General features: G+C 40.7%; 1 protein-coding gene across 2 annotated transcripts; it reads left to right on the top strand.

Moving 5' to 3' along the window:
- Positions 1–70,185: 70,185 nt before the first annotated feature.
- On the top strand, positions 70,186–219,122 carry PDZRN3 (PDZ domain containing ring finger 3; the record flags this gene model as incomplete). Of its 2 annotated transcripts, XM_082321693.1 has the most annotated exons (10): positions 70,186–70,902; positions 77,165–77,251; positions 78,406–78,513; positions 200,502–200,755; positions 203,245–203,332; positions 210,992–211,090; positions 211,975–212,037; positions 212,899–213,000; positions 214,083–214,199; positions 215,107–219,122. In XM_082321693.1, 10 exons carry the CDS (start codon positions 70,186–70,188, stop codon positions 216,655–216,657), a joined length of 3,186 nt encoding a protein of 1,061 aa, XP_082177819.1. In that variant the 3' UTR covers positions 216,658–219,122. The 2 variants fall into 2 exon arrangements, with proteins under 2 accessions (XP_082177819.1, XP_082177820.1); XM_082321694.1 differs by lacking the exons at positions 70,186–70,902; positions 77,165–77,251; positions 78,406–78,513 and adding an exon at positions 183,976–184,044.
- Positions 219,123–288,358: the final 69,236 nt, after the last annotated feature.

Below are 288,358 nucleotides of genomic sequence, written 5' to 3'. Positions count from 1 at the left end.
TTTTCTGCAAAATTAGAACTCAAAGTTTTTGATATACTAGAGGTGTCCATATCATACTACAAACTCATCTCCCTTCTTACCCTCACAGCACAAACGATCCAATAAAAGTCTTAGTTGTGGAACGCTCCTCTTTCATTGAAGTGGGTATGGAACAACTACTTTGTTTCAGGGGTTTGAATTTTCAGTACCTGCTAATAGTTTTCAGCCCACTATGCATAAGTAATTTAAATTAAGAGATTAAATTTTCTTACAGGCATAAGTAGGCAGGGCCGCACCAGATTCTGTGAATGCCTAGCAGGGCACTACATGTCCAGCTCTGAGCCCTGTGCTTTCTCCTCCATAAAGTCCAGCATCAAACTCCAGGCCCCGATGCTGCTGACCTAATACACCAACATGATATTTGGAGATCATGAGCCTTCAAGAGCTAAAGCTGCTGAAGGATGTTCTATGATGCCAGCTGCACAAGTCAGCTTCTGACTAGAGCTGCTGAAAGAGTTTTCTTCTCCCTCCCCCTTTCCCTGCACAAAGCTTTCTGATCATGTCAAGAATAGAGACTTTAAAGACTAGGAGAATCCAAAAAGTCTTTGACATAATTAATATCACGTAATTGTTCCGAGTCTTCTTTCATCTGCCAATTACAAGTGGAAATTGAGTCTGGGGAGCTACTGCAGATCATCTTTATGCAATTACGATTTATGATGAACTACCCAGCTCCAGCAGCACTCCCCAAGCTACAGCACAACGATTCTAAATGGAGGACCTGTAGCAGCAATGACATAACGTCAATTCCCAGTATTTAACATGCCCACAAGCTAGAACGTACACTCCTGGTTTGCTGCTGTGTTTGACCGCATAGCTCACAGATGAAAAATTACTTCAGAAATCAGAATGGCAGGTAATTAGCAACACATGCTGTCTTCCATTACTTGTTTTGTTCTCCTTAGATCATTTCCCATCCATGCTCTTTCTCACTGTTTTCAAGGTTTATTTGTAGGCAGCTTCAAACTTGAAAAGCAGCTTGGCTTCCAGCAATGCCACTACATTGTTTTTGCAACCTGACATGTTTGGGGTTCAGACTGAGAGTAGTCCAAAAATAGCTAAAAATTTGACAACGAGCAGTCAAAAATCTGACTAGCTTCACCAAGCTATGTACCAGTTCACCCTCAGCAGAAGTACAGCTCCATCTTTTAACCTCCCAGACATACTGTAAGACATCAGGCTATTATGAAGAGAGGAACATCGGTTAATAGACTGATGAGAGCTGCACGTGCTGCTTCCTGGGAAGGCAACAAAAAGGAAAACGATACTCCGAGCCTGCCTCATCTCAGCCATTTTCACTTACATTTAGTCAAGACTGATTAACATGGGGATTCTGGAAGAACAATCTCTATTATGTTTCACACCTTTCACTTGCTGAAGTATGAAAGAAAACCAAGCATGTTTATTTTGACCACCCGCAGACCAGTGGGAGACGCAGCTCAGCAGGTTTGCCAGTGCTGGATACTGCTGAGAAATGCACCCTCTCCCCAGCACCTGCAGGTGGCACAGCCTTCTTGCCTATTTCTAATCTATGCTCTATAATCACGTTCCAGAGGAAAAAAACTTGTAGATGAAAAGAGGTTTCAAAGATTATATACTGATTTATGATTTATTTTGTTCAAGCCCATCAATTTAAACAATTGCTTTGTTTTCCAGTGGCTGTGCTGGATTAGATTTAGAAAACATTGACAGGAAAAGATTAATGCTGGAGAACACAAAGTGAGTTAAGGGAGATGGACAACGAAATACACACCCAGCACTGTGCTCGGAACTGCAGAATACGAAGACTCATGAAAAGCACGACTTGCATTGATCACAACAGTAGCAAACATCTTCAAATAATGAAGCAAATAAAATAATGCAGCTTTGGAATTAAAGTTCATCTAGTATTTTTAGCTAGATAGCATTTCACTGCAGAGTTTTTGCAGTGACTGATCTTCTAACTCATAACAAGGTATTTTACCTCCACTGCCAGGTTGTCAAGCAGTGCAGGTGTAGAGTCATTCATGTGCCACCCCCTCCAGGTGGCAGAAATTGAAAATTAGTATTTCAGGTGGCTTGAATTGTGTGTATTCAGCTTGAAACACCTTTTAAAATGATGTATCCACCTTCAAGAAATCAGAACTTCTATCATGTCTTTCTGCAGACACTGGTCACTTCAGAAAATTCAGGCCGACACGCAGCGAGGCCTAGCATCAGCATGCTGACAGCATTACGGACTTCTTCACGCTAAGCCATTCAACTTCCCTTTAACTTTACACACATTGACACAACATTTAGCAGACCTCCATTTTGTGTCTTCAGGCTGTGTTGTACATACATAAATACAGAACAAAACTGAAAGGAGAACTTTTCTCAGCAACAATCTTGAAACGCTACAGCTCAACTATGAAGGATTTCCACTGGCAATTAAGTTCACCAGCAGCTTTTTCAAGGCACGGTACAAGCCCTGGAACGGCCACGTCTAGTGGCAGATTTTTGTGGCAAGTTGCACAGGTTTGCTCGAAGGAATCATCGGAGAACATGCTCCAGTGCGCTTCTTGAGACAGGGACTGCTCCATAGGTTTCCCCACAAATATATTACACAGGTCCTGGGGAGATTTCTCCCCCATGAATTCTTACAGGCTCACGACAAACAGGATCTCCAAAGTGATCCAACCAGGAAGAAAAGAAAAAAAAAAAGCAGCTTTTTTCAGATCTGGTCTTCAGACTGTACAGCTGCAGGGACACGTCAGCCAGTACAGCTAACATGACAGTACGGAGGCAGGACCACCAACCCCAGTCCCAACACCCACGTAATGATGTGCCTTGGACTCCTCTGCTCACAGCATCCCCTTTCCCAGCCCTACAGCCACCATCAGATATAGGATCTCACGGTCTTTACATTGAAGCTACCAAGACATTGATTCCAGTAGGAAAATATGCATCGATATATTTACACTTGGTTCAGTTGCCAAACTGGCTCAAAACGGGAAAGACATTTTGAGGCCCAACCACTAAAATTAATGGCTTCGTAGCAAGACTGCGATACCTTGGCCACAGAACTGAGTGATTCATGACATGTGACAACATTTCAGTAATCATAACTACTTTTGAAAATAACACTACAGCTAATCAGGGTGGTCTTGTTTCCCTTAAATACATTAAAAAGTCATTACCTCAAGAACTCATTACATCAACACAGCACTTCTTAAAGGGAAAGCATCAGACAAAGCTGAAGGGCTTCAGAGATGCTGATACTCCATCCTTCAGTCATTTCCTTAATGGCCCAATTCTTTCATTCAACAGCTAGAAACATTAAGCTTCTAGTTTCTCTGTTCAAAGCTTCTTGCTGCCCTTCACTGGCACAGAGTCTTGCTGAGCTCGGGAAGGAAATCAGACTACTCACATATATCAGCACATTTTCTCCCCGGGCCTAAATTTAAAGCAGACAACATATTTCAGAAATATTAATTTACATAAGATATTTTAAGTGCAGCACAGGAGTTTCCCAGAGTTTTCCTTCTCATGCTTCTCGCTTCATTAATCAATGCAGCCCTGCCAAAATATATTATAGGAAGATGTCTGCAGCCACTGTGGTCTATCTAAGGCATAATCATACCTCAGAGATGAATATTTACAAGCCAATGTCTCCCCTTTAACAAGGGCACAAGAAACCAAACTGCCTGGCAGTTGCACAACGCTGCAGTTAACTCCTCCTGCACTGGGAGTATTCTTGCACTAAAAAGGGAGCAAAGCAAGGGAAGAGCAGCACACAAACTGGGAAGTCAGCACCTTGAAATGCAAGGGAAACAGCAGATCTAGAAAAGCGCATGTTTCAGGTGGGAGAAGTCTGGAGGAATAGCCATGGCTTGCACAGGAGCTACCAGGGAGCCAGTCTAGCTCAAGTGCTCGTGAGTTACCTGATACAGCAATAAAGGAAGGGGAAAGCTCCTCTCCACCTTTACCAGGCTTTCCATAACTTCTTACTACATTACATATCATGCTTTTGAGAGACTGCAGTCAAACAGCAAAGTCCTGCTGTGGTAGCACTGTGCGCATCCCTCCCTACTGCTCTAGACAAGAGGATGGTTCCCACACTGAAGTGTGACAAAAGCTGTGTGACAAAAGTTTGCTGTCACAGAGCCACAGGGAGGAAATAACAGCATAACAGCAATAACAGCAACAATGCCGAGAAGCTCTTAAGATCAGCAATATTTGAGCTGGAATAACACAGTTGTCACTGCTCTGTTCTCACAGAGCAGAGCACCCGTAACAGCATGTCACAGCAAGCTGTAAGCACAAGCCAGAAATCCTCTCCCACACTTCACGCTCCTCCAGAGCCCTGACACCCACATTGTGCCACCCACGCCCAGCTGCTCTCATCTGGGACGCCATCAACACCAGGCACTGCCCTCTGCAAGCCTCCCTCCAGCCCTCCTCCTCTGCTTGCTTGTGCCTGTAGCACACCTGAGCTCTAATCATCTTGACAATCCTAGTTTCACTGATTAGGCTGAAAATAGGCATGACTGTCTTCTCATTAGCTGTATGCAGAGCATAGCTAACAGGCAAAAGTCTCGTGGCATTTCAATTTGAGAAGGTTTCTTGGTACCTTATTTCCTTCTTGTTTACACCTCCCATGTTTATGTCAATGCTGGCCACCAGAAACCGCAGCAGAACATTTTTCTGTTTGTAACACCCTTTGTTTCTGCTAGAGCAGCAGCAGGATCCCAGCTCCACAGTCAATCTTTAAGTGACAGAATAGCTTGTGTGGTCATGCTAAGGCACGTAAAAATTGCTAAATGCAGCCAAATGCTTCTTCAGATCTGGACAGAAGTATCTTTCCAATTTCAACACGTTTGCATGCTCTAATCTTCGCATGCCACAGCTCTTGGTTCTAAGCTGAGAGTAAAGAAGTAGAAGCAGTTTTTGCACTGCTTGTTCATCTTTGCAACAATCAAATCCGAGAAATACCAGCAAACCAAAGAATAAGTTTTCTTCCACTGACGGATACACCTCTCTAGATTTTCAGATGTGGTTCTTCAGATTTCTCCCAAATAAGACATAGACAGTGTTGTTAAGAGCTCTGCATGTCATTCCAAGAAAGCCATTTCAGTGTGTGTTGGGTAAAGAGCTCGCATCAGCCTAGTAACATTTTCTCCAAGCTTAATCAGCTCAGGACTGACAAGTGATAATGACAACCTATATGCTCTTAGGCTTTAGAAAAAGAAAACCTAAGGCTGTGGTCCACACTTCTGTCATTCTGCCACACTCTTCCACAGAAGATACTCCAGTTACATACTTGCACTTCCATTACCCTTTGGTCCTAAACCCAGGCACTGCCTCCAAGAAGTGAATCATTTCTTGCTGAATTCTGCTCCCTCCCAACAGGCTATAGTTCAAGTTCACACATAAGTTCACCTTACCAAGTGACACCAGTTATTGTAACAGACAATATACTCAAATACCGCTCCTTGCAAACACAACTCCAGACCTGCAAACCAAGACCTGACCTGTTTCCTTAATTAATTGCAATGACATTGATCAAAACTCTCCTCAAGGAGCAAGCGGCGCCGGGGCCCTTCGGCTCCAGACCCACTACCCAGAGGGATTACTGCTCCCTCTCTTGGCAGGGTCTTCTGCAGCTGCGCAGAAAACATCTGGCAAGGGTACGTAGGGAGACAAGGGGACACAGCAAGAGATGAGAGAAGCCTGCAGATTTGAGGTCAAGTATTTGTGTTGCATGGAGCCACGGGGGATTGAGGGGAGACGGGCTGTTCGGGGGATTGCACGCCCCAGCATGACTCGTTGGGGGGACGAGAGAGGTCATGGAACTGAGACAGGCTGGGACAGGGTGAGAAAGCCCTTTGGTCTGAAACCAACTATTCAGTACTTCCCTGTTGCATGGCCTATAGCCATACAATTGGATTTTCCAGAAAAATCACAGCAAGTTACAGCTCCTCTCTTTGCTCTCCATTTATCTAGGGTCCACATCTGTAGTAGAGATCTTTCAAGAGTGAACACTAGACCTTCCTGTCCATACCACCCATGGTCTCCAAACGAGCCAGCTGTGAGCACCCCTGAGCACTGCCATGGAACAGAGGAGCCACATTTAGTAGTGCTAAGTCTAAAACTATCTTAAATAAATCCTCCCTTCTTCTGGACCAGTCCTTTCCATTTACATCACCCTCCACCTGGGTAGCATAAAGTACTACTATAAAGCTGCTGATAATTATGTTTTTACAGAGATTAGATGTTAAATGTTTTCTGATTACATTTAGGGCTCAAACACTCCAGTTCAGCATAGAAAGAAAATTATTCCTATTTTCCCCAGAGAAAAAACATAAGTTTCCATTGAATAGAAAAGGTATTTCCCTCCCCAAAATTGCATTGGCTTAAGACCAAGAACAGCCAGATTTCAGGCCCATACCAATAAGAGATTCTCAACTATAAACTCAGAAATTTCCCTTTTAAATTCCTCTGAAAGAAAGGAAAGAGCTCCTATTAGTATTACTCCTAAAGCTGAAAGAGCTTCAGATATCAAATCCTAGAATTATTCAGTTACTCTGTACTGAAAGAGCAATTTCAGAGTACTTGTGGAGGTGGGTATTTAAACATTAATTGGTAATCTTCTCTCTTGCTCCCAAATCTGCAAGAATATGTTCTGCACAACCGGAATCAAAGCCAGGCTTACAGAAGAATTAATACTTAAAGTCATTTGAGGACATTTCTTTTTCCTCTTAAAACAAAGACACTGCTCATTCTCACACCAGCATCTACATACCATCTCAAGGCAGCCTGTTCACACAGTACTCACAGCACACAAAAGCCTTGTACTCACCCAGCCACGAGGATGAGACCAGTATCCAGGAGAAAAAAAAAATAATAATCCTGCCATATTGGAGACAGAAATAAGTATTAAACTTTCACAGCACTCTCCAACAGGACACAGAAACCTCAGAATAGCTCAGCCCCAATGCCACCCAGCCCCAAGAAGCCCTGGGTGGGGGCCAGGCCAGCTCATCATCCCCTGCAGCTGTGGGAGTCCCAGCACCTGCTGGTGGTCAGTTAATCTGTGCCCACCCGGGCTGCCGCAGCCAGGCCACATCGCACGTCCCCCACGCCAGATGGACCTGATGATGCATCACCCATCGCATCTCCCTTTGGGCAGCATCTCATGGAAACCCCAGTGCACCTGAGGAGCCTGGCACACAGATACAGTGGTCACACAGCACCGGGGTTTCGGCTTTTCTAAGGCATCGTGACAGCTCAGAACTTTCTATTCTGTGACAAATATTAACATTTCAAGTGTTTTCCCAACTCAGAATCCATTGCTGAAATCTTGTATTCTTAATGTGTTAAGGTGTTTAGGATTTTAAGCACTCTAACTTTTCTTTGTACCAGGAAGAATACATAGTACTTGAATTACAACAAAAAGGTTTAAGAAGTCTATCACTTGCAAAGACTTGCCTACACAGATTTGCAAAGTACAAGTGTTCACGTAGATTGGTGAACACACTAAAACTTGGTAAGTGCCACTGATGTAATTTAAACAGTGGAACAAAACGCTCAGCTGTAACTCAAATTCAGCAGCACAGCTCAATGCCCACCAGTACTTCTGAAGCAAAAAACTCCAATTACCCATTCTGTCTCATGCTACAGCAGCTTCCCGTTCTTGTTGCTCCCACCCAGTATTCCCATTTTCAGTTGCTGCAGGAGAAATCATTTGCAAGGCAGGCTGTGATGCTGATCAGTTATTTCTAAGAATTAGTCTGGAATCTTGGCATTCTCTGTCTCCTCTACAGGACAGAAGGCACCTCACGAATATTATTTATTCCCTCTTAAACAATTTTCTTTAAATCTTTCCAGGTTTCCTTCAGTAAATGGCAGACTATAATGCACGTGGAAAAAATAAGATAAGAATCTGCTAGAATCAAACTTTTTTAGTGCTGCTAGTTTAGAACAAAAATGTATAAAGGGTACAATGTAATTCACATCAGATGGAAATTGTGCTGACTTTTAAAAAAATAAAACTAAAGTGGCACTGAGTCCTTCCCTTACTTTTCCTGATCTGCTTTTCAGTCACCTGTAGACAATACTTCATTTGTGAGAAACACAAGTACAGTAATACTGTGTACAGTATTAATTATTAAAATTATGCAATTTGCAGACAATATCAGCATGAGCAGGGTCAGTTCTTATCTGAAAAGTAGTACTGAATGAAGCCTTTAAGAAGACATGCTTTTTTCAAGGACAAAACAATTAAGCAGCAGGAACTGTTTCTGTTTGTCTGGGAATCTCTTCCTTTGGAAATACTGTGACCAGTGCAAACTGGTTTTACACTGGTGCCCACTTCCTGACCTAAACCTAAGTGAAGGTCCTGGGTCTTCCCTTCCTCAAGTTATAAAAACAAAAGGAACGGAGACATTGAAAGCAGCCCACAGAAACCATCCAACCACGTTTGCTAACGGGCCACTTTCTAGCTTTCAGCAAGGGAATGCTATTACATTCCTTAATCCACCTGCAAATCCATGATGATTTTAACTTGCTTTCAGCAACAAGATCTGTGTGCATGGACTGTACTATCTGACGAGCCAGCCACCCGTACATGATTGATCAGCATCCTACCTCGGGTGTGTCAGAAGCACAATAATATGACAAATTCTCTTTGTCATGCTTCGGCTTTTGCTGGTTGTTAACACAAAACAGGTGTAAAGCAAAGGAATAAAAAATACCAGCCCTCATGGCAGATATTGGAGAAGAGGACTGTGAACAAAGGGCTAACAAAAAGGATCCCTAGAAACCAGCCTTCAGCAGAAAAGACTGTCTGAAATGTCCTTCCCTGCCTCCAGCAGACAGTCAATCACAGGGTAATTCCCTCCAATTGTTTCACATTAAACTGTTAGTTATACTTAGAGCTGTGTTCCATTAGTCTTTAACGAGTTACAAGAAAAATGCCCACGATAAACTTTGGTACCAGATGGGTACCAAAGTAGGATATGTACTTTTGAAAACGCTAGGTTTCTGCCTTCATTTTTAGGCTCCTGATTAGCTTTTGAAAACTTGATCTGCAGAGAGGCCAACCAAAATCAGAGCTTTGTTTTAGGGTATGTACCACCGATTCAGCTTATGCCATCTACGCAGACCAGTAAGACAGAGAAAGTATTGTGTGTCCACTCGTGCTGGCAATTAAAACTCAAGAGCTTTAACTGACTGTCTCACTACTGCAACCAGAAAATGTTGCTGAGGTACCTTTTGCTGACAGTCGGCTCTGGAATTTCTGATGCCCTCTGAATTAGCAGAATCTGAGAATTATAACCACTGTTCCCATAAACTGAACTCTTATTCAGTGCAGTCCTGAATTGAAGTCCACCGAGGCTGACAGGAGCCCTTCCTTCACTGTGTTTGGGAACAAACACTCTGCGAGTTCTCTGAAACCCACTGAAATCTATCATACACTTCATCCTGCCTTTAGTTTTCCTTTTTCATGCTTGATCCATGACCTATGCTCTGCTCTGAACATGAGAGCTTATCTGCAGCCACATCTTTCCCATTTTGGCTCTCAGGCTTTTGTATAAAATGTTTTCAAATACAGTCCACATGTTTTTTAATATACTGAACTTGAATTTCATTTTATGGAACCCAAGCAACTGTGTTTGGTAATTTCTTTTCCCTTAGATCTATCCCTCTGATTTTTTTTTGTTGTTGTTGTTTAAATACCAGCCATGTAGTTACTGTACTTTAATTTTCTGATGTGGCCTCACTTCAAGTTTTGACATTTTGCTGAAAAGTTTCAACAGCAATTAGTCAAAACACGATGACGTTTTGGTTTTCAGTTTAATCCATACCAGAGCATAGACCAAAGCTGTTTCCTTCCAGTGAACACAGACTTTCTAATTACACTCACTAATCACAGGAGTAGTAAGAGCTTTTTCGGTGGAGGAGTGCCTCTCTGAGTTCATGCTCCAGCCTAATGAACATGATTTGATGCTCCTTCACGCTAAGTGACAGTTTCCACATCAGCAGCTGGGCGCGAGGCAGGGCTCCTGCAAGAAGCCTTGGCTCCGGTTTACAGCCCTCGCCGACTCTCCCCCCGCTGCATTTAGACTCCTCTGTTTCCCCTAGAATCAGCTTTGATGATCTCCCTTTCTGATTTAACCTTTTGCTACTTTTAAAAAATATGCTGACTGTAACCAATTGAATGAACTTACCCGGGGTTAGGCAGCAATGTTTCCAGTGGTTATGGCACAAAACTGGGAGACCAGAAACTGAGACCAGTGCTGTAGGGCTGCATCTCAGATCTCATAGCTGAAGAAAAAGTAGGATATTTAACCCTACTCTTAACTGCTGTTGAGTTAACTCTGGGTTCTGAGCCGTTCCAGCCCTCCCAGTGCAAAGAGAGAGGCACCTCTCTTCGTTTGCTCCTCTCGCCCCTCCAAACTGGAATATAAATGTTGTCCTTAGGGGTCAATTGCCTAAGGGGACTAAGGGGATCCAGATCTTTATCACTAAGCACTTTTACATCCAAAGTATGTCATACATTCAAAGTCTCCAACAGCAAAATTGGTCTGTGGTGTTGGTCCAGAAACGACTGCATTAATGCACAAGTGATAAGTGGGTTCATACCTGCATCTCCAGAGATGTGCTGGAATATCTGCTATTTAAAACATCAATCAGGACCCATAGCAGTATTTTGTATAAAGGGATATATATATATGGATGAACAATTTTGACTACATATTTAGAGAAAAAAGAATTTGAATACAGAAAAAAAAAAATCCCAAAGTTTCCATAGCGAAAAATAAATGTTATAAAGCCTATTGGATTATTTATCCCATAATATTATTAGAATTTTCACAAATATTATCACCACAGCAGCAAGTAATTACTTGGCATTCCTTAGATCTACATAAAATTGGTCAAATGTTATCAGTAAAAGTAAAACAATACAACTTAGCTGCTTTAACACTGGAATAAACATTTCCAGAGTATGACATTTTTCTTGTCAATCTGGTAAACTAATAGACCATTACATACTAAATATTAGAGAGCAGGGAAATGTATCTCACACATATACACAGCGATAGCACCCATGAAGAAGGATGGCTGTTTCACACTGACCGTGTCACTGATTGCAATGTGAGTACATGGCACAACCTAGCACCCTAAAAATAACCATAGTGACTATCACAACACCATTTTGTCTCCTAAGTCGCTTAGGAGCTTAATGAAATTTTACCCCAGTTCCAAACTTGTCTGAATGACAAGGAAGTTTTCAGCTAAAACCAAATTGCACATCCCGAACCTCTTTTACAACTGCCTGTCAAAAACCATCTTTCCCATCAAGTAGGAAATGAAGGAGAAACAACACTTAAAGCACAGCATAAAACACACCGCAGGGAAGCACGCCATTACCAATGCTCTCTAACTCAATACCATTAGTGCAAAAGGCCTCTAAGTTTAAAAATCCCTGCAGCTGCAATCTGACCCCTAAACACAGGAAATACTGTTTCTGTAACGCTGTTCATAGTCTCCCATTTTGCAAATACTGCATCCATACTGGACATACACAAATACTCCAGATGCAACTGCAGCTATCCCCACAGAACCTGGAGCAGGCCAGATTTCCAGGAACGGGGGCACCAGCCCAGCCGAGCCCCTGCAGGGTCCATTCACTGTGTTCCTCACGTTGGGGGAAGAGCAGCAGGAGACCGCAGCCCGCAGTGCCAGCATTGTGTCACCCAGGGATGGCGGAGCTTGCAAATACCCTGACGAGACAGTTTTCCAGATGCTCTGTGCTATCAGCCAGCAGTAGGAATGATGCCCAGGCCAAATACGTAACACAAGGCAATGTGAAACATGACGACAGCAAGACAAGGCGATGTGAGACAGTGAGCTCACTCTTTTAGCTAACTGATACAAATCAAGAGCAATTCCATAAAATGACAGAACTTCTCTCTCCTCTACATTTACACAGAAAGGGTAACTACCTACCTTTAAAAATAAACAGGCCTGATATGGCTTGCATCCCCCAGGTTGCAGCAAGTTTACCCATGCAAACACTGTCCGGAAAGCATCCCTAAACGAAAGAAGTCTGTAAATGATGGATAATGAGGTGGGCTAAAGTTCATGTCTTTCAAAAAGACTGGAAGTAGGAAAAGGATTAATCTGGAATTCTGGCTCTGTAACATAATCACCCATCCGAAAATGAGGATGCAGATAAATATATGTACTTTTGAACCAGTTATGAAGCGTAAGGGCTAGCTCAGCCCTCACTGAAACCAAGGTTTATCCTAAGGTGACTAAAACAGTATGTATGGACCACATGTTGCAGCAGCAAAGCTCCTTGAGGGCATGGCAGGGACTGGAAAGTTCTGCGAGAGAAACTTTCACCCATGAAATGCAATTCCTGATGCCCTTTTTATCAGAGAGAGCATGTTCTGCTGGCCCTGATTAGCTGGCAGGGAAGAGCTGAATTAAAAGCAAAGAACGCAGGATAAATACTTGTTACCAGAGAAACACTACGTGATTGCGTCTCAGTCCCAGAATTTTATTCACCGATCTCACCATTTGCCTGCTCAAACTACTCCAGCATCTCTGGGTATCATCGTCATAACATAGTGTAGCCATTAAAAAACTTAAGAATGCAATGCACAAGGTAAGTGCTGCTTGCATATGAGGAGACAAGCTTTAAAGCACCAATTTTAAGTGGATGTGATACATGAACTACAAGTCATAAGCGTGTCTTTTAACTATAATACTGACCGAGCGGCTCCCTTCACGTACTTAATGTTGCTATATAGAGTCAGCAGCTGCTTAATAGTTAAATGCTTCAGATTATTTAATAAATCCCAATTTTTATGCTTTTACAGTATGCCTCACAAAACTGAATTACCCAAAAAACAGCAGAATAAGGGAAATGGCCCTGAAAATGTAATAAAAAAAGAGGAAAATCCATGACTTGAAATCCTGTTCCTTTCTCACCTAAAATGTTTTTATTGACTTTCCATACTTGCCATAAAATTAAATCTCCTGCAATTTATACACAGCTTTTAATAAAAGAAAAAAAAAAGCATAGGTTGTATTTGTGCTACTAGACAACATTTGTTGCAGATCATTCAGAACTTGGCCCCCTCTAAGAAAATGAAAGGTCTAGGCATAGTCTCACTGATGTCCACACAAGATTTATTCCAGACGTTAAGATGAGCATGGCAGGATGTTTCACAGATGCAACTGTCAAGTGTAGTGGCACTTTACCATATAAGTCTATGTAGATGAAGCACATGACAGCAGATTTAAAGAACTCATTCAGAAAATTCCAGGGGGTTTATCAAAATTCAAATACTAATTTTCTTTTATTTTTACTTTTGGAGGAGCAGAGATGTGGGAGGAAGTCTGAAGGCTTCTGGCTTTTTTTCCTTTTTCTGAAAACCAATAACTTTTTGTAAAAAATAATCAGTAAAAACTTTCTTTAACGGAAAAAAAATCTTTTTCTTCAAAAGGCATGCCAATAGAGAAGTTTTGTTCAAGCCGAATAGGAACGTTTTAGATTCCACTCCAACAGTTTGGGGTTTTGATGTATCCTGACTACCTCAGTTATTTGCTAATGTAAGCATAGCAAATTATCTGCTATCATCTAGCTGAAGCTATTAGACTGCAGTTAATAATTTACTGCTCAACTCATCTTTATTCTGAACATGCAAATCATTAATTGATTACAGGTTTTCTGTAGTCATCTGTGCAAATGACTGCTCTTGCCATTCATTACTGCCTCCTTTTCCACCTGCCTGTCAATCAGCTCTTCTTTGTGATGCCAAATAACATTTCGGTCTTGTGCTGTTTGTGGAGCGATGGAGCTCAAATGAAAGCACAAGCGGAGGAGCCTGCACAACAGCTATGTAGCCTCTCAGGTGTTTGATGCTGACATTCGGGATGCATGATGTTCACTGGGTTTTTGGCCCTTTTGGAAGACTCTATGAAAAGCGTGTAACACAACACACTGCTCCTGTGCAGGACAAATAGAGACCATAAGTAAGAAGCCAGAAACTAGAACAAATCTCAAGCGCTTTGCACATCTGCTCTCATATTTGCAGGTACATAAGGTAAAAAGGATGGCTGGATCTATGCAGATACAGGATTATTAAATACGATGCTTTTCACGTACACGAGGCACAGAGCACCATCGTTCTTTTTGAGACCCAACCCTTGCTGACTCAAGGGTATTTTGACAGCCTCACACATGCAATGCAGGGCCACGCTTTACAAAGTACAGCTGTAGTATCAGCCTGTTATGTGAATCTGGAGTGCTTTTTTCACAAGATCCCATACACCAAGTATTTCCACATCTGTGGCAGAAGGCAATGGGTGCCATTTGGCTGCCTGGACTGTCAGCTCTCTACGGCAAGTATTTTCTGTTGTAACCCCTACCCTGTGTAGCAAATAAGGCAAAGACCTTTATAAAAAAGGAGCCGTGAAATGTCTCAACAGATTAATTTTAAAAGCTCACTTAAAATAAATCTGTTTGTACACAAAACCCTCTTATTGTCAATAGAGAAAAAAAGAAGAAGAAATAGAAAATATTGATAAAATACAGTGCCACCCTGAAGATTTGGCAAGAAATGGAGCAGTAGCAGGTGCCTCCTCTGGCAAGACAGATAATAACATATAAGTCCAGATGAGCTTCAAGAGTTACATCTACAGCAGCTTTACCCATTTTTCCACCAGGCACTGAGAACGGGTTACTAATAGTTTCCTGCTATCTGCTAAAACAACAATTGCTTAGGTCACGGTAAAAAGCCAGGATATCTGGCTGTATTTATTCTATTACCAGCTATGTTTCTAATCGTGTAAGAAATCATGTGATGGCTTTATCTCTAGCTTTAAAAAGACCTACCTCCAGGTCCCTGCGCTTGTAGCAACTGTGTTAGAGGAGGTGAAGCAGGAAAGGCCTGGCTAATATCAGAGCTCTGCTGACAAGATAGCACCAACACATCCCAGCCACAGGGCGAGCCTAGAGCTCTCTCGGGCTCAGCAGGAAAGATCATTTATACAAGTACTTACTGCAACATGATAAAGACACGGGAAACGCACAGCATTTGCATTCTGTTCTAAAATCACAAATCAACCCCCCCCAAAAGAATGATCAGAAATCAGAATTTGTTTGTTTGTTTGTTTTAAGATAATGAATTTGGGGGTTTTTCCGTTTTGTTTTTTTAACGACACATTTGCCTTTTACATTTTCAATATTTTTCCTTCAACCCTGAAGATTAGAAATTTTCCCTTGCCGAGTCTCATATAGTATCTTCATCCCAGAAACAGAGACTTTAGGAAAACATAGCAAGGCTCAGATACTCGAAAAGTATTCAAGTGACTAATTCCCCTTGGTTTCCATGTGTGTGTAAGGCCTAAATATTTTTAAGATCTGGGGGCCAAATATGAGACCCGCTAAAAATAGGTACCCGTTTGCAAAAACATCTGTAAGTCACTCTTCTTCCCAGCTATCGGTGGTTCTTGCTTCAGCTCTCGAACCTCAGTTTAAGGTAGCAACGTATCATCATTTTTTTTGGAGTGCTCTTCACTTCTGCCAAGCAGAAAAGAGGTTGTTCTTTATGCTGTCTGCCTCCTGGTCTTCTCCTCCTGCAGCTCTGAATCTTTTCCATCCCACCTCCCTGATTTTAGTAAGGAAAGGAGACAGGGAGAAAGAGATGCTCACATCTGTTTAGAGTCACATCTGTAGCCAGCCCTCCTGTATTCAATACTCTGATTTGGCTGTAGGGAAGAAGCAGGTCTTGATTGCACAGAGCTTTGAAGTTTAATGGTGATTGGAACATGTGCTGAAGGACAGTGTCACTACCACATTTATATCAAAAGTTGATTAGGGAGTCTGTTTATATGTTTACTTCCATTTCTGTTAATATACAGGGAAAGGAGAGAGAAATTAGCATATGAAAATGCCAGATGCGACTAATAGCTATCAAAGTAAGATAGGGCTGGGCTCAGATCAAAGGGGTCTGCTAATTTGGAATAAGCCTGATATTGTCTTTTCTGTCTTAGAGTTACTTTAGGCCCTCACGGTAAAAAGATTTATTGGGAACCAGAAAACCACATCTGAGTTTCTCATTTTACAGACTTTACATTCGTATGATATTGTTTCTTTTACACAGTTGCAGGATAGCACCAAAAGAACAACATAAATTCTCTCTGGTACCTTTCAGTCCCTGTTCAAAGACGTGAAGTATTTGGCATAGAAGATTTATGCACCAAGGTGACATTCTAACAAATTATGTCAAGACATCTGAAAGTCATCATTTCTGTGCACATGCATGCATTTTAAAAGCAGATCTACAAGAGGATCAAAACCAAGATTAAACCACATCTGTTTGGGTTTAAACTACATTGTCTGCAAAGTTCAAAGTTGTTTCCTTTCGTCTAAAAAAACTTACCCAGCTGTTTTTTATCTTAAATTCCTACCACTATCAAAGAAGTATTTTCATTGGCCAACCAATGTTATTTCTAGAAGTTGAGCGAGTTAGGAATGGAGCTAAGTAAGAAAATATGCTTTAGTCATCAAAGGTCTACCCTCTGTGACTTGACTTGGCACACTGAGAAAATTAATAGAGAGGTTTCATCAGGTTCTAATGGGAGCAGTGTATCTACTGTATGTCATCATGCCATAAATTAGGTCCTCAATCTTTTTACGCAAGTAATTGACTACAACTGACACCGATAAGGAAAACATGAGACAGAATGAATTGGAAGAGGAACAAATTATGTAATAAATAAATAAATACAGCACAAATTCAATACGTGGGAAAGAGAAATGTTTTGAAAACTGTCATCAATCAGTAAACATTCTGCATAAATGCAGGTGTTGTGCAGTAGTGTTGTAATAGCAGGACTCGTTCAGCTACCACTGACAAATATACACACACACGTACGTGTGTATGTGTATGTATACATGCACACACACAATAACACTAGACCGTGAACTCCTGATGTTCAATGTTAAACAAAAAGAATAGGTGGTACAAGACGGCGTCCATCATAATGACAGTGTTTTGTGTTAAAATACGAAAGAAATATGAAGTTAAACTAAAAGCATGTGACAGGACAGCTGCATACCGAGCAATGAATTTCACTTTTCTATATGCCCTCTGCCTTTCTGAATGGCTTCAAGCAGCACGCGAAGGTCTGTTTCACACACCAGAGCCCCAGTTTGACTCCAGTGGGAACTGGCTGAAGCCTCTCATGAACTAGGCTACATCCTAACTCCTAGAGGCAAAGCTCCCTATATCCTAAGGCCAGTCTGGATTCACAAGCCAAGCAGCAAAACACTTCTCTTGGCCAAGCTGTTCTCAGAGCTGCCCTCTCTCCCCCTCCCAACACACACAGCATGGGAAGGGAACTGGCATCAATCACCCTTTCGACCAGGAGCCCAGGCCAGGAGAAGCTGCAAAAGCTTGGCTTGTTCAAGCAGGCAGAAGGGTAGGCAGGTGGAGACTGGAGAGTCCCACTCTCAATTTTGGTACCAAACATCCCCCTGGAAGTTTTCTTTACTTTGAAGATCTGGCCCTATTCTTTCTGAAGCCAGGAATATAACTTGCCCTTATTATGCAGCTAACAGGAAAATTGAGCAGTTGTGCACTCTACAGCTGGCCTACTAATGTCACAATCTTTTCAATATGTTCATTATTCACTTGTCACAGGTTCATACACTTGATAGCTCTCAATCTGCAGATCATTCATATCATGGCCTAACAGCTGGCATTTCATGCCATAACACTGTAACTATGTACCCATAATGTATAGAACATATGGGGCCAACTTTGCTTACCAACTGAGTACATATTGTGTGCTCCACAGTCAAATGTAATTTTACACATTTCCAATTTACATTTAACATTGTGTGGGAAAAACCAATAAATCATTTGGCCTGGAAGAAGGAACAATACCAGCTAATTTATGTAAATAATCAGAAGCACATCATTTTTGTTGTGTTTGTTTTCACTGGAATCTTGAACTTGAAAATAATTTGGGTGGTCTTTGTTCTAAATTTGTTCCCCTCCTCTTCCCAAAATCTAGTGTTTCAGAGTAACCACTATTTGTCTTATCAGTTCCACACAAATGGAAAAAAACAGTGATTCAATTTGTTGACGTATGTTTAGAGACCACTCATAGAAGGCTGGCACTCTGCGTACAACTCAGGAGTTAAAACTATAACTGGATTCTCCAAAGGGGGAAAGTTCAAGAATGGGAATAAATCAAGATGAAGAACAATAAGAAAATATGCTGTCAATTTATTCAAACACCTTCTGGCATACAGCAAGAAAAATAGCCTCAGTGCCCCATCATTACTTAATGCAATTCTCTTTTTCCAGGTCACGGTAATACATGTTCCAACCACCATCTGAAAATTAAATACAAAGCTGGCCAGAAACAGAATTCGTACCGCTCCAAGGGGATGTGTTCAATAATGCCCAAGTGCCTTAGAAATTTAAGGCAAATTTTCAAAGTCCCAAAGCAACATTTAGCCCCAATTTCAGCACTTAAGTCTCATGCCTTTAAATATCCTTTTGCATCTGGCTTAGGCCAGCAAGTGCATTCAGATGTAGTTACACAAAATTCTTCATTTTGGTATAGGAGAACCATGCTTCTCCATAGCAGATGATCGATGAGTAATGGCAACTAGGCCTAGGAACAGCAACGCAGCAAAACCCCATCATTTCAAAAATATGCTGCTGTTGCCCATCACCGATGCTCCAGAGCCCTCCACAGGAGGTGAGCTGAGGACAGAGAGCGAGCAGCAAATATCCTGGCTCTACCCACTGCACATAACAACTCCCTTCAGTGCTATTTCAGGGTATTTCTTTCCCCTTCCCAGACCAATACACCCTTCATAATTTCAAAGATGGATAGATGCGGATTGGGGGTTTTGAGGTTTTTGGATGAATAACAGCAGTAAGGGCCATCCAAGTGATTTGAATTTCAAATCCGTGGAGGAGCTGGAGGGCAGCCCTTGGCGGATGGTTGGTCATAACTGCCTGTGCAGCAAATATTATGGTGTATTCACTTTCTAACTGCATCTTACTCAGTAGCAGACAGGTCTTATTTAGCAAAACAGATTACAGCAATCTGCACCTTCACTGCAGTCCTTGAAAACTTCTGTGTGAAAAGAACAAATGTTTTACTTAGAAAAAAATTGTGTGTAAATATTGTGTGAATATGGAATAAGTATTTATAAGGATTGTGTGTATCTGAGTCACATAAACATGCTCAGAGACATATAACTTCCTAGGAGCTTTTCACAGTACTGATGCCATGAGAAAGAGACACACACACTATGCCAGCGACGCTGTCTCACTAACCAGTTCCCTTGTGATATGACTGAATCTCGATAGCCAAAAGCAAGAGACCTCTCCAGTTGAGGACAGTCAGTCTTTCTGAGATCATTGCCTCGTGGGTAGAGATCAGAGTACTCCCCTGTGCTTGGGCAATTCATGTCAGAGATACCATCAAATAGTCAGCTTAGGATAAACATTTAGTCCTCTCAGTCCCACAGTCCTCCTCACACTCCCACAAAGTCATTAAGTGCCTATTTTCAAGCATCAGAATACCAGGAAATATGAAAATTTAAACCCCAACAAGATTATAGTGTTGACATCACATTGGCTTTGCTAATATTGCTTCATATTATGTAAAAATGAAGGCTATAGTTATGGGAAGGCATAGCAGCCTTCCTTTCCAGAGTGGTGAAAAATGTAGCTGAGCCCTTTTTAAACTGTAAGGATGAACTGTCTGTTGTCCTTTAAAACACACACCCAAGAGCTATGCAGCTTCATGCTCACCTACAGAGCACTTCAGGGAGAAGGTGCAATAGGTAGCGGCTCTGCCTCGCTAACTGAGCTCCGCACTGCCTTCCTCAATGGCAACGTCCGGCCTTACGCAAGCAGCTGTGCACAGTGCTCTGGAGGGAAAAACAGACTCAAACAAAATCCTTTCGTTTAATCACTCCAAAACACAGTAAATATTTCAAAAGAACTTAATGACATAAAAGCAAACATCAGAGGCAAAATCCTGATGTTCTGAAAACAATTTTAGAGATGTTTTGTGCCCAAAGAGACCCTTCTAAATATTGCCAGACCTCCAGAATGCTCTTATTAGTCCCACTACCGCAGGACCTGTGAGCTCTGGTCAAGTGCTTTGACATACCGTACAGACATGAAGACACAACCTGCCCTGAGGTGGTTTGCAGTTAAAACAAGACGAGAGACAAACTAGGGATACAGGCGAGCCAGCGGGGCATTCAAGGTAACCATGATCATCCAGCCAAGCTATGCCTCAGTATAATCTTTAGATTTTTGATGTGTTATCAAACAACCACAGGAGTTTTACGGAAGTTTTGAAGGAACATACGCACTTCGTGAATGTGCAAGAGAAGTTCCTCCCGTAAGCGTGAAGAAAAATGCAAGTGTAAATCTAATCAGCACAGGCATCGTGGGCCATCCACATTTGAGAGTCAGCCTTTCAGTAATGACAGTGAAACGACCAACTGGACAGGCTACAACGGGCCTCAGTAGCACCTTGTAAGCAAAGCCAAGATGTTTACAGATGACAGGACAGAGAAAGGGACATCAGTGAATGGACATCAATAGAAGGACAAGACAGAGAGTGGTGCAGGTACCAGAGGGTCAGGAAAACATAAACAAAATGTGATATTATGAAGAAAAACCTTCTGAGGGTGCTGTTTCGTTTCAGGTTTATAAATTAATAAATAGCTTATTTTGTCTGAAAAGGGAGAGTCCTGCTGTCACTTGTCTTTTTCTCTTCCTCCCCATGTCCAGCCAGCATGGACAGACCGTTTCTACTCATCAGAAACAGTGGAAAAGACTGAACCAATTCATTGTGCAATCAGACCAGGTCTGAAGCTGACACAGAACGGGAAGGTTAGGGGAGAAACTGAAGAGAGGTCTGAATGGAAGAGGACTCTTCTCAGGAAGAAAGGGAGAATCATCCTTTGAGTTATAGCAGGAGAAGTCTGGAAAGATAGCAGTGCAACACAAAGATAACCGTTCCACCCTCGTCCCTATTTCACACGCTGTTCTCATCTTGCTTGTAGTCTTAAGGACTAATTAACGCTGCACTAGCTCTGCTCATCCCAGAAGCCTGATGTTAACAGAAGATATCAAATGAATTGCTGTTCTTCAAATGGAAAAGAGATGGTTTAGTGGTTTGAATTTTCCTTGTGTGGGTGTAAAGAAAATATGCTTATTTTCTTTTTTATATACCAGGAAACATATGGAAGCTGGATTATATTTGTCCCAGCCTGCCAGTATTTTAAATTTATAGAACCCAAATCCTTTGGGGAATGTCATAAATTTACATACGCTCTCAAGTGCTAATGCTTGCATAGGGATCTTTACATTAGCGGATCCATGTGCAAAAGCACATATGTATAACCGCCTCTTTAGAGGCCTCGCACATATGGAAGCCAATGCAGGTTAACACTTCTCACGTCAGCATTACTCAGGCCAGCATCAAATCAGAAGCTCCTTACTCCATACCATCACGGTTCCTCAGAGGACATCTCCTTCAAGGATCTATCAGCACTAACAGTACAAAGTTCTTCAGTTTACCAACGTACATCACCTAGGATGCAACAAGAATGCTTTCCAGGCTGTATTATCTATTAAGGACCAAACATTTCTCAGCTGGTGTTTTTATCTAATGCTAAAACTTAGCCCTGAGAAATATCAGCCACTGCCCAGCCTGTCCTAGAACAACAGAGCAGTTTATCTCAGCACTGCGTGTAAATTGATGAAGATTTCCCACTTTAAACTATTTTACATTTTCATTATAATTGTTTCGTTTTATTCAGTGACTTCCTGATGCAAGCCAAACCGATTTATACGTGGAACTAGATTTTGTGTATCGGCAACATCGCCGATACAGTTCTTCAACAGAAACATCTGAAAGGTATCCCTGTTCCTATCACATAAAGGTTTAAAACTAATATTTTTCCTCACAAGTTAACACCAAATGTCTGTGCACGCTGACATGCTGCAGGACACAAGACTTAAGAAAGGTAATGTCTGATCTGGGGAACTGCAGGAACACGAAAGTCCCTGAGAGCAGGCAGAGCATCTCCCCTGAAGCGCTTGCAGGATCCTCGGGAGCCTCAGCATGCGATCTGCAGGGTCTGGCATGGCAAGGGGACTTGAACCTGCCCGTACTTTCCGCTGCCTTATCAGAAGATGGCAGTGTTGGATCCACCATCGCCTTCAGCCTCAGCCGAGCCTCCACAAACTGCAGCTGCCAGCACAAATGCAGCCTTAATAATGACAAATTACACATCCGCTGCTCAATTAGTCATCATTCATGTTGTGAGCCCGTCCTCCGTCAGGTGGCTACAGTCAAAATCCCTAATACTGAATTAGCCATTTTGTTAAAAAAAAAAAAAAATCTCTAACACAGTACTGCGGAGATGGGGACCCACAGGCTCGTGCTGACACACAGCTCCTGGGCAGAGACACCGACATCAGGTTCTCTGCTTCTCTGGGCTAGGGTTTTTCAGAATAAAGCAGATGAATTACACAACAGCAACCTCAGACTGTGCCCGACAGGACCACTTCAGCTTTTGGTCACCTCACAGCAAACGTGAGAGGCAGTAATGTTGTCTGCGGTGTTAGACAGCAACTGACCCTGCAAACGCTGAGCACCAAGCAAAAGGCTGATGGGCTCAAAGTTATGAAGAAGTTTAGCCACAGTAAAAGCACTGCAGCCTCCCAAAGGCCTAGAGGCTCAGACTCACCTCAAGAAAGTCTTTACTGCAGTGTGAGGTGTAGACAGACATGTATGTCCTCTGCCTGTACCCCAACTGAGCCAGACAGAGGCCAGCTCTAGCCTGGGAAGCCTGTGACCACACTGAAAGGTGCCTCAGCACGGGTAACTAGCCCTGCACTGGGGGAGGATGCATTATTTTGGCCGCAACCATCTAGCTACCCCAACTGCTTCAGGATGCACACGAAGCCGATGTAGGTATCTGTTTAGTCAGATGCCTTTGCACGGGGTGAAGGGTGCAATGTCTTAGGCTGCCAGACTCAGGAACGCCTTTTGAAAATGAGCTGCGTGTTCCTAAGTCAATTAAGCCTTATAATTGCAAATGGAGCCGTGTCCAGGTATCCTTGAAAACCTGAGCCGTAGTATGAGCCCAGAGACCTCACCATCTGGCACAGTCCCAAAATCAACACTGGATTCAGCGTTTGCACAGAAGCACTAGCATTTTCCCTTCTACCATAGGACACCACATCCAGGTGGTGAACTGCTGCTTCATGTTACATCTGAAAGACCAAATCACTGACGACCAGCTTGTAAGCACTCGCTCACCCACTCGTATTTACCCCAGTGGAAATACCGGAGGAAGTATCTGCTGCTCAGTAAGAGGCAAACAATCTGGCTCAGAAAGGAAACATAACACCAGCTGATTCAGAGCTTTTTAGCATATGAATGTGTAAATTTGCTGTGACAGGTGGGATGTTTCAATGACTTTCAATAGAAAGCCAACTGCTACTCAGTTATCATTAGAAATTTCTCACTGAAATGCCAATGACTGGTGCCCCATGCTGGGTAACGAAGCTCCAAATTAGTTTTTAAAAAGAGAGAGTGAGAGCAACTAAAAACAATATCCCTGCTGGGTGACTTCCTGATCGGAGCACAACTAGCAAAATATTTGTTCATGCAAATGTTTCCTGCCATGAGCAGCTTAACAATATCAATGTGTTTCATGCAGGAAAATAAACAACAAATAATGAAAAGCACATGAGGCAAATAGAAATATTTGGAATCATCCTAATTACAGAAATCTTCACTTTATGGAACGAGCCAGAGAGTCCAGCAGCCCAGCACTGACCACAGTCTGTAACAGAGCCAGGCCAGGAAGAGTCTTAGGAGGAGATTTCCAAGACAGCTTAGCTCTTATACCTCTTTGTCAGATATTAAAGGTATTCAGTATGCAGCAAGTCTTTCAGCAGCAGCTGCTGGACGCTGAGCCTCAGCAGCAGAGCTCGGGTGATCCCTCCCATGCCCTCTGATCCACGCTCCCTCCCCACCCGGCCTGCACCCGCATCAGCTCCCCTTCTGCCTCAGCAGGGATGAGGCGGCCGGCTCTGCGGGGAGGGGAGCTCAGACTGCCATCCACCACGCAGTCGGGACTCTCCTGGCTTTAGCAAGCTGGGTCTGCAAACCGGAGCACAGCTACCAAAGCCCACATGTAGACATAACTTCAGCACTTCTCTGCTGGTGCAAGGTAACTTGCACACTGGAGCAGTCCTGCCCCCAGTATAACCCTCTGCCTGCAGGCCACTCTACTGCATGATTTTCAAGGACGAGTGGCAAAGGATAATTTCACTAGACGGGTCTCCTGGAAAATATCAGTAAGACAGGGGACACATTTTAGGGACTTGCTAAGACTTTTTGGTGGCTCCTGTCCAACAGCCAGCACACAGGAAAAGAGCCTGTATAATTTTACTCTCCTGGAATAATACAGAGAAAAGTTCCCATCTGTCTCCTCCAGCTCTGTTCCCCGTCCAAGATGAATAACAACAGATCACCACCTGATTTTGCCCAGCCACAACAAAAGACAAAATGGTCCAGCAGTCCTATCAGCAGCAGTTCAGGCCAGGATTTAAATCCTCAGTGGGTCACGTACACACCTCCTGCAACATCCCTCTCAAGCTCAGTCCCCTCCCCATTACCTACTTCAATCAGTGTTTCAGTTGTGCTTCCATTTGTTTTTACTAAAATAAACACAGAGGTGCTCAGAAACGACAACACCAAAATGACCCAACTGCAGACAGATACGGACTCATGTCTAGGAGCCTTGCAACAACACAAGCTAGAAGAGGGCTTTTTTTCCTTCTTCACCGGGCAGAACCTATATTCCAGGGACAGGTGGGATTTTTCTTAAAACTAGAAAAACACTGTTTGCTATGACCCAACCGAGTCATGCTCACTGAAGCAACTGTCATGCTCTAAGTACACTAAGCGCTACACTAAGTGAAACCAAACAAATGAATTCAAAAAGATTAACAACTCTAAAGCTAAAAGAAATGGAGCCTTTTATGTTTTTCTCTCCAGGATATCTGGGACATTTGTTGTGAACACAAGTATACTGCACATGATTAATTCATTGAATTAGACCCAGAATAGTTTCTGTTGTATAAAGTAGCACTTTCTTCCCTTATCTAATGCAGATGAAATCTTGAACTTCAATGCCCATCTGCAATACCGTGTTCCATTACAAATACATTGAACAAATTAAACTAAGTTCATCTGGAATGGTATTTTTTCTAGTCTGGTTTTTGAGGTTAAGAGCAGGGCTTCAGGCAGCTGCTGCAATCAGTCTGTAAGTTAAATGTTGGTTTCATGGTGGCTGATGACCTAACAGAAACAGCAAATGTTGAACACTAGGGGAAAATAGCAGAATCCTGTTTAATCATCTTACATTTCCTCTTTTTTTTTTTTTTTGGTCTAAAAAAGTTACTTTTCTAAAAAGGGATTAAAAACTTCAGCCATTTTGCTGCAAGAGCCTTTGGTTTCAGCCCACAAAAAGACACAGTGGGGGGATTAATTTTGCTTAACAATCAACTTGAAAAGTTTCCTTTAAACAAGAAACACTGCATTTAGCTTTGAAGTTCAAATGTTAGCTCCAGTTTGAATCTAAAGAGAGTTTTGAGGAGCACATTCACACCTGGGCTTTGCCTGTAGAAGAGAATTTACGGCAGTGGACCTTTAGCCACAAATCCCTGTGCATACCACGGCCCATAAGCAAAATCACAACGAATGTACACATGCTACCGACATGCACCAAAGCTCCTACTGATGTTTATATGACTCCCGATGCTGCATTTGCAGGCTAATGGCTCGGCACATGACAGCACATTAATTTGCAGGGGAGCACGCGCTAGCGTGGACAGGGCTGCGGAGCTGAAGCGCATTCAACAACCAGCACAGAGGACGCTGCTGCATGTCTGCCCCAGAGACGTGCTCATCTGAAACGTTATCAGGGCTTGGATACAGCCTGCCCTCACATCGACGTACCAGAGATTATATTTTATATCTAGCCATTTAGAGAGGGCTTGCAAGGTCTATTCTTCTTCTTGCTTGGTCCTGCTCACCCAAAGGCCTCCAAAATGTATCAGCTATCAAAAACATTACTTCAAAGCTGAAGAAAAAACAGAAAGCAAACATCTAAAAGCCCAAATGGAGGCAGACGACTACACCCAGTGCTCCAGGAAGTGTCACTTTACAATACGCGAAGTCTGTGGAGGTGATGACATTAACACTCACAGCAGAATTTCACTCCCAGTGCTGCTAGGAAGCAGCTGAGAAGCTCACAGCTCTGCTCCAAGGTGTCTCTTGAAGTCTCCTGTATTTCTTTGCACTTCCCTGACAACAGCTCTCTGTGGCTCTCTCATAACACTGCGTATTGTGAAATCAGAGTTATTAGCTATGTTAGCCAAGGCAGGGTGCAAAATAACCCCGAGCCCTCTTTCTTAGATCTTGGAAAACTATTTGACTCAGCTTTATTTCCTTACCACGAGTATAAAAAAAATAGGCACTGAAAGAGTTTACAAACCCTTTTCATGTGGAGAGGAGGAACGTGAGTTCCCTTTAATCTTTCATAGCTTGTGTGTGTTAACGGCATGCTTAAAGAGTGCCAGCTGATTTGAATTTTGCAAGGGATATGCAGGGACCACCAAAGTCAAAGAAGGCCTGTCCTTGCGATGAGAGAGCGACTGCAGGAGCCAGGGCAGAGGTGACTGGGGAATGTAGATCTAGACAGAGACATTGTGCTGAGATCATCACACGAGCGGGATGATCTCTTCTGCAGACTGAAGTCCACATGCACAAGTCAGGTCTATCCTAGACCTGGGAAAGGCAGACTTCCCTGTTCACCTCTGCTCATTCCACATGTGCAACTTGCCAGGAAGGAGGAGAAAGGCTTTCTCACTTAAGCATAGGCATCTTTGCAGAGAGTGTAGTCTTCACTGCAGTGATGGGGATCAAACTTTAGTTTATGATGGATGGCTTACTGTGAAGGCAAAAGATGAATTATTATGTAAGATAGAAGACAGATTAATGATGGGAAAAAAACACAGGTGAAGAGAACAACCAACAGATTACGTCCCAAGAGCACTAGGGCTGCTGTTATTACAGGGTGACTAGATCTAGATTTTAGTCACTGGTCTACCACCTCCCTGACTTGAAGTATTCGTATTACTGAAACATTTTCTAAGTGCTTTCCAGAGTTTACCATTATTCTAAATATCCTACAAGTCTCCTTGCAAGGCCAGGTTTGAGAGAAATACTTGCACAATGAGCATTACTCGAAATATAGTGGGACACATACTGTTGTGCCATAAAACGTGCATCTTGGGTGTGTTGTGGGCCATGATGCGAAGAGCCTTCGGCCTTCAAATACCTGAATATAGGGCTTCAATCTTTCAGCTGTGACTTGCCACAGACAAACTGACTGTGTTCAGGAGGTTTTTATTGAGCAGTATTGATGTGAATTTCATCACGTGTTATAGTTCTCCACATTCAGGTTGAAAAATTGGCAATACTTCCAAGAAAAGTATTAAATAAGGCTAGGGAAACAAGCAGTGTCTAATGTGAAATCCGCCAAGTAATGCAAGATGAAGATGGTGAGGAGTTTTCCAGCAGGACATTCTTCCAGGAGGAAATTTGGTTTCCTTGAATCCAAAATGTTTGCAGAAATGTGTCAGTTTCAGTGACACCGTGTTTTGAAAAAAGCTGGAACAGGGCTTAGGTTGAGACTGAACATTCAGACTTCCTTCCAGTGGAATTTTTCTGTTTTGAAATGAGTTTTTTCAATCCTTTTAATCTTACATTATTACAATATAAAACAGAAAAATCAATTTCAGACCAAAATTATATTAAACCAAAAAGTTTCTGTTGACTTAAAATAATTCTTCCCCCCAAAAGCTCATTCCACAAGAATCCAAAACTGTGTTACGTCCTGATTTTGGAAAAGAAAGTGATTTGAAATCACAGTAAACTCCTGTGAAATGGAACCCTCTGTTCCAGCACAGCTTCGTGGCTTGCGGTTAAATTCACAACTGGAGCAAAATGTATGGTGGAGAGCAGGCCAGCTGTGCTGAAATACTTCTAAAACTGTAGATTTATGGATATGATATCTATATGAGAATGCTAGAGGGTTAATTATAGAAGATATTCTAAAAGTACGGCTAACAGCAGTGTTAGCTTAGAGGTCTGAAAGGATCTTGAGAGATTCCTGCCCCAGTTCTGGTCCTCATGCTCTGTTGGCTCTGACCCAGGAGAACTGGTGAGCTCCAGCCGTGCTTGCAAACAAATGGCTATGTCCTTGCAATTACCCAGTGACTCCCAGATTTCAAAGCCAGAAGGGATTATATAGACTCAGCACGTGTGTAACACAGTACCAGCCTTCATTCTTTTAACACTTGTGTCCCATTACCCAGGTTGCCAAGTCTCGTGAATTTTTGGCAAGTGGTAGATTTTGGCCAGGGCGAGAGCTGCTCTCCCAATCACACGAGAACCTCCAACTTTCTCAGAAATTTTAGCCAAGCTAAGGGAAACTTCATCCAACCTTTCTGACAAGCTGTTTATCCTAGTGTCTGCTTCCCAGGATCGAAGCAATTGCAACGTTCCCAAAAGCAGGCCCTGCACTCTTCACTCCCATCAGTAACCCAATACCAGTCTGACAAGGAAGGAGGGAGAATGGAGATGGAGAAAGATCAGCAGATAAATAGGATCAGATTTCAAGCACAAGGAGTAGCTCCTCTGGACTCCCCCTCCACCCCCAGCTCCCTGTTTCCTTCTCTCCTTCCTGGCTGGTCTGAAAGAATAAGAAGGGAACTGGGCTGCAGCTGTATATTCCTGTGCTGACCTGGCGAGAGAGACACTAGCCCAAGAGCATCCCAGAACGAGCAGAGCTGATGCTACAGGGACAGGGTGGATGGTGATGAAGTCTACAGTGGAAATAGGAATATGCAGAATTGATGGGAATGGAGAAAGCAGAGAGAACACAACCGATTTTAAGGAGGAGTCATCAAACAGGCCAATTTGGGGATAAAAAGTACCCACCTAAACAGACCAAATAATTTTTCATGATAAATCTGAGAGAATAGACAGCACTGCCTCATATTCACACTGAAAAGGACAGGAACATGGGGAAGAAGATTTTTTCAAAGTCATCCAGAAAACAGACCCCCAAACTTTCTCTTTACATTTGCATAATTGAGGGCGGAAGAGGGAGGTGTTCTATCTCTCCCAGTTTCAATCTAGTCAGGTTAAAACTATTGCATTCTGACACAGGTTTACCAAACAGCCGACATCAAAATCAGTTTGCACAGGAGGAATCAGAGACACCAGTGTAGCTGCTGAATGTAAGCTGGGTTATCCACACACAGTCCCTTCGTGAAACGAGACGGTCAAACAGACAAGCGAGATGCCTCCTCAGGCAGAGGTATCACCCAGTCTGCAGCTCCTGTTGAGCAGCTCTACCTGAAAAGCTGAGCCTGAGCAAAGCCCCAGGCTGGGAACATGATACAAACAGAATTGCTTTAATGAACCAGTTCCTAATAGCAAGACATCTGCATCTTCCCTGGATTCAGCCTCAGCTCTGATACTAAACAAGGACCTGGGAGAGTATGGTTTAGACGGCTGAATACAAACTGCAAGACCTTTTCTAAGGTGTTTCAGGGCTGACGAAGCATTCTGCAGATAACTGAAAAGCAACATATGGTTTCCTGATCTGAACTACCAGTAGTAAAAAGAGATGGATGAAAAATCATAAGGGCAAGCTGTACAAAGCAGCCAAGAAGCTGAAGGGCCTTTAGATTTGGAGGGTGAGCAAGACTGTATGAAGTAACAGCAGCAACCAAGCTGAAATGGCTATCATAGCTAATCACATCTGTTCTTCTTCCCTAATAATTTACAGCTGAATAGAAGGCTCTGTGGAAGTATTGGATAAGCAAGTATTTTGTGCAGTGCCCACTTTTAACAACTGCCTGGGAGTGATTATTTATGTGCAAGTGCCAAAGAATTTGACATGACGGATTAGAAAGTAAACCCAAATTCTGCTCTCAAGGAAATCATATTGGATTTCAGCGGAGCAACTGTGCATTTACATTATTTTTTCAGAGGCCCTGACCTTTGACATTTGGTCCTTTTAGAAGAGCTCAAGGTAAGAAAATAGGGTGGGGGAATCAAGTGAAATCTTAAATGATCAACAAATGAAAGAGTGGAAAAGGTCCACATTCTGCTATCCAAGCTCTTTTATGTTTGTTGGAAGAAACTTCCCCCATCAAGCCCAACTTCTACTTATTTGGAGATCCTGATGTTCATCCAAGACCCTGTTTAGCTATCAAGAAATGAGCTTCAAAGAAAATTAGCCCTTTTTAAGTGGTTTGGTTTTTTTTTCCCCCCCAGTAGCTTTCATGGCATTTTCACTTCCTTCAGCTTTTCAGATTTCAAACTTAAACAAGCGTGAAATCTTTGCTCTGTTGGAGCCAATGGCAAAATTCCCACTTACTTGGATCATCCCATAATTTCATGCTATGTGTCTTGCCCAAGCTTTACTGCAATCAAAGCTTCTTTGTTGCTCCAGTTAACAGTACACTGTTTCCAGATTCTGGCATTCCTAATATGAAGATAAAGAGCTACAAAATTGGAATAATACTGGAAAGGAAGGTACTGCTTGCACAGAGGCAGTCTCTTTGAGTGGAGGACTAAGAGAAGGAAAAGTGATATAGGTGCAAGAGTGGAACATTTACAGCCCTACAACAACTCAGGTGCACACTGTCCATACTGCAGTGGGGGCAGTTTGCTCACAAAGATCCCAACAGAAAGGAAATTCCATCAACTCACTCTGCTGATGCAGACATGTATGAGCTGACACCCTAGATTATGATAAAAGCTGAAAGAGCTAAAAAGCGGCATCAAATATTTAAAAGACATAAAATAATAATTCACATAAAACACTCCCCATTTGGTGACCCACCCAATAAAATGGTGAAATAAGCAAAAGGGCAGGTGGGGAAAGCTGGACACAGAGAAACACAGCATTTTGCGCAGACTGCAGGGGAGCGGCAAGGTGAGGATATCTCAGTGTCTCATACTGATTTGCCTTCATGTGGAGCTAAGAGATCTTCCAGCAGGCAAGAGATGCAGGCCAGGCACCAAAAGAAGCCTGCTAATTTGCTTATTCCACAAAGGGCTTTGGGATCACTGCTACATACAAAGGGTTTCTTCTTGGAAACATGGGAGAGCCTGCATGCCCTTTTCGGTTACTCGGGGAATCTCTGGTCTCTCCGCTTCTGCATATGGAACCACAGTCCTGCCTGCTGTATAATTAAAATTAGTCCCTTTGTTCTGAGAAATAGAAAAGCTTAAATTAAAGACTCCAAGAAAGTATCAAAACATTTGTACAGAGCATAACATCAACGTTTTCTCATCTACAGATAATACACTAGTAAAAGATAAACCTCAAATTAATGACTCTGTATGTACTGTCTATGTTTGCTACATCATTAAGCTAAAAACTCAACAGTTAGCTAACAGCATAATGAAAAAAAGAAAACGGACTGTGCAGTATTCTGACTAGTTTCTAGTTAAAGATAAGTCTGCACCTCTTACCTTGGCTCATGCAAATACACTCTAGTGGGTTAGGAAGAACTCTTTAATTCAGGAAGACTTAGACTACCAAGATATCGAGGGTGATAAATAGGATGTCTTCCTCCAGTTTCTGTCTTAGTATTTGCAGAGTATTTTAGCAGGAACTGCAGCCCTAACTCCACCTGCCATTTTCTAGCAGAACCCAAACTCTATATACATACACATACAACAGAGAAGCACTGATCACATGGAAAACTTTAACATCGCTCTTTCTCTCTAGCTAAATTTTAAGCATGTAGTTGTGAAGTTGGAATACACTTGTCGTGGGGCTGTTCGGATGGGATTAATGATAGTGAACACTCAGGGAGCCTAGAAAAAACTTATTTACTATTTAATATTAGCATTGTAGTTGATCTTTAAGTCAAGTCTACCTATGAAGACATTCCCATCTGGTTTCCATAACTCCTAATGTAACATTACCTTTTTCAACAACTCTCAGGTATAGAGATCAAAAATCCTCATTGTTTTCACTCAAGTGATGCAGGACCTCAGGACCACGCTGCAGCAATATAGTGCTTTCTTACTGTCTATATTATCTACAGGGGAGAGTAGCCTCTCTAAGGTCTGTGTATTTCCCGCTCCCCCTACACCCAATGCATTCGCACAAAAAAGGGAAGATTTCAGCAATAGCAGCACGAAGGGCATGCCAAATGGCCACTGCCCAACCTGAACACTGCGTGGAGTGAGCAGCAGTCAAAACTGAGGAGCAGAGGATGCCCAGGGCTGTAAAGTAGCAGGTTTTGAGGCACAATTTCCTAGTATTTAAGGAGAAAAATGCACCAAGGGATGGGAAGATGGAGAGGGTAAATGGAAGGAGGATTATGGCTCCATTTCATTTAGGCACCCAGGAGAGACTAGTCTCCACTCCTATATAGTCAGGTGAAAGTTGAGCATCTTCAGAAAGCAGATCAGGGCAGGAGATCTGAATCACTGTCTAGAGAAAACTCCCTTCTAGCTGGATTTTGGGGTACCTAAATTAGACAGTGCGTATTACCCACTCCCAAAACAGCAGATCCACCCTTGAACTAGGGAAAAGTGGACAAAGCTTGTGATTGAGAGCCACAGCCTGATTCCCACTTTGCTCATGGGGTAGCAGAGACCCCATACAATGAGCTCGTAGCAAAGCAATGAGTTAAGTCCTGTGAGAACATAACATCACCTGAATTATGTAGGTCATGTCTAGACGCAACGGCTTACATTCCACATAATCAAATAATTCTTAATAAGAAGTTGTCTAAATAACAGACCCAGATCTGGCACCCAAATTCAGATAAAATGATCACTGACTCCAGAAGTCACCTCTTGATTTCAGTTAGAACAAGGCTCCATCCAACAGCAGAAGGCTGGCAGGGTCCAGTCCGATATGGTTTCAATTACTTCTTTAAAGTCAATCATATTCTCATGACCAAAGTACATTTTAATAAATATATTCCCTTAAATGTCCAGTAAGGCTCATGGTAATCTACTTAAGCATTATTTTCTGGAAGGTTTAAGATTCCTGTAAGCTGAATTACATGTGGAAAGTTACATTAATGTGTCTTCACATAAACTGAAAGTTTATTGTTTTATTATTATAGAAAAAACATAAAAAGATTTGTCTGAAGCTATTGGCTATTGTGCTACACATCTGGTGGAATGTTAGTTATTACAATAACTCCTTCAGTGCCCTCAAATGAAGCCCTAGGCTAAAAATGAAAATAAGTAATACGATAATACTGTAAAAAGATGTTATGGAATCATACGGAAATACTGAGCCAAATCTAGCTGTCAAGGGAAAAAATCCTGGCTGAGTTTTAAAAATAGCATTAAGTTAGGCAGGAAAAAAGGTCAAAAACCTCATGACCACGCCATATCCTCAGCCAAATCCGGGGTGCTGTTGTAACACGCTGGCAAGACGAGCAGTGCTAGCGCCAACTGCTGAAGGAACCTTGGCTAGTCTGAGGTTGACACTCTTGTTTCTATTCCCAAAGCTAATTAAAGGCTTCCCAGAAATATTGGCTAAGCTTAATTTTGTGCTGGTCACAGATTAGGTCTGGGGACAGTGGGAGCAAGAAGAAGAGACAGTAAGGAGTCAGCAGGAATCAGAGGAGGTGAAGCTGGGCAGGAGCAGCTGAGACGTGGGAAGTGTCAGGAGGTTGTGAGTAAAGAGAGGCTGCGTGTAGGCAATGGGCTTTTGAGGAGAGAAGCAGTGCTGAGGCTGCTCAGCAATACAGGCAAAATTCAGACCAGATTCTGGGGTGGGAGGTGAGTATAGAGGGCTTGAGGGAAGGGATCACAAAATCTGGCTGACAGGGCAGTTTTCCTGGGGAAGGTGAAAGGGGTAAGAAAGGTTGGGAGAGGTCAGTGAGATTTGAAGTAGATGGAGGGGCTGGGGATGTAGATAAAGAACGGCACTGAGAAGGAATGGATGGGTGCTAAAGGCTGGGAAGAAGACCATGCAAAGTCAGAGGCGTTTCAGGAAGGCTGGAGTGCGAGCACGGGGAGGATGTGCCCGTCCCGTTTGCTCTTTCTTTCCATCCTCCAGTTCTCTCCCCGCACCGTCCCCCTGGTGTAGCAACAGCTCTTCCCACTGCCCAGGAACCACAGCCGTCCCGGGGCCCGGCACCAGTCTCCCAGAAGAGGGAAGGGCTGTGTAGCAGGACAGAAGAGGCAGTGACACAGATTTAAGTCTGCAACAGCTGATCCTCGTCTCCTCAAGCAAAGGCAAAGTATGCAGTCTGTCATCCCTCCATCTGCTGCCTTAATCTCTTGTAACCTCTGTTGGAGGCAACATCCATTTTCTGGTGGAAAAGAAATGTAGACAGGACCATACCAGTTGCCTAAAAAAAGGTGGCATAACTGGAAGCAGTCTTGAGCGCTTTTACTTCTGCAAGTAGACCAGACTGGTTCCAGCAACCAATGTCTATATTTATATTTATTGCTCTCCCGATCCAGAGCATATTTACCATGAGAGCTAATGGAGCAATATTTCTTCTCCTATCAGCACTGGCTGCTGCAGAGTCTGAGTCCTGTGGCAGAGCAGTGTCATGCTGCTACACAGCTTTCCTCACCCTCATCTGAAGCAACATTGCAGTTACATCCAGCCCTGAGTTTGCCTCCTCTGAGAAACTACTCTGTGTACAATATATTTGGGGTTATGGCAGGGAATGAACCAAAAATAGTTCACAAAGACAAAATTCTTCATATATATTTATCTCGTTGCTCTATCTAAATCTTAAAGCTCTTTTGTATCACGTACCTGAACATCCGTCTTCTCCAGACATTTGATTTTTCATATCAGTGGCGCATTGCATCTGTATCTAATAATGTTACTGCTAATTGTTGTTATGGAAGAGACTTTTTTTTTTTCTAGATTAAGCACAGTAATATTGTTGGCTTATCAAAATGCCACATACTAATTTAATTAATAAAGATACTAGGTGGAGGAAATAAAATTTATAGTCTTATTCTGGAAACTGTTGAAAAAACAACCAATCAGTTAAAAAGCACACTTTAGAAATGTGCTCTGTCTAGTCTAGACTTATCTCTCAAAAAAAATCAGGAAAAGTGGTTAGGGATAAATAAGCTAACCAGAAACATCTGCCTTTAATATTCCATTTTGACGTCAGTGAATCTTTATTGGCCTCCCAAAATAGTCTAAGGTTTTGTGAAACAAGCAGCAAACAAAACATACTGTTGTCCAGTTTTTAAAAGATTTTTCCATTGAAGATAAAAGTAGAAATCATCACTATTTCTTTTTTAAAAATGTGTCTTTATTGCACTCATAGCAGAACTCAGGACAAGGCATGACCTCAAGGTTTATCCTGTTTCACATAATCTGAATGCTGCTTGCAACTTTCATTAAACCTACTCACAGCCTTTACAGGATAAATATTATTTTTGCTGTGGCTCTTTATCTGCATCCAGCGGAGCACCAGCAGCCTCTAGCCCCTCTACAGACAGGCGACTCTCTAGCTCACCTACAAGCCAGAATTCCTCCATTAACTGCTGATACGGCCTTGTAAAGTGTTGGGTTTTTTGGTTTTTTTTTTTGAAGAAGGAAAAGCCAGCAATGCTGCTGCTGTGAAATTCGTACGGAGCAAGCCCATTAGGCAGTCCTGTAGCCTTGGCAGCATTTTTGCTTGACGGACTTGGTCTTCAGAGCAAACTGCACAGGGCAAAACCTGATCCAAAGCCTTCCTACCACTCAAGTCCAGCAAAGCTTCACACCAATTGAAGAAGACTCCCACATCATGCAGCTAGGACTCCAGGTTGGCTCCAGAATAGGCTGGCACAGACTGCCAGTATGTACTTGAGACAGAAAAGCCACAGGCAGGCCAAAGACTCTGTGGTTATGCAGATCCAGCCAGTCCAACTCCCTGTGCAAGCTGCATACCACTCCTGTGACTAATGGTCCAGAGCTGGGGCAGAAAAGGAGGGCTACACGGTTAGTATTTCCTTCAGGATTTCTCTAATACCTCTGCAAAAGAAAGCGTTTGTACATCAGTTAGGTAGGATAAATTTCAGACAGCAGTAAGATCTGCCCCATTTCAGGGAAATGTAAAGCTTCTAACACCTAAGACAGAAAGAAGCCACTCTGATAATGCTTTTCAGTTTTGTATAAACATTTCATTTTGTAAACCTCTTCATATCATTTCGAGCACATTTTTAATGGATTCATAAAAATTCTCCCTCCCCTACACGCAGAGCAGAAAGCAGAATACATTTTTGCAAGGCACAACACAAAGTTTAATGACATTCCAAGCCTGATGCACATCTAGGAGTGATGATGTGGCAACAACAGCTCAGCAACAACTGGAAGTGATGTGAAGAAATGCAACTGCTCTCTAAACAAAACCCCTTTGATCCATTTCCCCTTGGACAGAAGCGTGATGTTGTTGTTCTCCTTGGGAATTATGAAATCACTTTCTAAACCTCAAGTTTTCTGTAAACACGGAAAGTGTATCTCCAAAATCATGCAAAGGAAACCTTGCTTGAAAATACATGGATTTTCATAACTCTTTCATTCTGTAAATACTAATAACTACTAAGTCAATCAAGACTTTTTTTAATGAGACTGTGACAACCTGAATCTTCTGTGATAAATATTTCTCATCATTCAATTCCATAAATGTAAATGATAAAGAAACAGGTTAAGATCATGGAATCTGAACGGACCCTTTCCCGCAGCCAGCACAATTGGCTTATAGCAGTCTTAGTTGCAGTTCAGCCTGCTGGAACAAAGAGGACTCCACTGTCGATAGATACCCGCACTGAGCTGACAATCAGTTTTGAACTCATATGCATAACCAAACTATGAAGTGGCCCTCATATCAATATTTAAATACACGCTTCTACATCACCCCACAGTTTCTCTCTTCTTTTACCCACACACTAACCCTTCTCTGTCAAATCTCTTCACTACCATAGTCATTTCTTTACTTTCTCAATCAATCATGCTGTTGAGCACTCAGGGATCAGAGCTGTGCCTTCACCATGGACTTCTAATTTGGATGCTCAGCTTGAGAGATGCCAGCCACCTGCATCTGCTGTGGCTTCAACTCACACTGTGCCTCAGTTTCTTTTCTGTAACAACAGCTGGAAGCAAATATGCAACACCAAAAATTGTGCCTTTCATTTTCAAAGACAAAAGACAAACAGACTCCCTCAAGTTCTTTTCTCCCTTATATTAGAGTTTCTCAGATTTGAAATCACCCTTTCTTAGGGCTTGTGGCGTGTGCTGAGCATGGGTTCAGCAGGATTCCAGCAGACGCCCCCCAGAACAGAGCTCTCCTCGAAATCAAATTTTATGTCCCTGTTTACAGCTGCCATTCTAACACGGCTTGGATGTCAAACACAGATATTTAGAATCACTTCTAGCCCAGAAGAGAAGGCTGTACTAGAGGCCCAAGAGGTTTCCTGACAAGCCTTCAACATTTCAATTGTGTCTGTGTTTGTCTGGAAGCAAAGCTCCCTCCCTGACCCACTCAACATATTTCTGATGTATTGTCCTCAGGAAGACAATGGTGGGTGTTAGAGGCTTTGTTTGCCAGGTGGTTCCCATATTCAGAACCAAACCGCAATGTCAGATGGAACAGCAGGGAGTGGCAATAGGAAAGGGAAGATGTGCACTAAAACTAACCCTGCTAACCTCACGTCGGCCCGCGAGGACATATAGAGTTACCGGCATGTTGCCCTGTGAGCTCTGCGCAGCCTTCAGTCCGTGTGCTCACACTTAACTGAGAAATGGATAAAAGCTAAAAATACCAGGTTTTTGCAAAGAGGCTGGGATTTCTGCCCAGCAGACCTTGGGTATGGATGAAGATAAAATCTGTAACCGGTTGTGTCAGCCCTGAACTGACCACCCTCACCAAATACAGTGAGCACAAACTACAAGAACAGTTGCTGTGATACTTACAAGATCCTTTGTTCCAGACCACTGGGTTTCCCACACTCCTCAAGCAGCCTGGAGCCTCGCTCTAACTTCTCCTTAGCTCTCCCCTTTGCTTTTTGAGCAGTGCCAGCCCTGGCCACCCATTTATACTAAGTCCTTGAGCAACAAATGACATGAATGACCTTTCTTTCTTACAGTCTAATTTATCTGTTATTTACTACACCTTATCTAGCGCCCTCTCTATGAAAACCACACCATAAATAAAGCCTAGATCTGCCAGCAAGCCTCCTGCGACTTTAATAACCCATCAGTACCTATTATATATAGCATAACACATAATGAAATCCAATAGCACATTAAAATAATTGGCAACCGTGCACACCCTTATCTTTCCCTTCTTATACTGGAAACCTTCCTATTTCACACATCTTCTACTTCCTGAGACCAATGCTTCCCTTCCCCTAACTGGATTTTTACTGCTTTGTCCAGAAAGAAATAGATAGTCCCTTAACAAATCAGTTACGTGTTTGTTTAAAGCCTACAAGGCCTATGAATCTCCTTTATCTCCCTTCTTCTTTATCTCCCTCAGTCTTTCCTAATGAAAAACATAATAAGCATTGCCTTTCAGATGACCTAATAGGTGAAGTCAGGAACACATTACTTATTTTATGAAGCTGAAGATTAAAGGGCCACCGTAGCTTAGGTTACATTCTCCAGTTGGGAGTGCGTACCTTTCTCCAATTCATTAAGAGTTAATTCCATATTTCAACTCTTCCTATTGATGAAAAACATTTATAATAATTCCACATACAAACAGTTGAGTCAGACAATATAAATCCTCTGCTTTGGAGTTTCTTCTTTCCCGTGGAACATTCCAAATCTTTTCTATCATCCAGACATTACCTGGGTCATAGTCTTCTTGATTTTTTTAATTTAAATTCTTTCCAAGGAAATGATGTTCCTTTTGAACTGACAGTCTATTTAGGTTTTGATCATTGCTGGGTATCCTGTGCAAGAGTTCAAATAGCTTAGTTCTCACAAAAGTCATGGGGAGCAACAGCACGAATTAGAGCACCAACGTGCAGATTGCACCACAAAGAACAGAATTTATCCCTCAAAGTTTCTTTAGATTTTTTCAGATAAGCAGAGGCTGTAAGACAGTGATAGGGTGTGATTAAAGAAATTTTAAAATGTATATGAAAAAGCAGAGGAATAAGTGCCCAAGAATAATTTCTGAGAATTAAGATGATTCCCCAAAGGTCTGTGATGATACAAGGATCAAAGGACAAATGGCTAAAGTAGTGAGAAGTGTCATTTTAACTGCACTACACTAATGTGCCCTTTTATCCTTGAAAAAAGAGCATCTGCAATTATCAACACTGTGGGACAGGTATACAGGAATACACAGTCAGAATATAACTATTACTGATAGCAAATCATTTTATGGACACTGGGTTTAATTAGCTGATTCTGTAATTGGTCAAAATGTCACTAATTCAATGAAGCTTCTCCTGTTTAAAACAGTAAAGACTGATCAGCTACTCTATTTATCAAATTGTCTTTAAATCATAAGTGCATTCCTACAAACAGACACTGTAATTAAAAACAAGTTGGCATGCTGTTTTTCCCTCTGCAGGCCTTTACATTCATTTCAAAAGAAGCTGGATATGATTTTGTCTTCATTTTAAACATGTCTAAAATACACAAAACAATTTACTTGGTGTAACTGCCTGTAGCTGTAGAAGAAAAAGACACTTCTAGATACACACACCGATTACCAGATCCAAAGGTGATGTGATACCAGCTTCTTTCAGGTTCCCAAGATAGACATCACTACAGTCTGGCAGAACCATCATCTGAAGAGCTGAGGAGAAAGCTCATGGGGGGGCAAGTAGTTAGGGAAGAGAAGAGAAGAAGAAAGGAAGGAGGGAAGAAATTTGTATTTCTAAATCTCAGCAGTTTTGGTTTTTTCTTTACAGGAACATTCCCTGCATGGATTTGCTGCATTCCCTTTATGCAAGTATTTCTGCAGTCTGTAAACTCAGACCAGGAAATTTATAAATTAAGTTCTTGGTGTTCTACCTTCTAGTTAGGCTCTGCCTGCCTCTTCATCCTATGAACCTGAGCATAGCTCCTGGCATTTGTCTGTCCTGACACTGACAAACTTGTATCTAGAGATCTCAATTATAGCTCTAATCTCGATGGATTTTCTGTCTTCTAGCACCAGTCATGGAAGTGCTGTGATTGTGCCAGGACTCATTTTTAGGAAAATACACTCCTAGCCCTCCTGGTGGTGGGAAAACACTTGAAAACATTAAAAAAAAGACTGAAAACTAGAAGGTAAACAGAAGCATAAAGGCTTTAGGACTTCACTGTATATTACTGCAGCAGTAGTAATATCTTTCTCTATCTTCACAGTCCTCTACACACTATAGTTACGCCACTACTCAAAACCTTACCCTGTCATCTCTGTACCCAAGGATTGAGAAGAAGAAAGAAGGTGCTGAACAAACACAGAACAAGCATTATATGAGATAAAAAGATTTTCAGTCTAGGAATTAACTCTTTTCTTCCACGCTTTGTTTATTTTTTTTAGATTGGGATTTTTTTTAGATTATGCACGTCTTTTCTTATATGAATGTAGGTACCTAAGGCCTCTTTTCACTCAGGATGTTTAGAAGCTCTTCTAACAAAAATATGCAATACATGAAAATTATTGGAGAAAATACTGAGGCAAATGTTTATACTTCACAAGCACTGGGAATAATTGGTGAAATATGCTTATTCTGCATGAGTGGCCAAGTAAATAATTCTGATGCAATGCTTGTAAACTGGTGTGGATTTTGTGTTAGCAGTGAAAGATAGCTTCATACCACAGTACAGAGTAACAGAAGCTGAGACTCTATTTTCTACTGTGGTTAAATAATGTCCGTTTTATACTACCATTTAGTCTCAAACAGAGAAGAAATAGCAGTAAGAACTCCAAACCAAAAGATTTTAGGCTAGGCAGGACACTCATGGTTAGAATTTTGGAATGTGCTGTCCCAGGAATAAATAAGCATTTTTTTTAGTAATGTTAAATCCTTAATTATAACATCTAGGAATTTAAAACCATGAAGCTTAAAAGCTGGGCTTTGAAAACTTAGAGAAACTGAATCTTCTAAAACGTTGCCTGGCACCACAGGTAACTCTTTCATTCTTTCTCTTTTTTATTTTTTCTTGAACTAGGTAGTACCTTCCATCATTAAACTAAAGAATTTCTCACTGAATCATCTAAAGCATAACATTGATGAGACACAGTTAACCTGTACTCTTGTCTGCTGCGGAGAGGAGGAATAAAAGCTTTCTGGTATGTAAGTTCAAAGAAATGGACCTTTTACCAGATTTGAACAGTTGTCTTGGGAATGCAGATTTATGAAAATTGATACCCTGTCTTTGTCTACTGGAACAATGTGCCTTTCTTCTCCACATTTGCCCCCTGTCTATTCTACTGAGTCAGAACTTCTTCAGAAAACTTTTTTTAATTAATAGAGGATACCCTTGCAGCCACAAGGTTATAAGATGTCTCTGACAAACCTCTCTTTGGATACAGTGAAAGAGGAAGATATTTAGACTTCACATTCAATTTAAAGTAGAGGTCAGAGTTCAAAAGTGTAGTTTGCCCTTGTCATGTTCTATTTGGAATTCAAATAGTCAGAAAAACAAAAGGGAAAATGACACATCCCCATCACTGGTATTCTCCAGTCTGCTCCAGAACAGGCGCAAGGGTAAAAGTAAGGACATTTCTAATGGTATTTATTGAGATATACTATATATAAGCTCTGCATTCCAAAATACGCAAAATAATCAGACCAGAAAAGTGTACATATATACAGCTACTGACTATGACTGACTTCAAAACTACTCTCACTGGGATTAAGCTTAAATAAGTTTATTCTTACTCTTCCTTAAGCTACCTTTATAGAAACAAAATCACTTCAAATCAGAATAAGGAAGACAGATTTTTAAATGCGCTTATACTAACTGTTGCTATATATGAAATTTTCTTGCCATTGCCATTTAATCTGTTTGATTATTCTCTGGGAGGAAATAATAACAACTTCACTGATTTCTGCCATTTTCCTGAAATAAAACAGTGAAAATGAGAAAAGAAGCAGCTAATATATATTTCCAAAATGTGAAATGTTTTAGGATGATAGATTTTTTCCAAATATTTGATCATTCAAGTTTTGCTTAAAATAATAGCACTTTTGGGAAGCACTCCAAAACCAGTTTCCTCCTTACTGGCTGCATCCCACCTTTGTCTCTGAATAAAGTCAGAAAAAAAGATGAGTTACAGAATGCAGCAGCAGCAGCAGCTACAGAAGCCAAAAAAGCAGCTGAGATAATACAAAATAGACAAGCCTCACTCCTTTTAAAGTATTCTTACCACATGGAAGCTTCTATTTACACAAGTGCAAGACTCCTTCAACCATAAATATTTTTCTATAAAAATATAAGGACTACATAGAATCTGTAAGGACTTATCGTTCATTCATTTATTGTTCTTCACATAGTCATGTACCTTCAGATCTATTTTTGATTATACACTTACTCAGAGCTCCTGTAGGTAAAATTTATTTTTTTTTCTAACCATGCCAACTTCTGCTAAGCATTTTCCTAAATTCTGCAGTTCTAGTCATAGAAGCTGCTTGTAACCTCTCCTGTCTCACAGTTTGAAGTCTAAAGTCTAAAACATGTCCCAGCCTGTGTTTTTGTTCATTTCCACATCTGTCTGAAGCCTACACATTGCACCCACCACCTCGCCACTTGATTGCCTGGCAAAGCTCTAACCATGTATCCGCAGATCTCATGCAGTGTCCAGTTCTGTCTCTTCTCTGTATACAGGATGCTCTGATATTATCGTTGGCTGATGACTTCACTGATTAGCTTTCTTGGAGTAAGACTATGCAGCCATTAAGGGCTGTCCGTGTAAATAGTGAGAAGGATCGTATGGAGAGGTAACACTTTTCACTAAGCTGGTATCTTTGAAACACACAACCAATGAGGAAGACAAGGCCAGGTTATTCGTTTCTATTTCTTTTGTCTCAGTTGTGTCTATGCTGGAATCAGGAAATGCGCTTGAAGAATACATAGACCCAACCTAGTTAATCTCAGTGGTCACCCAGTGGGCAAGTGGCAAAGTTGGGAATATATCCAAGTCCTGGGTCCCAGCCTTATTTTTTTAGGGTCACTAGTCCCTACTCTAGCACAGTATTTGCCTGGTTGGCACACTTTGAGCAGCAAGAGATTCTTTTCACTGTGGATTGCTGCACAACATATAGGCTGTGAATGGATATGGCCATGGCCATGCACCAAGTATCCTTCAATGCAAAACGAACCAGAAAAATGGTTGTATTTTTTCTCCATTTATCTTCATTAGATGTTTAATTATAACTGGCCTTCAGGGGGGATCTCAGTTTGCTTCCCCGGTAGGATGGCTCCACTCCAGCAGAAGATTTGACTGCAGACAAGTACGGGCAAACTTATGTTAGCGTTGATACACGGCTAGGCCATGTAATATGATGACACAACAGAGTGGGCTTTGATGCATATCAGCCCTCTGAGCCTACCCACAGATCCACACCATCTCTGCACTGAAATTCTCACCATCCTGCCTTCGATGCTGCTGCGACCCGTAGAAATTATATTAACTGTCCTAGGCGCTTTACCTATGAAATCATATCTTTGGTGTCCATAAAGAGATACCCTAAGGTATGAATTAAATAGAAGACATGCCAGTAGTCTTGTCAGATTATTGTAAATATTCCTTCATACCTAATCATCTTCCTATCTTTCCCAGATTAATTTAAAACAACTTTAAAATGCAAATATTATTCTCAATACACAGCACTTCACAAGACTTCTTCGTGTTTCAGTGCCTAGAAAATGACAAAATGGAAAAAGCTTTGGCCCTGCAAAACTAGTTGTGACCTCTGCCTGGTAACATACTCCAGTTCTTAAACTGCATTTAATTTCAGGCATTTATAGGCCTTGTCATCTTCATTTCCCAGTGCTGTATTACTGAGCTACTCTATAAAAAAATCAGACAATCATAACATATATTGTATGATATGCTGCTGGCTTATGCTGAAAAAAAGTTCTGCCAGAAAGTCAGCCTCTCTCTGGACCAATCTGTGAGATGACTAATGACATATTGGACAAATACAAGATTTTTAACATAAAGAACCCTGAAAAGTGCTTGCTTTTTCTCTATTGTAATCAGATTCCAGGCAGTGATTCTGCTCAGAGGCATGTTGTACCGGTAGTGTCAGGAAGACGGATGGAAACCTGAAGTTCATCACAACAGTCAGACAGGACCGGAGAAAAATGTCGCTTTCCCGACATCAAAGAATCAATAAGCAGCACTTACATTTTAACTTCAGAGCGATAAAAGTAGATAGACAGCATTTTAATGTTTGTTTCCCTTTTTATAGCATAGTTCTAATGCAGGTTGGTGGTTGGGGGTTTTTTGTGCAAGACAAAGCAAGTTGGAGATATTTTCTCACAGCATAAGCTGTGAGTTCTCAATCTGTTTTTCCCTTCTAGAGTCTGCGTAGACAAATTCCACAGCAACATCTGATGATAAGATCAGACAGTAGTAGCAGAGTCGTGTTTAAATCATATTTACAATATGTCACCTCTGGGCCAACCAAAGAGCAATCTTTCTTAGAACAATACATATTGGCAGGTTTTTTTCTCCATTTAGAGATAATTTTAGCTCTTCAGTGTCATGCAAATACGCAGGGCTTTACCCAGATAAAACTGCTATCAAGGCACTGGGAGCTCTGCCAAGAAAAGAGCAAACAAGTCTCCTAAAAGGAGTTCAGCTTGAGAAAGCCTTCAGGATTTACTCTACTGGGCATAAAACGGTGCATTTTATCTGGATTTAAAAGACAATGAAAACATGTTTTTAAAAGGAAAAAAGAAAAGGCACCAAAATCATTAGTTTCTGAAGTCTGAATTTACTTTAGACCCACCAAAATTTACATACATTTACATGTAAAATGAAGCATTATTCAGCTCCCCTGTCTGGCAGCCCCACAGGGAGCCCGGACCCTCAGCCGCCCCCTCCCCACAGCCCAGGGACCTTCCTCCCTCTCCTTCTCCCAGGTGGGGAAGCCAACAGGCTGGCCCAGATGGACCCTGCTTCTTGTAGGTGCTGTGGCCTGGGGGGAAAGGACAACTGCCCAAATCTCCACCCTCTCCTTAAAAAAAGGTTTTGGTTCATCAGAGGAGGAATCTACTTACGCTTGTTAACCCTTGACCAACAAAATGAAGTACTTCTGGACACCAAACACCAAGCAATTTTCTGCAAGATAGAGCAGAATTAGAGATATTAATGGTATTGCAAATCAGCAACTGGATATGGGTCTAGACAACAAGACCATCTGCCACTACATCAGGTAGGCTTAATGTAATCATGTTATAAATGCTCCTGCTTTCTGGGGCGCACTGCACGACCAAAGTTAGGAAAATCTTCTGCCTCGGAAAGACACTACATCATTGCCAACTGGCGGGTCTCCTTTCCTGCAAAGCAAGTGACACTTTGCACTGTTGGAGGAAGGATATTGGGCAAGATGCTCCATAAAGCAAAGAAAGAAATCAGGGCAGCAAAAAGTTTGAAAGGAAGGAAGGGGGAAACCTTTGCTATGGAAATAATGAGAAGAATTGGTAACCTGGTCTTGAAACATTTCATACCGCAAATGCACACACACCATGCACCAAACTGGAGACGGTTCTTCACTGACCCTGTTAAACTGTTCTTAATCTTCCCTCTGAGATCGAACAGGTGCCCAGCTCTGCCCAGGACCCAGCAGACACAGCGATCTCTGCATACAACCACCACCACAACTTCATAAATAAGCCACAGCTTGAGGGCATCTTGGCAAATGAAAGTGACGTAAATATGAGATTATATTATCTAGTATTGTTATTATAATTTTATGGTCCTGTCTGTATACAGCATCTTAAAACTTCGTAAGCTCTTTTCTTGTTGGCTTTCACTGCCTTTAAGCGTCTTGGTAAATTTATAATCCCTTTTCTTTATCTACTTTTTCTGTGTCTTTACTTGAAGACCTGGCATGCAATGAATCAAAGAAGGGATATATATACCCATCTGTGAGAATGTTTACAATGTACAGAAAATTCTGTCTGTGGTTTGGTCTTTGTATATTTTCAGCATAAATGACAGTTTTCCAAACGTACTATATTACTGTTGAGTCCACAGAGTCTGTATTTATGTAACTAAGATGCTTTTATTTAGACCTTTGCAACATGCCAAAATTAAAAATATTTTAATGAATGAATCAAAGTAGTACAGCAAAGAAATCTGTAATGTATTAACATTTCAAAATAAAGATTTCTGTGAAAAGCCTCTCAGATACAAAGAATCTGTTTGTTTTACAAAAAGTAATTTTGTTATTTTTATGCCCATTGTTTTATTAACAGAACTTTGATCTTGAAAATATTTTAGCGTGAAACATGAATATGGTAATAGCCAAAGTTTCCATTTAGCTGCTGCTTCATGTTCCAAGAATACTGGGTTCCATTACATGTAGTATTTAATAATTTACATATGGGCTCCAGGCAACCTCCTTGAGGTCTTGATGCAGACATTGTTTAAGTTTTCCAAAATTTTACTCAGGTATGTGGGTTTTCAAACTCGAGCATATCAATAGCATCACTAAGGGCCTGACTTAATTTTCCCAGTGCCATGATCTGGTTTGAAGAACCTGAATGTTACGGGAGAATGTTCCAATCAATCAACCATGCAGACATTAAGCACTCCATGACTTCCCCACATTTTATTTGCAGCGTTCCTTAACAGAGCTAAGAAGTCATTACATTACTCAAGCATCTTGTATTAAATTCAGTCCTCTATAAAGTTCTGGAAACAAAGGAAGCAGCTACTAATACTCCATTTCCTTAATTCCCTTCAAAGGAATTTCCCTTTCTGAAATACTTCAGAAATTATAGCTAAAATCTGTTTTATTCTAACTCATTTGCCTCCTTAGGCTTACTTACAAGTGTAGGTATGTATGAATGAATGAGGCAACATCCCACCTTCCCACGCACAAATGTCGTTGGGGAAAAAAATGGAGGATTTTGTAAATTTGTCTGGCACTTCCAGATGTCAAGCAGCCCTGTCTGACCACATATGGATCAACTCTACCATGCATCTGTAGTGAGTGCAGTGCCTCTGGGACTGCCAGGCTGTGATCTATGCGTGGGTAAACGGATACTGATGGATTTATCGAGTATGTGCAAATCGTCTCTGTAGCACACTGTATATCATAAGTCTAACATTTACAGAAGCATCAGCTCTGGTATATGTTCACTACCAAAATGAACCAGAGATGCTTCTGGGATTCTGCATTTGCTCCTGGGGTGCGAGCTAGTCAGGTCAGGGAGATGGTGGATCAAGTTTTGAGAAGAGATTCATCACAGAGAAGTTAAAGACGTGCTGCCAGCAGCACCGAAGGTATTCTGAGCATCCTGGTGGCAACCAAATTTGCTTTAAAAGCAGTTGTATAAACATGGCTACATCAGGACCAGATAGCATCTGCCTTAGAGGAAGACTGATGTCTGATAGCATAGTACTCTGGGCTGATATTTATTCTTCATTAAGCAACGTTTCTGATAAGCTGAAGCCTTCATCCCATCCCAAATCAAGTTATGTGTGCGTTCTTTGAGCTTGCACACCTTTCCAGGATCCTCGAGGTGAATGAATAAATCTTACAAATGTTATATGCCTCTAATGACACCTCTTGAAGGGAAGATGAACATAATAAATTCTAGTTAATCTTGATGGATGGGTTGGAAGTAAGGCATTCAAGAGATATAGCTAGCAAAAGCACTAATATTAAACATTTCTATTATCATTAAACATGCCACCCTGCCCTTGAAAGCTGATTAACATCAACACCTCAGAAAAAACACTGGAAAATCTCCAGCATCAGCTGTGACCTTGCAGTACTGCAGCCCATGGCAACTACAGAAAGCAGTCCTCTGAGCATGTTCTTTGGTTACGATGAGTGCCATTAACATTTTAGAGGGCTTCAAAATTAGGAAGCTACTTTCTTCTCTCCAACTCCCTGTTGGTAAAGAGGACATATACTTGGATTTAACATGTTTCTGAAAACAATTATATATTTATTTCCCGATTATAAGTAAAGTGCAGTTTGCCACTAAGGATCAAGAGATCCATATGTGCAGCACACTCTGGGCATGTCACCAGACCTGACAGTTGGGACCCCAAATGTGGGAAGCACAAAGACAGAACCTGCCCATCCATCCTTTGAATTCAGTGATTCTAACAAGGAGATTCTGCACTTGGAGCAAGGCTGGCTTAGCATGGCCCAAAGTAAACAATGTGATTGTAATCCAGTTACCGATACTGGAGAAGTGTGAATCATCTCCTTTTAGATGTTATGTCCAAGTAAGCTTAATCATGCTGACAACATAGGAAAGTTTGTCTTGCTACTGAATAGAAATAGTCATCTGCAGAGCAGAGGATATTTGCATCTATCAAATATCTGGAAGACTTCAGTGCAGCTACTTTTACATTTAAAATACTGTGTCTGGGGCACACGCTGCAACGAAGCCTTGCACTCTTCCTCCTCCTCCTCCCTGCCATGAAAGCGGAGGCATCACTGCTTCTCTTGCACGCTGCTGAAACCCTTGGGGCTCCACACGCAACCGGGGCTTTGGCCACAGCGATCCAGCTGAGGATCTGGCGTGGGGGCACAGGTATAAGTGCTGGAGAGCCATGGCCTGGCCAGGCTGCAGCAGTGCTCCCCGTTCAGGGAGGAAAACCATCTGGATTTCACAGTTCACAACTGGGGCAGGCATTCCAGGGCAGCCAGGCTCCCACTGACTTTCACTTTGTTTTCTTTAAAACAGACTGAGTTGCTGTCAGCTTTCCTACGACTTTCTCCTGCTTTAATTTACGTCCCATACAAACTCTGCAAACATTTTCCACTGGAAGAAGCCAGGGACAGTGTTTTTCCCCTGCAGCATTTGGGGAAAACTGATGAAGTTATACAAAGAGGTTTGGATTATTTCTAGTCAGAATTTTTTTATTTTCTGATTTAAAAAAAAAAAAAAAAAATCAGGTTTTATTTGGGCTAAAACTATTGTTACCAAGCAGCAAAGAAGGATACAATTGGAAGCTTTTTGAAATTACTGCTACATTTTTCAGATCTCAGTTAGGCTTATGGTATTAGACATAGCTCAAGAGGAAACTAGCAGAACATATATAATCATCAGCTTATTGGTATATTAAATACCAGGATGCAAACTATTCTGACTATATAGTTTAGTACACATCTGTGTTCATGTACATTTGAATTTCCGATGTGATGAAAGCTCTCTAAGAATTTAGTAAGTACTTCTGCAGATCAATTCCATTCAGTGTCTTACTACTTTTAAAAGGAATGTCCTTAAATATCCCTGTAATTCTAGCTTTTCTTTAGCATTAGTAGCTTGGGAAATGGGTGACAGCTTTCTGTGACTTGAGTGCTCAGAGCAGTACGGCATACATATTTGTCTCAGATTAAAAAAGAAAAAAAAAGCCACAAGAATATTTTAATGCAGTAAAGTGTCACACAGCCAACATAAAATGTAATAAACTTCCACATAGCATTTGATGTTCTTTGCAACTGTATGATCTATCTCAGTATTTACCTATTGCATGGGTTTTTGAAAGGGAAAATTTCTGAGCATAATGACTTTGTCCACTTTAATATAACCAGCTTCCACTTAACAGAAAATTGATTTTTACTCAACCACTTAACTGACTCCTTTTAAGATAAACTGCATGGTGAGATGGATCTGTGCACTATCATTGGCAGTCTTGATCCTGGTATTAGTGCTTCTAGCAAGCAATATGCTTTAAAAGCACGATACTTGTGTATATTCCCTCAGTGGATATAGCCTTGCTACAGCTACATCTAAAGGTAGATTGTGAGACTAAAGAAGATAATACAATTAATTATTTCTAAATATCCAGAACACAATCACATGCAGACCTCATTATTACTGAGTCCTTGCAAGTGAATTTGACCCTTGTGGCTGTTCCCCTTCTGACACAGCAGAGGGTATAAATTGTTTTCTTGGATATCCTGAAGGGAAACCAGAATGTGACCATTCTTTTCTGTGCCACTGCTGTCTAGTGTCTTGATTTCAGTGAGGTAGCCAGCAGTTCAGTGTTCCACCAGCAGATGAGGAACAGAATTCCTCCAGGGAACTCTGAGATGGGCAGGACACTGACTTTTGAGTTTCTGGGCTGTTTCACAGTTTCTGTTTTTTTTCTACTTACAAATGGAGTTAAATAACAAAACGTCAGTGTGTTCAGAGAAAAAAAAAACAACATCAAAATATGTTTTGGTTTCAGATGTTATGTTTCATTTCTTATTTTTAAAAAATCCTGATTTTTCTCAACTGTCAGAAGAATTTCTCATAAGAACAAGCAATCTTGTCCTCAAATTTCATTTTGAAGTATCTAAATATTTTATTTGGAAAATTACATTACTGAAACATTCTTTTTTTCTCCACCAAATGAAAGTGTATCAACTTCATTTTGGTTGAAACACCATTTCAAATAGGGGACAGGGATGTCTTCTGGAAATAAATCAGTTTTTCACATAAGTCAGGTTCGCATTAGGGTTTAACACATAACCTGTGTTATCCCAGACACCTTCAGAGTAACTCTGAGTCCAAAAAAGGTTCCAATTACTGAAAAAGACTTGAAAGGATAAAGAAATGTTACTCCAAGACAGATTTTTAAGCATTAGACAGGGAATTCAAATAATGACTGGAAAATCAAATTGATCTTTTATGCTATCTCCAGTCACCGCGGTCACTAAACACCAGCTCAGAAACTTGTTACCAGACTCAGCTGAAGGCACTGTTGTTTGAAAGATCAGGCTCATGTCCAACCACAATTTTCTGCCTTTCTTATGAGTAAATAAAGCAACTTCCATAATATATTTAAAGATAAATACCTGGATCTTCTCTCCACCCAATTTAAAACCCTTTCAATTAAGCTCTGGAGAATTCTACAACAAATCAGATTTAAGCATTATGAAAACGTGGCAAGTAGGACTCCAGGGATTCCTTTACAATTCTGCAATGAATAAGATACGTAACGCGAGGTTTTGCAATTCCCAAGTGAAGGTTTATGAGTTCAAATTACAATGTTTCCAAGAATAGAAGGGAGGCAAGGTCGGTAGGATGTAATAATGTTTAGTAGACAAAATGATACAGCAAAAAAATACACAAATGTGGAGCACATAATTCATTCTTCATGTCATTGAAGAACCCCTTAAGAATCCCACAAAATCTTTTAAAAAACGGCTTGAGCGCCAGAAAACTTTGTGTTCTTTCTAACTAAATCAGTTGGGCTAATAATAGATGGAAAATTACTTTGCCTTAAAAGATTTTGCCACTCCAAACAAATTGCTTATTTGGACAATGATACAACATTCAACCCAATTATAAATAACTCCCTACCACACCGCATACAGTTCAGGAAGGAATACATGTGTATTTACACAAAGCTTGTATATGACCACTGGACAAGATAACCAGAATAGATGTGGTTTCCAAGTGTTTTGGAAATCACAGGATATCTCCACAAGTGCACTCAGAAGTAGCAATTAGGTGGACTGTTACCTTTGATAAATGACAATGCATTTGTTTCCTTTGGCAAAAGAAGGACCTGAACTGCATTACAAACACCTAACCACACTTGGTGCATTCATTAGCAACCACAAGCAGGTCTGGTTGCAAATTATTTCTTGGAAAAGTTTTAATGAGAAGTTTCTACTGAATTACTTAAGAGGTGTCTATCGTGGCTTGCTATCCAGTTCTATGAACAAAATGGTTTCTGAGTCCAAATCCAAATACTCTGCATTTGTCACATAAAATTCTGATTTGACTAGTATTAAGAATAAGACATATTGTGTGAAGTCCTGCCCTGCTTAGGCCTTATGCTAAAAGCCCTAGGATTTCACATGAGTAGAACAGTTTCTTGAGTCTTTGATGGCAAGCATTACACAGGACTAACCGCTTGCAGACTTCCGTGCTGATTCTGAAATAACATAGCTTGTGCACGGTGAAGTGTTCTAGCTTACTTTTCTTTATCCTCCTACCTGCCTCCCGCTTTTCAATCCACCTAAAATACATCAACTAAGGGCGACCCCCATCATACTAATGCTATTGTATCCTGGTAACTGTATTTTTTTCCATTAAAAAAATTAGTCATACAGGTTTTTTCCTTAGGGCAAGTCTAGCCAGTTAATTATTAAGTAACTAAATTGCTTAACTAGTTAGAGGAACTCTGACCCATCACCAGTTATCATTTGGTTTCCAATGTATTCATGGTTAACAGACAGTGAGAAGATACGGCCACCTGCTACCTGCGAGGGCAAGTAGCCCCGCACAGCTCATTTCCAAAGTGATGGCAGAGGATGGGGCTGTGCTGCAGTACGCCTAGCCCCGGTCCTACTGCCTGCTGCTAACAAGACAGCAGGATCCGCAATGTTCTGCAGCCTGCTCTCCACCACTCTGAAGGTATTTCCAGATGCGAGTCTGCCTGGGAGTAGCAGGGACTCCCCTACCGCTTTTGGAGAAGTCCTGGCACTGAAACGTTTCAGGTGTTTTGGAAGCAGCAAAAATGATAGTAAAGCTGTACTGCTGTAGGCAAGGAAAGCAGAGCTCTATGGGGATGCAGGTCCTTCACACAGATGGTTCGGAATTCTGCGGATTTTGTAAGATGCCTGCTGAGGTTGGGATAGAAGCCTGTTCTGGGCAAGGAAGGCCTTGTTGTTTACACAAGGATGCCAAACAGCTCCCTAAGGAAGGATCTAAATGTAAACTCATTTATGTGAAATGTGAAAACTAACTGTGAACTCACATAGTTGCCATCGCCCTGTGGTGGTACAGAACAGTTTGTCTTCTTATTTAGGCATCCCAATGTCATCTGTAACCTGGATCTTTTTTTCAACTGTATGTTCACAATGAATAAATCAAAAAGTCAAAACATGCAAACAGCAAACTAAACTGGACTAAATCAACCTTGAACAAGAAATGCACAGTGACTGCTGCAGAATACATTGTGCTTCTTAAAGCCCAGGGACATTCAAAGATTGTCAGTAGCACAAAAAGGTGCTTCTTTCCTTGGCTTGTGCACAGCAGGAAACAAATGAACTTTGACGTCTCATTTCAGCTCATCACAGAACAAAGCCAACAAAGGTGCTCCATATGCCGGCACGGGTTATTCATGCAACAACTACTTAGTCTAGCAAGGACAAGGGTGCCCCTCTCTATGAACCCTAAGTCTGGTTTATATAAAGTCTGATGTTTTCTTTCATAAGACTGCTGTTTCTAGAGACTAGTTTATTCTTGCTAGGATTAAGTAGATAGCAAGAATAACATGCTGCAGTGTTTGTTGCCAGCCAATTAAAGCAAAGCGGATCATGTCCTGATACTGATAATAGAGATTCTATGGAATATTATTCAGATTCCCAGACAATAAATCTCAGAAGTAATGTCTCGGATATTGTTCCAGTCCAATAGTATCTCTCAAACATTTATACAATGGTATATTTACACAGCTAGTTTTATTTGGAGCAATGGTCTCTCTAGATTGATTTAAGGAACTCAAAAGTTGAGCTTTGAAGCCTGTCTTCTTATGGTTCATCTCTAATTAATCAGTACTAAAAAAAAATAAGCAAAACACCAAACAAAAAAAAAAACCTGCAAAAACAGAGTATAAATTGGTACTAGTCATTTTTAAAGTCAACAGTAATTCTTCTTTGTAAAGATTTTGTATGAGTCTGCAGATACTACTTACAGCCAGGGATTCTACCCTGACTTCTCATTTTGTTTAAGTACTGTATTACAGTTACAACAGTTTGTAATTTTTCAGTCTCTATTTTATTAACTGTTTTCTTCTGCCTTTCTCTTACATGTTCTTGTTTAACAAGCATATACTTTTTATAGCATGAACTTTTCTTATAACTTCTATACATATATTCATACTAATATAGAAACATTTCTATGTATTACTGTTGCCCAGAATGACCACCTGAGTCCTGTTCTAGAGGTAGAGGATGCACCTAAGGTATAAGAGATTAAATCAACCTCCACGTTCACTCGTGCTGCTGTTGCTGAAAAGAGTAATGGCAGGTTTAAGTGCTAGTTCCGGAAACTGGGTGTTTCTGAGCGTAGGTTGCAGAAGGTACCAAGAAAAGTGCTGTCTACACTGCCATTGCTGCCCTTAATGGTTTTAGTCTACTAGGTCTACATTTTCTCAATAAGGGAATTAGGGAGAACGTTGACAAATGGCTAAAGTACAAGACTAGACATGAGCAATTTTGGGCTTAACTGAGCTGTTCCACTCAACTGCCATACGATTCCAGAAAAGTCATTTTAATCACCTTGCGTGAAAAGCTGCCCAGTTAAAAGCTGGGCATTGAAGTTGAAATCTGTGAGGGCTGTCACCCAAGATCTGCTGCTCATTTTAAAAATAGATAATAATAATAATTACGCTTTTCTATATCTTTCATTATTTTGAATTTCTTAGAAGAAAATATGAAATATTTTCATATGAAAGATGAAACTAATAGTTATATCTTAAAATTTCAGACATCCCTCTGTTATAATTTTGAATAGGCCTGTCAGTTGTAGAAGGACCTGTTACGGCTGAAAAGAAATGCCTGTGATGTCTTGTCTTTTGATCTGTTCTGGGCCACTGATGTCTTTTCCAGTACAACATTTTTTCATCCTAACAATGACTTAAGAAAAATCTTGTAATTCAAGGTTTTAGGAAAAAATGCTGACTTATTTGCCTTGCTTTTTATCCAAGCACAAGTGCAATACCATATATGCTGCACAGGCTGAAGCTGACTCATCTTCTAAGCAGACATCTATGTTGTTGAATGAATCAAGTACCTGTTTGTTTGCCTTTTGCAAGGGAAAGGTTTTCACAAATTGTGTAACTCTGCTAGTGAGGATGGTCTTATTTTCAGGACAGATAAAGTGGACATATTGGTGGCTGGAACCCAGCCAAAGTTAAATAACCTAGCAAATCAAGCGCTCTGCCTGAACCAATGACTCGACAAACCCAGAGGCAACAATAAAAGAGTTTGCCAGGGAGCTCGATTTTATCACTGGGTTCCCAGGTAAAAGAAACACTCCAAATGCTCATGAAAGCATTTCTACAATACATGTCTTAGAGTACAACAAAATTCCTACTAATACATAATTTGGATTTACAAAATGTCCCATATTCTGGATGTTTTCACTAAAAAGGTAGTATAAAAGTATAGTATATATATAGTATATAGTATATATATAGTATAAAAAGGTATTATAAAAAGTAGATAAAGAGGTAGTACGGGTTTCTCCTCAGAAACAGCTAGCAGACACTTGGATTGGCAATAACATTGGTGTATTTATGCCCACGTGACTCAGCCCTAATGTAAGTTGAACTTCACATAACACTCCTCAGAATACCCATAAACATGATAACTTGTTACAGTCAAAAGCAACAGCAGAGGAAGTAGAATGGACGAGGGTCAAGAGCAGCAGCAGCTTTCCACTAACACCAGTAAGAGTAGCAAGAGTTTTCATTTGCTAATGGTCAGAGTGAATAACATTTCCTTTGTTTATGTCTTCATCGTTCAAAACAACTTGTGAATCCTAAAATGTGCCTTCTGTATAGCAGAGCAAGAACATATTACTGTATTTATATGCATGTCCATCAAAAGCCTGCAATGAGTATCCATGATCAGATTTCCCTCTCCTCGCCCCCCCGCCCCCGCCTTGTTGAAAGTGAGCTAGAACATAGAGAGTTCACTAGTTATCTGAAGAGAAACCTGCCACCCAGCTAATTTTGGTGGTAGATTATTGCTTGCGCACTCTTGTCTGATGCTGAGCACTGATGTATCCAGGCCTTTGGAAATCATGAATGAATTTCAATTGGGTATGCATAGAGCAACTTCTACTGCACAGTGTGATGTCATACGAATATGTATTTGCCTAGAAAGCCAACACAGAGCTTAATAATGTAGTCTAACGTAGAATTTACTAGTGGCATAAAATGTTCCTAATAGAGAATATATTGAATACACGAGATATTGTGATGACTTTAACTCTCATAGTTCAAATATTTTATGAAAGGTGGCCATTCAGCAGATATGAGAGTGCTGAATGCTCTGTCCATAGATGACTATCTAGTTTCACATCTGTGTAGTCTGAATCTAAGCGACATTTTTGAGTGAAGTAGAAGTATTCTAGCAGGAAGACCATGTTTCATCTGATAAGAGACATTTCCTTTCAACGTTGCATTAAGACCATATTGAGATCTACTTGGAACATTTTTATGACATCCATTAGCTCTATAAAAATGGTACAAGTTGATTTCTACCAATTATATTCACAGAGAAACAGATTCGAAGAGCCTGCATTACTTTCCAGAAATGTTTGTCCTCAAAAGACAACAAGCTTTGCAAATTGCACCATGGGTTTTGCCTGCCCTGCTAAAGCAACTATGCATTACTGAGATTTTATCAGTGTGATTAGAGGCCTGATTCTGCATAATGATTCTTGTGCTTCCCAAAGTCACAGGTTGCAAATAAACAGGTGATGAGCTTCATGACTGAAAAGCTACAATTCAGGATTGGACCCATAATGAAACAATTAGCATTACACGAGCAGCACAACACTTGTGCTTATTAGGTCTCACCAGTCTGTCTTTGGGTCATGTTGTTTAGAAACAACTTATAGGGAAGAAAAGAACCATTGGTGAAGTGAATGCAAACAACTGTTTCATGATAAGATTTGCATGACTGTACATCCATATAACCTGAATTCCTCATGCTGTAGACAGCTGGCATAGATATCTCTTCTTTAGCACACAGGTACATTGAAAAGTAATTCAGGTAATCTGTTTAAAGGTTATGTAGAAAATTAAGAGCCTGATCCAAAGCCTATCGATGCTAGTGGAAAACCAAAGTGTCATATGCTATGTATTTTGAGTAGTCTGAATTGTAATACTAGAAGTACCTTATTTCCTTTGGAGAAGGCACAGACAACCCCAAAAGACCATAAGAAACCAAATCCTTAAGAAGCACACTGGAACAGCAATTTTTGGTGAAGAGGAACACTGAACACTTATTTTCTTCTGAAAATCAGAGCAGTCACTTTATTCATATGTGGAAACACAACCTCCCCACTCTGTTTAATGTCACAAAAATGCTAACTGCTCATGGGGGAAATATTAGATCAATGCTAAAAAACAGCTGGGAAAGACCAGGGGAAACATTGCACAAGATCTGCAAGCACTTTGTGGAATATTTAGTTGGCACTTTTCTGGAGTGTTTGTGAGCATTTTGTGATATTTCTGAAGGCATGCTGGGAAAATGTTATGGGAAAATAACAGTCAAGTAGTAGAGCCATATGAAAAAAATCAACAACAAATAATAATGAAAGAAGCTAATTTATCCCCCAGATAAATCAATGCTAAAGCAGAATTACTGTTACTGTGTGTATCAGTATTTCTTCCTAGGAAAGCGCAAGGCTAAGTTGTGTGTTATTTCTATAATCAGTTCCCTTCATTACTGCTCCCACCAAGTTGCTAGCTTCCAGAAGCAGATGAAGGCAGCATCAATGTGTCCACACATGTCAAGAAAGCTGCCGGTCTCCTACCTTCCTCTCTCTTGGCCTATCATTAACTTAATTCAGCTTTTGTGAATTTTCAAGAATGCATGCACTGTTTTAATGAAAACAGCTTGCATTCTGTTGTGGAGAACTGAGCAGCACTTAAGCAATTTATATTCACTAGAGCTGTAGTTCTCTCCTCAGATCTTATCATTTGCAATGTATTTCTTCTTCACAGTTATTTTAAGGAGGATTATACACCCCTCTCCCCTTGTCCTGCCCCATGTAGGACAGTCTTTCCAACTGAAGGGGAGAAGCAGCTTCCCCAACACAGCACCTGCCTCCACTCCTCTCCACTTTATTATTTTGAAGTTTTCTCCATAGGTTCACCACTTTCAAAGGTACATAGACCATATCTTGCAGCCTCCTCTGCTCTATTTTTTTCCAGGTCACTTTGATGTTGCCCTCCTGTGCAGAAACCTCAGTGTTTGAGAACAGACATAGTCTTTGTCCTTGTGACAAACTTGACCCCAGAGACCAAGAACTTCTGCAAAATGCCACCAACAGCGTGCAGACACAGTTTGAGCATTAACATTTACCAGCCAAGGCCCCAGAAGGGTGTATATTCCAGTAAGAAGCCAACCCCTTGAGCAATATAAAAGGCCTGCCAAGGACAGCCAAGTAAAACCAGATGCCGTGGGTTGGAAAGATACAGAATGGTAGTCACACTGGTAGACTGTGTGAGATGAGAAAATAAGGAGAGGACAAGGAAATGAGTGCAGAAATGAAAGAAGAAACAAAAGCACTAGGGAGAGAACTGACATGGGCAGTATGAAAAAGCATATGACAGGCAGGCTGTATAGGAAAGTAAAGGAAGGCAGGCATCAGTGCAAAAAAGAGAAAAACGGGTTTTAGACATACATGCCCAAATTACTGCTAGCTGTAATACTGTTGCCTACATCAGAGGTAATTTAGCAGTTGGGATCTGTTAGACAAGAATGAATGATCTCCAAATGTCTGGAAAAACATGAACATATGAATCATAGTATTTGACTATATAAAAAACATAAACCAATGACCTTACCAATATTACCTACAGTTTTACCCTTGCTTTTGCCATTGGCCTGAATGGTGCCATCCTATTTCAATCTGTTTGTCTTCAATAAATTCCTGATAATTGCATATGTGCTAACTTTACACAGTAGAGGTCAATACTGTACTTTTATATGATAACTGAGGCCAATACTAAGGGAATGGCAAATGTACAACTTAAACAAATTTCAGCAACTTGAAAGAGCTTTGCATGCCTTCTGAAATAATTCCTTACACCAGTTCAGTACACTAACCTTTGCCTTTAGAACAGCTATAGTCAGATAAATCATTTAACTCTACCATCAAGGCTGTTACCTTTGGCTTTTTCCATTACTTTCTATCTTGTTATTCAATGACTTAAATCAGTCACTAGAGCCTACTTCATCAAGTTTCAATAATCTATAAAACAACTATTTATACCATGATTTTTTCATGACTTTTCACCAGTCAGCCCAGATTTCTTTATAAATTTTACTGAATTTCTCTTTACACTGGAGGAAAAAGAAGGTCAATTTCCACAGTGGCTAATGAAAAAAGTATTGGAAGGCATGAAGCTATTGCAGAATAAACCCCACATCTTTAGGTAATACCTGCCTTCAGAACCAAATGAATCAGTCTTCAGAGACTGGGCTAAAGGGACGGGCTTTGGAGCCTGAGTTACTTGGGGTTGTAGCAGTACATATCCACTCTGACTGCATATAGCCAGAAACACAGTGCAGAGCAACCGGTGTTTTATATAAACATGTCTCTCAGAGTCTGCTCTTCCCACAATGTCTCTTAGCTACAGTTCTGCTGATGAAACAACAGACTGGGTCAGAAAAGCACCTCCCATCCCCAATATACATCTGTTTAAGTAATAAATGTAAAGAAGGTCCCTGCAGCAAATTTTTTAATATGGAGGATGCTGGGTACAGTCACAGCTCACAAATGGTAAGAAGGTTTTGCATTGGCCTTAAGTACCATAGGTGAAGTCTCCCTGACTTTATGGCACAAGATCCTTTTACAAAGAGCAGTTATTTTAACTGGAGTATGGAAAAATCTTGTTGTAGTCTTTATAAATGCTGTCTAATGGAAAATGAATTAGCAGACCATGAAGAGTAGGTATGGGAGCAATCTCATCATGTCCTCATTGTTATTAAGCAATGTACAAACATATAGTGTAAGCCATTATATTGAAAACAATCATCTTCCTAAAACAGCCTGCAGCAGCAAACAGCTACAGAAAGGGATTTGTTACCAATCATATAACACTCTGTACTAGTTACTAGTTGGATCTCCTGATGTTTACCAGGATTCTCTGCTTTGCAGTTTGGGAGAAAGCCTTGATCCTAAATGAATTGCTAAGCTTTCAGCCTCCTAGTTTAGCTACAGGGTGAAAAACATGAGCTGTGATGAAGGAGAAGGGAGAAAAGAAGCAATACCTGTGGAACTGCTATTTAGACTATTTTCAAAATGTTATTCCATTGCAGTGTCAATGGAAATTTTCACAGAGAGGTATAAAACTGGAGCAATTCAGATTAATTGCGGAGATAGCCATGTCAACACATTTTTTGGAAAAAACAGGGATACGAAATTAAAAGAATTCCTCCCCACCTCCAAACTCTTTCCCTGGAGAAAGGCTTGGTCCAAAGGAGCCACACAGTGGACCTGGGAGACTGGCATGTTTAGATCATGGACCTCAGCTCTGTTTCTGATACATGGCTGGCCAGGCTGTCAATAGCTGTCAGTTATCTTACCCGACTTCAGGACCTGCGAGAATCTCTACTCCCTTATGTATACACTAGGTTTGGGAACAAACTGTGTAGGACATTAACTACTAAAATGATGAAAAACAAGTGAGAAAGAGTGACCCTAAATAGTGGAGTGTATGACCTTGTGGGTGTCCCTGAAACTGTTTAACCCAGACACAAATATAGATCTCTGGAGACACAAAGACATCACAGCTCCCACGTGGGACCAGCTTTGCTCTCCATAGAAGTCTCCTCACCTCCTAGAGTATGTCAACTGCTCCCTTCGGAGCCTCCAGTTGTTTGCTTCTATTTTCTATGTGATACTCACAGCACTTCCTAGGACAGAAATCTCCATCCCCATCTCCGTCCCCCTCATTATCAAAGCTGCCAATCTTACTCACAGCCGTATGCCCTGGAGAGGGAAAATTAGCCATATGCTGAACGCGGAGCACAGTCCTCATTTCAAACTTGACTTACTTGAATATCCACGCCGGTCCTCTGCTCCAAACCATCCTCTCTTCTCTGAAATCGGAAGTTTCAGCTTCAGGAGTAAGTCCTCCTAGAAACCCAAACAAACAAGAAACAGTCGCCTTCATGTTCTTGGTGACTTGCCCTTTATATTATTAGACCTGACTGAAAAAATTCAGACTATTTTTATCTTAATGTCTTTGAAAATTGTCCCTGTTTTGTTTTTAATTAAAAAATAGCATTAGCTATATTATTATCATTACATTGTTAATTTTTCAGATAACACATTTTCCTTATGTTTTTATGTGGCATCCTGATTAATAAAGCTTTTTATTTTTCAAAACAAGTTATTTCAGAAATAAAAAAATTAAGTATCTATTGCAACACAATTTTAAGAAAAAAATTGTACAGAAAACATTTAGAAATTGTAAAAAATTGTGGACAATATTTCCTCATAATGATCTGTTTCTAACTTTTTACAGTGACGAGTTTGACATATCAAGGAGTCTTCAGAAAATTCTGGTTTTATTTTTTCAGTCAGATCTAGTATTTATACTAAAAATTGTTTTGCCAAGAGGCTCACGCTCTGTCACTGACAAATGAATCAGAGACTGCCAAATTAAAAAGACACTACTCTTCTTCATTTTGGAACCTTTGTCAAAGTTCCGAAAAGATCTTAGAAACACCAACTATACTTTTAAACTAAATGTCTAAAATGTTAATGTAATTTCAGGGCATACTTAATATTGCAAAACTACAAGGGGGGAAAAGAAAAAAAAAAAAAAAAGAAAGGAGCTGGAAGCTGCCTAGATCAAGACATTTGAAAAATGAAAATAAGGCTAAAACTGAAATAGTTATAAGACCTACATGAAATGTTTCTCATTAGAGCAAGATAGCTATGAATATTAACATTTAACAATGTAATTTGAATAGATCTGGCGCAGCATCTTGCGCAGTAGGACTGCACTCCAGTTCTGTGGTGTTCCGAGCACAAACACAGATTTTAAAAGCTCCTGACGCTCCACATCATTGCACAATTAGAAAGTTACATAAACCAGCCATAGTGGAGAGGCCTTGGGGGTCTCTGTACCTACTCAGCCATGACTCCTGAAGAATTTTAGAGCTCCCAAAGGACTCTGCTCATGCAAAGAAGAAGAGTCTTCTTACCTACAAGTCAAGTGTGTTTTTTTATAAGAGAAATAAAACAAAAACCTCCTCATATTTAAAAAAGTACCTCTTGTCTCTTAACAGCAAAACTGGGTTTGTTTAATAGCTAGGATGTACTTTCTTTCTTTTTCTAAACTGAGTAATTGGTCTCCAGAACACACACAACTCCCATCACTTGCACCATTTTGAATGAAGAGTAAATGTTGACTCATATTAATGACAAAAAACAATGGCTTGAGCCAGTGTAAGCTTCTTAGCATATGACTTATTAATCCACTGACGGCTTATTTCAATATGGACTAAATTATTAAGATTTTTGATCATTAATAGTAATCAATACAGTGATGCAGCTACACGTGTAGCTATTGCACATTGGATTATAAGTGATATAAATTTTGTATTTTGGCTCTAAATTAGAAATTTAGGTATGACTTTCTTTTCTAAGGTACTACAGTTAGTGTCTTCTCATTCCCACTAGCCAAATTTAGATCAAACTCAGGCCTGTGTTTTGTGAGGGTACGTACTTCCATATGAAACAATACAATACACACTTTGCATTCCTGAAGGTTATTTTTTCTTTAAAACAATTTGGGCTTCATATTCCTGGAAAGTGAAGATTCACAGCTCCAGGGAAGTTTTTGCTTCCCCTACAATTCTTGCAATATGGAATCATCTCCACATGAAAAATCAGCTGGGGATACTTCACATTTTCAAAATCTTAATTTGCATGAAGAGGTTTCCACACTGGCTTAACAGTTCCCTGATTCCAGCACTTCCCTGGCAAGACCGTCACTGATTTAAGATTCCTGAAATATAAACATCATTTTTTTGGATGGGATCTCTAGCTGTATGCACACTTCTATTTTTCTGATGGGGGAAGTTTCCTACAGACATCTTTAGTTTCTATCATCACACGGATAATCTGTGATCTTTCAAGCTCACTATTTCTCCAAAATATCACTGGGATGTTATTGCACTTCTCTGTATAGGCTGGGATAAACAGTCACAACACATCAAGCAGAGCACTGATGTAAAATCCTCCCATAGGAAATCTTTTAACACTTGCAGTACATAACTTTTCCGAGCTCGCGTTCAGCTCACAGAGATGAATGAAGAGCACACATACTAAAGAGCAGTTCTCAGCCTTTCCCGTCGAAGTCCAGATCACAGCAAGATGTTTTCGACCTGCATACCCAGTTTGATGCTTTTCCTAGCCTGATCATATGAAGTTAATTTTAAAAAGAATTAAACTTATTTTTATTTACAGCATTTAAAATCACATATATTAATTATTATTAATTTTCTAAAACTGCACACAACTTTTTTCAAGTGGCACATTCCACACACTCACCGTATTTGTTTCTTTTCACCAGGCAAATTTTGTCACATCCCTGCTGTAACTTCTCAAAAGCCTGTTACACCTCTCTACCCATTGCTTCAGTTTATCCCAACCCCCTTCCCAACAAGAAATAAGGAAGTAACTCTTTGAAATCCATGCTTACTATTTCTAAGTAAGTCTTGGAACCTCCTTTTTAAAAACTGGTGTTTTAAAACAATATAAATTCCACAGAAAATCCAAGAGCTCTGAAATGACAAGGCTTGCTTAAGCCACCACCATTTTCCAAAATACCTTGACTATCAAAAAAAAAAGCCAAGAGCTCAATTAGGATCAAATTAAAGGTCATCAAGCCCAGAATCCTGTCTCTAAGAGCGATCAGCTGGGGATACTCATCTTGCACAGATAAGGGCATGGTCTGTTTGCAGTGATTCTCTCCTAGCTTCTGGCAATCAGTAATTTAAAAACGTCTAGAGACAGAGGTCAGTAGCAACAGCTGGACTTATCATCCAAAGATGTTCTGTGCCCTCTCTGAACCCATCTATAGCTGTGGTCTCTACAACATCCTGCTGTAGCACTCGTCAGGCAGAACAGCATTCTCCAAACCTTTTTGTCTTGTCTGTCTTGGGGCTCTCCTGACCCAGAATTTAAGAATTTTTTGTTTAACAGACTGGGCTTTCCATAAGGCTTCTGTTTTTGAACTGAGACTTATGTTTTAAAGGGCAATTATTCCTTAGTTTATAAAAATGTAAACAGTGCTGTAAATACATAAGCAGGGCAACTGCTTACCTAAGAAATAGCGGATGATCACAAAAGCCTGCTTGTCAAATACACCTTGTGCAAGTATTAAGAACTGTTTATTTTGGAAACGCTACAAAAGCATCCTGAGATAAAGCAGTGTTGCTGATGTGGAAAAAACGGAACATTCCACATTATTCAGTCATTCTGCCTGTACGAAAAGTGAATTAATTTCCATTCCTGTTCTTGAAATCAGGAATATTTTTTCACATTTTAAGAGAAAAGGGTTGGACCTAAAGACTTTCAGAAATGCTTACATGTGAACGTGCAGCCACAGATAAATACAGCTTCACCTCTTTTTCATGGGGCCAGACTGTTAATCAAGGGCAATCCAAAGGCTCTCAGATTTGTCAGCTAAATACAGTCCCAAACACACCTACCCATGCAAAATGCCGCATGAGTACTATCTGACAGGTCCGCAGCATCCATGTGCATGGAAAATGGGGAAAAGATGCTCAGCAATTTGTGTTCACTGAGCACTCCCTATTCCCTGAGACGTGGACTGACCTCCGCTATTACTGAATTCATCATGCAAACTCCTACAGAATATGCTTCTAAATTATGGCTTGCGTTTTATGTCCCACCCATTACCACTGAGTTAATTACAGTCTGGATTTAAACATTATCATTAGTTACAACATGTAAGATGCGTGAAAGGGAATTAGGCATATATAGTGTCACTTCTCTCTCTCTAAATTGTTTAAATAAGGGAGGAAAAGACAAAGAAATTATATAGTACAGAATGTGGTGTCTACATCATAATTTGATACCTACTGCACATTTCTGTATTGCTGAGGAAATTCAAAGATGCAGCATTTGTGGCCATAGGACTGGATACTGGGTGCTTTCTGGAACGTAGCCTTCACAAAAATTTGGAATCCTTGTGTGGTTTCAGGCAAGAAGTGGCCACATTTGGGCCTCAGTCTTGTACTCAAATCACAGACTTACTCATAAAAAGCAACTGCTTACCAAAACTGGCTCCAACATCAAGCGAAGAACGGCTGAGGAAAAGCAGAATTCAATTTCTAGCATGCAGCTAAAGACTTACTGAATTACAATGGGCACTTCTATTATCCCACATTTCATTAAGCCCTGTCTTAGAACATGGCTAATTCTCCCTTACCACACAGAGAAGTGTTCATAATAAAAGGTACAATAAATAACTTCAAGACTCTCAGATATTGTAGTCGTGAATTAATTGTAACTATTCAGACAAAGAGCCCTCAATATGGCTGGCTGATCAAATTTCCTAAAAAGCCCCAGAAATAAGAGCATTATTTTATATTTACCTCTACCCATATTAATATAGGAATGTGTTATTATAGCCAAAATTCTTCTGGACCTTGCCTCTGAATTATTCATAATTAAAACATAAACTTTAGTTTGACTTCAGTTACGTGAAGAGATGAGGACAAGGAAGCCAGTTAAGCAACAGCCTCAAATGATGCCAGTCTTCCAAGTATGTGTCTGAAAACAGCTAGATTTCTGAGCCAGTCAAGTAGCTCTTAATCAACTACACCACAATATGTATGGAATGTCAAGAAAGGATGGTCATGTCCTATCTCTTACTTCTTGCTTGAATGTTTCTTCTCAAAGAGAGGGGTTTGGTTCAGATTTTTGACGCAGCTTGCTCTGTTGCTAATGTACAACTTACTTCTAAGCATCCATTTTAATATTGTATTAACCTTCTACTTATACGTGTAAAACCCTGAAATCCCAGCTCAACTGCCAAGCCAGAGTCTAACCTCTTGCAAAATACTTAATATAAATGTCACATAAACCATTATCATTATGAACCGTCTTTACTGTGGTTGATACGGACTATGCTCTACCATCACAAGACTGACATTTTATTTGGTCCACATTCACCAGATCTTCTGTGTATCATCTTCCATGAATGCAAACTTATGTTTCCACCAGCAGTAAAAATAAAGGATTGAGGCAAGTTTACTTGAATTTTCATAATAGGAGCTCTGCAGATAGATAAAGAAAACCATGTAAAACATACATAGTACAAGAAAGGTCATAAAATGTCATAGAATACAGAATCTTTGAAATTTCTAACTCTGTACAGTGCTTCACTGCTTGGCAATGAACAGAATGTTGAGAAGATCTTGACATTTTAGATACATTTTAAATATACTTCATATATTCTAAATCCACTAAACATATTTTAAATATGCCCAGGACCACTGTGAGTTTCAATTCCAAAAGGCTTAAACTCATGAACTAAGTGCATGAGGAAGACTATGTTACATTGGACATGTCCTATTAACCTTAGGGGCTTTGTCAGAATCAAATAAGGCAGCAGAATGACACAGATGATTGCCATGGAGAGGGATTTGACTCTTTCTCTGTGTTACCTAATGGTTTCTACTTTTTTAAAGGCAAAGTGATGTAGAGAAAAATCAGGTTTCTTGCAAAGATCTCATAATCAAGTGTAAAATAATGCTAACCTTTATGAAAAAAAGGCAAATGAATAAGTACTTCCAATAAAATTGCATTTGATTTTCTGTGAGATTGGAAACTTCACAGCAGCAGAAAAAAAAAAAAAAACAAACCACAAACCAAAACCAGACTGAATGAAACCTGCTGCAAAAACCTTAGTTTTGTAGACCTTTGAGAGTTGGCATTGTGCCTGTCGTGCATCCCAAAGTACAAACTGACATGCCCTCACCCTTCTTATGACAGGATAGCAAAGTTAAATGACAGAGCCCTAATGGTTCAGTAATGGTCCCACCCCAGCACACTGCCTCTGATGATGAGAGAACTGACTAAATAAAAATGACCTTCCATAGCTGTGGCAATGTAATCTCAGCCCTGGTGGCAATACACTGGAAACCAAACCTCTTTTCAGTTTCAAACCTCAGCCTTTGAAAATAACATTAAAGGCTCACGTTCAGAGACTGCTTTTTAAACATTTTTTTCAAGGAAGAACTGAAATGTAAGTGTCTCCAGTAGGGAAAGCTCCATTTGTGCTTTGTCCTGTGGATAATGGCAGCAGGGAGAGGGGAACTTCAATTCCCTGTCAGCACTCCAAACTGTCATCTAAATGCAAGGCTGCAGTGGCCTTCAAAAGTTTCAATTTATAAATAAAGTATCTATTCCTACATAAATGTCACATTAAAGTATATCACAGAATTCAGCACACCATCTGCCTAGCCATGACTCCAAATGAAAATGTTATTCAAGTTCTTGCCCATATTTTCCATCCAAATGTTTGTATAGTTTCAAATAGCCTAAGGAACCTGGCACTGACGTCATTCTCATTGAAATCAATAAAAGCTCTGCCTCTGGCTTCAACGGGAATGGCCTCAAGCATCCTATAGCGACATCTTTGAAATACTAAACCAAAACTGCTACAGCTATCGTTGAAGGAAGTAACGTATTTCTACTTCTATTTCCAACCATCCTGAATGCACGAGGCACTTTATAAACTCATGTAAAGAAGGTCATAAGATGGTGGTCACACCGGGCACTAATTTAGAGCAGTTATCTTAAAACAGCCTATTCAGAAATAGTTGCATTGATGGATTTCCCCATCAGACGAGGTCTGATACAGCAGCTACCAAAACGAACACCAACGCTTGAGTCGCTTATTTGTACTATGTGCATCCCCAGACCACATAATCTGAAGTTTTATTTCGGATAAAATGCCCATGGAAACGAATAGATGCTGTGACTAGTAACAGCTGTCCGAGCTTTTGTGATAAACCACAAAACGACGTTGTCCTACTGTGAAGTGTACCGACACTACAGACGAAGCATGGAGAATCAGCAGAGTGTGTGGCTGGTGGTCCAGGTGGTTGCAGGGAGGAAAGAGATGCAGCATTGCAGCAAGGGAAATGGTAAGAGAGACTGGTGAGAAGAGGAATCCTGAGGAGGCAGAGATGAGAAAGAGGAAAAAGGCAGTGATGCACAAGAAGAAAGCGTGAGAGTCACTACTACAGATCAAGTAGAATAATCAGAAAGTCAGTAATATTCATGTATTGATTAAACTTTATCACCATGGCCCTGCACTGTGCATGACCTTCAGATGGAGTTAACAGAAAACCTACATGCACAGTCCTATATTACATCTTTTTTTTTTTTTTTTTAAAAAAGGAATAAGTCTGTAAAAAATTCCTTAGCTAGGCATATAACCCTAAATATGCGATGCACACTTTCTTCAGCAGGGCGATGTATACAGCCAAAAGCAACCTTAAGCTTTATGGAACGTTAATAATTAGAATGAAATGAGCACTACAGATGGAATTGGTATCTGAAAAGCAAAAACCCTTATTACTAAAAACTACTTGCCTGAGACTGAATTGGGAACACAGTTGTGTAACCACGAGTCTGTTACCTTCTAAAGGTCACTAACAGACAAATAATCATCCCAGACATTCAGAAAATCATTTTGCCATGATATAATAGGCATATACAAAAGGTCATTTGAAACTGAAGTTTCTAGTTGGGCTTCTACTTTGTCATAAAGCAAAACACATTAAAAGAACAATTGAGCTGGTATGTGGCTTTAGTGCATGTGAGAATTCTGCTCCACCATCCACAATGAACAAAGCTGTTCTCTTTTATTGCTTTTTTCAGTACTTGAATATCTGCCTTGTAAGAGAAATTGTTTTTGCCTAATGCTATGTCTGGTACTTCAGGTGTGGTCTGGCTAGCTTTTTATAGCATATTCTGGAGCGCTTTTAAATCATCTCCAGGCAGAAACAGATATCAAAAGTGGTAACTTTTTCTGATCTCCCTCACTTACATCCAAGTGGCGTTAATGGGACGTTAATAGGCTATGCAGACACGGAAAAAACGCGCCCCTTTCCCATACGGATGGGAGCAGCGCTGGCAGGCCGTTCTGCTGCACTTCTCCTCACCGGCAGCCTAAGGACGCCTCACCGGAGCACCGAACAGTCGGTCCGGTTTCCCAGCAGCTCGCCGAGGACGCGGCCCCGGCGGGCAGCTCCGTGCAGCGCCCTTTCCAGAAGTCCCGGCCCTCCCCAGCGCGCCCCGCCGCCCCTCCGAGGAAGCCGTCCCGCTTGTGACCGGCGGGGCGCCGACCGCGTCCTCCCGCCTCGCCTTGCCCCACCAGAGCCCGCCCGCTCCCCTCACCTCCCGCTCCCGCCGCCCCCTTTCCCTCCCGCAGGCCGAGCCCCTCCAGCCGGGGGCTCTCCCCTCCGCGGCCATCCCCTCAGGCACACCTCGCCCGCCGCCCCGCCCCGCCCCTCCCGCCGTCCCCGGGCTCCCGGTTACCTGCCACCGCACGGGGCGGGGGGAGGGCACGGGGGGGGGCACAGGCGGAGCCCACCCCGCCCCCGACCTCCTCTCCCCGAAACAAAGCCGCCCTTGTCCCTCGCAGCGCCGCGGACCCGCGGGGGGACCCCCGGGGCGTCGCGGGTGGGCGGGGCGGGGCCGGGGAGGGCCGGGGCGGGGCGGGGCGGGCAGCGCGCGGCGGCCCTCTGCGCAGGCGGCGGCGGGGAGAGCGGCCCGCGGCGGCGGCGCGCGAGGAGGGCGGGGGGCAGCGGGGCCGCGCGCTCCCCTGGGCTCCCCTGGGCGGCGGGGACCGAGCGGCCGCCGCGGCTTCCCGGCACCGCCGCGGGCTGGGCTGGGGCCGGAGCGCCTGCTGGGCGGCGCGGGAGCCGGGCGGTATTTATTTGTTGTTGGTTTTCGCCTCCCGCGTCCCGTCTCCGCACTTCGGTTACTTTGACTGGGCTGCTTTGGTGGGTTTCTTGTTTTTCTCTCCTTGTTTTTGGCAAAGCGGAAGGAGGATGGGGTTCGAGCTGGATCGCTTCAACGGGGACGTGGATCCCGACTTCAAATGCAATCTGTGCAACAAAGTTCTGGAGGACCCGCTGACCACCCCCTGCGGCCACGTCTTCTGCGCCGGCTGCGTGCTGCCCTGGGTGGTGCAGCAGGGCAGCTGCCCCGTGAACTGCCAGCGCATCTCCACCAAGGAGCTCAACCACGTCCTGCCCCTGAAGAGCCTCATCCTCAAGCTGGACATCAAGTGCGACAACCACGCGCGGGGCTGCGAGGCGGTGGTGCCGCTGCAACACCTGGGCGAGCACGCCGAGACCTGCGACTTCTCCCCCGCCAAGTGCCGCAACCGCGGCTGCCGCCAGGTGCTCAACCTCCGCGACGTGGAGGCGCACATGCGGGAGCGCTGCGAGGCGCGGCCCGCCGGCCTCTGCGAGCAGGGCTGCGGCTTGATGCTCACCCACGGCGAGCGCCGCGCCGGCGGACACGGCTGCCTCCGCGCCCTGCGCGCCCACGGAGCCGCGCTGCAGGCGCGGGCGGCGGCGCTGGAGAAGGCGCTGAAGAAGGAGGCGCTGCGCGCCGGCAAGCGGGAGCAGTCGCTGCTGTCGCGACTGGCGGCGGCGCAGCTGGAGCTGCAGGTGACGGCGCTGCGATACCAGAAGCGCTTCACGCAGTACAGCGCCCGCCTGGACGCCCTGGCCCGCGCCCGCGCCGCCTCCCCCGGCAAGGTAAGGGGGGGCCCGGCGGCGGCGTGGCCGCTCGGGAGGAGTCTCCCCACTCGCGGGGAGAGGGAGCCGGGGCGGTCCCGTCCCCCGGGCGCCCCTCGGCAGCGGTGCCGGGCGGCGGGACGGGCTCGGAGGGGCGGCCGGGCCGCTCGGGAGGGGAGGGACGCGTTCCCGCCCGTGTCTGGGCGGGTTTCTGCGGAGGGAGGGGCCCCACGGGGCGCCTCAGCCTGCGTGGGGGCTCCCCGCCGGGGGGGCGGCCGCTGCCTGTCCGCGGGAGCTGTCCTGAGGAGCCCGGCCGGCCCCCGGAGCCCTCGAAATGGCTGGGCTTTGGCCTTTGGTAGCCGTAATGTACCGGGTTCCTTACACATATATACGTACCTATGTTTTATAATGTGACCATCATTGGTATCTGGACCCCATATGGCAACTCACGCATCAAAATACCCAGGTCACGGTATCGCTATTTTTTTCTTGGTTCTCTTCCTCCGAAGAAACCTCTAAACGGCAAAATTGGAATTTCCAGGGCTGGAAATGGTATTAAACCACCAGAAATCGACTCCCAGGAGTAACACAAAGCGGAGTGAATTGGAAGAGGCTGTCGTGACCCAATGCTTTCCAGACCCTTAGCTCACCTAGCGTCCCAGAAGATGGCTTCCTACAAAACGCAGCCTTTAGGATTAACTATTACGCAACTCAGACACCCTGCCAGCTGTTTCATGATCTGAAGCCATCATCTTTGTTAACATCCATGTCCAAATACAAGACGGCTGCTGTGTACTTGCATTTTTTTTTCCAGAGTCACACAGGGTTCTTTAAAAGCTCAGTTTAGGAGAAAAACTAACTTGACTTCAGCGCCTCAGAACTAGACCCTTTATAAAATGATCAGAATCAAAAGCCAGAGCTGCAACAATCCCTAAGTTTTAATTGGAGTAAGGCTCCCCAGCGAGGGAAGCCCTAGAAGCCAATTATCTTTTAAATGAAGACATTCAAAGTCCTCCCCATGACCGGCAATGTGCTACCACAGACACAGCAGTATTAAACTGTTCAAAACTGTCAAGCATCTGTATTCACACCTTTGGTAATGTTGAGGCTCTGAAAGCTGCATAAAGGAAACAAAACTTCATGTTAGAGTCTCTCTTCTTTTTCTCTCTTTTTTTTTTTTTTTTTCCCCCTCCTTTTTTCTGTTTAGAAATCCAGGGCAAAACAACCCACCATGTTTTGCTAACTCGAAACAGAAAGAATATTTTAATACTAAATGTACTGTTTTAACTTCTGGCAATACTGGGTGTGGTGCTGGTTAAAGTCTTAGTAAAACTATTAAAATAAATCGGGTGTTCACATTCATGTCAAGATTCAGGACAGTTCTGTCTCCTCGTTTTCCTACACCCCCTGTACTTCCCAATGGCATGCTGCAGAGCTTTCTGCTCCCCCAGTTTAGCACGCAGCCGCCTCTGCTCCCTCTCGCATTGCCGTTGGTAGGAAAGCCCTCCACACTGCTGTCCTGCTGTCGGAAATCATCTCACTGAATCTCTGCCTCCTCGTCTCTGATCCGATCCAAACAGCCCACCTTTATTCTCACACTGCCCCTCCTTCATTTCTTTGTGGCTAGTGTTGATAATGTTGGGTTTGCATTATTTAGCTCTGTAAAGTGTACTGAGCTGCTATGAACATGAAAGGTGCTGCCTCAAATAGTTGTAAATGTGCATGTTGCATAGTTTCCAGCAGTACTTTTTATCAAATTTATGGATACAGCTGGCCGAGTCAACTGTGCTCGTTTTCAGCCGTATTACAAAAGGCTGTTATACAGTTTTCTGAAGCAGTGCCTAATCTGAAGAAAGCTGGAAGGTGTCATGTCACCACAGACTTGTGGTCTAGCGGTCAATCAATTACATGTCTTTCACAGCATTTTGGGCAGCTTTCCAATACTAACAGCTTTAGCCTGCCCAGCTCCCAAAGAAGTACAATCAGGAAACTTGCATCGTTGTGCACTGGAGAGTTTTTTAAAAGACCCATGGTAATCACCTAGTGCAGGGGATGCTTTACCAATTTTGGGCTGTGGCATGCTTCCAAGTTTTTACTCTGGGATTATTTTCTCAAAGATGCTAGCATAGACTGTGGAGTGCGCGATGCAGATTGTAACACTCAGCAGGGCATGTGGACTTGCCTAAGGATTAGGTCCCTGGACACATGGATTACATGTATGATAATGTGGAATAACTGATTTCAATTGCAGAAGCAATTGCATATTCAAAGCACGCAGCACCTTTGCTATCATTATTTAATTATGATCATTATTCATATTTCATGTATTTTGTTATAAGGTGTACTTGTTTGGTCTATGTTAAAACACAAGTAGGCCTAGCACTAACAAACTGGGTTCATAGGTTAGATGATGTGATTGCAAAACTTACTGTAGGATGTTCTGGCTCCTCAGCAGATGAAGAAAAAGGATCTTCTGACTTCCCTGCCTGATGGTTGCTTGTTGCTACAGATGTAGAACCAATCTAGAATAAATCAGATGACATATCCTCTAGTCAAAACAGAAGAAATGCCCACGTACAGTTCTGTTTAAATGCTGAGCTAAAGGGGAAGTACTCTGTTGAAGGACATTAGGCCATTCACGAAAGACCCAAATTTGTGGTCTTTTGGCTGGGGCAAACTTTTTCAGCAGCTTTGGAGACCCAGGTCTGGGTTTGCCTTAGCATAGACTTCCTTTGTGATGCTGGATGAATTACACAGCTTTCCTGTGCTTTGATCTCCCATTTCTGAAGTGAGTTTTACAACACTGCCATAACTATATTGAGAGGAGCCACCCATAAAATATATATTTTATCCACACACTCATCTGTAAATATCTCACAATTTTATAAGTCCCTTAAACAGATTGATGTGCCTTAAGTGACTCCAGTTGTGTTTTCTGTGTGTATTCTTTGCCACTGAGGGAGCATTTTAATTTTACTGTGTATTTACTGGATGTCTGATCTGCGTTTATTCTAAAAGACAAATTTGAAGGTTTATTCAAAAAGCGACTATTTATTCCTTGGTGGTAAGAGTGAGGCTTACTGTGAAGAAGCTTGAGGAGGGAGTGGTAGGGAAGGTGGTGTGTCTTACTCAAAATTAGTATTTCCTTTGATCAGACATGTCAATCCTGAAACATCAAAGTCTAAATAATCAAGAAGAACCTCATACTATTCAAACAATGCTTAATCCTTGCTGAAACATACCACTGTTCACACCTATTGATAAGCTGATCTCGTCATTCCTTTATGTACACAGCCGTCAAAGTCCTTTGGGAAGAAATGAGTGAGGGAGAATCAGAGGCCAGAGGCGGTTCACGGTGGTGGCTGCAGCCTGCAGGGGAAGCCCTTCTGCTGTGTGACCACCAAAGGCAGGGACGGACTTTCAGTAAATGTATCCGACGTACAGGAACCAGTTTATGATCTGGTATTTAGGACCTCTGGTTTAATACCTCTGTGGAGATGGTAACGCAAGTTTTACTTCTATAAAAGCCAGAAGAAGTCCTTTAAAACAAGATGACGTTTTTTTCTCGGACTGTCCCTGAGCAGGACCCACCGGGCTGATCCTGGCAGCCCTTTTGCCAGTAAACGAGGAGCTGAAGTCCTTCCAGTAACAGAGACAGACCCTCTTAGCCACAGCACTACCAAGACATTGGAGTCTTCCACGATCTAAAGCGAAAGGCAGTCTGTTAGCTCCACATTACTCAGCTGGGAAGTACAGTAATTTCAAGAATTACGTTTAAGAGTGCTGTTCAGCTGTGGGAATACAACATGCCAGTAACCATCAGGTCTGCTGCCGAACCAGATGACGGGGCAGGGCTGGATGCTGGCCACCACATTTCCACAGTTACCTCACTGTTTAATGATTGTTTCGCTGGAACACGAGACATGTTAGAGGGGAAGAGAAAGGCAGAGCCCTGGAAAAATCATTTGCATCGTGGCTTCCTTACGAAGCGAAGAAGGTTGTTAAAGAAATTATTAAGACCCGAGACGTGAATCTGCAAAAGTAACCAAGTGTTAAAGCAGCGCGGTGCTGCCTCCCTGGTGCCGGGGCAGTTCTGCACAGATGGTGGGATTAGTGCTCTGCCGTGACGTGTGGGTTGTGCTCTGTAACGCGACTCTGCTGCCGCGGAGAAGATGGAGACAGTACACAAATCCATCGGAACTGCCTCGGAAGTTTCTTTAAAACCCCCGTGGACATTTTTCAGGAATACCTACAAAAACCACAGCATTAGCTCCCCCCCCCCCCCCCAAACTTTTGACTCATTCGAACCCACCTGCTTTAATACTTGTTCTGCTCGGTATAAAACCATCAAATCAGAGCCACGTAAGGAGGTTTTAATGAAAACATTCAACTTTAATTACTGAAAGTGTCTTGAGAGCAATGTCGTAATTGTTTCTTGATTGTTCTAATTGATTTGCCTTCTTAAAAAGGCATAATAGGGTAAGTAAACAGTGGCGCTAGCGTGTCCTTGTCTTTCAAATCCTGGATCATCGGTCCCTGAAAGTGGTCTCGCATGACTGGAAATTTGTTCCTTGAAATCCTGTCTGAGGTCTGGGTCTGAAGACTAGCAGGGAAATAGCCTTTACTTCATTTTTCAGTCCTCTTCTGAGTACCCAGTTCTCACCAATACCAAGTGTAGGCAAATTCAGTAAAATCAGTCAGAGCTTATTCACGTTTCTCTGTATCAGGTCCAAGTCTATTTATTATTCAACCTGCAGGAAAGATAATGATCATGAACTGACAAGAAAATTGTAACCCAAACTTTCAGGTGGAGTATGTTGGTGGAGCTCCGAGCATGCAGTCAGTGGAGCTCTGCCAGTTTACACTGGCGGGGAACTGGGCTTTGTTATCATCCCCAAATCTGTAGGAGTAATTCAGTAATCCAGGATTACTTTGACATTTTTTATGAGTTTAATAGACATTAATATTTGATTGACAACTTCAAATTGACATGTTAGGAGAAAAATGCACAAACTCAAACCATCTGCATCGAATTACAATGTAACTGTTGTAATTTTTGTCATTAATTGGTTATGAAAACCAGACTTGTAAGATAACTTCCTCAAATTTTTTTGTGTTCATAACTTTTTCACCCTTTGGATAAAACAAAGAAAAAGATCTTGGAGGTAGCAAGTTTCATATATATCTGTAGAAGGACAACATACCGATCCTATTCTGATTTCTAAAAACAAAAAATTGATATTCAAATGGCTTTTTCTAGTGTTCTGCTGTTGTGTGTTGTATAGTTTTGTAGTGTTGTGCTGTAAATAACAGCCACTTGATTGAGATTGAAGTTAGTACATTGTGAGTACAGTTAGTTGTCTTTAGTAGTACATGCCGTTACTTTTGTCTTAATGAAAGTTAACAGACCTAAGGAGCATCACTGTGTCATAAAGGACATTTTGTGTGAGTTTGTATCTGTAGTTAGGACCAAGGTGGGGTAAGAGGACAGGATAACAGATCATGTTTACACAGTCCCCCGAATACTACAGGTCCATCCAGTATATCTTTGTTGTACATTTTTTGTCCAATCAGAGAACTGTTCACTGCAGAATTTCGTATTTTAGGGAATTAACATAATGATTTTCAATGATGGAAGATTTCTGTTTTGCTAGTGTTAAAATTCCAAAGAAAAAAGTTATTCATGGCAGGCGCTGTGAATAGCAATTGGCATCCTAGGCCTTTTGCAAAATTTGTAGCAGTTTTGTTTAATGCTGTTTTCTAAAACTCACCAGAGAATTTCTGTTGTGTAACACTTCATGTTTGATATTGTTTAAAACAATGTCATGTAGCTAGCACTAGAGAGAAGCAGCATAAAAATGCAGTCCTAAGATTCAGTCACCCTCAAGCATTGGAAAAGTCTAGAATTTGACTACTGGAAACATGGAATATTTTACATAACACGTCGCATATGACTAGGTCAAGTAGTTGCAGGAACCGGTATTACATATAAATATCTTCCGTTGCTGTTAAGTGTCTCACTGTACATCTCAATAAAAAATACGCATAAATCTTACAGGATGGGTTTCCCAGCGAAGTGCTGCCGGAGAACGGTGGGGTGGCTGGAGTGCGGAGGCTGGGAACTGCTGACTTTGCTCCTGCAAAGTTGTTCTAAACATTTTTCTGTAAACTACATGGGGAAAAAAAAATAAGAAATCAACCCAACAAAGCTGGATAGAAGTATTATCTATCCTACTTACCAGTGCACACAAATGTTTTGAATATGTTTATCTGTTCTTTGTAGGGTGAAGAAACTAAAGCACTGACTCTCGTCCTTCATCGTGACTCTGGCTCTCTTGGATTTAATATTATCGGTGGCCGACCATGCGTGGTATGTTAATTGTTAAAATATGTTTGCCCTTTCCAGTTGGGAAAAGCATGTAGGTCAACACTTAGAGGAAAAATGCTCCTGACAAGCATTTGGTTCTCTTGGGATTCTTTGAGAGCAAATCTTATATTCAGATTTGTACCAGGCATCTGTTAACTACAGTGTCTTTTCTCTCACAATGTGTTTATTCTTGCACATCGTCACAGCTAGGAACGCTAATATTGGTGCAGTGTCACTCCCAAAATGGTGAAACCCGTGGTATCTCTTTCTCAGACCATGCTGCTTTGAAGATGTTGCACGAGTTCAGGGCCCACAGCTTTAGGCCCTTTACAGTTCATTAAGAAAACGTTATTTACTCTCCTTTCCACCAGAGATTAAGCAGCCCTCTGTGCAGGTGAAGGGATGTAACTTAAACAACCTACTTTTGAATTCTATGATTTCAGCAGATGTTTCCTGCACCATACACTCACTAATGTATTTTTTCTGGATGCTTGTTGGCTGGAGCTGCTGCATATGACTTTAATTAGATCAAGGAGTGGATTATACCTTGTCCTAGTAATTTAGAAAGTATTCAGAACTACTTCTTGGCCGCTTGGAAATCTGACATTAATCACGATTTATTCCTAGTAAATACACTTGAAAGTTATTCTTTCTTTATAGTTAGAGTTATCAAATTTTCTGAGACGGTGTTCTGCACTGGTAGAAGCTGGTGAGACAATACACAGGAATATGAAAATACCTTGTTAGGTATAAGTTGTTTTTCATGGTTTTACTTTTAAGTCTCCAGAGGAAGAGCAGTGCAACTAAAAATAAAAATGCAGTGTTGTCTTCTGTTTGATGTGCAAGCAGGCTGCTGTCTCACTGGATTTTACATTAAGAATAATTGTAATGACAATTACTACTGAGCTGGCCTAAGTCAGAGGAAGATTATTATCATGCAACTAATGTACCTAATGGAAGTCCATTCCTGGTTGTTTAATCTTGCAAAATGGGAGTATCGGGTGTTCTCATTAGCACAAAGTAATTCCATATTAAGACATCAATAAGAGTCTTTCTTTCAAATTACACACACTGTTGTGACATGGACAAGTTTTATCTGAGGGCAAATTAGGTTTAGTTCAAGGTAAAATAATATATATTTCTTTTAATCCTTAAAGGACAATCAAGATGGTTCATCTAGCGAAGGAATTTTTGTATCAAAAATAGTTGACACGGGGCCTGCTGCTAAGGAAGGAGGGCTACAAATTCATGACAGGATTATTGAGGTATGTGAATACACCATCCAGTCTTCTTTTAATAGTGCGAGTTCCATCTCAGGTCTTCAAATGGCATGATGTTTAGTGGGGGTTTTGGAGAAACGTACCGTGGTAAACAGTCTCTAGAAGACATGTCTGTTAAACTATGCTTGACTTGATTCAGTGCTGACCTTCATGGCTTTAGGTATAGTTCTTACCTAAATATAGAAACCAGATTATGGATGGTATGTGCAAGTCCTGACTTTCTGAGGAGCTAGCATCTATCTGGTATGCCGTAGGTATTTCTTTTTAAAGCTATTGGAAACTTGTAAGTTATTTAGTTAAAACCATATGTGAAATCTGTGGTGCAAACCATTATTTTATTTTTCTTAGTTTCTAAACCCAAGTTTTGAATAGTTAGAAAAAATTCTGCTCTGCAATTTCTGTATGGTTTATTATAAACCTGTCTAAGTAACTCCCTTAATGTTGTTTGTAAGTTCTTATATTACTCAGATTGCAGTCTGAATTTCTTCTCATTTTGCCAAAGTCTTGACCTCAATAAAAAGTCCTTCCTGTGAAAGAGATGGTTGCTTGAAATGTTTCTCGCAGTTTGCAGTGAGAAAATTTTGGTTTTGGAGGGGGAGAGAAAAAGGTTAGTTTTCATGAAACAAAATGCAGCTGATTGATTGTGAGTCAGTTCCCGTTGTTTAGCATTTTACAGTTAAGAAAAAGTATTCTTCACTGTCTTATTTTTGTAGGCTGGAGAAACTTTGAGAGTCTATTGTTCAAAAAGATAAGTGCGGTGTTTGTTGCCAAGGATATCATGGAACAGCCAGTTTCTCTAAGTAATGGAATTCCATTGCTCTTATGTTTTGCAAATGAGCAATAAACAGCTGTTAAGGATTTTCTGTTGGCAGGGGACAATGTGTATTTGCTATTTTCTGTACTGTTATGGTAAATTGTATTCACAGTTTAGTAAGGATATAAAATATTAATTAAGTTTCTTCATATGGGAAAGAATGGAGCCACAGTAGCAGAACTATAAAAAGATAAGAAGCTGAGCTGTGAAATGATCCAGAGTTGCTTAAACTATATATATGATGTAACATAATTGCGAAAAGGTCTGGACAATTTTGTGAGAACTATGCAATTTTGTTTGAACTGAAAATTTTCCCATAAGCATGTATTTCCCCAAAGCATATTTGAAAAGCTGACATCCGTTTCTGAAGTAGTACATGGTCACATAAACCAAACAACTGTATGAAAACCAAAACTTTGGAAAATCAAATACCCCAAAGTTAGGAAATGTCCTAGTCTCTCTATGCAAGCCCAGTTCAGTCTCCTTGCGTGTAAGCACCATAACTCAGTCTGTAATTGCAGTCATACGGCATTTGTCTGTAGAAGTCACCCTCACTCACGGCACAGGGAACAAGGGCAGCTAACCTCCATGGGCTCTGCAGCATCTGCTCTCTGTTGCAAAGGACCTCCGTCCTTACTGCTTCTTTTTTCCCTTCTTTTTTTTACTCCTTCCTTACTGCTCCATTTCTCCACAAGTTTAGCATTTGGCAACGTTAGCGCAGGCCAGGCTAAGGAACTAAATACCATTATGCTGGACACACACTGAGAACCTGAGAAGAACACAGTGGAAGACAGGCTGGGTGAGCCTTCCTGCTGTATTTCTTGGCTGCATCTCCTCCTCGAGCGGAGTCATGCCTATGTGAGCCGTGCTTGTGCAGGGTCTTTTCCACAGTTCAAGTTATATTTTCACGTTAGAGAAAACCCCAGCATAAAAACTCTAGAGCAATTTGTTGTATTTATAACACACCAAGAGGAGCAGGAACCCATGTGTTGACATGGGTTGACATGTGTTGACAACTCTTGTGCTGACCACAAACTCATTTTCATAGTCACTCTTCTCATCTCTAAATATATACAAAATGCTGATGAAAATTTAGCACATTGTTTCCCAGTAGTTGACTTTGGGTGCCTCCACATGAGCATCTGAGTTTGGATTAGGAGTGTCCTGTTGAAGCAAGTCTCTGAATGGTGCCCAGCTAATGTGGTTTGATTCCCATTGTGGAGTAGTCTCCAAGTGTGCTAACTGGATTTTTTTTTAGATAAAATTAATTCATTTAATGCACCCCCGCCATTACAGGCATAGAGATCACAGAACTACACTCAAGTGCTCTAATACAGAGCCCTCAAAATACACGTAGCGTGGACATCATCTCCTGAAAGCAACTGTTTAATTCTGTATTCTGTGCAATTTACATTTGGTGCCCTATATTTAACCCTAGTCTGGGTTAAGGAAAAAAGGGGATACCTCCTGCATCAAGGCATCTAAGTGAGCTTTATCATACTAACATCCAATTATCTTAGATAATTGAAATATCCTGTGAATGACCTAGATGAAAATCAGGTAATGTCCAGTGATAGTGTCCTTCTAGAGGCAAATTTTTTTATAACCTTCACACAGCCAAAGTTTCGATTTGGTGGTTTGGCTGAAAAACCATTTACAGATTTAGCTGTAACTAGCAGGACACAGCTGGAGGACTCAGATGGAACTTGGCATAGAGAGTAGAGCATCCTAGTGGGTCACGTTTCCTTTCAGAAACATGAAAGATGGTAACTTAGCTATCTAGAACTGAATTTAGCTATCTAGAAGTTCTTTGGCTTGTTCATTCGATATTAAGGCTTTATGTATCACCAGCATGAATTTAAATAGACTCTTTCATGAAGAACTCTTATTCCAGTATACGCTGCTGAGCATAACATCTCCAAAATTAATTCCAGCATCCATCACAGAGAATTTACAATGAAGTAAAACATAAATTATTTTATTTCCTTTTGGAAAATGTTCCTTTATTGTGGATCTTCTGGTGGATGCATTCTGGAGCACGTATAAAATAAGAGTGTCATTTCTCATCTTCAGAACCGTCACAACATTTCTAATTACTGAGCAGGGATTAAGCAGTGTAAAATATAGACACATACACAGTACTGTTTAGAGCTGATAGCAAATACATTGTTATATTGATATTTGGCTGCAAATTCTATCCCCTGACAAATTGATACGAAGATAAACTTTGAATTATGTCACATAATTTTTAAACATATTTTCCTTATGTAATTTGGATTTAGATTTCCTGTTCTACATCTTTTAGAAGGTTAAATGCAAAGAAGTTAATCAGGTTTAAGAATTGTCTTGAATTTTCTGTGAAAGCAATTTTTTGACCCTTTGTATATCATTGACATAATGCCACTGTGAAGTACACGTTTCTACTGCTAAGTGACATACATCAAGATGAATGTTGCATGGTCTGTGCTACTCAGTCTTCAAAGCAGCATGTAACAGAAATACAGAGAAATATCCTTTCCCCCTTGTATTTTGTTTTACAGAATCTGTTAAATAATAATGACATTTAGTGCTTACGTAGGACTATGAAGATCGTGTTCTGGCTATTAACTGCTTAATAATTTCCCCTCACTGTTTAATAGTATTATCCTTAGTTTGTAAATGGGTAATCTGAGGTATACAGGGAAATAACTTCTAGAAGTTCTTATCAAATTAGGGTTAAAGACTTGGATCTTGGTCTGTTTGTAACTGCTCTATGTAAACCAATGCTTCTTACCTACATCTGTTTTCAGATCTTTCACAATTACTTCAGAAGTGAGGAATTAATGATACTATGAGATTTTCTCTGATTTGACTACATGTTTTTCATGCAGTTCTGTACTTACACATTCAAAGCAAGGAACTGATTCAATGCAGTACTAGTGATTTACTGAATTATTGTTAAGATGTTCCATAGCAAATTGCCATGTTAAAAACATGCTGAAACTATTGATTTTTATGCAGAGGAATTACTGTTCTCATAGATTTCATTTTTGTCAGGGTAACAAAACGGTCCTAATTTCCTCTCTTAACAGGAGTTGGTTCAAGTCCCAGCCATGAATGCCTCCTCTACACAGCTGCTTGGCATTTCTTAAGACAAAATTAGATTTTCAGAGTTTTTATTTTTAAGCACATCAGCTCTGAAAGATTATAAATTAAATATGGCATTCTCTTCTCACTAACTAGTAAACTCATTTGTTTAGCTTCGGGACTGCTTAGAAAGAAGGAGGCTTTTGAAACACTGACTGCTTGCCACCTTAAAAAGTTTTGAGCACAATTAGGGTACTGTTGAGGTAGTATAAACTGTCACAGCTCCAGTGAAACCTTGAGGATTTATGCCACCTGGGACTTGCCCGGTGTTTCATGCTGCTCACAGGAAGGATCATTAGTTTAGGAGTTGAGAACACGTCTTAGTGCATTTGATTGATTTTCCCCAAAGCATGCTCATTTGCTACAAATTATAGGCTGCTTTTCTATTACGTGGATTTCTTCACAGATTACACGTAAGAACAATGCAACTTTTTAGCAAATCTTCCACTGTATATGTACAAACAAAATTTGCAATTTGCTGTGGGTTCACCATGTAGTAAGTGTGCTGTTTTGGCAGAGCCACTTTTTGCTCACATGAGGTAGCTAGGTGGCTTTCAGGAAAATTAATTTGGTAGCTGTGTTGACAATGCAGCCTCTGAAAAGTCCATCAGCCACCCAGGAGCGGCAAGAAAGGATGTGCTGGCAGGCGCATGGCCTACCTTTCCCTGTCCATGACACCTACGTGCTAAGAAAGATCTGCTGCTGGGGCAAGGATGGCTTTAAAATTGAGTGAATGAATGAATAAATGAAGAAACATTTCATGTGGTCTGCTGGTGCATGATGGGGTCTAGTTTTTCCACACGACTGAGTCTCGGGGCTGAAAGGGTTCAGTGTATTGCCAGTCTGGTTTTCTTGTCAGAATGCAGTTATCCCTGCCTTGTGCGCCCTCCTCCACTTATCACCACTCACAGGCAGCTCACAGGAGACTTCCACAAATAATCAGTAAATAAAATTATTAACTGAACACAGACTTCAATTTCTCATTTGGTGATGAGCACTTTTTAAAATTATGCCAGCTTTAGTAGGATAAACCTAAGCCTATAGCTACTTGGAGGAAACTTTCTGCAAGCACTAGCTGAACTCTGACAAGCGTGTAGGTTAAACAGAATTTTTTCATTGAAGAGTTCAGCTCTGCAAACAAGATTTACTGTGCAGCTACACACGCTTAGGAATTAATTTTCTAGAAGAAAACATTTTCAGACAGTGACTTAAAATTGGCTGTTCAAGTTCCTGCCAGGACACGCAAGCACATTAGAGTATTTGTGGAGAGTGAACACAACGGGGCAGTGAGTGCAGCTATAGCAGAGTCAGGTTTTTTTTTTTTAGAGTTTATACTCCTAGAAAACTTTCCAAGCTCTTTGTCCGTATCTGTTAATGGTATCTTACAAAGCAGCATCGTGCCTGTGCTAAAACATAGATCCTGCAGCTTGGTCAAAAGGGAATAATAATAACCCTAAGAGGAAAATGTAAGTGAAAACAGGCAGCCTTGGTTATCACTGCATTTTTTCCTCTCATAAATTTATTTGCCTGATTTCATACCAGCACTACAGTTTAAGCTGTGGCAAGGACGTGGGGAAGCAAGGGGATGAGGCAAAAAGAGAATGACCCAAAGAGGTACAACAGGATTTTTACACTAAATACTGTACTATTGTCCTTCCCACGAACAAAAAAGAAGAATGAGTTGGAAGGGATGAAAATACAAGTGTTGCAAACAAAGAAAACAATGTTGTTTCTAGTGTTATGGTCCTACAGTCTCTGCCTGATAAGTAGACTGCAGAGCTCAAGCTATAAGCACATTTCATGCTGCAACTTTTGAAAAGGTCGTCTGTGAGTTCCCCTCAAATTTATGCACCATCTTATTCTTTCTTCTTTTTAATAGAAGTCCACTGCATGTTGACCCTAAGCAAAATGTGGGAATTTTGAATCTGTGGAAACTTAGAATATTGCTCTCAAGGGCATGCTGAATGAAAAAGAGGTAATTAAATTATCCAAAAAAGCTCTCTAAACTCAGGAATAGATCCCTTAGGTGTAACACTTCTTAAATTAATGGGATTATGGTGCCCGTGTCCCTTCTGCCCCTGCACACACCCCTCTATCCTGCACTTCCCTCTGCTCTTGCTTTCCTTGCTAACACAGTGTGCTTGAAAACAACTCGGTATCAGTCATTAGCTAATGTAAAATCTGTCCTACAAAACCTTCAGTGCTCTTGAGATGGGGGCACGACAACTGTGCACAAATCAGAGAAAATAATTGCCACTGCTGGAATTAGGAGGGATACCGTTTTTCTTGAAAGGTGCTGCAGTTATATTTGTGACAGGGCTTCCCCTATAGCAGCACAAATCTTTAGCTCAGCCCAGAAGACGAGTGTTGCCGGGGTGTCTGAGGCACACCGGGGGTACACAGGGACCCCTCGTGCAGCTCTGCCCTGCTCACACTGCATTTGGGGGGAAAACAGTTGTAACTGCAGAATTTTGTCCTTGTTCCTCACATATGTGCAGAGTGGCTGCAGCCATTCCAGTTTTACACAAACTACTTATAAGTTAATTAGACACGGGGGATAAACCTAGAGCCTGTGGTTGGAATCAGTCACATTCCGAGGCTCTTCCAGCGGCGGGTCTTCTCCAAGCCCCAGGAGATGGCCCCTGCACCTACCTGCCGGCGGTTCCCAGAGCTGCTCAGCTTTCCACAATATCTGTTTCATCTGCGACTTTGCTGCTGCGGTTTGGCACTTCCTCGCTTCATCAGCATTTTCTCCTGACAGCCCCATTCCCCTTTTTCCTCTGGAAATAACCTATGATCCCTGTTCCTCTCAGGCGCTGCTCTCTGCAGACAGCCGTACCCCATGGAAACCCTTTGACAGCCCTGCTACGGGGAAATGGCTGCAAAGGGCGAAAGCCCGGCTGCTCTGCAGTTGGGGTGGGCTGGGATGTAGCATCCACAGCCCCTGCAGAGGATTTCAATGATGTTCATGTTTGTGTAGGAATTGTATGGTTGACAGGGAAATTGCTCTTGAGAAAAAGAAGTGATTATGAGGAATATGCTTTCCAGGTTAGATTCTCTTGCATCAAACTTTTCATGACTATAGGGATGGAAAAAGTGAGAGAAAAATTCTGTTGATAAGATAGCATTTTACAACTCTTTAAAAAACAGTGAAAGTCACAGATTATATACCATATGCCCTGCCCCCAAATTTTTTTTTTTCCCTCTTTGGTGTGGTTATTAGCTTGTTTGGTACCACGGGGAACTGGACTTGGCAAGGAAATGCAAACCGCTTTGATAATTCCCAGGCCCGTCAAATCTCACATTAAGCAAGGGACTCGCTTGGTTGATTCATGTATTGCCTGATCACATAGCTCATGAAATATCTCATCCATTCTTCCTCAGCTGTGTTTACCATTTTCTGGTGAACCAATCTATGCTAATTATCTTTATAAAACATCTATCAGTCGGTGCCTCGTCTGCCTTTTGCCAGGCTGTTCAGTGCCGAGGCAAACGGAGGTTGTTCCCTCCTTCGAATGGCGTGGTGGGACAGTTGTCCTGCACTGGAGGACAAGCCTGCTGTGTCACCTCGTGGGCTACAGCAGCAGGCGTGATGCTGCAGGTCAGCCCGTAGCTGTGACAGATGCGTTGAAGAGAAAATACAAACCACCTGAGAAATCTAGATTTTGATGTTATGAATTATTACTCTTTCAAAGAAGTGAAAAATAGCTGTTTCATATTCTCTGTAACTAAGCGGAGAGAAACGGGTCAGACTCCAATAGGCAAATACTTTTTTAAAAGGATGCATATAGAGCGTATAACAATGGGACAATTTAATCTTCTTTTCACATGTGGTACAATTCCTTGCATTTTAAATCATCTCCTGTTCAGTTTTCCACATTTGAAGCCAAACCATTATGATTAACTGTTAGATTTTATTTTTGGATTTTTGAATGCTCTGAGTCTTTTTAGAGGAAACACACAGAATGTCCTATCAACTATTTTCACACATTTTGTTTGTATCATAATAATTGGGCAATCAGACACAATCATCCTTAATTTAGTACATATGCAGTACATTACCATGTCAATTGTACTGAAAAAAAAAATGCATAAAGTAAGTGCAAATTAAAAGACAAAAAAAAGCAAGCTCAGAGCATAGCTATTCAAAATGCACTTGAGTAGAATTTGCATAACTTTTCATTTGGAATTAAAAATGGAATTTGTCCAGCAAATGTGAAAAGTACTGAATGTGTGAGGGTGACCAGATCTTCCTGGGGATCTTGAGTCCTGATCCTGCAGCTCAAACCTGATTTATTCTGGTAGTGGGATTTTTCTTCACAACAAGAGCGTGGCATGCAGACCTGCTTGCCATGACTGCCTGCCTTGTGCTTTCTTCACAACAGTGCGTTTCCTTTTCTTCACACACAAAATATGGAAATGGAACTGAAATCCTGGAATCTGTTCTAGTAAGAAATATAATGCAAAGTTACTTCTGATTAATGATATTTGTAGCTTTTAAATCAAATAAAGTCTTACTGCTTGATGGTAAACAAAATATATTCCAATATGAGGTATGGGGTTTTGTTTTGTTTCTTTTTTCAAAGTTGCTAAACGTTAGTTTATGATAAGACATGAAACATTACAAACAGGAAAACGTGGAAAATGAGGGTACTTGATTAGAAGTTGATCAAATTAACTATCAAATTGTACAGCAATAATGGCATTAGATTCATATTCTCTTTCATACATAAGGCTTTTTCCGTTGCCTAATTAGTTTATTCTTTACACCATGAAAAATTGGAAGCTGTTCACAGTTAACTGCAATTCTGTGCTTTAAACACTAAGAGGTGACAACTTATCAGCATTGTGAAATTAATTCCAACATTGTTGACTGCTTCTTTACTTTATGCATGATGTTTTGATAAATTTTAAAACAATATAACTTTACTATTTTATGTTCCGCTGCAAAGTGCAACTACAGGACCTGTAAAGTTCTTAGACTCTCATAAATACAAATGGTACTGGGCTGACAATAATAGTAGTTGAGAGTTTTTTGCTTCAGCACTGGGACTTTTAAATGAGAATAGTATTTAAGTTATTGCTTTTAAGACTTTATTATGCATTTTAGTATCCAAAGTAAATTTGTATTATGGTAGCTTTCATATAATGGTGTAACATTTTTAAAGAAGCTTCTGTCTGTAAAGTCTTATATCTGTAAAGCACATTTACCTCTGAGAGTGGAATTTGGGTTTTAAAGACTGGGTGGGGAATAACATGTCAAAAAAGGAAAGGTGGGAATTTGTTACTAGTGGAAGGAGGAGTGGTACAAACGGGCAGTGTGGGTAAATCACTAGATGGTAAAGGCACACATCCCATCCCTGTCTACGTGACAAGAGACGGTCCTTTGTGAAAGACTAAGTGATTACTGTGCTCTGGCAATTCCCAAGTAGTTCAAATGGTGCAAGCATCTTATCTGCAACTTAAATTATACATTAAGTGTACCTCAGTTGTGTGAAGCAGGTGGAAAAAGAGTCAGAATATGGAAAACAGTATCCTTTGTTGGTACAAGCCCCTTTTTAATAGTCTACTGAAGCCTGGTGTAAAAATATTTTAAAAAATCATTGATTTATATAGCCTTTATTATAGGACTTGACCTATGGATCTCAGGAATAGTGTATCCTACAGCAGGCTCTTCTTATATACTCTTACACTGACACAGTTATCCATAACCCCAGTATAGTATTCTACATCTTAATTATATGCTCCATTTAACAGCAGTACAGAATTAATCCTGTTTAAACTGAGATGTGATGACATATGAAGAGTCATGACTGGTCTCTTAAGCGTAGTGAATTTTATCTGGAAGTACTTACCTTTATCCTTTATTTTTTGCCATCATCCACATAACTTTGAAGCACACAAAAGTGTGCAACGCTGTAAGTAACAAGCTGTGGTGATCAAGCTTGGCTCAGGATCCAATTTAATTTATGCACAGATTTTCAAAGACGTAAGCCACAGGTGCCCAGTCCTGTAAAATATCACAAGGATATTGGTGATTTTGAAATCCCATCTTCAAGTTTAACAAATAGAATAAAATCATTAAATGTTTCACAGGATCACCAAATGGCTGAGGTTGGAGAGGACCTCTGGAGATCATCTAATCTAACCCCCTTGCTCACAGCAGGGTCAACTAAAGCCTGTAGCCCAGGGCCACATTTCTTCCTTGGGTGAATAAAAGCACATCGACATTGTGCGTGTGAGTAGTCCTTTTGGGCCATCAGGTTGAGCAGGAATTTGAGCTGAAAACTAGTAAATATTATCTATATATGTTTGATTGATTGGATGAATATGAGAAAGAAACCAGCGACAGGAAGGGAGAGTGAAAGTGTTTCCTGAATCATTGGGGGGGGGCGAAGAAAAGAACATTTTAGTGCTATTTTTAATTCTTCTCATCTCTCAGTTCTGCAGGCTTCCCAGCTCAGGAAGATTTAGTTTATTTCTTAAAAGGTCTTGCTTATATAGCAGACCTTTTTCTGGCTCTGGCCAGCTCTAATAAAAATTAGCCGTAACTTTAGCAGCTGCCATACCACATGACTGCTTGGAATTGCATAACTTTTTCTCCTAAAGAAACACACAAAGAGATCATCTGATCTCCACCCTTGCAATGTTCTCTGAAGTGTATTTCTCTAACTTGGTTTCCAAACATAAATCTTTTTCTTCTTTCTTTTAACAATCCTCTCTTTTTAAGACCAAAATCTGACTGTAAATAGTAATGAGCTCTAGGTAGAGCTTTCATGAGTTAAGTGAATAGGGTGATTATTTTTAGTTTTGCTACTTCAAACTCTACTACTGCTTATCAATAAGAAGTCATGTCATGAACAAAAAATAATATTTAAGATAATCAAATATTTTGTTGCTGAAATTGTGGGGGTTTTAGGCCTTATAATATTTCTGAGAGTATGCTTTTGGATGGAGATACATTGTGGTTTGACAAGGAGAAGGTCATGGTGAGAAAGAAAGGACTCCTATGGCCATGCCACACGTAAACTGAGCTCAAACTGTTAGCTCAGATCAGGGCTCATTGAATTCACTGGAAATCCCAGAGTATCTAACCTGATCTGCAAACACAGAGCAGTTGGAAGTTTAAATTATTCTTCCTGTGTGGCATGTGGAGACGCACCATTGTTTTCTGGCTAATTGTTCTTCCCTCTAGCAAAAAAGGAAATTTTTTTCTTCCCTAACTGCTGAGTCTGTGCAGCAGCGTGACACTGCTGACGCAGAATAAGTACTACTTAGTGTAAAAGACAAAGGTGGGATTGATCTGTAAGGAGATGGCATGTTGTTCTACATGAAGGTGCAGTCTAACCTGTTGAATCAAATATGGCTAAGGGCATGGCTTTAAACCAGAGCCACCGGGACCCCTGCACAAAACAGCCTGTCTGCTGACCAGAGCGGCTGCTAGGCAGACACACCAGTGCAGTTATCTTACATTTTTACAATTACTTCTTTTAGCACAGTTCTCACACAAACTTTTAAGCACTTTTTTTTTTTTTTTAAAAGAAACATTTGATGAACTTACATAGGTATGTAAATCTGTATTATGTATGGAAGTTTATAATCATTTGCTGAAACCTAGGAAGAAATAACCCCCTTTCTGTACAGTGCTTTTTTATGATGCAAATTTCTTGCAAAGAAAAAAAAATAATCTTTGTTTAATGAGGAGACCCCACTGACTGCATATTTATTTGTGTCTCCCTTGTAGTTCATTCGGAATCAAGGCTAATATTAATATTTTCTAAGTCATAAAGAAATCTCACATCTATAGTTAGGAAGAATTCTTAAATCATTCAATGTTCTTTAAAAATAAAAATTGTATCAAATTCTTTAAAAAAAAAAAAAGGCCAGGTAATGATAGCATCCTAGAATATGAAATGTTGCTAAAAATAACGAGGATGTTTGCACACAAGAAAACCCTGGGAGCTACACTTCTTAGGGGCACCGTCACTGGCTTGCACCAATTAGCTTCCCTTCTTTACTTGAGTTGAGGCAGTTGTCTTAACCACAGGCTTGCAATTAAATTTGAATTTCTGTAATTTTAACTTTTGCATTTTCCCACTTTCTCTGCTAGTAATACTTTCCTTTTCCTGCTAGTTTGTAAAGAATCCCTAGCTCTCATTTCGGAGTAAAAGTTCTGGCACCTTTTATGCTGTAGACTGAAGAAAAGCTGGCCTCTCACAGCCTGCCTTTAGCAGTGGTAAGCGTCAAACAATTTGGAACATAAAGCAATGAACTGTCTTCAGATGCAGTTACAGTTCATAAGTGTCCTGCTAGCAACTCTTGTTTTAATTTAAAAGTTCACACAGCCAGCTCTCTTGATTCCTTCCTGTGTTTGAAGGAGCCAGTACATACCGATGCTTTTTTTTTTTTTTTTTTTAATATAACCTTTCATTGTTTTCCCTTCATTTTGGCCTCCCTCTTTCCTCTTAAAAGCTTTGTAGGCAAAGTTTCCTCTGCAGCAGGGGAATTGCTGACTGTTTCTATTACAAACCTTTCTCTAGCAACTAGAACCTTTTCCTTCAGTTTTAGCCAGTTTTACCCCCTGCTGCTAATTAAAATGTTCTCTCTCTCTCTCCTCTCTAAGTTTAGCAAAAAGCAAGTTTGTTTGCCCCTTTGTGGATTTCTCATTGCAGAAGGCATTTGCAGACTTGCAGAGCAGCTGACTTTAGAGGCAAGTAATAAACACAGGAATGAGCGAGGGTGTCAAAGAGAGCAATAGATAATATATTAGCCTCTTGCTGGGTCCAGCAAATCTCCAAGCTTTATAGACTATTAAAGGCTACTTTCACTGGGCCGACACTGTGCATTTCACTAGTTCTCCCAGCTTACCTTCCCCAGACGCTCTGCTGTGGTTGTTAGACACCCGAACTCATTAGATTAACGAGAAACATTTTAGTAATGTATCTCAGGCAGAAACAGGGAGGAGTTAGGGGGTTGAGGGGATGCTGTGAAGTTTCTTTTGGGATGAAATTAGTTTCGTGCATAAACTGAGGAATCAGGGAAAGCAGCATGCCTGAGTCCTCCAGATTTGAGAGGTGCACTGTTAGTCTCCTGCTTAGACTTTATGCTTGCTTTTGAATACTGTGTTATAATTTGAATAGATTTATAGAACAGAAGAAGCAAAACCCCACAGTCAGAACTAAGATGATACACTTGTCACTAACTCTGTCCCTTTTATCCTGAATAATCACTTACCCTAAAAATAATCTGCTTTCTTTGCTGGTGTTCTGTTCAGGATGAACGAGGATTGCAGAGTCTGGCCCTTACTATTTGTTTGTGTCTGACTACAACCATTTAATTCCCCTCCTTTAGAAAACCTTTGGAAAAAAAAAAACCTAAGCCCAAAAGCTTTTAACTGCTTAGAAGGCGTTTTTCTGCAGTTTCAGGAAGAAATGCAATTATCATGGCTGCTTAATTAAAGTGAGTTGTCAACGAAGCGATAAACCATGGTAGAATTTACTTATCCTTGTAGAAGAATGCAAATTAAGGCTATAAATGGAGGTCTTGGGAAAGGTCTTGACCGCTTTTTGCCGCCAGACTAATAATCACACTAAGTCATTCATATTCTCAGGCAATCAGATGATGTACATCATCATTCGCAGGGAAAAAAGGACTATGGAAATAAGTATATAAGTCAAACATGCTACAAGAATAAATGCTTTTGTTTATATCTATCCTCAATGTGTTAATCAATGAGTTGTTAACTGGAAACCCCAACATTTCAAGCTATGCAAGCTCTTTCTCAAAGGAAATTGTCTTTGAGTAAGTAGCCAAAGATAGTAGGACAGTATTTTAAAAGCTGCTAAAGATGGAAGGACAAATCCTGACCTGAAGTAATAAGCATAGCGTCCAATTAATTTGATATCTGCTAGGGCAGAAACCTTCTCTAGCTAAAGTCAGTGGTGAATGCTTCACTAAGTGAGTTCATGAGAACTGATGGCCACATTTGTAAAATCTTTTCTAATCTAATGATGAAAAGGAAATTTAGAACTATTTATTTTAACTATCATGGTAAGTTCCATGCAAGCCTGTAGTATGATCTGTAGGTGAGCAGGAATCCCTAGGGATAAAGCTGCCCCTAATGAAAGTAGTGTTACTGTAAGCTGTGTATTACAGGGGAGAAAATGCATGAACATGTAAAACATGTATGGTAATGCTTAAGTATGGAATTTGTTTTACTAAAGCCAAAGGAACTACTCATCTGCTTAAATATATGCATTAGAATAAGAAAAACTGGGGTCTTAGGTACTACTTGTGAGTAGCATATGAAAATAATCCACAAATGGCATATCCACTGATCTATGAAAGACAAATTCATTCTACGTTTTCTTTGAGTATATAAAACCTTAAGTAGTCACTGAAGAATGCAAATTGTGGTGTTTGACACCTGAGAAGAATTTTGTGGAAAAAATTGACAGATTTTTACTTCAGTCTCCCACTTTATAACAAACCAGTTGTTAAACTGCTCGACTTTTACCTTCTTCAGTTTGTAACATCGAGGTTACTAGCTGCTTTTATTCTCTTGACTAACTAAATTTTTTACATGAGATAGCAAACCACCATATATTATGTTGTTACAGATTACTAGATATTTTCTTTTTAAGAAAATGAAATGCATTATTAGCTTTCAGTTTGAAAATGGAAAAATGTTGGGTTTTTTTTTCCCATTTTCAGAATATTCCCATTATTTTTGTTACAGTGCGCTCATTTTCTATTCCTTATTTTAAATTTGTTTCTACCATTAATTGTAGAGTAGGTACAGGCTTGGAACCTGGAATAATGGTTTTGCAACTGAAACACATTGACTTCTACCACTCCTTGTGATTTAGAGAGACATCGTACTTTGCGTTATTGTCAAGCATCCAAGTTATTTAAATTTACTTTTCTTCTCTAAATGTAATTTTTTTTGTGTGTCATGATCTAACTAAATTTATTCTATAAAAGTTTATCATTCAGCTCTGCAGTTAAAAATTTCCTTTTGGTTGCATGTACAAATTCAACAAATTCTAGATCAAGGTCAATTCTAAAACTACAGTTTTCATTGTTGTTCTCTCCCAGCCATTAGTTTGTCTATCATTTAAATAGCCTTTGGATTAAAGTACACTAGTATATCAAAACATGTAGCATTTTAGGCATTAAGAGCACTAAGTGTATCTGAATCACAAATGGGCCTGATTTTTGTTTTGCTTTATCCTTTACTATGTCAGACAGAGGATTTCCTACTGTTGTTTGTGAAAAGAAAGCTGGGGCTGGAGTTAGAAAGGAAAGCATAAAACTGATTGCTTGATGGTTTAATGTTACAGACCACCTACTCTGAGAAGGCCAAGAGTTTGAGTCAAATTGAAATTCTAAAGAAGGAAAAAGCTGTAGACTAGCAACAAACAAATAGGTAAAACTGAATGGAAAACTAGAGGAACAATAAAATATGATTCCATTTTGTTAGCAGTTTGGTACTTAAATAGCTTTACATGTAAGAAAATAAAAAGCAAAAGAAGGAGTCACTTAGGGGAAAGACATTAGACAGACATTTCAAGACTTCCTAGACAGACCTAATATAATTTTATGCACTTAAACACCTTGTTATAAAAGCTATGTATATTCAGGTGTTGTTTTACATTATTCCTTTATTGTACAGTTAAAAGAGGAGAAAATGGTAAGTAAACATACAAGGAAGGGAAAGAAAATAAAACATGCATATCTCCAGAAGAGGCTTTTTTAGAAAGGAAAGCACAAGGCAAGTTTTTTTTAGTTCTTTTGGGACCTCAACAAGCAATTTATCTAGAAAGTATTTATTTTGGATAAAATCTGGAAGTTAGCAACAAAGAATAGATGTGTCTTTCACTGCACTGCATAGAATTTAAAAAAATGTATTTCTAGTCCTCCTTGTAAAACTTGAAAACACATCTTCAAGTCTAGAAGTTGGGTGTGCACTAAACAATAATAGTTATTTATCGGAAGTTCTATAAAAGTATTAAACAAGCATGGAGAGATTAACAGAAATTGAACAAATTAATGCAAAGGGGTTAGAATTGGGATTTTTAAATTGAAGATATCAATGCAAACATGTAAGGAGATATGCTAATACACATAAAGACAAGTACTGCAAATAAGTCAGTGGTCGAGTACCTGATATAAGTGAACATTTTTCCAGGTACTGTTGTTACAGACAAATTAGTGAAAGGCAGCTGATGGGCTGTTGAAAGGAATGAAGTTGAATTTAAAATTCACTTTCGGCTGAAATATTTACCTAACTTTATTTACAGTCACCCTTAAATAAATTGGTTTACTTTGGGGCATTGTGCAGTATATTATATACATATCTGTACAATCATCTTTTGAGTTAGCTTTGTTGTTTGTGGGGATTTTGAACAGTAGCAGAGGAATTTTCTCAAAATACAAGAACCTGGTTGCAAAACTACAGATTGTTGTGGACTACTGAACTCAAAGCAGAGCATTTACCACAATTAGTTTAGGGCATTTAGTTCGGTGTAAGTGAAAAACTTCAAATAATAAAGAAATTAAAAAGCTGTCAACTGAAGTTTAAGTTTACTCAGAATATTTTCCAGAGGCAACGGCTACACATCACTGCTATTTCTCTGGCTGTTCAGCTTCCAGGATGATAACATTGTATAGGAATTTACATAGAGGGGGCTAAAACCTTTTATTCCCAAACACATTTATCTTAGTCTCAATCACTTGGGAATCCAACAGCATGAGTGTGCAAGGCCAAGTAGATACATCCTCGTTTGTGTAAAAGCCAGTTCCTACGTGCTGCAAGCCAGCAAGAAGTGAGAGAGTCTTCTTGCTTTGGTAACCCTGAGAGGGGTGTAATTTTTGGTCGTGATCTCTTCTTTTGGGGTAAGTCTGAATCACTCTATTGTTTCATGGGAGAACAGCTGCAGGGGACACGAGGGAAGTTTTGAAGGAGAAGGGAAAAGCTGATTCTTCTTCAAGATGGAACTGAAAGTTTTCTTGGTAAACAGATGTTCCTGTAGTGGCTGTTTTCTACCGATATAATCGGTTATTAGCCTGTAAAGGTTCAGTGAAGGAAAGTGACACCTAATACATTTTAACAGGTGCCAGGGCAAGCTTTTTCACTTCACATACTTAAACCAAAGCAAGATTTCAGTTATAAATTGAAATGGCCATTTTGCACCCCTATCAGTAAAGAAAATTTCACATGAGTAGCTGCCAGGCTGCTGCGAAGGCTGACACTGACTTTCCTTTCCAGGTGGGGACTGTTATTGTTTCAAATGCCCCTTTTAGAGACCTCTTTCACAGAGCCCTGGGATGTGGAAAGACACTGGAAACTATTTTGAAACCTTGCAACAGGTGGTCAGAGTCAAACTGCACTACATAAAAGTTGTAGTCTTTCCAAGATTTCCATTTTAGCTGCATGAATTATTTGTTATTTAGTTTCAGTAAGTTGCACTCGTCATTTTTATATGCTTTTTATAAGAAGCAGTCACGGCAAGTGTTACTTCTGTTCTTTATGCTTCAAAATACATGGGAGCAAACAAACATCTAATCTAATAGGCAGTAGTGGCACAATAGCCAGATGTCTTGTTTATGCTTTAAAGTATTTTTGTTCAAGCCTGTAGACAAAAGTTCTTTCCACTTTAAAGATGTTCAGCTTGCACTTACGCAGTTTAAGGATTCCAAACGATAGAGCTGGATCATGTCCTACAGCTAGATACAGACTCTTGTTATCAAGGACTTACATGAACTTTCTTACATTTGCACTGAATCAGTATCAATTTCTTTCATGGCCTGATGTCATACTATATGATTTTCTAAGGTCTGCTCCCATGTCTGTTGTCTTTCATTGCTCTGGATGGGACCAGATTTGGGCCCCAAGACCCAGTAAGAGCACAACTATTGCATAAAAACTGAACTAAGGATGCCTCTCAGCTCTGCAGTATCAGAATGGTCTGGAGCATGTCCATTCCTGTTTCTTAACTATAACAAATAGGCACCAGAAATGGTCACATGTGAAGGTTTTGTGGCTATTACTTGCAGTGTCCCCTGTCAGTTCTGAAACCCATAGAGCCCAAGTCTGAAATCCTTATCAAAAAAGAGTTGTACTTATTTATATAAGTAATAGTTCACATAGCAACGCCTTCGGGGGAATATTTTCTCTGCTGCGGTCAGCAGACGCTATTTTTTCCTGTGGTAGGAGGTAGAAGGCCCAAGGAAAATAATCAAATACCGGTAATAACAAGAACCTACTAAAGTTAATTTTGTGTTACTACTACCATTACTAAATGGAGAAATTAGCTGAGTGGCATGAATGGAACAGAACAGACTTTAGCAACAGAAGGTAAATAATGCAGTGTTTTACATAAGCATCAAATATTTGACAGTTTTACAACTGGCTTGTTATTTCCGACAACTGTTGCATTAGGATAAAGAGCATTTGCTCTTTCCATTTCTGGCTTTCTCACATCCTCAGAACAGCTCATGCCTGGAAGATGTGCTAAGAAACTGTGGCTTTGTATTAATTCCACTTGGGCATCTGAAAGGTTATTTACTTATTCAGCTATCACAGTAGACCCCAAAGGTTTATTTAAGCAGCTCACCAGAAACAAAATGAGGCAGCCCATTAAGGTGGGGGCTCATATTGGCTTCAGTGGGCTTATTTCACACATCATAATCAGACAGGACCGATATTTTTTGTGCTTGCACTGGAGAGTACCTTCTGCCCTACTTAACCTCTAACCCACAGTATAAAAGTTACATGAGATCCAAGGCTGTGGGTCTTCTTTTATTATTATTACTCTAAGTAGTGCCTGGGGACCCTCACAGAAGTTGAATCCCCATGGACAACAGAGCCTGTCTCAAAAAATGTGCAGTATAAATATTCAAAAAAATGTACAGAAGGACAAAGTCAAGAGGGGTTATATCATCATTGTTATCAGGGAACCGAGGCACAGGAGCTTAATTTACCCAACTTCGTGGCTAAGCCAGGTGTCGAACCCCAACCTTTTCCTGCGCTGAGTTACTCAACCACAAAGGCAGCCTGCTTCCCTGGGGGGCTGAATAAACCCAGACAATTATAATCCTCAGCTCCAGGCTGCTTTAGTGCTGCTCCTCACTCTTATGTACAGATGGAAGTTTGTGGTAGCTTCACGGTACCTTTGTCTAGACTAAGATTTAGATAGATAATACTAAAAATTTAATATATGACACATTTTAAAGAGGGGTTGACAGGGCACTGTATAGTAATGCTGAACTAGTCAAGGGAAAGATTAGGGAAGCATCACTTTTAATGTGGCCAGCTAAGCCTATTTTAAAGTAAATGCTATGCCTACACTAGATTTTTTTTTTTTGGTCATGCTAGAACAGACTAGCTAACCAGTTCTAACAGAGTTGAAGTCAGTGGAGTTATGGCAGCAGCATAAAGTGATAGAAAAAAGATCAGATAGAAAATTAGGCAAAATATTACTTCATTAATGAATAACAAAATACTCTGTGGGATTTTACTAATCCTTAAAACATAAATCAGTTACCTTGAGACTAAGAAAATCATGAGAAGTCTGAGGCAAAATAGGAATCTTTTCTGAAAAAAGTCTTGAAAACAAATACTTAAATTGCTAAAATGCTTCTTAAGCCATAGCTACAACACCTGCAGTTATATATCCTATGAACAAGCTATACCTACACTTTCACAATGAATAGGAAGCATCCATAATAGTGATAACAGCTGCTTAAAATTCTAATTCTAATAAAAATTGTTTTATCCATCAATTCTCTGTTCAACTACAGTTGCTACATTTGACTATTTCTAATAGCAATTAATAATATTCCTTTAAAAAAAGAGCAAAATGTGAATCAGTTTACAGATAGAGAAAGCATTTATTCTTTGTATACCCAAGACTCCCAGAGGGAGATTTGGGTGTTCGAGGAATGCAGGGTGGGGTGGACTGTGGCTTCCCTTCAGCCCATGATATTAGATTAGCCCCGAATTACTGTTTCTGCTGCCATTTTTAGTGATTTGGTATCAGCAGCTACAGACTCTTCCGAGATAAGACAAGGGCATGTAAGCTCTGAAGGGTTCTCATTCTGGTGCAGGACTATATCAGTCTGGCAGCTGTTGCTTTGATTGAAAAGGTATGCTGACAGTTCAGGGCAAGCTTCAACAAATGGCACCAGCTTCTGAAAAATGTACTTCTAACAGAACTGCCCCCAAAAGCCTGTTTATTTAAGGATTTCAGTGTTGTTATGCCTGACATTTGTGTTGAAACCTGAGTTTTTACAGTGCAAAATGAAATAACATTAAAGTGTTTTCAGAAAATACATTTGGGGATGTATAATAAACACTAAACCATTACCCAGTAAGGATCTGTTGACATACATAATCTATAGCACTGACACATTATTGCTGGTTTTAACCAACAGTTACTGAGTATGCATTATGTATACTTGAGAAGATGGCTTAGCAAAAGAGTGACGAGATGATAGTTAAAATGCCTATGACTGAGACCTGAAGCTCATAACTAGCCCCCACATTCTGGGACACTAATGCTGGTTTTGGAAAGCAGAAACCAGCTGAGAAATTGAGATCAAGACCAGACACTCCTAACAAGTCTGAGAGTCATTAAATCAAAGTGTAACTCTCAGACCATCTCAGTGCTGTACACATAATAGTGATTTTCAAACTCAGAAGGAACCATTATTTCAGATAAATTTTCCCATAGGCCATATTCTCCATTACCTTGCCCCTTGTGTGGTCATTTTATTTAATGTGGAAAGCATGTAAAACACTATTGTTCTCACTGATAGTGTTTCACACTCACTGTAATTTAAATACAAGTGTACAGGGGAGGAGGGAAAGAGACCCAGTGTAGCTAGAAATTTTGTGCAGAGAAAAGATGCTCATTGATTTCCTGCCTTCTGCCCCTGCTCGCTTCACGTTCTTGTCTCCCCACTAAAACCCCATGATTTAGACACACGCTGTTTTGCAACACAGGAAAATCACAGTTAAACAGTGTTTTGGCTTGTGTCACTAACTAGAAAACCTGGGAGCTCACTCAGTACTCCCGTCTGCCTACTCATAATAGCACTGCTGGAGCTAGACATCGTATCTTTAAAGATTTGTGTATACAGCAAGTTTAAACTGTAAGGACTTAGTACCATTCCTTCGTGATAGCAGGAAGCGCCATCCTAATCAGGGGCAGATAGCCATGTCTTTCATTTCACTTGATTTTGACTTCTTAAAAATGATACATTTGCCATTTTTGCTTTCTGTTGGGCTGGTTACAGGTAGCAACCTTAGAGCCGCCTCTAGGTAGGCTTACCTGTTGCGTGGCCTGCTGCTGGGAGAGCCCCAGGGCTGGCTCTGCAGCAACTTTCCAACATCCCCCGGGGAAAACACTACGCACACTCAATCCTTACGGGTCCTCTCGCCTGTCCTGCAGGCAGGTCCCAGCCTGCAGCAATGCCACCTGCCTTTGCAGTACAACAGCGGGCAGAGAGGGTGACCCAGGATGCTTCGTTACAGGGTGACAAAACCCATCACCATCAAAGGATGCAGAAGTCATCTGCCACAGGCAGACTTTGCAGGCTGAGTTCAGACTGGTTTCAGGGGGAGAAGCGATGGCTGCTGCAGGGCTGCAGAAGCAACCTGGGGGTAAGAGCATTCCCAGACACAGTGTTACCAAACAGAGGGTCAGGATCTGGGCAGCTGAGGGTGGGTTTCTCCAAGCCACAAAGGCAGTCAGAAACAGGGATAGAAACTAAACTGGAGTTCTGGAATCCCCAGATGCTTTCCTTTCTGATTAAAAAAAAAAGATATTTTCTATTTTAAGTAATTTAATTACTATGGTAGTATCATTGTATTCAGAACTTCCCGATTCATTTCACCCAAAACTATTACGTAGTCATTCAATAGGCAGTTGAGGTAACATTCAGATTAAAACTTTGGGTTTTATTTCCCCAGTGTGCTGAAATCATCACTTCCAGGATGATTTTGGCTCAGTATACTTCCACATGGTACTTGGTGAATGCACAGAGCACACATGCGGGAAGTTACCGTGGCTTTGCTGAGATATGGCTATTTGTTAAGTAACTTATGACAACATAACTGGTTTTAATTATATCTCCAGATCCTAACTTTAAGTGAAGAGTTTTACAGTCTGGTGGTACTAGCCCCACCTTCAGTCCTTCAGGCATAGGCTTAGCAAAGACTTTGCCACTTGGTCTCCTGGTGGGTGAAAAGGGAAAACAGGGCAACTGTTCACAAGCTTGAAACAACATGTTTCAACTTAGGGAGTTGACTTACACCAGGTAAAACTTTGTAGAGACTATATGAACACTAGGTTACGGTACATGGAAAAGAGATGTTCATGCTTTATGTTAGGAAGTATTGAATTGCGTAGATACGATTGCAGGAGATTTACTGTAAAACTGATGCAATTATGTGGCTGAAATAACCTGTTAGTAATTAGGATTTTGAGTAGGATAAGTATAGAAGAACGTGAAAATGGGACTTGATTAATACCAGAAAATTCCCAGAGCATACCACGTGTCCTTACACCCAGTGATTCAGGCTGGAATCCGCAGCGCCTGAAGGAAACCACCGGTAGGTGCTGCCACTGCAAGGGACCGACACGGACTATCCCGTTTGCTCATCACAGGATCATTCCTTCATTCCCCAAATCCCTGGGAAGCTAAAAATATCTTGCAACATAGATGTGAGTCTTACAAGTGTGACTGAAGATTTTTGTTTTCTAGGACAGTGTTTGAAATGCATGGAAGAATCAGTTAAACATTTAGTTTCAGCCAAGTATAAATGAATATGAATTAAGGGCTGCTGTGCCTGAATTAAATATTGTTTTATATTGAATCTACTAATGAATATTTGTATTCTGTTAATTATATATCTTCAAAGCAGTTTTTTTCTGAAAAAAAATAACATCGTAAACTTAGTAGTCCCTGTTATTAAAGCATGGCAAAAAGTCACGAGGTTGACTCAAGATCAGAAATGTTCTAAAAAGAATGTGAGAATTTTTCTTTCAACTTACATTTCACAGTTTCAAGCCTTTCTCCAAGGGCTAACAAATTTTGTGATGAAAGCTGATGTTCCCACTTAAGACCATGATTCCTAGACACGAGGCTTTAAAAGAGAAACATGAACTAGAAGGGGGCTGGTGAGTACGTAAGCCTGAGCACATCTCATGGGGTAGACATGCAGAGTCTGCTTTGGTGAGTGGGGGATGAAGAGTTCATGCACCAGAGGTCTCCAGAGCAATTCAGAAAGTTTACTCTGAGGGACCACCTGAGCATCAGCTCCCACTGCTGCCTCCAGGGAAGAAGGGTGTAATGTTAGAGAATCCTGGACATGTACAGGGTTTACACATTAGGCAGATCAGTGCCTGGATCAGTGCCCAGATGGATCTTGTCTTTGTACGTGAAGCCTGCCTGATGGGCTCAGATGCTGGGGAGTTCGACAGGCAGAAACCAGCATTTTTCCATCAATGGTTTCATTTTCCTCAGCAGTCTAGATTTACAAAAAATATGGTGAAAAAACTTAAGAGGTTTCTTTATCCAGAAAGTGGAAGATGAGAGGGTTGCCCATCCATATGATGGCTCAGGTGAAGCTCCCCCTGACCATAGAGTGGTAGCTCCTTCCCTTGGAAACAAGGGACTTTCACAGGAATACAAATGACAAGACCAAAAGATGAGGAAGAACTAATTCTGCTGCATAACTCCTAGGTGCATAGTCCATGAAAGAGGAGAGGTTTGAATCTGCCCTTCATGATTCTATGCCCCAGTTCCCTGAGCTATGTAATGTCAGGCAAATCACAGTTTGCCTGTGAGACTTGCATGTCTTTGGGGATTATTATTATGTATGTCCACATTTGCAGTTCTTACCCATAACATTTATCATGTTCGGACCCTAATCTTGATGAGGTCTCTCAGATGTTTTAATAAATATAGTGAACTTTTTTCTGCTCTAAACATATAAACTGTTGTTGAGCCATCACTGCTTTGCTGCTGAGCGTCAGTATGAACTGCTAAGCACTTAATAGTCTACAGCTTGAAGACCTACAGAATATTCTCATGAAACTATCATTTTCAGATATACAGTAGATAAAGGTATATTGCTGATTTTTTTTAAAATACAATCAATTTTCAGTGCAAACATTCAAAGATATAATGAAAAGCTGCTGTAACAACAATTCTCCCCACGTAACTGTTGTTACGGGGTTGAATATGCCATTTGTAAGGTTTAAATTGCTTTTGCAGTCAAGTGTTGTAATCCATTAGTGATAAGAAAAGGTATTTGTCTATCGGTTGTGGTTAACTACATTCCTTGTATTAGAAACAATTTAGTCTCTTACATGAACTCAGTGCAGGAAATTGTTTAGAGAGAGTCTGGCTGCAGAGCTGGAAAAATAGAGTAGTTAGTGCTCCCTTCCCCCAGCAGCAATGTGATGTATAACTGAACACTGACAGCTAACAACTTAACCTTTAAGAGTGTTGCACAGAACAGCACTACATACCTTTACTCAAAGGATTTCAACTGCTTCACTCAATAACTCCTTCTAAGTAAAGTTGTGTAGAAAAAGTAATGCTTTTCAACTCTTCCTGGGATTTTTTCTTTAAACAGTGGTGTTCCTTCTTTTGTCATTAAATCATGCTAATTTGGGTTTTGGGTTTTTTTAAGATATCATTACTCTTACAACAAATAAGTCCTAAATCTCTCAGCAAATGGAAGAAAACTTTAAGATTTGGTTCTTGAAAATAGGAATTGCAATTTCTCTGTAAAAGTAAGCTATCTGATCAGATTTGCTACCAACCACGTTGCTTTCCTTTGGGTTTTGGAACAGTGCTTGCTGAATACTATCAGCTTTGCACATTTGGCTAAACATTAGTAGTGAATCAGTACATTTCCTAGGGTTTTTTTCCCCCCCCTCTATAAAGATGCTGACAGATGTTGCAACAGACCTCTAACATATGATCTAACACCGTAAAGCATGATGCATATTACATATCACAGACTCATCGAAATCAGAGATAGGAAAGACATATCAGATGGTGACATCAACCCCGGTACTGGCACTGAACTGGTATACAAATAATTTTGGCCACTACCTGCTATCTGCCTTGTTAACATCCCATAGCAGAATGCAGAATTATAAATTATTTTAGGATCCATAATACACTGCACATGTACAAAGCAAGATTTTTTCCTAAATATTTTAAAGTAATAATTCAAAAGCACTGCAACCATAAATCTTTCTGATTGTAATGCAGTCATCTCCTATGTTTATTATTACAAATAAGTTTCATTTGTGAAGGAGTTGGTCTCATAGGAAAACAGGGTCAGCAGCCTGTTAGGGGCCGGTCGCAACCTATCCCGAAACCCCAGAGCAGCCTTCCTGTGGGATTTAAGAGCTGCGGCTGTTCCAGCAAATTCAAGATGTGTCTAGAAAGCTTAGCACCTAGACAAAAGCTGCAGTCATTGGATTGGACACCACCTGATATTATACATAGGATCCCTGTATTCTACTGTTTAAAATAATCTTTGCTGAGTATGAATTTTTTAGGTTTCCAGAGGCTCACCATTTGCTGGCAGTCTTTACTTTGTCCTGTAAAACACCTGAATTCCATTTTTGGCAGAGGAATTGGAATATGAATATTGCAGAAGAGTCAGCTTTCCCGCCTAATGTATTTGGCAGGAGGAGCTCTGAACTACAGGGCAGGCTGGCTAAGCCCCCAGAGAAGGACAGTTCACAGTCTTAGGAAAGCAAACAGTGAAAGAGAAGACTCAAACTGCATTACATAGGGTTTACTTGTTTATCAGGAGTGCTGCAGAACTTAAGCTACTGATTTCTGAAAGAGTTTAGAGTCTGTGCCAGGACCGTGTCTTCCTTACAAAGGCTAGGCATCTAGCCACCCAGTGATAGCATATTCTTCACAGCAAATAATCACATTAATACCAAATTCTTCCTTGTGGAAATGATACATCATCATTAAGATGATTATTTCCTGCTATCCTGCTGCCAGGGTGCTTGCAGCAAAGCCTGCAAGAAGGAACTAGGCATTTAGTGATGGTGGTGCGTGCAGTTGGGTGGGAGGGCAGTAATGCCACAGCATCTGAGTGGGTCAGATTTCTCTTATGGTTTTAATCTGTGTTCATCTGACAGTGATTCTGACTTGTTTTCATTGAGCATAACCATATGTTCGGTTTTCAGTAACACATGAAAAAGTAAGGGCACTGTTAGCAAGCTGAAATGCCTCAACAGAGAGGGAAAGGATAATGCTGCATCTGCACCACCATTCGTTATTTATCTTTAAAGACCGGGTTAGATTTACTGCATCTGTCAGTCATCTCCAAGCACTTACTCCATTTTTTCCCCCCTCTTTGTAAATCACATCCATCAAATTACTGCTGTCAAGCAGATAGTAAAAGATCTCTCCCCCCCCTAAAGGGCCTCTCCAGCCGAAAGCAAAACAAGCACCTGATAATCCACTGGAAACCCTGTGGGATATAAATATACCTGCAGTGTATCAGGTCAAAATAACCAGAGGGGATCTAAAGGTTGGAACGCCAGGGTGCTCTGTCCAACCAAGTCCAGTTCACATGAGCATCCCTTCTTCTATGTCTGAAGGTCTCCTTAAATGGGAACAGCTTATACAGTCTCTTAAAACTGAATACCCCCTCCCCGACCTGGACATTTACTCAGCCTTCTTGCTTCAGATAATGCAGTAAAATACTTCGCCAGTGTCTGCTCTATGTGCAGCTGAGATTTCTGCTCTGGTTTTGGGCAGTCTCTGCCTCCACAGCCATAAAAGAAGGCAACACTGGAATAAACATAGCTTTGTCCTTGCACGGAAGGTCCAAACTCTGTGGGACCATCCTCGTTGCCTGCTAAGCCTGATGCAAGTTCACAAGTATTTGACAATTTACATTCTACTTTGGATTACGTTTTTTCTCACATCCTGTTTCACACAGAAAGGGCGACTGGAACGAGATACTTGGTGCTCACCTGACAGATAAATATCCTCCAAGCTGTAAATAGGAAGCTGGTTCAGTTTTTGGCCATAAATTAAGTTGTATGAAATAGTAACTATAGGAGGGCAGACTTCAGGCTCCATGTTGTAAACACTGTCAGATGCAGAAAATAGTTTCTGGATTTTATACAAGGTATTAGACTATCAAGATGTGATTACAAGGCATACGTTTTTCTGGAAGCCTATTTATATGCAGCTGAACACTGCTTTTGATTCATGAAGCTCCTTTTTTATATAAAATGCAGTTTGGCAAGTTTTAGCACTTAGTTAACTAATTCCCACCAGAAATACTGAAAGCATGGTTTCCATTTATAGCAAAATGGCTTAAGCTGATTTAGAAATACAGTATGTTGACAGTACTATTTAAAAGCATATGGACAATTTGCTCCTTTCTTCTTCATGACAAAAATGAGTGGTAACCATCAGATGCTGTGCATCAGAATGCTAGCCTCTCCTTTTTGTGAAGATCAGCATAATCTTTTCCAGTTGTAATATCAAATCCAAAGTAGCCTGATTTATTGTTCTTTGCTATCCTCAAAAGGGACTGAGGCATCTACACAGCCCTTTCTAGGCAAAGTTAGTGTAAATGGCTGCATGAAGTTTTACAGAACATGACTTTGATTGGTACAATGGTCCACAACACTAGATATTATTTAATTGCAAGTATTTGGTGATGACTTTCTATTAATTGCAAAAGTTTATGCTAGTATAACTCCAAGCTTCAAGAGATCTATGACAATATAAAAACTAATGCAAAAGGAGAAGAATTATGTTTTGTTTGTTATTAGCATATGTCTTGTGGGAGCCTCTATAATTAAATATTCTGTTTGTGCTTTATGGAAAGAAGTGTCTCTTGGAGAGTTCTGCAGTAGAATAGAAACAATCCCAGCACCAAAGATTGATGTCTGTACTTAAATATATGTGTACAAACACAGTATGCCCTTATAGAGTGAAATAAAAGTATTAATAATGAATACAGAAAATAGATTTTGTTTTTAAATCCACATATAAGGCATGACTCAGTAAAAAAGACAGCACAGTGTTTCATCACTACCTAGGCCACATTTTCTGCTGCTTTTACTGATGTCAAGCAGTTTCTGACTCTGATTATCCCCACTGACTTTTATTAGGTTGGAAACATATATCTACTGAAGTCAATGGTAGAGGATTTGTTAACGATCCTAGGCAGTAGCCTAGCCTATGAAAAGTCCTAATCACCCAGCAAGTATATAAGGGTTCTTACTAGACACAGAAATTGAGCTTTCCCTTGAAATACTGGAAGAATAACTGACTGGCATCATCCAGCAAAGTAATGAACCATAGGGTAAAAACACATCACTTTCTCTGGCAAAGAAGATGAGTTATTCCTTGATTCTCCTCCGAGAACATTACTGCAGTTCGCTATAGTTATAACAGCTGAATTGTACCGTTGTCTCTGCCAGTGTCACCTGCTGATCTCGCAGGTCAGCGGTCTGTGAGCAAAGTGCAGTGCACCCCATGCACAGCTCTAACACAGACGGGGTAACACGGCAGGGAAAGCTGCCGCTGTCACAGTGGACAGCAGGCGTTCGTTGTGTCATCCTCTTGGGCTGCCATCTACCAAAGGATGCAGGCTGCAATAAAGCTCAGGATTTTCATATAGGCACCAAAAAGAAGGTACCAGAGCAAGAAATTTATCTTTCCCCTGAGACATTTAGATTTGTCTCCAATATCTGCATGATTTTGTATTCACAGAGCCCAAGAAAAAAAATATATATACTGTGGTACAGGAGAGTAAAGGGAAGATGTGGGAAGATCCATGAGCAAATCCATGTAGCAAGTCCTGCCCTCGAGTGTAGGGAATTCTTTCAAGTCCTGTGTGAACAGTAATAATTATTATTTACAGTAAGTACACTGAACTGGAAACTGCAAACCCTCTGACTTTCAACAAGCGAGAACTGAAATAATTTTCAGCCGAAGTTGGTGAAACTTGGTGTGCCTACACAGTCTGATATTCAACTGAATCTGCAGTCACTCTCTGTATCCATTTGCTGACTGCCGTGTATTATAGTGAATGAATAACACCATGATATTTTCTTACAAATACGCTAGGCTAATGCCACAAATACTTTTGTTAATGATTGAGAACATTCAGTCTGTTCTAATTATTTCTTCTCCTTTTTACATCTCAATTATTATTAAAATAAGCAGAAGTTACCAAGAAGTGTTAGGAACAAAGTTGAAGCATGAAAAAGCAATATAATATTACAAAAGATTGTAAACAGCAGCAGTCTTCTCTGAGCAACTGTTTGCTCTCAGCAACACCGTCCAAAAAAAATTTGGTTCACAACAGTGTACTGATTCATGAAAATCACCCTTGCATCTGAAATCTGGTTTTGGCTAAGGTACCCACATCTTGAGAGCCACCAGGCAGGTGGTACCATGCCGTGACACAGAAGGATTGCAGAGCATTTCAGGAAAGTGACGTTTTAAGTAGAACAGTCCAATGTGGTTTTTGTTGATCCTCAAGTGTACAGGATTTTAGAACTGTACTGACCAAAACCACATACTTCTTTATTGCTGCACCTCTGATGGGGAGCCCTAACAATAAGTCTTTGGGGGCAGAAGGAACATAACACAATAAAACCCCCAAGTTTCTCTGTTACTATTGTTACATGCTGTAAATTACAGTAATATTTAATGAATATCAAAGTCTGGAAATACTAAATAATTAAGCCAATAAAGAAAATAATACATCAGAAAACAAAATTAATCCAGACAGATGTGTGCCAAAATTATTCAAACCCTCCCTGCTAACAAATATCAAATGAAGATGATTTACATTCCCCTTAAGCCAAGCCATCAGGTGTTTCACCCTTTAAAAGTGGCCAGTTGGAGAACTATCCCCGATACAAAAATGCTGTGCACACCAAATGCTCCATGGAAAGATCACCTGCACAGCAATAAGCTTTCTAGTGTTTACACTCCCTGCTTCTCATGGAAGACCAGAACACAAGGCAAGTTTAGGTCTGTAATATTAAAGATCAGTCTGGTTACTGTCGAGCTCCAGAGTCCCTCAAATACGTGAATGACTGTCCCTAGATAAGCCAGCTATTGACCACCAGATACATTACATTAACTTCTAAAAATATACACACATACAAAAAATACATATGCGTATATACATCTTGAACACAATTTTCAGAACAATGTTTTTATGATTTAGTACTTTCCCAAAAAAGATGCATACATCTGCAGACTTGAAATATCTTACCCTTAGGAATTTTAAAAAATACATATAATCATGCCACATTTTTGAGAAAAAGTCCTTCCTATTCTGGGATCTTATTGCACTCAACTTTGTTATGGATACATCAGTGTCTCCAGGGCTAAGCACAGTGAAATAATTGTAATCCAATTGTGCTGAAATATTTAAGGGAGTTTGTTGCTGTAAGAACATTCCATTTGACTCAATCAAGACACACAGCCAAAATGTTTTCAGAAATAAAAGTTATGGCTTTTATCCAACTTCTGTGAAAGTAAGTGGCCAGGCTATCATCTGTTTAAGTTAGGCTTGGGTTGGACTCTGCAGCACACTACCTGGTTCATGTAACTATTGGGTTTTAGTGTTAAATAAAAGGAGTTACCAATTGTAATAGCAATTTATATGGCTAGATATAATAGTAAGTTGTTTTACTCTGCCAGGTAGGTATCTGAGAACAGCAAGGAATGCCATATTTCAGTCTTACCTTTCATTAACTGCCCAACATGCCGTGCTTTCAACCTAGCTCTTACCACCCATATAGCATTCCATCCTCCTGTTGGCTAAATGTACTCCCCTATGTGTTATTATTTATTATTAATTTTGAAACGTTTGAAACATGTAAACACAATTTGTGTAATTTATGCAAGTCATTTCAGGTTTTCAAAATTTTGACATTTGGAGAAATTCTGATTACTTTAACTTTTCTAATACATGAAGCTCTCGGTCATGTAATGCAAATCAGGTCTTCCTCTCATTTTAAGTTATTCATGTGCAGAGCAAATATATGGCCTAAATCTGAGAAAACAGCTATGAAGTTTTTAAACATTATTGATGATGATAATCACGACAACTGTCTCTCTTGGGACTTTGAGCATAGAAACCTTTCTCAAATGCTTTTTAGAAGTCCACTTAGTTACTTGTGCCAATAGAGAATCATCTGGGGAGCACAGGTTTGGCTCTTGCAGTATATGTACTTTAAGACTTAGTTGCAGCATACTTGTTCTATCAGAACAATGACCTTCAAAATTTAAGTTTGAGGAATGAGTTTGCTAAATCTCACAGGTAAACACACCAGTTTTAGCATGTGATATAGCATTTAGACTATTGTTGATGTTTATTGATCATAGTAGCCTGTTAAAAGTCCTGACACTTCACACCTTTTCTACCAGGGCATAATTTCACATGTCCAAGTAGTCAGAGAGCTTTTAGAAGAACTCAGTTCTACTACTTAGTTTATGCAGGTGCTGATTTTAATGGGACCATTGACAAAGTTAAGCATGGGCAGCGGCATAACCTTGGACTGTCATAAACCATATTTTGGCCCTGATGAAGTCACTATTAGGTGTTGGTGTTGACTAACATACTAGGTGTTTGCACAAAACCAATCTGAAGAACGCAGACCCTGATTTGTGTTTCTGATGTCTCCCTGTAAATGTTTTTGCTTCCAAGAACCATAAGGCTATAGAAGACTAACCCCTGTGACTTGCACAAGGTCAGAGAAGAAGAAGAGAGTCCTGTTTTTATACAAAAGCCCTTAGTCCATCGCTTAAAAGAGTAGCCCACACTTACATTGATACAGCAATGGTATACAAGTGTACATTTTCAGCCTTTAGCTATTAATCTCCTGGGTTTTGGTTATTTCATTTTACATAAGGTTTTTTGTTTCCTTTTGTTTTGTTTTTGGCCCAATGGCAAACTAAAACAAAAAATGTACAGAAAAAGCACATTTACACATTTCAATTGTTAAATCTTTCTGCAACGCCTGCTGGTTGCATATCTCATGGGACCAGTTCTCTTCTGATAAAAATAAACAGAGTTGCTTTGATTTCAGTAGAAGTCCATGGCTGATTTACACTAGGTGAAGATGTGGCCTACAATTCCAGCCTAAAGAGATCAGTGTGTTTTCTTTGGTAACAACTGGTATTTCTAATGGGTAATCTGTATCAATGGAAGAATAAATGGGGCAACTAGGATTTGATTCATGACTTCATAATAGGAATTAAGAGGGGAAAGGACCCTATTAGCAGAATTTTATAAAGTTAGAATTGTAAACAGCAAGGGAAAATCTACAGTAAAAACACAAGTGAATAAAAAAATGCTAATCCTTTTGTCCTGTGGCAATTAAGTGTTGCCACACTACTTAAGTAGTGATACAAGGCACTTAAGGTGATTTGAACACTTCTACCATAGTTAATATTTGATAACTATGTCCTGAAACTTTTCAGATTAAGTCCTGCTTTCAGTATTCACCTCTGCTAATGGAAATCAAGGATAAATTGTGACCACATGGTCAGTCTTCCTCCTGAAGTCAGAGTGAGGAAACATGCTGACGGAAATCAGCTCAGAAATATTCAGTGAAATATTTCCAGATTTTCTAACCCAAGGCTGATGATCTGGTTCCAAGAAAAGATAATGCAAATTTTATAAACACAAGCCAGCTGTTTTCTTTAAATCAGCATGATGTTTTCTTTCAGAAATGGGCCAGAAAGCTGAGCATACTGAAGAATGAATTTCCATTGTTAGTTTTGAAACAACTGTCATTTATCTGTAGTGAACTTGATATTTAAAAATCATGGCAGCTTAAGGCTTAAATTAAAATCTTTTGAAATTACACTTTTAAAGCTCCATTAAGTGGTACTGTGTGCTGTCCTGAATAGTGCATGTGTAGTTGTGTATGTTCTAACAAAAACCACTAACACTTCCTTGACATGTCAATTATTTTCCTTTCAATATCTAAACCATACAAGATAGGGCTGTTAGAAAACGTAAGTGTGATTACTAAGCATAGCATGCTTTGTTAGCTTCCTCTTCTCTTTTCTGGGGTACAGATTGCATAAGTGCATAATGCAAAAATGGACATTTTCCACTGCTAGTGTCCCCTATCTCCTGCATCAGTTTGTCTTCCAAATTTTTTACTTACGTGGCTAGCTTCAGAGCCCTGAAGGTGCCTTCTAGTCCATCCTCAGACTTACTAGTAGCAGGGAAGCTCTGAACCATCGTGCTGCTCTGCCCAAGTAGAACGCCATCCAGCTTGCCGTTCAGCTCTTGGCTTTTCCACTGCTGGCTCTGGGTGACATTTTCTGATGCAAGATGCTGTTTGTAATCAAAATCTGTATCTTACTTGACTTAAGGCAAATAGTCAAGTTGGCAATTTTTGTGCACAATTTTAGTCAGATTTGTAGGTATGCCCTAGTTCCTTGCATTTCCCTTCTGCTAGACACCGTACATGTACTCCAGCCAAACCTCTTTCTGTGTTTGTATTGGTCCATGATAGGAGAAAGGGAGTTATTCTAACCTTCTTTCAAAAGATTTAAAACCAAGATATATAGACTTGTTCAGGGTGATACAAGCAATCTGTGGTAGACTTGGAAAGTAAGGCCAGATCTCTCAAATCCCGTCCCAGCATGGCAAGCTTATGAACATAGAGTATTTGCAATGTAGCTTGTTCTGAAAATAGAGTTTTCATATATATTTTGTGCATTCCTGTGATTTATGAGAGCTGTTGGCTCTCTTAACTGTTGTCATAAACAGTTGGCTTGGTCAGTATGAAAGTCCATTGACTACCCTCATGCAGAGGTCATAAGTGTGAATGAGCCCAAAAACATTTACTCTGGGTTTGAGCAAAAAAAGTGAAGTTCACTTGAAACCATCTGACTCTCACCAGATTGTTAGAATGATATTAAACGGCAAAATGCACAGTGCTAAAGAATACACACTGAATTGAGGTTGTTCAAAACGAGAGGTTTAAAAACTGGAGAAATTTCTTTCACCATTAGTTGGTTGAAATATACCAGTGGAAGAGCTTAACCTATCCTGTCTTTCCACCTTTTCAAGAAAATAGTTGAACAATTGATACTATTTTATAGCAAAAATAAAAAATGAGTAATTCTTAAAGCCTTTATTACTGCCTTTCTCCTCACCTCTAAGAGCTGTTATAGTGAGTTATTTATAAGATGTTATTTTATATTTCCTGACCTAAATGGCTGCATAGTCTTAGCGTTACTACACTGTAATTTGTGACATGGTCACCAACTATATTTTAGAGGTATGAAAAGTGCCATTGGAATGTAGTAAAGCACAGCTGGCACTGGTTGAATGTGAGGAATGAAAATAGAAGCAGCACTAGCATTATTTTTAATGATAAAGAAATTAATTTTCAGGCATTTAATAGGTATAGCAAGCCTTGGTTTTTTCCTTGTGCAAACATCTATCAATGCTTACTTCTACTTATTTTAGTAACTCATTGAGGATTCTAAAAGCATAGGTGATGTTGCTTCCAATTGTATATCATTCAAATTTCAAAATTACCTTATTGAACAACATATAGGCTAAAATCTACCACAATGATTTAGAGGCAGACTCAGCGTGAGGCAATGTTTTACCATGGAAAACAATCAACACCTTGAATTGTTGGCTAAGAAACAGGATGAATAATCCAATACAGGTAGGGACATCAGTACAAAATTAATAAAAATATTGAGATTGACCACCAAGTTATGTTTATACATGCAAAATTTTCTGTCATCATATTATATTCAAACAACCAAAGAGTTTTCACAGGTGATCATTTTAAATATTGGGAATTAGAGATTTACTACAACTGTACCCATTGCTATAGAGCAGAAAATATCCCTTAAGCACTAATATCACTAGTAAAAATGAAAAGCTGATTTCAACAAGTCTTTCCTTTCATAGAACAGTATACAGCACTGGAAAGTATATACCTCATTAACAAACCACAGTCTGTTCTAATTTAGGCACATGTAAATAGCACTGGAGTTGTTCCAGATTTGTATCAGTGTAATTGATAGCAGAATTTGGATAGTATATATACACACACACATATATATACAATAAGCTTTCCTCACACTACTGTATACAAGGTTTTTAGAATAAGAAAAGCTCCTTTAAAAAAAAGCAACTTGTATTTTGGATTACAGATTTTTGTCAGAACAATCTTTTGCTTATTTGATCAGGAAGTGTATTAACTTCTGTAGTTCCAAATAATTGATTCCCCCTTGATAATCAGAGTTCAGATTTAGGTTTCTGGACTGTTTTTCTTGCCATGTTTTGTACCTTGTCTTGGAAAGTACTATGTGAGAAGGCCAGCAGTGAGCAATTACAGTTTACTGTATTTCTGGCTGGATCATGGTGTAGGCTGGATATTTGGCTGATGTCTTTTACTCTCTATGCAATTGTATTAATGTCTTTCATATGTTAAGAGCCCTTTTCGTCAGAACATCTCAGCCATTTATAAAGGTGGCTGAGTGCTGTTGACCATGTTTTTACAGATGGAGATCTATAGGTGCAGAGGGGTGATGCAAGGGGCAGAAGGCAGCACTAGAAACCAGTTTGTTGGATCTTATTTCTACACTCCAACCACTGGATTCTACTGTCTCCATACAGATTTAAAGGATTAGTTGTAAACTAAGTCAGTTTTATAAAATGCACTCAAGTTGCACTGGCTATTTTTGCTATGTTCAGAAATAAGTAGCAACATCTAACAATGTAATGGCAGGGAAACCACAAAAAAGCTCCTTGTGCATTCAGACCGGGTTGAGCTGGTTAGATGCTCTGGGGAGTATTTGGCAACGCTGTCCGTAATTTTATCATCCACAAAGTGGTTCATCTGTAAACCAGTGGCAAGGGCCACATAATGGGTCCCCTTGTTCAAGCAGAAGAGAGGAAGAGGATGATTTTAGCAGTTTCAAAGGGACAGCTGGTAGACTGAAACCTCATGGAAATGCCTTAAGCAAATTATCACTCATTCTTCCACAGTAATCTCTGGCAACTTGAACAGCCCCTTGGGACTGTGGGCAGCTAGGCACAAATTAGAGCAAACCTGAATTGATCCAAGTTTTTTGTCAGGAGCTCAGTCTTCTCAACCAAAGAATGTGAAAGGGCTGGTTTAACCTCCGCCTCCAGGAGAAATCTTCAGCTTAACAGACCTAAGAAGCAATGTCTACCAGGAAGACTTTGGTGAGGACTCAACTGTAGACCTTGAACTGGATCAAAGAAGTAAGCTTTTCCATCCTCAACAAAACACAACCTTTCCCAATTCAGTTTTACGCCTCTTGCTTCCTTAGCAGAGAGGCTCACTAGGATGCAGCTAACATAATGGGCAAAGTGCCAAAATGCAGAAAGATCCAACCAGGGACAGATGATTCTTGACCTAATGCGACTAAAATGCAATTTTGATAGCTATGTAAAACACCCCATTAAAACCAAAAACACTACTGATAAAGCAGGGCAGCAATGGCAACATGTCCTACCGATAGTTCAGTGATCACCATGCAGAGCCAAGGCAGCAAGCCATGTCCACGGTCAAGCCAAGAAGTCCAAACAACTCAGGAACAGGGCTGGAGGCTGGTACACCTCCAGCACAGCTCAGGAAAGGACTAAAGCCCTGGGGCTGAGCTTAAGTGGACTTGTGGGCCCGTGGGCGGGGTGGGCAGAGACCCCAGGTGAGGCTGGTTGGGGCTATCAAGACCTCTGAGTGCCCTAGGCAGTCCCTATTTGTCCCAGGCCAGGACAAAGATCTCCTTCTGTTGTTTAGGCAAGATGACCATAGTCCCAGAGCCATATTCTGCTCTCACGTGTACCGCAGTCTAAATCTGGAGTGAATTTGTTGTGGCTGTAAGACCCTTAAAGTGCCACATGTCTTATCTGCTGTCAAGAAACAGCATGGCTTTACTTCCCTTGTTCTCCCTCTTTTTTTAAGCACTCCTTGAAGATGCCAGTCTTTCTGCCAGTGGTCTGTGCTACCGATGGTATTCACAGCCTGTGCAGAGTCCGTGTCACCAGGAGACTGGCAGTTCCCCCTTCGAGAAGCGAAGGACGGGAATAGCGGGGTTGCCGCAGGTCACTGCACCACCGTGAAAGTTCACACACCACCTGCTATAGCCTTGCCGGGTTACCCATAATAAAATAATGTTACTTCAAAAACATGTGAGGTCTAGCTCAGCTACTGGGGCTCAGCTCTGCCCCGTTTCAGTGACAGTATGTGGCAACAGCCAGTCCCGTGTGAGTAGCTATAACAGTTTCGCAAGTTTTGCTTTTTAAGTTGATTCCTTCTGGTATTGTATCTTCCCTCTGAAAGACAAGAGGCTTCATGTGTAGCTTGAGTAAGGTGGGGGACAGTCTGGCATTGACCCATGGCAGTAAGAGACTCCGTCTTTATGCTTATTCATATGTGCTCTGTGCATTTTTCCCTTTCCCCTTTGCCTGTCTGGAAGGACTGCCGGCCCAGCTTTCTTCTTAAAAGTGTGGTAAATGGGAGCTTTGTAGGCTTGTCCCAATTCCCTGTACGAATTTACAGGACAAGTATGTTGCTGAATTGTCCTTAGTAAAGTAATTTGCTACCATATAACGAGACAAAAATACTTGCTTTCTCAAGTAAGACTAACAAATACACCCAGAAGAGAAAATACATATAAATGCTGAGGAGGGGGTGTTTTTGATTTTCCTTCTCTTATTGTAAGCTCATTGGTACAGCTCTAAGAACCAGTGCTGGCCACACTGGCTGTGTAGCAGTTTGTAGTCTCATATGTATGTTTGTTCACTTACACTCTTCCTATTTTTGCTTATTATTCTGATAATAATAATTCCTCTCCCTTTCCCCATTTACCCATTTCTTAAAGCTGTTCTCCAGCCAGGGCCAGATTTCACTTGTCCTGCTCACGCGAGTGACCCACTGATCTCCCATCGCGCGTGGGCAGGCTGCAGGACGGGGTCCCCGTCATCAGCCCACCCCGGAGGGAACTGCCGGGGCGCGCGGGCCGCCAGCTCCCTGTTTCTCCCCTTCTGTCCCTTCCCCCTGCCGGAGGCAGCCCCGTCTCCTGAGGTGCTCGGCTGCTGTAACAGGATCTCCCCGCTGCTCCCTGCTCTGGACTTTGTTTTTCTTGGCACGCCGCTCACTGAGACACTTTAAAACAGAAAGCAAGTCAAAGCACTTTTGGCTTACTTCCTTGCCTCTTCTCCCCCCTTTCCTTTCTTGAAACAGTTTATGAATAAAATAGCAATATTCTCTCTTAAAAGCATTCAGCTACAATGTTAAAATTTGGATTGCAAGGACTCTTTTCACTGTTCAGAAGTGGCAGATGTTTGCAACAGGCACAGCGGGAAAAACCCATCCCGGATTCCTGCAGCGGGAATTTAAGGTGCAGGCTCGATTTTTGGTAGAAATATGAATCCCCGTAGATCATTCGCTGCATATTTTAATGACATTTAAACATAACCAGATACAATTAATACTTGAGAAGCGGGGAGCTATTCTAAGCAGCAGGATCTGAAAGCGCTGTGTTCAACTGAAGACTTATTCACCATTCACTTAGAAATGGGCTGAAAACAGTCTGTAGCTAATTAACTAGAATAACATTTTGCCCGAATGGAATATTGTAATTCATGCTAATATGAAATGCTAAGAAAATATATGTATCTGTAAAGGATTCTTGTAAGTATAAAACAAACGGTACTTGCCATGCTTCTTTCTCAGCACGGCTGATATTTCTAGAAAATGTGCAGGAATTTTAATCTCTCGTGACTGTGTAGCATAGTGCTTGAGTCTATATGGGGGATGGAAAATGTACATGCACCTGGAAGCAAACATAAATCACAGTCAGCCCAAGCACTTTGCAGACTCCACAGCCTCCTCCAGCCAGCCATCTACACATTGCAACTCATTCCAGACATTTTCAAGACCAGAATATCTGCTGCATGGTTTTTTACCCAGCGGCACTGTGCCGTTTACACTCACACAACAACTTCCAGGGAGTTAAGCTGTTAGACTGTGTAAGCTGGCATAGTCATGGTTTGGCCCGGTCTTCTGTGATTTTACCCTAGTTGAGGATCTGGTCCATGAAACAGGAAAGTGAGAGCAGCTGGGACTCAACAGAAAATCTGTCACATCTATAGAACCATAAAGAAACAGCATGGGATCCGAATACACTCAAGTTTGCAATTCTTCAGCATAGATCCGCTGACATCAAGGGCTGTGGGACTGACACCAGCTGGGAACTCACCCCACCCTAAGTTCACACTAGCCATGTGAAGACAGTAACCCATTTCTTCTTTTACCATTCCCTCTACGGCAAAAGGAAATCAACTGCAAGAGATGCCATCTCAGAACATCCCGCACTGCGGAATCATTGCAAAGGCACAAGGCGGGATGTTCGCGGCTGTTCCTCCCCAGGAACCACAGCCTGAGCGCTCTGCTCGTACGTACCTGGGGCGTGCGTGCGCCGTCGTGAGAACGCCGCGTCCTTTGAGAGAACCGGGTGACTCGTGCCATAGAACTGTCATTTCTCGTACATAAATATCTTGCACAAAATGTAAGTGTAGGTCTGAAAGTGAGTATCATGTAAGAGTTTAGGGAGAAAATAAACCAACGTTTTGTAAGTTCTTCTAGCAGAATAATAAAGAAAAAATGCATATCTCTGTTATTGCAATGCCGGAGGTTTGTTTGCCAGGCTTTGCATTTAATCTTACCTACATTACTGCAGAAAATTAAAGACATCTGAGAAATCAGAAGGAATTCCAGATATACTGTATAAAATGTTGATACAATACTGCAGTTGTACAAGTACCTACAGATAAATCTTATGTTTTGATGACGTGAATAACCATGTAGCATGATAGAGATATGTCGTATGATAGAGACTAACCTGATATCATGGTACACAAAAGAAACAAACGGAACACTAGAAGAAAAATGCAGTAGGAGGTACTAAAATGCTTAGTACTTTTGTGTACCACCTCCCGTATTGCAGCAGCACCCGCAGCGTGACTGAGTGCTACACATTTGACGTGTTTTGAATGACCGTATATATCATGGTTCCGAGCACGGTGCTGTTTCACCGCATGAAGGTATTGGGATGTGCCAGTGAGAACTCATGGTGTATTTTATAACATACTACAGTGATACTTGAGCGTGAAAATTTTTTTGTCAGTGATGCTGGGAGATCTGCTGGTTCATGTTCTTTCCCCATTTTTGCCTGATTGTTCAGAAATCTTACAGGGAGGTAGAAAAGGGGGAGGAAAAAGGGAGGAATTGGATATGATTGTTGGTAGGATCATTTATCAGAGATTCCAAAATACTTACATTTGCAGATATTGAGATTTCTTTTGCTAGAGGCTGTCCAAAAGTGCCCTACTAGGAGGGTTTAAGTAAAGCTAGTTCTAACAGTCCCTACTCGTTGTGCCTGCTCTTAAATACCAAAATACACCAGTCAAAACGTAAAATTTATGGGAACGCTCTGTCTTGAACAACAGTGAATTCTAGATGTTACATGCAGCATTTCACATAACATGTTATTGTTGTTTAGCATAATATATCAAGTATTTAGGTAGTAAGAATACTTTCCTGGCTAGTTCTTTTGAAGAGATTCTTCTGCTGGAAAAGTATGTAATAGCTGATGATACTAATTTCCATGTAAAGCAGATACATGGAAATGTAATAGCCAAGGGCCTAGATAGATTTTTTCATCATCCTTTAGATTTTCTTTTAGGTCACCTGCACAGATTACACAGCCCTAACAATTAAGATAGCTATCAGTATAGTTGTGTTAGTCTAGTACAGTAAACTAGCCTACTAAAACACAGTTAAAATCATTTAAACCCAGCAAGCAGCAGCTGGCCTCTCGGCTGACAGTCACAAAAGAGGAACAAAAGATTGTCCACAGAAACTGAATCAGTTTTGGGAAAAGTAACTGGTATTTCTTCTTTGGTGGCTCAGAGAAGCAGTCCCAAGTGGTTAGGACTGGCTGCAGGGCACAGCTCGTGCTGGCTCGCTTCTGTTGACAGTTAATTTCAGTCACTGAGGTGATAAATTGGATTATCGGGAGGCAGAATCAGGAGGAGCCCAGGTGCCAGAGCAGCTTGAGCACACAGTGCTGCTGTGCTTGTACGGCGGGCTGCGGCGAGCCCGGCCCCTGCGCCCGCAGAGCCCAGGCAGCAGCAGGGGACTGGGGAGGGACGGGGATGACACACCGACGTCTTGCCCTGGAGCGGGAGTGATGCTGGAGCAGGGGAAGTAAAACGGGCAGCGGCTGCTGTGTCTCATTAGGACAATGCAGTTAGGAACAATCAAAATGTTGGAAAATGCTATATTTGGTAAGAAAGTGCTGTCTTTTAAACTCCTATTCTAAAAACCCATAAAAACTGGTGTGGGAGGTATTGCAAAATAGCCTCTCTATCATTTATACAGTTTGAACTCAATATAGTGTTAATATATGTAAACATTTGCCTTTTATTATTAAGAAAATAATTTTAGTGGTTTGTGCCTCTGCTTAATTTAATAAAACTGGTTTACATCTCTGGTATGTGTGCTTAGTGGATGGTACTTATTAACGAAGTAAGCATATGCCAGTGGATGGTAGTTATTAAAAAATCAGTGTATGCCAAAAGCTGTCAGACAAGCTTACTGTTGAATAACGGGTGGCATAAACATTTGTGTTTAACAAACAGAAGAGAATTAAGGCAAAAGCAATAACGTTAGACTAACATACAGTGTATGTTTCTTCTATAAAATTGGTCTTCAAGAACACAATATTGACTGTTGTTTAAGCTCACATTTTCTCCATAGTCTTTTTTGAGTGTACAAGCTAGGATTGGCTAAGAGCAGCACTCTCATACGTAATGCTGTGTGGTTCCTCTCATAAGCAAGGGTAACGTGCAGCGCGGGATGTGTACCCATACATGCCCTAGTGTGCACTGGTGCGCTAGAAAGCATTTTAACTGCTTGCGTAAACTGAGAGACAGCTTCACTCGGTGAAATCTTACCAGTGGCTGCAAACTACACAGTAAAGGTAATAGCTCAAAATGAATCCCCGACAAAGACCAACATTTTGAGGAACCCTTTACTCCAGTATTTCTCCCGTGACTATGTTGTCTTCTTTTGCGTGGACCTTTTTCTGCTCCTCTGCAATTCTCTGCAGCATCTCTGACCACTATTGCTAGTGGTCAGACACCATCCTCTGTAGCTAAAAGGAGGGAACCCACTCACTCCCAGATGTGAAGATACAATACCTCTGGCTCAGAATATTATCAAATACCATGATGACAACTCATTTTATGGCTCCAATTGCTGTAGGAAGACACAGATGTGAAACAGGAATCCAACTGCTTTGTATAATGTTGGCTACTTAACAGAGACGTGGGAGAGCTCATAGGAGAATGGGGCACAGGAGAATACAATTGTGCACAGAAAACTGGAGGAGGGTCACACCCTGCACTGTCCTTTTGCCAGTTTAGAAGACAATTACAGAGAAGAGGCTTTGCTCAAGCCACACACATGGAAAAAAGTGGAATTAGAGGGAAGTGATTAAGAGAAGGGTTAAGAGAGGGAAGATGTAAATCCAGTCTCCTGGGCTTTATTTAGAAACGTCTGGCAAGCAAGACTTCCATAACAAGTCAAAAAGCACATTTGCATTTTGAAGTCATGACAAAATACATGTTATGCTCAGTAATGTTGCACTTCGGCAGTTGCAATTGTTTTTAATTAAGTTTGTACGTTACATGTACACATACAGATGCACAAATGGATGGCCTAAGTTAACTGTTTGTCGCCGGGTTTGCAGGAAGGCTACAAAGAACTGACATTGCAACACTGGATATTTTACCACCAGAACTCTGGGCTCTCCCTTCATTTTGTCTCAGGACAATCTTACATCATGTACGACACTGTACACAAGACAAGGAAAGTAATTTAAGAACAACAGAAACTATCCTTCATCTTAGAGTGATCACAGAGGCAATCAAAACTGCAGATCCTATAGCATGTATTCAGACCCCTGTACAGAATGAGATCAATGAAAGTTAATGAAAGATTTTAGACAGCCAAAAGTAGAAACAGGATGGAGAAGTAACAAGTGCTTAACTTGTACTAAAGTAAGTGTATATCCTGTGAATCCAAAAGAGCTATTTTTTCAGGGCCAGGCAGAGTAAAGTTGGAAGGACTAGAAGATGAATACAATTATTAGAGGCTCCAGTCATAGTTTTATATATCCACTTATCTTTCAGATATTTCCAAATTTGGCTTGCCTGTTTCCTTTCTTCACATAGGCAGAGTGCAGACTGATTGTCCTCTAATACCTCCCTCCTCCTTGGAGTCTCTGAAGAACAAGGAAAAATTCCATAGGTGATCCTTTCTTGGGGAGCATTTTCTGTTGAGGAATTAATTTCTGTGTGCAAAGCTACAAGGCTTAACCAGCCCCAGTAGTGCAAATAATATTTTCAGTTGGAGATAATCCTGAGCAGCAGTTGCGCTGTCCGAGCAGGGAGAGCCCACCTGCCTCCAGGTGCCAGATGTTCCGAGCGGGCACAAGTTCCGCTGAGCAGTGGACCATCACGGGCTCGTTTTTGGGGGGGAAGTAGTGAACAGTAAATGTGTGTTGTGGCATGTCAGAATTTACTTGCCCGTAGCTACGTAGCAGTGGTTATTGCCATTTAGGATTAATTTTCTCACCATTTTTTCAACACTGATAAAGCAGCCACAGGAACAGAAACAAACATTTTTTGAAGAGAATGTTGCACCGTGGTTTGGTAGGTGCCTTTACCAGAGTGAACTGGTCAGAAAGACCAGAATACATTATTGTCAAGCCTAGCGATGCGGACTCCTGGACGTTAGTGATACAAAAGGAAAATAGTAGTTACTTAAAGAGCTGCTGAGAAGAGCCTCACTTTCTCAAGTAGGAAATTAAGCTAACTACTTCAAAATGGAAAACTTAAAATACAGTCAAAGTAAGTGAAAAAAATGTCCTCGGGTTAAAGTGTGCTACTTTGGCTTAGGTCTCTGAGCATTAATTCCTGGCAGCAATACTTAGAAAAAATATAAACTTAATTAGGACAGAAGGACTGGTGTGGGTATTGGCCTTGTTTTTATAAATCCTTCAATGTTGCTCCATTTAACCCTGCCAATGAATCTTTTTCTTTGATCTTAAACTGACAGGATTAAAACCAACTTGTTAAAATTGAAACTTGAGGTCACAGTGAAGATTTGTTAAGGCAGAACTTCGTTAAAGCTGCTATGTTTTCTTTTAGAAAAATCAAAGCAGTTATTTATGGAGTTTATTATTCCAAAAAGCTTTTATTTCAGAGTTCCTTAATTATGATGGTAGATAATAATTATATTTTTACAGTTACATATTTTTTAGTTAAAACAAAAAGCTATTTGTCATCCATCATCCATTCAGTCTGGGGCTAGAAAGGGTTATGTTCTGTGAATGGGCTGTCCCCAGCGTGTCACAGCATCTTTGTGTGCAGAAGGACTGACAGCCCCTCCGGCATCTTTTCTGGAGCTCCTATCCTGTCCTTAATGGAAATAAGTGGAAGTTTGAAAACACATCTTCGCAATCATGATACTTCCTTGCATTTCGCATTTCGTGCATACTCAAAAGGTAAACATAAATTGCTTAACTGAGTTAATCCAGAAACGAATGGCAATATAATATATTTCTGTGCATGCTGAAATCCTATGAAGAGGCACCTGAGATGATCTAGCAGGTGGGCTTAACTTTCTGTCCTTTGCTCTGTTGCACTGCAGTCCATAACGTTACTGGGAACCTCATATAATTATTGGGAATCTTACCCTGATTTTGTAATAAGGAGTAAGTCGCAAAGCATTGTATCATTTGATTCCAACATCTTTACAGAAATTTTATGTTTGAAGTGTTGGCAGCAATCTTGAGGTTACTCACATTAATAACAAACTCTATAACAACATTTACTGCTACACAGAATTTAATAGGTAAATTAAACATAGTAGAGGTTTCATTATTTAGTAGTGGCCTTACGTAACAATTTTATTTTTATTAGCAGGGGTGTTATATTGTAAAAATTGCCTACATTATGAACTACAAAACTACACTATAAACCTTAGCAAAGAGGCCAGTCAACCACGTGTAACTGCTGCATTCCAGAGTCAACATACTAACTTAGTCTCATGTCTAACATCATTTAGTGTATAGCTAATGATGAGAGTTAGTCATGAGAGACATAAAGAGTATGTATTTATGTAGAAAATGTGAACCTTATTCTTTTACAAGTAGTCATGGAATATATGTGCATGTAAGTAATGGTAAATGAGTAAAGCACAGCCATAAGATTAATTCATAGAGGTTAATTCATACAGATGAAATACTGCAGCAGTTCAGCACTGTGTTAGTAAAGTGTGAAGAATGTCATGTATGGGAAAGCCTTGAGAAGCTGTCATCATCTCATCAGTTTGCTGGAAAAAAATATGGTCAGTTAAAAAAATGATGGGTTAGGTTTTTAGTTAATGTAAATCACTGCTTTTTGTGTTCAACAGAAAAAGAACCCTAACACCAAAAGATTTGTCCCATTCTTTCGTTTTCGTTTCATCCTTTCCTTTTTGTTATAACTAAATTAAAAGAGATTTCTCATTTCTCATATTACTTAGTTGAATTTGTTTGAAAGTTGCTTGACTACTTACTTTCTTATTCCAATTAAAGATCTGTGGAGTTATGGATACTGTTTATTTGCCTAGTCAATTGGCTAGATTTTTGATCCGCTTTACTATTACATACTAAATTCCTCTGAAGTCATATAATATTTACTTGTAACCTTGCCTGGGTGCAAAAGAAAATATAAATTCATGTCTTTGACTTATTGAAGACTGATCATATACCATAAACAATTTTGAACAGGCAAGATGTGGCTCAGATTGCCTTCCCATATGATTTTGTTAGAAGAACTAGAGATTTAAGTATGAAAAGTAGCATTATTTTACCTTCTAATTGCATTAATGTGTTCTGCATACCTTCAGAAATCTTCATTACTAGCTATTTATACCATTAGTAAATACATCAGTGGAGTACAAAGTGATAAAAGCAGTTGATTGGGAGCAAGAAAATATCCTCAGAACTAAAAAAATACGATATTTGTAATCAGCACAAGTTATAAATACTTCAATTTGCACTTTGAAGAAGAAAAAAAGCTGCTAGTGTGGAAAATGAGGAGTGCGTTTTGTCAACAAATGTTTACATTGTGAAAGACATTTTCTACTAAGATGGAAAAAATTGCTGTCATCTTTTCACACTTCCAGAAGAATGGCCAATGTGTTGGTAAGAAGTTGGCTTGTTTCTCTGAACCATTTACAAGTAAGTATGAGTAAGCAAGTTGTAAAATTTCCAAGCTCACATCAAAACGCCAGTAACAGTGCAGGGCGCAGATTCCAAGGGAGTTTCCAGTGCCCCGTGTCATGGAGCCAACCATTCATTGCAATGCAGAAAAGCACAGCGGCATTCAGGGGTTGCACTCTCACGTCTTAGAAAGGGCGTTGGGATTAAAACATCAGCGTACATAACTGTTCTGTTAAAACCCCCAAAAAGCATATGCCCAAAATAACAAAAAGTACAGTAACCCTGAAAAGCAAGCCTGAGCAGTTAGTTATCCGCAGTTTAGATCAGTGGTAGTGCTTTACCACTAAATCCTAAAATGCTGCTGCAAAGCAGTAAGATGAAAGCATAAACTACCAGAAAAAATCATAGTAAGCAGTTCTGTGAGGAGGATAATTGCAGGTTCTATCACTTCAAAATACATGTTTTTCTGATGCTCTGCATCAGATCTGACTGAAGACCCCCACAGTAGAAGACAGACTGTGTAAGGACTAAGAAACCACAGATGGAAAGTGTAGAGACCATTATTTTGAAGTTTATTAAGCAGATAATCACACATCTTGATTTGTACTACTTAAGTCTGTACGCTGTCCCACTGACTGAAGTAACAACAAAGCAGAGGGAGGATTTCAACAAATGGAAGGTTCAACAACCTGTTTTTCCTGTAGTTACTTTTAACTTCAAGTTTAATAGCAAAAAGTGTTTGGATTATCTAGAGAATTGAAATATGAGAATAAGGTATGTTGGTTCTTGCTCATCGTAAGAAACGGTGACACAGAGAACATGCTCATCTGCACGGAAAAAAAGATCATCCAAAATTACATATGTTAAAAGCAGAAAAACCCAGTTCATGTGGAATTCAGCCACAGAGGAGGAGACACAGCACAGAAAATCTTGAGGTACTTTTCAGATGAGGAGGAATATCATCACGGCCATGGCCAAATTCCATTTTAGATCCAAAACCAGACCTAAAATGATGCAAAACTGAGCTCTGTAGCCCCTACTGAAGATCCTTGCTGCCTAATGAAATCCAGATCCGCAGGTTAGGCACGCAACTACCTTTTCGATACAGTAAGAAGAGACAAGCACCCAAACATTCAGAAGAGCCGAACACTGGTTGACACACTGCCTTCCAGCTCCTCATGATTTCAGCCTTTCATATGTGTGAGCGTGACTTTCACTGCTGAGGTTAGAATTATAAATGTCACAGTTAACATTCAGTTTTTTCAAGTTTGAAGGGGAAAGTGTTGTTTCATGTTGAATATTAGCTTCTTCCTGAAAAGGCAATAATAAAAGTGTCAGATATTCCCCTATAATCTGTTTAAGCATGCCAGCTTTCCTTAAGGAACATAAAAGCTTGACTAAGGAGAAAAAAAGCTTTGAATATCAGACTAGCCTTTTCCCCCCAGCTTTGTAGCATTACCCCAACTATAATAGAGATATAATCTATATTGTCCTAATGCTTTGTATAATTTGTGTTAAATAAGCACTTGAAGCTTGTCTGGAAACCATGAAACACTAATTTCCATATCCTTCATATATCTGTTTCTATTTCAAATGCATTTTCAGGTGTCTTGCAGGCTTTTAAAATTACACTGGCAGTTTCTCGTGAACTTCAGGGAGAAAAAACAATCAGGCAGTTTTAATCTTACCAGTATACTTCATGAAAGCAGTCACTGGGCCATTTGAGGGATTAACCAACAGGAGCTTTAAACTACCCACTCATGTAAGCAAGCGTCCCAGCCAGCTTCCAGCGAAGCATGAACAAGTGCAGCCTTTAATGGCAGCTGGCATTAAAGAGCACTCCGGCATCACATGCTGCTTTGGGCTTTAGTGGAAGGCCCTTGACATCAGAAAGAGCTGAACTCTGACCTTGGCCCTTGCCACCTTGATTATCAGCGAGAGCAATTTGTTAAGGGTTATTGTGTGTGCAGGTCTGCATCAGTTGGGCAGTTAGGAATTTCTAAAGCAAACAGCAAGAAGCTACATAATGTGCTACATACAAAGGGCTTTCACATTTAAATTCATATATCGTACGTTACACATGCAAATTGCATTAAAAGATTGTTGAATTGTCCATTGAAAGGCTCAACAGCCGGGGCAGCTGTATATTCTTTCCTTTATTCCTACGATCACATACTGTCCCCCAAACCTCCCTTCAGTGCGCACGACTGACGGCGCTGGCTGGGACGAGCAGCTTTTCAGTACTTGTGCGTTACCCTTACTGTTCAGCGGGCGTTTCACATGGCTGACTTACTGACGCCGTCCGAACTTCGCTTCCAGAATTGCTAATTTTGCCACAGTTGTCCCTTTTTTTTCACAAACATTAATTAATCTTCTCAACTGCAAAGTGAGATGATATTAAGAGGTAGGAACCTGAAATAGAGGGAAAAAAGTCATTTCATGGTGGGTGACACGCCAGATTTGACAGGTCGTAAGCCTTAGACCTGATCTCTCAGGGTATTTAGAGTTACATCATCACCTTGAATGTTTAGAGCAGAGACACTGGTGTAGTGTGAGGTGGTGGGGTGGCAGCACTCCAGCAGATCAGACGAGGTGCCTCACGCTGGACATTAACACCTTGGGGAACATTCAGCTTGTGGCCACCTGCAGAAAGCTCATTTTGAGTGATCTACAGCACACCAGCACAGCAATGCTCGACTGTTTTAAAAAACAGACCATATTTTCCCCCAAAACTCTCCCTGTCTTTCTGGTTTCTCATGCAGCATGTGTCCCTCCAGCTCCTTGCCCCTGGTGCTGGACCCCCGAGTTCAGATCTCCTGCCCCAGCCAGTCCCAGGCTGGTGCAGGCACAGCTTGCCACTGCACGCTGCAAACCCCAGGCTGTGCCGTGGCCCTGTGGTTTTAGCCAGGCTGCTGCTTTCTTTTTCATCCCGTCACTCTTCTCCTGTCTGCAGGGTGGGAGAGGGAAGCTGGGAGCTCCTGGCTGCAGCAGCGCTGGTGCAGGGCCTGCCCAGCACAGCCACAGGCTCTGGTGACCTTACCTGCCAAAGCAATGTGCCACCACAGCCCGCGCGTCAAGTGAGAGCTTTGATGTCCTAACACTTACGGTGTGCAAAACAGCATCTTTTCCCCTATATTCGTTCTCAGAAACAGATGAGCAATTTTTTTACTTGAAAATTTTTCCACAAAACTAAATGTGAAGCAGATAGCCAGCATGGATAATTTCAACCTCATGAATAAAACTGTGAAAGTGTAAGTAACTGAAAAATGGTCTGAAAAGGTTCCAAGGATGACTAATTACAAGTATTTTTACCAATCTCAACTAAAATATATAATGTATAAAAAGGTACTGTGAAATACTGTTGTTCTGGAAACCTCCCTAGTTATTCTATATTATATGTAGAAAGGATGGAAGTTCTTCTCAGCAGTGCGCGTTCTGCAGCCGGGGATCAACCAAAGTATAGGGAAGTTGATAAATGTTTCGAAGGGCTGTATTTCAATGATCCAGAAAGTGGTTGGGATGAAGTAAGATGGCTATCAAACCCATTAATTACAGCAGTCAACTGAGACTGGAGGGCAACCAGTAGAAAGATAAATATCCAGGCAAAAATGGGTATTGGGACACGACACGGAACAGAAAACCAACAGCAGACTCCGATGCTGAAGCCAAGTGAAAACACAGGCAGAAGGCAGCAGAGAATCAGGCCCCACCACAGGGGCCACAGACTTAAGATGAAGGGTAAGCAGCCATCCGCTGCAGCGAGGCTTGGAAACCTGCTGCCTGGGTGCCTCCTTAGGTCTTCTGCCCTGCTGGGGCAGAGATCTGACTCACAGAAAACTGAGATTCCCACAGGTAGTTTCAGTAGCTGATAAAAATACACATATCTGCAATAATTTTTTTGTTGTTTAATTCTGATGTTTTTTTGATACTGACAATTTTCATTTATGAACTGATGGACTGAGGATTTTCCTTTAACAGGACAGGTTTCTTTAAATAATCTACTTAGGACAGAAATGCATACTTTGGCATGAAAAAATAGTTCTGTTCCCCAGCGTCTCTGGAACACCACAGACTTGAAAGCAAAACTTTTTGTTGTATAAGCAAAAAAAATGTGCATGTCAAAGCTGAATTTTCTTTATTGTTTTCCTTGAAAATATCAGCTGAACTTTCTGAGGGAATACATTTTAAAAATCCACATTGGTTGATTAGAAACAAATCAAACCAGATGCACTAACAGCCTTCATATGAAAATTCCCAAGCTAAACTAGATCATACTTTGGAACTGAAATTCTGTAGCAGCTTGAAACCTGCAGATTGAGAAAATGTGTTCTGAACTCTTGTCTCCAAGCGTTCCCCCTGAATACACTCGCAGATTTCATTGAGTTGGTTGCCCGTCATAGGGTGCATTCCGTAATGTGTGGGCTGCAGAAATGAACTCTGGGTGTGTTTTCAGCTTTAAGACTGGTAGCCTGTCAGATGTCACCCTTCCCTAGTTAAGACATTTACTGACAAATTGCTTTCTGATTCTTGGAGAAAGGCATTCTGGATTTCCAGAGCTGTATGTGCAATACATTTGTTTATATATATAAAGTTACTCATGCAAAAGTACCTGCAAGGTCAGGACTTACATATTCTCAAAGTAGCAAATATGAGCTGCATGTTAATACTGAAACCACTTTCATGACTTAATGTTACAGCGTATGATAGTATAGCTTCAGAAGAGGAATGCCATTTCAATGGGCAATCTATAACGATTTAGATATATAATGAACAGAAATCACTGCAACAGCTGTAAATTTAGTATATGGTATTTTTTGCTGTACTGTCCTAATCTCACTCTGTGCCAAAAATGAATTTTGCATAAATAGAGTCATTGAAATGGTTTGTTAGATACTTTATTTATTAATGCTGAACTGCAAGACAATGCATTGACCCAGTTTGTGAGATCCCACCTAATTTATGCACTTCTAAATGTGTGTAGGAGAACACCTTTGAGCAAGGAAATATGGTAGACACGTCCTCAACTATACTGATTCACAGCAGCAGAGAAATCATTTCTCTTTCTGACCAATAGCACCTCTAAAGACTGAATAGAAGCTGAAGTATTTTGCATTTTGAAATTTGAGAAAACATCTTGAAGAAACCACAGAGCTAAAAGGAAAAATCTTGGTTATTCAGGGTGCCTTTGCCCAACTCAACACCCACTGGAGTCCAGGAAAAGGCTCCTATGAATGTCACTTTAGAGCTGTACAGCTGTTGGCAAAAACTTTCAAAAGGGGTCTCTCCCAATATGAAAAATGAGTTATTCAACATACCATGTTTTCTGATGTGTTGACTTTTAAAATGCTGTCCCCTTTCTATAAATTTCATTTGATTACAAACTCTTTTTTTAAAAATTTTGTAGTTCCTATTACAAATGCAACTAACATAGATCTTCTACTTATAAATCTGAGTTAATTAAATTGGAGTATGCCAGTGAAAGCAATCTCTTTTTAAATACAGACTCTTTGGGTCCTGAAAAGCCCTCTTACTAGGAATAACTGCTATTACTTCAAAGCAACTAGTGAAAACCGAGTGCTCTTTCATTTTTTAATAAAGAGATTTTCTGGTCCACGGGGGCACACCTGATATTGTTTGCATCCAAAGCAAGTGGTCTGTAATAAGTGGCCCAATGAAAGTTTAAGCCTGCTTTCAAGGGTCATCGGCTTTTCTGACTGTTACTTGATCTGTTTAGAACTGGCTAATTTGTTAATCAGAGCAAAGCTTCAGACTTACTGTGATCACCTCCTTCATGCTGTTTTCACACACTAATAATTAAAGCAAAAATTCTATACAAAATTGTCATATGCTTTTCTAAAAACACAAAATACATCAACATCTGGTGTAGTACTAAATCATGCTTCAGATGTCAGAAGTTTGTTCTGTTCATACAGGGATTTAAAACTCATTTTCTCTAGTATTTTGCACCCAGGATTTTCCTTTCCCTCTTACATAGTACCTATCAGTTTGAGTTGATTTTCATCTCTCACTGGTTTATGTCTATGTGTTTTAGTGGGATTAGTCCCTATTCAGATGGTAAATAATGCAAAACAGACTTACCATCCTCTCTGTATCCTAAAGCTGGTCAGTTTGGTTGCAGAAAGCATAGGATCTCAAATTACAGAGAATTTAAGGATTTCTCTGCATGGATAAATCACCATGATAGAATTTGAATCTGTTTGGGGTTTTTTTAAGCATAGTTAATTGGTGCCAAACTTCAACTTTCAAATTAAACTTTCTCATTTAGTTCTGTTGAATCCTTTCCTAATAGCTTTACATTAAATAAAAATATTCCAATCTCCAATGAAAAGAGTGTCCACACGAATTTTTACTCAAGTTTTGATAGAAGAACTTAAGTTGTGCCAGGTCAATTTTCTCATATAAACTGCTTTCGCTGTAACAATATGGACTCTGTGTGTAGGGAAAATAGAGTGAAAATAGCAGAATGCAAAATGCATGTCAGCTGGAAAATAAGTGACCTGCTTGTAAGAATATTTATGTGTTTTCTCCTGACTTGGCTTGGGGACGAACACAGCTTGACAAAACATCAGCTGTGAGCAGGATGTTTCTGCCATTGAAAATCCACATGGTCGTACTTGAGAGGCTTCTGGAAAAATGAAATGCCGTAGTTTAGAATCTGGAGAGTTTATTGGAAAGGCATTTACCCTAACATCCGCCAGGCAGGGGCGTGTTTTGCCTGTTTGAACTGGTCACTTAGCAGTTGTCATCCCAGTGTCTGCTTTTAGCTCTTTGGTGCGTATTTAGTTAGCTAGAGAAATGCACAGTGAAATCTTTTCATTAAAAATACCTTCATAGTTATACCTATTTGCTAGTTTTTTTAGACCCAGTAGAGTATTTTCTCTGCCAGTACAGTATGTGGAAAGGAAGATGCATTCGCATCTGAGCTTGCTAAAGCACAAAGTCCTCCTCTTCCTGACTCGGTGTGTGTATATAAGCCCCTGAAAAAAATGCAGTGAGGTTCAAAATCATTGTTCTTTATAGTCTTTCCAGTCTGGAAGTCAGATAAATGACTGTAGGCCAGTCTCATTGCATGAAATAAAATATTTCTCCGGAACAGCACAGTTAGTCTTTAACTGATTTACTATAGTTAAACAGTAACAGTGAGAGTGTTCATAGTACCAAGCCTGGTGGCAAAACCACCCGTACAAACAAGCCATTCATGAGAGCAGGAGAGGCTGTGAACAGTCTGAGCTTTTTCTCAGCGTTGCAGTGTGGGGCAAGGCTATCAAGGAAATCTCAGCCCAGCTCTGCAGTCCAGCTGGAATAAATTCTAAAAGGAAAGGTCTCTAGTACCAAGTAAGACCATTACTGTTTTGAACATTGCAGGGAACACGATCGGTCTCTGCATGAATGTCTGCGGTGCGAGGAAGTCACCTCGATGCCCTGGCAGCCTCTCTAGACAGTAGATGAAAACATGAGAATACCCAGCAGTGGGGATGGTCAGCATTGCTGGACTGGGGAGTTAGGTGGTCGGTTATTAACGGCAGCTTCTCCTTCTTTACTAGGTAGAGGAAGGAGCTGACAAAAAAAGATAATGGGGATTATTAAATCCGTTCAAGGTGGATAAGCTAATCTTCTTCCATCCCATCCATTTCATTTCCATCACACTGGCTATGATCATCCAAAAAAAAAAAAAAAAGGCAAGCTACTGAATGCTTTGCTTAGCTACCACTTAGCAAAAACAATCTTCATACCAGATGATCTATGATCTATTTATTACAGGAAAATTGCTTCCATTTAGATGGCTTGGGGAATAGCATCTCATCCACTTACGAAGCCCTTCCAGCTTTCTCTATCCATCTTTAAGCTGAGTATCTGCTATCTGGTTTTATTACTCTACCCTACTATTTTATAGGCAATGCTGCTAAGCAGAATTTTACAAACTTCCAGAGAATGTTTTGCATGTACCTTTTCTAGCTCTTGAACCACACATTAATATAATAATTTATTTGGAACACTTCAGGTGTCTCACGCAGTGTTTGTATTCTGTGTCGTTTACATACCAGACTGCCTGATTACTTATGGAAATACTAATATCTGTTGAATACAATGGCCTTTCAAAATGTCTGCAATTTTGCAAGGTTATTTGTGTCAACAGAAAACGGGAAATTGAATGTGGCAGTAGCTGAGAGGGTGCAGGGAGCAGCAGCGGCATGGGGCTGCGTGCAGGGCAGCTCGATGGCTTTCCTCGGGCAACGCCAGCTGATGGAGCTGGGCAGGAGGGGATTATGGCATTATTTAACCAGAGCACTGTAAAGGCGGAGTTAGGAAAAAGTCACTACTGTAGGTGTCAGGAAATAAGAAGGTGGTTCAGAGACAGTTTGCAGAGCAGATGTTGTACTAAGTACAGTTCCATTTATTTATCATGTTATTGGGTATTGTGACTGCCGTAGTGTACAGGGTACGCTCCATAGGGTGACTGACTAGTATTTAAAAGGAGTAGGAGTCTGTGAGCAGTGCCTAGGTCTCCCCAAAGTGCTGTATACTCCAGACATCATTCACCCCCTCTAGGGGCAAATACAAATGAAGGAAGCTACGCTGGTTACCTGGGCCCGGCAAAGACACCTGAGGTGCCTGGCCAAAGGGCCAGCTCCAGAAAGAGCTGATTCTTAGCGATGGGCTCCTGCCCCCTCTACAGCACGCTCTGCCTGCCAAACATCGGGTCTGGCACTGAGCTCGTCATGCAGCCAAAGTGGTCCCCTGCCCGGGTGCCATCAGCTCCACAGGAGGTCCAGCGCTCCTCCTCCTGTCCCCAAAGGACAGCAGTAACGACTGAGGCCGAAATTTCTGTTCTACCTACATCATGCATCTCACTGTAAAGAAATACTGCTCTCTACAACAGTGATGACAGCACAAAATAAATACCCTCCCTGGGGCAGAAGGGACAAAGCAGTAGGTACTTAATAAATAATGCAGTGCTGTGTGTATAGAAAAATCTCAGCTAGAACCCACTTGCTTTTAGGTTCTCATAAATATTCTCCAACACTTTCCCTTTGGAGCGGCATTTTCCACAGCTGAAGTCTGCTCAAAACAGGTGGTCAGGGTTGTTTTGGTGTTTGTTTGGGGGAGCTTTACAGCAGAATTACAGCTGCCATGTTCTAGTTTTCAACACATTCAGAAAATAGAAACAAGTAGTCTTCTTTGTGGAGCTACAGACAGACACAATAAGCCAAGTTTTAAGGCTGCTTCAGTGTTTGTGGAGTTCTCACCAAGGGAAATTTTTTTTGTATGAGCAGGACAATTTTTCTGATTGCTTTTTGTGCTCAGATCGCAGCTTTGAAAGCTGTTGACACACATGCACAACAGACTTTGCCTTTTATTTTTTTTTCTGCTCAATTGAAAGCAGCTTTTCTTTCCTTAGATTTATGATATCTTGTTTTCCTGAGTATTAAAATGCTTTGAGAAAAGACAGAAAAATATATTAATTTTCCATGGGCAATTTATTTTAGTTGAAAATTGGTGAATGCTTATGTTAAACCTAAACAATGCAAGCTGTTAGGACACGGAAATACAGTATTAGCAAGCATGCTTTAAAAAAGATAGTTAGGCAAGAGAGGCATGGAAACCGCCCCCAAACCTGAGCAAACTCTCTATAAAAGATTAGCCTTACGTATACGCATATGCAGCAGGAAGCATGCAAGATTTGTTTATCGTGACCTTTAACTAATCTATGTTATGATTTGGAACCAAGTCCCAACTGGATCTTCTGTCAGCTGCGTCTCCTGCAGCCACATCACCGGCACTTGCAGGAGGTAGCACACTGTAGCAGAAAGTTCAGGTTTTCATTCAGTTCAGGGCTGATTTGCAACAATTAAATGATTATTCCTAAAATTAGGAAATTCTTCTCAATTCAGGCCATGATCCTGGAGCCCTTTATCACAAACATAAGTTATACCAATGCAGCAAAAATAGATGTGCACATTTTGTGCAGTTTCTTGAGGAAAGGCCTGAGGAATTGTATACAATTTGCATTTTGCCCTTTGGCTTTCACATAATTAGGGACATCTCTAGATTTTGTTTTTCAAATTGAGACCGTTAGGGGAGCGACAATGAATTCCTGTATGAGCCTACAGGGCTGTGTTTGCCAAGGTGCAAGGCTTTTCCCAGGAAAGGAAACAAAGACTTCATTTTAGTTACCTTTATAATGAGCCATTTAGAAAAGATGGGCGAATGTGTTAACAAAGAATAGATATAACAGAAACGGAGATACTTAAATTGTATATCTGATAGAATTATCTTCTGGGGTTTTAACGTTTTAAAACTTCAGATGTTCTTGGAGGGGAAGTCAAGTATTCATTTTAGGGAAAAAAAGTCAAGATGACTAATATTGCACGTATTTAATGTAGCTCCACCAATGTTTATAGCAGTGGACACACAGTGTTTTACTGCAATAAGATGAATATTTATTAACAATTCAAAATGATCTGTTCCAAAATGTACAGTGCACTCACAGTGATGTTTTACCACAGAAGTCCAGGTGTTTCCTGTCTCCATTTGGGAAGGCTGCTAGCTTATGATAGGGTTACTGAGCAATGCTTTCATAGGTTTAATGTGCAGCAAAATGACATTTTACTCTGTCTCATCCCTCAAAATGCAAATGGTTAAAATTTTTAAATGCTGGGTTTGCCTCATCTAATGTGGAGGATGGACCTGAGAAAATCTATTTAATATGCACAAGGAACTGCCACTCTTCTTTATTCCAACATCTCTGCTGTAGTTCTCTAAAGTGTTTCACTAACATGGAATGGGAAAGTGAAGAACTTGATAGAAATGGGTATTTTCTACGTTGTGCCTCCATATGACATTTATGTTGATGGTAATTCCACAGGTGATTGCTGGTAATGTTTTCGGTTTGGTGCTCTGTTCTTTTTTGAACAGTCCAGCTGGGCGCATCGGACGGTTCAGCAGGTTGCATCTCAGCCAAAGGTTTCAAGACTATTAAGGCAACCTGCCTGAGCTGTAAAGCAGACCCTCTCCACATATCCAGAAGGAATTTTAGTTATGATTGTACTTGTAGGAGGTTGCAGTGAGACATTTCTTACCCAGAGAACGGTGGAATTGCAAAAGATCAATTCCTGACAGCAGAGATGAACAGAATAGGTCATGCCGGCGCACTGCAGTCCTGCTGCCGGCCCCCCGAGTCCCCCCTGCCCACACATGCAGCTTTCCTTCCAGGAGAAACGGGGAAGTAGGAGCAGAGGAAGAGGCACCGGGGTAACACCCATGCTGTCCTGAAGTTCAGCAGCGCAAGCAGCCATACTCCAGGAGCAGAAAAGCTCCCAAGGCCAACCGTTACCATACAGCCATCATTAAATGGGCTAGAAACTTTAGTGCTCTCAGTGACTGTAATCTTACCTACATCTGAAACCCGTCATTATAGAGCTTGAACTCTAGAGTGTATTGTGCCAGCATTTCCGCATTACTTGTCTATGTGTCCAAGCCACTGAATACATATCCACCGATAGGCAAACTGACCTCCTTTTCCATGACACGTTCCCCAGATGGAAAACTTTACCTTAGGATTGTAAGTGCGTGCCGTGTTTAGAAAGTATGCTCCTCTGTCTGTTTCCACAGAGAGGAAGTTAGGTTTCTGTTTATTTCTGTTTACTGGAGATAGGCTACTAAATCTCCCAGTCTGCAGATCTTCTGAGGAACTCAAGAGCTGTGCTGCTGTCAACAGTTGTACTTTTGTGTGATCACCAGATCACAACAGGGAGAAGATTTCAAGAGCATTCAGTTGCTTACAAAGTCCATTTCCTTTGAAAATCTAAGCTTGATGGTAGCTGTTTGCCTTCTGAAGTGGTAAGATTGTTGTCATTTTCTCAGAAGGACCAGATAGAAGTGCTTCTCCGTGAAAAGTAACGTGAAAATCACTTCCAAAGAGACATGACCAGCCAAGGGAAACCAATTAGTGCCAATTAAGCTGGCTCCCAGCTAAGCTAACTCAGTTCTGCAAGTCTTCATGAATGCTTTGGTGGAATCAGGAAATGCTTCCTCCTTCCACAGCTATGTCTTGTGACGGCAACTCTGGCTCTTCCAGCCCGTTCCTCTTAAGCCCTTTGCCAAGAGCACAGCAGAGCCCTATTTTCTCCCATCTGCTTCAAGAAACAACAGACTACACGGTGCCTGTGAAGGTAAAGCTGAATTGTAAAATACACTGTATGAGTAGGAGGGAACAGAAATTTTGAACAAAGTCCTAAGCCAGGAAGTGAAGATATTATTAAGAGCTCGATTTCTAAAAAAACCCAAGCCTGTTGCTCGGGAGCCATCTAGTGCCCGCACCGTCCCGAGTGTCACCGCTTCGGCTCAGACCTGGCTAAAAACTAAACAACTAAACCCAAAACTAAATAAGGGGACCTGTAACATGTCAAGTCAACTATCACAAGAGTTGGTGTTCAGTCCTGGAAGCCTATATGCATATAAATGTTTTGGTTCTTCCAATTATTTGCATGTCAGTGCTCCCAGAATTTGACCTTTCTTTTGAATGGTAACACATTGGTTATAGATATTAATCAAAGACAAGAGGGTGAAGAAACAGAATATGCTTTCTGCATTGATTTGTGCAAAATTTTAATAGGTGGGACCGGAGGTAGGGGTAGGGCATAGCTAATCCTATGAACTCCTTCCACACTTATTCCCATTCATTGTGTGCAGGGGGTGTTCAAATTCAAAGATGTGCTCTGAGGACGGGAAGCAATGTGTCTGAAGTTAGAACATGCTGGGGTTTTCCTAACTTTCACCAGCCCTTGCCTCTCACTACTTCTCACAGTCTCACCTTATAAGCTTTAGTTTGTTATCCTTTCTTCACTTGGGAATAGTGGATATCAGGAGCAGAATTATGGAAAGCATACTCCTCCTTTTATCAAGAACTTCATATTCAGTTTTTGTCCTAAAGAAGTCTCAGTAGGGTGTGACTTGTATTTATGTACTGGTACTGAAACAAGAAAAAGTCTTTCTAAATGTCTTTCAGCTGAAAGTTTAGGAAAAAGGAAGAGAGCTTACACAGGCTGTCTTAAGAGATTCTTTTCAAAAAAATATATATGCGTTAAAAGATGTTTGATACAGCTGCCTATTTTCACTCACAACACAACAATCTACCTTTGAATTATGGACTCAAAGGTGATTATTACACTTTATGTTCCAAAGTGACCGTAAAATACTGTTAAGCATCTTCATACTGTTCCAGCCCAGCCCAGCCCAGCCCAGCCACTCCAGAACTGTGGCTATAGTCCAGTCCCTGCTGTCCTGCCCACTGCTGCTGCATGAATTCTCCTTTGTGCTAGCTCATCCTTAGATCCAGCTTGTATCATGTGGGAAAAGGCCCAGTGTGTCATTTTACACAAAGAACTGCAACTAGAAATCAACTGGCCCTGGCGTGCGTACACTACAGACCAAGGCTGCAACTGCAGCACCTCTCTGTCTTATCCCGTTGTTGAACACGGCTCAGACTGAAACGAGAAGAAATTTTTCTTTGTGAAAGAAGTACTGTTTTCAAAATGTGGTCTCTGATTATGGATGCCAATAATGTCACTATGAGCACACTAGGTGTGTTCTACCATGTAGCCTGGGCTGATAACATTAAAGAAAAAAAGTTGTCCAGTGGCTAGAAAAGCCTATCAAACCATTTCTCTATAAATTAAAGCCCTTTTTCCTAAAGTATTTTCCTAAATCCTTTGTTTCCCTCTCCCACACAAGCCTCAGCCTTCCCTTGTGTCCCTGTGACCCATCCACTGAGCAATACTCAAACGCGCCGTGGCTTGCCCAGAGCAGCACGTGTGCTCCTCAGCCCCCCAGCTCCTGCCCTCCCTGCCCCCTGCCAGCTTTCACGACAGCTGGGGTATCTTCTAGGCTTCCCACCGTCTGTCAAGGTTGGCAGAAATTAGCCAAGAAGTTCAAAAGTTACTGGGAGGAGACTGGAGAGAGCACATTCGGACAAGCTGCATTTCCCTGCGAAGTCAGGCTAAAAGGGACCTGGAAGCATTTGTTGGACACTGAGGAGGCTCCTCCTTCTCCTCCTCCCCGCGGGAAGCGGAGCGTTTCCAGGAGAAGGGGAGTATTTTATGTGCTAGCGTTTCTAAGGCAAAATGTCACACCTCATGCAAATGTATGCTCCAGCATGTGGTGTGTCCCTTGGCTTTTGCGCCAAGCGCTTTCCCGCGCTCTGCTCAGAGGCAGGGCTGCCGTGCCTGTTCGTGAGCAGCAAGGAGGTGCCAGGAGAGTCCTCCGAGAAACAGCCGTGGCCGTGAGCCCTTGCAAACTCACCACTTGCACAGAGTTGGCCAGAGTTGAAAGAAACAAGAAGCCCAGAAGCCAGGGAGACAGTGGCGCATCAGTCAAGTGTGTCTTGTCAAGTCAACACAGAGTTGACCATCTCGGGCTTGGATCAGCGTCCCGCTCTGGAGGCACCACGCGGCGGGGCCGAGCTGTGACCGCTCGGTTGTTTCCCCAGCTGAGACATAATTCCGTCAGGTCTTGGGCGAGTGGTCAGAGCTCGAGTTCAGAGCCGCCTCCAGGCATCTCTGGTGAATAAAACCTCTCGTTATTTCAGAGATTTACTAATTGTTTTTTTGATTCGGAACACTGGAAATGAGAACACCTATTTTCCTATTTTTGCTGACTCCGGTGCTTTTTGGCGTAGGCACCCTGGGGAAGCAGTGATTTAGTCATCCAGCCACGTAACAACGTGGGGCTTAATGAGTAACACATTTGTACTTTCCATTCTGAGTCTGAGAAAGGGCCTATAAATAAAGCATATTTGCCCTCAGATCAAGAAAACCTTTTTCTTAAATAATGTCATTAAATTTTAAATTAGATGTACAGGCAATTACTGGTGAAAATGTTAAATACTGGATAACCCATGAATATGACCTAATTTAATATAATTTTATAAATGCTTGAATTCAGTTAAATAAAAACTTTTGTATAACATTTAAACTGTTTGCTTAGTTCTCCCCAGAGTTCACAGTAGGTTACTGTGAGCCAAACAGCATTACAGCATTTGTTTAAAATGCCAGAAGGCTTAGGATAGATCCCATACACTCCTAGCTGAATCCCTAGTCACTGAACAGCAATTTTTGGGCAGAAGCTGCTGTATTAAATAATTGCTAGCTAATAAATATATTTTAGACACATTATAAACCTGGATGTTAAACCTGATAGAGTAAATGAAATGTTTATTGCAGAAAAATACACAATTTGCTGTTTTGACCTAGGTGCGTTGTCATGGAAACCGAAATCTTTCTTGTGCAATAAAAAATCTGCTTGTCATCTGATTTGAGCCAGTTATTTGCACAGGTGGTTTTCTTAGCAGACAAGTACTTAGTAGAAACAAATCTATTCTTTCTCAATAGTTCCATTATGTGTTCCCACAACAATGTGTTTCATTTCACTAGCTTTGTAATTAATGATCCATTATCAACTAATTAAATCATATTTAGATTTTATATGAGTTCATCTGTTACACAATGCTTGCTCCCCAATCCTCCTTCCTGGGTGTGTTAACCCTATAAGAGTTTTAATTAATGGTGAGAATGAAGTATTGTAGGTTGCATGGTACTTCAGACAGGCTAAAGTAATAACAAATGTGGACATGTAAATATATCCAACAATTTAATACCAATTTCCTTAAATGAAATAAAGCAGCAGTAGAAGTAACTGAAATCAGATTTCCAATCTGTACGTAAAACTGTTGTAAAATATTAAGTTCATATGGTTGCAGACAATGGAAACTGAAATGTGAACTATGCTAACAGTTCCAAAATGTCATCCAAAAGAAAATTCAACTTAATAGACAACATCTTTGCTGTTAGGCCTGCTCCAGACCTCACTGAGATCAGTGAAAAGACGTTCATTAGCTGATTTTGGATCCAATCCTTGATTTGCAATCCTTTGGGCAGAGGCTGTCTCCATCAGTGACAGCCCATCAGACAGTATAGCTGCTCTGTAAGCCCAGGCTGACTTTTTCCCACTATCACAGAAAGCAGTAATAGTAGAGGTGAGATGGTAACAGATAAGTTAAGACAAAAGAAAGCACTTTGGATCACATTGTATTTTCTACAGAAACGTTAAGATAGACTCAGATGACACGATGGTAGAGTTTTAGAAACAATCCCTGTTTGATTTCATTGACATCTGATAAACTATTTGTACTTGAGACTAATGATATCTGTAATCAAATGGGACCAGGTGGACAATGTTTTTTCATTTCTCTCTTCAGCTGATTAATGGATAGCAATGTCACTTACATGCAAATTTATCCGGACTGGCACATTATTCACAAGACTCGGGCAACATCCTTGCTGGGGCACCCACCCCTCCTGCACGCTCCGCAGCTGCCTGCGTTGTGCCTCGTCTTGCTCGGGTTTCCCGCCTGGCAATCCTAGAATGCTTTGGGATGGAAGGGACCTTTAAAGGCCATCTAGTCCATCCCCCCTGCCATCAGCAGGGACATCTTCAACCAGATCAGGTCGCTCAGAGCCCCATCCAGCCTGGCCTTGAATGTTTCCAAGGATGGGGCATCTACCACCTCTCCGGGTGTTTCACCAACACTGCAATGGCAGCTCGTGTGCCAAGTCTCTCATCTCCTGACCATAATGCCCGTGGGCGCGTGGTACCATGACGGGGGGAAAGGTGGGGTTAGGGGGGAGCCAGACGCGGAGCAGCCCTGCTGCAAGGGGCACTCGGTGGCTGCAGTGTAACGTGCGTCCATCCCTGGCCCAGGAGCACGTCCTGGGATCCCCCCGTGGGGTGGGCTGGGGACGGTCCTGGGCACCACCGAGGCAGTGGCGCGTGCTGTGCAAAGCCCTGACTCAAGGTGCCATTCACCTGAGGGGGGTGAAGCCCTAAAGAAAGACCTACTGTATCCTACCTGGAGGGACGGGCAAGGGTTAAATGTGAAATTTCCCATTTGGAGCCACTGGCTCTTGAGCTGCTTTTCTAGGCAGTTTTGAGCATCTGCTACAAATGAGAAGCTGTGCAGGATTTAAGATTTCAAGAAAATATTCTAGGTAAATAACAGACCCTCACACTTTCCTTTGCAAATGTGCAAATAGCGTAAACAGCTTTTTGAGACTGATTATACAAGTTATATGTTTAGTCTACAAACTGGGTACCATTAACTAAAGCTCCTTTGTTTCTTCTTGGAATGGCTTTATCAAAGATTTAAGAATCAGGTTTTATACATGCAATGGAATGTTACATCACGTGCAACCTGAGTGCCTTGGAAATGCAACGCTTCACAGCACTTTTACGAAATTACATTAGTTAACTATTTTATATGATCACTATTTTTACCGAATTTTGCACACTCATAGAGAACAGCAATATATATTCAGTATTGTATTTAAAAATAAATTTGTTTTATTAATACAAAAATGGACTTTACTCACAAACGAGAATATTTACTGTAGATATTTCGCTAGATGGCACTACAGTCCCATAAACATGGGAAGAACACGTTCAGTTCCTGCCTCCAAGAGTTTATATATAATCCAGTTTACTTTTATGATACGTACTAGGCGTGATGGTGATGAGTATTACTATAAAGCAAACAATGTTGCGATCTCAGCTCGTACACATTGGTTTGCTCTGGCCCACACATGGACACAAACAAGTACACATTGCACTGAGAAGGTCAAAAGCTGGAACACAACAGAGAGGCTCAAGGGGAATTGTAACTAGAGCAACCATTCCCATTCACAGGAGAAAAGAGGGGAAGAAACTTCTCGGAAGAGTGAAAGGAGCAGGAAAAGAACAGGCTTCACGTTTTTGAGAGGAATCAGGAAAAGAGGGAGCTGTGGCCAAAAATGGAACGACAGCTTTAACAGATTAGAAATACCAATAAACTTGGAAAGGCTACATGTATAGAACAGAAATTCTCTGAAAAGCTTAGAAAAGAGGAAAAACTTTCCAGATTGAATTTGAGAGCAGATAAGAAGTACTCTAGGGGTATTGTATTTCCTTATCTTGGACAAAGAAAGTATTCTGTCCATAATCTTATGATTTCCCTGAAGATTAGTGAATAGCAAACTAGGGCCAGCTCTTCATCTGCTGTTGACTTTCATGGCTCCTCTGACTTAAGTGAAGTCACTCTGACTTAAAACAGATGAAGATCAGACCTCTGTAAGTTTGAAGCATTTATCAAGCAAGCAGATAACATCTTTTCTTTTTTTCTTCCAAAGAATATTATTAAATTATGTGCAAAGTTTAGGCATCCTGTATTTTCTCCAAATTGTGTTAACAATGTGTTTTTTATTGAAGCAGTCAGATGTTCCAGTTGTTACTTGCATTTTTCTTCAATTGATCTCATCCGGGCTAATGCACCGTATTTGAAGTAGTAATTTGGTAATCCTAAGGTTCCATACACATGAAGCTAAATGTATAAACTGTGTGCTCTGACAGATGAGATTTAGCAGATTTAGCTGCGGTGGCTTAAGACATGACCACCTCCAGCTGTTCACCTAATACCTCTCTGCCTTGCAGCATCAGCGTCCTCTAGAAAGGGTGACAGAATGGGGCATGTGCCAACGCTTCAGGTGCCCCAGTTCACAGCCTGGCTTTGCAGCCTGAAGCACCGATGAGGGGAGTGTGAAACGCAGGCGTGAGCTGGGCGGACGTACGGACACGTACTCCCTGCTGCAGCGGCAGCAACCGGCATCGGCACAGGGCAGGCAGCTGGGGGCAGGAACGACTGCCGCAGCTGCATCTGTCAGAGTTTGATAACGAGAGCCAAAGGTGTCAGCAGACCTACAGAAGTGCATGCTTCCATCCAGCCCAATTAACAAAACACTTGAGCACCTTCTCAATCTCATTGACTTCACAGGTCTTAACACCCAAACCAAAGCCTATAAAAACTGACCGGCTAACTTTTAATCAGTGAATTAGGAGCTAAAATAACAGTATTCCATTTCACAATTAAAATTATTTGCAATTCTGTGGCATCTGACATTATTGCAGTATGTCACGTTCCTTACTGCAGTAATACTACTTCACATCAGTTAAGTGTAAAAACCTTGTGAAGGCTGTCCTTGTGCAGTGACAGCAAAGAGTCAGTAGGGTGGGCTCCAGATGAGTCTGAAGCATAACTTTGTTCTTTTTAGAAAAAATTTACTTGTCCAGTATTTCAGAGCCTGGTAATCATGTTTTTCCTGTTGATTCAGTGAAAAAGAGTGTTAATCTTTTCCCTGATATGCAAGTTTCATTCTATGATACGTGCTTTTAGCATTGGAACTGGTATTATTGATGACTATAAGTCTCTGAGTAAAAAAAAAAAAAACAACTTTTATCAAAATTTTAACTGCTGAATACAGGTACTCGATTTATGTCACATGGCTGTCACACAAATCTTGATTTTAGCTCTGGAGGATTGAGAGGCAAGTGAAACAGAAAGTTTTCCCAAATTCCACAAATCTGAGCCTGAGAATATCGTGTTTCTCTGTCTCCAATCACAATTCCCAGCAGGTCCTGAAACATGCAACGCGTTGGAGCCATCAGACACTGTCATCTCAGGAGAAAATGCCACGTGAATTCTGTAGCGTTAAAACCATTCTTTTTAATCTGGCCCTCCTTTGACTTCTGGCGCAAAGCAATTGAAGGCCGCTGCCTGGCTGGCAGAGAGCACGTGCGATACTAGTTCATCTCCAGTGAAGTTTCCAATTAGTTCATGTCCAATTCAGACTGCTGAGACATGCATCCAGCCTTCCCCAGACAACTTGTCTTTTTACAACCAGAAGCATTGACAAGTGGAGGAAGAGTGATTTAGCCATTTGGCCAGGATTTAAAGACTTTGTTTTGCAAAGAGAATGCCTGGCTTGCAGAAGTGCCAGATAAATGGGTCCTGCTCGCACACACATCGATGGGCTCGCGGTTCTAGCGCTGCAGGTTCCTCGTTACGGCAAAATTAGAGGTGATGAAATTTTTATGTTCGTTTCAAGCCTGAGGTGGGTACTGCCCCATTTTGGACAAAAGGCCAATGTAACTTTAGCTTGGGAGAAGGAAGCAATCTTTGCAAATATGACTGAAGTAGCTCAGCGGTTTGGGCAGTCTTGGGAGCTGGTTTAGTGAGCAAGAGAGACATAGGAGTGCATCCGTGGCTTGGTGCCATGATTTATTCCAGGTGGAAGCCTCCACAGCACTTTTCATTCAGCCTAACTGGGTTGCTCTGGAAGTCAAAAGGAGCTTGAGCATTGCTGTCACTGGGAGCAGGGTTAGTTAGACAGAAAGTACTTTTGTACCAGTATCACCTTCGTATATACAGGTATGACATATACAATTACTTTAAATTGACAAAGAGCTTGTATAATTGAAGTATTTGAATAATAAGCCTCATTTACTTGGAAATGGTAACAGGGCTGTAACCCCATGCAGTGTGGCACATGCTTCATGGCACGTGAGGCTTGAGTGCCTGGTTCCCCTTCATACTGATACGTACAACGTTACTTCTAAAAAAATTACGGCAATATAAAAAATGGCTGGGATAGTTGTGTTTCTTTACAACTACTGTAACAGAATTTGTTTTTAAAGTTCATTACTGTGTACCCATAAATATTTACATATTTTTATCAGCGTATTCACTGGCCATGACAGATTCAAAAGCAGTCTGATGCTTGAAAGTGTCAGTAAATAGCAAGTTATGTGGTTTCTATGTTTTAATAACAGTGTGTTTATTTAAATGTTCTCTCGGTAGTCAGCTGCATACTTCTAAATGATCGTTCTGGAGGTTGTCTCTCCAGACAGATATAAAAATATATTTGACCCACTTGTAATATATTGGATTTTTCATTATAATCTCATTAAAAAGCGTGCAGTGAACACAAAACCATAATTTACCTGGTGTTGTAGTTTCATTAAACATCAAAAGGGTGCTTGATGGAGTAGAATAATCCTATTCTGCATCCTTCACTGAACATCTTTCAGAATAAGTTTATTCATTTAATTAGAAGGTTTCTCTAAGTGAAGATTGCACTGGTTTTACTAGTCTGACCAAATTTGCATTTGTTATCCAAAGCACCCTCTATTTCACTGTACTTATGATAAGTGTGTTCGAACACATGCTGCAAAATATCTCCACAAATTGGTACTTATTTTCAAAATTGTGTTAGTACTAATTCAAAAGTGAAGGAACAGAGAAGCTCCGTTACACTTTAAAGTGGAATTTTCCCTTCAAATATGTGGATTAGTCATGGCAAACAATGAAATGTTTAACTCAACATTAAATGGGATTATTAAATATCTTTTCAAAGTAGAAAATCACATGCATTATTCTATTCCCAGTACAAAAGGACAGTGAATTAGTTTCTCTCTTCATTCAGTATAAAACAATGAATAATACCATGGGCATACTGCAGCCTCAGAGGACTCTGCTGAATCACATCCACTGAAAACTATCGGGATCATTTTAATATGAAGGTGACATTCTCTGTGATTAAAACATGGTATTGTTGGAATGATGGTGAGGCTTGTAAAAGTTGGGGTGTTGCAAACTGGGATATAGTAAACTGGGATATTGTAGCTAAGGTATGTTTTAACTCCGCATCGCAGTCCTATATGCAGACAAACAGCTTTGGAAAGATGCTCAGTCCTTTGCAGCTCAGCAGCCGTAACACACAGTTGGAAGAGTAAAGCCGTTTCATTTCCATTTTTCTCTTTTATGTGTCTGGCTTTTGGGAGTGTGACCTTTCTCACATCTAGATCGATACGTCTGTAACCATTAATTCTAGGAAAACAGGACCTGTTTGTAACGCTAGAGTTGAGGATGTAACACATGGTCAAGTCTCTCCCTGCCGAAGAACGGATAGGTGGCTAACTAGGCAGTTCTCTTCTTAATCAATGACATTGGCTTCCCTGGGAGAGGGGCGCACTCAGGCTATAGAGGTGCAGAGATGGATAGCTCTCCAGCATCCAAAACAACACGAAAGGAACAGAGCTGGAATACCCAGCCCAAAAAGTAATGCATTGCCTTAAAGAAAATTTTTTTCTTCCATAGTATCTGGCTCCCTCTCATGCCTGTCTTGGGTTAGGTGTAAGCTTATTTCGTGCACAGTATCAAATAAGTTGCAGGTATTTTCTAGAATTAGGGATCTTTTCTCATGTGAGTAATAGTCATAACAAACATCAATAGGTAGCAAAAACATTGCTGAGCCCCAAAGTTATGGTAGTCAGGATTCTTACCCCCAGGTAAGCATGAAAAGCTTTCAGCCAACTGTGCAAAATTCTTTTTAAGGAAAAAAATATCAGATGGAAATTGTGCCAGCCTAACAGAAACTGTCTTTCCATGGGCACCTGAAAGGATCTTTGGAAGCAGGGCTGTTAGTTAATGAGATCATTTGAATAGTCTTTGTATGTGGCTGGCAATCCCGTGAGGACGGAAACAAGTACCAGTCTTTCACCTTTTGGCCCATTTCGCCTTGAGCAATGACAAGGTTGCCTGAAATGTATTCTTTGGAGACTGCTTTAGAGAAAACGAAGTGAAGGGCACTTACTAGATTTTCAGAGTAAATCTCATTTGCTAAGGGATAGCTCTCAGGAAAACCTTTCCTTTGCCCAGGGCTGGAGTTGTTGCAGTCCCCATGCAGGACAATACTTTCTTTGATTACAAGAAGTCTGTTTACTTGGCTTCAGAATGGTTTCAAAACTCTGGGCTTTTTGTTCTGAACTATTCCTGGGTAGGCAAGTATGAAGAAGTCTTCGCTGTGGTGCTCCAAGTCTGCTGTGAGCGGGTTAAAAGATGTATTATGAGTGGAACCAGCAGAGCGCTTAGAACTCATTAGGGACTTTGCTCCTGGTTTATGTCAGGCCATAGGGGTGAACAGTAAGAGAGAACAAAGATGCCCAGTTGTGTTCAGGTGCTTGCTTCTTTTGTTACTGTAATTACTCCTTAGTGGCAGGTTAGTGTTTCAAATAATCCAATACTTTTGTCACACAAATCCATATTAACCCAAGTGAATGACTAGTAACTTGGGGGGATACCGTACGCTTGAGGGGATACCTCAGGCTTGAGGGGATACCTCACGCCTTAGTGAGACATAGGACAGCGGGGAGTCACATCCTGCTTGGAGGAGCTCTTGACAGTCAGTACAATAAAACTGTATTTATCCCTAACCAGATTTTTCTGCCTACCAGAACATACAGGGGAGTGACGTAACTGCTTCTACAGAAAGGAACTAGATGGAGAAAACTAATTGTCTGTATACAAAATATTTTGAACACAAGATGCATTTCAAAAACGTATCTCTTCATGGGATGAAATAAAGTTTAATCAATTGATTTTGTTCTGAATATTTCAGGTCAGGAAATAAATCTTTATTTCCTTTAGCAGTTGCTTCCAGGCTTCTCTTGTCCTGCCACTATTCAGTGTCCTGGCTATTCTGTGATCTCCATTTCATGTTTGTTAGATTTCTCTCACTTAGCTTTGTGCCATCCCTGCATGAGGCTGTGGCAAATAAAACAAGAACAGGTACAAAGTCAGGCCAAAAACTCAGTCCTTGAGCTAAGAACAAGTTTTGGACTGAGTCAGCATATGTCATGGTTCAGCAAGGTGGTGTTTTTCTGGGGTGGCTGCCATCATGTGCTTCAGCAGCTAAGCATTCACTTTTCAGGTAGTGTGGGTGTAAACCCGTCTGCACTAAGTCAGTGGCAAAATTCCCATCAACTTCACGGGGAGGAGGGTGTCTTCTCAAGTCTCTGGGCTCAGTGTGGTATTTCTTCTGTCTGGCATGCTATGCCAATGCTTTGCTTTGCCCATGTTGCCTGTGGATTATTTGATACAACAACTATTGGTCTATATTAAAACTTATTTTTCTTTTTTTTTTTTTATTTCACTTTCATGGTGCTTCTATCCAGCCCTTTACTAAAAAAATAAAACGTTTACCATGAAGACAAAGTAAGTCTGTAGTCCCTTTGGCTTTGAAGTGAATCTTCAACATATAAATTGAAGAGCAGGTGCTTGAAGCTGTATCTAAAAGATGTCAAGGTGAAATAAGCTTTCAGAGAAATGAGAAATGGCACAATTCCTTGCAGTGGCATGTTAACTCTGAAGCATAGTGGTAGTTCAAAGGGCGTTAACACTCTCAGTGTCACTATTATTCTTTCACTGCTGTGCAGGTAAAAATGAGAGGAGCTGCAGACGTTTCTGTGAGTGGTCACGAATGAAGACTGAGTGGCTGATGTACCTTCTGAAGTACTGATAGAAAAAACTTTTATTTGAAGTTTTTTCTATAGGTTGTTTCCTAAACTTTTATCAGCTCTATTTTTTAACCAAATCTGCTTTGTTCTCACAACTTGGTTTTGTTCGTCCCTGCATGCTTGAGGTAAGATGCTGATGACACATGAAGAGTAAATGTGTAAGCTGATTTAATTAACAATTATATTCTTTTTCTCCATTCAGTGTTTTATCTTGCCCTGTTCATCATCCAATTGATAAAAAGTACCTAAATATTTGTCATATGTAACGTATCAAATCACAGCTGAGTAGATACTGAGCTAAGATATTCAGCTTTATAGCCTTGTCTTGTGGTGGGATTTCCACCCCTGTAGGGCAGGGACTGGATTAAGTTGGGCTGTTAGACATACTAAGCCTGAAGTAGCTGTGTTGAACCCGTCCCAGAGTTATCTACGTACAGCTACTGAGAGAAACAAATCTAAGTTTGTTTTAAATGGATTAGTCAAACTTCACTAAATGCTTGTGTCGACATTCTCATTTGGAATTAAAGCAGCCTTAATTCAGTTTCATTCACTTAGAAAATTGATTAACTGTATGGACAGAGCATTGCAAGCAATAATATTACCACGGCTTAATGAGTTACAATTCATCAGCTGACCGTCAATAACTTCTTGTCTATAAGCTCCCATTCCACCACAGTTGCAGGGTTTGCCTTGTAATTGCGGGGGGTTGACAGCCTACATATGGTCAGGGCAAGCAGCTAAGCTGACAGGCAGCAATCTTTTCATCTCGATTGCCTTGAAATCACACCCCATCCTTCTGAAGTTTAGACAAGCCCTAAATTTGTTGAGCGCTTAGTGTGGACTTCTGTGCAAACAGCCCTTAATCACATTCAGGACCACCACCAGGAACCACTCCATTTCAGGCAAACAGCATCCCTTATGAGAGAAGGAAAAAAACCTATTTCTATGCCAGTTTGTGCATGAAGCCTACACAAGCTGTGTCGCAGGGCAGGGGGCAGGGAAGAGGGCCTACCGGCGTATCATTTCTTAGCAGTACTACTCCACAAAAAGCCAGCGTGCTCTCGTGCCATTTTGGGGCAGTATATACTGTCCCAAGGTAGTCGGTATAGAGGTACACCCATATAGGTAGCAATCTAGCTTTGCCAACAAGGTACTTACTGTAGACTAATTAACCCTCCTAAGCGCCACAGTAAATGAGCTCAGGCTGTGCTCTGTGTTGCAGGCAGCAGCCTGCTGCCCTGGGTGCAAGGGAGCTGGCGTAAAGCTCACCGAGCAATTGCTCACTTCCATGAGCGCGGAGCAGACGTACCTTAAGCAATGCTAAGTTCAATGCAAGCGACCAAAGTAGATGCAATTGCAATTTCAGTTTTTCCATAATTATTTCCAATAAGCATTCCCGTAATTTAAAACCTCTACAAAGTCAGCTATACAATGAAACAACTGTTCTTGAATGATACCGTTTAAATTAATTATGAGCCCCAGTGAAGGAAGTAAGATGAACAAGTGAAAAGCAAGCACTCTGCAGGGCTTTTCAAATTATTGTAAAGTTTGGAAAATTGGGCCCACTGTGTCTATTACCCACTTCATAACAGTCATAACTAGATTGTTTTGTTCGTTACACTGCTGGATACTCTCATGGATCTTAAAGCCTTGCCAATTGTTTTATTTATTGGTAATTTTGTTGAATGCCACGGTAAAATGAAATAATTGGACTTTGTTTATAGTGCCAAAATATGTTTTCCTGAATGACTGTTTTTAGCAGCCAGTGCAGTTAAGTAAAGCCATGGTCCATACACCACAGAGAGATTTAAGACTGGTATTGGTTATTTGCTTCCTGCATTATCTTCAGATTTAAATCAAGCAAAGCACAACTGGTTTTCAAATGTTGAAGCAGCTTTTCGCTACTTTCTATCGTACTCATATTGAAATAGACTCCTTGTACGGAGTTTTCTCCTCCTCATGGTCATCCAAACTCACTCAAATACCCACCTATTCTTGGCACAGGCTCTCTGACAGAAACACAGATGAGGCCTTTGGGGAAGGCAGTGTGGGGTTTGGAAATACATGTTTCAACTACACTAGACTGCACAATTAAAAGATGCTCAGTCAAGCTCTGTAGAGATTGGCCTCTCTTTTCAATTCACGTGGTAATGTCCAGCTTCAGATATCTTGAAGGGGTCTGATTTTCGGAAATTGCTAGTATCTAACGTACATGAACAAGTCCCTCTGAAGTCACTGAACTAAAATGGTGTATTTGAGCTCAAGCACTCTGACTCCTTTTGTCGCTCTTTCCCAGACTTTTTGGAAACATCAGGAATAAACCAATTCAGGCAACATGTATTCTGAAGAAAAAAGGGTATTCTTGGATCAGCAGGAAGCAGGCATACAAAATCATATTCACACAGGCAAAAGGCACTCAATACAAAGACCTAAAACCCAAGAATGATACGGTTTGGAGTAGCTGGCGTGGTGGAGCCTTAGGAGACGTGAAAGGCATGTGAGGAAAGCAGGGGGATTATAAGCAGAGAAGTAACACCGTAGGTTGTGGTAGAAGCAAGAACATTGCTGTTTTAGCTAGATAAAAATGACAGAATTAGCTGCTGCTTATGAAAGCCACCATATGCTTTTTTTTAAAATTCATTCAGGTCTCCTTTTATCAAGTAAAGCCTGTTTCTAGTTCGGCTGTAAGAAATTTATCATTTTAAATGAAAACATACCAGTAAATCACCTCTTTCCCACCATTCTGTCTTCCCCAGAACTTGCCAAACATCAAAACACAAACAAAGGGGGAAAAATGAATCTTAAAAAAAAAGTCTGCTAATCTGTTCATTTATGTGTTGCTTTAAAATAGCCATTGTGGGGTCTTTGCCATTATCTGTGGCAGGCGTATAATTGTGGAAAATTTTAAAGGTCCCATCTGGCTCCCCAATACATTTATTCTAATTGTGAAAAAGCAGGGATATTCTTGTCTCTCATTAGTATAAGCTTACTTGCCTTAGTTTCTTTCTCATAACAACATAGGTCAAAGAGGAGACACCTTAATGAGAATCCTGGTAACATAAACAGGAAATACGGTTCATTTTCTTATCTTCATTTGCAACTCGAAACTTCATGCCCAAAATGAAAACACTAATTTTCTTTAATTCATTTTTTTGCTTTGTCTTTCTCTTGGGCCTTTATCTATTAAGCAGGGCAATTATAGGATGTGTTTTCATCATAAGTATTAATATTCCCATTTATGAATTAATTTACCAGCATAGGAGCAAGGAACTAAAGGACAATATAATTTTAATTTCTTGGTTTTATCTCTAGAAACAGTTGTTTTCACTTCTTCAACCCGCAAATTAAATGGAAAGGAAGAATTACATAGAGTCAAAGCTATTTAAAGTTGAGATGATCAAAAAGAAAAGAGCAGGGCACTTCAGCTTTCTGTCAATACATATTTTATATGCATCGCCTTCATATAGTCATACGGAGGCCAAAGACAACAATTAGCCCTATTTTCCCTATATATGGGGAAAGCAGAAAAGGTGACGCCTTTCCAAGCTTGTCATTTTGTTTCTTACATACAGGAAAGCACACACATTCAGGAGGTGCTCATTCACTGTGCTATACAACTGCTAAGCTATGAATACAGGAGAAATAAAAATAACATCAAATAATCCCTCTTCTATTTCACTTATGATGCAATTCAACATGCATTTCTTGGCTAGTGAAAACTGGCACTGGAAACAGTGATCTATTGTGTCAGCTGAGAACCGGGTAAGGGCGTTCGAGTTGAAGCTGGAAGACTTGGCCAAGGTTAGCTGGGTTAGGTGCGTTGCTCCTAACCCCACGTGGCATGTCTTTTGGAGCTCGGCTGCTCAATATTGACTGAAGTTTAAATGAAGTGCTGCCCTCTCTCAAGTTCATCCACTAATTCTCAGTCCAAGCGTAGCACTGTTTTTAACCGTATCTTGTCATAAGCAGCAGCTTGAGTTCATGAAGCTCACAAGCTGCCTGCACAATCCTTTTCTTCAGCTCAGGTGTTATTTCCATAGGAGGGCTGCTTTCCTTCAAACTAAGCAAATGCAAGAGTTCTGTAATTAAAGCTAACTTTCCTGTGAGGACATGCCAGAATATGTTGCCGATTGTGCAAAAAAAGTTTAATGCAACTATTTTCTTATGCTTCTTATGCTCTTGTTGATCCCGGAATATGAAACAGTTAAAGTAATATCTATCAAATTGTTGCATATTTATTACCCAATGTAGAATATCTGTATTTTTTTGAGGAAAAAATGCTGAAGGTGGGAGAATTTAATCCACTAGCATCTGGGGAATCTGAAGTTTCACAAACAGGATTGCACACATGTTCCTCCATTGTGTTGCATTTCTGCTTAACTGATTGAGAATACTTTAAACACAGCGTGTTAGTTCCAGAAAGCTAATCAGAGGAAGATCAGGCGTGCTATTTAAGCCACTTTCTAAAGCAAGCAACTGAAGTGAAAGGTTAGCAAATGGTCAAAACCAGCACTGCAGCTGTGAATGCCCTAGCTTCAGAAAATCAAATCAGGATGCAAAAGTTACAATTAAAGCCGATCTCTTCACAACGATATGTTTACAGATGTGTCTATTTTAGTTTGTAGAATATAAAGTACCTAACTCTGTAAAGCTGTCTTTTCCTCATTATATACATTGGCCTGAGAGTAACTACAAAACTGAGTAGGTCTACGTGCGCTACATTTCTTTCATTTTGTCAGGATCAAACTAACTCACGTTTTTAAACATATATTTTCTGCGTGCCTCATACATCATGTGTGCTATGAAAAGTCAAACCTGAACGTGGCCTACGGTTTGATATAGGAGAATGTAAAATTTTGCATGAGAAGTATTCATTTTTCTTCCTTTCTGATGAAAAAATTGGTTTTGAATGCTGGCATTTGGATATTTAAAATAAATGTCTTCCCAATCAAACTATAATTTAATTGATTTGAAATTAAATGCTAAATAATACAACAGCTATAGATTTTTAACATGCTCCTTCAAATCACTGCCCTTTAGCATGAGTTACTATCGCTTTTGGAAATGAGATCATCCCATGAAATCAAGTGGCAAAACCTTAACAAAGTCACTTTTTCTCTGGCATTTAATTGAAGAGCTAAGTACACAATCACTACATGCATTTTCATAAAGCTGCTGGAGGGATGATACGTGAAAATAATTTGTCTGCTTTATGCCAAGGTCATTAGCGCTCATACAGAACACCAATAATGACACTAAACCATCTCATACACTTATTATGTTTGTATAATATAGTATTTTTGGTGAAAAAAAGAATTTAATGGCAAAGGCTGCATCTTTTGAACTAGAGTATTTAAAGGTTGCTGATGTTTTCATGGAATTACATTTTGTGGGATGTTTAGTTTGTATGTGAATTGCATAAAAATAGACTTGTCTAAGTGAAATTTCTGTACAATTTTAAGCAAAATTTAGCTTTTGAAAAAAACAAGCTGTGAATTCCATTTCCATTAAGTGAAACAGCTGTGTACTGTAAGAGTTAGTTTTGCTCCATGAGGATGACTTGTGTGTGTGTATATGTTCTTTGCTTTTAGACTACTATGTTCCTTATGGATGATTAGAGCATGCAGCTGAAACACAGATTTTATCATGCATACCTTTACAAACACAGAATAAGAACCAGACTTTGCCCAGAAAGATTACAGTCTAGATAGTTAAACAGGATGAAATCTTACAATAAAAGCAGAATAATCTCATCCTAAAACATGAAGAAGAAGTAGAACTGATACAGGACTTGGTACAAAAGCATTAATTTGGTCAAGTAGAAATGGTTAATTTATTTAGTTCAATTTAAAAATCCCAGGAGCTTTAAATTCTCTTTTTGCACATAGCCATCACTGCCCCAAGCAATTCAGTGGTTTCCTTCTACCTAAGGCAACTTGCAAAAGAAAAATGTTTCTTGCTCGAGTCGCCTGCCCTCAGCAGTTCCGTCTGTCAGGTAGGCTCATTCCATCCCTGTCCCTGCTGATAGCATGGGTGCTTTAAAGAAAGTAGTTGAATTGGTTTATTTTTAAAATAATGCAGCTAATAATTTCATAATAATCTAGGGTACTCAGTAAGAAACCTACATGCAGTACTCTCCTCAAATCCACGCTACCCAGAAACTCGATTAATGTCATATCCTTTTGCATAGGAAAAGGGAATGAAAACGCGTTTTCTATCTGTCCTGCTGAACTTGTGACTCTCACTGGGTCAGATTCTTCCTAATTTGGGTCCTCTTGGATATCTCTTATGTTACACTCATCATCATTTGTTCATTTTTTTAACAAAAACGGTAGCATAATGCCGTAACACTGAAGCTCTTAGGAGAGCAACCACTGCCTGTGTGTGGAGCATCTTCTTCAGTCGAATCCCCCTTAGACCGGTGTGCTCACGCGGACCCACGCACACGGTGGAACATCCTTCTCCCACATCATCCTGTGTTTGCACGTCAGAGATGCCAATTACAGAGTGTTTGCGATAGGCACTCGCTGGGACCGTCTTACCCATACTGTACTGGCCATAAAAAGATGTAGTCTACTAGTTAGATCCATACCGTGTAGGTAATGGTAACACTGTTAACGTGCAGGGCTCTCTATCTTCTTACCCATTGTCTCAGCCTTTTTCTTACAAGCGTGCACATCCCTCACTACGTGGCAGCTGTATCCACTCATCCGCTCTTCCTCAAGACTATCCATATTCACTGATTAAGATAAAATTTTGTGGACAAAAGCAGCAAAGCAGTATCTCACATGCTGTTTATTGTTTTAAATTCATTTAAGAAAATGGGAGCAGTGAGTCACGTGTAATTATTCCCAGATAGATCATTAATTACTCGGTAAAGTTTCTACGTAATGCTGCCTTTTGCTTTTCTGCCATAATGATGGGTTATTTCTCATTTATCTCAGTTTGCTTGTCAGTTACTCCAGTTCCCTTTCATCCCCTATCTGTGATACGTATGTAAATATTACAGATTGAGATTGATAAAGGTTTAAAAAAAGGCTGTTACTTTATTGGATTACAGAAGAGTTTATGAGAAACTCATTTGATTATTGTGTTAGAATGGTATCATTTGCACCAATACAAGTATGGCTGGTTTGGTACCTAAACGGTCACTGCATTTTTCATAGGTTTGTAATTCAGCTTTAGAAATTTGAGTTTGTTTGAGAATGCCAAACAAAGATACCAATACAAAAATTACATTTGAAACTAAAATGGCTCTTAAAAAAAAAGTTTGCCTGGTTGCACTAGGCTTCTCTTCATTTAATCACAACTTCAGATGAAGTCCTCAGAACTTTAAACATGTATTAAAGAGTGAGGTTGCAGGTGCATTTGAGCTATTTGTTCTTTAAAAACAATCAGTACATAGGCTCTAGCAAATTAATGAGATGGATGTGCCCACTTAAATGGACTTCCAGATTGATGTCTTTTTTTCTTTTGTCTCTTTTGAGACCCAATCTTAAGAGTTCAGAAAGAAGGAGAAACATGAGAGGCTGAAACTAAAGGAAAAGCCATTAGTTCTCCCCTGTTTTTATGAGTTTGTTACTTTTACTGTTGAACTGTTGGGATATCCCATGGCAATATGTCTTTTTGGTGCTGCTTAATCTACCACCTGCTGTATCTTCAAACATCCCTCCCGATACCAGTTAGCAAATAACAACAGCACAGAGAAGGCACACCGCAGTACCGCTTTCTCAGAGGTTGCGTTTGCTTACAGGTATCCCTTACCTGTATTGCCTTCGGAATTCAAACAGCATCAAAATATCTGTGCTAACGTCTTCCGAACACAGGGAGGTGTCTACATTTTATACAAAATAAAAATAGCGTCAGGTCATCAGACGGCTGACAATTTGATGGTTCTTTGCAGCCAACACATAGCGTCTTACTCCCAGCACTCTGGTATGCCCAGATGATTTAAGTGTCTGACTAGGCACCGCTCCCCACCAACACCTATAGAAAATCTAAAACAGAATAGTGGTAACTTGCTCAGTAGCAGCTGGTGAACTCTGGGAATAAATTTATCCTCCTCCATAAACACTTGGACTTTTACGAGTGCAGGCTGTATTCGTCCTCTGATGCACCCAGTGCTGTTGTGAGGTTATTACTAGGTCAGTATTATCCTGCCAACTAAACACATCTAGCTGAAATGTTTTAGATTAGCTTTACTGTTCCACAATATACTCTTTATTTCTCCGTAAATAAACAAAAATAGGAAAACTGCCATGGGGAAGTGTAGAGAGCTGAACTCAAACATCGTTCCTGTGTTTGAGTCCTAGCTGTTCCCAGTATCCCAAAGCTTGCGTACTTCACCCTATGGCAGTTGATCATTATAGCCATACCACGAGGGATGCGTTGCTGTTTTAGTAATCGTTTCAAAGTGGCTTTCTTCCAAGAAGACAGGAAGGATCATCTGCTGTCATGTGAACCGATAACACGACAGTCATGCTTGTTGCAGTATTGCTCTACATCTGCTGTCAGTTACTCTGCAGTTAGCTTAGTGCAGAGCATAGTGGGATGCACGTCAGTAGCAAGTCTTAAAACTGTCTGCAAAAGCTAAACAAAGCTTAACAAAGTTAAACATTTGAAAAGATGCCCAGTCGTCATCACTGATAACCCAGCTCAGCCATCTGTCCAAGCTTCAGGTATCTTGGGACTGAACTAAAAGGCCGAGTAGACACAACTCAGTGTTACAGCACCTTCCAGTCAGAGAGATGAAATAACGCACACAATTACCAGCTTTGGGACTAGGTTCAACTACTAATTCTTTAGTCTTGGTTGTAGCACCTTTGCAATCTTCCTTTAAAAGTAGCTGTCTGCTTCTCACTGGTTGTTTTCAGTGCCTGAATTATTGAGCAGATGCCATGATATTGTGGCATTTATAACATCTTGCAAATATTTTGACCCAAAATGAAGATTCGGAAATTCAGATACAAAGTCCGTTCTTCCTGCAGCACCGGTGTATGGCTTACATGGTTTATTTATATAGCCCATATAAATGGAAATAGAATACAGGATCAACCTTGCATAATGAACCTAGAAATACTTGTTTGCATCACCGATGTTCAAAAGCTGAGGACCATAGACAGTGAAGCGGGAATTAGTTCAGACCACCAACTGAATCCTAAATTTATATTCTAGCCTGGGGAGTTAATGCAAATACGCCTCACTAGGCTACCAAATGTTAAGGCATATTTCACATTTTCTGGTCAAGATAACATTACTTTGAAAAATAATGAAAACACAATCTGTCTCACCAGGGTTTGATGAAGTAAGATGCCAGCTCTGGGAATCGGTCTGCTTCGGCTGTGGCACTGATGATGTTAGCCCTGCCCTACACAAATTACAGTTGTATCAGTCACAGAGATAATCTTGGATGTAGTGCAGTGTGGTCATAAAATAAACTAAGTGGAAGCATCTGAATTTCTCAACTCTTTGATACTTTCTTTAGGTTCTCAAGGGACACGTGTGCTCCCCGGAGCCTGATGTGAAGGCATTTGAAGTCTATGGAAATCCTTCTGTTGACTTCATACAGCTTTGGACGTGGCTTCTAAGGCTGTGGGTGTAGAAATGTGCTTCATCTCTCTGGATCAATGTCATCAGCTTTCCTTGCCTTTTAAGGACAAGCTCTGTTTTTAGAGAAGCACGGTATGATATGAAACAGCCAGAAACAGAACAAGCTTCCTCCCCCATTACTTCACTACAACTTGAAAACTTGTTGCTTTGGAGCAATAGGCTAATACTTTGTTCTTTAGCATCTTGGCTGTGTTTTAAGGGTACCGATTGCTGTAGGATTTTAATGACACTTCCCAGATCTGATCCAGGCCCTCTGAGCCCCTTCCCACAGGACAGCAATGCTCAGTCAGGTAGAACAAATTTCAGCAACCACTGACCTGGGATAAATCAAACCAGTAGCCTTGAGATAAAACACCTTTTCCAGTTCCCAGCTCACAATCAATCCATGGTTTTAATACTGTTACATTTAACACATGAGACTTCACAGTTGATTAGCAGAACTCACTTGTCAGAGGAGCAGAACTTCCCAAAATCACGTTTATGGAAGTTTAATAACAGCCCTCTTATACACTAAATGATATGTGGTACACACCTTCTTCTCTATGGGGAAAGCGGTTTATGTATTTCAGGTTAATGACTGCAACACAGTTAGTAACAATTTATATGAAATTTCAGTTTAAATGTTCTAACTATGCTATACTTTTTTTAAACATTTGGAAATATTCTAGGGTCCAAACATTTTATTGTAATAATATATCTGTCAGTTTACAAAACGAGCTGGTTTAGGGCTAATTCAGGACACACAAAAGGTAATGTAAATACTTAAATTGATTTTAATGAGGTCTGCTGTATTAGCATCCAAGTTTTAGGACATAAAATATGTTTTTAGATTAAATCTATTTAAAACACATACATTAAAATATTATCATGTTAACGGTTAAAATTCTAATTCTAGGGAGCTAGAGGTCACTGCCACATTACACTTTATCAATCACAGTGCCTTGATTTGCATTACTGGTGTTCTGTATAATGGTGCCCTTATTCCAGATTTATTCTTAAGAGCACACCAGCTCGCCGTTGGGTGTGGTACAGCTTGCCTTTGGAGCAGCAAAGGTGTGTGCAATGACAGGGCTGTTGGTGGGACAGCATTCCCTGAGAACACTGGGCACTTCCTTGAGGATTCAAGTTAATATTTTGCCTTCTTCAGCTTTCTGTTCTATCCATTCTTCATATTATTTCTCTTCGTACTAAAGATATTTTTTATGGGATGGGATAAGGAGGACAGAAAATAACCTTACAGTGACCAGTAGCAGTGAAGTTTGAAGTGGATGCTTTCACTTTAAAAAGGAATTACTCATTTTCTTTGTGGCAAAGCATTAAGAGCTCACATAAAGCAGCCCCCTCCTGATGGCGAGGACTCTAATTGCATATATTTGCATGGAGTTGAGCATGTACGTGTGCAAGGCTTGATGGAAGTAAACAAGCAAGAACTATAATCAAGTGGTGTACAAGTACAAATCAATTAATCAGTTCATAACTGTGATTTTAACCTTATGGTCTTTGTTTGGTCTAAACCATGTCTTATGGTTTAATAATGCTACACTTTGAATTCAAGCCTTACATGTACATCTTTATTAATCCTCCTGGAGCAGTAGACACGTGTGCTGTAACTTCAGAGGATTAAGAACCCTCTTGTTTATCTTATAGCTTATTTCACAGCTTGCTGCCCTTATACCTGAAGATTCATCTTTGGGGTTTTCTTTGCCCTTTCCATTCACTTAATAAAAAATTTCTTTAAATGAAAAAGAAAAGGGGGGGGGGGGCCTTGAATGGTTATACCCCATGCTGATTGCTTTTGCTTAATGGCCTGTTTTCTGAGCTTTAAAAAAACACAACTTTGAACATAATAATGGCATTTCCTATATGCTTGGGACTGGAAGAAAATTATAGGCGTGAGCCACTTTAATGTAGCCGTCTTTTCTTTTGATTCATTTCTAGAAAAGAAGCAAGGGACTATATTTACCACTGTCAATAACATTTGATTTATTGTTTATTATATGTCATGGTATGTGGTGACTTAAATTTACATTCCAGTTTTAACAGGAGGAGAGTTGTGATATAAATTATTTTTCATTGTAATAATAATGGTTGATGTGTTGGAAAACCTCCCTGTGTTGTATAAAACTTTATAAATAGCTGAATACTATTTGATAAATATTTGTTAAATCTTTTTATTTCTATTTTTGTTTTTACTTTATTAGTCATTCAGGATTGGGTTCCCTGCTTGCTTCTCTTTCAATGCCTAGAAGAGCTGGTAGTGGGAAATGAAAGGAAAGGCTGCTTTATTTTTGGAACCTACGTGTAAAGGTAGAGGCTATTTACACTTTACCGCTGGAGATTAAAGTTTTGGGTTTGGAACTTTCTGGCCCACATCCTCCAATACCAGGCAAGCTGAGTTTGGCATGAGTCCAAAGAGGGAAGAGCAAATAGGGGTTACAGCTACCTGGAAAGTCTCAGAATGGTCTTGCTGACAGTGTGAAACAGGGCAGCACCCACGAGCTGCTTTCACACCACCTGAATGCGCCCTCGGACTCATCATTCTGTCTAGATGAGCTCAAAATACTTTTCCATTATAAGTAGATAGCTGTAGTGATCCGCAGACCAAATGTGTCAATGTAATAGCTAGGCAGTGTAATTTTTAAAGGAATGCAGTGATTTCATTTAGCAGTAACAGTAGCGATGCTTTCAAAATAGGTGTCATACGCAGAGGTTTGCCCAAGTTGGATGATACCAAGAAGGTCAGGCTTTGAACAAAGATGGCAGGAAAACAGTTGAAAAAATTTTATAGGGCTTTCAGAATTATTTTTACGATTAGCTTTGATAAAACATTGAATGTTTTGGTCCTGAAAGAGGAAAAGGAGAGGACCTCCTGCACGTCTGAAGGAGCAGGTGGAACTAGAAACACGTTGAACTTCAGGCAAAGGATGAAAGCGCGGAGCCCATGAGGAGAACCTGGGATTCAGGCTGGCTGTGAAGGAAGCGTTTCTTCTATTTTAGAGGAGGAAGCAGGGGGTGACCTGTTATTCATCTCTAGCCCTCAGGCTGCTGGCTCTACCACTAAATTAGACCTTTTAAAATAAATGAGTTCAATGTTAGCTACTAGCTGGGGTTTTTTTGTTGGGCTTTTTAAATTTTGCAGTCTTGAAACTCCTCCAAACCTCAGTATTTACAACCTACTAATAATGCCACAATATATGTATTTTTATTACACTTTCTATTGAACACTAGTCTAATACCTTTGCTTTCTTTATTTATGATGAGATTGTTTCCAGCTACTGTTAATTTATTTTACACAGCCCATGATGTAATCGTTAAGCAGTTGTAATGAAGATTGAAGGTTTAATAATGCCAAGTGTTACAAATTTCTATTTAATCATTCCTAAATCGATTAGTTACTTTCACCCAAATGCCGTGCCATTGAAACAGAGAGAGCTAAAGACACAAACCGCCGTGGCCAGTGTTTGATAAATGTTATTTTGGTGCAGTGGTAATTGAGTTATTGAATTTACTCATCTTCCAAATGATGTTTGCATTGTCTCAGCCATATGTGTTTAGGGCCAGGGGAAGGTCATTAGGAGCTTCAGACCGGGGGCATGTTTGGGTTAAAGTGATTTTGAACAGGCAGTGTTGAGGTTAGTCAATTAAAAGAAATAGCACAGAGAGATGCTACAGAAGGGCATGCTATAGGCTGGTCAGTAGGGAGGTCCCAAAGGCCTGTTTAAAATAGTCTAAAGATTCTGTAAGTAAATGTCTACTCCTAGCCCCAGGCTCTTTAGCCACTGACAAATTGCTGCGTAAGATGTCCTTCGCTTAAAACAGGTTTCAGCTGTGAACAAATTTCACACTTTTATGGCTACATGTAGGACAAGCCTATAAAGGCCAAGGTAAAGCATTAAATGATAATACCTTTTGTATATATAAACACACCCTTAAATGAACTTCCTTAAGGGAAGATCAGGGCTGCAGGTGAGACACAGAAAACGTACCCAGGCTGCTCAGGGCACAGCAAATCCTGCAGCGTTTGGTGGCAGGGGCCATCCTGGGCTGGTGCAGTGGCTCATCCTTAGCCCGTGTGGCTCGTCACTGCTGAGCCCTGCATAAAGAACAGCTCTATATTCAGAGGATTATTAGCCTGATATGATTAAGCTGTTTCAGAGACACAGTTTGATAGATAATATATTTATATCTACATCCTGGACACAGAGCTTGGGAGTGCTTTGTTCTCCCAAAGAGTGCATCGTTTCTACTTAAGACTGCGTGCTGATGACCGCATCTCTATGGTGGGAAAGAAATGGGTGGGAAGATTCCCCTCGTAATTAGACAGCACCTCTCCTGAGTGACCGAGTACCAGCCAGGATTTTCAGGGGACCTGATATCTTCTACTCTGAACGGAGTCACTGGGAAGAGTAAAATCTCTCTTGAAGTGAAAAATGGGCCCACTTTATTTTTAATATTGGCTAGTTGCTGTATATAGAGACCATTTTTTAGTTCCAAAATACCGGAGAGAGGCTCATGTTCGCTAACATTTCTGTTGTGCAATTCTTTAAAAACGTGTTGTTTCAGAAATACATTGGTTTGTGTTTGATTTCTGTCCTCTAAACACTATTTAAATCAGAAGTAATAATTTCTAATCCTGTAAGATGCCCAAAGCTTAAATCAATAAACATTTGATGAATTCATAACCCGAGGACATTCTATGTGGCTGATAAATGATAATTGTGGGAGTGCCTGGCAGCTTTTGTGGCTAAACCTTTTGCTTTTATACAATTAAATGGCTGACTCCTTCAAACACTGGACACACTCTTAATGATAATTGCACAAGGAATCAGAGAGCTTACTGGGGATGAGTGCAACAAAGACCTTTCTCTTGGTGCCTGTAAATGAGCTGCTGGAAAGCCAGGGTGGTCAGGCTCTGTGTGCTGGTTCCCTGGGGGCTTCAGGACACCGTGCCCAGGTCCTGTGCCACTTTTTGGGTCACCACTCATGTTGTCTCCAAAGCATCCCCTCTGCTTGCTCGCCCTGCCGCTCTGCCGAGGGTACTGCCCCGCAGCCATCCTCCGCCACCCCACCACGTCCGCTGCCGAATGCCCGGCTGCGATCCAGCTGCTGCCGTAACCTCTGCCCTGGGCCACCAAGTCCCCAGCTGACCCGAGGCCAGGAGAGCGTTCCCATGGCAAAGCAGCACTCCTGTCTCGGGGGGACACATAAACCACGCCAGGACACATCTGCAGCCAGCGGTACCTTAGTGACAGTGGGATCCTCCACAGTCATTTATAGCCAGTTTACATCATTTTATGAGATCTGAGCCCAGTAAAGGGACTATATGATCACTGTAATAATATACAGACCCTAGGATTGCCTCCTGGAAGCATTATGCATGACCTGTGAATGTATCTCAGTCATGCATTAACTCCAAAAACACATCCCCCATCCTTCCACTGTCCATCCCCTCCCGCCTTCCCTATAATTTTCCTCATATGCAGCAAAGCCACCCCAAAATATAGGCATACGTGCAGTTTCTTCCTCCTCAATCTACCCTGTTCTAGAAACTGCACCTCCAGTAAATCAAACCTGGTTTGTGCGTTGCACAGTTCCAAAAGGAGAGGTGTCATTACATGCAGAATGGTATTCTGTCCTGTAGCTGGTAGCTGCTGAGTCATTTTTAACTTCTGCAGTTGCTCTACCATATGCCAAATTTGTAAAATCTTGTTCACATTTTTTTTTCCTCCCTTCACCAGAGAACAGCTCTTTAGGGGAGAAACATGGAGCTGACAATTACACTGCTTCCCGCTGTGAATAAACTGTAGGACATCCCTAGCCATCAGGCTTTACAGGGAGACTTAAGAAGTATCTTTAGCCTTTCTTCCCTGTGTTGATGAAGTTACAAAGCGAGGCACAAGCAGTTTGACTATAAGATTAGAAATCAGCCAGGAAAAATGATTCTGTTTTAATGTATTGTGGTTCGTTTATGTTGACTCCTGCATCACTCAGGCAGAAATGATGGGAAAAAAGTGGGAGAAAATGAAACACTAATTATTTTTATCATTAATGATCACTGGCAAAGTAAACAGAGCATTTAGAGATTCTGGCATATATGAGATTGTAGGTATTTATTTTCTGTATTATTCTAGCCACAATGTCACCAGGACCACATCTCACATGACAAGGAGCAATTAGAGGAAAATGTGTCCAGGCTATGCCCCTGCCAAACTGAATCATGACCCTTCTTTTGGCAGCCTCGTGCATGAATCCCTCCCCTTGGGGAACACCAGGCAGTAGCTGATTTGCCAACTGACATGACACATATATTTTTTTCTGCATGTATGTCATGTTAGTGACGTTACGCACGCGTTGAAAAGAGAGCTTATATCTCGGCATAATGTGCTATTTTTAATGTTGCTTAGATATTCAGAGATCAACACTAAGGTCCGAGGAGAGAGGCAGTGTCTCTTCACAGGGTGTTTGCTTTGTTCCAAGTCAAAATTCACAGCCATTTGATTTTAAAATATACTGTACAATATATACAGATATAAGTGTACTAAATTACCTAGTTTGCATATAAACAGCTGTGGATATAGTAGCTGAGAGCACCTGGGGAGTTGTATACTACAGACATAGGATTTTCTCTACAATTTATTCAATTAAAGTGTGAAATGTGTCTAAAAGAGTTATTTGAAGGGCTTTTGTTCTCCTGCACAATTTCTGCCTCCCACTCCCTTCTTTCTTTTGTGCCGAAGTCCCAGAACACAGCTCAGAAAGGGAATAATGAAGTAAGAAGTATCTAGGAAGGACACGCAGCTACATGGCAAAGCAAGCTTAGCAACATCACTGCCAGTATTTCTGGTTTATAGAGGAGATTTGAATAACTGTCCTGTATATTTAACATAAAGCTATTCATTAGAATTCAACTTGTTTATATTTCCTCCATAACTAATATGTTCTTTATTTCAAATAAAGACACCTTACTAGCACAAGGAATGCTGCCATGACATATGGACCAAAGCACAATAAACATAGTGAGAAACTTTATACAGAATCACATCTAATTACGTAAATGTGTATTTAATTCATCTAGATACAGCTCCAGCTTAGCTTGTTCCAGCTGCCTGATCAGCTTGGCAGCATTCGTACAACACCTGAACTGGGATTCTGTTGCCTCAACATGGAAGTTTACTGGCATTTTAGGCACTGTGGAGTATCTGGATGGGCCTCCAGATACTGCTCCAGAGGGCTGCAGGTCCTCCTAAGTCCTGCATCTTATCTGCCAGGTGTGTGGGTGTCTTAAGGCATCTTAGGTGGCACTAGATGTCTGTGTTCTGGCAAATGAACCCTGTCCTTACAGACTTAACAGCGAAGTTGCTGATTTTACTTATACTCTGGAAAAAACACAGGACATGCTATTTATTTGTGAAAGTCACTCACAAGGCACTGAAATGAAGGCAAGGGAATAAAACCTCCAGATTTCCATCTTGGAAAACATAGCTCAGTTGATGCTGTCAGTCAGTCCTTTATTTCTGCAGACCAACTAACAAGCCTTTGCTTCCCCACCAGCAATTGCAAAAATGAAGAGAAATCCTATCTGCACAGCCAGTTTCCATTAGAGAGTCCATAGTGTCTCCACTTCAGACTGCATAAATCTGAAGTCTAAAAAAGTCAGTAAGGCGCACTGTTTCTCTACAGAAAGTGCATCCAAAAGATGCCCTCAGTACCTGCATGGAGTGAGAGGTCTGGCACTTGCACTAACTGGGTAGGTTTTCTTCACATATTACCACCCAGTTCGAATACTATGCTAAGAGAAACTTCATATTCCTTGGCAACAGAACGCGGCTTTTGTTAATCCAGGTTTGCTAACACAGACTATGTATTCACAAATCATCCAGAACTGTCGCTTCATACCACCTCTGCTGAGAAGGGAAAGGAACAAAACCTCTGGCAAGGTCAGAGTTGGTGCTGCAGGAGCAGTAGCCTCTGTTGTCATCAGAAAGCCCATCACACAAATAACGCTGCCAAGAACTTGTAAAAACTAAGATTTTGGGGATCCCATCCTCAGTCCCTCATTTGTAATATGTCTGTAATATCAGCTGAAGAACAGGGCTTGGAATATTTGCCTTACTTAAAGGCCATCTCAGATCACCGTTCTGTTCTGCCTTTACAGAACGGTGCCTTCTGAAACTGGATCTGAGTCAGTTGTACAGTATTCTTCTTCATATCCTATCTCTCTCCTTGCTAAAGAATAATTGTAGCACAGACTTACACAAGTACTGCCATTAAATACAGATGCAGGTTTTGATAAATACAATTGTGAAATATTTCACACAAGAGAGGAATCGTAATATATTCTCAAATTGTAATTGGTCATTACAGTAATTAAAGTCCAATATAATTCCCTTAACATAATCCACCTATTTTTAAATTACATCTAGTTGGTATTAAGCAGTAAGAAAGGTGCAATAATTAACTGGGATCATCCTGTGAACATGAAAACTCCTACTGGTGATGAAGCATAATGTTTATGATAAAAAAATCCCAAGCCCTAGTCCTTCAGTACTCAAACGTAACGTTCGTATTTGGAAAATCTTGCAGTTGTTCCAGAGTAACATTTTATCCAGCTAATACAGTGGCTGGGTGTCTGCCTTTGTGTGGTTATAGCATGAGACAGCATTAATCTTACCAGCATCCCAATATCCAAAGTGAAGGTAGACACGGTTGATAAACATGAGAAGGTGAAACATGAGCCAGGTACTATATTCATGAAACCCAGCCTCCTTACCATTTCCAGAAAATAAAGAAATCAGAAAAAAGGCTATAATTTCAGACACGACTGCTTTGCCAGAATCATATTTTTCATTTGCATCGGTCTGTAACTGCTTGGTGCTGTATACTCTTTATACCGCTAGAGAGATAAAGAACTGTTTTGTACTCCCTAGCAGGCTGCCAGTGGTTTCAAGAGGCAGGAATACCTACGCTGTGCATTCATTCCTCCAGCTGCCGCTTATATGAGGAAAGATTTCCCATGCCCCCTTTTTTGCTTTGATGTTGTGTATTTTCCATGTCTCAACAAATATTTCCGTAGCTGCTCATAGCCTTTCTGCAGCATAGGTGCCACGACAGCGACACGATTCCTGGTCATGTAACAAGGTTACGAGCGGCAATGTAAGCGCTCAGATGGTCAGCAGACCTGGGGGCAGGTACTGGGTTATTTCAGAACTGTGGCACCTGATGGAAGGGGTAGAAATGTTTTTTCTTTTCAATAGAAGTTCATTTCTGCAGTTGCTGATGGTATAGATCAGGACTCCCCAGGATAAACTTCTCAAAGTTGAACAGTGTTTCAGAGCCACCATGTAATTCAGAGACATTTAGTACAAGCAGTTATTCAATTTATCATCTTGGAGTGCCAACTTTTTTAATAAAACTAACAAATAGGCACCTGATGGCAAGCAGGGTGAAATTACTTTTTTATGTAATTAGATTTCAGACAATGTTGTATTATGTAGTTAAGGGAAGGAACTTTGCCTCAAATTTCAAAGTGGTGAATCTCAGTTTAATTCTCCTAATGGCAGTTAACACAGATGGCTAAAAAGAGTCATTATCTTCTTTAGCTTTCTGCCACCTGCCACAAATGAACTGTTTTCTTTAATTGCCCAGAATTACTCTTAATCACACAAAACAGATACTTAAATCCTAGTCACATATTGCAACTCAAGAGCAAGATTTTAACCCTAAGCATGCGACTTAAGAAATTACCGCCCTGACCAAGAGTACAATGCTGGCTGTGTGCTGGGACAGTTGAAAAGATCAACCCTGTCTCCTCCAGGTAGGAGCAAAGTTTGCAGGCTAATCGTACAAGTCCTGTAGTCTGATCCAAGTAATTACCACAGCAACCAAAAGGCTATATCCGCAGTAGCAGGAAAAAAATGCACACAATTTCTTCCTGCTGATACACTTTCTCTAACAAATAGTCATTTTTAAAACCCACACAATCAAATAGACTTATCTTAAAAATGACTTACTGAAGAACTTAAAGATGTAACATTAACTATACCTGACTGATGAGTCAAAGCCTTTTTAGATTCCTGGAGATATTTTAACAGAGAGGATAATCCCATTTCCATTGGGGCATCATTTTGAATTAAATCGATGTTAGGCATTTAAAAATCCCAACATGACACCCTTTGGAAGCTTCTGGCTACGTTATATTTTATAACAGCAATTCTTGCCCCCCACCATTCAGGTGACGTGTTCGTTAGAAGAACAGAGAGTCTTCCCTTTCTTCTTTACTGCTGTTCTTGATATCTGAACTAAAAAACAACAAATTCAGCTTCTGCAGAAGAACTCAGAAGCCATCTCTTTAATTCTGCCTACTGAATCACCACATTAAATTGAAAAAGCACTAATGCAAATCCTGAGTTTTAGACAGATCTCTGTGCTTAAGAGAAAGGAAAAAGCACCAAACTTACTGTTGTGCGAATTACAAAGTCAGTAACTCTCTGTCACCATTTCTTCCAAATTTGTTAGAGAAGGTTCCCGATAGAATTTACACACAAGACGATAAGAGGAAAATTAGGGTGGACACCTCTTAATAAGAACTCTTTAAATGAAAACGAAAACCAAGCAAACAGTTGCACTTCTCAGTATAGAATCATCTACAGTAGAAGTGATCTGTATTACACCTTTTCAAGAACACATATTGTTTTTAGAAAAATTACTCCATTATTTTGAAGTTAGATAAACTCATGAATAGTGCCGTTCAGCATCCTTCTGCTGTTACAGCTTTGTAATTTTAAATGTGTGAGTGGCAGAGGGAAAGGAAATTATTTAGAAGCACAGACCTGGAAAACAGCCTTAAGAAGCTTGTATGTGTTCACCAATCTAAGGATAAACAGAGACTGAAAACATGAAATTAGTACTGACTGAGAAACTCCACAGAAAAATATTTCTGAACTTGATCTTTATGGAAATTCATTACCTATGGCACTAGTGTTGTAATGTTTATGCTGTGCTCCAACTTAGTGAGAGTTTCTATTTTATCAATTCCTTTAACTAGTCTGACTACCGCTTCGAAGAGAGCCTCAGCTGTACAAAATGTCCGTGAGTAGGTGTGAGAAAGAAAGGGTCTGGCTGCATCATTGCCCCTGTGTATTTATAACCACAGCAGGGAAAGTTAGTCTAATAATAGTATTTACCTTTGTTACTTGGTAAATAACAAACTATTATTGGACAATTATAGTAAAGGTCAAGATCCACTTTCTTTTTTTTTTTCCTTTAAGTAACATGCTTACTCTGTGTTTTAGCTTCAATTAAAAAGTGCTTTTCATAAAATAGCGTAGCAAACATTTGAATGTATCAGAGCTTATGACGCTGGCTTAATTTAATGGTAAAAGATAAGAATTTTTCAGTGGTGCTTGCTCAGGTATCCTTATTATCATCCAGCTCCAGCTTTCATATGGGATTGTTACAATAATAATAATAATAAGGGTTCATAAAATGTAGCTATTTTCATATAAACGTTGTCCAAGTGACAATAGGCTTTTATAATCAGCTCCAGCGGCGGCCAGCGAACAGTCTCTGCTGGTGGGTTGTTGCTGGGAGCGCACACTGCTGCAGGAAATGAAAACAACTTCAGAAGGAGGAAAGATTAAATACAATCAGTCCATCACTGTACGATAAGTCACAGGCTTTCGGAGGTTTAATGGACTAAATAGTGTAATGTGTTTGGTTTGGTAACCACAGAGTTTAATCAAGTATTTTACAATTTTTAAACAGGAAATGGCCTTTTCTCCAAAGGATATACACATTTGCAGTGCATAAATCAGATCCTGAGTCCCATGGACCCTGATCTCATGGTCTTTACCATGCAATTAAGTTTAACTCTTTTTCTGAAGAAACCTCCGGTCATTCTGGTCGTGTAACATGATTTGATGAGTTGTCGCTGTTGTTTTTCCATCATTTTGTTCTGTTCAATCTCTTGCCTCAATGCTGCTCCTCTAAACCATTTTCAGGCTGTGGATTAGCCCCGTACCCCAGAACACCACCTCAGCCAGCGCTGCCAACACCACTGTACAGTCTCATCCCGTCTCACCTTTCATTTCTAACCCTTTCCCAAAGTGCAGCCGTGTTTGGGTTAAGCCCAGCCTGCATGGTTCTGCGCCCCACTGTCCTGCACGGGTGTCCCCAGCCGCGGCTGCTGGAAAGGGGAGTGGGAAGGCGCACGTTTAGAGTACTGAGCACAGTATGGGGTTTATTTAACACTGTACAAATGTCAGATTTTAGACAGGATAGCATGTAGCTATGACAGCTGTCTTTTAAATTATGCAGAAGAACAAGCTGAGGACAAATACAACTGAGCAGTGGCTTGTTAAAGGAATCTACTGAGTACGGCAATATTTATTCCTTCAGAAAACCCACAGTATCATTTTGCAATAAAATCAGGTAAAATTGTAGGTGCATGTATTTTCTGACATGCTTGCTAGGTATCATGATATAAATACGTATTATCAAGATAAAATATGCACACACACTCACACACATATATCTCTCTTCTGAGATTACTGATAACTTATCCCTTGCCAAAATGAGACGGAAAATTTACAAAACACATATAGTTAATATACCCACTCACGGACTACTTTTGAAAAATCTAATTCATAAATTATACATTAAGTTAGCAACTATACATGCATCCATCGACAGGATATTATTAAGACGAAGACAGCTATCTTTTCAAAATGTAGGGGACACATTAAAACACTATTGACTGACAAGCAGAATTGGGAGCCTTTCAGCAGAGCTTAATCAGAGACTCTTCTGGAAGCTAAAAAGAGAAGTGCTGGGAATCCCATTCCCTCCAAAGATTCAGATGCCTCTGACTGTAATCTGTGTACAAATCCCCTAGCTTACAAGCAGAGGATCCCCCCGGACTATTGGCCCTGCTACCTCCTGCACAAGAAATATTTTCAGTATTAAAGCTTGAATTCAGGGAAGTCTTATTATCCAAAGTTGGGTTTTTTTTCCCTTTCTAATTCAAAACAATGACATTAATGTTACAGTAAGAAAATATGAGTGCAGAGATGGAAAATGTTTGAAATGCTTTCAAGTAAACACTGAAACTAAATGGAAAATGTTTGAAACACAAGTGTTCCTATGTAAGTGATGGGAAAGGTTTTCTGAAGCATGCATTAAGTAAGGAAGACATACTGGATACAGGAAAGTGCTCATGACTATACTTGTGATACTGTATGGAAAAATACTGGAAAATACTAGAAAAGGTGAAGTTGTCTTCCTCTCCTTTAAAGTACATTTCAAGTAGAGGGTGTTCTACTTTAACACTCTCAGATGAAGAACTGCTGTACAACTGCACATGAACAAGATACTACTCTACTAAAATGCTTGACAGAAATGCAAAATAAGCCAACAAACTCCTGGAGAAAAACAGTCTAGCTCTGAATACAGCATTGCTGTGATTCCAGATTCTTGTTTCCTAATGATATACCAATGTACACAGATAGCTTCATGTAGACAGCTTTCACAATAAAAATTATAAACCGCTTGAGTAGATAAATGATAGCAGGGAAACAGATACACATTCATTTCCCCCCAAAATCTGGAGAATTTTATGATTTAAAAGAAAAAAAAAAAAAAGGGAAACGCATTAAAAAACTGCACCCATGAGTGGAAGTGTTTGAGCTAATAAAACTGTATTTTAGATTGTAACCTTCTTTTATAGTTATTTTTTTTTTCATTGGCATTTGTTTTCTATTCATTTGCTTCCTTAGTACTGTCTTCTGTTGTATCATGCCACCATGACCAAAGTGACAGACTTTTGTCTCTGCTGGATTAATCAGTGTGTTCTTTGATCCATAACATATGCTCCTAGTAGACATTTAGCATCAACATATTCAAGATTTGTGGGCTGGCAGTTCAGTGCCTGATGTTAACCTAGCTGATAGACAGTTCAGAGTATTTAATTTATTTTTTTTTTATTATTGAGCCTGCCTTTCATCCATAATAGAGCTTAAACAACGGAATAAAATATGTGATGCTAAATATTTGAGTTGATATCTTTGCTTGGAGATGAATTTTTTTTCCTGGGTGAGAAAGCACCGAGAGGCTGCCCAGACAAACATCCCATCTCCATAGGCACAGCACGTAGACTTTTATGCACGTCTTAGGCCCAGGGTTTGTGTATTCGTGGTCAGGGAAGCCTGCCCTAACGAAAGCGGACATGAGCTCCACACCACCACTTCTGAGGTCCCAGGGGCCTGGCCAGGACCTTGCTACACTGACACGGCGCAGGGGCATGGCTGGGCGCTGTGGCCGATGGAAGAGCCCCCAGGGCAGTTAGTTAAGTTACCAAAAACTGACCTGCTGTGACTTAGGCTTGAGAGGACTCGGTAGCGAGAACCCAAAGTCAGGCTGCAGGTCCTGGCGGCCGGCGGGGGATGCAGGAGAGCTGCGGTAGCCCACAGCATCAGGAGGAGCCGGGCTCTTCCCAGTGAGCACCCGCTTCTCGCCCTGCCTGTTCCCAGGGGACAAGGACCTACACGGGGCTGTGCAAGCAGGGGGTTGATAGGAAGTTTTATTTCCTTGAGGTGCGGTGTGAAATTGTTAAAAAGTTATATCAAAGGAAACTGGAAAAGGGCAAGGTAAAGAACAGAAGGAGTAGGGTGGTAACCCAAGATATTTTTCCTTTAGTATATCAGTTAAATAAAGAATATCAATTAATGAGATTCAAACTATTCAATTACTTTTTCATTGAGAGGTGTAGCACATGATTTATGGCTCAGCCGCTTCTTTACTGACCATACTGCTATTAAGTGCTGCATAATATATTGCTTTCTACAATGTCGTGCACAGATAGAAATGGCAAGTGTAGAATGGGATTAACTGCCCTCAGAATAGTCTGGGCTTGAAATTACTTATACAAGGCCAGTGTCAAAACTCCCTTTGACTTCAGGAGGTGCTGAATTATCTCCTCATTCCCATCTTCTACAGCACACAGGCACATCCCTGCCCATGGCAGACCTGTACAGGGCCCCAGAATAGTACATGTCATACAGAGGAGAGAGGATCTATTTTTTTTTTTTTTAAAGTACTGTCCTGCCATGAAGAATTAAACAGAAAATGAATGGAGAAACCAAATGTAAGCTGCTCCCTTAGACTTCAAGGTTCAGGAAACTCTGCTTAGTAGGAGTGGGAAAAGACTGGCAGGCTGCAATGTAAAAGAATAACTGTATTATAAGAAGATTATGGGAGATTATTTTTCCTGTGGGCCCCAGATTTCTGCAAAAACAATCCTGAATTGCATCCTACAAGGCAAAATTAATTCACCCATTCCTCTAAACGACAGGGTTTTATTAACTGCGTATTCATTTGGTGTGCGCAAAATTAAAAATGGGCTATATTACAAAACTTTACATGCATCTTTCTTTCGTTTGACAAGATGGAGCGCAATGTGATTAACAATGTGGCAGCTCATAGCAAGAAGAAAAATAATTGTTTTTTCAATATACAACCCCCATAATAATTCAGAAATCAATATGCATCCTCAGAGAATTTCCCCCAGCAGAGGTGTGTAGGAAGCAGGGTGGCCTGCCTTCATTTCCTTATGAATGTGAAGCTGTTGCGGCCCTGGCTAGCCTAGCTTTTTTTTTTTTTTTAATGTTTAACTATAACCACTGGGACTGGAATCATAGCTTCTAGTGGCCTAGTATGAATATTAATAAGACACTGGGCCATGGAGTTCCTTGCTGATTTTGACAGTTTAAAGGATCAGTTAGTTAATTAGAAGATGACATGGCACATCGCATCCCTTGGCTCCATCCTGCCTTCTGTCTCCTCTTTTCATTTTCTTTTTTGACATGTTCGATTACATCATTACTTGTAGTTTCACTTGTTAGCCACACCATGAAATGAGAATATTTTAAGCTGTAATTATTGTGATTTCTCTCCTCTGCTAAGAACATGAAACTCAAAGAAAGCATACAGAAACTTGAATTTCAAAGACTTAGGAATACATGCTTGGTAGTTTATAACCTTCTAACTACAGCCAGTAAACAGAAAAATATTTTAAGTAGCACAGAAAATTGTGTTGATTATCATACTGGCAACCAATCTAGTATTTTAAGTAGGCACCCCCCTCGTCTGTGCTTTATTTGTGAATTATTTAATGCTTTCATAGGCGTATTTCTCAGAAATCTAGAGTCTCTTCCCCCCAGCCATGAATTGATTGTGCCTCTAGACATGTACATGCAATCCAGTACGTTCATTGCATTTACTATCCTAAAAAAAAGTATGAGTTTTCTATCATCATCATAGTCAGAACAGACACAAATAATGTGAACAGAAAGCACGGTACTATGCAGCAGCCCTCTCATTTGGGGGAACAACAAAGGACAACAAAGATGGACAGGGGACAAGAAATGTCATTGAAACATTAACTTATTTCTCAACTACACCTGATACCCCAAAACAGACAAGCCACAACCTAAAACATAAAAACAAAAACATAACCTGCAAAGCTAGAGTCATCCCATAAATCATAAAAACTTTCAAGCATTGCATCCCAGTGACATACTGCAGTTAGCCATCGGGATAAATTCTGGACACGTAACAAGACTTTGGAAGAACCACAACCACTTATTTTGTGTATTACTAGATAATCTCATTAATTAATATTTGTCTTCTAACTTACATTCCGTCTGTAAAATTCTTATCAAGGACATTGGTCTATTTCTGCAGCAAAATGCAGAGAAACACATGTGCGTCTCACTTTCTCAGTAGGCTTGCCAGTCTGCAAACAGAAGAGTCTGCAGGAAAATCGGGCCGCAGTTTATGCAGCCTGCAGCTCTGGGGCTTCATTGGAAATTACAAGATTAGTGGGTAAACGTGTGTTCCAATAGGAACGATCATTTCTGATCGTTATTATTGGTATTCATCACTGTGTCTGATTGCCTGTGTACTTTCACATTTCTTTTATCAGATGTTTGTATCTGTGTATTCATTTCAATACTACTTAATCAATACTGGTTATCAGAATACGTATTTTGAGGGAAAAAATTGCAGAGGAAGTATATCTCCATAATAACTCTACGCAGTTAGCCAATACAATAACTTATGTACGTAATTTATTTTTTTTCATTAAGGTAAACGTGTAACCTCCCATTGATTCACAGGGCTTCACAGAAATACAGCGCTAATAACAGGTGGAAATCACTTCCATTGCCATTGAAGATAAAGCTAGGTAATGTTACCTGTAGAAGGAGCAAAGCTGGGAGTTGTGTGTCCCTCCAACAGCAGACTTTACTCATTGAACTAGAATTCCTTGTTCGAGGTGAACCAAGTTAGGCATGAAAAGTATCCTTCCTGTATCGGAAAAGGGATTAACACCTTAGAGTGTCTTTTATCAAGTCAGTGTTATTGCAATCGTATTGATTTCATGAAACAAGAAATGAACGAGTATCACTGCAATTTCATAGGCTGGTGAGATTATATTGTAAAGAGGACAAATGGAAACCAAATACAACGCTATATTGTTGGTGTATTTCATACACTAAACAACAGAAAAACGTGCGCAGAAGCACTTGGTAGGACCTCAGCCATCTTCTGTATTCTTCCGTAGTTTCAAGCTTATGTCTTGGTGGGCACTGGGAAAGCACAGGTGAAGCCTGCAGCCCAGGCACAGCCTGTCTCTGGGATTGCCAACAGTCGGAGTCCCGACGTGCATCTTACTCTTTTCTCTTACCCCGTACGTCTCATCTATTTTGACTGTACTTTTGCTGAAGCAGAGAGGACGGCTGCTCCATGTGTGCAGTACCCAGCAGAGTCCTGCGGTCACTGCTGGTCCTTCTGCGTGCCCGCACTGGAATTAATCACACAGACCAGTTCTGGAGCTAATGCCAGTCTCCTTCAGTAGAAATGCATCTTTCCCAGCGTCAAAGACAGAAATGAACACTTACATTTACTTTGTTCCTAAAAGCCTTAAATCCCGTTTCATTCAAGGTCTGCTCATCTTCTGGGTCTTTTCTGCGTAGGAGCTCTAGCTGCGAATTAGCAATCAGATTCCTCACTGCCCACCTGAACCTAGAAATGAACACAAAGGCAAACATACAAGCAACTTTTTTCATTTTGACTGCCATTTACTATTAATACTTAATATTCCCACATATCCTTTTCATCAGATGGTTAATATAAAACCTAATGAACCATAGATGGCATTCCTGTTTTGCTCTGTTTCAAATTAAGTGTGGAGCAGTAAAAACTGAGAAATGAAAGTTAATATCTTTTCAAATAGAAATGGCTTACAGTTCATCATATGAATACAGTAGCTAAAATGCAAAAGCGAAGACTGTGATCCTTAGCAGGTCTTGGCAGTTTCTGGCCATATGTTATTAAGCATTATTCAGCTGACCCTAAGGGGAGTTCATCTGGAGACATTAAGGTCAAAGAGTAGAAGCATTTGGACACAGTCAAATGGATTTTACACCTTTGTATCTTTCTGACATTACTGTTTTGCTTCAGCAAACTGCCTAATATCAGATATATCCTACTGGGTACCTTTCTAAATCACTTCAATTTTCTTTGTCCCTGGGCTACAGTTATATGATCAGGATCTAAAGCTATCACAGACTATGATATACTATTTTACTTGCTCGTTTGTATTAGAATGAACTTTATTAGCTTTTGGGCACGTGTCTATCAGTTTTAAAGATTAAGTATTATGTCAATAGTTTTTATGCAGCATTCAAGTACACTGAATCATTTTGCTTGCTCTGGGATTATTAAAAGTGTATTATCGCTTGTACAGAAAACATTTTTATTTTAAAAGGAACCATCATTCATAGCAGTCCGTGCTTACCAATGCTATCCCTCTAAAGTGATATTTCACAGCAAAATCAAAATGGGGATAGATGCTCTGTAAGTAATTTTAGATTTGAGAGCATGTAAACGTTATAAACACAAGTGTACAGCTAACATTTGACTCCACACTTCTATGCTTTCATTATCCACTTTCTTCCTTTAAATATTCTTAATTTTCTATTTTATGTTCTTGTAACTGCTAACAATAATCACAGCACTTTTACCATGTAAAACCCGACAATTTCTGCAGGCTTAAATTTGTCATTCTTCTTAAATAGAAACTATCTGGTTAAATAACCCGTAAAAAATTACAGAGATGAGCTTGGCTGTTCCAGTATCAAAACCAGGAAATCAAAGATGCTTTTTTGTGAGGAAGCTGAGGTTTCAGCTAACAGGAAAGAAGCTTTTAGAGCACAAATCCAGACTATAATCAGATTTTCTCATTTCCTTGCCAGCCTTCCGTACTTTTGGTTTTGTGGTTCGTAGTGGCTGACTACATTGTGTCACGAATGGGAAAATGGACGAGGATAGTGTATCAGGGATTTGAGCTAAAGAACAACTCCTTAAAGCATGACCTGCCTCCAGGTCCCTCACTTTGGGCATTGCTAGGCTTGAAGTATCACAGCTGGCAGATGGTGATTTCAGAGCTGGTTATGATTAGGTGAAAGAGCACTCCTCTTTTGATTAGTTCATTCTCTGTCCTCGGTAGCTAAAAAACCCTGTTTCACCCACTTCCATCACGGTGTCATCACTGTAAACCCAGTGCGTGTATCCTCTGGTTCAGGGATCGCCTTTTGTCTTCATCTTTGACCAAGACCTCTTGGCACTGCTGTAATAGACACCCAAATAGGCAGCCTGCAGGAGGAGGAGTTTCGTGGTCCATAGGTCAGCTCTTAGCATCCTAATTCTCCCCATCGGAAGGTCTCAGTGGCATATTAAACAGTTATTTACCCTATTCTGACCTCATCATTTCTGCTTCATGAAAGACTGAATTAACACAATAGCGTTCTCGTATCTACTGGCCTTGCAGTGCTTGCAGTGATGTTGCTCTTATGTTCCTATAGTATTACTATCTTCCTCAAGTGGTATAAATTAAAGAGATATCAGAGTCCTTAAAGAGCTTAGAGGACAGAACAGTTCTTTCAGTGGTTTGACAATAAATATCATTTCATTTAAGTTACTTCTGAGAATTGGAACTCTTTCAGAGATGCTAAGTGGAGCAAATAAGGATCTCAAGACTTCAACATTAACTGATGGGAATAAAGCCAATGTTTTACATTTGCTTTCACATCCTCTCTTGTGGTATGTTTTAGTTTAAATGTTTTGGTTCCAGTCTTGAAGCTTCCAATGCATAGGCAGACTGCTATGCCTATATGCAAAAAAAATGCAGAATTGAGATATTTTTGCTGTTATGTTTAGAATATGTATTTAATTGTTGTGCCTGCACAATGCCATAGAAAATCCTGGTTCGCTTTCACATATTCAACAAAGGACTTTTTAGACGGGTATTTTTAAAGTAGCTCCACACTAATTAAATGTATTATTAAGAATCCAACGCTTCACAGCTATCGGTGGATTGTAGTATTGAAAATTTGCAAAGAAACACCGGGAAACAGAACTCAATCTGAACACATTCTCAGCAATGAGGTACTCAAGCTTTAGTAGAGGTAACCCAATGGCTATAATTAAAAAGCATCCTAACACACTCTGAAAAATTCCAGATAGTTAGTTTAAAGTACAGTTGTGCAGCACAGTGTTTTTTTGCACCACTCCATGTAATCATCATCTGTACAGTTTCCTGACTTCTGTTTACATGACACACCAATGTGAGAATTATTTATAAAGTCACAGCTGTTCTCTTTCCTAGCCTTTGTTTCTCACAAGTCTTAAATATTTGTAAAAACAAGAAAAGTAATTAAAGTATTGATACATTAAGGAAACATTTCCCCAATCACACAGCTTAGATAAGAATCATTTGTTTAAACAGAACTTGCTAAGTGTATGTACAAAAATACAACATTAAATAGTTACTACATACTAGGAAAGCCAACTTACATTTAAAGAAACAAAACAAACAATGCCAAACCGTTACTAATATTGCAGTCAGCCACTCAAACATTAGGAATTCCCAGAACCGAGTGCAACGGTTTGGTGTTTGCCCAGATCTGTGAAGTAGCTATGTGCCATCTGCTCCTCGCACAAAGGACATGAGTTTATTCTTGCTGGTGGGAACTGCTGTCTAAGAGCCAGCACTTGGCAGCCTAAGTCCTTACCCTTGAAAAGCTGGCAGAGAGCACTTTTTAGCCTTTGAGTTCCCTAATAATGTTCCCCTCCAGGGTGCAGGTCCCTCATGAGTGCTTTATTTCCCTCTTTATTCTGATTCACCATCCCGTGCAGACAGGCAGGACACCTCAAGTGCGTTGGTCTCCAGTGGATTCCCCTTACCTGCCAACACCTGACAGGCTTAATTGTAAAATAAATCAAACATTTAAGTAGCAAAATTTATACTAGGCTTGTAGTTACAAGCTGAGAGATTGTAATTTGCAACTAAGACAAATACAAAAAGCAAAACCAGCCTGTGGTCTGTGGCGGGATTCCCTCCTTGCTGTCACCCACCGTCTGTCCAGGACATCCAGCTTCCCGGAGACGAGCGCAGCACCCTGCCCTTCACGGTGGCCCATGCAGTCTGGCTGCTTTCCACCTTCTGTTCCTTGGGAATTAGCTTTTAGACACAGAAGCAAATGTCTGACAGTCGGAGCCAGGTATCTTGGTGAAAGGGATTTTGCAGACTTGGTCACATGTAATCAGTCAGGGAGCAAGTAATCTAGATAAATGCTAATGAAAGCTCGTGCTGGCACCTTGTGTATTCAAGGGCTATTTACTATTGTTCCTAGTCAGCTGGCTCGCTGCTTCCCGTTCGGTCTGTATTGCTCAGATTCAGCCGGGACCACTATAATATTCACATTACACGTAATACAAGCCATCCGCTACGCGTACATTTTGTTAAGCTCATTATCTGTGGCACGCTGGCGAGACCACACATGACACATTGTTAACGCAGATGACAGATCCCGTAACAAGCTGCCTTATCTGGGCAAACCAAAGGAAGCCAGTTTACCTCCACCACCTACGGCACACGTTGACGAGGGTTGCTGTAACGCACTGGGCTTGCCTGTGCACCGTATGTTATACAGCAAGTGTAGGCACACAATTAACATTTACCCCATCCCAGTGGCTCTTTCTGGCTGGCTGGGTCCAGCAGCGAGGAGCACTGAGAAGATCTCTTTGTTCTTGACATCAGTCCCCGAACCTCACAAAGAGCAATCAGGAAACAGAACTGCGGCGCTGGGGCCTCGTCAGACCTTCTGACGTCACCCCCCAACCTCATCTATCGTGGAAGAAGTCTTGTAAGAATTAAACTGAAAACTTGTAGCAACTTTTTACTCAGAACGTGAAAACTGCAACAGCTTGAGAGCTGACCAAATATAGCAGATTTCACAGGGACACCACCATCCCTATGCCAAACTTCAAATTCTTGTTTCAAATTATGTTGATACTAAAGCCTCAGAGAAAACATATCCAGAATTTCTTAATGTGGGCAAAAAATGTATTTTTTTTCTGTAATCTTACTCTTGGAAACGACTGAAACACTTTGGCTGAAGTGTACCATTAAAAGCAAAAATCAGCCTTGGACAATGCCCAGAACACAATTTTGCAGCCTAAATGTTTAAAGTTTGGCAAAGTACCGTAAAAACTGGTCTGTATTAACCTGAGGCAGTGCTACCATTTCTGCCTGTGAGATGACTAGAGAAATACGAATTAGATTTCAATAATGGAAAACATCTCCGTTGAGGTAAGCGCTGGCCTGACTGTCAGGCTAGCTTATTTACCAGAGCAACAGTGCAACAAAGCCAACTGCAGCGCTAAGCCACGCTGTTTGCTGCTGAGCAACGTGCTTTGGCTTTGTTAGCTGAAGGATCTGAAACATCACGTTTGTGGGATCGCTCCGCTCTTACATCAAAACAGTAAGTCTTCTGCTGGACTTACTCTCCTGCCCTGATATACAGATTATCTTTTTGAATCAGATGAAACATTATCTCGTGTAATTATCACATTACTATAGGAAAATAATAAATAGGTGCATTTCCGTTGAAACTGGAAATGAAATATCCCGCATGTTTCTGTTTTATTTCTCATCAGATCCAGCTGCATGCTATCTCTAAAAAAATTCCTGACTGAACCCAGCCACCTGAACTGAACTACAACATTTAAAGAGCAACTAGTGTTTAAAAAGAAACTTAATTGCATGGGGAGAAAAAGTCATAGGCAACATTTCTGAAAGTTATACGTTAAGTTGCTTAATCAAATTACATAACCAAAAATTATCTAATCAAAGCCATAAACTTTTTTTACAATTTCACTAGGCTCTTTTTTTGTTACTTAATTCACATATCATCATCATCATCATCTTTGCAGCTTTTAGGGAACGCTAGCTCCCTCATGCAAGAACTTTCCAGTTGTTCAAGATCCACAGCCGCTGGCTGTCAGCCAGCTTTGAAGAAGCCCATAGTACGTGGCTGGCATATCTAACCAGGGACAGCCTGAACTGTTCTCCAGCTCAGAGGGCCAGCAGTAGGATCCAGGCTACCTCTGCCTTGCAAGTTCTGCCACCATTGCAGCGGTAACCTCGTCAGGGCAATATCACAGTCACAGCACAAGGATGGAGTCCCTGTCTGCTTTCAGATGTTTGGCAGGGATTTGAAGAGGTCTCCTTTCTTTCTTTTCCTCTGGGTAGGTAGATTTTGCTACCAAAACACAGTCTCAAAGTTAAGGGACCCCTTGTCACAGTATCTATTTACTAAAGTTTAGTACTAAAACACATGGACAGCATGAACTGCAGTTCAGCAGCTGATCATTTTAATGCAGATTGTGAGTCAGTACAATTGTAGCAATATCTGGATATCCTGCAAGACACCTACGTACAGAGTTTGGACATAAAAGCTGCACACGATCCTTGCGCAACATTTCCATTGCCATCCACAGAAACTTGCTAAGCCACTGGTCAGAAACCAGTTAGAGAACCACAGCGTGGGACGCAGGCCCTCTGCCATGCAACACCTGTATCAGAATTAGACTCTTGGTCTCAGTCCTAGCTACCCTGTCGTCTTCTCTTCTTGATAGCAGAATGAATTGAAATAAGGATTATAAAAATGTACACTTTCTGAATGCTTAAACAATTAGAAATAGTATGGTCAATCCAAACGCATAACACAAGGTAGTGCTTCCTAGAGACTGGAAAATCTCCATAAAGCTTATAACTTAGGAGTACTTTCTAGTTCATTGGGCAGTTCAGTGATGTTTCATCCTTTACATCTGTGGCACAGGTTCAGCGTGGATCTAGGCACTCAAATACTGAATAGTCATAAATGCCGTACTTATTTTATTATATATCTTTTTATAATCTGGTAAAGTTTATTTTTTTAACATAACAAATATTACACGAACCTGTTACCTGCACTCTTCAAATACAATGAGAGCCAGTAGCATAGATGGCCATTTTTCACTTGGTATAAATATTAATCTAAAGCTAATCTATAAATATTAATCCACAGCACCTTTTTTTTTTTCCTAAATCCACATGCATTCACATATGTCTCTCCTGCTCTGTAGCCAAGTGCTAAGGCTGCATGTAGGCTTTCAGGGACAGAGATGGCCTTTCTCTGTTGTGTTTGTTAAATGCCTAGTTCAGCCATCTCCTGCTGTAACACTGAGGCTCTCAGGTGCCACCACGGTATGAGAGAAAAATAAATGCTACTAAGCATATTCAACTTTGCCACAGCCACTCCCGAGTTTTGTACCGTTACATTCGTTTCACTGTGACTTACATTTAAACTGTACTTCTAGCCTGCTTAAATATGTTAAGAATTATCCTGAGGGACCAGAGTAAGATGTAGTCATGTTTATTTGTAATTGCTACAAAATGGTTTACAAAATTGTTAGTGTCTTTTATTATGCCTGCTACTGAAGCACTTGCCTGTTAATTAGAGAAATTTCAGCTGTCATAGCTGGCAATTATAGCTTCTGTATCACTGTCTGTTATGAATAGTCAATGAGAGCTGATTAATATGCATGAGTAGCAGTATATAGCGTGCGCGTTGGCGCGCAGTGCCGCAGCCGGAGCGGAGCGGCAGAGGGAGGGCTGTGCAGTGCCGGGGAAGCAGGGAGAGCAGGGAAGAGACCAGCACCGCTGCTCTGCAGCACCCTGCGCCATACCACCGCCAGCCGTCTGGGTCCAGCCGACCCCCTGGAAGGGTTTCAAGGATATCTGCATGCATGCTTCTTATCAGAGATTCCTGTGGCTGCTCTGGTGAATAAGGAAGATTATTTCTGCCACTTGTTTAAACATGGGATGCAGTTTGTGCACTCTACAGAAGCAAGAAGAACAGTACAAGTTACTGTATGAAGTTTGTCAGGTAAAGAATTAGATTTCATTTCTAAAAGCAAATGTTCTCTTTTAGGCTTGTGACCACTGTTAATGACAGGGAAAACAGAATACCAAAAACTGCCTATACAAGTGCAAATGAAAGGGGGTTTGCCTTATTTGATATGTGCATGATAATGATTATGTTTTTATGATGTACCTTCCTATTCTGCAGAACATCAAATATTTGAATGTATGCTATTATACATCAAAGTTTTCTGAAAACTTTATGTCACAAAATAGGACTCCAGTATGTATTAGGCAAAATTTCTTGACAAGGGTCATAGCTTGGTCACACGCTCTTTGAGCAAGTTAGGAAAGACGTGCAGGGAAGGTGGTGTATCTGCTTACAAGTCCATACAGCCACTTCTTTCTGTGCAATGCATTCAGTCAGTGCTCAGTTCAGTCTTTAAGTGCCTGTTCCTGCCAGTACAAGTTTATGTCTAGTTGTGGTAGTTTTTCCATCTCTGCGCATAGAAATACCAGCTAACAAATAGTTAGAAGTGACAGCAGATCAACACTACCACTCTACAGATCTTTATGTGGCAAATTATTCATATTAAGCATGTGATAACATTGTTTTCTAAAAATGTGATAACACACTAACATCTATTACAAAAACGTTGTTCCCTATGTTTCTGTTTTTCCTTCTATCTGTATTATCTTCCTCTCTGAAATTTCTTACTCTGTCACATCCGAAGTATGATTTGGACCAAAACAGCACGATGGAACTATGCAAAGCGATGGCCAGATGTTTAGGGATGTACTCCTACTGATCTCTTTTGAAATAATCCTAGGCGGAAAGCTTAGGGTTAACCTCTGCAAACGTGAAGTGGGGTGTCTGTACAAACACTCCAGATAAACAGAACCTACCCAGATCCTTCAAGCTGTGCTTTACCACCTTGCCGTTCCGAAGGCAGTGTAGAATAAGCGACGACCACCCCCGGTCACGGGCGCGTCGGGCCGGGTGACGCTTCCCAGCGCTGTCCTGTTGTGCGCTCGCCGGCAGAGGGAATTGCTCAGCGGCGCACAGCAGTGAAAGAAATCCTGGGTCTTCGCTGCGTTACCACCTGCATCTGATCCCTGATACTGATGTCACGGACAACAAAGTGAATAAAATATGTGGTTTGTATGTTCTGCTAGTAGGGAAGTGATTAAATTTTAAACACATAGTTTTGATCTAATTCTCGCTCACTCACCCAAAGGACATTGATGCTTTGTGGAAGGAAAAAAAAACTTGTGAAAGCAAATAGGAAGGCATGTTTACTGTCATTTCTATTTATACTAACTCACTTCCACTTGCTAAGCTGCTATGCATGCAATGGTGGGAAGAATTTTAGAGAAAGGTAATCAGATTTCCCGGATGTTATTCTTAACTGCAGACTAGTTTCAGATGCTTCCTGCAACAGCAGACCTGGTACCAGGTATTGTTTGTGCGAATCCTCCGTTCAGATCAAGCAGTGGCTGTGGTATAGTAACTTATCCCCCAAGGCCACCGAGTTTTCACACAGCCTGGGTTTGAGGACTATCAGTGAATCCCGTTCAGAAGTGCAACAACCAGAACAAACTGAGACAGCAACAAATTATGAATATTTTTGTTGTTTAGGAAGCTTGCACATTTTTTGTTGTGAAATGAAGGCAGCAGAGAACCTTTGCAAGTTACTGACATCTCCTAGCAGATGCAGGAGAAACATTCTTTAAATACGTGTCCTTAAAATCAGTCAGAGGAACAGTCCCGCTGACATCTGAGATGACTGAACTATCCGGCGCTGGCTGCAGGTGCAGAGCTCTGGCAGTCGGTCGGATTTAGAAGTCAACCGGCAAAGTGCTGCAGCCTTGTTTCAGCAGTGTGTGGAGCACAGGGCACAGCACCCGTGATTAACTTTAAGCATGGAAGTCCTTTGGGGAAACATGGGTGGAATACCCTCAGCTTCCACAGAAGTGAGAGGTGCATATAATCCTATAAAACTGGGCTTTCTAACGTAGTAAAACCTGAATTATTTAAGACTATAATCCCTGATTATTCCGGAATGTAAATTATCGTGCAAAATTATTTTAACGGGGTACTACTTTGATTTCTCTGCTTCACAAGATAGGTGGGAGGGAATTCTGTAGCTTAGGGAGTACGTCCAGATAATTAAATGTCACTGTAACTATAAAAATGTATCCTCATGTAACCTACACATAAGAGCAATCACTTAAAATTTAACACTGAGGGAGATGAAGAATCATTTTCATTTAAAATAACAGCATATAAAAGACAAAAGCTTCAAAATATGCTAGCAGTAACAAATACCTCTTACAGTAGTTTTATTTTGTATCATCCATGTAACCCTAATATCATGTGGTAAGATGACATTGCCATTTCTGAGAAAACTAAAAGACGCTTTTTTAAAAGTCTGAGTTAGACAAAATTTGCATAACTTGGTTTTAGGAAATATTGAGCATTGTTACAAATAAATCCTCTTAGCCTTATTTTTTAAAAGTTCATAACTCTGAGACGTAAGAATTCAGAAAACACTTGCAAGAATGAATAATAGTACGTAACTGCACTTTCTCTATTAGGCCAAGAGCTTTAGTGTGGCTGGGAAATTAATGCTTCAATAAATTACAATTCCAGAAGGTCCAGTACGTCTGGCTCCGTAAGTCCTCGTAACAGAGAGCACAAAGAGGATCAAATATACCAGGGCTCAGGCTTTATCCCTTCCTCATCCATAGATAATTCAAAGAGATCCTCTTCATTAAGGGCTTTGGCACATTGCCTACAATTTCTTTTTGGGCCGCTGTGAGCGTAATGATGCAGAACAATGGTCTTCCCTCTTGTTGAACACATACCTTATTGTACCTTTAATCACCTAATAAAAACCAAATTAAGACACCTCGTCATTAAAGTCTATTGTAGCTGTGCATATCAATGCTTTGTATTACAAATACAAAGGGGACTGTGGCAGCTTGAAATCTTGATGCAGAGCAGTGTCACCGACGATAAGCGTGCTTGTGACAGCAACGTGATGCGTATAATATCGTAGATGTATCCTGAGGTTTACTTCCCTGTTGCATGCAGCATATGAAGTGATTATATGCTATCAGATTTTGCGTTTCTAGTTAAATGGAAATTTTCTTAAGATTTTACAGGTTGTGAAAATGGAGGGAGAAGGGAGAAGAAAGAAAACCAGAAAATTAGGAAGGTGTTTTAGACCAGTTTTCCAGTTTGCTTTTCTCAATGTCATCAGCTCCTATACAAACAATAACAGAAATAAGGGCTTTTCCCTTTGTAGAAAAGTTCCTGGGGGACCAAAAAGTAATCTCTATCGAAGGAAACTTATAGAAGAATGGGTCATCTGAGGTAGAGACTTCGAGTTTGTAAAACAGAAAAAAGAAAGATTAGGACCTCAGTTTAAGAAACTTTCTGAGTACCTATTTCACTCTTAGCGCATGTTTACGCACAGTTTGGGAGGCAAGCACACAGTGAAATCATATCCTAAATAGACACTTAATATTTCCAAGGATAAGAACATAGAGTTTTAAATCACAGATAACTAAACTGGATGGGCAATGCTCAAAGCTGTTCCCTAGGATTCAAGATGATGGAGTTCATCCAGTTCTCATGGTGGGAAGAGATCATAAAAACAACCCATCAAAATGGCACTTCCAGCTGAGAAATCATGTGATAAGTGAGTGTGGAGACTAACCCCTTCCTCCCGGCTGTCCCTCCAGGGTAAGGACAGAAACGCTGGCAGGAAACAAGCTCACGTTGCCACTGCCCTTGCTTCAGATGAGCCGAGGTCAGAAGATTTCTGCCTCCGTGATTGTTGAGCTGGCACCTTTCACAAATACTAAAGTTCATATATAAATAAACAGTTGATGTAATGACCTTTTAGTGTTTCAGTAACTTAAAAGCCCCGTTTCACATACTCATGGCGTGGCACGTCTCTGAGACAAGTAAAAATTACACTGTTGGTAAAAACAATAGCGGGCAAGCTGGATTTGTCTTTTAAACTAGACTAAGATACGATGCAGCCAAGGTTATATAAGCACCAAGGTCAGCATACAAATTGCTGTGCTAATGAGAAGACAGTAGCGATGAGGAGCTAGCCCACACTATATTTCATTGGCAACTTCCAGCAGCATCACTTGCAAGGAGACTGTTCCTTCAGCAGAACTCACACACAAACCAGTTGCACCGAGCTGATCGCTGATGTGGTTGCCTTCGCCATTAGAATTCCATTCACGTGCTCAGACTTGCAAAATTAGACTAAAGTAATCAGTCATTAAGAAAGCCTGATTCAAGGAAACAGTCTAACTAGACTTAAACCTACTGAGCAATGATGTTATCCTAAATCAGGGCCAGAATGAAGCTTGCCAAAATAAACATTAAGGTAAAAAAAATTTTCTAATCAAAACTGTAAGATTTGGGAAACAAAAATAATTGCCTCTGTACATATGCTCTTCACACCCTCAAATTTAATTGGGCAGCCAGAGAATTAGTTGGTCTACATTTCAGTAGTTTTACATGTTAAGACCAAACTGGTTGTGCCAATTATAGTAGACTGGTCTACTTGAAATACGCTGTATGGCTTCAAATACTTTGTATGTACGCTGGCTGTGCCGCAGCTGAAATTAAGAATAGCGTTGAAGTTATATTCTGTCACTTCACTACCATTAAACTTGACCTCAATAACAGTTGCGAACCTATCACGCTTACTTCAAAGTAGGCATGTGTTTGCTTAAACAAGATGTTAATTCCAAGGGCTTTGTTCTAGACAGGGTTTCTACTGCTGAATTAGTGCAGCTGTAGAAAAACTCTGCTTGACAGACTGGAGACTCATAATCTTCAGAAAACTGCCCTTTAATGATTGTGGCGCCTGTCTCTGGCTCAGAAGTCCCCTTTCTTAATTAGACATTTACCAGAAACTGGCAATTGAAATTTTCCTCTTCACTTGACGATGAATAATGCAATGCCTCTGTGAGGATTTCTCTGGAAGATCCTCTTTATTGCGTGTTAGAGGAATATTTTGGTCATTAAAGGAACATAAACGAGATGTGATATGAAATAAACAAAATGCCTCATGGTCACCTGTGATATAAATGGGTAATTTGACCTACGCTGCACCTCAAATATGTTGCTGCTTCATAATCTTCCTAAAATCTACGGTGCTTTTCTTCTTTACATTGGGCAGATAAAATGCTTAACTATAGATAGCTTTATTTGGAATTTTTTTTAAGTGATAAATGATTGAAAAGATGAGTTTTGTAATGCTTTACACTTATACATCTGTTTAATGCTATAAAGCAGGTGGCAAGAAGTCACAAGGGAGAAGGCACTAGGGACAATCACTCTGTGCTTTACTGTCACATGTCAGACATAGGCTGGGAAAAAGGAAACATATGGAGTAATGAAAAAGTGCAGATTTAATAAATGTGTTTTGTTGTGTTCATTAATAATGAAACAAAAGGTCAGGCTTCACTTTCACTAGGACAGGACAAGTCTACGTTTATACGTACATTGGGATTGTTCCTTTCAGAGACTCAGAGGGTAAACGTAAGCAGATCCAGCCAGCCCTCCTCAACCCGGTAGCCAGTTAAGGGTTTGACACGAGGGTGACAGAATAAATAAAATAAATCATATGTGAATTTTAAACAAGACTACAATATTCAGTACTTTAAACAGTGACTATTGAAGGAAAGCTTCCTATTTATACAGTATATTATTAGGCAAAAAGCCAGAGGCCACCATCTAAAAGAAAAATCGTAAGCACCCTGGCAGTGTTTTCTTACTTGTGTCAATCCAGTGGTAATGCTGGACGTGGGCATGTTGTAGGTGAGCGGACACGTTGTCCACTGGCCCAGGAACTGGGCACTTCTTCCTTGCATTTCTAATGGCTGAAACTTCTTCTGGCTTTACACTGAAACACCACCTTAGCTGTGTGCAAGTAGCACTCCCATTTTTCAAACACTACTATCAATCTCCTTGGGAACACTTGAGAAATAAAATGCTTTACAGAAAAAGTAGTCGTACAATCAGACTCAATCCATATTTGGTATACGCATTTTCATGGATCATGTGCATTTACACTGAGTGAATGACCTCCTACAGCATCATTTTAGAGAAAGTGAACATTCCTATGTTGCAAGATCACAGCTGATAAGAAAGCCTTTTTAAATTTGGCAGAGTTGCTTGCAGAGTGCAACAGAAGGTCTCGTACCTGACCTGACAGTATCTATGTAACTGCCATCAATTTTTTTTAGCCAAAAAAGGAAAACGAAGGTGTGTTTATCAATAGCACACTATGAGAATTCTTGGCCATGGTCAAGCAGCATGGACTGGAAGGGCAGAGTGAGGTGGTGGTGAGACTTCTACCTGCATGGCACCTTCTGAGGTTTGTGTTCTTCAGCTGAGAACGCTGCTCTACTTCTGGAAGCAGATGTCCCAAGATCACAAAGCCTACTCTGCAGACACCAGGCAGCTACTGAAGGAGCAGGCCCTCTTACTAACAAACCCACTTGGATCTGTCACTGCTGCAGGGTTCCCAGATAGCAGCACTGGGAGTTTTTTCCATCTTTTCTTGGCAGCTACTTCAATAACCCTCTTCAGCACAGATATCTTCAGAGCTATCCACAGTTGTTCTTTCCCTGTCTTACATCACCGAGACATTTGTGGAAGAAGGGAGGGGAGTGGGAGGACAGACTCAAAAACTACAAATGATGAACAACAGTGCAGAAATGGGAATGTCGTGAATTGGAGTGGTCTTAAACACAGTGTCTTGGAGATCAGTGTTCAGGTTTCAGTTGTGGTGTGCTCTCATGTGACCTCGGGTAGATCACTAACTTGTTTTGTGTTTCATCTTCTCATCTGTACAATATTCCTTTCGTCTTTTTGCTTGGAGCAGGCTCTCCAGAGGAGGCACTGTCTTTTGTTCCATGTTTGCATAGTCCGTTATGCTACTAAAATAATATTCATATTATTTTAAGGCCTGATCCATACACCAACTGGTACTATGCTGATTTCAATTGAGGTATGGTTTTAAATATTGCTGGACGGTCAACTATTTGCGCTGTAGATGCTGGAAGGGCATAGCAGGGAAAAGCTCCCTCCGAGTATGTCTTACTCTTACGCCATTCTCAAAGCACTCTCTGTATGCCACTGTTGGAGAAAGGTGACTGGTCTACAGGGACCTTGGGCCTGATTCCATACAAGAACTGGTTTCTTATGTCACTCCAATTTAGCTTAAACCCATGTAACCTTACACCCTCAACTAAGCAGATTAATCTTTTTATGGTGTTTACTACCATTGTATATTATACTTGCGATCACATGGTATAAACAAAACATTATCAGTAGGGCAACTCCTGTGTTGACTGCAATTACGATGTGCTAGAATGATAAAAGGAGAAACAACTCAGGACATCAGTGAGTTAAGACACCTGCCTGCATAAGGACCTCTCGTTACAGGATTCTGTATTTTAAATGTAAATCTAGAAATACACAGCTTTTTAAAAAGCAAATTCTCATTCATCAAAAAATGAATTTTTTTGTAATTTGCTGTACTAGACGAGTACATAGACACAGGTTTTGCCTCACAGGAAGAGGACGTTTGAGAAGCGCAAGAGCATTTTGATGTAATGTTACAGCAGAAGCAGCCGAAGGTGCCACACTGGAGGCACAGTTCTGTACGTGGGCAAATCTAGAGAACGACAGAAAGTGGGGAACTGCACTTGCTGAGTTCTGGTCATTAGTAATTCATGATTATTTATGGCTGTCATTTGTACCTCGCTCACCAGTATAATTGATTGGCTCCCTCTGGGTCATGCTACCGAAATGGCAGAAATAGTCATTAAAAAGGGAGGGCTTGTAAACTTCTGTCTGTTTTATATGAGCCAGGGTTATTAAGCCATGAACAAGATACACAAAAGATCACCTTTTCAATGCTGACAAAATATGAAAAAGTGTTTCTGCCCTGATATAAAGTCATTTAACGTGATCAATGCATATTTGAGAAAAAAGGGCTCCAAGTAAACTTCACTTATAGAGAAAGTACAAGGGAGTACAATTACAATTACTCTAAATCTGTTTTCATTGAAGCAACTGATAAAATTCCCCGGCGGTTTTATTTTGAGTCGTGATACATAGGAGCGGAGCCTGAGAATCCCGCCAAAAGCAGGCACATTTTAGTATGCGATATACAGTACTGGTGCTGTGTTGTTAATACGTAAATGTGCTAATTACTAGCAGAATAAAAATTCCTTTATTTCAAGGGTCTTTCTCCCAAGATTTTCCATTTGGAAGTTAACGGTTTAGAGAACAAATGTATTCTGTACTCTTAAGTAAAGAATTTTTCTTTGATTTAACTATTTTGTCATGGACGGCTCACAAGGCAGAAGGGAAATGCACACACATGGAAACAGTCTATTACTAAACAATATAATTCTGTTTTTTTGAAAAGAGAGAGACTGTCCATATGAGGGAAATAAAAGAGGGATTAGATGGAACTGCAAGAAGAATTAACCTATATTTTGAACCTTCTTTCTCCAATTCCTGAGGAAAAGGGGGTTTAGAAAATAGGCTTTTTGCTGCTCCAGTTTCTATAAAAATCTTTAAAGTTCTGCTGCTTTTTCTTAATATGCAGACTTCTTAAGACCTTACTAAAGAAGTGAATCAGACCATAAAGAGCGTTTTAAATGGAGCACAGACGACTGTAGTCTAACAGAACTAGCATTTTTATAGTGCACTTCCCAGGGATTTGCATGAATTTCTACAAAGAAAAGCTGCTTACTCATTCTTAAGCAAAAAAGTTTTTTCTCTGTGACATTTGTGAAGCATAGAAGAACGAACAAGCTGCACAATGCGCACAAATGTTTACTATTCATGACATTAAACCCATATAAATCAGTCTAACTTGATGGATGGGAAAATAATTTTCTTTTACAGAAACCTTTCTAGTTTCTGTTGTATACCACCAACACCCAAAAAACAACGTTACACACTATTTAAGCAAAAAATAAAGTACAAAATAACTATAACTTCACACAGTAAACTCTTACATGGAAGGATTTTCTGGCTTTCTCAACATTTCAGTTAACTACTGCTGCCAGTGTCCAGAGTTACTTCATCTGTACTATTGCAAATGATGTTTGCACATGCTTGAATGCAAAACTCCTCACCTACATTCACCGAGTGTCCTGCCTCATTCTCTTCTGCAAACCTCTCTCCGGCACGGCCCTGTCCTGCTGCCCGTGGGTCGCTCTCGGGGTCTGCAGGGCGCCCAGGGGCTGCGGTGCCTGCCCCCGCCTTGGGACTGCCAGCGGCGAACGGGGAGGCAGCTTGAGGAACATCCTTCCCGGGGAAATAACCCAGGTGTGTAAATTCTGCTGTCACGGGAAAAGGGAAAGAACAAATACTGGGTTTTCCGTAGGCATTGTATCACAGGGAAAAGAAAATAAGAGTTGGTGGTAAGCAGGAGGAAGTTTTGTCTATGTAAACAAGGGGCACATTTTGATACACCTGAAAGCTCCCAATTTATGTCTGCCATCAACAACGTGGCAATTAATTAGTCTTCTTTACCCACACCCAGAAAAATAAAACATGTAAATAGCTTACCTCGCTAAATAATTAAACGGCAGCTACTGATAAAATGACATTTATGCAACAGCACGACTGTGTACTGTCTTATCAAAATACCTTCCCCGTACCTCAGACAAAACTAAGAACATGTTTTCTAGTAACAGAGTACAGTTCTGTCATCTCAGTCGTGGCTGCAAGTCCCACTGACTTGCACAGGAGGTGCAGGCTTTGTCCTGGCAGGGCTCCAGCCTCCAGACCTCAGGAAGATTTGCCCTGAAATTAGCATCTGAACAGTGGCAGTTGGCTCAGGAATTGCTGGAGGACACCAAACCTCTCAGCAGAATAATTGTTAAAGTAGAAGCATGTATGTATGCTGTAAAACAACGGGAGAAAATCTGTCCTCACAAAAGGTATTTAACTGTGACATATATCCAGAATTAATAGAGGAGGAAGGAGATTTCAACAGGAGGGATGCCAAACGCCTCGCACGGCTCTGACAGAGAGAGAAGCTGCTGTGTATCTAATGCCTTGTACACTTGCAGCACCGTAAAATTATGTGGAAAGCCATGTCTTAGCTACGTAGTGCAAATTCTTCACAAGCCTAAAAAGACATGAGGTTTTTTCCTGTTTTTCTTCCTTTTCTTCGTGTTGATTCACCCATCACTGATTCATTCATTCTTTCTCCCTCTCTAGTGGCCATGTGTACTATAGCATCCTATATTCCATAATATATATGCATCGAACATGAGATGATGCAGGTTCATAATATGTTGCAGCTGACAAGCTACTGAATAAGTAGTTACCAAAGCAAGAGAGATTTGAAAACAGACTCAGGAATGCCCTTGGGTCTTACCAAGACTACACCCAGCAAGATCCTACTGCCCGTTTTTACTCCTTTATCTCCAAGGTCGCACTCAAACTTTTCCGGCCTTTTTCACAGCTCTTAGAAGTTTGATCTTAAAGTATAGTCACATCGTAGTTGTTCCTTTCGCATCTCCTAACTGTCATGGGCTCTTCTTCAGCAGTTTCACCTGCTGTTTAGGGTTCAACAGTGAAGTTCATCTGCTGCTTCCATTTTCAGCCAGATACAGCATATATTGTCATCTTTTTTTTTTTCTTTTTATCAATTCCTGTTTACTTTCCTCACCATTTACTTCTTGGAAGTAGGAATTAATGAAAGCCCCATGACTGAAATGAGAGTTTAAGACATCATTTCCATTTATTTGTTTGGTGGGACCCTCCCTTTGGATTTGTGTCATGGCCTCCCCTGTTATACCTCGTTGCATCATCTCTCTTTTTCTCAATTACAAATATACATCACATTTTACCTTAATTGACCATGACAGCATTTTCCTTTCCATTATCAGAGTTTGGCCGTGCCAATTGAACGCTGATGACACGCTCGGCTTCCTAACATCTTGCTTTGCTATGGTACTCATCTCTGTTTCAGCCAGAGCCTGAACTACAGCATTGCAAAGGCAAAACTCCCAGTGGCTTTAGTAATCATCAAGTCAAGCTCAAGCGACTATTTTATTTTCATTCCAAGTATTAAAAGAAATCTTCTAGGAGACACTGACCTCCCAGACAGGAGTATGCCATGTTTATCTACAGATTTCTTGCTGCCTTTACAATGTAGATTTTAGGTAGCATGCTCTCTACAGCCTACGTTTACGCAGAAGAATATAACATATTCTCAAATTCTCATAACATATAGTATATACTATAAATACTATTTTATTTCATAATCATTACATAATTTATATTAAAATAAAAACAAGCATCCCTTCCTTCTTTACTGTATGGTCTTAATTCAGAGTCGTTATCTCTGCGTCTCATGCAGTTGCTAACCCTACTATCTGGCTCCACCACAAATTTCATCAAGGTCCATTCAGTTCAGTTTAACTACATCCACTTCAGTTTAACTACAGCTTTCTCCATATTCAATATATTTCCAATGCAAAGAAGGTCCAAAAGCTAAGCATTTCAACATCTCAGACAAGTTAATTTAGCCATCTTTTTTGCCATGAAAGATCCCATTGTCTCTGTCACATGGCATGTAAGGTTCTTAAGAAATTATGCATATTTGTAGGGTTTGGCAGTGTTCTGAAGCATTCATATGCATGGATGGTTTTTTTCTTCTGTGTTATTTCAGATGTAACTATTTATAAGGAAGAATTTTGCTGAGCACAATTCAGCGGCATTAGCAATAAAGTCTATGATTATAGAGCCACTTTTTTTTTTTTTTTTAAACAAAGTGAAACTGTACAGATGTATTTATTGGCTTTTAAGCACTGGGAATAATTATTTGTCAATTGTGACAAATTTTCCAGATAGAAACTAAACATCTTAATCAATATCATTTATTTGCTGAAGTTTCAGAAGGACTCAAGATTAGCCACAAGTACTAACTCTACACGGATACCAGAAATCAGGCCATTGAGGTCATCCCAGTAGATTTTTCTTCTGCATCATTGTTGTGCTACTAGAAATAAAATACCAATACCTGCTGCTTTTTCTAGACAAAAAAGCAATTTAGCGCTGTTATACATAAGCAGACTTGAGAATTACTACTTTTCATTATCCAAATATTGTAGCATTCCCATCCTCATGTCCCTTCAATGGAAAATTATATTATTGATGTGCTGGGATAGGAAATAGTAAAAAAAAAAAGTAAATACAAACTCTTCGCTGCTTAGTATTTACCACATAATGTGGCAGTTACCTCACGTTTTTAAGGGCCTGCTGTAAGTCACTTTAAAGCATATTTTTGCGTCATTGCATACTCTTCCATCATTCCACATTCAGAACCTAAATGGTTAACAGCGATAGCCCTGTGCAACCCATTAACTCTTATTTTGTTAGTGCAGTTCTGAACACGTCTTACAGGCCAGCAGCCCACCACGTTGGCCAAGACTGCCGATCCAAACAGAAACCAGCAGAGCTAAAAGGATTCCACCCAGTTTGAGTTCAGGAATCGGTCTCTTGTAAGAAATCCACAGACTGACCCCACAACCATTCGTCATGTGAACGGCTACAGTTCGGAGAATTGTTTGCCTAATACGATATGGGTGCTGCCATATTTCATAGAATTATTAACTTCTAAAAACAAAATCCCCAACCATATTTTAGCACTGCATTAAAAAAAATATAATAATAATAATGGTACAGTGAGTTACGCTTTCATTTTACTATAATCATTGCCATCTTAGCAAACCCATGATATAAAATTGTATATACATCAAATATGTATATACAATTTGATATAAAATTGTATATACATCAAATATGTATATACAATTTTAACTTTTAGAGTTATTTGTTTACCATGCTCTGCAGAATCCTAGTATTCTGAAATGTCCGACTGTTGAATACGGATACCAAGTGAAATGCTCAGTCCTGACTTGGATCCAGCAACACAAGGTTCTAGCAGAGCAGCCGTGATGCCATTACTTACAGCGCTGCCCCCAGGTTTTCTCCAGCCCCTCCTTGTACAAACGAAAAAGAACAAGATGAGCACGTGCTCCTCAACAGCCTGATTCACTGGCCGGTACCTACAGTTAAGCCACTGATGAATGGGCATTTCTGAAAACCCAGACGTAGCAGTTCTGCTGTGGCTGCTGCTGGAGAGGGAGCTCAGCCGCGGCAGCCTCGCAGCCTGCAGTAGGCAAGCCTACGAAATGCTGAGTCTCAACCAAAAGCCCAATGCCAGAAAGTCATGAACCTTTTCTCCACAAGGTCCCCAGAAGAAGAGGTTTTAGATTAAAATTTAGCTGGCTTTTCTCCCAGATTCTAAGATCTGGTCTCACGTCCTTCTGCCTTGCTACACAGCATTTCTCTTTTTTCCCTGCATTATCAGCTTGTAGAAAACGTAGTCAGGATACTACTTGGAAATAACTCCTGTAGTAACAATTTATGATACAATCCAACTACTGCCTGTTCCCTGCATGATATCAACCTGACTTTGAAGTTATGATTGCTTACATAAAAATATATATGAAAGCACAAAGAAGATGCCAGTGCACAGATTTGCAGAAATAAAATGTCGTAAGGAACCTAAACTAAAATGCAGGCCAGTACTAAACTGGCTGCAATCCAAGTTCATTACAATACTGGGGAATAAACTAGACAGCTATCCTTTGCATGATTTTATCAGGTTTTAGTGTAAAGATGTAGAAAGCAGCTCACATGAAAAGTTTCCTGCTCGAGAGTTATTCTGAGCACATTTCTGAAAAACACTACACTTGCTGCAATTTAGATTCTTTTATTTTGATTGCTTGTTGGATTTAGTTGTACCAAAAAAAATTTAGGATGCGCACAGTAAAATGTGCAACATTTAATTTGCAGCAAATAATAAAACTCGAACCATAATCAGCATTTCCTTTTTCCAGAGAAAGCATTACGCTGAACTTAATTTTACAGCTGTACAAATTGTTTTAAAGTAATCTGCTCAATTGGGCGAGTTAATGATATTTAATTTAACCAGGCCAAACTTTACATGCAATGAATTACTGTGAGCAATTGTGGTCAATACAAGTGTTTGTGTAATGTAAATGTAACGCTAACACCTTCCATTCTCAGCTGGCTTAACAAAAAACCTGGTGTCATCGCCTCTCTAAGATAAACCAAAGATGACAGCGTAATAAGTGTTATGTGCACAAGGTAATTCAGCAGGAATTTAGCCTTTTCAATCGATTCTGCACTAGAGTTAACCCTCTTTATTATCACCCAGCTTTTTGCTGTAGGCAATACATTAAGTAATGGGCTAAATTCAGTTACTGCGCTGAGTAATGTTACTCGTTCGGTTGCCCCACTTACTTTAATGGGACTCAACATGGCATAGCACAGTGTGAACTAAGTGCTCTCTGCTACAAGTAAAGATATCCGAATCTGGACGTGTATTTTAGAGTTTCCAGTCATATTCAAGAAGCTAATGCATCAGAGTCAGCACATTAGTATACATTTCAGACATGTACAAAAATGATTAAATGACACAGTAGTAGCCACCACTAATACCTGAGGCTAGACCCTATTGCATTTACATGCAATCAAGGCAATTCATTATTTTTATGCCTTGGAAAAAATATGCTACTCTCCCATGCACTTCCATGCAGCAGGCAACAGTTTCAACTGTGCAACTCATACCTCTGATTACAGATACAGTAATGCAGTTTATCAAGGGAATAGCTGTCTGATTGGAAAGAGTACAATGTAAGACATCATTCATAAAGAAAATACATAAACAAAGTATGCTTCTTGATAAGGACTGCTACTATAGGGGTCCTCACTGTCAGTGCTAGTCGTATCTTCAAATCTCAAATGGCAGTTTTTCTCTACGTGTCAGCCAACACTTGCCCCAGTCCAAAGAACATGGTAACAATTATATGATAGTATGATGCTTTAGGACTGTAATTTCATTATACAGCTTTCACTAACACATTGCTCTGGGCAGCTTCTCTTTAATTGTTTCTTTTTTCATCTGAATTAAAATGCCAACAGTTGGCAGGTTAAAAGAGGATAAAAACTTATTGGAGTTACCAGTGGTTCCCACTATGTCTGTAACATAGTTCTTTGCATATAAGCCCATAGACCTTTCGGATTTGCAGATGGCTCAATAAATGGGCCGAATTTCAAAAGAAGTCTCCATCCTGGCTGGAAACAGCAGGAAGCGGGCACACATTCAGTCCCTGCACCACAGTTGCCTTACTTCAAGTTCATTCCACACTGTTCATCGTGTTTAGCCCCCTTAAAATTACAATCCGTGCAAAGACATGCAGAAACATTAAAATTTCTCGTGAACAAAACTCAAAATGAGAATTATGGTTTTGCAGCTTTATAAAAGTTCTGACAAATATGACCTCATCTCTTTCACAGCCCCTGGGTAGGCTTAGGTACTTATGGAAGAATTCATTAGAAATCATGTGAGAAAGGAAGCTAAGCATGAGTGAAACACAAAGCCAGAGTGGGCTGGAAGTGCTCAAGACCTCTCTCTGGATCAGGACGGACACCTCTGCTTGCCAAAGGCTTGAAACTGTAAACCTTGTACTAAAATTGAATGCCTCATCTTGGTTTTGCTGCTGTGAACAGGAGCTTCACTACTGCTTTGAAATAGGAGGGATCTGTGTTCAGATTCTCTTCTCAGACCCCCACCTTCCCTGGCCTGGCACGTTGGTAGTGGTGGTTTTCGGTGGGGTCTCTCAGTCATGTTTAGTAAAGGCGTTCTGTTTTGTGTAAGAGTTCACTCAACCAGGAGATGATGGTGGTGAGATCTGGGGATGGGAAATGGCCGAGCTACACAGACAAAAAGGGATTTCGAAAAGACACCCATGATTGTTTTTTCCTTATTATTTATATTCCCTATCCTAGTATAGGCATCCCATCTCTAAAATGCAAGGGGTTTTATTGCAGTGAATGGGTACCACCATGATGTTTCATCTAAAAATCTGTTTATTGGACACAGATACATAATTTTGTAATTTCAGCTCTTGTCCCAGTAGCTCTGTTCAGAAATAGGGTTAAAACATTTTAAAAAATAAATAAAAAAAAAAACCTAGAAAAATTACAGGAGAATCAGTAACTTGTTTTGTTTGAACAAGGGCTAAGGGATTTCTAATCTGCAAGAAACAAATGGGATGTTGGTTTGTACTTGAGCTCAAAGAGTGAGCCCACTAAAATCTAACTATCAAAATAAAAAGCAGAGCACAGGATTTGTAAAGTTACTGTAGTGACAGGGGAAAATGAGAGATGCATAACATTGCATAAATAGTTCCTAGTACTTGCTGTATGTACCTGTAGATGGAAGCTGAGACTTTTAAATTAACAGCCAAAACCAACAAAGATATCCTCCACTTTCTGTTTCTCTCACTGCTTTGCTTGCTTGCTTCCCACAGGTCAATGGGAAGGATTTATCTAAAGCAACACACGAGCAGGCAGTGGAAGCATTCAAAACGGCCAAGGAGCCCATTGTGGTGCAGGTCCTGAGAAGAACTCCACGCACCAAGGTCTTCGCTCCTCCTCACGAGTCCCAGCTGGTAGATGTGGGCACACAGACAGATATCACTTTTGAACACATCATGGCTCTAAGCAAGATGGGCTCACCTACTCCACCCGTCTCCGTGCTAGACCCATACCTCCTACCTGAAGAGTAAGTAACAGTTTGCGAAGCCCTTGAAAATCCTTGCGTTCCTTAATGTGGCGTGTTAGGAGCAGTAACAAACTCACCTTTACTTGGTGGTGAACCTGTACTCCCAGAAGTAGCCAGGATTCATACACCATTGAGCCATAACTCAAAACATTTTCATTTTTTCTACGCACTAGCAAGCCATTACTCACATGAGTAATGCCACTGAGTCACAACATGGCCTCATAAAGCTCATTTTTTGCTGGCATTTGATGGATAAAGTTATTGCTTCTTGTAATTCCTCTCACTGCCTCTTTGGGTTGCTTATGTTTTAGCTTTATTTTTTATGGCTGCCATAAATTGTGTAATGCTAAGAGCTGCTACATTCTGTTCCAGCGTATTAATTACTTTATTATAACCCTGCAGCGATGTTACTCAAATAAATTATTTTCTAGGACTAAAATTACTTACCAGTGCTGTCATGGATGTTTTAGAATCAAATTTTAATTATTGTTAATGGTAGTTTGATGCTTTTGTACTTACAAATAAAAATGACAATTATCTCCTGGCACACACACACCACGCCCTCACACGCTGTTCAAGAGGAAAACGGCTCCCCAAGGAACCCATGCAAATTGCCTGTCATCTTGCCATGCATCTCCACGAGGGAAAAAGTAATAGAAAGGGTTCTGAACATCTCGGTTGCTGTGTGTGAGAGACCGTGATCTGGTCAGTCCACAGCAGTACCTGGGTTTGAGATGATCCTCTACATAGTGAGGGGCAGTGCTAGTGTGCACGCGTCCTGGCTGTGCAGTACAGCTCTGGAAGGGGAACCCCCCAGGGAGCCCGAGCTGTGAACATCGGCACACAAACACACCCCAGCGTGCCGCTCTGAACATCCCTGGCAGTGCTCGTAGGAAATGGAGTTTCAGAAACAGGCACCGATCCTGTACTGCTCCTAAGTAACTTTCACGGCGTGCTAACATTCGCACGTTCAGCTAGGAACTGGGCTTGGGTGTGCAATGTCTGCTCCTTCCCTGACTCTCAGTGCTGACTACTTGAAAGATGGTTCCATCAGATATTACTGCATGGCCACCTATTCCCAGGCCACTGAAAATTCAAGTATAGCTGCATGTTTTAGTGGAAACGTTTGACAAACAGCTAGCTTTGAGCTTGTTTGCAGTGAACAAGCAGCAGGGCTTGGAGCACTGTGGAGAGGACACGCATTCCTAGAGCACCTACACTGCATACCCCTGAACGCATTTGCAAGAGAGCTTTCAATACCTGCAACTTTCCAACTGCAAAACCAAATATGTGAGGAAAATGGCAAAGATTAATTCATAAGGAACCATTTAGATTGCAACATGCCTGCATAATACCAGCTCAGTCCTACCAGGTAACTTCATATTGCCCCTTGATCATTAGACATAGATTCCAACTGCTAGCACATCAGTGGCCTTACTTTGAGCAGTAGATGTTGGTCTTGACCACGCAGCCTGGCTGACGGCTGTCCCTGCGTACAAGGGCAGCCAGTTCGCTCTTCACGTGTGCTGTCACCCAGCACGTGCAAGCAGAGTCATTTTTTCCTAATGCTTCCTGTAACTTCTCCAAATCCCATTCAAATTAATCTCGCCCGTGTATAACAACTTGGGTACCTTAGCCAATTAGCTGATGCTGTTATGTAAATAGCCTCACACTTAGAAAGAACCACGTAGCTAGTTAACAGAGAATTAAAGGGAGTTTACTTTCATTGCAGAAATAAAATTCCAGCATAGAAAAAAGCGATCACAAGGGCATTACACTGCTTACAACTTCCAAAGTGTAGACAGTGAAGCTGTCAGAGAGCTCTAGTTGGGAAAAGCAGCGTGCCAATAGTGAATGGCAATATGAAGAGTGGTGCGTATTTAAATATTTAAATCATTATGCACAGTCTGTTGCATTCAAATCAATCAATAGAATGCTGTTGATCCAAATAGTTGGGTGGCAAATTATTTTTATAATACTTAGCAATTTGATACAATTTTGTGTCTTTAAGGCAAAGTAAAAATACCAAACAAGTAGGCAAGGATGATTTTACTTACATGGCTGCAAATAACCTAAGCTTATAAGTAAATAATCTAGTATTCCCTCTCATCTTGAATCCTGGCAAATATCTGCCCACTTAGCTGTTACCTGGTGCCCCTCACCCTACTTTGCTGCTATTCCCTCTCTATATCTTTTCCTCAAGTCAGCGTTACATTTGGAGAAAAATCATTAATACATGCTAAGACTCTTTACAAGTCTCTCATTCATCATCAGGTACCAAATGTTTTAGTCTCCTCTTATAATACATGTAATTTTTGTTTAATACATTTATTGATGTAAATGGTATAGCATATATAATTAACCACATGCAACTTCTTGCTTTGGTTGTTAGTCCATCATGTTCAGCATGACTTGCTATAAGCTTGGAAGGGATTAATATGCTAACTAGAGTACTGAGCGCCGTCCTAAAATACACCTTTTTTCCCCAGCCATCCATCAGTGCATGAATATTATGACCCAAATGACTACATGGGAGGAATTCATCAAGAAATGGACCGAGATGAGCTGGAATTAGAGGTACTTGGTCTTTAGTAACTAATTTCACTTACTGAAAGTTTCACATGTGCGTATTATGGTCTTTATATCGTGTATAAAGTGAAAAGACATTTCAAAGCAGTTATTTGTAATAACATTGCTCATTAGTTAGTTTGCTGGTTGCAAACCTTACTGATACCTTTAGCAGCGTATTTAACTATGTGCCAAAGACTGATGAGCCAGATCTTCAGCTAACAAATTTACATAAATAATGAAGTCATTGATTCCATTAATCAAATTCTGTATAACTATGCTGATTTAGACTTTCTGAAAATCTGAAAGACTTGCAAGTTTGCTGAGTGGCAGGACCTGTTCCACAGAGTCACAGTAAAAATGTACGAGTTTCCCTTAAATATTCCCCAGCTGAGAAACAGATGTTCTTGATCATATAATTTAGAAGTATTTTAAGTTTACAAGACAAGACCAAAATAGATGTGCCACTACACTAAGCTGTTCCTCCCTTTTTCATTCCTGAAAAGTTACATATGTATACATATAAAATTATAGATAATAAAAGTTGAACCAGTCATGAAGGTATGCAAGTCCATTTTTCCTGCCAAATCTTCAAAAAATCACTTTTGGTTTTAGTACTTGTATATCCATCAGAAGTTCATCTTCAGTTTTCTCATTCATAATTTTAATAATCTGCTCCTAGCCATTCAGAGTACAGCATATAAATTGTGGGCCTTAGTTCTGCAAGACACTTAAGCAGTACTGACCCACTGAAGTGTTTTTAATTGTTTGTAATAAATAGCAGTAAAGTATCTCAATAGTTTTAAATACTGCCAGCAATGTCTGACCCAGCTAATCCATTCAAGATTATCAGTAAGTGAATAGTTTACTCTTGGCTTGCTTGCACTTTTGATTTCTTAGATCCTGGTCCTGCTAATGCTTATTTGTCAAAGCGAGCGATGCTGACCTGTCTGTAGCTCTGTTTAAATCAGTGGTAGGTTTTTCAACAGCTTCAACGGGAGCAGAGTTCAGTTGTTCTACGAGCGTGAAGTTGTTCCCTTCTATAAAAGCATTTGCAGGATCAAGGAATAAAACCCCATAAAAAGTTTGCGAGCTGTTGTCAAATTCTGCAGATCTGGTAGTAATTCACCTCTGTATACAAACGCAAATCAAAGTCAGGATAAAATTAAAGTGCCAGTAAAACAAATGCTGTTTAGCAGACGTCAAGGCCTTACTTTTCAAACAAGTGCCTTTTTTTTCTTAAATAAAACCAAATACAATACAGATTTCAGTCTTAAGGGAAAATGTAGAACAAATTAGTATTTTCTGCCAGTGTCTTTTCAAAATCTATCTTTTAGGAAATCTAATATTGTGGATAAATTATATTGCTTCCACTAGAAGGTCAACCAGTTGAGCTGAAAACAGTGTAAACGCACGCACTTCAGTAGCCAGACATTAATATGCCTTAAATCACAACATTAATAATTTTGACATTGATATAGTACTTAATGGCAAAAGGTGATCAGCTCAGTAACACAAGGACATGAACATTAGAAGAGGCTCTGTAGCCTAATAGTATTTCTTAAAAACCACTAAAGATTCTTGTTCAAATCACAGAGACTATGATCAATGGTAAGGTCAAAGTGCTAACAGGGACTCAACCGGCTAGTTGCTTTTTTGTTTGCCTTTTGATAGATACGTTTTAAAAGACCACAAAGGCACTGTTTCATTGACTGCAGCAGGAATGTCTAAAGTGAGAAAGCCATCAAGTCAGCCTTCTGGGCTTCTATGTCCATAAAATGTGCTTTGAATTTAAATCAGAAGCTCCTCATCTAAACTTTTATGGTCTATAACTGACTGCTTAGTGATTTGTAACAAGTAAACAAGACAAAAACAGTGAAATACCCAAGTTCGCAACAAGCTTCTAATGTAAATATCCGTAGGAAGGAATTTATCCTGGCAGTATCGCCAAGACACCAAAATTGTGTTCTTGGTTTTATCTCTCAACATTTATCTTAAAATTGATGACTCAGAGGTAACTGCCATATATTCCCTGCTACAAAAATAAATAAATACCATTTCTTTTCTTTTGAAGTTTACATGCCACAAGGAGGGAGGGACTAAATCCTGAACTACTATTTTATTATAAATTAAAAGTACATTCATTCTTCACAGAGGCCCAAGCCAGAAGTCATTTCAGGTTCATAAAGGAAGAATAATGTCACTCCAGGATTCCCCAGCAGCGTTACGCATTAATATGTTTATTCAAACAAGTCTGTCCAGCTGTCAGACATGCAGCCCAAGCGAGGGCTTTCTCAGTGTGCTAGTTTTCTCAGATTACAAAGGAGAACATTCTACATCAAAAAGGGGGCTTGTTCTCTCACTTTTGACTTTCTGTCTTTACCCTTTCCTATAAGCAACTAGTATGTAGGTCTTGCTTTCTCTCCGAGTAGAGAACGGAACTGAACTCAGCTGAATGGCTAGCTGAGACTAAGTACAGCTTCAAGATGAAAAAGTACATTAAATGTTTGCTAACTGCTAAGAAATCTCCCTTCTGATACACTCACTCCATCTTTGACAGAAGCGAAGTTTTCACTTGAAAAGCCTGAAGGAGGACAACAAATTCACTCAAACAGCTTTTTGCCCTCCCAGCGCACAGCTCGCACAGTGTTCCTGGCATGAACCCACAACGTCGGATCAGCAAAAAATGAACGCACTGAGCACCAAAATCCATGCTTCCAAATTTGAAATTAATACTTCTCTGCTTTTAGGAAACCATACATAAAAGCTGAGTGCCAGGGTTTCAAGCTCTCCGCTTTACTGTACTTTGCTACTTGGGTTGAAAGTTTTCTTCTGTTTCTCCAATAATCCATTTGCAAGGGAGGGGAGGAGGCGAGAGGTAACTATCTGGATATGGGCATCACTAGGCTCCATCACAGGCACTCTGCAATTTTTATTCCATCTTGCTTGTAAAGTATTTGAAAGCATCTCTTATGCGAATATATTTCTTCTCAATGGAAAACTCCTGCTCTGCAGGGAGTTGCACTGATCAGGAGCTTCTCAAGGCATTAGTATGTCTCTGAATACAAAAGACTCCAGCCCTAGCAGTCCTGCTCAGGCGGTGATTGAATATGTAAAGGTGTAAAAAGCAGCACCTTCCTTCAGCCTCACAACTGTACTTTCCAAGACAAGTATTTGTATATTCTTTGTCTGAAACAAATCCAAAAGTGGCAAAACATTTCAACATGCTGACAGGCTAAGACTGAAAGGTTGTCCTCCCTTACCTTTTAGGAGGACTTCAACCTGGCCTTAACACCTCTTACTGCATGAGAAAGGTCTTAATCACGGACCATTGGCCATCTGCTCGGCAAAGAGCCTGGGCATCCTTCGAGTTACCTTATTTAGGCATCCTAAATCCCTTTCATCAGGGTGACAGGCACTTTTCTTCAGCCTTCCCCAGCACCACTGATGACTTAAGCTAGTCCAGTCTCTGTGGTCCATCAGAGAATTACCATCAGAGAGCCGGGCAGGCACAGGAACCTCCAGATAGATTTTTACTTCTCCTCTAGGGCAAAGAATTCTGGAAAGAAAACCTGTTTTATAAAATTTTCTTCTCTGAGAAGTGGAGGGGTGGGGCTTTTGCTTTTTACCTATGTTGAAAACCACATCCACGTGAAAAGACAAATGTAAAGATCGCTTTCTTAGCTTCCAAGACAGCAAGAACAAGATTTTTCCTCCTGCTGTACCAGGGTCAGTTGCCAAAATGCAGTGAGAAGGCCTCACGCAGTATAAAAGGAAATAGTTCTTTATATTTATTTCCCTGACATTTTTTTCTGGTGAAACCTATTAATGGAATAGCAAAAAAGTGGGCCCTGCTGGTCAGTTATGTCAGAAGTCAGCGTAGAAAAATAAACCACCACTTTTTACAGAGAGAGACAAAAGGACAGAGTACTTACCATGCAAGCTTTGGATAATGCTTTCTGAATGTTTGAACTTTTTTTACCCACTGTTGTCCTCTCATTTCAGATTTCTACTGCTCATTTCTGTCTTCTTAGAGAAAGGACTTTGATTTTTATAAATTTGCAGCCAAGCCATAATTTTAAATCAGCAGTACAATAATTCAATAATCTGTTGCAAATGAGGGATCCTCTGAGCTCATAGAGGTTAATTTACTATTATCACTTACTCCTAATTCATTATTATGAGCGGTTGCAGGTATAATGTCATAGTACATGTTCATTTCTTCTTGTCTTGCTACCATGCCATATGGGTTTCGGTAACTAGCTCTTTGAGCCCTCCTTGGCTCTACATTTGATACGGAGCCAATAATCTTTCAGACAGTTCTCTTGTGCAGACTCTGTTTTGAAATAGCATACAAAAACTTCTGTTGAACATCTCTCAAAATGTCACTTTTACCTGATCGAAAGAAGCAGATTTTAATTATCTGTATGTGTAAAAGTTGTATCATATATGAAATTTTTACATTTATCATATTAACACAGCCCCGCCGTTACCGCACTCTATGGATGCCACCATTGTCTGCTAACTAATTTCTGCAGATCTAGACCAGGTGTTGAATACTTCAGTGCCTCCCTTCTGCAATGTAGATGGCTGATACGTTTCATATTATTTTATGCAGAGTTCACGACAACAGTATCTGAGCCCCAGCTGAGCACTAAATATTCTTTCCTCTCAAGCCCGTAGAGACAGACAGAGCACGTGTCTCGCAGGGTCCCTGGAAGCAGTCCAGCGGCTGCTCTGCACGCAGCGGCTGCTGTCTGCAGCGGGAGTGCAGAACGCTGCAGGCTTGCAGGATCAGGCCCCTGGGCTCTCCCGAAGCATAACGCTGAAGACAGAGGAGTAAGAAATGGCAAAGTCCAGTGGCATTGCAAACACGTGAACTTACACCTTCAAAGTTCTCTAGGCCCATATTAATTCCTAGAGTTTAATTGATTCCTGGTGCAATTACACAAGCTACCACAATACCCGTACTTGCAGGCGCCAGTTTTGTGTTCCGCGTTCCCTTTTCATGTATCTGTGCGTTACACAGACTCTACTCTGAACACAGGGAATAATCTTTGCTTTGAAGACTCTGGAGTTGGTTCTTCAACTCCAACTGGAATTGCACACTTTTATCTCTCAAATATTTCAAACCTTTATGATTATATTAAAACTTTATTGATGGAAAGACCCACAGAAAGCAGCTGTTCCTGTCTTTAAGTACACAAAATTATCATATTTGGGTAGCATCAAACCCACGACTCTTTTCCTACCAAGCACTAGAGGGATTGTACCCAAGGGTAAATCTGTCAAGTAATTACTCATAAAAATTCAGATTCTAAACACCTGCTCTAAGAATTTTTTGTTTGCTTTAGCTTTTTGCTGCTTTATTTGTGAGCATGTTTTTAAACAATATATATCTGTTTTCCTTTTAAAATATATGTTTAATTTACCAGATGATGTATTACCTTCTAGTATATCACAGGTGATGTCTTGGATGGTGCGTTTTAAATGTAAACCCATCCTTATTTTTTAATCATAATAATACACTTCATAGTTATATTAAGTTGGAAAAACACCTTTTGTTATTCAAAACACGCAGCAAGTAAGAATAAAACTAATAGCTTGCTCTCAACTCTCCTTCCACTCCAAAAGGTACTAGCAAGTATTTATGGTTACATAGGATCTATTTAAATAATGGCCAAAGTCACCATGCTTTTTTGGGGGTTTTTTATGGTTGTTTTTTTTTTATTTAAACATCATATATATTTTTCCACTACCAGTATGACAAACAGTATAATGAGTTACAGCACTAGTTTCTTGCTACTATTTCACTGCCACATTTTCAAATGAGTAAACTATATAAAAACTTTCCTCAAGACATAAAATCTTTTTGTTAAAGCATGCAGGACATGTGGGAATCATTCTAGGCCTGAATTAGGCCCAAGGCACAAATTCCCACCTCGTCCCCAGTTCACACCATGATCAAATGCAGAATAAACGCATTGAGTGCAGTGGCGTTCCCAATGATCAAATGAGATCAGAATCGAATCCACTTTGTCTCATCTTTTCTTCTGAAGAATTTCCATCTCCTTTCTAGAAAGTCCCAAAAGCTTTAGAAATCTGAAAAAAAAAAACCCTACTATTGTGCTCAAACCTTTAAGTAACAAAAGAGGGAGAAAAAGAGCAGCAGTTCACCATGGATGCTATTGATTGAAACCATTTAAATGCCATCTGAAATGTCACTGGCATTTACGGCTATGTTTCTTTTAAAAAAAAAAAAAATTACACGTGTTGACAAGTAAATAACATGAGATTGCTGATCTTGGCAGCTGTCATCTAGACACGCCAATAAATTATTCATATCAGCTTGTTTTATTGTCTTGCCCCTTACAAATGGCACAGCGCAGGTCAAAACAGAGAGACATTCAGAAATAATGAGTCGTGTTATCGGGACTTATCCACTGGAACGGACGGGTCCAAGCACAAGCGTGCAGTTCAGGGTCTGCCCTTGGGCTGGGACAGCCCTCGGATCCCGCACAGGCCACGCCGTCTTTCTCAGCCTGCGTCCCTTTGCCCCTTCTGCCTGCTCCCACTCTTTCCATTCGCAGCAATGGGGCTCAAGCCCCACAGCCACCTCCTCCATCCCCCCTGGCTTGAGCCGCAGAGGAGTGGGACCTTTCAAAGCCTCGCTCGCTGCCAAGCACTCTTCTAAGGGAAGTAAAAAACACAACTACAGTTGCTATTACAGCTCTACCTATGAAGAAACATCCTTCCTCCCTATGGCAGCATCCTCAGGACTGACACAGCAGTCTCAATAAGCTGGTTACGCACATTAGGCTCCCCAGGCTCCTCAGAAGCAAGAAGGCAGAGCTGAAAGACACTACATAGATGGTCGTGCTGACTGCGCACCAGCCAGGAGCATCCCACAGCTTGTGGGTATCTCTGTAGGTTTTACAGCCCTTTATGCTAACCAGTGTCACAGAGCAGCAGAAATGTAGGAAAAAAAATAACCCACATGCAATCCTCGTGGCAAAAAAGCACAGAGGAAGAATGTGTATTTTTAAGATGGCTTAAATGTCTCCAAGACTAACAAGACCACCAAAGAGCACTAGAATGATAAACCATGACCTACTGAAACCAAACCCTTGCAAGATACTGAAGTGCTTATTATATTTCTATTACCAATACTGAATCCTTTGCTGACAATATATTGATCATCAGTCACGCTTTTGAGAAATTTATTACACCATTTCATGAAAATTACACAAGTTAAGGTAATAGAGTATTATATTCTTCTCTGAAAAGCCAGAAAATTTCCCTGCTTACAAGGAAATATATATCAGCTGTGGCAAATATTGAAATCATACTTTATAAGTATTTTAGCATTTGAAGTCTTACCACTACATGAAATATAGGTAATTTTTCTTCTTTAAGATCAATAAAAGGTCTGTTTTCAAAATGACTTCATATTGATTGAAGGGTCAAAAATGCCCCAGGTATTGATTGTCTGCATATAATCACGTTTTGCTCAGTAAGTTAACCTCGTCTACAAGTGAAATGAAAAGAGATCCACTATATCACTTAGGCAAAATATTTTCATTGTATTTGAAAAATTGCTTCCATCAGTCACCAGTGTCTCACTGACAATGTATTTTCTTTTCCTTTTTTTTTTTTTTTAAACCTCAGGAAGTAGATTTACATAGAGTGAACAGCCAGGACAAGCTTGGCCTTACCGTATGTTACAGAACGGATGATGAAGATGACATGGGTATTTATGTGAGTGAGGTAAGATTGAGCTGATTTCCATAAGGTACAATTTGTCTTTTAAGCTGCAGCGTTGGGCATTTAAGACATTTGTCTTCTGCTTGTACCATGTTCAAAAAACAGTCAGAATGCAGTAATTGGAAGAAATCTAATTATTTTTCCTTTTCTCCAAACTGAGTGAAATCCTGCATCCATTGAAGTCAAACTTCATTATATTAACATTGTGTTCATTTTTCCCCTAACACAGTCTCAGCATTCAGTTTCAGATGACGTTTTCAAAGTATTTTTAATATATTCCCCCTTTAATTTTTGTTCTCAATTATTCCAGAAACAATATAAATGGAAAAAAAAAAAAAAAAAAACAACAACAACACATTTTCATTTGCAAAGATTTGGGGCCCGTTTGTCTCTCTTTGCCCCCTTTCATGAAATAAGTAGCATTTCATATATAATCCTTTTATCACACAGATCCATTTCAAATTAATAGCAGCAGTTTGGGGAAAGAAACTCATAACTAAATCTAAAATCTTCCATTACAAATGCATCACTTAAGACACAATCCTTCCTGTTCTGTATGCAAAACCTGGTTCTAATCAGAGCACTGTGTTGTAAAGCAAAACGTTAAATTATGAGGTAAATCGATATCACGCAAACACGATGAACATACATTCTCTGAAGACACATCTCAGGAAGAAATGTTTTGGTTTTGACTTGATCGTTTTAATTTACATTTCACTTTGGCATCAGCAAGGAAGTGTCCTGTAATCACTATGCGAGACGTAACAGCAACGACGGACACGCTGGCTTGTACAGTATCAGTCATGCTACCAATACCAGGTTTACAACGGGAAGTAAATACTGAGTTCTCAAACCTCCAAAGCACTCATAGTTCTCTTATTTTGTAGATTGATCCCAACAGTATTGCTGCAAAAGATGGTCGACTCCGAGAAGGGGATCGCATTATTCAGGTATGTGTGTAAACGGTTGAAAGTCTGCTAACACACTGTAATCTGCTGCAATGTCTTTATTACAGTATAGTTTTTACGAATCCCCACACTTCAAATTAACTTTCTGAGGCTATTTCCCTTGCCTCTACCATATCTCAGTCAGATTTTGATAGTCCTGGCCAGGTAAAGCCCTATATCGGCCCTACTCTGCAGGCTGAGCGCTTTGTCAGCAGATGTCATCTGTTCCCAGCACATGTTCTGATACACTTCCACTTTTAAGTCTTCCTTCTACCACAGAAACCCTCTATTTTGGCCCAAGTAATTAGTCCTCTTTGCAGAATCTCTCCAGGCAGCCCTGTTCATTCACAGGGACGTTAGTACTTGTTCAGCAGGCCAAACGCCCGCTGCTGTGTGCCAGAGCGAGTCGTCTTCCAAGCGCCACAATCCTACGCACAGGGGCTTTGTCAGAAGTGGTCGGTCTTCTGCGCAGACGCTAACACGAGTGGAGGCCCACATCCTGTTCAGTCTCTGGGAGCAGCACCCACAGCCTCACCCGTCCCACACAAGGATGTGCCTTGTTCCTTTCCGCCCACCAGACCCGATGTTGTGATCCTGCTGCTGCCCAACTCTCCTCCTCCAGTTTCTGTCCTTGTAACAAGGCTCTGCACATCACATATAGAGGTATAGAACAGCTTCATGCATCCAGACCAACACGCTTGCCCAGCACTTACCTGAACGACACGGCTGGAGATGTGAACAGGGATTGCGCCTGGCCTGTACTGCGCTGGGATCTATCCAGCCGTGCCGTTCTGGAGAGCCCATCTCAGCAGCATTTACCTATCCCTGTGAAAGGATCTCATTCTGTTGCTCTTTTCTTTAAAGATCAATGGCATAGAGGTACAGAACCGAGAAGAAGCTGTGGCACTTCTCACCAGTGAAGAGAGCAAGAATATCTCCTTACTTGTTGCAAGACCAGAAATTCAGGTACTGTAGCAACAACAAAAAACCCCTCTCGAGTCTTAATTAAAAGAGTTGCTGTTTTGTAGAAAGCAGTTAGCACCTTCTGAAGAATTTTAACCTACCTAAATCTACCAAATCTACCTAAAACCATATCATACGGTTTGACTGAACATATATATAGTCTAAAATAATGGAATTCAGCAGTCACAGTACGTACATATATATTTTATATTAAAGTTCAATTTATAAGACATTCAGGGATTTATATATGCTGCAATGCTATTACAAACATCAGTGCAAGGTATTATGGATGGTGTCAAGCCATAGCTTTGAAGAACATACTGAACTCTAATTCCTATGGATATTGATGATTCATTCATTAGAACACCTATTATTTAGCCCTTTATACACCACCTCTTAACCTAGTTAAATACTGTCAAGAAGCATCCTCAGCTGTAATAAAAGGTTGAACCAGATCCCTCTGTAGAGCAAAGATTAGCACAGCAAAGATGTTGAACAAACAGCCAGGAGCACTATTGTTTGATCTGCCTCTGCTCCTCTGCTGTCAGAGCAACCCTTGCCAGCGCACCTGCAGACACGGGGTCGGGCTCACGACTGTCCTGTTCGCCTAGATGCTTCTGATCTTTCCCTTGGGGATAATTGAGGCTGGGACTAAAAAAGTCTTACAGACCCCTAGCAAGTATTTTTCCCTCTGGCCCTTGATGCTGCCTCGCAAGTCGCCTGTTCAAGCTTTGGGCTCCAGAGTGTTTTTATACATCCTAATCAAGTCGCGCACAAACCAAAACAGCCCCAACTCTTAGAAGTATTTCCATGGATGAAAAGGCTGGTTTTGTTTCATATATAAAGGTTTATTGAAATTAAAACCATGCTGCTGGAGGTGGAGGTGGCTGGCGGGGAGGTAGGACAGTCAATACCCACACTTCGCACAAGGAGATGTGTGCTCCTTCCCAGGACACAGCAGCACTGTCACAGGAAGGAAACTCCTAAGATTTCCCAGTCGCTTTCCACAAAGAGGGAACATAATTTATGTCAGTCTTCATTCTTTTGACAACATTTGGTTTGATTTTCCCTCCCTTTTCACATAGCTGGATGAAGGATGGATGGATGATGACAGAAATGATTTTCTGGATGACTTGCACATGGACATGTTAGAAGAACAGCACCACCAGGCAATGCAATTTACTGCCAGCATGCTTCAGCAGGTACTGCCGCTCTGTTGTGCAATGGTGTCAAAACTTCACATTGCACTCAATATTCCAATATTGAGCTTGACTGAATGCACTTAGTGTCCCGAATGACGATCAAGGCAAAAGGATTTTCTGTAAAATCAAGATATTACATGACTATCCACAAACTTCATCTGGGGGACCAAAATGTTTTCAGATGTTACCTTTTTTATTTTGCCCCTTAGAACAACATGATCACAGTTCTTCGAAATCTAACATTCTGGGCGTGAGCACCGAGAGAAGTACAAACTAGGTGTATGATAGATACAGCAGGCAGAGAGCTAACTTATAAAATTTCCTGTTTGATATGCAGGCACATACTGAAAACAGCCTGCCTCCTGAAACCTTAAAATCCAAACGGAGGACTCAGGCAAATGACTGAAATAATGTCTATATATGGGGAGAAAGGCAAAGTAAGTTTTTACGTAGCAAAGTTTATGCAGGGCCACAGATTTGGGCCTATATTCCCTATCATTCTGTCACGATTAATGCAATCATACAGTTCATGAATAGGTTTTCAATTTTTGTTTTTTTCTGGAGTTTTCTACAACGCTGCATCCTCTGTGGGAGCCACATTTTCTGAAGGGACACATTCTCACTTTGGCACCGCAGTAGAACTGGATACTTTTGTGCACCTAAGTGGGAGGAGAAACAATTTGAAAATGTGACTTCTACCACTGTTGCTATATAACTGAAAAACAGACCTCGAGTTCTTCTGGAAAGGTCATCCACAGCATGCTGTGTTTTCAGTCACCACTTCTAAATGGTAACAGGCAGAAAGTAACAGGTGACAGATTAAGAAAACTATTAAAAGATAAACACGCTGATATATTTTATGTCCTTGCAATAATTTCTCTTTCTGTCTTTTCATTTTTGCTCTTAGAAGAAGCATGAGGAGGATGGAGGTACCACAGATACAGCCACTATTTTATCTAACCAGCACGAGAAGGACAGTGGCGTGGGGCGCACAGACGACAGCACTCGCAACGATGAGAGCTCCGAGCAGGAAAACAACGCGGATGATCACACCACCTCCTCCAACACTTTAGGGAGCCAGAAGAAGCTGACATACAGTCATGACACCCTAGGAAGTGGCGATATGCAGTTCAGCAATGAATCATTTATCTCGGCTGACTGCACCGATGTCGACTTCCTTGGCATCCCCGTAGACGAATGCGAGCGATTCCGGGAACTGCTGGAACTGAAGTGCCAGGTGAAGTCTGCCAGCCCTTACAGTCTGTATTATCATAACAGCACGCTGGATATGAGCAAAAGTGACCAAGAAAGTGTTGACAGAGAGCTGGAGATGCTGAATGAGGAGCTGCGCAATATCGAGCTAGAGTGCCTGAATATTGTGAGAGCTCATAAGATGCAGCAGCTGAAAGATCAGTACCGGGAGCCCTGGATGCTACATAACAGCGGGTTCCGCAACTATAACACAAGCATCGATGTTCGCAGGCACGAGCTCTCAGACATTACGGAGCTCCCTGAGAAGTCTGACAAGGATAGCTCGAGTGCATACAACACAGGCGAAAGCTGCCGAAGCACACCACTCACGCTGGAGATTTCCCCTGACAATTCGCTGCGCAGAACTGCAGAAGGCATTAGCTGTCAAGGTAATGAGGGGGCAGTGGCATATAATGTCTCCCAAAAGAATTTATTCGCTAGCTCAGAAAGTCATGAATCCAGCAGTGGTAAATGCCATGCCTCTGCTAAAGATCCCGACCTTGGCAAGCAGCTGGAAAGCAAGGAGAGAAAAGCCAGTGATGGAAGCAAAAGCCCTACTCACGGTCAGAAACCTTCTGGCTCCTATGTCTCCCCATACCATCACTCTCCATATAAGCACGCTCATATTCCTGCCCATGCACAGCACTATCAGAGCTACATGCAGCTGATCCAACAGAAGTCAGCGGTGGAGTATGCGCAGAGCCAAATGAGCCTGGTGAGTATGTGCAAAGACTTTAATTCAAGCCAGAGCGAACCGAGGATGGAGTGGAAAGTCAAGGTCAGAAGCGATGGGACCCGCTACATTACAAAGAGGCCAGTCAGGGACAGGCTGCTGAGAGAACGTGCCATAAAGATTAAGGAGGAGCGCAGTGGTATGACTACCGATGATGATGCCATAAGCGAAATGAAGATGGGCCGTTACTGGAGCAAGGAAGAGCGGAAGCAGCATTTAGTGAAAGCGAAGGAGCAGAGGAGGCGGCGTGAGTTTATGATGCAGAGCAGGTTAGATTGCTTAAAGGAACAGCAAGGTGCAGAAGAAAAGAAAGAGATGAATATCATTGAACTGAGCCACAAAAAAATGATGAAGAAGAGAAATAAAAAAATATTTGACAATTGGATGACAATCCAAGAACTGCTAACCCACGGAACAAAGTCACCAGACGGCACACGGGTGTACAATTCCTTCCTGTCAGTGACTACTGTATAATCGCCAGTGCTAAGTTATGTACATAAAACACTACCATTGGGGTAGAAATCAATGCCTCGTTCAATGTGGCAAGATTTTTGTATATAAGATACAGTCATCGAGTTTATAGTTCAAATACTGAACTCCAACTGTGGGTGCCAGGATCTCCATTATAAAGTGGAGAGGAAGCTTGCCCATCTCCTTCAAAGGCAATATTAGCAGTGCTTTTTGGAATACTGATTGTACTTTTTTACTTGTTACCTTTTACATGAAGTGTTTAAATATCAGAAATGTATTAACCATACTTACACACAGGTAATTTGCTTAAACTATAGTCATATTAAAAGGTACCCATGCTTTTCTTTACCTAAAAAAAAAAAAAAAAAAATGCAAAAACCCCACAAAAGCAACTGCACATATCTATTTTTTGTGAAACCATATTTTGTGATATTATTTTGCTGTTCACTTCTACACAGAGTGCTGTTTATCAATATTTAGCTCAAGGTTTAAACTCAGAATTAGAGTCATTCTCTTGTAATATTTAACATTTATCAAACTGCAGTTTTTAGAGTTATGCTCGACATTTAAACATTTTTCTTTTTAAGGTTTCTGAAGAAAGTATATAGGTTTCATCTGAAAAGCCTGAAGCAAAGTACACTATACTGCAGCTTTAAAGGATTTTAAAGCATGTTTGCAAATGTTGCAACCTATTGAAAAAATGTGCATGTACAGCTAATTTGTTTATATAAGACAGTTTGTGGAATTTGAAAAGCCCATGGTAGTAACTGCTTTATAGATTTGAATGTATTGAATTATAAAAGCAGTTTCATGAAATCATCATTAGCTACAAACGTTAACAAGTAAAATGAGGTAAAATAAATTATTGTTTTATATTTCAAACTATTTTAAATTCTTTTGACTCCCTTCTGGTTTCACCACGTAGAGTATTCTTTCCTCGAGCGTAGCTCCTGTGCTGCAGAAATGCCTGGACAGCCCACTGGAGTCAGACCTAACAGAATAATCTGCCTCCTGACTTTGGGGGGAATTTGGATTGACGTTTTCTTGAGGGAAGGAGAGATGGAGGGAAGAGGCAAGAAAGAAGCACAAGGAATATCAAGAGTAGAGTCAAGCAATGCATATCTTCAACTCAGATGGCACTTAAGATGACCTCTAAGTGAGAAAGAAATAGGACTACTCTCCTGTTTTGCTTTGTTTTGTGGTTTCTCAGTGGTATATAAAACCCACCTACAAACTTCAGGGTGGGTTTGCATTAAAAACAGACAATACATAAACTAAAGTATATATAAATTAACACAAATATATAAATTAAAAGAGATGGTGAAAAAAGACAAAAACTAAATGTCAAAGAGGTATCACACTTCTTTTCTTATTTTCTATTTCTAATTAGGAATTCAGATATAAATTGGAATATTCTGCTGGATTAAGTAATGTAGACTCATTACGAATAGCTCCCAGTTTCTCCATCCCCTCTCCCTTTTCCCTTGCCCCCACAGAAAACTTACTCCCAAACCCTTCTAAGTTCTTGTTCTGGACACTTCTGTCATAACTATACAGAGCAAAAATGATAATGATAGAAGTGAAAAGTTGGAAAGGGAGAGATTAACAGCTTTCTCAGTGCCTATTTTGTCTGTTATCAAGAAGCAAACAATGGATTTGTTCTGGTTTGTTTTTTCCACTCCCTTTGTGGACCAGCACTGAATTAGCACTGAATGTATGTCTAACATGTTCCACAGTAAATTCTTTTACATACCTGAAAATGCATCTTCAGCCCATGTAAACTGTCACTGCCCCTTGAAATCTGGCACTCATGTCAATAAGCCTCTGTAAATTTATCGTCAAACAATATTTTCCTTTGGGATAAAGTACTAGGCCTACTGCAGTCTATGAAAGATTTTCTGTTGACTTTGTTAGAGCTAGGATTTCACCTGACATACTACCAGCCATTATTATCACAAGTGGTACAATAGGAAAAATATACCATTTTCACAACACACTGCCTTCAATGTAAGACGCTTGCTATCTCTGTCTCAAATCTGTTCTACTTTGAGCTCATGTTCCCGTCATCCCAATTGCAGGTGTGAGAGCCATAGCAAAACACTGCCTCTCCTCAAGTTCAGCAATTCAGATGCACAGGCAGAGCTAGGATTAGTGTGGAATCACAATCCTTAAACCAGGCGTGAAAAGACAGTTAAGCCATCTTTAGTCTACCTGGAAATACTAGAGTAAGATCTGAAATGCTCTAATGAGGAAGAATTATCATCGAGGTGTTCCTCATAACAATAGGCTCCTTTGGAATAACTTCACAGGTAATGGTTCCTTTGGGCATCAGCGATATAAATGCTGAGCATTGTATGCATGTGTGTAACAGCAGAAACGTGTTTGGGAATTCAAGTGTGATGTGTAGAAATGACACCAAAGCATCAACAGTATAAAATTTACATTCTTTACGATGTTGAAATAAAATTATTGGCCAAGAATTATTCTCACACCTTTTGAGTTTTTCCTCACTAAACATTTGTTGTTATTTTGGTCAGTTAAAAATCACCTCTCCTTTAGTATTATGATTTATTGACTAGCATCAGTTTGCAGATTCCACCAGTTATCCTGGAAATCCGGGCAAAAGCTTTGCAAACTGCAGATTTTCCTTTTTCTTTCTCAGTTATCTTATCACACACCCTTTTTCACTGCCTTATCGAAGTACTTAATGCGGTGTTGAAAAGGGAGATTTGGAGTCTTTTTATTGCTTGCAAGGAAACATTGGAAATTACCATAATGTCAGTCCAAACCTGACCTCGTTACAGTGAAATGAATCAGACTAGAAAGCAGCCTTTGATGCCTAAGAGGAAATATTTCATCCAACAGCTTTTCTAGAAGTTACATATAGTACCTACCCCAGTGCTTAAAAGATAACAACTGAAATTGTTGTTCTAGTTGCCTACAGGACCTCTCATGCAAGAAATCTCCACGCAACAGTGGAGATTGCATCTCTTGTCTTACTACAGGCTTTACTTGAAACCCAACGCTCTCCACCAGCTGCTGCACCCCGCTGCAGAGCAACAGAGCCATCCTCACCGTCTGGGCACGGGGTCCTGTCCCACAGCAAGATGCTGACTCAGTGTGGTGGGTTGACCCTGGCTGGACACTCAGCTGCAAGCCCAGTTACTCAGACTCCTGCAGGGATCAGCACTGGGAGATGTGCTCCTTCCGTTGGGAAGGCTCATTCCAGGTGTTTTTTGACATTCATTTAAACCTGGAAGAGCTAAAGGGAGTATTGCTCACCTGAAAGTATAAATCTTCATTTCCCTTCCTCCTCAGCCACTTAACTAAGTGTAATCTCAAGCTCGGGTGATAACTGAGCCCAGAATAGTACACACGCAGGGAGAGATCCTAAATACACAAAGGGGGAACAAGCAACTGCCAAGCAGCCCGAGAGGTTTTCCCAGAGCCTCTCACAGAGCCCCGGTGCGCAGCTCCCCGGAGGCTCTCACGCAGCCATTACTCGTTCGACTGCCCCGCGCCCCGTCTCCACTTCTGCCACGGTAGCAGTACGACACGGTTACAGACCAACACCGCCGTCCCCGTCCTGTGCCAACACGCGCCCCTGCGGCGAACCAGAGGCATCAACAGAATGCCCTGGATACAGGTTGGTGCAGAATTTGACCTGATGCTTTCAATAAAAATAGGCTCTGTGTCAAACTGGGGTCAGTTTCCCTAAATTGCAGAACATCTCCCAGACGTAAGATACGTAAAAGACTCATTTGCGAATAGGGTTTAAATCTGCGTGGAATCACCCAGTTTAGATGTGCACCGAAATGGGAAAGCCCTGAACCAAACCTAACAGCATCTTTTTGTAAATTAAAAGAAGAGAACTTGCACATTAGGGATGGCAAATAAAATGAGGTAAGACTACATATTGCCTAGGGACTACTGGTTGGAGAACTAATTAGGATTATCAACTGAAAGTATGTAAATTAACCAAATATAATTATCTGCTAGTGGCCTTTGGAAATAGGTTACAGGATACTTGTTAGCAAAATTGCTCAAATGCCTGGAAGCCATACAAAGCAAGCCATAAGCAATTTAAACTCCTCTTTTTGTTTTATTTTCAATGGTTTTTAAAGAAGTTGTTGTATTAAGGATTTATTGGAACATAAACTAATTAGAGAAAAAACTCAACAAACAAAAGTAAGACAGAAACTGTCACAGCAGATGCTGTACCTCCATCCCAAGGCCCCTGCTTTTATTAAGTGTAAATTTTTCAATGTGACAAAATAGCAAAGATTCTGTTTGGGGTTTCATCCCAGCAGCTTCATTTCTCCAACAGAGCAGCTTCTGTGAGCTTCCAGCCAGAGTTAATCTAGAAGGGTGGTGGCTTTCTTACATGAGTACAGCTCCTCAGCTCTGCAGGGTTTATGAAGATGTGTTCACTGTTCAGATGCAAACATGCAGAATTAATGCCCCTTTTCTCTAAGTGTCCGTCACGACACAAAGTAGTACTGGATTCAGGGGCTTCTGTGGGGAATGCTGCTCACTCCCAGTTCATGGCATCGGAAACACAAGATTGGCCACTGGAGAGACTGATGGTAGGCGAGACAGTGATATATATTATACATGAAAAAAAATAAAAGGGGGGTCACATATAAAGGTTAGCTGGGCTGATTTCACACTCAAGCATGAAGGCTTTAGTGCACGGGCCTGACACAAAGCCCACTTATGTGATGTGGAAGACTCCAAGCAATCTCAGAAGATTTGAAAATGGAATATTAACTTACATAGTTAATTATCCTAAACTGTACTAGTGAAGGATATGAAAAGAAGGGCCATCACAGCTTTGCATATCGGAGCAGAACTTTATTTACTGCTGCTAACCGTACCTCCCACATGCCTTCTAATGGTCACTGCTTAAAAAAAAAATAATCATCCTGCAGCCTTGCTAACATACGGCCACCCCAAGCTGTATCCCTCCAGAAGCTCCAGGAGATCTGTGTCAGAGCTCATACTGCAAAAGAAATTATGCAGCTATTTCCGTTGCAGGGCTGATCACAGACCCTCTAATGGCCAGGTTCACAATTTGTCATGCGCTGCTTAGAAGGGCTCTTGTGTCAACTCCTCCTCTCAGCTGGGTCCTAAACCTTCTTGCTGGAATCCTAAAATGCCCAAAACACTGGAAACAGCCTCATTTCTGTAGCACAAAGAGATGCAATTGCCTACTCTGAAAACTAAGTAGAAAACACAAAACCAAAACGAACTGAAAAGCTACATGTCTACTCCACTGGATTCAATCTGCCAGTTTTGAACATTGGGAATTAAAGCTTCATCCAAGTTCTGTTTCCTAAATTAGTACATCAACATCATGGATCTAAGAGCGTAATTGCAATGCTCTTTACTGATCAAGTCCAAAATGGGAACAAAGTTCTACCAGTTTCCTATGAAAAACCGTGTCATCTTCTGAGACACAGAATGTTTCTTAGAGGAGATTTAACCAAAGCAATTATTAATGAAAATAAGGACCTGGTAACAATGATCCAATTACTGTTTTGATTTACAAAAATATAATGCTAATATTATAAAAATCAGTGTAGCTCCACTGGAGTCAAAGCCCAAATAAAAATCCGGGCTGATAGTCTTACTTTTTCCTTCTATGCAAAACCAAAGTAATTTTTAAAAGGTAACTATGTTTCTCCAATACCTTCTTCAAGCACCTCTATGCATACATGAAAAACCAAGTCAAAGCAAGCCCAAACAGCCCATACCTATTTCTCCGAGCAGATGTTGTTGGTCTTAGGTCATGTGCTTCTCGCACCCTACCCCCATCTCTCGCCTTTCTGGGAAAAATGAGTCAGCTAAGTCAGAAAGGCACCAGAAAGAATAATGCCCACAGTCTTGCAGTTGGGGCTGGGCCCAGCTCTGACTAGGAATCAATTACATACCCAGGAAATTACATACATAACGCACACAAAAAAAAAGCCAAGTCTGGCTCTGCTTCTATGTTTTGATTTTGTGTTTAGTTCTTAAGGACCAAAAAAGGTCCTAATCCATCTCACATATGATATAAGCACATAATATTTCATGTTAAATTATAAATCTGCTGTGTTGGGACCAGAAAAATCCCCTAAAGACTGGAAATGTCTTCATTTCCATGGCATAAAAAGATTAAATGACTTGCTCTGAAACCCAGGTAGGAGATTCTGTTATAAAACAACAACTCTAAAGAACGGCACTTGCCCAGAACCAAGGGGTCGAAATCAAAATGCTGACAAATCCTAAACTGCAGAAGTGCAAAAGGGCACGATAGCTTGGGCGGCTGGGTCACAGACCACTCAGTCTGGCCAGGAGAGAACACTTGGGTTGTCCTTTTAGATAAGTTTGCCAGGGAGGAACTTTAAAGGTAATTTCTTTGACAATCCATCCTTCTTATGTTAAGCAACTGCAGGACCATGCAACAGGGAGCCCCATTAACTGAGAATAAGAACTTCTCTGTAAAAGTGAACTCTTGGTGACCTTCTCTCAAAGAAAATACTTTATCATATTGGAGTGTGGGCCTCCCAGGTGTCACGGCGAGGCTCGGACCGGGCGGGATTCCATTGTCCCTATTAAGAGAGCTAGCTTTGATTTTCAATAATCCATCCTTCGGCTTAGCTGGGCTTTGTTAGCTCAGAATACCATAAACAAAGACTCCCCAAAAGGCAAATCCAGCTGTAATTGTTTAATAAAAGTAAATCAAAAGGCTGCAAATTGAAGGCAACCAAGGACTGTCAAATTTCTGCTTAGCTCCAGTTAAATGTAAGCATCCAACATTTACTAGTCCTCAGGGCTCAAGGTAGCAGCCAAAATAAAAGCAGTAAGATCACACCCAAATAATTTCCACAAGAAACACGACTCAGTTATGCCATAAGGTCCAGCAAGCACAGATGCCAAGTGTAACAAAAACCAAAGCCAATTTTACAAAGCTATTCCAGAAAACGCTTCTCTGCTCTACTGCATTTGAACTCTCGTTCAAAGAAACTCCACAGGCTTCTCTCCACAACCTGAACTCAAGGCAGAAGCAAGCACTACATGATTGTTTGGTAATGAACTGATGAGCCTTTTTCGACATTTCCATTCCAAAGTCATCAAAAACTATCTCTAGTAAGGAAAGACTGGCCCCTTCTATATATACAATCACACAGCTTTCTCCTGTGTCAGTGTTTTTCAATGAGGCTAGAAGTTTTTGCTTCATTTATTCTTTCCAGAGGTCTTTGTAGGCATCTCTCTGTGCGTCTGTATTACGGAATAATGGAGGCTGGAAGGGGCCTCAGAGATCATCTAGCCCCATCCACTGCTCAAACACAACATTATCAGGGACTGCTAAACACAACATAAACAAACAAACAAGGTGCCACAGAACACAGCTTTAAGGCAAAGCCCAAGGACACAACGAAGCAGACACTAAAAAGGAGGTTAATAGTTTCAACACAGGCTCTGCTTTTCTTCTCCACAAGCATTTTCTGAGAGACACTACAGCATGCCCTTCACGTCCCAGTCTTGCAAGGCTTTTCATTTAGCACCCTGAGTATCGGCTTTCCTACTGCAATGGCAGGGTCTCAGGTTTTTGAAAGGTGACATGAGTGGCCCTTGGGGTATGGGACAAGGCAGTGCCTGTATTAACAGAGTCCTTTGGGTCCTGGCACAGTCCCTGTCCCCATCGGTGACCCCAAGCACCAAGCACAGCAGGTCAGCACAGCTGATTCATGAGGTCAAGGAGCGAGAACAAGGCTCTAGCATCTCTCTGCAAAACTGTTGTACCACAGCCCTAAACGTGGTCAGGCGTGAGAAGAGAAGCAGTTGTGCAAGGCTTGCAGTTGGTTTTGTATTTATCCCCTTAATATCTGCACTGGAAGCAGCACATGCAGCACACGCCCAGAGGACAGAGAAGGTTACGCGCCTTCAGGCGTGCGCACAACAGTATTGTTCTTTTGAATTATTCAGGCTGGGGAAAAAGTCACATTATTAAAAAAAAGTAATAACCACCACATAACGCATCTGCTCGTATTTGTGAGTCACACATGTGCCAACTCTTCTCCTTCCTCAGTCCCAGTACAGTTTCTTAGTCCTTTGCCTAAGCATAAACAGCACCAGTCCCCCAGTGGAAGCTTCGCTTGACTTTATGGGAGAAGGAGCAGACCTTGCTGAAGAAAAGTAGCTTCACTCATCAGCATTAATAGCTTATATATCAAACACTCACACACAAATGAGAAACAAAACCAAAGCCAGAAAACCCTTTCACCATGTTTTACAGTAATGTAGCATCTGTCGTTTTCAAAACTAAGTCAGAATAAATGTGGCAATTTCAGTTGTCTGCATGTGGCTGTTGATGAGTGGAGCGAAATATTTCCAAATTAAATGGATGAACATCCATGTGGCTAAAGTAGTACAAATAGGACCAGGCACAGCTGGTACTTTGTCTCCTAACATGGAGATTAGTGCCATCAGCAGGGATACACGAGCCCAAAATGCAGTTATTCTGCTAAATAACAAGTGCCTGCCAAAGGGCTTGTATATTCCCAGCACAGCTTTAAACCTCAAGTCATCACCAACATCTGAGGCAACAAGGTTGCCTTAGAAATGCCATTCAGATTTTCATCCTCTCCACTGTAGGAGGAGAAGACTTGCTTCTGACTCAGGTTACGCATGTGCCAACCCACAGAGAGTAGCAATGGTACCTCATAATATTCTCCTTTTTACTTTAGCTATGCCACCAACCCCTCAAACATCTCTCACCCCTCTCTCACTTTCCTGGTTGATCACTTCAGGTAACAACAATCTTTCATTAAAAACAAACAGCAACATGACTTACATTTACAAGGTCAGTGACCAAGCATATCACTCATCTGAAAAAGTACTAAATTTTTTTTTTAAATCCACTTGGACCAAATTAAGAATTTTCATTCCAGCAACACTCACAAATGCAGCCAGCACTTTCCTATGTAAGTCAATACTCTTTGAAGACTGATACATCAGGTAGACCTCGTGTGCTTGCAGTCCTCAGACACATAAATGGTTGTGGCAAGCCAAAGGGCTTGTTCCCAGACAGAGGTACCCCATTCTTCTCTTCTGCAGAGGTAGAAGAACTGCTCCAAAGCAATTTATGCCCAATGAAGCTACACCACACGGTAGGGCTAAAAGGGATTAGAAATGAGCACCCAGAGTGAGAACACTGCTCTGTGAGGACATTCAAGCCTGTCTCTCGCAGGGGAGCACTGCTGAAGAAAACAACACGTACAAAAGGCAGCAACTGCAAGCCTCTCACAGGGTCTGCATTTTAGCTTCTGATTCTTCCTTGTCTTGGGCCAATCTGAAGTTTGTCCTTTCTCAGGAGTAGCAGTCTTGTGGGAGGTCTCACTGCAGAAGGGCAAATCGTCAGGACTGTCAGCCAGTGGTCAGACGTCAAGAGGAATTCAGCCAGGGCAGGAGGTGACCAGCTAAGAAAACACTGGCATTGAATAAAGCATCTGTACTCTTCTAGTTCAGCCAACGATCGCAGTGCTCCGGTCACTGTCTGTTTGCTCCTCCCTGCACAACCAAACTTCTTCACACACAGCCACAAAGTAAGCTTGTTTAAACATTGACACAAAGGCCCTTACTCATATAGACCACCAGGCATATGGAAATGCTACAGTGGGTTATTCACAAGGCCACAACAGGTTCCACCATTTCACCGACGACTTAGAAGTTGAGAGAGGAGCAAGAAGGGAATTGGCAACACATCAGACCTCCACACCTATCACCACACGTGCCAGGACACACAATGAGGTGTTTCTCCTCTGAGATGTTTCTAGCCTCTTTCAAGGCAAGTGTTGTCTTCTGTGTGGTACTGAAATACAAATTCTGCAGCAACACCATTGGTGAGAACAGGAAAAGAAGAATCGGACGCCAAAGTGGAGCAGCAGGAAGGGCCTCTCCAGCAGCTGTGTATCACACCAGTCCTGAGCACCCTTCAGAATGGGTGAATCCAGTTACAGCTCTGGTCTTGCTCAGTGTAAAGCTCTCATCTTAATGGGATGAAAAACAGGCTGAGCTTAAGATAAGGGATAGATGATGACGACAAAACTGAAGCTGGGAAGGGTACCGGAATGAAAGCGCGCGCATGCGCACAGATGCAGAAGACCGGCCACAAACAGAACATCCTCCCTGCCTCAGGGGGTGGCTGTAGCCATTCGGGCAATCTAGGAACAGACATTGTTTCCCACACACGCACACTCAAAAGCCCTGACAGAGGGGAACTTGCTTTACTTGTTAAGGCAAACGCCAGACACCACAGGGGACAGAACTTGGCTGAGCAAGGATTTAAACCAGCTCTGTATCCCAAGCAAGCCCACTCCCCATAGGACTATTGTACACTCTCTCTCTGCCCAAGTAACATTTAACTTTTTGTACAAACGGAGCCTAACTGCACGGAGTACCGACTGCAGCATATGCCTGGGGTGCCGCATTCAGAACCTGAGTTTCAAAGCTCAGCCTTCCCAGGCTATTCACAGGTAGCTCTCACCATCTCCCTTCAGCTAGGAAATCCTTCCTGTATCTTAAAACATTCAGAGTGAAAGCTAAAGACAGCTGTACCTCCCTCCCCTACCTGAAGTTAAAGGTTTGAAGAACAAGCATTTTACAACAACAATAAAAAAAACGTTTTGCTGAAAAATGCTGTTCGCATCAGTACTCATGATACAGCTACATATAAATACACTTCACAGGTTTGAACTAAAAGTGTCCATTCTCACCCATCACTGGCCCAGGAACCTAACAAGTTTCAGAGGGCAGTTATTAGAAAAGAAGGTGAAGCATTCAGCCTCTACCCTCACATCTTCCTGAGGTCACAGCCATTATTTACTACATCACAACAATTTTCGTTTGCTTACAGTACACATTTGACAAAGTCCAAGGAAAGGCAGTAGCAGAAGAGTTCAGTAATGAGATGATAAAAAGCAGCATGAGGGTTGTTGGGCTACCAAGACAGTGAGACAAAAATTGTCATTTAAAAAACAGAGAGAGAGAGAGAGAGAGAGAGATGTTTTGACAAAAGACTGAAAATGTAGAACAGTTGATGCACCCAGCTGATAACCATTACTTAGGAATTATAATACAAGTCTGAATGAAGAGAAGACTGAGAAGGAGAGAGACCTACCAGCTCGGGAAGTTCCCAAAGTATTAACTGCCCCAACTGTAAGGGCTAACCCAAGCAACAGCACTGGTTTGTATATGTTTTTCAGAAGCATCAGCTAAATGGCATGATTGGAGAGAAAAGACTGGGTTATATGGACTTTGGGTTTGACCCAGGATCGAGTCATCACACCATGATGACATATGCAAAGAGGACAAATACAAAAAGGACCCCATAGTCAGTGAGAGTGTTAAGGTATCGGTTCAGATGACCAAGCAGCAAGTACACTGCTAGAAAGGGAGATGGGAAATGCAGTCACTTCTGGTTCCTCTTTGTGAAGTAGAGTTACTACAAGCATTTAGCAGCTTACAAAGAATAACACCATACTTGAAATACAAATCAAACTTGTTCTGAAGCTGCTAAATATGCTACTTCTTTGGAGAGGAATACAATTAGATTTGTACAAAGACTTCTTTTTTAAAGGATGTTTTATTTTATTTGCTAGTCACATGAAATTTTAGAGACTAAAATAAATCCTAAAATGCTCTGACACAGAATTAGGCTATTTAAGGATAAGCCTGGATTATTTGCAGAAAGCTGGAAAAACCCAGCAAAAGTAAGTCTCTGCCAACAGCTAACCGACTAGTTCTGAAGGGGGATAGACAAAAGAGCATTGGTACTCTTTGTAAGTTTATATTCTGAAATACAGTGGGTAACCAGAAATTTAAACCGATACAGAGTATGAAATGTCTAGAAGTCCTTAAAAGTTAGTTCAAAACTCGCTAAAGGTAGTGGATTTTTGATCATGCCCATGTAAATAAGGATTCCTCCCACTATGGTAGAAAGATTAGGACATATCCTATCAGAGCCTAGCAACACCACAAGAATCAGTATAGTTAAAGTCAGGTCCAAATTTGATCCAGAATTTCTTGCTAGTAATTTCAAGTCATAGCTGAAGGAAGCCAGGCATCTTCTGCCAGAAGATGAATGATTTATACCCATGAAGTCACCATCTCAGATCATTCCTATCCTGACAAGTCTCAACTGAGGCTTTATTTTCTCATTGGCCATCTTTAATTGGTAAACTAGCTCTATTAGTTCATTGTCTTTCTACCCACTCACTTGTAAACAGGCCAAAGTATTGACAGTAAGGAGTCCTCCCAGTGAAGATAAACTCATGGGTAGGTCCCCCCGGAGGAATTTCCCAAGCAGAGCTGAATAGAGAAAGATGGAAAGCTTCTCTGCAAAGATTTTTCCATTGGAGAACGTCCTCTTAAATAAGTGACCCAGGGGAGCTTTACTATCCCAGCCCAGAACTGGGGTGGGCACCACAATGGCCAATTGCAAGCACAACTTCAAGTCATCTCTTCTTTAAGCCATAATCAAGTTGCTTCTTTTGTTCAAGAGATGAACAGACTTTCTTTGCTTAGCAGTGCTTGTCCATAACAAGCTAAACATCATCCTGCACTTGCAACGGCAAACATGACTTTAGCTTAAGTTGAAGAGGAGAAATTTTACTGGGGGGTGGGAGATAAAGAAGGAAGTTTAAAAATACTGTCTACCAAGATTAGAGTTGCTGTTACATGAATAGTGAGAAAATGACCAATACTGCCTAATAGTTGAATCTCAATCTATGAAGCCTTTTTGCTTTTATGGCTCTCTGTCTGCTTCATGCCAGTGTGAGCTACAAACCATAACTTTAATAGCTTCAACCAAAGAGTTATGATAATATCAGATGCTGTGGATGATGAGCAAATAACAGCAAAAATGTAATGAAAAGTATATATTTATGTCCTTGCTATTAAATCCAAAGCTATAAACATTGACAGCCCTAAGAGTAGCAGTTTCTATTGTCATTGATTAATGCCTTGTTTTAAAGAACAAGCAGAAGGTTAAAACAAGAAAGAAACAAAGAGATGGTTTTTTTTTATTCTCTCAATCTGAAAAATTACATTGGCTATTTTAGGTGGAACCTGCATTTCTGGAACATTTTCATATAAGGCAAAACGCCTAACAGTGGAAATGCAGTCAGAGAGATCTTTTAGGGCCTTTGAATCATACCACAATGTACATGTTAAAACACTAATTAACCAATGACCGTGCTCACTAATGTGTACACTTCAAATTTGTTGTTTTACGTCCCTTCCATTAGCATAATTCTCAGCTGACAGTATAGCCATACCCATCATGTATTCACTGCAAAAGAGGGTTTCTTTTAACTCTTAGGCAACTATTGCCTCAAAGACTTTGAGGAAAGTCAACCCAGCCAAATCAATGCAAAAACTTTGCAATTAATGCAATTCATCATGGTAAGTACTGATGCAAAAATATCTTCTGCTTATGATGACATCAGGGATACAGATAACTGCTTAAAACTTAGTCAGAAGAACCTTCCATGTCTTCCACAACCTAGAAGGTAATGGCTCTGCACCGGGCTCCATCCACTGTAATATCATGTTCTCCCTCTCTTCCTACCTGGCTACACATTCAGAGGATTATGTTTTTCCAGTCCAAGCCAAGCCTTATCCCCACATCTGGTTGTGAATGGAAAAAATAAAGTCACACACTCTTAACATTCTGTAATGCTACCACCCTCTTCCAACCTGATGAGAGAAGTTTCATTTCTGCTGTTTCTGCTCTGATGAAACGTTCATACAAACGTATGCTGAGAGAGCACAAAAGATTTGTGCAATTCTTCCCTCCAGCACTGCTCCCCGTCTCCTGAACTCCTCTTTTAACCTCCTCTCTTTGGCACCGTTCAAACACAACACCTGATAACCACCCAGGAAATCCAAAATTGTGTCCTCTTGAGATTGCCAGCACAAAAGAGCCTAGAGGTTCTCTTTTTAATCATTTTAGATTAAAAAAAAAGAAATACAGAAAGGAAAGATCTAGCTAAAGCTATATAAGATGGCAAGTCTGAGACTCGCTCAGCAAAAAGGTAAGGCTGTGCCATTTCCTGAGGACAGACACTGTGCTCTTAAAATACAGCACGGGGCATTGCCTCGGTGTTACACGCAGCGTATTATACTGGCAGTTCATCAATTCTCCCGCCAACCCACTGACCCTTCTCCCATTAAAAAGACATCAGCTCTTCCCTTATTGACATTTGCCATTCCTCTTTCTCAAGCCTCCGAGCCCATCACTTTGGGTTAGACTAAGCCCCCGTGGCATAAGTCGCTGCTTTTTTCCAGGTAGCCACCCTGGGCATTAGCCTGACTCGCTGCAATTCCACAGGTTCTCCCAATGCTTGTTCTAACGAGCTCAGGTAAAAATGAGTTTTCCTACATAGAAAAGGGTTGAGAAGATGACCTTTTTAGTGAAAAGCCTAATATATTTCCTCAGCTGAAAGAAAACCTATTTCTCCTGAACATCAGAAATGCTCATTGTGCAACACTGTTGTATATTGTTATTTACGTGCACTATTCTTACACTGGGAGCAAAGATGCCCAGTCCTGTGGACCTTCACCACGGCTTTGTGCTACTCCTTAAGGGAACTGGCGTGATGTTTTCTTCTTTCTTTTCTTTTTTTAATAACCTGGATTGTTATTATTATTGCTGCTGTTGTTGCTAAAGAGCTCTAGGGGGAGATGTGGAAATAGTCTGTTCCCTTGTGTAATGCCTGAAATCAAACCAGAATACATCAGGCTGACACTGCCTGCCTGTTATTGCCTTAAAGCTAGTTATTAAAAACAAACAAAAACAATTGCTGCACCACACCATATTCCACCTCCCCCAGAACGGAAGGGCAATTTAATCTGGTGGTGAAAAACATACAGGACTCAGGACTCCTTTACAATGACTCAAGCGAACCAAGATCACCATGTGCATTTATACCCCAACCTCTTTGGGATATAAGGCATGTGGAGAGTCCTCAGCTGAAGAGAAACCCGCTTGCTTATGCAGTTCTGTATGTATACCATTTGCACTGGAGAATGGCATATCACTGAATTTTGTCTTTGCAAAGGTTAAACAATTCCAGAATTCCTTCATCAGTCAAAGTTTTCCATAAACACCACTGTCTTGTTCCGATATCAACACTGAGCAGCAACACATGTCCAAAGTTTTGCAAATTGCTTTTCTGGGGGAAAAGATGACCAACAGGCAGTGGGATTTCTCTGTGGCTTTAGAGTGTAACACTCAGGTTTGTTACCCAAGCCTGTGAAATACATTTTTGTCCAATGCCTCATAGTTTTGCAGGTAGTAGGACTGTCACCGTTCAAAACTCCTTTATTTTGATTCAACACTGTATATGTAGCAACTGTGTTGTTGCACCATCTACCAGTCACAGGCTAAAACGCCTGTTCTCGATGTGTACAATATGCCAGAGCACAAAGACATCAGCGATGCACGCAGGCAGCCTCTCGGAGAGGCATGTGAGTCAGTGACATACAGTAACTATTTGGCATGTTTGTCCGCTCTTCGGTGTTATGCTCCTTTCAGAAGAGCTGAGCAGGTCCAATGGATACTTCTGGAAGGAGGGGAAGGTTTATTCTTCCTTTGTGAGCAACTGAGGGTGCTTACCAGACAACAGATGGACAGACTGCAGAGAGTTCCCTCTCATGAGAAACTCACTCTCCTGCATTGTAGTCCCACAGCTATTCGACTTCTGCCAGTACAAAAGGCTCTCAAGTCTTCGCTGGAGAGCTCACTATAACAGAAGGTCTCATATGGTTACCTCAGAAATTCTGGCCATCTCAGGATCTAAGGACTTTGTTGATCATTTCAGAGGAACTACACGGATAAACACAGCCCCCTCACTGGCCGCTAGCACGCCATGCTCCATCTCCTCTCTGAGAGGGTGGAAATAGCAGATTGGGGCAGAAGAGAGGGTGGGTTCTGAGGAGTAGGAGAAGAGGATTTAAAAAGCTGGAAATTAAGCAGTTTCCTTCCTTATACAAAGAAATCAAGCATGCGGTAATTTTTAAATACTTTGAGCACTCTAACAAATCCCTGAGCATGTGATATGGTTAGCCTGGCAATAAATGAAGTGAACAAGAAAGAGGGTATATAAAAACAATCAAGTGAAGTACTGAGGATAATAGCAGGCAAACAGAAATCCCTGCAAACTTTAAAGAGACTGCTACTCTTGAAGCACATATAAAGGATAAAAAGCTAATCAGCCATTTAATGGACAATCCTATAAATTAAGGGACTATAGAAAGCTGGTGTCTGGAGATAAATGGATTTTCTTTTCTTTAAGTGTTTGCAAATTTAGCAAAGATGGAGCTGGCCTTTGTTTTCTTGAAAATAAAACATTTGGAGAGATATTACTCTGCTACCAGCAATGAAATTTAGAGGAAAAACACAAGCAAATAAAGCCTGACATATACATGATATGTTAGCTGCAGTGTAGAGGGCTGGTCTCACTGACCCAGGAGGCTCCATCTAGTCTTTTGTTCCTGCAGCAGTTAAAATACAAATAAGAAATCAACACCTACACATATTAATATCTTCAGGGTTTTTGATCATAAGCCAAACAGAAAAATATTCAGCAAAAAAATACAACTTTGTTTGATCCTTGCCACAAAGATGAGCCCAAACAAAGCGCAGGATGCTGCCACCACATACAGGATCTGGTATGAGTATGAGGTCACATTTCAGAAAGATCCAATCCAGCATAGTGAGTGGGTAACACCATTAAACATACAAAATATTTTAAACAGAACTGTCCTTCCCTCCTAAGCAACTGAGCAGAGCAAGTTAACATCAGGCACTTTGCTTCGCGATGGTGATTTTGATTCATCAGTAGCAATACAAAAGCCAGAACCGTGCATGATGCGACAAGGGACTGAGAGCAGGCAGTGGGACGCAGCTCTGATTGCCACAGTCAGTCCGCTCGGAGTCCTCAAAAACATCTACATGTGCACTTGGTGCTCAAGTGCTCATACGTTCAACAGTTACTACTCAGAGTAATGACACTGCCAAACACCCAACACTTGCAAATCATGAAACACAGAAAGCACCGGAGCAGACCAGTACACAGCTCTCAATGCAGCCTCAGGGTTGGCACAGGATGATACGCAGTACTCCCCGTCCCGTGCTACGAAGCACCCGCCGCGCCAGGCACACTGATGAAGGGTGGGAATGCGAGAAGGGATCCCTTTACATTTCCAGCTTTCTAATTCCATCATAATACTGGTCTTTTACGTTATAAGGAAAGAACAGCAGGTACAGTCAAAGTTTTTTCCAACAAATTGTTTTTCAGTGAAAAATTGTGCACTTGACCAAACATAGTATGGGGTTTAGAGTGTATATACTTCTTGATTCACATTTTATGCATAAAAAAAAGTGACACAGTTCTGTGTGCAACACAACATGAACCCAAGGGTGTTCACACTGCCACTTGCACACCTCTCTTGATTAGCCAACAAGGATTATCATTATCCTGCTTAAATTACTCAAACAGCACCAGCAGGAAAAATACATTTGTACTGTGAAAATAGTTATGACCACAAGACTGAAGGTTCTGTTTTTATCTCCTCCTTCCAGTCACTCTATTCTCTTTTTCTTTTTTAAATTTTCTTCATTGGTATTGACAGAGAGCAACAACGTAAGTCAACACCAAGTTTTACATTTAATTCCTGATTACATATTATAGTCACCTTTGTGATTATGATTCAAATTTTACATTAAATAGGTTTTCCAATTTGGGAAAGTTTTGAGCTACGTCCTAGGAGACAAATACACAGGAAATCTAAGACGCTCAGAAGACTCCCAAAAGACTTTCCATAGCCCATGATCCATCCTGCTTGTTAAAGGACAGAGAGGAAATGTTCAGCTGAGAAAAAGGAAAAGGGTTTGGACTTTTCAAGCAGTTTCTTTCAGACTGACTTTTAATAAGCTTTGACTGCTAAAACAGTATCTCGACAGGCTTCTCACATCTATGCTACTACATGCTATAAATCTGTTTTTATTTATGTTTCATATGCATTATAAACCTAACCACCACTGCAGAATCCCCACTCTATACTACTCCTAACTGCATTCTTAATAACAGTAATACTAATCCCAGTCATGTCAGCTTTCTCATGTTACCACTAATGCTAGTTTTGGCAGACACTGACACTGTTTTAATTTGAGATGCCTTCTCTTCTTCTTTTGGAGGTCTGAGTGCCAGTATTAAAATGGTGAAATACATAGCTTGCTACACTCACTCTTCCTCTGTATATTTGTGATTGTAATTTGTGGTGAAGAACATTTCAGAAATAAATCTTAAGTACAGTGATTCCTCTGAAAACAGCTAAAGACATGCTACTGTTTAAGTGATAGCTGAAGAATTTACACAAAACGACTTCACAAAACATGCATGTAAGTTCTTTGACCAGAATAGCTATAGAATAATAAATTCGAAGCTTTGAAATATGCTCTCAAAAGCCTGTCAAAGGAAAACTCTCCTGCAGCATCACAACAGCATCTGAGCCAGTTTTATATAACGTATTGTTATCATCTGAGGATACACATCTGCAGAAGATGATGTACAAATCCAGAATCTAACGTTGCAATTATTTGCATGCTATTTAGAAAGTGGCAAGCTCACCACCCACAACATGCAGGTTTTCAACACAACCCCTCCCTCAAGAAGCAAATGTCACTCACGCTGTCTGCTCGCTGCCCTCGCAGGCTTCTCAGAGCACCTGGAAAAACCTGACAGAGCACTGATGCAGCTATTTTGATCAAAGAGAAATCCACAATTTGGCCTCCTAAAAGAAAAATACAAATAATTTCTCTTCAGACCTGAGAAACATTGGTGTTTGCATGAATGTGCTAGAAGAAGTTCTATACTTTTATTAGCATTTATCTAAAGAATTTCGTTCTTTTTTTTTCCCCCCTCTAGCTTGGAAAGTGGTGTCTAGCTAATGAGAAGTCTGAAGAGCTGCATTAATCTCTGTGAATCACTATCTCAGCTGCAACTACTGTTCAATATTCTTAACTGCCAGCACCAAAAATATAGGTTTTCTCTACAATAAACGCTTTTTATAATACCAGTAAGGTCACTCTAGGGAGAACTGTTATCATGAAATAATTATGCCCTTTTGGGATATGAACACATGGCTGCGCTTTATGGATTAGAGCAACACCCCACGTGAATTACAGCAGAACAATGTCTCCTGTTGTGCTTTTCTTTTAAAGGCAGGAGGTTTCCTGTCCTCCCCCTCCCATATTTTTAGAAGGTGGTTCAGGCACCTCAGCTAAAAACGTGTTTGTTAGAATTGTAAGAGAAAAACAGCTGTGACTTTCTTACTCTACAGCCATCTGTGTTCATGTATTTTTAATGAATCATTTTGGCTATTCATTCACACAAAAGTTGTATTTGATTTGGTATTTTTTAGATTACCTTGTTATCAGACAACCCCTTCACTGCGGAGAGAGTAGCTAACACATCAAGAGTTTTACTACAGCAGGTCTGAACTGCACGTCACAGGTGAAGAGGAGCACCAGGACTGTCTTCTGTGGGAAGAGCAACAAGCCTTTCACAGCTGCACTGTCCTTAAGGTCCCAGTTTGGTTTCACAGAGGCAAGTAATTCAAACTCCCAAGACACTATCAAAATAGACTCAAGACATTGTCAGCTGTACGTGAGGAAAGTACAACTCCAAATCCTCATCACTTGCACATGGCTTTACCCTATGAATCATCTCTAAGATTTCACATACATATATACACACAATAATAATGCCTTAAATATCTTGTTGTGTGTGCATATACAACCTAGTGCAGCATTTATTGTTCATCTTAAAGCAAGGTTAGATATCGTAGCACTCAAAGACCCATAGAAGGACATATCTAAAATATTAGAAAAGGCATGGTGAAGAGGTCTGGGCGAGATAGGGTCAGATTTAGGGACAGGAGCCAATTCCAACCTGAGATTCACAGTCAGCAGTGCTGACACCTCACCGCTTGTCTGTGGGGAAGAGAAGCAAGACCACGGCTAATACTGAAGTAAAGAAATTAAAGCCTTTCTCTCAGGGCCTGCTTTCTTAACACATACACAGGGAGCTTCACCCAGACAGGAGGAAGCCACCCCACTTCCAGAGAGCGCCATGAGAAAAAGGCTGCCACTGCGAAGAGCTGACGCCAGCTGCTCTGATCTCCTCTCGGGAGGTTCCACACAAAGTGCTGAGCTGTGGCAGAGCTGGGTACACCGACAAACCCCCATGCAGCTCACCCCAGCCAGCTGAGGACACCTACGCCAGTCTCCACACTTCAGTGCTAATAACACCATAAAAGACGTGACTCTTTCAAGGTTATTTTTTTGTCCAATCAAAATGAGAAAAGGCTGCAATGTCTGTAAGATTTTGGATACTCTCCCAAAAAATCAATCGTCACCTGATTTGGAAAACAGCCTAAACTGCAATACTAGGGACCTGTTTACACATAAAGAGACAAATAAATTCAGGACAGGGCCCACGCCCATGCAGCGAAGCAGGCTGAGGGATGAATTCACACTTCAGTCCATATGCCAGATAGAGGCTTGTGTGTCACAAATGCTCATTTTGGATCATTTTACACATGAGTCGGGACCTAAAGGAGTGGGAGGCACAGAGTGGAGACTGAAAAAGAGTGAGAGACCAAAAAGAGGAGAAAACTGAAATGCAGTAGGAGACACAAGACAGACTGGAGGCTGAAAACACATGCAAAACCAAAAAAAGCAGGAAGGAGACCAAAAATAGGTGGTTGGCTGAAAAGGAGTGGGAGACAAAGAGAGGGGTTGAGGCTGAAAAGGTCTGGGAGGCCAGAAAGGGCGCAGGAGGCCAGAAAAAAAGGGGGCAGCAGTTAAAGAGGCCAGCAGGGGCATGGGAGGCCAAAAATACGGGGAGGCAGAAGCAGAGGAGGAGCTGAGACCAAAACAGGGTAGTAGACCACAAGGGAGGAAGTTGAGGCTGAAAAAGTGGGCAAGTTGAGGCCAAAAAATAAGGTGGAAGACCTAATGGAGAGTTGAAGCTGAAAGAGGGGTGGGAGGCTGAAAAAGAGTAAGAGTTGAGAATGAGATAGAGGTGGGAGGCCCAAGGGAGAGTTCAGGCCAAAAGAGGGGTAGGAGGCTGAGAGAGGAGTGGGAGGCAAGGAGACAGTTGAGGCTGAAAGAGGGGCGGGAAGCCCGGGGAGAGTCAAGGCCAAGAGAAGAGTCAGTAGCAGAGAGGGGTGGGAGGATGACAGGGGAGTAGAAGGCCCATGAGAGAATTGAGGTCACGAAAGAGGTGGGAAGCTGACAAGGGGCTGGGAGGCCCGGGAAAAAGTTGAAACTGAAGGGTGGGACATCAAGAGAGAGATGGAAAGCTAAGGGAAGGGTTGAGGCCGAGAGACAGGCGGGAGGCCCAGGGGTGAACAGAGGGCAACAGGGACGTGGGAGGCTCATGGAGCTGTGCCAGCTGACAGGGGAGTGGGAGACCACAGAGAGAACTGACAACAAGAAAGCAGTATGAGGCAGAGAAGGGTGGGAGGCCAACAGGGGAGCTGGAGGCTCACAGAAGGGTTGAGGACAAAAAGGGGGTAAGAGTCTGACAGGGGGGTGGGAGGCCCAGGAAAGATTTGAGGCCGACGGTGGGGTTAGAGGCCCAGGAAGGAGTTGAAGTCAACAGGACATAGGGAGGCCCAGGAAAGACTTGAGGCCAACAGAGGGGTGGGAAAATAAGAGATGGGTGGGATGCCCACTGGGGAGCTGAGGCTGAGAAGGGAGTGGGAGACCGACAGAGGGGTGGGATGCTGGGAAAAAAGTGGAGGCCAAAAAGGGGTGGGAAACAGGGAAAAAAGTCAAGGCCAAAAGGGGGTGGGAGGCCGCAAAAAACTGGAGGGCAAAAGGGGGTGGAAGGCTGGGAAAGAAGTGGAGGCCAAAAGGGGGTGGGAGGCTGAAAGCAAAGGGCAATCCTACCTGCTTTAATCAAGCCAGCTTTTGTAGTCTATTACTTACAAATTTTAAATTCATGAACAAACCCCCATTTTAACCATGATTTCTGCTAAGAAAAGAGAGAAGAACATGACAAATGCATCAATGTGATATAATAAAACTTATTTTTGCTAGTGTAATAACAGCCATGGGTTTATGAACCATTGGATAAAACAACCAACAAAAAACTAGATCATTTGGCTGTGGCTACTGGAATGTAATAGATGGCTCTTCGGCTGGGATAACTGAGCACATACTGCAGTGATTAATGTGAAAAGCTGGGTGGCATATAAACTGTTTAACAGAAGAGAGCAATATGGCATGCAAACCAAACTAAACCAACCATAAATAATTTAGGCACCCTTGAAAAGATTTATGAAGATTTATTTCACATATAAATCCTCTTTGCTGTAATATCAGAATGAGGATGAGCATTTCTTTGGCTTATTTATACAGAACAGAATAGAAATATCACTTCAGAAAGAGGAATGTTCCACTTCTCCCCTCCCAAGACATAATATAGCAGCATCTTGGTTAAAGGTCTCCTGAAAACTTCGACACTAAAATCATGTTCATCAGAGCTACATAATTATATAGCAAATACTTATTTACAGGGTTGAAATTAATACAATAGTAGAGGATGAACAACACAAAACCAGGTCTCACTCTTAGCTTCTGAGGGCAGTATTGTCCAGAGAGTATCAGCATTTAAAGCTGTGCCTACACTGCAGGTTAGAGTGGGCTCAAATGTGCCAAGCCCTGAGCAGTACCGGGATTCTCACAGTCAAAAGAACACAGCCTATCACATACTCTTAAGAGATGAATACAGGGCCTTTTGTATTTCAGCTAGCCCAATTTCATGAACAGTCTTTGGTCAAGCAACGAATTGTTATTTCTTCATTGTTCAGGCTGCATGCAGGGCAGAACTTGCTGTGGGATGCCTTTCACTAACATGACAATACCTGCTGTTTGCTGTTCCAGTCTAATAACTAAATAGCACAGCTAAATGGGGAAGTACTGGGCCAAACCTTCCTGTCAATACTCCAGTGATTAAATCAAAGGCTGTGGAAATTTGTCTAGCAGTTAAATACAATTGGATTTATCTTTCCAGCCCTACGTACTACTGCCAAACACCACGTATTCCTTAATTTGAGCTTGAATTGTAAAGTCTTCGGAATGCTCACATATACAAATCAGTCCATAAGATCAAGAGCAGCAAGCATGTCTTTGTTTTCCCTGGGTGCTCTGAGGTTGCTCTGTAAAAGTCAGGCCAAGTTTAAAATGAATCATCACAAACCAGAATGGCTGGAGCTGAACCTTACGCTACCAGATCTCCTGCAACATGGAGAGTCTACAGCTCTGGCGCAAGCGGGGGACTCGGGATGCTGCACATCACAAGACACAAAGCACACTGAAGGCACGTCCTCTGCACTGGGTTATACAAAAGCACTGGAGGCTGTAGCCAAAGACACATTCTTTAGCTGCTGCACATCACAGGGGGCTATAGTTAAAAACCACAAAGCAGCGTTAAGACCACATCCGGCCAGTATCATAAGAGTTTGGAAGATAGATTTTTTTAATATAACGATTTTAGACATTTGCCTGTATTCATCCACATTGGGCATGCTCTGTATGAGTTCATCAGAAACAGGTAACGCCTTCAGCCTGAAGGCAACAGTGTCCCAATGCTTAGGTCTATTTTTAAGCGTTCCCAGCTGCCTCTGAAAGCAGGATATGCCTAAGTCTCATTTGAAGTTTGAACGCTTGGTTCATGAGCACAAGAACAAAGCCTCAGGATTTTACCCTTTTATTGCTGCAAATGCCAAGAAAAGTTTAAAATTAATAGCAACGAGCATAAAGTGGAATAAGAAATAAAAGAAACATTTACTGCCTTAGATACAGGCCTGTGCCCCTGACATTTCCATATCAGGGCAGTATTCTCTCTACTTTAGCAGCAGGCAAGCATAAAACATGCTCTTACTGCAAACACCATGAATTTTTCTGTCCTTTTAAACTTAGCTGTGGCAGGCTGCATACTATAAAAACAGAGAAAGAGAATGGAAGACTTTCATTCTACATAAGGCAATTACCAGGGCTGTCAGCAAGAGCAAGATTTACTACATGGTAAGGGTAGAGAGAAAGGAATGTGCCAAGCAGTTCAGAACAAAATTGAAAGAGACAGGGTTGCAAGATATTTTGCCCACCCCAAATTTGGTAGAGGTCATATAGCTGTAGAGCAACCTCCAAAACCCCAAACACACCACAGGTCGCCATCTGTACAGGTGATCCCATCAAAACCAGAACAGCTGCCTGTGGGCTGTGGGGCTCTTCAGAAGCTGCTTCTCTAACAGAAAACATGGGACCACAAAACCAGATTCCTGTGCCGTTCTGAGGTTATCCCGAATAGTCATCTGCAAAACTGGAAGCTACGATGGCAAATTTTGCCAAGAGACACCTGACTTCTCAGTAAATTGTATTAACCCTCCAGACTTCTGGGAGATGAACCACAACTTTCGCCCAATGCTGCTGCCACCACTGGAAGCATTACCAGATGGTCCAGGGAAAGCAGATCATGAGCAGTGTGTTCTTATTCAGTGTTATTGCCCAGGGAGACCATTGCTCAAACTCAGCCAGAGCATCCTTGGAAACAGACTGCCACTTCACAGCTTGAAAATCTAAAAAATCCATTGACTACAATTAGTCAGTAACACTACTTATGAGCTAAGCTCTTTCTCTAAATAAATATATCTTAGCCTGCCTCATAGTCTCAGCTTTGACCATAGCGCTACTGTAAGAAATAACTAAACATCATCTCACCCAAATCTTACTGTATTTGAAATTCAGGTACTATTAATAATAATATGAAATAATAGTCAAGGTTGGAAAGATTCCTTAAGCCTGTAAGACACTCTTGGCTGGAGAAAGCATCTTCCATGGAGCTCCTTTGCTGGCTTAAACTGAGATAGCCATACTGGAGAACAGCTGAGGTTCTGCCCAACAAATCTCTATGCAATTAATAGTCCTTAACAATGTAAGACTCTCTTAAAGATTGACTGCTGCCATTTTCTTCAAAATGGCAAGAGATCAAAAAAAAAAAAAAAAAAAGGTTTTTTTTTTTGTAAAAACACTGGAAAAATACTGCAGTTTTGACATGAAGACACCAAATCAGCATTACAACTTGGAGAACGTGATGCAAACTAAAGAATAAGTACAGAAACCTTTGGAAAACTCCCAAAGAAAGAAAATGTATTGGAAGTCTCAGCCAAACAAACTTCTCACTGGAGTAAAAAAGGGAATAGCAAGGGATTTATTCTATGTAGCACGTGTTGGTCGTTTTTGCTTCCCCCCCCCCCCAAAGGATCCTTGCTCAGCCACAATGTGGAGATACTGTGGTGATGAAAGCTGTAAGAAGTTTTAACACTGAATCATTAGTTATTGCTATGATTGCTGGTATCCATAATTTTGGATTCTCAGCTGACTCAGAAATTACTGTCCCCTGTAGACAAACCGTCATCCTTAGCACAAAACATACTTGGTGCCTGCATAGCCAGTAAGAAAAGCAACCTTCTGAAGTGCAGTCAGAAGAGAGTTAAGCTGAAATCACTTTTAAATTGCTAAGCCGTTGTTATGAAAGATTGCATATAAATATTAACACCACTACAAAGCACTTGTATTTCATATTCCTGCTTGAAGCAAATTTTTATTGCTGAGTTGTAACTGCCTGGAATTAACACCTTTTCCTGAAAATGCTGACAGATTATTCATTGTAATAGTGCTACAAGGCACAGAACACAGCTATAACACTAATACCAGTCTATTTAAACCGGAAAGCAAAGCAAAACAGAGCTCTGGGTGTTAACGTTAGCCAGCCAGCCCTAGAGCAGCCTGTCCCCTTTACAGCCCTGCAAACCTCCCTAGGGGGATCAGCTCAGCTGCCAAAGGAGGAAAAGAGCCCTGCAGCTGCCAGTGCTTGAATAATACCTGCCCTGGCTTGGCATTGCTCCTTCGTGCCTGGTCTGAAACACCAATGCTGCTGCTGGGGAAGGGGGGTCAGTAGAAGGCCAGGATTCAACTGGATGCCACCGATGAATCAATCTGCCACGGACAATCTCACTTTGACTGCTTTTGTTTTTCAGGAAAGATGTCACATGAAGTGACATGATCATCCTGACCTGGCACCGACTGATTATTTTGTAGGTGTTCGTTTCTTTCTCCTTGATTTCATTCCACAAAAGCAGCCGCCGTGAGGCATCTCCCATTCCAAAAGGAAGAATGAAGGGGCCTAAGAAGGGGAAGAGACGGTATTGGATGCTGAAGCAATTTCACTCTCCTTATACCTCTCACTTTCCCTTTCCACACAAACACACTTGCTATTTACTATTTCTATTTTCAAAATTTTATAACATTGCTTTTTAAAAAATTTAATAGCAGAAATGCCTGAAAAAAATTGAAACTCCAAACACACTGCTTTGTATATATAAAACAAGCTACTTTCCTGTGTTTTGGTTTTTTTTTTTTCCCCCCACAAGACATTTCAAGCAGACAACTTTGTTGAAGTTACAGACACAGCTTTTACTTCCTTCCTCTGCAGCAAAATGCCCCCAAAGCAATCTGAACCTTCCATATTGATCCCAAGTGAAACCCTCCTGCTGGTATACTCCATTGCCAACCCCAAATTAAGTTAAGATTTGTGCACGAGAACTCTGGCCATACTTTTGACAAACTATGTTTGTGTCTCACTTTAGCCTGTTTGGATGTGGCCCAAGCTGCAACCCCAGGAGGATAACCCTTCTGCTCCATCCTTGACACCTCCCAGGCAGAGCTCCAACAGCTGTCACCTCACTGATCAGCAGCGAAAGAAACTCACGTTTTCTTCCCATTTGCAGCAACAAAGCAGCTCATAAAGCAGTTGGCTGCCTGATTCCTCGCCATGAACAACAACTCACACAATCTCACAGAAAACTGTGACGCTGTGCACCGCTGCAGTTGTTTCCCCCACTGCAATATTGCTGGTCCAGGGTCTCATTCTGTACTCCCAAGCTGGCATTGGTTAGCCATGTCATTTTGGGGCTTGGAAGAACCAGAACATGGCATGAAGCCCAGCCTCTCCACAATTTCTGGCCTTCTTTCCTTCTAGCAAGTAAATTAGTCAAAAGGCCTGATAACATATTTGCTCCATTGCCTCCAGAGTCAGTTAAAATAACTTGCAAAAATTACATTGAAAATTTCAATGCACACCAAAACTGGAATGTTTTTTTCTGCTCTGATGACGGAAGGAACCTACCATCTCTTCTCAGCAAAGCTGTACTGTAACACACTTTCCAACCATACATTTCCAATTAATCTACCTCTCATATAGCACAATGCTTCTCTTTTCACCCGTTGGATAGATGCACCAAGAGTCCAGCACTGAGGTTTTCAAAAGGCACTTAGCTTTGGCCTAACCCCAACCCCTTTTGATTTCAGCAGGAGCAGAGCTAAGTCAGTGCTGTGAGCTACTTTGAGGCCTAAATTAACCCAGCAAGTAGTGGCAAACTTGGAAGGGTCTTGACTCCCATTAACCTGTGCAGCTTTTTTTTCGTCACAAAGCAATAGCATGCAGAAGAGCTCTTTTATTCTGCACAGGTCATTCTGTATCAGATTTTGGAGAATGCTTGGATTATCCCTCCTCAATTACAATTGTCTAATTGCATCCCAAAACACCGTATCTTTATGTAACAAACAATCCCCCGCACACACTTATTTGTTTTACAAAGAATGGATTTCTTCATCAACAATCTTAAAAGTTGAATTTCTGATTTTAATATAGTCCTTTGTAAAATATGGGGGTGGGAGCACATTGCTGAGCTGAAGTAGAGATTTTCAGCCATACACTTTAAGATTTTAGTTTTAGGATTCATCTGATCTTCCAGCTTCTAGAAGAAGAGAAGGGAGAAAGAGCTTAAAATTTCAATGAAATATATAATCCATCCTTTGCCTAAACCCTTCAAGTCACAGCATGCTCACCACCTGCTTTACTTTTACGCATGCAGCCTGGGCTCAGCAGGGAACAGTCTGTTGCAGTGAGGATTTCAATACAATTGCAAGGGCAAATGCTACAACTCAATTTTAAAGAGAAGAGGGAGAACTATAAACAAAATCTATGGAGAGTCAGGCTTGCAACCATTAACAGTGTGTTGTACGTACATGCACCTGTGCATTTGCACACATAGCAAGAGCTCAGGGACTTGCCTTGTGACACTGGTTATAGCGGAGGGGAACAAGCCTACTAGACACTGACACTTCAATGTATTTCTGTAACCAAAGTCAGAGAAGATTAATATTATATATATATATATATATATTAATCGGAGGATGCCCAGCAGAGAGTTCAGAACAGCCTTTATCACAAAGGCTCAGATATATGGGTAAACTATCCATTTATACAGCTCAGTGATTTTCTTTGTGGATTTAGGAAATCTAAACAAAAAACACCCTGCCCTGCCCCAAAGTGAAGAAAGTCTTTCTTTGCCCACTCATCTCCTACACTGCCTTGCTGTTAAAGGTATGCAACCCTGCTGCGCTGCCCAACGCTTTGATAATATCCTGATAAAAAAACTGCGCAATCACAAAAGTGACGAGTAATCCACGAGGATGTGCAAAAGCCATTATTTACACAGGAAAGGCTCAGCAAATGCTGACCTTCCCTTGTGTTCTTTCCTAGCCCAATAGCAGATAATCCGCACTGTAGTTATTAACAAGGACAGTCCTATGAGCCCGATATGGTCAAATGATTTAGTACCTCCAGGTAAAACTTCTATACTGCATCTTAATTTACTACCCACTAGCGACCCTTCTTTTTTATCAGTCCGAACAGGACAGATTAGATCTTCCATGTAGATTTTATGTTTTGTCATCTAGGAGATTTATGATCTTAGTTGCACCTAAGGCATTCCACGAGGCAAAGCTACATAATAGTTGTCCTCTTGCAACGCATGAAACTGTACAGCATTATACTTCTGAAAAACATCGAGTACCAGAGAATGCATCAACCAGAATACAGTTCAGGTTTGTAGAAATTCAAAAGGCAAACAAGAGGCACGTTATAATAGCAAGGCTCAGACAGACCCTACCACTACCCTCAGAAGAGCTGGTCAGGAATTTCCCACCAAAACATCAATTCCCATTGCGTGCCATGCTGGACAAGCAAAGAGTAAAAGGACAGTCTGCTTCCCAGTAGCTTATAGTTTATATCTGAGTGGCAGCACAAATGCAGGTGGGTGTGAGATAAGAAAACTGCAATGCAGGATTGCCTAGAACTAGGAAAAGAAATTATTTTCTTACCCTGTGACAGTTTCTGCAGCTTAGGTGGGAATGAAGGGGGAGGTGGGTTTTTGTTTGGTTTTTCTGTCTGGGTTTTCAGTTGGGTTTTTTGGGTTTGGGGTTTTTTTGGTGGTTTTGTTTGTTTGTTTTTAATAATAAAAACCTCATAACACCAAAATCTAGTTTGAGGCAAAGACTCGAACCTGTCTGTCTCCTGTGTCAGATAACTGCCTTAACCATGACGCATACCCCTTTCTTACCAGTCGCTCTTGCTGAAGCTGTTTCTGTACACACAGATAATCAGCTTGGCCACTGCAGAATTGTCCAGCAGAGCTACTGTGCTCCTGTTGGGGTCTACCTACGCAGACACGTACACACGAGCTATACAGCATGCACAGACCATTTCAGACCCACTACGCAGGACCTGTGGACATCTGCAGGAATACTGACAGGGGTTATAGATATCCACAAATCCCAGTCCGTGTAAAAATATATATATTCCAACTCCAGCCAGAGAGAACTTCTAGATAGAAAAAGAGGATGCGTCTGAGGAAGCCTTGATATATTAGTTTTATTCATGGTGTTCATTTGCAACATCCACTGTATTAAAAATGGTCTTTGTATTTCAGGGTGGCATGATTCAAAACAAACACCTTTCAGTAAGAAAAAACAAACAGTCATTTAGAATTAAATACCATTTTTATAAAAAACAATCATGGTACTCAGCGCTTCCACTCAAACAGGATCAGTAGTTGCTGAGTACCTCACGTTTTGGTCCACAACAGCACTAGAAAAAAAAAATTGCAGAAACGTTCTACTTGCAGGAACAAAACCTCCAGATTTGTATATAAAAACTTCTATCACCAACAATAAAAATGGTTAGGTTAAAATCACATACTGTCTCTCCTTAAGTAGATATTTAAAAAAAAAAAAATACAGGCTAATACAAACAATGATCCATTTGCATATATAGTGACCATAACAACAACTTTAATAAACACTGAAGCACAAACCACATTAACCTTCATTTCCAAAGATAACTTGCACGTCTAAGGTCGCAAAGGAAATAACGCACTTATGTTTGTGAAAATTTCCAAAGCTCGGTATTTTGATCAGCTAGCTGGCACACCTTCCCCAAAAGGGTTAAAGAAAGTATTAGGGCATGCTTTTGTTGTTGTTTTTGTTTTTTGCATTGCGGTGCCAATACTTTCTGTATAAGGGATGAAAAACATGGCAACAGTTGTAATGGAAGGGACAGGTGTCTGATTACAGACAATATCCTCGTTGTTTACTAAGCCACATCTGAGCATCCTACAAACAAAGAGGAAAAGAAAACAGCTAAGCAGATTGTGGAGTCAGAAAGACAGAACTTTGCTTAATGAGAAATCTTGACTCCACATTTAATCAAAATAAGCTAGATGATGAGCAGTAGGGCAGTCTACTGTGGAATATGTGCTATTAATCATACATCAAACTAACTCTGCGAACTCTCTACTAAAAATCACTATTCACCAGAAAGTTCATCAGAAATTTGATCAAAATAAAGAGCAAGTATGTAGCTTAAAAATGTGTTACATGAAACATTAAGGTTAAGTAGAGTACCTGAAGCATCCACTCATATATGCACATAAAATATCATACGCTAAGAGCACATCTTTCAAGAACATAGATGTGATACTGCAAAGTTAAATTTTACATCTGCAAAGTAAAGATAAGAGAATTATAGGCTATGAAACAAACTTTTTTTCTCAAAACCAGGTGAAACTGGGAGTACCTTAAGAGTCACCCCATTTATTACCTAATTATTTAAAATCAGAAGCATAGCATCGATATTTTATGTGGAAGTCCAGTACCATTCTGAGCAGGACCTCATCATCATCTGATTTTAAAGTTACACTCTTGTTTTGATGGATATGCTTCTTGAAATTATTGTCAGCATCCCACATGCTGTAGGGAAGTAATGATTTTTATTTGGTTTCAGTCAGAAGTGAGATTTGTGTATCATTCCCCTGACTAGACAGAAAGAAATTAACCTATCGCAGGACTTGGGAGTCTACAAAAGTGTCTGGAGCACAAGTGTTACAAGGGGTGGCTGAGGGAGCTGGGGTTGTTTAGCCTGGAGAAAAGGAGGCTCAGAGCTTATCGCTCTCTACAGCTACCTGAAAGGAGGTTGTAGTGAGGCAGGGGTCAGTCTCTTCTCCCAAGTAACAAGCGATAGCATGAGAGGAAACAGCCTCAAGTTGCACCAGGGGAGGTTTAGGTTGGATATTAAGTTCTTCACTGAAAGGGTGGTCAGGCATTGGAACAGGCTGCCCAGGGAAGTGGTTGAGCCCCCATCCCTGGAGGTATTTAAAAGATGGGTAGATGTGGTGCTTAGGGACATGGTTTAGTGGTGGACTCGGCAGTGCTGGGTTAACAGTTGGACTTGATGATCTTAAAGGTCTTTTTCAAACTAAATGATTCTATGATAAAATGAGCTTCTTTAAAACTGCTGATTTCCCATGTAAACATTAGGTATGTCTACCCCAAGGAAAAGCGTGTTACAGAAATACCCAAGTCAGCTAGCTCTGCAGTTGCATCAGAAAGCACTGAAGCTGGAGGGGAGCACACAAAACGCAGTCGTCCTGCCATCAACCCTGCGCCACTCTGCGTCCACTCTGGTTTCTCGGGTCATCACTGCCAGTCCCGACAGCCCACGCCGACCCATGGTACTGACAACACTCATCTCTCCATTGGTATCTTGCACATCAGAGCTACAGTCACAGCCATAAGAATTCATGGTTCTTAACTCAAATATTGCTGTTACATGGATGTTTTGGTTTATTGTGTTTTTAAGTTAAATTTGGATTGATCAATAATTCTTAAAAGCAAGTATCTTCATACTTCATATAATTTTAAATCATCAGCTTGTGGCCTCACAGACCATAGGAGCACTGTGGGAACTGAGTCTGTGAGGAGGGAGAGGAGGTCTAAGTCTAGAAGCATGAATGTCTGAAAAACAGAGGCACGGAAAGACCCACGTTTTCAAAATCCCACCTTATTAAACTGCTTCCTCTGCCTTAATCCCTGCAACTGATCAAAACTCCCTTTATCCTCAAGTTTTCATACAAGCTCCAACTCTGCCAAGGAATCTTCTTGGTTCTTTCTGCATAACTGAGGACTTTGGTTGTTAATGTAGACTGGAGCACATGCACCATCTTCTCTGTACGATTCCTCAAGTAAGGCTAACTGTAATTCTGATTGATAGAAAACATATGTATATGTAGATGCAGACATAAACGCTAAAGGTACTGCTCAAACCAGTCTCCTGACATAACTGAGGGATCATTTTCAATAGTGGTTCTGAGTAAATTAGGAAAAAAACCCTATCATAAGTACATAAGTACAACCCTTGGCAAATATCCACCCCATCTTGCTATTTTCCACAATATTATCCTACTATAACACTGTACCTCACCATGAGCAACACATAGCAAACTTCATAGCGTCCTGTTATTCTAACCTAGCTTTATTCTATTACATAGTCACTTTCTTATAAAAACCTACTTCTAAAGAGAACTTAGTGATTGAATGAGATAAGCACCTGTTTAATATGGAAATCCTTATAGCAGTTCTGTATCTGTGCAATTGTAGTAACATGGAAAACGCCAGTGGATCTCACCCTCCTGTGCCACCTACTTGCTGAACCAGAAGGGCTGTGTCTGAAGTGTGAGGAACAGCTTAATATATCTTCATTGATTTTTTTTTTGGCCTCCTCACTGAGACTCTCAACTCAGATGCCAGAGGTTATGCTGCTTTTTCTTCCATGAGTATCTATTAAGGACCAAACTAAAGTCATTGGCTTATTGTATAAATATCATGGCAATCGTGCATTTCAGTTATTATTCACCAGGATCAGATCTCAAGCGAGGGAAAAAGCTCTAAATTCCTTTGCCAATTGCCAGAGATATCAAGGACCCTTTTCACACATTGATTTTTTGGTGTTATTTACTTTACAATAGTAGAAATATCCCTTTGCATGTTCCAGATATAAGAAAGCTAAAGAAGTAATCTATATGAGTGTAAGATAGGGTATTGAACTAGATTCCCTGAAGCAGAAGTCACTGGCATAGAGGTAATATTTCAGAAGGATGGAATTGATTTCTGACCCAGTACTTCAGCATCCCACATTCAGGAGAGCTCATATTGGATGAAAACAAGTCGATACAAGAGGCATATAAGATTTAAAAGGCTATGAAGTACAGTAGGATAACAATGGATAATTTACACATGATGCTTAATAAGCAACTGCAGAAAAGCTAGCTTTTTCTTTTGCCTATGCTCAGTGTAATTTTTCTTTTTCTTTACAGTTGCAGAGTAAACTTTATAGGATGATCTTGTTAAAACCCAAAAGTCTGGCCAGTAGCTCATACTCATGCAACCCCTTCTGGTTTTTGTGTGACAGTAGGCTACCCAGCAGGACAGTGTATTTCTTCTTACAACTGGATCTCATTAGCCAGAAACAGTAGCAACTAAGGGGTACCCAAGTGAAAATTTGTAAAGCTTGCTTTTGCCCATTCCCGCAGGGTGGGTTAGACTGACAGCTCCTTCCTCTGGGAGGGGCTGTAGGTCCTGCATTTGAAACATACCCATTTAAAGAACAGACAGCTTCCCCCTTGCTCAGCTGGAAACGTTGTTGGGACCCTGCACCAAGTTGATGTTTTCTTGAACCAAACAACATGTTTTAATATTGAATAATAACGCTAAAGAGGAGCATTACTACAAGACCATTTTATTACTTTCTGTTGTACTCCAGCCTGCTTCTGGTTCTGGTTCTCCCTCAGTAAATCTTGATCAACAGCAATCTTTTCAATTTTATCTTAGTCTCTCAAGATTTATATCCAAGGAAGAGAGCAGAATTTGGCCTTGCTCCAATTTGTCAAAATAATCAAAATGGCTTTTCTTTTACAAAAATTTAAGTCATAGGACTGTTTTGAATAACTTTAGTTAATATTCAGCACTAACAGATTACTTGAAATCAAATACCCAATCTTACATTAAAAAAAAAAAAAAAACAACCTTCATTTTACCTCTTTAAGTAAGCCTACACACTAAGAATGCCAAGTATTGTCAGGTTAAAATATGAGACAAATTAACCCTCATTAAGAAAATGCACCTGCAACACAGCCTACCAACTGTGAAAAAGCAACTGTTCACTAGATTTGCATTCGTATTGTCTTCACCCCTCATTAAACAGCCCTACTGAATTTTGCTGAGCAGTCACTGGCTGCTCTATGTTCAGCAAGAGGCATCTCTTTGGAATCACAACAATTTTGCAAAATCAAATAATTTACTCAAAAAAGTTAGTAGGCCTTTTTAAAAAAAAATCATCAGTCCTTCCCCACTCCCCCAGAAAAGAAAACTTTATGTAAGAAGTCTGGTTAGCTACAATGAATATTTTAAGTTACAAGAATAACTTCTTAGATTTTTGTTAGGGTTTATTTTTGAGTCAGGAGAACCAAAAATACATAAAATACTAGATGAAAGTATGATCATAACTTGACGTAATGGGCTGTAAAAGTAAACAAATCACAAACTCCAAGACCTAATCCTGACAGAAATGTTTTCAAGCAGCTTTCACAAAGACTGATACAAAAGTTTTTGTTGAATTAAACATTAAACATGCATTAAATGAAGCATTCACTTTCATCAGTTTCTAAGGGCATAAAGGTACAAATAAAGTAGTAAAAACACAGGTGAAATAGCCTAGGCCTTGCTTCTCATTTAACCTGTGCAGTAAGCAGCATAACTAAAAGCGTATTAGACCATTTAAATACTTCCACCTATATAGTCTAAATGACATTAAGTTACCTGTAATACATTTAAACAAAACTCACTTGAAGAGATACTGTACTGGTTTTTACTATGTTTTGTATACATGTGGACCATTAAGTTTTAGTTAATGGTTCAAGAAATATAGACTCAGGACCAGACCCAGTAACCGGGAAACATGGATAGTAGACAACACAGCGACGGGTACTAGGAGAAATCAGCTAAAAAAGCTCTACGAGCTTGTGTGGCACCATTGCTTTACAGTGGCTTTTTCACAGGGGGCAGGGAACATGTTATTATCTCGCAAAGGAGCCTCATCCCATTACATAAAGCTCTGGTCACAGGCCTACATGTTGCATGTGTAACTCGAAGCACAGGAGCAGTTCCACAGACTTCAGTGAGGACAGAAATAAAAAAAGCATTTAACTTGGCTGTTCTTTGCTTCTACATCGTGTACTGCTGATATACTTTTGTTTTCAGCTTATATTTAATTCAGAACTTTTAAAATACCATTTTTTGTGCATTCCTTCCCACCCCCAGCATGCTTTTCAATGCTTGCTTATAGTTAAAATGTTGAGTTCATCTGCTAGAGGGACTTGTAATGACACCTGCATTAGTCTAAGCTTACAAATCCTTTCAGCACAAAAAAATGTGGTTATTTGGTGAACAAATGGTCACCAACATTTGAAACACCACCAACAGAAACTTGCAGCCAGGTCTGAAGTTCTGAAGCCATACAGAGAACCCACTTCAGAATAGGTGAGAGAGACAAGACAAGTAAATGGAAGCTTAGCTCGGACAACCACTTCTCCAATAACCTAGTCTAAGTCAAGGAACTGACACACGTCAAAATTCCGCAGATGGACAGCTATGCATACCTGGCCCATAGCACTTCCATTCCATCTTTGCCAAATACCCAGCCAAAAATCAGCATCCTTCAGCCAAATTGACGCAGACAGCACTGTCCAGTTGTACTAATTCTTCACAAGAGGTTCATTGCTTAAATCAGAGCCATCCCACTTAGCACACCAACCAACTCAGAGTCACTCAGCTTTTGTTTTTCAGGTCTTCTGTATAACTAGCGTTCGGCTACTAGCTGAAGTGATTTTAGCATAGACCCTTACAGAGGCATGGCTCACAAGCATCACCATCACGTTCTCTGTTGGCTGCTCACCATAGAGGTCTGCTGCAATGCTCAGCTTCACATAACATGAATTCTGAAGCCACTTCTGGATCTAAGCCTTCCCCTAATGTTGTCTAAGGTCTAATCTTGTGATTGACTGAGGACCTTCCAAAAGTTTGATTTAGAAGGAACAGAAAGTTTGTTTTACATAAAAATGACTATAGTGCATCAGGCAAGAATCCTTTGAGACCAATACCCTCTCAATCAGCTGCCATTAAGGGACACTAAGGAAAATGAAAAACGTACAGTGTGTGTGTAGTGGTATTTCTGTTTGCCGCTATCCACAGCTCAAGTACACCAGACTCAACCTCTTTGTACCTCACAGCTTGGACAGACTGCTAAACATCTACATTCATCTGCAAGCACACATACCTACGTGCATCTTCGACAAACACAACATAGAGCCTCCTTCACTCACTACTACAGGAAAGATAATGCCTCACAGACCTCATTTGATTTCTTTGTGCACATTTTCCCCCTGCAACTCATAGCATAATTAAACTGAAAGATTTAATACTCATGGATCGTTGTCTGGAAGCTGGGGGGAGAGGGGTGTAGAAATGATTGCTCTTTGATTTTCAACCTACTCAACAAACCCTGCTCACCCTAAATTCATCTATCAACTGAATGGTTAAGTTATATATTATCCAAGACAGACAAAGGAAAATTCTTATGTAATTCTCCATCAAGAAGTGCTATATCTTCTGTAGTCTTTAGATATATTATTCATGTACATCTCATACAGCAGTCACAAAGATAACGTAGCAGGCATGAAAAAAATATATCACTGCTTATATGGTATATCTGTGCTGAAATCAAATGAGACTTGCTTTTATTTAAACACAAGATATTATACATAGACATTTTATACCTCTGTAGCTATATATTCAGGTATTACAATCACATAGCCAAAAAACAATAGAACTGCTGTTGCCACGTGCCAGTCCATTCCAAAGGTCTTCCAGCTGATCCACACCATATTATTTGGAAAAACTTCAGTCTTGATCTAAAACCTTCAAGCGACCACATCACCCCATTGTTTATCACCAGTGTTTAATTATCTGCATTAGTATAAATGTGTTTTCCCACATGATCGACCATTTTAGAAGTATACCAGTACAGACTGAAGAGAAGTGTCATGGTTTAACCCCAGCTGGCAACTAAGCCCCACACATCCACTTGCTCACGCCCCCCCAGTGGGGGTAGGGAGGGAATTGGAAAGGTAGAAGTGAGAATACTCATGGGTTGAGATAAAGACAGTTGAATAGGTAAAGCAAAAGACACGCATGCAAGCAAAGCAAACCAAGGAATTCATTCACTCCTTCCCATCAGCAGGCAGGTGTTCAGCCATCTCCAGGAAAGCAGGGCTCCATCACACGTAATGGTTACTCGGGAAGACAAAACACCATCACTCCGAACACCCTCCCCCGCCCCTTCCTCCTTCTTCCGCCAGCTTTATATGCTGAGCATGACATCATATGGTGTGGGATATCCCTTTGGTCAGCTGGGGTCAGCTGTCCCAGCTGTGTCCCCTCCCAGCTTCTTGTGCACCCCCAGCCTTCTCGCTGGTGGGGTGGGGTGAGGAGCAGAAGAGGCCTTGACTCTGTGTAAGCGCTGCTCAGCAATAGCTAAAACATCCCTGTGTTATCAACACTGTTTTCAGCACAAATCCAAAACACAGCCCCATACTAGGTGCTATGAAGAAAATTAACTCTATCCCAGCCAAAACCAGCACAGAAGCCACCACATTTTTTCCAACAGAAATGCACTCTTTTGGATGAGATACAAATCTATTTTCATGTTTCTAGAAGGCTGTAATTCTTGCCATACCTTTGCAGCTCTGTACTTTGCATTGCCAAGACACTGCCCTTCATAGACCAGCAATCATATAATTTGCTCTGCACTTTTCTGTGGAACAGGTATTTGCAAGATCAGGTGCCACCATGAATCCTAACAGCTTGCACTTCAAGCTTGAGGTGAACTACCTTGGTGGTACTTCTTACAACAGAAATACAGACTAGACCATACCTATGAAAGAGAAAAATATGACTCATACTTTGCTTTAGTTCAGCCAATTTGCTGTGCCACTCACCTTTATCAGTCCTCCTCAGACAAGGTTACGTACTAATTCTCCAAATACATTGATGTTACTCATGTTACTTTAGGGCCTGAGTTCCTTTGATCACTGTGCCTTCAGAGGTGGCACCAGACTGTCTATCTAGCTGAGCTGTATGAATCTAAAGATTATAATAGTGAAAATAATGTAACTAAGATTAATCTCTATTTCCTTGGCAGTCTTGAATTTGAGGCTGGATGTTTTTCTAAAATGGTATGTCAGAGCCCAAACAGAAGTTATTGCCTTAATACAGAGATTGATAGGCAAGGGTCCATTGGCCGTGTTGCACAGGAAGTCAGACTAAGCGATCAACAGTACTTTCTGGTCTTCATAAAAACTGATAGAGATATACCATTAAGACCTCACCGTTACACCCCATGAAACAGAGAGGCTGTGGATAGTGCATGCAATCTGTGCTAAGAATACCGCAGTCAAAAGCTGATTTTGTTTTTTAACTTTTTTGTATCAATCAGTGAAGAAAAACTAACAGCAGAAGTCACACATGGGTGGTTGTGTCTGCCAAAATGAAGGTCCTGTAAAGACTGCCAAAGAGCAAAAGGCTGAGAAGCAACACATTCAAAGACAGCGACAAAGACGTAAACAGGTAAATACGCACAGACCTCTGAACTGACACAAAAAGGGGTCTATACAAGTTCTTTAAAAAAAAAAAAAAATCAATTGAACTATCAAGAAAATTAAATTAGAGGTCAGCCAAGTACCTTAGTACAAGAGAAATCCACAGCTAATGGAGAATAAGTACTGTGATGTTATGTCTCAAAGGACATTGATTGTTCAAAGAAGTCTGACTTCTATCCAAGATCCTGAGGAGCTCTATAAGCAGTAAAACACACACTACAGCTAAGTACCTGCTGATGGGCAGGCAGACACATCTCATTCCACACATTCTCTTTACAAAATGTTGTACTGGCGATCTCATCTTAATAACTCTACTCTGTTTGGCAGCACCTTTGGCAAGCAGCCAAGCAAAAAGTGGGAAAGAACTGGGAAAAAATGTTGACATAACGGAAGAACAGAGCTGTAAAACCATTCAGCTCATTCTCCCAACTGCCGTGGTGACCTTCTGCATGTGCACAGTTTGAACGTTTCCATTCCCCTAGTGGAAAACCCTGACAGAGAAAAGCTGTTCTTTTGCAGGAGCCCCAGTGTCTGGTGTAGTTTCTGCTTATTCTGGAACTAACGTTCACTTTTGTAGTTGCTCTCCTTTTCCAAGACTCCATATAGAACCTTTGTGCAATTACACCTTTATGGAACATCTTTGGATGCTACAAATTCAATAATTGTATTTTGTGACCCGTGATACCACAGAATTTGATTCACTGGACAAAACGATTCTGTAAGGAACACAAGTCCTCCGTTCTCCTCTTGAGATCACAGATCAGCAGTTGACCTTACATTTTCAGCAGTGCCAGAAACAGAACAGTATGCAGGTACCTAGTACGAAATCCCAGTTCTGGAGCTGTTTAGAGAAGCTAGCTTTTCCAGCCTCTCATGTGCTGCAACAACCCTAACTCCTGATAAATATCACCCTTTTGTTTAGACCACTAAGCCTAATACACACAAGTAGAAGGGTTCTCATTGTAACCTCAATCCAAAGTATGCAGAGCATACTTCAGCACTCTTCAGTCAATGCATGGTCCCTTGAAGGAAAAAAAGATGCATGTCTGCCAGTACCAATTTAAGCAAGCAAAATCTTTGCTTGCTCTTCTGTTTTTCACCATTTCCCTTTAATTAAAGTAGCCATAAACTACATTGTTTCTGTATTTTTATTGAGACAGTGTGGGTCATTCTCTTATTATTCTTATTTCTTTCCTTAACTAGCTTTTTAATATCATGTCTGTTTTCATAAAGAGAAAAATGCAAATCTATTCTTTTACACGGCTCTTAGCCTGTTTCGCCCCATAATGGCCTTTCTAAACTAATCTACAGTTTGTGTTGGCTAAGAAGAGTTTAAAAATTCTCTAAGTTACAAAATACAGCACTATGAAACGAATGATAGAACATACCATTCTACCACTGCTGAGACCTAACCCTACTTGAGGTTACATTGACAGTCTGGGAAGCTGAGCAAATGCTACAGTTGGAAAATAAATAGCTTTTACATATCAAACCCATGCATGTGTGATCATCTGGACAAAAACTTACCCATGAAATTATTTGTTCCCCCACACAAACTATTCCTTGCTGACATCCAAGAAAGATTCACAGGTTGGGGGTTTTTTGTTTGCTTTTCTTAATTTAAGTTCTTGGGTTTTTTTCTCTGAAGTACTCTATCAGGCAAGAATCCTCCCCTAGAACCACAACATAAGTAGTCATCTCCCTGGTGCTGTAACCCACAAGGCCTTGTCATAGCCTTGCCGTAAGCATCTGTTACGGATGAGCTAATAAAGCCAAAATTATGAGTATGTTGCACCTACAGCCAGATCAGGTTTTAGATACCAGTTATTCATGAAGTTAAAGCCATCAGTGAGGCCCGAATGTGAATGTTTGTGACACTTCATTTTGGCACCTCTCAGGAGGACACCTACAATACTCTATACATAAAGTTCTTAACATCTCCCCCCCCCCCCTTTGAAATTCACACTTCCAAAATTATTTTTTGATGGAGGAAACAGCTTCAAACGTCACTGTAGTTGTACAGAGTATAACTAATGGGAGCAAATTATGAAAAACTGGCTTGTCAAGTGATCTGTCTGAATGACCGTGTAGCCTCAGAACAGATTGTGGATAGAATCTAGAAAGGGAACAAAAAAAAATAAATGTTTATTTATTTTTTATAACTTGAAAAAGTAAAACTAGGAAAAGGCAAGCTGAATAATGTAGTTCATGCTATCATTCCAATGAAAACAGCCAAACAACAATTTAATAATCTTCTACAATTCATTTCTTTCTGTATACAAGCAAAGAAGCTCTGCTGAGCTTGATGTGAAGGTACAAAGTTAGATGTTTGTGCCTTTTGGACCTTTGTGCCTTTTGAGGGACTGCCAACAGGAAAGTGATCCATGGCAATCCTGCTATAGTGACCATATCCAAAACAACAGACAGAGATTTGACACAGTTGCAAGAGACTTCCTGAGCTTTACCAATTACCTTTTTCCAGAGAGCACAATAGCGTTCTTCATTTCAAAAAAGCCAGTGATGAAATAAAGCTTGCAGGTTATAAGAGCTCTGAAGTGCCTGTAGAGTCAGATGATTATGTAAGAAATACAACATTGAAGATGCTTAATTACACTGGCTCCATTCCTACAGCCTACTCTGCCAAAAGGGGAGTAAATCACCCAAAAGGTACAAAAACACTATTAAGACACAGAACCACCACTCCACGACTGAAACCTGGACCTTTTTCTATCTTACGTCATCATCAGTGACGTTCCTACAGCCAGCTACAGTGTGATTGTACTGAGGCAAAAGTTTCTTCAACACCAGTGTGTATTCTAATGTGGCTGAATTTGTTAAATAGCAACTGACTTATCAATAGCACCACAGTAATTAGCTATAGATCACATTTTTCCCCATACCTTACTGCTTCGAGTACCCCTGAAATTCAATAGCAGCTGGGGATTTGATTATCTCAAGCACTTGTGAGAATATCATTCTTCATTCTGCCTGTGTTCTTAATATCATCATAGAAAGGAAGAGGTCTTCACTGACAATGCTGTCCAGATCTCAAGTGTTCTACAGTATTTAATGAAGGCATTCTTAAAAAAAAAGTCTTCAAGATAATTTCAGTAGCTTGGCAGTGTAAACTCTTTTTTCAGAAGTTATTTGGCAGTTAAAAGCCTAAACCTAAAAGTCAGTATAACGTAAGCGCTACTGAATATTTCATCTGTAGGTTGGTAACATCCAAGATTGGATTTGGAATACAATGAACTTTGATTTCATACTTGAAGGTTGAAGATATTTAATAAATTAATCTTCACTCAATACATTACCGAAATTAACAATAACATACTAAGAGACATGGATTTAGATAATGCGATCAGAAAAGAAATTGTGCAAGCCAACAGAGACTGTCCTGAAATAAAATTTCAGTCTTCACATGAGCTTGTGTGTTGCTTCTGTGCGAGTTGTCCTATCTCTCAGTATAGAGATTGCTTATAGCAATAGATGCTTTTAGCAAATTCCAAGCTACAATTTGCAGGAGTAATTGCAGGACAGCAAATTGATAACAAAGAACAAATTAAGTAAAACATGCTAATAAGAAATCTCTTACAGAGTAAAGCTTTCCCCAGCATTAAATAATAGCAGCAAGAACTGTTATCTCAGATGCCTATAGGATGCCTTTATGTGTAATTATGCATTCATCAGCGCCGCAGGTAACAGAAAGCAGACCCTCAAAGCTTGCAAGTGCCACACAAAGTGTAGATGAAGCATTACCAGTCTTCATAAACCTGCCACATAGGACAGTCTGTCTCCCCCTAAACTCCACATATTTCCTCCTTTTTTGTTCTTTTGTTTGTTTACCCACCACTAGTATTATGCCTCCCCATCATGCCTGACAGACCCTTAACAAACTCTTACCTTCCAAGAACCATATTTCTAACACCAGATTCAACCATTTCAGTTAGCGTTTGATTAAGGATTTGTGCCTAACCACAAAGAGTTGAACACCACATTTTGTTCTCACCTTTTTATCTGATCTTAGGCAATGATTAACAGAATGATCATAAGAACATGAAGCACTAGAAGAGCAGCAAACACAGCCAGTGACAGCAACAGGAAAATGGACAAGCATAGGCTGCTGGATACAGACATATGGTCACATCTGCACATTCAGGGGTCAGCAAAGCAAAGCTATGTGGTGAGGAATACTCTCTGGCCTTTACTGCAGTGGATTTATTTTTGTTCCTTCTTGCCCAAACCATTATACTGCTTCTTTGTAGTCTCTGAGGGTTATAATAGACACAGATATCCAAATCTAAACACTAAGCCTAAACACACTAAATCTGACCTCAGGTTTCTGAGCCTATTGTCTGTACAGTAAGTAGCAAGTGTGCTTGCAGCACGAACGAGCATACCTGAACTAGGCAACTAGCTCACAGGCTGACAAACCTAGAGAAATACAGGCTTCAGCTGACCAAGCATCCAGGGTGCTGAAAAGGCTTGTGCAGGGAAAGGAGAGAGGCGTTATCAGCAGCTCTGTAGAGTGTTAAGTGAATGTAGATGTAGAAAGAAAATATTTTTAATTATGAATGAAAATTCAGATTGCATCATTTATGGTTTTGTGTCACCCTACTTTTTACTTTTCACTTTTCTTGGATACCCTTCCTCACCTATGATTTTATAGGTAAAAGCTCTGGCAGAATCAAACACAAATGCTCTTTAGAAGCAGGAATAACACCATCAACATGCAAAAAAAAAAAAAAAAAAGATTGTGGGTAGAAATCTATTAGTAACCATTAAACTAAAACTGAGGAAGCCTCTAAATGGACAAAAATTTTGTCTCAGTATTAAGATTTCTTCTTAGTAACATCACTACCGTTTTCTTTACAGACTCAGATGAGAATTTTCCAGCTAAATGGCTTCTGTTTTTTGGCCAGAGAAACACAGTTCAGCTGAGACGTTTCTACTGAAAGCCTAATGATTTCAATGGTACAAGTCTTCTCAGAAATGGGATAAAACTTCTGATGCAAGAGTCATGCAAATGTTTGAGAAATATTTTCATTAGTCCAGGGAGACTTTCTTCAGATGTAGAATACTTCAGTTGTTAACCACCAGCCAAATGACTATTCTCTTATGTCCCACTCAGGGTTTCTCCCTCCTCAGCCCTGTTTGTTTGTTTGTTTGTTTTAACCTCATATTATTAACTGGAGCAGGGACTTGAATCAGGGTCTTTCACTTAGTATGCAAGTGCTATAATTGCTAGGCAAGTGCCTATTAAGGCCTGTCTTCTACATCACTCTTCCATTCCATTCCAACACTAGAAGCCCAAAATCATGCCATAGCAATGGGGTTTTTAAAGTCTCAAAGTTTACAGATGCAAACTAGTATTTTCCTATTCATTGCAATCTTTAAAGGAGAAGGGAAAGCACTAAGTTCTCTTTGCTTCCTAAGACAGCTCCACAGATAGTTGGGAATTTCACACTCCAGCTTCCTCGTAACAAGACCAAATGCTGGGCTCATCTGCCCCTCCTAAGGCCCACACATTGCCAAGCAGCAGCAGACGCTCCAGAACCTCAGGCACTGCTATCGTCAGTTTTGCCAGGTACACGATTGCCCAGAACAACATGTGAAATTCTCCACAGGTTTCTAAACCATTGGAAAAATTCAAATGGGTATTCTGTGGTATGCTTTATATTATTATAGCTCCAACTGGATGCAGAAAATTATTTGCTCTGGTAATTCACAACCCAAGCGTAAACATTGACAGCCAGCTGAACATGAGCCAGCAGTGTGCTCAGGTGGCCAAGAGGGCCAATAGCATCCTGGCTTGTATCAGGAATAGCATGGCCAGCAGGACCAGGGAGGTGACAGTGCCCCTGTACTCGGCACTGGTGAGGCCGCACCTCGAGTACTGTGTTCAGTTTTGGGCCCCTCACTACAAGAAGGACATGGAGGTACTAGAGCACGTCCAAAGAAGGGCAATGAAGCTGGTGAAGGGTCTGGAGCACAAGGCTTATGAGGAGTGGCTGAGGGAACTGGGGTTGTTTAGCCTGGAGAAGAGGAGGCTGAGGGGAGACCTTATTGCTCTCTACAACTGCCTGAAAGGAGGTTGTAGCGAGGTAGGGGTCGATCTCTTCTCCCAAGTAACAAGGGATAGGACAAGAGGAAACGGCCTCAAGTTGCACCAGGGGAGGTTTAGGTTGGATATTAGGGAAAAATTTCTTCACTGAAAGGGTGGTCAGGCCCTGGAACAGGCTGCCCAGGGAAGTGGTTGAGTCCCGATCCCTGGAAGTATTTAAAAGACAGGCAGATGTGTTGCTTAGGGACATAGTATAGCGATGGACTTGGCAGTGATAGGATAATGGTTGGACTCAATAATCTTAAGGGTCTTTTCCAACCTTAATTATTCTATGATTTATGAATTATGTAATTTAAAAAGGGGGGGGGGGGTGAAAAACCCAAAACAACTATTCACACACCAGTTCACTCTAGCTTGCAGGAAGCAGGTGGGGTTTTTTGTTTTGTTTTTAATATACAAGATGTTTCCACAAATCTGCAACCTCTTCAGACAATTATTAAAAGCAAAGAGTTTATTACTCCAACTATACTCAAACAGTATCAGTGCTCGAGGTGGAGCTGAAATTGTTAGGGCAGCACCTATGCCTGATTTGGATTAGAGTGCCGTACAGAGTCAGGGCTACATAGTTACACACACACCCTCCCCCAGTCTTAAAAAAAAGTGCCTTGTAACAAGTTAACAATATGAAAGTATCCAAATATACATAAAGAGAAATATTAACACTAGTCAATTAACACCAGCAATTATTCAATGTCCCCAAATAGTTCCCCACAGTTAGGTAGCTCTTAACAGAAATAACTGTACTCATTTTTGAAATTCTGATGCAAAAAAAAAGTTCACACTTGTGCACAAGCTTCAATTCATTCCTGTTTAGCAAACTATTTAAACATTAAGCAGACCTTGACATTGCTTGTTATTCAAGTTGTCTTAACACATACTTAACATGATGGAATCTCATTCACAACACTGTTGCAATTCTGCTAAAGTTTTCAAAGTCCAAATTAATTTCCTAAGTCATCCCTACTTTATCTTAAAAGATTAAGAGGAAGAAATGCAGTATACTGTATACAATCCTGTCCCAATGCCAAGTAATTCCATTCATTGAATACTTTTTAAAACCAATGAGAAGATGCCAGCATCCAGCACAATCTCTTCTGTATAGAAGAATCCAAATTACAGTATTTATGAACCTTTGAAAAAACAGTTTGAACTTCATTAGAAAAGGAACATTGCAATTTTGGCTTCAAATCCCTGCCCTTCTGAAAGTCTCCATTCTTCCCTTCCAAAACACAGCCTTTAGTCAGCAATTTAATTAGTGTCAGATAAGGCTGATAAAACAAAAGAACATATTGCCTATCTAATACTGTAACCAAGAAAATCACCCTGCCATTAACAAAGGAAGACGACCCTTTGGGCAATTTATCCACCCTGTAGCACTATAATATGAAGCAACAGCACAGTATTATAACTGAGCATCATCTCATATCAAACAGAAGAATCTTTCAGAAATTTTTTAAAGAATGGCATTTAATTATTAATTTTGATAGCATGAACTGAAAACAGTCAGGTCTCGAACACTACAAACACTTTTGAAGTAGCTTCTTTCTGCAGACATGACATCACGAGATTGGCATTCTTTGTCTCTGGGGAGCTCAGGCAGACCATCCGGGTGCATCAAGTCTTTATTTGCTCCTGCCAGCAGTGCATTTGGGAACGTCAAGATGCCACCTGCCCATCTGCCTAGTGGAAGGCTCACGTACTGCCAAAGCAGTTGCTATGTGGGGCAGAACTGGTTTCCACTGTGGGAGCATGGGGGAAGAGAAGGTTGGGGCATGGGTGAAATGCTTCCTGCCACATCTGCTACAGTTCATTTGCAACTCTCCGTATCCAGATTTTGAAGAGTGGTTAAGAGGTGCCTCAGTTTTTGCAGGTGGCATTGGAGAGGCACCCATCCTACTATTGCTCTTCAACAGCTTCTTTAGAAGTCCTAGTTGCTCTCATTTTGCCATTTTTAAGGAAAGTCTGTCAAGTACAAAGCAGTCACAAGAGAGGTGTGTGGATTTTGTAACTTGGAGGGAAGAAAATTTCCCAGGGCAAGATTTAAAGAACTCCAAACTCATTTTTTTTCTAGAGAGTTCAGCTTCTCATAGAAGCACCAAATAATATAGAGAACATTAAGTTGAGAACATTGAGAACATCAGTGTTGCAGTGGGACATGGTGCCTGCTGAACATTAAAAAAAGTGAACCTATGTTCTTCTGTATCCAAAAAGACATAAGTTTCTTCATTATTTTACATGCAGGGAAATAAGCGTCATCCATTGTTTACTTTGAAAAACAAACAATTTTGGACTTTGGAATAGATGAAACTCCACAGCATGTTCTTTAGGCTTAAGTTATTGCTCTTTAAAAGGAAATTCAATACAAGCACAGATACCTAATTAGTTGTGAATCAGTCCTATATAAATATTAGGCCATAAATTAGACTGTTTGAAAGTAATTCCTCTGCTTCCTGGGGTCTACTGAAAAATAAATTATAATAAAATAGCACTGTGCCACAGCATAAAAGCCTTCATATTTTAGCAGAGCTGAGATAATGAAAGATGCAGATGCTTTAAATTCTCCTTGAGATTCAAAATGTTGGGAAATCCATATATAGACCCACATACAAACTCCTTTATGTACTGATAACAGCCCTGCTGCCTTCAGAGCGCTATTTTACCAAGTAAGTTTAGTGCTCAAAGGCTCCTAGCAGAGGACAGACCCTTTCTCCCCAACTACTATTATTTTCAGGTAGGTCCTAAATTTCGAAGCCAGAAGAGTTCTGACAAGTTCTAAACTGGTCAGAATAGATCCAGGCCCTTATTATTTCAGATGTGTCACTTAAGTGCTGAAGCATCAGTGACAGATGGAACAAGCTGCATCAGGAGAGTAGCAACTGAACTGCCAGTCTCCAGAGGGATATTTAGCTACAGACAGGCACATATGTAGCAGGAGACTTCAAGTACCATTTGCACCACAGCATGAATCTTCGTCTTGTAATGGATCTTAACAGAACTGACACTTGGCATCATACCATTCTCCAAAGACCTAGGTGTTCTCTCACACAAAGTGCTATAAATCTCCAGTAAGGAAAAGAACATATTTAATAATTAATCTCCACTGGGATTTTAATGTTGGCCACTAGCAAGCTCTGCAAAGTGTTAAAGATTGATCAACAAAAGTGGCTTGTCGACAGGTGGATTTGCCCTAGTGATAGCTCAAGCAAAGATGCTTGCGTAACTGGGCATAAGATTCTTTAACAAAGGAACTTACTTCAGGCTTGGATGAGTTCTCCAGTAGTAACGGTCAAAAATACACAGTGGTACCTGTACCTCGCACCAATACCAATGAAACGGAAACAATTGTTTCACTCCTTTTTAAGTACATATACACAACTTTTCTTTCTTTCTTACATGTAATCATTAGTTCATAGATACATCTATCGCATGTAGCTAAACCAAATGATGACCTAGCTCTGATCTCTGATATTGCTGAATGTTTTCTATGCAACCTGGTGCAAAGCAATATGACATTCTAACTGAAGCTCCTTTAGGGATAGCTTCTATGGCACTCATGACATTCAGCTGGTAGAAAGATACAAGTCTAGTTGCTACTGAACTTGTATATCCAGTATTCACACCGCGTACTTACGCTGATAGCCTGAGTTTCCCTATAAGAACTGAGTAAGGCCAGACATGGACTCAGTGTCATAAGTTACAGATCATCACAAATCAATGTGTAGGATTAATTCCCCCCCATCATCCATGCAGAACTGTACTCATCTCAAACGCATCTCCTATATCTACACAAGAAAATAATCCTGTTCAAAGTTTAAATAAAGATTCCTGTGATGTCTTCCAAGATCTCTCCATGAATGAATATAAGCTGTGATCATCTTTAATTCTACCCGAAACTGCACATGTAAGTTACACTGATACTGAATTTGATCTAACAGTGTCCTGTTACAAGAACTAAAGGTTGAGAAGGTAGTTAAAAATGCTGCTTTATAGCTCCTCATCAAGCCATTGCCAGTTATTTTAATCACGGTTAATGATATCTGGTATCAGGGATTTTTTTTTTTTTTTTATAATGTGCTATCACCAAGATTAGAAGCATAGCAGCAATTTTATATTCTTGTTTACGCTACAGGGAAAAACAATATGCAAAGAAATTTTTAAAAATGGTGGTTTGCATAATGCCCAACTTCAGAGAAAAGCCTATCACATAAGAAATATCCAAGAAATTTACTAACTATGTCTATCTCAATGAAAAAATACCATTTCTAAATTAATTTAAATGTGTTCTGTACAAACACCCTGGATGCCTCAATCCCATCATCTTGTTTCGGTATTAACTGTTAAAGTCAGGCACAGCAGCATCTGTGTGCCTGCATTCTTAATAAAACCATTGTCTTAGAGGAAACAGAAGCTTTAACACATGTCAGTACTTCATCTACGCATTCTTAAAAAAAGCAGGCTGATGCATGTGGGAATGCCTGTATATTAAAAAGCTAAATACTCTCTGCCGTCACTTTTTTTTTTTTTTAAAGACTGCTTCAGTCAGGCTACTTTCAGAAAACTGCTTTTATTTAGCTGGATTGCCAGTCAAGGTTCCCGAGCAATGATCACTTCGCTGTGTTACCAAGCGTCAGTCACATCCTGTCGTATCATATTGATAGTAAAATTCACAATGATTATTATACCTAGATATGAAGGGAATACAGGGCATACCTTGTTACAGCAGAATCTAAGAAGTTATGTCATATTCTAACAACTGAACACATTTACTAATAATCTGCCTTGCTTAACAGCAGCATCATCAATATTGGCCTTACAGCAACAACATTGTGGCATATAGAAGTACTCCTCAATCTGATTGGTTCATGATTATGCTGAAATTTTACTTTATTACCATCTCGCTAATTTCCAGCAAAATTACTCTCATTAATGAAGGTAAGAACATGCGGGTATTTGCAGAATCTGGACAGTACACTAAACTCATGGGACAGGGGCTGATTTTTTTAATTAAGTGTATGAACAGTGCAATGAAACCTCAATTAGGATCTCTAGAGGTTACAACCATCCAAGTAATAAAGCCACAATGGTGATGTAGCTTGCCATGTGCAGTTGGCACATTAGATCCCAGCACACCAGTTAATAATTTTGATTTACAAGAACACACATGCTCACTACTGGGAAGGGTCTTGAGCTGCCCTTAATGAATGCTAGTCTGTGACCTACAGACTGTGGCAATATTCAAATCAAATTTCAAGTGAATTATCACACAGTAGCATTTTGGTCCGTCTTCCCCACCCCTACCTTCTCCCACACTCCATTCTCCATTTACTAGAAGTTAACAAAGCTCTGTCTGTGGAGCTAGCCTCTACCATTCAAGCCTGAAATATGACCAGGCAAAGTTTATGGTAAATTCTAGACAATCGTAATCCATTTTCACTAAAGTTACAAACCTCACACTCAAGCTATAATATCTCTGGTTTATGAATTTTTGAGTAAACTATGGTCAAGTATCAAAGAAACCTGGATTAAAGCAAAGCTGTCCTGAAATTCCAGTGCTAGGTAAGACTTCAAGTGTTTCAGGTAGAAAGCACAGACCTAAATCAGAAGCCATTCCCCTTTTTGATCCAGCAATTTTCACCAAATTTTAGTTCATATAAAACCCTAAACCCAAACATGAAAGTCTAGAACTATCTCACTGAAGCCGGGGGAAAATACCTTTCCACAGACCAAGCAGCCATCTGAAGACCTGCTTCCACAAAGCCCCATTAACCACACTAGGGCAGAAAATAACAGACCCGTGCTGGGTAAATTGCTGCTGACAGTTGGAGCTTTTCCAATGAAAATGTCTTATAAGCAATAGGGACATCTCAAATGAGAAGGATATTGGAAATCCTGCTCTGAAACAGCTGCTATTTCTCATGTTATCACCCACTTGGGAACTCACGTCCTTGCACAAAACAGATTTTGCATGAGTAAGCCACATAGCTGGGTCTGGAGCACTCAGAACTGCTGAAAGTGGCTCACAATCTAGTCTCAGATGTGCCCTATTTGACTTCCCCCTAAAAGAACCGGTGCCAGCCAAGGCTTTGGCATGAAGCTGCCCACAGCCTGACATGAAATACTATGTAATGATTTATGATGAACCTGTAAAGGGCAAAGTTCCTCTATTCCATCCCCCACTGTTACTTTTGTGCACAATGGAATTCGTATAACAGGACAAATCATAGCCGTCTTTGGGAAGCAGGCAGGGTTTTACCTTTCCTTGGGAAGTAATCACTATGAATACAGGCATGTTCTTACCTTCATCATCCTGTAACCAGCTTTCAAACTAAAGTATGAAGTTTCCTGTGGCTGCTTGCATATTTGATATTTTGTCCTTTCTGTAACTGAGGTAATTTTTTCCCCTATGCTTTCCTGGGTTAATGGCCTAAGAAACTGTATATTTAGCTTTTCTTATTATAGAGGCACAATAGAATGGAAGCCTCAATCCTGTTTCCCTCTCACCCACAGCTTAAACACAATTAACTTTTCATTTGATGCATTCTTCCTGTCTGCACTCATAATGCTCCCCGAGGAAATGAGAGCCAATAAGTCCCACACAAGAGTAGAAGAGCAGGGTACTGACCAAATATTGTATAATGCTATATTATAGGCCTATGGGAAAAAAGTTAATTAAAGACCACAGATATCCTTTGGGAAAATGCTTAATATATTAGCTCTTGCAGGAGAGCAATACAATATAAACAAACCCCTCCCTCTTTGGAAACTGTGAATATATCACACATTTGGGGAAAAAAACCAGCAAAATTCGATGCCGGTTTTATTGGTCATTGGCTACAAATATATCTAATAAGATACACAAAGAACACACTTAAAGAATATTAACTTCAACCAACATAATCTCTACTGTGGCCTATATATCACCTTCCTGAATTGGGAAGCACCTTTGTATACTTCAGGCACTGTCATAAGTTTTATGACAATGACAATTAATAAGCATTTCTACATAGTTCCTAATGCTCGGTAAGCACAAGGACAGGCTCAAAGACAGACCCAGGCTTCTGAACACTCTCAGAGTAGGAGCCTTGGAAGTCAGAACAGTTGTATCCAGAGACTCATTTCAGAGGGTCTCTCTCCGTGTCTAAATCCCCCCAAAGGGATGTACAACATTAATATTCTGCAAGGTATTAATTTGGAAGGTCTAAGACTAAATGCTCCAATAGCCACATATTTTATGCAGAAGAAAAGTGGAAGTTTATTGAATAGCTTACCCATTAGCATGCATTTTCAAAGGAACAAACCCAGTCTCTAAGGTAATCTTAAGCAAGCCTCATGGCTAGGTTTTCTTTTACTTGTGTTATTAACTCCACTGGAGCAGATGCCAAATTTAAGCACCTGCAACAGGTTTACAGAAATGTTATCATTTGAATGCAAATAGGATGTTTGTTTAAAAATTAAGTGCAATTTTTCTGTGACAGGCTCCAATAAAAGCCCAACTGAGCTAATCCCAGTCTCTCAACCAGATTTGATGGGGCATAGACACATCGGTACCCAGTCTCCTTGGATCTCCCACTACCATCAGCAGGAAGATAGGTGTTCAGAACTGCTCTGGAAAAGCCTATGCTTGCTTTGCTTGATGGATTACATGAGAGGAAGTCCGTAAGCATGCAGACTATGGCCAGCGTGTTTGATGACTTAACCTAAAACACAAACAGGGATAACATGGTTTGCAGTCCCTCGCTTCCTGCACAGTCCCAGAACATCCCAGGTATCACTACTCACTGGGCCAGTAGCTCTCTGACACACAGGTCCCAACCAGGGGAAAAAAGACTACACACTCAAAAGCTGGAAGCACAGCAGAGACCTGTGAGGCTGAGATCTACAGCTACCTGCATCTGCTTCTAGCCTCAGGGAAAGCACACAGCACATGAGCAGTTCACTGTGTTTACATTTCACCTTAAGTTTCAAAATTCAAGGCAGAAACATTGATCTGGAATCTGAACTCTGAAGCTGTGTGTTCAGTGTAAGTGGAGAACAAACACAGTTGGAAAAAAGGCTACATGTATACAGTGGAACCGTAGGCTTTATTTTTAACCGACACTAACACTTTAAATTCATATGTAACACGCAGCTTGCTATTGTTCTTACTGAACTAGGACACTGGCACTTATTGGGTCTTGCCATAAAAATTATGTGTACAGCTTCCCCCCACCCACTCATGCCCATACTTGTTTTCACCAATATATCTTAGAACACTTTATTTGAGTAGGTATTCTAGAGGAGGAAGAAGGATGACATGGCCCATCAGGCTACTGCCAAAGCTGTCGCGCCTGCCTAAATCGTAAGTCAGGGCTGTATCCTGTCAGCAATGTTGCCAGCTCCAATAAAAAGGTCAGCCCCCTGAACGGGGTACTCGTGAGACTAACAGCAGCAATAGCCGGGTCAGCTCAAAGGAATGTCCTCCTTGCTATTTGTTTGGGGACTTTTTTTTTTTTTAAAAAAAAAAAAACTACCCCCACACAAACTCTTTATAATCATACATACGTTGTTCTTCTGGTTCTTAAAAAAGCACACATCTGCAACTGGGCCACCCACAAGTTGAAACAAGAGTCATTTGTCTAGCAGGGTTTCTTGCAATACACAAAGACACAACCTCTGTGCTAAAAATAGTGTGTATATTCACTATGTTTAAAGTTTTAACTTAAAGCTTTAACTATAAGCTCCTCTCTGAATAGAGCTATTGTACCTATGACTTATCAGGCAACATACTGCTATTTACTTTTGTAATTACAAGCACCTTTTCCAACAACACTCAAATGATTTTTTTCTTAAAAATAACCTCACATGAAGAGAGTAATAAGCACAAAATGATGTTTCATTAAGACTACTAAAGAATTTTTATTAGCAGTTCCATCAGATTTAAGTAACATCTTTAGTATATGCATATGTATAATCTGCATCAGATTTGTCAGCTTTTGACGGATGTTTTCACTCTCGGTATTATTATTACTCTTATACAGTAATACTGGCAACAGGGACCTATAGTTTATTAAACCTTATGTTGCATCTGCCACAATGCCCTGGGGCTGGGGTACAGCCGTCTATTCCAAACACTATTCCTTGCAATTACACTTGATTGTTGACTGTATATGTTCGGTACCACTTACGTTTGACTGTTGCTCTTCTGAGGTTTCCTTCCAATAGGCCATGCTTGAGCTCCCAGACAGTTAATGGGATTATACAGATCATTAGAACTGAAACACAAAGTAAAAGTTATATTAATACAGCTAATAGTGGATTAAAATATCAGTAGTAACAGACAACAGTATGCCTTTGAAATCTCTTGGTCATGTGTTTTAGAGGAAGCAGATTAAAAACTTAACTTGGTACTGAGGTTATGGTGTGCCAATACCACCCCAGTACGGCAGTGCCAGCACAGCAGTCTTAGCTGCCCTCCAGCCCCTCAGTGCATTCAGGCTGCACCTAATACACCGTCCCTCCCACAGCCAGCAGCATCCCCCTTCACCCTTCTAATTCTCAAGTACCAGAGAAAAGCCTAATGAGATAAAGCCCGAGGTCTTCAGTAACACATCACAATCACACACTGTGAATGCACATTTGTGGAAACGCACACGCTTGATGAGCACAAACTGAAAAAGGAGGGAAGGGATCATGTCTATCATTCACCTCTGAAGTGACATACTTCCAAGAGCATACCAGTAAAGAAAGAATACATTGACTTTCTCAACTGCTGCATCACTGTTTGAGCATACGTACCATAACGCCAACTTCTGCCAAGTGAGAACTAACTTACTGCCAAATATCAGCACAAGGGACAGCATTAAAGCTACATGTGATTGATCCTTCAAGAAGTAAGGAAAGGCAAGAGCACCCACTGCTCCCCAGAACAATTAGCTTCAAATCACAGAGTAAAGGAAACAGGGAAGTCAACCCATCTGCAGTGTTTGAATGGAGGTTGTGGAGCTGCTTTGCAGCAGCAGACAAAACATGCTCACTTGTCACTAAATCTGGCTGCTTAGCCTGAAACGGTGAGAATGAGAACACAGCTTTGTTTGAAAACCGGTACTCTGAAGTAGTCTGTACAAGCTTATTTGCAGCAAAATTCCTGCAAGCCAAATGGCAGGAACAGGGAAGAGTGGAGCTAAACAACAACGTTTGCTTTCATCCAGTCAGAAAGCTCTTTGCCATAAGCTAGGTAAGCTTATACCTCAGGTACAGCAAGGAATCAGCATAAGGCAGAGACATGAAAACAAGCATCTGCCACTATCAAATTATTTTGTCAAGTTATGCTTAAGGGTTGATTGATGCACTTTTAACATCAAATAACATTAAGCTTGGAAGCTCCGAGATATAGTCATCATTCATCAGTTAACTTTTCAAATCAACCAGTGTGAGATTAATTAATACGGAAGCTGTCAAGATGCCTTTGTGTAATTATTGTTCTGCAGCAATTAGGAAGTAAGTTTACATTATTTACTAAAAGATAGACAACTGCTAAGTCTGTTACCAACAATAAATCAAGTTCTCTCTTTAACAAATTGTTAATCTGAAATATAGACACTTGCATAGACATATTTATTCACATTTTTCTGAATATGCTTGCCTTATTGAATACAACGAGTTTGTGTTTATTGAACACAAAGTTTGAGTTATTTCATGTTCTGAAAAACAAAAAATGTACTTTGTAGTAATATCAAAAGGATCATAGTGGCCTCCTAAAAATAAATAGCATAATTAAATAATTAAAGTCATACCAACAGACAAGCAAAGATGGCCTAAAAAATACCAAGAGACTGAAAGCATAAATCATGATTACAACCCATATAATCTTTGACCTACACACAAGCTACAAGGTTCAAAGGTGGCATTGCATTATGTATTTATTGCTTGCCTAAGCTATTATTCACCAGTCTTCATTTTAAGAGGTAAGTATGATGGGAGTCTCGTACAGGGAAGAATACATCATAAAATCTTCCATATAAAGGATGGTACAGCTGATTTATCTTGTGTCGCCTTCCTCTCAATTTATGGCATGGCAGCTTTCTACAAAATGAAGATTCACAATGCAATGCAAGAACAGAACAAAGTGCCACCATTCCCAGAGCAGCCTTTGCATTCACCATAGTCCTCGGAAGATCTGCTCATCATATTGACAAATGAAAAAAGGCATACTACACCATGAGAGCAGTAGAGAGGTGAGCAACAAAGCACAAAGCTGTTCCAATGCCAGTACACCACCATAAAGTGACACATCTACACTGATTAACACAAGACTGAAGCAACCAATCTGCCCCTTTGTACATCAGGATCAGGTTGCCTAGCACTCCCATGAGCACCTGCTGGTACGTCAGAGCAAACACACCCCAAATCACATCCAAACTTTCACCCACAAGCACTCTGCTATCTTGTTCCCTTTCTCCTGTGCATTTCTGGCAGTACCCTGCTTTCAGTGAACAGAGACTCCAGCAAGGTTGAAATTTCCTATATATTGATAGGGAATCCATGAGCAGTATAGCAGTTTTGACAGCCCTGTGCTGGTTTTACCCATTTGTTCTCCAGCCCTGAAGTTCTCAAAGGTCTGTGCTGGCCCTCTCTGGGCCATGCTGTAGAAGTTGCACCTTTGGAAGGCATAAAAAGAGCAATGTGAGATCAAGAGTAGATCTTCACAGCACCCATACAGATCTAGAAAGACAGGAATTCTATTAGATTCAATAGATTCCAACAGGGAATCCTGTTCTTGATTCATTTAAAGTAAATCCCTCAAAGAATCATATTTGCTAAATGAAAGTTGTCATGATGTTCCCCAAACAGAATTGTTTGCATTCCTTGAAGTCAACAGCAGAGTGATATTCAGCTTTTGCTAACTCACATGAAGAACTGGCATCTTGGCTGGTGACATACCCACCACCCAGCAAGGTGTATGGTCTGTCTCTTAACAAGCTTGGGAAATGCAAAGGCCAACTTTCCTTTTCTCTGTTGCTCACAAGAGACTTCTTACGAGCTGCTTCACGTAGGAAGAACAAGACTACTTTTTTGACTCTATCCCATGGAACACAGGGTTGATTTAGTTGCCTAAAGCCAAGGAGTTGTGTCTTGCTAGGAAAGACTGGATCCTAACCACTCCTTTGCCTTTATAGATGTGGTGCTCGAGGACATGGTATAGATGGACTTGGCAGTGATAGGTTAACGGTCGGACTCTATGATCTTAAGGGTCTTTTCCAACCTTGATGATTCTATGATTCAATATCCAGCTCTTTCCAGCAATACAAGAAAACTATACACCAGACACCTTAACGCAATATGTTCACGAAGAACATAAAAAATATTGCAACTTATGCATGAATGTGCATTCAGTTTCTTCTGTATTCAACTCCAACAGAGGAAGCAATTTCTGTAAAAATGAGTTTTGCTGCATGGTTCCTGGCATAGTTATCTAACATGCCCTCAGGCAGTTATTTGTAGTATTTACATTTTTTACCAACTTATCAAGAGAAAATCCAATTGTTCCTAATGACAGTCACACTGTGTGTCTCCCATTCTCATATATAGGGAAGCGTTTATTATCCATTTGTAGTAATTAAGGCACTGATGTTACATGGATCCATAAAGCCAACTTCATTAAGCAAACAAAGGCTTTTTTTTTCCCCCCTCCAAACTTACAACTGAAAAAATATTTAAAATTAAAAGCTCAATTATAATGTGTGGCATGGTTTGAAGAACAAACCAGTATTGGCAAATCTAAAGTATTCTTAGAACTGGGAAAAAAAAAAATAAATAAAACCCCAGTCTGTGAAATAATTATTTTGCCAGCATTAGCTAAATAATTAGCTAGCTGAAAACACCAGAGAGAGTCTTTGACATCTTTCTGTATTTAAGCTTTTCTTGTAAAATGGTTAAGCAAACTGCTTTTTCAAGGCCACATGTTACCAGGGGAGGGGAACCTTCTGTACCCTTTCAGAGGCTTCACATCATTTGTGTCTGATAGTTTAAAGGCAATACTGGACAAGTGACCAGGAGCTGCTGCCAAATGCTACTGCTTTTCCCAAGGTGTCGTGGTTTAACCCCAGCTGGCAACTAAGCACCATGCAGCCACTTGCTCACTCCCCTGTGGTGGGATGGGGGAGAGAATCAGAAGGGTAAAAGGGAGAAAACTCGTGGGTTGAGATAAGAACAGTTTAGTAATTGCAGTAAAATAAAAATAGTACCGTTAAATAGGTAAAGCAAAAGCTGCACACGCAAACAAAGCAAAACAAGGAATTAATTTTCTACTTCCCGTGAGCAGGCAGGTGCTCAGCTATCCTCAGGAAAGCAGGGCTCCATCACGCGTAATGGTTACTTGGGAAGACAAAACACCATCATGCCAAATGTCCCCCCCTCCCTTCTTCCCCCAGCTTATATATACTGAGCATGACATCATATGGTATGGAATAGCCCTTGGGCCAGTCTGGGTCAGCCACCCCGTGCACTGGCAGAGCATGGGAAGCTGGAAAGTCCTTGACCAGTGTGAGCACTACTTCGCAACTATTTAGCAACAGCTTAGCACCACTTAGCAAGAACCAAAACATCAGTGTTTCAACATTAGTCTCATCCTAAACCCAAACCACAGCACTATACTAGCTACTAAGAAGAAAATTAACTCTATCCCAGCTGAAACCAGGACACAAGGACTTACTAAACAGTAATTCTATTGAATGAACATAAGGTTAGCAACCAAATGACTCAACCAAGTCAAGCAATTTCTTTAAAAAGCAGCAAAGTAAAGGAACACACTAAACCAAAAGACCCCCCTGTGAAATACATGCGGGCTAGGTTTCATTACTGAGATTTCTGTCTCCTCACCCTCAGAAGACAAACTCCATTGGTCATACAGCAGAACATCTCTTACATGACCATTCTTGAACAATTTTGCTGTGCTCATGCAATATTGTGTGTTACTTTATTTTGGGACATGCAATGCTCTAGGAGCCTCATCAGCAAAATTTCTCACCAATTCAACCTAGAGCAACAGAGCCTCAGTTGTCATCCTCTCTAATCACAGCATTAAGCAAGTTATCAGAGTAAGGTGGAGAACCAGGATGGGAATCAAGTACCTGCATTAAACAAGCATAATTAAATCCACTGCAGCCAGTGAGACCAACTGAAAGCCAATATAGACATGTCTAACTATCAAAGTCAGGACCCGAAATCCCCACAAACAGGACATGCCTCTGCCACAACACATCTGTCAGTACTTCAGAGGACTAACAGGATTCTAGCACATTACTATCACAAGATCCTCAGGAGAGACTAGGCAAAATCCCAAGGCCAGTGAAGTCCATGGGAACACTTGCATTAAACTTTGGGTTCATTCTACACCTTCTCGATTCTCTGTAGAAGCACTGCACAACCACAGAGCTTCAACACAAATATAAAATTTATTTCATTACTTCTTACTTCTGTGGAGGACCCCCAGACCACCAGCATTCCTCCAGAAGAAACACAGCTCTTCATTTCTTGAAAGGCTATCTTGCTCTACATCAAGTCCTGTTATATTTTCTCTCCTGGCAGTGCTACAGTTATCCACTGCAACACATGTAAAATTAGGGCTGGAACAGTTTACAAGTATTTTTTTTCCCACAGCCATAAGGTAAACCAAACTTTTTCCTCTGCAAATCCCTTCTATAAGTGCACATACAATTCCAAACACAGCAGTCATGGTGACTTTTTTCCTGCAGAGCCTGAGAAAGAGGGAGTTAAATTCTTCTCATGGCATAGAGTTTAAATGAAACGTTTGAAAGAGGTATCTCGCTGGAGCTGTACAAAGTTTTTGTAAAGGTGATTAGATCCTAGCAAGTGTGGATTTCAGCATAAAATGGAAAACACAGTCCAAGTTTTACAAAGTGTAAATCTTCCAGGCAGATTTGGGCTTTGGTTCAAACAGATGTGGCCTGATTTATATTTTGTTTGAAATGATGCCCAAAACTATGATTAAGTAAAGTTTTCACCAAAACCCTCAATTCAACTCAATTAAGTGGTCTCATTTTCCCAGCAAGATAAGTCCTAACGTATTCACTCTACAAAAGGAGGTAGGTGTGAAGGGAGCTTCTCCACAGTATATTGAGATGACCAAAAAAAGAGGATCCAAAGACAATGAAGTGTAACGCAGCGCTCAGCCCAACTGTCAAGAAGCAACACAGTAAACCAGCTTTGCGTACATTTCTCCCGATTAATACGCCAATTTAAGAGCAGCTCACAGTTCATCCTTCAGATTTAAGCAAAGTACAGTGGGAGAAAGAGCTCTGGTACTGGGGAAGGTAGCTTCACAGCAACATTCCTATTTTATTTTTCCCGTTTGATAATTGAGGGTGCAATGCACAGAAAACCAGGTGCTCAGTTGGAACAAGTCAATATAGCACTGAAGCGAACACTAACCTAAACCAATACAGAACTGTTGGGCACTGGCTTACCCCTACTACAGAGGCAGTCTTGCATCTTATAATTGTCTCCCAAGCCCTCAGCTAGTGCCACAGTGAACCAAACCTTAAGGAAAAGGAATATTGTAGTTTCCATCTGAGGAGTGAAAACAGCCTGGGACTCTCCAGGCTGAGACAGAGTAGGCACTACCATCTCCTGTACAGATTTTATTTTAGCAGCTTTGTAATACCTTATCTGTTAATCCCACCTTCAGCCTAGTGAATCCAGATACCACACAGTACATTGACAGAAATAAAAAAGTCATCTTGCTTTCATGTTTGATTTTAGCATGCAAGTTACAGCTAATCACATGTAAAAGCTTTCCAGTATATATCCCAAAAGAGTTTAAAGACCAGTTAGTAAACTTTAGGGGTGATGGTATACATAACTTAGTTTGTAGGACCTGCTCCAATCTTCATCAAAAAACCTCTTCAGTATGAATGGGACTGTATGTTTAGGACTTACTGTGTCTTCATTGCACTGCTTCATAATATGCTACCAAAAGTTATAGTCTGTGTTGGTTTTTTTAAAAATTAAAATCTGTTTAGCACTTCAGTGTTATAACGCATGTTACGCAGCAGAAGTTGAATTATTAATTATCTATTTATATGGAATTTTACTTCCATGAAAAAGGCTATTTGCATATATATTGCATACCGTTTGCACTTAAAACCACAGGAAAATTATGTATTAATATTCTGTAACAAAGCTGGATTTTATATTTTCAATACATAGGGGAAAGAATCAAAACTGAGTTTCTGCAGTACCTAAAATAACAGGTTCTTCAATCCTGACCAAAGTCTGTAAACACATATTAAGTGCAGATAAATAATACAGTTATAAGACATTGTTATTATGTTACTGGATTTCAACCTCACATTTTAAAGCACTATGTTGCATTAAGAGTCTTTGCAGTAGACTCGAGATGAATTTAAGTAAGGTTTGTCTACAGAAGACAGTCACTCCAAAGCAAGATGGACTATATATAGCGGATTACTCTGTCCTACATGTCCTACTCTATGAATAATCAGACCCAACGTACGTAACTACAGAACATCTCGGTGCACTGTACCAAGAAGGTATACATCATTTCCCCAAAGCACAGATAAATGATATTAATTACTCTTGCACAGGAAACTAGGGAAGCGAGCCTCAGCAATCAAACTGACAGACAACAACGCACTTAAATCCTCCTGTAGTCCATCTGATCCTGGTCAGAGGGATGCCCATGCAGGAGACAGCCACACAGCACAGAACTGCAGTGAGATCAGCCTCTACAAAAAGTTTCTGTGTTCCTCTGTCTACTAGATAAGGACTAAACCTGTGGGGTACGGGCTGGGAACTAAATATCCAACTAAGTTATTTTCTGGATAGGAAGGTGGCTCAGGACTAAGAGCACCTTTCGTTGCATCTCAACTTCAATACTAAAAGGAGTTGCAATTCCAGATGAGAATTTCCACAGTGCTTAGAATCATAAGATTTGGTCCCTCAAAAAGCTCATCATCTCTGCAGGTGACCGAAGGTTACAGTATAAAACAGAATACATGTCAGAATCAATATGTTATCAAAGATGTTGAGATACATCCAGTTTAAAAATGAGTATTTAATCTTAATTGCTGCATGCTTCCTAAGCAACAGTCAGAGGTTCACATGGAAAAGAGTCAATACAGTTCTTCTAATATCCCACTTGTAGTGCAGTGAACATCTTTTCTAGCCTCCAGCAAGCCATTTAGGGAAAAATCCACCTCTACCTGTTCGCATTTCTTAGCATGGACATTCCCCTTTGCAAAAGCCTTACAATTTCACATTCATACTAACAGGATACTACCTCATAGTCATTAGCCAGACCATCTGCCTCACTGACACCCTGGGCTGGGTGCACAGCTCTGCTTTGCACAGGAAGAGAGATGGGAGCTTCATATATCACATTCTTTCTCCCTTTACAAACAGGCAGGTGATTTTTACTTATTTTTTTTTTAAGCCAACCTTCACTTAGACATATTTATGTACTAGGTCCTGATCAAGTCACATCTTTATAGATAGGAAAAGAAACACTCTTATTCTTAAACCAGAGATAAAAATCACACCTGCTTTGCCTCAAATGCTCAGCATGGTATTGCCGGTAACAGCACTTAGGAACATAACCACTCAAATTATTTGCTATAATGGTGCCACGCTATAGCTCCCAGCAGAATTGGAATTGCTGCATGCTACCATCTCCACAAGGAAGGAGATGCTAGCGTGGTGCTTATGTGAAAATTCACTAGGTTTCTGCTTTCAAGGGAATAGTTTCCTCTTGTGATAATGCTAAACATAGAACACATTGAGTTTTAGGACTGATGAAAATAAAATTGGTGTGAATAAATTATTGTATATAAATGCACAGTCAGGACATCTACTACATATGTAAGACCATAAAATTTAACTATCTCACTTTGTTGCTATAGCATACACGTGAAAGGTAGTGTTCATTTGTGGTCACACGTATTTGTCCTAATCATCTACAAGGATCACTGCCTGAGCAGTGTATTTCATTATTTAATGGAAAATGAGACAGAACTACTTTAGGAGTAAGCTGTCGCTTGTAGTATGTGCAGTGAGACTCCTTCAAGTTCATTGGAAATCTGTTTGTTTTCCCTTTGCATTTGAAGACTATGTTTCCCAGTCATCATTTGCACCATTACCAAGAATTTAGAACAAAGGAAAGATGCTCTAGCAGAAAGTGGCTTTAGCTTAGTTTTCACTGAGTGGCCTCCCATGCAAGTCGTTGCCTCTCCTCTTCCTCACAGTCTCTGCCTAAACTGAAAATTCTTCAGAGATAACGGTCATGCTAGGGGTGATAGAGATGTTATGAGGCAATCTACTTTGCAGACACAAGGTATTGCTTTTATAAGCATACTAATGACACAGGCTGTTGGTTAGCATGACACAAGGGCTTAATGTTATTTTTAATAAAGGTTCTGGTTTCTTATTATTTTCCAGGAAAACAGTATCAATTTAAAAGGCAGAAATGGGAAAATTAGTATGGCTTAACTTGCAGTCTACAAGTGAAATACATTATAAAACCTTCCTTCAAATTGAGAGTCACTATTAGAAAAATATACTTTACACAGAAGTTTCTGGAAGGCTTAAGATTAGCATGACAGTTGCACGGATAGAGGTAAAATGCTTTTGACAAGTTTCTCTGCTAGAACTTGATTCAGCAAAGCACTTCAGCATATGCTCATGAGCTTTGCTGAATCAGAGCCAGATGCGACACCCCTTTTGACAGCTTCCTTATAACTGCTTGAAGTTAACCCTCTCATAGGGACCCCTCGCCTCCCTGAGCCACTCGCACACATGATGGAACAGACATATGGCATGACGTACCCCTGCCGTGCTGTGGGACTTGCATCTTACTGGAGGACAGTATCTATTTGCAAGTGGCATACGGCAGCAGATGCACATGGCTCTTCCCCCGTCATCTGATCCAGCACAAACAGCTGAAAACTAACACAACTGTTACTGCTAAACAAGGATTATGGAGCTACTGCTTAAAATCACTAAACAACTGCCTTAAAAGTAAAAGTTGTCTAATTCTTTCTTGATAGCATTTCAGTAACACTATTATTGATGTGCCTACCCCACTGCAAGTTGGCAGAACTGGTTATTTTGACAAGCATAAAGAGAAACTTCAGCCAGCTGTGTAGTGACTGCACGTTATTTGTGTTCTCCGTTATGTTATCTACTGCAAGTACGTGCTGAAAGAGTTCATCTGGTGGAACAGACTCACAAGAATTTGTGACATGTGCCATGGTGTTCAAATGAATCAGCCCTAGTATCTGAATTTTTCATTTAAAAAAAAAATCCTCTGAGACAAACATTGCCTGTAAACTCTGTGCTGCTCATGCATGTAGAAATATTCAAGTTTTTCCCCATCTCTCCCCCTCTCACTTCTGTCATCCCAATAGTCAGTTCTCTCCAGCAAGTTACTTCCACAAGGGAAAACGGTTTGGTGCGACAAACACTCGCCTGCAACGCCACGCTGCGTGCGCAGGATGCAGTCCTTTGCTCAAAGCTGCATGCCACCCTCCCCCTCTCAGCCCAGCAGACTGGAAGGCAGAAGGGGACAGTTTAGTAGTTGATGTTCATGTCAGTAATGTATACGCAACTGCTGCCGGCTGCTTTGATCCTAGGCACCCAGCTCCACAAACCTCCCATAACTCTGGATTTGCAGTTGTCCTGAAGGTATGTCAAACAACGTGCCCCGAATCAGCTACCCTGCCTTTCGGCCAGGACTGTATCACTCCTCTGTATGAGCTTCCCTCCCTGACAGACCCAGAGTCAGGGCACATCACCAGAGCGCTGCTGCTCTGGACCCTCCCACACAAACCACCCAGTGCTCCCCACAGGCTGCAGCAGCTGGGCTCCCCAGCACCCCTCACTTGCAGTCATGATGCTAGGGTCAAAAATTTTTAGTCTGGACTAATACAGTATTTACAAGTCATAGATCTTAGAGTCTGCTTCCTAAACAGCAAAAACTAAGGCTGTTGGAAGATGTGCCTTAACTCCCCAAAGCAAGATTTAAAAAACTCTATCTATTGATCAAGTAGTTAACCATCAAATATTACATTTTACAGTCTAAAGGGGTGATTTATAAAGAGATCTAAAGAAACCATAAGAGGAAATAATACTGTGACCTATTGCTTAACACTGGCAAGTCAACACACGTAATACTTGTTTAAAGCCCTGGCTCATTCGATTCGTGACAGTAGCCCTTATTGAGCAGCTGAAGCCCTCGTGCACAGAGCAGAGTCCCATTCCCCACCACTATCCCTTAATACCCGTCCAGATATAGCACTCTTTTTGTGCTATCATTTTAATGGAATACTAAAAAAATAATAGTTCACTGAATGCAAGATTTACTATAACACATAAAAATAAAATGACAATAAAGTCATACACATAAATTAAGCGAGAAGCCCTGTAATCTAGTCTGTATCAATGCTGTATTTTCTCTCATGTCAGTGTCTCATTCTTCACCTTCTTTGAAGTACAATAAGTTACCATTATTGGTAAATATTTATATTCACTTCTGCAGTGTCAAGATACTGACAGTTAATATAAGTCTTCCAAAAAACATTCCCATCTTCCCAAGACAACATAAATATTTATCATATATGCCTTGCTGAAGGCTAATGCCTTTTTGGGAATGAGTGTTAGGATTATCTTTATTCTTGTCTCAGCAACTTTTAGCTAAGAAAACTAGAACAAATTAGAACTCTGGTAGCCACATACAGACTAGCTAAAATCAATAGCTTTAATTTTCACATTTAAACCTACAATTTTCATCTGACAGGCTCAGCAGGTTTTAATGCACACAACAATTTACTTTTACTGTTTTAATTGTTTTTAGTCAATCACTTTTATTGCTTCTCTGCATCGGACTAAACAAATTAATAGAGCTATGTTCATAAATGATTACTTTGTGAAATGGCTTGATAGATACATTTGCCAGTTTCACCTTCAATTACTGCCAACATTAGTAATATTTATACCAAAAAGTACATTTATCCAGGTTTTATAATTAAGTGAGCAACAGGAGCAGCAATAGCAAAAAAAAAAAAAAAAAAAAAATCACCTATTTCATGAGCACCATAGTATCAAATTTCATCTTTCTAACAGTGTTCCCCCCCAGGCCAAGTGAAAACCAGCAAGACCTGCCTGCATAGTTGGCTGGAAAAAACGTTTCTGGATCACAGAAAGACAGTCTGCTCCTGCCTAGATTCTTGCATGATCTTTAGGTTCACAAAAAAACATACAACAAAAATATAACTTAACGGTCACATCACAGTTTAACCCCAGCCGGCAACTGAGCACCAGACTCCTGCTCCCTCACTCCCCTCTCAGTAGGATGGGGGAGACAATCAGAGGAGCAAAAGTGAGGGGAAAAAAAAAAAAAAACCAAAAAACAAAACACCACAACCCACTCATGGGTTGAGATAAGAACAGTTTAATAATTAAAATTAAATAGTAATAACAATAGTAATAATAAAAGAATATACAAAGCAAGTGATGCACAATGCAATTGCTCACCACCCACCAAACCAATGCCCAGCCAGTCCCCCAGCAGCCGCCCCCCGGCCAGCTTTCCCCCAGTTTATATACTGAGCATGACGTCATATGGTGTGGAATAGCCCTTTGGCTGGTTTACATCAGCTGTCCTGGCTGTGCCCCCTCCCAGCTTCTTGTGGGTCTCCAGCCTTCTCAGTCAGTAGGGCATGAGAAGCTGATAAGTCCATGACTTAATGTAAGCACTGCTCAGCAACAACTAAAACATCAGTGTGTTATCAACATTATCCTCATACTAAATCCAAAATACAGCACTATACCAGCTACTAGGAAGAAAATCAACTCTAACCCAGCCAAAACCAGGACAGGTCAGGATAATATTTTTACAGGGCATGACAGACCTGGATCAAATTCCTTGTTTTGTCCCTTAGACAAGGGCAGTGAGAGTCCAAACTCCAGAAGAGACATAGGGCTCCCTCCTCATCCCCACCCAGCTCTGCTTCTCGGCCAGATAAGGAGGTAGGTCAGGTACAGCAATGATAGCTTGAACACAACACATAGCAGTGCCTTTTCCCTTCAGCAGAGGTATACACGGCTAAAGTTGGAAAATTTATTGATTTACTAATCAACAACACAATTCAGTTGCCACAAAATTGGAAATACCAAGAAAGCCTACCTTTGTGAATGCCAGTAAGGATCAGCCTCCACTGACACAGCCTTTCCCACACTATGCACAGATCTCAGGATCCAAAATAAGAGATTATGAGCTTTCATAACAGTCACTTCAGCTGTTGCTAAATCAAAACATCGGAATGCAGCTCTGCAGTTTGGTCTTTCCCTGGTTAAGGCATCAAGTGAGCTAAGACTACTGTGAAAATGGAATTAATTGAGAGCAGAAGTTGCCTTCAGATACTGCTTCCATATGCATCATTTAGGAGGCTTGAGACACAAGCCTTTTCCAAGCAAACCAGACACATACCAGCAAGGCTCTTCCACACAACATGCGCTGCATGTACTCACTGAAGTGAGAGATCCCAATTCACTGAGTGAAACCCAGGGTTAATCTGATGGATCTTCAGCTCTTCTGTCCAAATTTAGAAGGAGGTTGACTTGACCAAAAAAACCCCAGATTTCACACCCACAAGAGACAAGTTACACTAGCCACATAGCTACAAGGACCTTCCTCCAAGATGCTCAAAACCCTGGACTCTAGATCTTCTTCCTAAATTCCTATTTTATCCTATTTTATTATTGTATCTAATGGGAGAAAACACCATAGAAACAGAAGCTAAAGTCAAAGCCTCTTTCTTCACAGGCTCCAGAGTCAGGCTCCCTCTGGCAAGAAACACTTGAGTGCTTTTCTTCAGTGTGTTTTAAGAGGTAGGCTTGAGACTATTGCAAAGCATGGCCTCCAGCCAGGGCTCAAGTCTTTCACTAGCAGCAAGATCAGGGTTTGAACACTTTTACAGCTGAGGAAGAGAATTTCTCTTCTACCTTCCGGACATGTTATTTAATCTAACCATTAGACTAGCTCGCTTTGCATGAGAAACATCTTCCTTAGAAAGGGGGAGGCTTTGGATTTGATCCAGTCAGGCAGGGGAAGCCTGAATCCAGTTCTCCCACTTCCTGGATGGGACCATCATTTTCACTCTTTCCTTCTCCAATTACAGAACCACCTTAAAGATCTCCCTCCTTCCACTGCACCCTGCTTTAAGTTTTTTGAAACCAAAGAGGAATGAGGTGCCCACCTCAGAGCAAGATGCTAGGCCACCAGCACCACGTGGAGGAGGGTGCTTCCTTCCTCCTGGGTGTAAGAACCAGGAAAGGGGGGGTACCATGGCCTCCCTGGCCTGCACGTGGGTTAAGTCACAACAGGGTGCTGCAGGGCCCGTCAGATTCAGCCTAATTCAACACACTTGGCTCTCCAGACATACCTAGGCACACTCCTCCAGTGGATAATTAAGTGATATTGGGAGAGTCTGTCCATCCCTCTCATTATGTTTCTTAAACACCTTGCCTTGCGAGTGAGTAAATACTTACTCAAAGCTCTCCTTCCCACCTTTACAGAGTGTGTTCTTTTTTCCAAGTAGTCACTGGAGTACTAAACAGGCTGCTGCTTTTGTACAAAAGCTAAAAATTATTCTATGGTCAAAACTGCTGACATCAAACTAGTTTTTCATTTGATATTCCCACACAATATCACTCGCATTTGATTTAAACCTTCATTGAACACACACCCTCAAACACAGCCTGGGTCTTAAGCTGTAGGAACCTGATAAACTGCACAGTGTGGTAGAAGGGCTTTTTACTATTCTTTTAGAAACCTGCATAATAACTTATACGAAAGAGCCCTGATCTCTGGCTGAGGCTGTTAGGTACTTCATGAATATAAACCGAATATATTAATCCTTTTGGTCCTTAAGCTACCAAGCCTACACTCTGCTGCAACAAGAAAAAAAACATAAAAAGCATGTATGACAAAAAAACTATGTCTTACTACACATGTAAACTGCAAAGAACAAATCTGTTTATTTCCTGAGGTTCACGCAAAAATATAATTGGGATTTGCTTTAGTATTTCCATATTCCTTGAATCAGTTTCCTAGTCTAAATAGATACCATTTTTATTCTAAGTTGCTTGGTATTAAACAGATACTCGATCTACCAGCAGTTTTCACAAAACCACCCCTTGCTCCCCTCCCTGCAGTGAGGTAACACAGCTGGTCCACAATCCTGTCATCTTATCATCAGGAAGGACAGCACTCACCAAAATGTCAAACTGAGGACAGCCACCTTGCTTGCATGACATACCCCAGAGCACATCTGTGTTCAGGACTCTTCAATAAAGAGCTACGTCTAAAAAAAAAAAAAAGGCTAAATAAACAAATCTTCTGTCACAGATTACCCGAGTTGCTGCTACTCAGGGCAGAGATTAGCAGGAAGAAGAGATAAAGCCAGAAGTGGCAACGGCATCTCCCCCCACAGCCAAATATATCCATTTTGATCAAAGAAAGCCAGCCCCCTCCCACCACTGTACTACAGCAGAGAGAAGCGATCAACAGAACCACAGTCACAGCAAAGCCTGTGTCTTAAGCACATCTGTATTCCTATGGAAAAGGACTAGGAAGATGATCTTAACTCTGTGCCCTGCGTGGCAGCTCAGCAAGGCAGCAGTCTCAGCTCATTTTTAAAGTTGCCTTGCAGTGGTAACAAGCTGTAAAAAACAATCATTTCTTTTCCTGCAGGCCAGCACCCTAGCATGCTGACCCACAGAACCCTTTGCAGAATGATTAAAATGGTATCCAAGAGTGACCCTGAATTACTTTGTACAAGGTGCACGGATGTACTGTTGGACTGACTCATTAGAAGTTTTCACATGGCCTAGCTACAGTATATTTAATATTTCTACCAACTAATGACATCATTTCATAAACACTGGTGAAGAATTAGTGATACAGTATGATTTCAAAGGCCAATTTTGAAAGACAAGCAAGGTACCCCTCACTGGACTCATGGACTGAAATAGCCAACATGATATAGCTGATCAAGATCAGCTGGAAGCTTTAAGTGACAATAAGCAACTTTCGGAAGAGGTCCTTTACAAATAGGATCCTGCTTTGTGTGGGCAGATAAGACCCGTTGAAACACTGCTCAAGATCAGTCATTCTACAATAATACCTGAAGACCCCAACCAAGATCAGGCCCTGTTGTACTGGACACACCATGCAGAAAAAGCCTGTAGGGCCCCCTGTCAATACAGTCTAAATAGACAGGACAAGCAGGAAGCAGTCAAAAAGAAAAATAAAAAAAAAGGAATAGCTTGCCCCAGGTCACATAGAAAGTCTGTGTCAGAACCAAGAAACACATATAGATCTCTTGATTCCCAGTGTCTTACCTTCAAGACCATCCTTCCCACTCTTAAAAAAAAAGAAAAAATCTTAGAAAAGCACAAGGCATCAGCCTACAGCATCACTATCAACAGTTATTCTAATCGCCTTTTCAGGAAGTAGAGCTACACCAAGGATCAACCTGGCCCATGTGTTTAAGCTGGGGACAGAAATCACCACTGAAACTTGCTGAAGTGTATAAGTAGTTCACCACTTGGCAAGATCCTTCCTTCCATCTCATCTACCTAGAATGGAAAAGACTTGATATCACATACCATGCCAAGACACCCCCTGCCCCCCCAAACATTCAATATACTTTTACAGAGATGTTACAGGGTGTATTCCCAACACATACATAAATATATTAAGAATGCACTCTGTTTTCTTCCCTTCACTGAACTCTCTAGCATAGCAACTCATATGCATCACACAGTTCACTTTATACCAGCCAAAATAGATGAAAAAGAATCACATCCAAGCTATAAATCATATCAGCCAATTGCAATTAAACACATTCAAATTCTAAACCCCAGAAAACAGACTTTGTAATGATACAATTGCTGACTGCATCTACCAAATATTCTATTGCTGCCCTTCAAACGTGCTTTCCATTTACAAGCACAGAGAAGCTACTTTACTGCCAATTCCTCCATTGATGGCACATTTTATTGACAAAATACAGCTGAGCCACCTAAAGCAATTTCAGCTACAGAATAACCTTTCACACAAGAAGTTAACCAGCTCCTCCATCCATTTGCAGTAGATTTAGATTAGCAAACACCACACACAGACACATTCAAATCCTTTGAACAGCCTCGTGCCAGCTGACAGCAAAGGACAGGGTAATGTTATAACAGTATTTCATGCTTTGAGTTCTAGGAAGCAAAGCCTTCCTTACTCAGAAGTAAGAGGTTTGGATTCCCACTCCCCCACAAACTGTTTGATCTACCTATACCTTTTCTCCCTCATCTCCAGTTTCCCTGCTCCTTTGTCTCACCCCTCTCCGGCATTACAATTTTCTCATTACACTTCTACAAAGATTGTCTTAGTTTAAATAATCCTGTTGAAAAAAGCTGCCCAGTCTTCCCACAAGCTTAAAA

The sequence above is a fragment of the Platalea leucorodia genome (assembly GCF_965183815.1).
Source record: "Platalea leucorodia genome assembly, chromosome: 9".
Taxonomy (NCBI): domain Eukaryota; kingdom Metazoa; phylum Chordata; class Aves; order Pelecaniformes; family Threskiornithidae; genus Platalea; species Platalea leucorodia.
The sequence above is the reverse complement of the archived record's forward strand: the minus strand, read 5'-3'. Positions and strand labels throughout refer to the sequence as shown.